The 288,358-nt window shown below is 38.4% G+C and overlaps 4 protein-coding genes and 1 pseudogene across 9 annotated transcripts; 2 read left to right on the forward strand and 3 right to left on the reverse strand.

Moving 5' to 3' along the window:
• Nucleotides 1-20,268: 20,268 nt before the first annotated feature.
• LOC128026513 (diencephalon/mesencephalon homeobox protein 1-A-like) lies at nt 20,269-27,501 on the forward strand. The gene is made up of 5 exons (XM_052613756.1): nt 20,269-20,423; nt 24,568-24,734; nt 24,859-25,037; nt 25,125-25,524; nt 25,916-27,501. The coding sequence occupies exons 2-5, from the start codon at nt 24,581-24,583 to the stop codon at nt 26,332-26,334; spliced, it is 1,152 nt and encodes a 383-aa protein (XP_052469716.1). The 5' UTR covers nt 20,269-20,423; nt 24,568-24,580; the 3' UTR covers nt 26,335-27,501.
• Nucleotides 27,502-32,666: 5,165 nt separating this feature from the next.
• LOC127939713 (5-methylcytosine rRNA methyltransferase NSUN4-like) lies at nt 32,667-36,259 on the reverse strand (annotated as a pseudogene).
• Nucleotides 36,260-107,199: 70,940 nt separating this feature from the next.
• On the forward strand, nt 107,200-109,823 carry LOC128026488 (prostaglandin E2 receptor EP4 subtype-like). Its single transcript, XM_052613680.1, has 2 exons — nt 107,200-108,344; nt 108,956-109,823. The coding sequence occupies exons 1-2, from the start codon at nt 107,457-107,459 to the stop codon at nt 109,547-109,549; spliced, it is 1,482 nt and encodes a 493-aa protein (XP_052469640.1). The 5' UTR covers nt 107,200-107,456; the 3' UTR covers nt 109,550-109,823.
• A 6,336-nt stretch (nt 109,824-116,159) lies between these two features.
• LOC128026520 (neurturin-like) lies at nt 116,160-132,818 on the reverse strand. Of its 2 annotated transcripts, none has more exons than XM_052613769.1 (4): nt 132,610-132,790; nt 119,166-119,258; nt 118,860-119,040; nt 116,160-118,740 (listed from the first exon to the last, which is right to left on the reverse strand). In XM_052613769.1, exons 1-4 carry the CDS (start codon nt 132,622-132,624, stop codon nt 118,268-118,270), a joined length of 762 nt encoding a protein of 253 aa, XP_052469729.1. In that variant the 5' UTR covers nt 132,625-132,790; the 3' UTR covers nt 116,160-118,267. The 2 variants fall into 2 exon arrangements, with proteins under 2 accessions (XP_052469729.1, XP_052469735.1); XM_052613775.1 differs by having other exon boundaries at nt 116,179-118,740; nt 132,692-132,818.
• Nucleotides 132,819-151,719: 18,901 nt separating this feature from the next.
• On the reverse strand, nt 151,720-234,372 carry LOC128026497 (CMP-N-acetylneuraminate-beta-1,4-galactoside alpha-2,3-sialyltransferase). 5 transcript variants are annotated; one of them, XM_052613715.1, is made up of 13 exons: nt 234,131-234,368; nt 225,724-225,872; nt 218,716-218,787; nt 218,319-218,366; nt 203,015-203,057; nt 198,638-198,730; nt 194,493-194,587; nt 185,223-185,286; nt 183,093-183,188; nt 182,788-182,974; nt 163,708-163,854; nt 157,073-157,219; nt 151,720-153,835 (listed from the first exon to the last, which is right to left on the reverse strand). In XM_052613715.1, the coding sequence occupies exons 2-13, from the start codon at nt 225,830-225,832 to the stop codon at nt 153,746-153,748; spliced, it is 1,191 nt and encodes a 396-aa protein (XP_052469675.1). In that variant the 5' UTR covers nt 225,833-225,872; nt 234,131-234,368; the 3' UTR covers nt 151,720-153,745. The 5 variants fall into 5 exon arrangements, with proteins under 5 accessions (XP_052469675.1, XP_052469664.1, XP_052469696.1 ...); XM_052613704.1 differs by having other exon boundaries at nt 218,262-218,366; XM_052613736.1 differs by lacking the exon at nt 163,708-163,854 and having other exon boundaries at nt 218,262-218,366; nt 234,131-234,372.
• Between the last annotated feature and the right edge of the window lie 53,986 nt (nt 234,373-288,358).

A 288,358-nucleotide genomic window follows, 5' to 3' on the forward strand; every position in this document is an offset into this window, starting at 1 on the left:
AATTAAAATCACCAAGTACGTCTGTGAAACACAGATTTCTCTAACGACCCCCTGTAAAACTAGTCCAGTCCAAATAGGGCTTTATTCCAAGGTCACCGTAGCCACCAGATCCAGTACGTATCCAGACCAGATGGTAGATCATCACCTAGAAAGGACCTCTACATTCCTGAAAGTCAGCGGAGACCAGGACAACTAGAGCCCCAGATACAGATCCCTTGTAAAGACCTTGTCTCAGATGACCACCAAGACAAGAACACAAGAAACAGATGATTCTTCTGCGCAATCTGACTTGTCTGCAGCCTTGAATTGAACTGCTGGTTTCGTCTGGTCAGAAGAGAACTGGCCCCCAAACTGAGCCTGGTCTCTCCCAAGGATTTTTTCTCCATTCTGTCACAGATGGAGTTTCGGTTCCTTGCCGCCGTCGCCTCTGGCTTCACTGTAAAACCCGACAAGTTACTCAACTCAAATCGTTTGAGTAAACCGATAGCCTTGACTGTAATACCTGACAAGTTAACTTAACTCAAACGGTTTGAGTAAACAGATATCCTTAAGTTATGTTAACTCAAACCATTTGATGATAATTACTCATTATTATTCACAGTTATTGATCTGTATGGAGTCTAATCTCTGATGAAGTAGGTGTTGTGTAATTCGTAGAAGTGGACCCAGTAAAAATGACACTAACAGCCAGTGGTTCTGTGATAATCAGTAAATATAAAAATGACTTCATAAACATTTTGTACACATACATTTTTCTTCTATGCCAGTAGTTGGTCAAACACACACATTAATAATCAGAATATGAACCTCTACAATGGTGACAAAAAAAAAAAAACAAAAAACATGCTGCAATGCATGCTGGGTACTATTGTAGTACAGAACTCATTCATGGCTCCCAGCATCCTCTGCAGCATTTTTTTATTTTTATTTTATGGTCACCATTGTTGAGGTTCATATTCTGATTATTGATGTCTGTGTGTGACAAGTTGACACCATAGAAGACCACACTGTTTGAAAAGTCTTTGTATTAACTGATTATTACAGGACCACTTGCTCTTAGAATCAATTTTACTATAATCAATCAAATTACACAACACTTATTTCATCAGAGATTAGACTCCATATGATATAAAGCATAACAATCTACCCCTAGGTACAGGTTAACACTTGATGGCGTTTCTTCTGGGCTATTGAGTTACAATAAATGTGTTTTAGAAACACACGGTTATAACAGCCAGAGAAAAGACTAAGACAGAAATCAAGGGTCAAGAGCCCAACTAATACAAACACTGATCTCTAATATGGTTACTTCAAATGAAACAATAAATCAACAACTAAATCTTAGTTCATTCTCAATAAGATCTTCTGTAGACGTCTGACAGAAATAAAGTCAGTCTGGTTATTAATAAGTGGAGCTGGTGATGCTGTTTGTGAGGTTGTTTAATCAGATCTTGAGAGATTTCATGTATTTTATTTCCGTTGATTTCATCTAAGTCTGTGTCTGAAGTCAGTTGTAGTAGTTCTTGTGTTTCTCTTTTCTTCAGTGATTCTGTTTGTTAACAGCAGCTGTTCATCACTAATTCACAATCAGCACTTAGTTAATCATTTAATTACTTGAATGCAAAGTTTTAAAACTTACATTGCTTAAATCAAGGCAATCTGTTTACTCAAACGGTTTGAGTTAAGTTAACATGTCGGGTTTTACAGTGTTGCTTAGTTGGGGTCACTTCATCTACAGCGATATCATTGACTTGATTGCAAATAAATGCACAGACACTATTTAAACTGAACAGAGATGACATCACTGAATTCATTGATGATCTGCTTTTAACTGTCATTTTGCATTATTGACGCACTGTTTTCCTAATGTTGGTCAGTTGCTTTGATGCAATGTATTTTGTTTAAAGCGCTATATAAATAAAGGTAACTTGACTTGACTTGACCTCGACTGATTCAGAGTGTACATTGTAGAAGAAAGAAGTACGTTGCCATTGTTCTCATTATTTTCCAGAGAAAGGGGAATTTTTCAAGGGTTTGTGAAATTGTAGAGTATTTCCAGTGGATCCTTTAATGTGTGGTGCCTGTGTGTGAGATCTTCTGTAATGTACACATTTGTCTGACAGTGAGCAGACAGTAAGGCATTGCAATGAAGTTCATTGGAAGCACAAGTGGCACAATTTGACATAGACTTGATAATAAATGAGTCAACACACAGTATATTGGTTTAGAGAGGATGTATATAAGTAATCTACATTGGAAGATTTAAGGAGAGCTACAAAACTGCTTTTACAGCATGATTCTACGAAGTGATTACATTATTAACCCTGCAAAGCCTGATATATGAAATAATATTTGATGCATCAGGCTTATGTATAGGAGAATATGGAGCTCATAATCAAGGAGGGAAAAAAACAACACACCTTATTTATATGACAAATTAAGGCCCAGAATGAGCAAAAAATAAATAAAAATGCAATTTGGTGGAGTTGCTTAAAATGAGATTTATTATTTTATTAGTTCTGCAGTATTTTATCACAGGGGACAACACATATAATGCAAATTACTCAAAAGCCTGATGAACTGTATCATATTTGATACTCAAAATGAACATTCCTCTAAAAAATGTATTATGGATAATCAAGTAAACCTAAGTTGCTTAGTCCAGAAAGTAATATCTTGAAATATTACTAACAAAATATGATTAATTTCAAAAATTCTGTATATATTTTACAGCAAAAATAGACATGTTTACCACAAAAGTCATATGGCAGAAGATATGTAGCAGATTGTGTACAACAGGTTTTTAAGCAAAGTTTTGATCATGCTGATAATTAAGAGGACTTAGAAGTTTGCTGTCAAATATCTTACAGTATTTGCAGGGTTAAAATTTTACTATTATACTTATCTTTGGTGTCAACGGACCTTTAGAATTAATGATGTGACGTGGAATATCAGACTTACATTCACTGGATATACAGCATGTTGAATCTCAGTAAAGGCTACCTAATTTTAAGCAATTTTAGGCAATACCAATAGCAATTATCAGCTCATATTAAAAACAGACCGCATTGGAAAAACAGCTTGACCGGGGTTTTTCAAATTCAGCACATTTGCAAAAGGCTTTCTCTATTTTGTGCATTCATACCAAAGCCTCAGAAAAGCTACCAGATAAACCAGGATTTAAGACTTATTCATCATTAATACCCAAGATTCATGGGAATTTGTCAGGATTATCACAGTTTTTAGTCAGGAAAACACAGTGTTTATCTTTTCTAATGATAAAATCTCCCCAGAGGGAGTGAGTGTGTAACGCTCACAATTTAACCCCTTTACTTCCATCCACATGAACATGCTAGACCCTGATTTTACTAATCAAATCTAATCTAATCTAATCTAAATAATCTAATTAAAACCTCTCCCCAGAGGTTATCAGCTGAGAAGCGACACATAATCACATAATAATAGTCATCTGACGATTGGCAATAAATATACAGCTATTTAACTAATTGGCATCTGCTCTGACAAATGATTAAGTCTCATCAATCAGTCGCTATAACTTTTAGTTAAGACTTAAGTTTTAAGACGTGATGGAAATATAATATTATAATTGTATAATATATTTATATAATATTTATTTGTCAAAGTTTATGATTTATATTAAGTTTGGACTAATTTCACATAAGGATGACTTGAAAAACTATATCCAGAACAGTCAATACAGGAGTTCTAGAGAGTACTAAACAGAGAACAGAGTACTAAATATGAAGTGGTCCTAAATCAGGGGATTTAGTAGTGATGCATTTAAGAGATGCATTTGACAGATGCAATAATGTAGTAATAGGGCATTGATTAATATATATATATATATATATATATATATATATATATATATATATATATATATATATATATATTTTTTTTTTTTTTTTTTTTTTTTTTTTGCAGCAAAAATATTAAGAACAAAAACTGTAGTTTTAATTTAGAAAATTATGAAAAGTTGAATTTTAAGTACATATATCCTTTCACTCTTAAAATAAATGTTTCAAAGGGGGTTCTTCATGGAACCATCAATGCCAAAAAAAGAACTTTTTGTTTTGTAAAATATGCTTGAATTGAATGGCATGTCAAACCTAGCCATTTTTTTTTTATTTGTAGCTGGTCTAAAGAGGTCTATCAGGACAAGCCTGTTTCTTTATTGATCAAGGACTATATAGTTATAGTTTAGTTGTGACTGGACGTTTTATCAGGCACATAGTGTAACTAGGCTAAAAAAGAGGCTGTGTTTTTGTTTTGAGCTCAAAGTTAAATGGCAATAAAGTCGAAGTTAAGGGGGGTGGGTGAAATGCTATTTCATGCATACTGAGTTTTTTACACTGTTAAAGAGTTGGATTCTCATGCTAAACATGGACAAAGTTTCAAAAATTAAGTTGTACGTTTGAAGGAGAATTTTTGGTCCAAAAATACTCCTTCCGGTTTGTCACAAGTTTCGGAAAGTTTTTTTCGAGTATGGGTCTGTGTGATGTTAGATGGAGCGGAATTTCCTTATATGGGTACTAAGGGCACTTCTCCCGGAAGAGTGCGCGCTCCCGTATAGCAGAGCAGAGATATTCACTGATCAGAGCGAGAGACCGAAATGTCACAAAAGAAATGTGTTTTTGGTTGCCAGGGCAAGACAACCCTGCACAGATTACCAAAAGAGAAACAGCATTAAGGGACCAGTGGATGGAGTTTATTTTTACAGAGCATCAACGGAGTTGTGCAAGTGTTTTTGTTTGTTCCCTGCTTTTCGAAGATGCTTGTTTTACAAACAAGGCCCAGTTTGACGCCGGGTTTGCATATCGTTTATTTCTTAAGGATAATGCAGTCCCAACGAAAAAGGGTCACGATCGTGTGTTGGAACCACAGGCGGTGATAAAACTGCTTCAAATATCTCTGTGTTGTTAACTTAGCTATCGGCGCATAAGCACATCAAGTAAACAACATGCGATGTTGTCATCAAACTGCACTTTACATGTACACCTTAAAAAAGGGGAGCATGTGATTGTCCCAGGCTTAAAAAAATTGTGGAGGAATTTCAATGTATAAGTAACTAAAAATGACACATTCACCCCTCAGTCTCAGAGGCCATAAACCAGTGTCTGATGGGAGTGAACTTGAATACATCAGCCATAACCCCCATTAGTTCTCAAAGTTGCCGTTCAGTTCAGCACATGCAAACTGGGTGTTTCTGAATTAGACACAGGGGCTTTTATAATTGCTGCATTGAAATCTATTTGATTCTCAAGCCATTGGAGACGGGGCCACAGAGAACACCCAACTCTCAGTGGAAATCCCAGCCTGACTCAATTACATAAATATCAATTAGCAGGGAACTGGGGGATTTGGCTTGATCTGCCCCTAGAGAGGGTTGGAGAGTGTAGGGAGCAGTAAAGGAAGGGGAAAGAGTGGGGCATTAGGGAGGAGACAGCACTTCCATTTAAAACAATCAGCTGTCACATTCAATTTACACACTTTAGTTTGCAGCAACGCTTTGAATATGATTAAGACATTATACTGTTGCAAAAAATGTAAAATTTAATTAACCAGTAGATATAACTGGACATAAAATACATGGTGACATGACTTAATTAAATTTATCAGAGGATGTAGGAAGAGAGCAGAATCATAAGCAATTCATGTCAAATGTCTCTCAGAGGGACTGTGACACAACTGTCAAAATGGAAGTCTAACATTTTTAATAAAAATGTACACCATGGCAGTGAAGATTTACTCCAACTGGTAGGCCCTCTTTCATGTCTAATGGGACGATTGGTTAATAAGGCTGACAGTTAAGAGGATTGTGATCAGTTTTGGGCCGTGCATTAAGCATGTGAGAGAATCCCCCCGTTCTGTCAGGGCCCATATACTCAAAACTTATCAACACTATATAGGGTCTTTATAATTCACAGCTTGATGGATTTGGCCTCTGGATCACTCTAATGAGGGCCAATAGGACGAGGGCCTTTTTTGATATCAGTATTGAGTGTCAGTGGGGGTCTCTTCTTTTGTGACACGTCTGTGAGGTGTGAGGAAATCCAGGGCCCATTAATCCACTGCTCTGGGTGGGTGAGATTGCAGAATCCAGTCACAGCTGGGATGAGTGTAGAGGTGTGAGGACTGGTTTATGGAACGAATCATGAGGAAGGGAGGCATTTCTCCATACATAAAACTGCTCTATCAGTTCACGCTCAGGGATTTGGAGATATTAGGGTCTCTGCTAAGTATATGTAGCGTGCTTTAGACTTCTCTCTGGGAATTTCATGGAGTTCAGAGACTACACTTCATTGGATGTCACACATATGCTGTTTGAAAACATTTACTGCATGGTCAGGGCCTCCCCATTTATTTTCTGCAATTATGCAATCCAAATCTGAAGTTCTGAATTTCCTTGGACATAATATATGGTATTAGGTTAAAAAGAAATCTTAGGGCAACATTGGGTCATTCAACACTGGCTTTTGCGAATTGGCAATTTGGTTAGTTAAGAAACATGAACCTACTCTTGAATTTGACTGGCTTATGCCAACAACAATAAATTGTGGACTGTGAATGACTCCTCTTCCAGATGCGCATGTGGATTGATGCACGTGAGATGCACAGGATGCCCAAGATGATGCTCATCTTCCAGATGCACATTAATTCAGCTGCTCTGTGTCTATAAGGTACTAAACAGCTATTTTAAACTTTCACTTGAAAAAAAAACCTTTTGTGTGTGTGTGTGTGTGTGTGTGTGTGTGTGTGTGAATATGTAGTATTTCAAATAAATGCTGTTCTTTTGAACTTCCTATTTGTGAAATCCCAAATACAGTCTCTCAAAAATATTATGCAGCACAACTGCTTTGCAAACACAGGAGTAAATGCTTTTACGTAGTTTTATAGTGTATATAATTTTTTTTCTTTCAAAATTTTTTTATGAATAAAATACATATTTATGCATTCATTTCATCCATTTTTAAATTAAAAATGTTCATATTTTCTTGTCTATTATTCTCTTTATTATGCCAAAGCATTTTAAATATTTTGTGCAAAAATTATTTACAAATAAATTTGCCTTATTAAAATGACTGATCAGCTAATAATAATAATACAAATATCCTTTAAAATGATTATGTGTATCTTTGTCACCGGCCAGCGCTTCAGCCAATCACAAGCCAGGTCAGGTGAAGAGAAGCCAAACCAGGCTGCGTGTAACCCTCATCACACAGACATACTGTGAGTATCTCCTCCATGTGGACATGGTCAGTCTGTGCCGCAGGTTGTCTGGGCACTGTGGCAAGGTGGTAAATATGAGCTCAGAGAAAGTGCGATATGACACTAATCAGCTTGTGCGGTGCATTTCCCTGGCATACGTTTCCAGGCGAGTCCACGCTCTCCAAGAAGTGCCATGACAAACTTTATTTAGCTGAGCAGGTTGCCATGACGATTGAGCCATGTGACTGAAGGAGGCGGCCCGTGATTCAACAAGTGCACACTGAGGGAGAGCAATGTAAGATTGGTGCTTCATGGGAGGCTTTTAGATTAGATTAGATTAGATTCAACTTTATTGTCATTATGCAGAGTACAAGTAAAGAGCTAATGAAATGCAGTTAGCATCTAACCAGAAGTGCAAGAATATAGTGTTTTATATACATAAAAGTGCAGAGTAAGTAAAGCTATGATATACAGAATGTACAGTGGAGTTGCTATATACAGTATTGAGCAGAGTATATACAGATTATAAATATGAATGCAATGTAGATATTGTATGTACATTATGAACAGAGCAATGAAGGATTATATATACATTATGAATAGCAGGAACGTGAGAACAGTGGTAATGAGTTGAATGAGTGTGCAAAGTATTGTTGAACAATCTATTATATGCAAAATAACAGTAGTGCAATGATTTTTTGTAGAAATAGTCTACTGTGCTTGTACAGTAACCACTTAGACAGTTTATAGTGTAATGGATTTAACCATGTGCAGTCTGTGCAAAATATGAGTAGTGCAATACATGTATGTAAAGTACTGTGACCAGTGCAGTAAAAGAGCAGGTGCAGGTTAGATAGGTGGTGCGGCATTCAGAAGTGTCACAGCCTCAGGAAAGAAGCTCTTCCTGAGCCTACTAGTTCGAGAGCGTAGGCTTCTGTAACGCCTGCCGGATGGAAGGAGGGTGAAAAGTCCATGGTTAGGGTGAGAGGCATCCTTGATGATGTGTCTTGCCCTGCCCAGACAGCGCCTGTGATAAATGTTCTCGATGGATGTTAACTGGGTGCCGGTGATCCGTTGAGCAGTTTTCACCACCCGCTGGAGTGCTTTGCGGTCAGATGCGGAGCAATTGCTGTACCACACTGAGATGCAGTTTGTAAGTATGCTCTCAATGGTACAGCGGTAGAATTCAGCAAGGATCCTGGGACTGAGGTGAACTTTTTTAAGGCTCCGTAAGAAATAAAGGCGCTGCTGAGCCTTTTTGACCAGGGTGGAGGTGTTTAGGGACCAGGTGAGGTCATCTGAGATGTTGATGCCAAGGAACTTGAAACTTGACACACGCTCCACTACAGCTCCGTTGATGTAGATGGGTGTGTGTGCATGATTCCTAGTCCGCCTGAAGTCCACAATGATCTCCTTTGTCTTCTGGGTGTTTAGCTCCAGGTTGTTGGTGGCACACCACACAGCCAGGTGCTGCACCTCATCCCTGTAGGCTGACTCGTCGTCATCCTTGATCAGACCTACCACCGTGGTGTCATCTGCAAATTTGACTATGGTGTTGGAGCCATAAACAGGAACGCAGTCATGGGTGAATAGGGAGTACAGGAGAGGGCTCAGTACGCAGCCTTGTGGCACTCCAGTGTTCAGGGTGATGATGGAGGAGGAGAGGTTATCTAACTTAACAGACTGAGGTCTGTTAGTCAGAAAATCTAGAATGGGTTCACTGGGTTGATGCTCAGTTTTGAGTGAGATCTCCTTATTATTTTTATCAAAACGAGCATAAAAGTGATTGAGCTCGTCTGGGAGGGAGGCAGAGCTGGAGGGGGGCACAGAGTTAGGTAGTTTGTAATCTGTGATAGATTGTATGCCTTGCCACATACGCCGGGGGTCTGAATAATTGAAGTGTTCTTCAATCCTCTGTTTATGTTTGAGTTTGGCCTGGCAGATACCCTTCCTCAGGTTGGCTCTGGCTGAGCTGTAAGCCTCCTGGTCACCAGACTTGAAGGCTGCATCTCTTGCTCTGAGCAGAAGGCGAACCTCTCTGTTCATCCAGGGCTTCTGATTAGGGAAAATTTTTATTTTTTTGTGTGTGGTCACTCTACTCACACATGTGTTGATGTGCTCCAGGACAGAGTTGGTGTAATTGTCAATGTTGATCTGGGAGTTTGTGGTGGCCTGGGCAGCAAACTCACTCCAGTCTGTGTGCTGGAACTGATGTTGAAGAGTGGAGTCTGCACCTTCCAGCCAGATTTTAACAGTCCTTATTGTAGGTTTCACACTTTTGATAACCGGGGTATACTTGGGGAGCAGGAACAAAGAGAGGTGGTCAGACTGACCCAGATGGGGGAGGGGTATGACTTTGTAGGCATTAGTCACATTAGTATAAACATGGTCCAGTGTTTTATGTCCCCTTGTAGTGCAGGAGACATTTTGGTGAAATTTGGGGAGAACAGATCTTAAAGTGCAGTGATTGAAGTCCCCAGCAACAATAAAGGCACCATCCGGGTGCAGGGTTTGTAGTTTGCTAATAGCAGCACAGAGTTCTTTCATAGCCACGTTAGCATTAGCGTCCGGAGGTACATAAACTGCAGCTGCAACAATGCAAGTAAACTCACGTGGTAGATAGAATGGCCTGCACTTGATAATCAGGAACTCCAGATCAGCAGAGCAGTGGGTATCAACAATGACAGAGTCTTTACACCATGATTTGTTAACATAAATGCAAACTCCACCACCTTTGTTTTTACCAGAGGTTGCTGCTACTCTGTCAGCCCTGAAGAAAGAGCGTCCATCCAAATGCACCACGCTGCTTGGGACATTGTTGCAGAGCCATGTTTCAGTGAAAAACATAACATTACAGACCATAAGCCATTTTTGTGTGAGGGTCCAGATCTTTAGTTCGTCCATCTTGTTCATCAGAGACCGTACATTGGCAAGGAAGATGCTGGGCAGAGCTGGTCGATGTGGGTTTAGCCTTAGCTTAGCACGCAGCCCACCACGCTTTCCCCGTCTTTGTTTACGGTCTCGACGCCGACGCCGAGAACTTCCGGTCGGTACGAGTGATCCGCTTGTCCGCGGTGATCTCAGTAGCTCCGGCGGGAGTTCGCTGAAGTCAAAAGGATGATCTAAAACTATGTTGGAACACTGTTTGTTGATGTCCAAAAGTGACTGTTTAGTATAGATGTAGTTCGCATAACTGAATCGCGCGAACACGAATCAAATAACCAGGTAGATTAACACAAATTTCCGAAATCTGGTAAGACGCTGAGCCTCGCGATGTGGTCGCGCCGCCATCTTGATCATCTTTTGCACCTTCACTTATGAAAAACAGTTGGTATTGTGGATCTGTATTTCCCCCACGTAACATGTTTATTCACAGGGTTTAATAGCAGCTTATTGTTGTTGAAATGATCGACTGACCTTTTGACCAAGGCAAAGACTGGATCTTAGATATTCAACCCTGCTTTTGGTTGTCCACTGGCTGAAGTCCTGCTCTGTTAATGCTTATCTGTCATGCCTCAAGCTTTTTCTACCTGTCTACATTTTTTTCCGCTGCTGTAAGCTCAAAATAACTCGGCATCGATCGCCCCATATCCTCTGAGTCCCTTCTGTCTCACTCACTAATTCTCCCTTTTGCCCCTTTCATCCGGATTGAGCAAGATGAGGTGGCGAAAAAAAAAAAAATCAATAATAAGGCCAAGTGGGAGAGGCCAAAGTTCAACAGGGTTCCTGACGGATGTGTCAGGAAGGGCTGGACTTTGAAACAAGAAGCAAAGGGAGAGGCCACGGCTTGCGCCCAGCGGCAGGCTTGATGGAGATCAAATTTACAGGCTTCGATCAGACTTGTGTGTGTTGGTGAAGGGATATTAGAGGAGGGTTTACAGGGTTATCAGATCAGTCTCATTAGAGTGCATGAGGGACGGCTTTATTTGGCTCAGGGCCAACATATGACTGAGATGGGGGCCAAGTGACAGTGTCGGAAAAAACACCTGACATGCACTGATGACTGACTCACAGCCTCCGGACGACCAACATTGGGAGATGACTCTATGGATGAGGACCCAGTCTGTGATATAGATGTGTTGGTCAATAAGCAAAGATCCCTTGTCTCTTTGTGAGGTCGATTAGCATGTTTCCCTAAACGCTGAGGGTTTGAAATATCTCATTAGAAACATATTATTATTTAACCACATTTTAACAACTAAAACTACACTCTGCTTCTGCCATTCTTAAATTTAATTACACCCATTCTTTACATTCCTTGAAATGTACCTTTTATTGTTTGGTTCAAATATTCATAGAAAAAGCATATGCATCATGTAATTATAGCATGTGTTACAACGTCTATTGATTGTTCATTTTGTTAGAAGAACAGTATTAAATGGAAGTATAATATAAATACTTAACATATTTAACAATAAACACACACACACACACACACACACACACACATATATATATATATATATATATATATATATATATATATATATATATATATATAACATAAACATCAAACATTTCTAGTGTAGTCAGTAATTAAAAAAATGTATATTTTTATTCAGCAAGGATGCATTGAATTGTCAAAATATTTATTTAATATAAATGATGTTCTTTTGAATTCTTCTTGAGCAGCAAATCAGCATTTAAGAAGGATTTCTAAAGGACCATGAGTGACAATGAAAACTGGAGCAATGACTGCTGAAAATTCAGCTTTGCCATCCCAGAAATAAATTACATTTTAATATATATTAAAATGTGTTTTTTAATATGTATTAAAAGGTGATTTTTAATATATATTGAAATGTGTTTTTTAATATATATATTAAAATGTGAGCATTAATTTAAAATTGTAAAACCTATTTCACGATATCACTATATTTTTTTTCAAATAAATGCAGTCTTGTTTAGAAAAGAGACTTTCAAAAACATTTAAAATACTACAGACTCCAGACTTTTAAAAGGTAGTAATAATATATTATATATTTTAACTAATTATTAACATTTCAATTTATTTTAGCATTTTATTTATTTTAAATTATCATATAAAATAAATAAACGTGGACATTTGTTATGCAACATTTATATAAAAAATTCAGTCAGTGTTTTCTTTAATCACAGTATGTTGAACATCTTGTGCTTAAACAATATAACAAATAATTTAACTTTAAAACAAATATACAGAATTGTACGTAATTGTACTAATACAGAGAATGTTACCAACAAAACTTATAATCAGGCAGTACAATTTAGCATTTATTCTGCTCAAATTAGGGACTTATTTAATTAATTCTATGTCCCCTCTGGGAGAGTGGGGTCTTCATCGCTCAAATATAAAACTGTAATCATTCACTGTAATCTCTGTAGTGCTGTTTAATCGCAGGGCTTTTCCATAGAGGAATTAACACATTTTCCTCTCAGTGCACTATAAATGACTCTTGCATATGCATATGCGTGTGTGAGTGTTCGAGGGCGTTGCCATGAAAAGCAAATTAACTTCCAGTTAAGTGACTGACATCTTCATGATACGGGCAATTATCAACACTGATGTTTTCAAATGAGTTGAACAAAGCTCTATTCACTGTGCCTCTTCCTGAGGGATGTTTTGTTAAATGAAAAAAGAGAGATGACAATACATTATGCCCATACACGCACACACACACACACACACACAAAAGATATCTTTTGAGGTTTGTGATTTTGAGTACAGTACCAAAGTGTTCTAATCATTGTGGGTGGAAAGCTCTTCATAATTCTTAAGAAATAGTAAAGGCAAATTGGACATTTCAATCAACTGGCCCACATTTTTCAAGCTACACTTTTAAAAAATAAAGGTTCTTTATTGACATGGTTCCATGAAGAACATCCATGGAAACTTTCTACTGAACAAAAGGTTCTTTAGTGGAAATTTTTTAGTTTTTAATAAATGTTCACAGAAAGGTTATTTGGGAAAAACTGTATTGTTTTTCCGTAGTATTTCTTTGAAAACTCCCCTTTGGAACCTTTATTTTTAAAAACGTCCCTCTTCATTAAACAGCAATAGAGGCAGTAACGGGAAAAAACATACAGAAGTGTGTATGCGAGTACATAAATAGAGGTGGAGGTCTGGGGAGATTGGGGAGAACTCCATTTGCAATTTAAATGGAAATGTAATGATCCCACGGAGGCAGTGAATTAGCCTCCTGATCAATTGATCATGTCAAGGACAAATAGGTAAACAAACATGTCCATTAATTCTGGCCTTCCCTCTGTCCTTACGTGTCCTCCCTTCTGGGGAAGAGTGTTGGAGGATTACCAGGGAAGAGGAGCAGGAGGCAGTGGAGAGGTGGAGGAGCTAACAAGGCCTTGACAAGCTCCCAGAAACTCAGGGGGACTGTCACTTCATTCCCACCCCACTGGGATGGACAAGCCCACATTCACCTTTTTACACGGGCAGTTGGGCCCAGCAAGACTCTGTTTACCATCACAGGGAGAATAAATAAGAATCCGGCCTCAGGGACAGATGCAGACTGAGGAGGTTCCTTAGACACAGTGATCTCCACCAATCAGACTCTGGATCAGTGCCTAGTGCACTGGTGTGGATGGGGCTGAAGGCACAGCTGTGCCAGTTCCCCGATGACTGATCACCAACGTTCATTGACTATTGGTTACAGTGCCAGTAGCACATGCCACTCCACATCTGTTACAGTTTGTGAAGCTACAAGAGTTTTAAATGACTAAAGATAACACTTTATTTCAAGGTGACATATTTATGTACTTACTATAGTAATAACAATAAAATATGCAAGCAATTACAAGCAACTAACCCTAACTTTAACCATAGAAAGTACATATTTAATATTACTCAATACTGTGTAATTACACTTCAACAAACATAACCATAAAATAAAGTGTAAGCAGACTTAAAAATGGCCAAAATGCATCAAATGCCCACAATCACAAAAACAACACTTGATTGCGAAATTAAGCAAGGTCAGGGGTGAAATCAACAATTAGCCTAGAAATAAATGTTTTAATTCCCTTATATGAGCATTGATCATTCCTCTTTAGCCCATTTGAACCCTCTAATGTGGAGTCTTTTTGGCCAATATTACCTTTTCCAATCGTCTCTGCAAATTAGCTTAATAAGAAAGAGATGAGAGGTTTTCTATAGCATGACTCTCATTGAAAGAGACATCTTGATTACTGCTAAATAGCTCTGGCTGGAGTCAATGGGCCTCAAAGGAAAAGATGAATCCCCAGCACACGGCTAATAATAATAATAATAATAATAATAATAATAATAATAATAATAATAATAATAATAATAATAATAATTAAATAAATAAATAATGCAATTTTGTATTAAATTAGCTTAAATATGATTTCTCACAGTGCTAGATGTCAGATATGGTAGAGTTTGCACAGGTGACATGCATGCCAGTGTAAATAAGGAAATGTTCTTATGCATGCAGTTATTATTATTTCACATCTCAGTGCAATAGAGTTGAATGCAGGGATTCTGGTTTAAGTGGCAGACATTTAAAATACAAGTCAAATAATGCTCTGAAACAAGATGTAAGGGAAATGCAGACCTGGAGCGTTAACAATGCCAAGAGCATTGGAAAAGCTTTTTAAAAGGGCTATTTGTGAAACAAGGAGTTAAAACCAGATTATGGGTCAACAATAACACAATCCCTTATGCTCATTCCTATAACTCCCACAGAAAAAGAGGATTTATACTTATTGTGATAGGCTAAGCATCAGGCAGCCATACTGCAAAAAAAAAAAAAATAATAAATAAATAAAAAAACATTTTAAAGTGGGGCCAGGTAATCCTGTATGGAGGTGGTTCAGACTACGCACTGGGAATGAACGGAAAAGAGGAAGTATTACATGTTATCAGAAGACTCAAATCTGGGCTTTCCAGGTGCTTCTAATGCTTGAGCCACCCTCTCCAGGATTTTCAATAGATTGTGATGGATTTGCCTAGTTGACTCTCTAATGAGTCAATTGTTCTCTCTGTTTACGCTATTAAAAGAGTATTAGCTCCGTTAAGGTGTGGGTGCCAAAGGGAGATGCTGCCACAACGTCTAAATTGGGACCCCTGTGAAGAGCTCATCAAAGAGAACTGCATTTTTGAAGCACTTAGCCAAGGTCCAGCAGTTAGCTAGCTATTTCACAGACAATGAAATCTGTGTGCTATGTAATGTAACATGCTGATGATGGAAACAGCTCATAGTCACTGTTTACTCGCTCGACCAGAGACACGTTAAAACTGATATTGTGGACAACAGGCATCTGAGAGTCATCGGACTCCTCCTGCCGGCTCGAGCGCTTCTCATCATCTACAACAGCAAAGACTCACGAAACAGGTTATGAGACTATTTCATTACTTAAAGGATAAGACCGCCAAGCACAGATCCACTGTGGGTACTTATGGTTGAGGTGCCAACAGTTCTTCTCAGGTATCCTCTTAAAGCTACTCATTGAGAGGATGATAAAAATTTCAGTCAGAAGCAGGGAGTTTCGCTTTTTTCGAATCCTTGGTCATGTTTTAACTCACTTCGCCAAAGTGCTTCAATACGCATAGAGTGTTGAGAGCCAGATTACTGACTGATAGTACAAAGCCAAGAGCTGTTACAAAGGGATTTACCAAAGTAAAGACAGATGTTGTAGTCGTGCAATGGAGAGGAATCTATACTCAGGGGCACGGAGTTAACAGGATGCGTATTGTCGTCAGGGGCAGATTTGCAACTTTTGAACCATCCTTTTATCTGAAAAATGATTTTTCTTGAATTATGAGTGTGCACCAATCCCTTTTAGCAGCAGGGGCTGATCAACTAATTATACGTGGTGATCTGTGAATAACACCGAACCCACACTACAGCATACTGCACGCTGAAAAATCTAAATGTCAACTCATCAATATAATCAACTGACTGGGTGCCTTAAAATGCTCATACTTCTGTCAATTAGCTAAAACTATTAGGATAATGTTCTGAGGCAAAATCTGCTTTTAAAAGCCACTATGAAACAAACAAACAAACAGAAAAATGTGTCTTCTAGCTTCTCCACAGAGATATATAAATATCCCTGAATGTAGACATTATAAAATTAGATGCCAATACATCATGCAGATGTTGTATTAGAAGCTGCTTCTTTCACTCAATAGTCATCAAAGCTCTAAAGAGGAAGAGCAGCCATCACTTTATCCCCTTATTTACCCAATTATAACCAACAGCACACAAACTGAAAATAATGATCTCATCTGATTCCAGTCTATTGTAATAATTAAAGCACCCTATTATAAAACGTGTTAACACAACAAAGTGGACATTTTTTTTATTTAAATTAAATTATATTTTATTAAATTATATAATTATATTACAAATAATAATACATAATAAATTGTCATATAAGTATTGAGGCATTTAGTAATAAAATGACATTTGAACTCCATTTTGCAGAATTAAGTTTTTAATGAGGACTTGACAGTTATCATTAAAATGTTATTGATTGACAGACTTACACCAATAAGATAAAAAACTAATCTTTTTAGAATAAACGTCTCTATAGAATAAATTAAACTGTCTGTATGTAAAAACATATTTTTACCTTTAGTTATTCATCCGTCTATCTCAAATGTCCATAGGCTTCATTTTTACTTACTGTATTTCAGTAGCAGAAGCTTGTCAGAAGCTGTTAGTTTATTTAGAAAAATTACTACTGGTTCTTAATTCACAGTTCAACTCTGGGATTTTTTTAGTGCCTCTTGTTTTTTCATTTTCTTTTTATTTTTTTGTGGTGAAGGTAGATTAGAAGAGAGGGACTGTTTAGATTAAGCTAGGGATTATGTAGAGATTTGCCCCCATAAAGTTGTGGTCTTGATGGGCCTTTTATCTCTCCATGTAGCTGTGTTACTTCTGGATTAGGACTAAACAATGGTGCCCCTTGTGCTGGGGATCCATAGAGAGAGAGAGAGAGAGAGAGAGAGAGAGAGAGAGAGAGAGAGAGAGAGAGAGAGAGAGAGAGAGAGAGAGAGAATGAGAGAGATGCAAGGAGGAAGAGAGACTGAAGACAGTAAAGAGAAGGAGAACCAGAGAGAATAGAGGGGCATGGCTTCTGACAGAGCTGACAGGTCAAAATCTTTTAGCATGGGGATTTGTTAAGAAGATCCCATGGATCATGTCACAAATTATGCGATTTTCACAGGTATAAGTGGAGCTGTATGTAGAAATCAAAATAAATTAAAAAGTAGCACTGCCCCCTTTAATATGGGTATCTAATAAAAAGCAAAATAAAAAAATACAAAATCGGTTTAAGATGAAGGTGCTGCTAATAACGTGTCTAAGAGATGTCTCCTGGCAAATTGCTTTGTTATTCTTGTCAAAAAAGGTCTCCTGGAAGCAGTCGATTTTAAACCATAGCCTACATCAAAATGATTAATTGCTCTGGGAAGAACAGATGCTGAAATACCCTTGGATGGAGCCTAAGAGTCTACAGCTTTTTGGATTGCAGACGTAATGTATTCATTAAGTTGCAGAAACATCATTAGGTCTATTAATTAGCTAATAACAACCATCTCGCGCTGTGTGTTTTTTTTTTTTTTTTTCTGGTAAAGCTATAAGAGTGAATGTGAAATGTATAGGTGTAAATAAATTCCAGCGACATGATTGACTCGTTTTTAAGATATCATCCCACGTTTTATAAAGGACAGCGGGATTCGCTCTAAATAAAATTATTTTGAGAGTTTTTGGTTTATTAATAAATTCATTGATAGATTCCGAATAAATCATCATTAGTAGGCTATCGCGGGGACACATTGCAATGCTGTTGTTGCACTGTTATAAATTGCTAAAGTAATATAACTAGCATCTGATATCTTAAAGGAAACGTGATAACCACACGGATACAGCAAAGGGGGGGGGGGGGGCAATCTCAAATATTGCGAGCAAAACTGGACTGAGGGCTGCTTTTGCAGAACTAAAGGTGGGGTTCTCTCTCTAGGACTTTAAAGGGAAGGCATTTAAAGCCCTCAGATGTGCTGGACAGAAGTCCTCGTTTAAGCAGATTTAAGGAAGAGGCGCTGAGAGGAATTCTTTCTCACTTTAATTGCTTTAGAAACGCTCCTCACAAAGGGACATTGCCCAGATTTACCTCCCGTTAAAGTTCTTATTTCCATCGGTTCACAAGTTAATCCTCTTTCTTTCTCAGCCCATAAAAAAACCAAGTGGGGAGAAATAATTTAAAAGGACATGTTTGGTTCCATAAAGGTAATACGTCTATAATTATATATATATATATATATATATATATATATATATATATATATATATATATATATATATATATATATATATATATATATTCGTCTTTGACATTGGCAGAAAAAAATAAAATAAAATAAATAAATAAAAGCTTTCACTTGAAATAGTCAAGCAAATCTGTACAATACATTTAATATATGTTAATATATGTGTTTTCTATAACTATATATTATATAATCTATAACTATATATTTTATACAAATATTAGGCCTACACATTTTTTTTATTTTTTTATTTTTTTTTATACATCAAATAGTTCTCGATGACTTTTGTTGCGTAGTTAAAATATTTGGAAATTATAACATAAAAAGAGAACAACGGGGAAATATTTGTATATTTTATCTGCTCCGACAGTCTATAATAGTTTGAAATTCATCATTATTCTACATTAATAGATTAGTACTGTATTAATGTTATAATACAGACTAACTTACACAAAAACACTTAATTTGGGCTGTACATTATATGTTTAGCATAAAAACAGTACAGGGCCAGTTTATCATACAAAAACTTATTTTACAGTCGATAACACCAATATAATTTTTAAACGACAATATTTTAATAAAAATGTGAGGTGAGTTTCACTAAATTTTCACTCGTTTCAAATTCCAGATGATAATAACTATGGTTAGAGATAAAATGCAGTTAGGGATTTTCACCCTGGTCCGCTTTCTTCCAACATTTTTAACAAATTATGCAAGCTTTACATTAAAAGGCCACTTTGCGCTGCCCTTAATTCCAATCTAAACGGTTTTTCTCCGGGAGAAGAAATATTTTCTAACCCTTCAAGAAGAGAAGGGCATTATTGTTTTAATCCTCTTACCGGCAGTCATTTCAAGACAGAGGTTTTTTGGAGGCTGAAATATCGTCTTGTCTCCCCTTATCCTCACCCAAATCCTTCACGGCCGGGAAAGATTGTGAAGGCAGTAGCCTGGCATCTATTAGAGATCTCTAAAGTCCCTCCAGTCTCTCCTGCAGTGGCATGACAAAGCCGAAAAGCAAACAAAACCAACGCATGAGATATTCGTTTGTCTAAAAAAAAAGTCTTGCGATCGTGACCTCTATAGAAATATTGCCACGAAGTAAAGTCAACGCATGAGATCAATGTAAGAAAGCAAAATATTCATATTTGGCATTTATTCCATACTAATTTTAGCAAAACCTGTACGTTTCTACAAATCTGCTGTTATTCCTAGTAAAATAAATAAATAAATAAATAAATAAATAAAAACTGTGGTTATTGCATGACTTAAACAAACTATAAATCCCAAAATCAAGCAAACAATAGAATCCATACATGAATCCATGTAAAATTAGTTCAATGATCAGATTAATGCTTTGATGCTTTTAAAAAAAAAAAAGATCTTACCTAAAATGCATAAAAAAATGTAGGCCTACGTTACTAATCAAATATGCATAGGGCTAACTAATCTTTTTATACTGATGCCAGCATTTTATGTTTATTCTCACATAACATAAGGCTATTGTTGTTCAAAAGCAAAAGTGTGTGTTAGTAAACATTAGTGCACTCAAGTCCGTGATTTAAGACTTCAAGTAGGCTAAAGGGTCAATTGGCTCCGAGTCCACATGCTGCCAAAAAATATCGTCGAGCTTTGATTGACAGCTTTAAGGACCAGTAGCAAGCTTCCTTGATGTAACGCGGAGCTCTTTAAAATCCCACCTCAAAGCGCGTGTCAATAGATGGACTCAATGTTCTGAGAAGAGCGCGCAAGGGAACGATTTGGAGTCGACTGATACTTAGCGGATACATTTGAATGGCTCTTAGACTTTGAGAAACGCTATAAGGACATCTGGGAAATACTCCGGGCTACGAGCAACACAATTTCAAGCGACAGTATAAAACACTGGATGAAGGACAAGACTGAGGTAAGAAACGATTTTTTTTATGCAATTGTTTGCGTAAAAAAATAGTGATAAACCAATGAAAGATTTAAATGTGTAAGTTTAGTAACAGCCTATCTAAAATGTATTTTAGCTTGAATAATAATAAATAAATTATGCTTGCAGGTTTTTTTTCTTTACTCTTCTTATAGACATATTTTTTTTTTATTTCAAAATGATTTTTTTTTCCTGAGATACAAAATTGTATTCCAGAGGAGGGGAAAAAACTCCATTACTAAAAAAAATATTACTTAAACTTAAGTGTGACGAAGAAATAACAAAACTCAATAGTTTATGTTAAGCGTGTGCCAGGGTGCCTTCAGCTTAAAATGCAAAATTTAAATTAGCGCCTTAAAAGTGGGTTAAAACTATTACATTTCAACTAGAGATAGGCCAACTTAGAGATAGCCCAAATTGTATAAGATAAACCTCACTTTTAACATAAATGTGGGGGGCCTTGGACAATGAGGGGTTCAAATATATGAGTGACACTTTAAATATGTGTCATATGAGACATGATAAATAGTGTCCCCGGGTCAAATGGGGTTTTAACACTAACATTTCTTTATAATTTAGTCGGATAAAAAGTTGCACTTGAAATGCCAATTTGCATAATGAGGTTTTAATAATCGAAGCATGTAGTAGTGTCACACTGCCTGCAGCAGTAACGGGCAGACGAACAGACTACAATAGCAGCGAGACACAGTATTATAATAAGCCGCCCTTTATGCTAAATTAGTTGGCATGTGGCAAAATTTTGACGTTTAGCAAAGTTCGAAAACAAATATTTCACAAACATGAATGATAAATCATACATTATAATTGTTAGGCCTATTATTATTGCCATATCTGATCGTATCCTACTAAACCAGCATTTGATCGCTGGACAGTTGTTTTCAGTTTTTATTAGGCCTACTATTTTTTTTAAGTGTGTATTCTTTGTTTATAACTTATTAGTAGTATTTTTTTGTAAGCTATAACATCCATATGCATTTGAATGGAATGACGATGAATGAAAGTAGAATACGTAAGTTGATAGGTCTGTAACACATCTCTTTAGACACATATTGCTGGGAATACACACGTGAGCATTTCTTGAAGCCATGCACACACATGTAATCTCACTGTACGTCCGTGTCAGCGGTGATGATAAATGGAGGTCTACACAGTCGAAACCTATTTGCACTTCCATTAGACGGGGACCCAAATGGGGATCAACATGCATATTTTACCCGCAGAGAAGCCATACATCATAGCCAAAACGTGGCCCCGGGCGATGGGATAGGGGGCCGCGAGAGAAGGGAGGGAGAGAAACGGACCCCATTCAATTCAAATACTTGGGGGAGAAAAGTAAATGTTTAGCAAAGCACCTTCTGTCCAAGCGAATTAAACTATTCCCTATTGTCCTTTGATCACATTCAGACGGTGCGCTGACTTAATAGGCCTAGTCCGGGAACGGGCACTCCCAGTGTCATTCAGAAGCTTCCACTCTAAGGAGGGTACAAGTGTTTCGGTGGCCTATAACAGATAAATATAGCACACATAAGCCCCTTTCACACTGCACGTCGAACCCGCAATATTCCCGTAACATTGCCTGGTCGCCTTCTGTGTGAAAGCAACCACGTCCCGGAATTGATTACCGAATCGAACCCGGGTCGGGGACATAGTAACATTGCGGTAATCGATCCGGAACGAGCGCTGTGTGAACAAAAGCCAGATCTAATTCGGTATCGAAGTGATGACGCGCGTCATCGCGCGACTTTTTTACCGGCTGTTTTGAAGGAAGATCAACATTCGCGACGAAAACATATGTGCAAACTGTAATGAAGCAGAGATCAGTTAGTTCCTCACTTTCCGCGCTGACGCAGAGATCGTTTGCTTGCTTCAGTTAAAGTATAACGTGCCAAGCTTTGTCGACTCATACATTACACGTCACGCGCTGATGTCACGTGTCGTTACGGGATCTTCAAGGGTTGTGTGTGAAAGCACGCACATATACCGGGTCATCACTGGCAGTGTGAAAGTGCCAAATCTAGCGACCAGGGAACAATTACAGGAACACTTTACCGCTGTATTTGCCGGAATGGCAGTGTGAAAGGGGCTATACAAACACAAGCCCTCCAAACAAACTTCCTCCCCTAATTTCTGTATTTGATCGCCGGTTAAAAAACTGCATAAGATCATTTAATGTAAATAAATAAATAAATAAATAAATAAATAAATAAATAAATAAATAAATAAATAAACTTTTAGCCTAGCTTTACTTGACGCAAAAAATATTATCCTATATAAATGTAGAAATAATAACAACAAACAAAAAGCAACTACAAAATAGGTCACATAATCTACTAGTTATTTAATTATTAGGCTAAAATATGAACAATAACTGGATGATCTAAATAATGTCGGCTACCATTAAGCTTTACGGAAATTATTTTTGAACTTAAATTAGTCATGAAACAAATATAGGCAAACGTACGCAAGTCGTCACAATGCGAAATAGGCTACATAATGTTTTCCAAAGAATGTCAGAATTATTATTAGGCTATAAAATAACTACATATAAATATATAATAATAATGATTATTGTTATCATCATTATTGCTACAGTACTGCTCGAAAATTAGCCCATAACTTCAAATTGTAATAGATATTTAAATGCAATTTGATTTAGATGAATGATGCATGTTTTAGACATTTCGTTTATTAATTTCATGTAGGCTACAAACGAATTTAATTTAAGTAAGTAACGAGTAATTTAAGTGCTGGTTGGAAATGCAGTTTAGTATAAAACTCGAGGCTGTTACAAGTCCCTGGCCACCCGCCATGGGCGGAAGCATACTTTCTCTCTTAATAATGCGCAGTGCATTAGCCTCGGAGATATTCGTGCCTGTCAACCACCTCTATACATCTAATCGTGTCCTGGAGCCTTTCATTTTTATCTATGAAATCTTAAACCGGCTGTGAAAAATGACTGGAGAAGCACGACATTAAACCTCATGGATATGTATATATATTTTTTAATTAATAGCATCCCGTGCAATCAGCTAAATTGTAAATATTACGTTTCCAAGTTCTGTAAGCAGGCCTAGCATATGAATGAAACCATGAGTGAAATTAAATTTCGATGACAGAACTGGCATAATGCAGTGGGTATCGAAACATTCCTTGATTGCTTAAAATAGATCTCACAAAAATCAATCAATTTTTCACTGACAACTGTTTTTAAAAGATTTGCTACGGTAATTTGGCTCTGTCTATCTATGCTTACTATATCTAATTTAGTAAGCATAAGTCGGAGCTCATTAGGTAAACAAGTCATAATTGCACCAATTAATTCCTTGTGTATGATTAATGGATTGGACAAAACAATAATTGGATAATAATGAACAGAGTTCCGCTTATAATAGCGGATTTTTAAAAGAACTATATGAAACTCTAGCTATAAATTGACAGTCTATATTGATTTATTACATATAACTACGCGTTTAAAGGAAATCTCTGTCTTTAATTTTATAGCACTGCCTTGGCACTTATAGCACAAAAGTGTAAAATAATTATTCATTTATTTCTTAAATAGGCATACACTCTTAAAAATAAAGTTGCTTAAAAGGTTTTTCAAAGTGATGCCATAGAAGAATCATTTTGGTTCCACAAAGAACCATTGAGTCAAAGGTTCTTTAAAGAACCATCTCATTCCTACCTTTTTATAATCTGAAGAACCTTCTTTCGCCACAAAAAGCCTTTTGTGAAACAGAAAGCTTCTTCAGATTATAAGGTTCTATATGGAACCATTTAAACAAAACGGTTCTTCTATTGCAATGGCACCATTGTTTTTAATAGTTTATAAACCATAATATTTAAACTAAGAGGCCTATGTTTCCGAAATTAATTATAATGACAGTAGGCTACATTTTGTCCATTTATCGTATACATTGAAAAATATATTGCGGCTAGTTACCTCCTCACACGAACGCCACTTTAGTTAGAAAGCATCTAGTCTGACTTTTAACTTTGACTTTAACTGTCAATCTAACTTTTGTGATTACCCTAGAATGTATGTAAAATGTGGTTTAACACATGGAAAAAGCTCAATGTTTAAACTCATTATAGCTCATTATTTTTGCAGATATATTTGAATCATGCAACACTACGGAGTGAACGGCTACTCTCTCCACGCCATGAACTCCCTGAGCGCAATGTACAACCTGCATCAACAAGCGGCGCAACAGGCGCAGCACGCGCCTGACTATCGGCCGTCCGTTCACGCGCTCACCCTCGCGGAGAGACTGGCTGGTAAGTGCGTTCTCGTTTTCGTTTTTTCTCTCTTTCCCTTTAACACACAGAATAATTGTGATAGTAGGCAACACTGAATTAAATATGCCGTGTCTTTTCTCTTCCAACGGCTGTACATTTCAAGATATCATACTTGAGGCTCGGTACGGCTCTCAACATCGCAAACAACGCCGCAGTCGCACCGCTTTCACGGCCCAGCAACTGGAGGCGTTGGAGAAGACCTTTCAGAAAACGCACTATCCTGATGTTGTGATGCGGGAGCGCCTGGCCATGTGCACCAACCTACCTGAGGCACGCGTACAGGTAAGGGGGAAAAATCCATCTTTGAAGGTTTTTATTTTCTACAAATATGTTTATTTAGTATGTGTTTATACCTTGTCTTTTCATCAGGTTTGGTTCAAGAACCGTCGTGCAAAATTTCGTAAGAAGCAGCGAAGCCTCCAAAAGGAGCAACTGCAGAAGCAGAAAGATGTCTTGACAGATGGACCCCTAGCAACAAACGATAAGGATGATGCCTCTTCCAGCATAAATCTTGAAAACCAGCCACCTTCATCATCCTCTTCTTCCTCATCCATGGAAGCAGAGGCAGCTCCTCACACACTGGGATCAGAACTCAGCGTTGAGCTTAATGTGACATCAGCAGAGCAGTCAGGCAGCGAGTCTGCCACAGAGGACAACGCAACCGACAAGGAAGACGAGATAAAGCAGCACAGAGAAGATCTGAAAGTTGAGAAAGAACCAGCACCTGGAAACATTTCTCCTCTTTTCAAACGTCTCAGCCCCAAACCAGGTACGTATTTACTATTTATTGCTCTTCCAGTTTCATTGTCCTCATTCTTAAAAATAAAGGTTCCTCTTTGGCATTGATGCTTCCATCAAGAACTTTTAACATTCATGCAACCTTTCCACTGCACAAAATGTTCCTTAGATTGAAAAAAAGGTTCTTGAATAAAATGCTCTTCACACCAAGAATAAAATGTTTCCTCTAACAACTATTCACTGATAGGTTCTTTGGGGAACCAAAAATGCTTCTTATGGATTCGCTTCTAATAAAACCCCTTTGGAGCCTTTATTTTTAGAATGTGAAAGGATTCATGAAATACCAGAATGATATTTTGAGGGTGGCAAATTACTAAGAAGCATTTTGATCTAAATCTTGAAAACCATGTTTGTGTCCTTAGATTCTCCTCTTGGCTCCCCGGCTATCTCATCTTCCTCTAGTGAGGTGACCGGCGGGATCTCTCAGAGTCACTCATACTCCTCGTCTCCGCTCAGCCTTTTCCGTCTGCAGGAGCAGTTTCGCCAGCACATGGCAGCTACCAACAACCTGGTTCATTATCCATCTTTTGACATGGCGACGCCACCGTCTATACCATACCTGGGCATGAATGTCAACATGCCAGCGCCCCTGGGCTCCCTCCCCTGTCAGTCCTACTATCAGTCTCTATCTCACCACGCGCAACAGGTTTGGAATAGCCCTCTGCTTCAGGCCTCTGGAGGCCTTCCTAGTCACAACAGCAAGACCACCAGCATTGAGAACCTACGGTTGCGGGCGAAGCAGCACGCGGCATCACTGGGCCTGGACACGCTGCCCAACTGAGCAGGAGACTGAAAACTACCTGAGCAAGGGGAAATCTCTCTACAACTACTAACATGCCACCAAGACTTCTAAAATTAGGGCAAACCCTCTGAATTGTATGGGAAACTTTTTTTTTTTTCTTTTCTTAAAATGAGCTTGAGACTAAAAATCTTATTTAGAGGGCTTGTTGTTTTGAAGCTTAAATACACAATAAAATGGTAAAGCTCTCATTTAATTCATTATGATATACATTTTTTTCAGCTTTGCATAAAAAGACGGGGAGGTGCTGGATTAGGTTTAGTGTTATTTATATGTTTTGGATGGGCGGAGATGTTTGATATAAGCACTTTTTTGGAGAAGATCTCAGCCAGTTTTATGCACTATAAACCAGAAACTGAAAGTAACTTTCTTTTAAATGATCGTGGTTCCCAAATACACATCACACAACTTGTAAATGTAAATCTTGCACAACTAAATAGATTAATTAAACCTAACCTGGTTAATGTTCGGGATTAAACCACAGTACATTTAGGATGGTTGGGTAATGAGGAAATTATTTCATTGACTACATACGCAAAGCTTTTAATTACATGTAGCCTCAGGCAGTGGGAGAAATGCAATTATAGACCATGCATATCATTGGAGATTGCCATATTAATACTCTAACATAAAGTAGTGCACTTAAGTGCATATAAATGATACAACTGAAAACAATCCTGAATAGTGAGTCAAATGCTGGATAGTCCAGTACAAGAGAGATTCTTAAATGGAAAGCAAAGCACTTCCATGTATGGCAGCTTTTCCCCCCTTTCAGCTATTTTTTTTTTTTTTTTGTCCTCTCAGTGCTGAGCTCTCATTGTGTTTGTAAAGTATTTTAATATGTATAATACAAAGTCTATCTATAAATGTTTACTGGTAAGGCAAATGTAAAAGTTCTATGTTTTAGATTGATAAGAATTTAACCCCGTGGATGATTCTGCTAGCTGTTCCTTTGTAAGATTGTAGTAGGTGGGCCACACAGCCCGCCTGCATCACCCCCATATTATTTAACCTATACCTGTAAAGTCTGGTTATCTTTGTAACTCTTTCATTGTCACTGTGAACATCAATATAGAGCCACTCACAACATCACACAAAGTGGTGAATTTGTAGCCTATATTGGTGGAGAGTGTTCCAGAAGTATACAAATATTTCCCTGTCAATTGTAGAATTTTCAAATAAAACATCAATAAAACATTGCTTGGACATCTTTATAAATATAAACCATATTTTTATTTTCTCTTGTTTACCGTCAACATGCCCCATTAAATAAATCCAAATTAGACTGTCATTATGCAAAATGAATTTTTTAAAATGCATGTTTTTAAACAATTTCACATTTCAATTTTTTACTTTTTATTTATTTATTTTTTTTACTAAATGTAAAGTAAGTTAGAATTAGGGGTTTACGAAGTAGCTGAGAAACAGGGTGAAAATAAAATCAGGGAGGGAGGAAAACAGAAAAAAAACAATAAAAATAAAAACAAGGAAAAAAGAGTGAGGAGGACAAGAAAACAAGGTAATCTTAGAAAATAAAATCGTTGTGGGGACATAAGCCATCCCAGATGAAAAAGCAGGCCATTATTGCTGAAGAATGACACCCTGGGGCCGTGATTATGCTACTATTATATAATAAACAGTGTGGTTTGTCAAAATACATAAGCCCTTTGCTCACATAAAGGTCTCCCCTCTATGTGCATTTTACCAGAGGCTTGATGCCACTGCACCCATGTCCTCAGTGTCTTTGATGGGGCTGCATTTTAAAGTGCTTTATGCCATATTTGAATACAGCTGATTGTAATGCATTCTAACATTCAACCTTTTGAGTAGATCAAAACACACTAGGGACTGCAGAATGCTTCATTATAAAAAAAAAAAAAAAAAAAAAAAAACATCAACAACAACAAAAAACACTATGCAACCCAGCAATTAACCTGTCAAGTACAATGTTCAAGCAAGTCAGTAGCATCAATATTATCTAGTTTCAAGACTGGCCACCTTAAGACATGCAAATACAAACAGGATCCAAGGGTTTGATGCAGATTATGTGAAAACAAGGTCAATTACTATTTACTGACTCATGAAATGAGACAACGTATGAAATAGACCACAATTGGCTTCTATACAATTTGCCAAAAATCAACGCTTTGAAAAATAAAAAAGTAAATTATAGATGCTTTGAAATTTTAAAGATTCATGTGAAAACAGAAAACAGTACATGTTCCTTGATTTATTCAGAAGACGAGTCTGATTTAATACGTTCTCATTTATTTGATCTCTTTGTCTTTTTAAAATGTTGATCATTAGCAAACTGCATGAAAATTAAATTAGGTTGTGTAATTAATTTGTGCTGACCCCAACAAAAAAGTTAAAATGTATACAGCCGTTCCAAAACACACATACGTTTCTACACTTTGCATGAACAGTCATTACCCTAAATGAGAAATAGCCACAAATTAATATTTATTTTTTATTTTTTTTAAGCATTTTGAAATCAAATGCTGGTCAAACTTACCCCAACACAACCGGAGAGTTTTAAATGGTATTGTACCAAAACAAATAGTTATTGCCGCAGCATCCTAATTCAATTAAGCAGTTTCTAAATTCTCCTTAGTGTTTAATCACGTGTCACTGTCAGACAGTCAATTACAGATATCCACAAGCACAAAATGGACATCAAGTATGGCTAGCACAAAAATCACAGTGTACCATTCAATCAGAACTTTTCTCCCCTCATGCTCTCTTTTTTGGTTTTAGCTGCATGGAGATTAAAGCTGCTATCACAAGGAACCCCAGCCCATTGAGGAAGTGACAGGCACTGCCGGAATATGATCCTAATCCTTTTCCCAACATTCTTTCAGCCTGCTGGCACTGCAATTTTGCCACATACTCTCCAAGCTGTCAGCTGAGGTAAATCTCTCTAACAGCACATTGCTCAGATACACATCAAAGAACTCCTAGAAACCAAGACGGCTGTTAAACCTGAACATAAATTAATGTGATTTAATATCTTACATTAACTTATTTAAGAGAGAGAGAAAAGTAGCAGCGTGACTGAGAAAGCACTAATGATGTGACGATGACAACAGGTGTTTGAACTACAGGTCACCCTCTTGGGTCCCAGCTCTCTTTTCTGATTCAATTCTCTTATTTTTATCCCTCAGTTATCACAACCCCACTTAATCCTCTTAAGGGCAAAGAAAACCCCTTTGCTGGGGGGGAGAGCTCACCCAAGCCAACCGCAGCACTCAAGAACCTGTCACCAAGGCACTGTTTCAGTCACACGTAATTACACATCAATGCCATGACATGGAGAGTCGCATTGTGGGCATGCAGAGAGAAGCTCAATACTCTTTGAAAGCAGGACACAGTCATATGGATGAGTTATATCTCAAGTCTTCACTGGACACTTGAGAGTTAGGCAAGACATTCCACTACTGTGCAAGACTTAAGCAAAGACAATAATACAAATAATACAAATAATAATAATAATCATAATAATAATAATAAATCTATTGAAATGGCCATTGCCTGTGAGGATTTATTTTCTTAATGGTAGATTAAACGGGAAGATTTATGATGTGGTAATTTTGTGGTAAAGCATCATGGGACAGTTTGTAGAAAGCTGCTTCAGCAGAATGATTTAACTGTGATTATCTGAATGCTGCATCAAATCAATAATGACGGACAATTAATTTAAATGTTTTTGAACAAAGTCTTATGCTAGCCAAGGCTACAATTACAATATATGCATATGCAATACACTTCAAATCAAAAGTTTGGAATTGTTTTTTAAGTAATATTATTACAAACATTTTTTTATGAATTTATGAAGTCTTTGTAATGAAGTCCTACAATTTAATGTAACTCTTTATATGGATTTATTTTAAAATGTTATTTATTTCTGTGAGGGTACAGTTGAATTTCAGCAGTAATTACAGTCTCCAGTGTTACACGACCCATCAGAAATCATTCTAATATGCTTACGTACATTTCTTGGGCACAAAATCAGAATGTCAAACTGATGCCTGAAGGAACATGTGACACTGGAGACTGGAGCAATTACTGCTGAAATTCAACTGTACCCTCACAGAAATAAATAACATTTTAAAATAAATCCAAATACAGAGTGACATTAAATTGTAGGACTTCATTACAAAGACTTCATAAATTCATAAAAAAAATGTTTGTAATAATATTACTTAAAAAACAATTCCAAACTTTTGATTTGAAGTGTATTGCATATGCATATAATACAAACTAATGTCTGCAGCATTATGCAAGTGATAGATACTGACTTCACAGGACATTTGTGTGTCTTAAATAAATTGCTGATTCAATTGCAAATTAAAAAAGCAAAAATGTTTAATTAAGAATTCACTGTTCAGCAAGAATTTGATTCCTGGATTACAATTTAAATTATGAAATATCTATAATTTAATTTAATGAAATTAAATATAAATAAATCATTACACTGAACAGACATTTGGAATCAACATCTGGCCCCCAAGTTGACTGTCCTATCATAAAAAGTCCCTGATGCCAGTCCCCCCTGGATTCACAGTCTGAAGAGTGAGTGCTGAGGCCTCATGCTTCAGATATGCAGCTCGAACCACAGACATCCTAGCAGTAGGATACGCCTCAGGCCAGAGCTTCACACCACTTACAACAATCGGATATCTTATCACTGTAGTGCCTAAGGTCAGGTGTTACCTTTTATGTGAATACGATGTTACAGCTTGTGGACATTTGAACAAATCTTAGATACAAATGATGAAATCAAAGGAGTGAGAATGACCATTTGGAAGGGCCCTGAAATTTTGAAATAAACTTTGTAAAAGTTCCAACAAGAACAGTGGGTTGTGTGATTGAATCATCAATAGTCCTCCCCTCCCACTCCCAAACAAAACACTCATGTTTGCCTTTTCCAGGGGAAGCTGTTATGACTTTCACCCACCTACTGACATCTGAGATTCCATCATTATGAGGCCTCAGCGTCCAGACGATATTCCCAACATGTTTCTGTCATTACAAAGATCTACATCCGATTTACATTAATGGCAAGGTGCTCGCCAAATGATCAGATGCCAGCATTCTCAGCAGTGTCAAAGTCAATAATGAATAAAACGTATAGATGAAAATAACTTGTTCTTAATGGTCCCTCTGTCTCCTGAGTGTTAAAAAATTTAAATTTATGTAAAAGCCCATAGGAAACACATATTTACAATACGTTTAGGTAATCACAAGATGCAGGCATGGAGAAATATCCCGGCCGAGAGAGGCAGTCGATGCAAAAATAGTTTTTATGTGTCATTAATTCTCTTTGCATTCCCAAATAACCCTATATTACCGCGGTAATACAGTAATCACTCACAATCGCACAGAAAATTATCTGCACTCATCTGTGGAATAAAAGGCGAAGGGGAAAACGAGAGGAAAGCATCCCATTTTAGTATCCTCTTGCGTCCTTAATGTTCAACAAAAAGCCGGCGAATAAACGACTGCTCGGCCAATCTCGACTCTGGCAGCAATGGAACAGTTTCCGAGCAGCTTAATGATAGCAGGGAGTCGATGGTTCTCGTCAGCCCCTCTTCTTAAAATGAGCACACATTTTCATGCTACATTGCCTGGAATAGGCGCAAGGTTCATGGACAACCGGGGAAAATTGAACCTTTTATATTCTAGCAGAAAACAAAACACTCCTCCGATGCCAAATCTAAATGACAAACATTAGGTGTACAAGTGCTGCAGACACATCAGCCCATACAGCATTCATAAGAGCGTTGCTTTGCTTGCTCATGGATACTCTTTATCCTTATAATGAATAAGTTATTGTGAACACCATATTCAATCAAAATGCCTGTGTATAGGGATAAACTCAAATTTTCCAGTCGGTTTGTGGGCAGCTGATACATGAAATTTCAACCAGATTCCATAGTTTCCTTCTACGTGAGACTGTTGTAAAGAAAATTCTATTATTATTAAGTATTCAGCTTTTAGGCCTCATATTAATTGAGAGACTACATAAAAAATAAAAATAATAATTACTCAAAAAATAATGTTAAAAAAAAAAGTTTAAGGACAGTGAAGTTCATGGTCATTTCTGTTAATTATTCAGACAAATAAGCTGCTCCGTTAATATAAATAAATATAACATTCAAGATAATTGTAAAAAGATGAGTGTCATGTTTTAGCCCTCTCCATGACAGGAAGATACAGTGGTGTTTGAATCATACTTAAAGACAGTGTCAGTATACTTTTAACAACTAATAGTCAGTTCTATAATGGTTCGTGGAAGCCCCCTACTGGCCAAACCTGGGAATATGTTTCCCAGTTTTCAAAACCATTTTCAAAATTGCTTTAAGTTCCAAGTTAAGTAGTTGACTTGTCATCATAGCATGAATGTTGGCTTTAGCTTTTCAATGTTCTACACAGGAGGGCAGAGTTAAATGGAAACTGTTTTGGTCTTTTCGCGACATATTTTAATAAATCTGATCATCCAATAACAATTTACAAAAAAATGCTAATGATTTTTCACTATTTCATTTATGACAGTAAATTGTTCCAAGGTGGGTTGCCAGTCTTATAGCTGGAAAAAGTTCCATGTCTGGTCACTAGGGGGGCACTACTGAAGCACAAACGTGTGATAAGGTCAGAATCAGATAATAATATCTGAATGTCCATATAGTTCAATCATTGTAATTTACACACATACATTGGTCCAAAGTTGGCACACAGGTGTGGTAAAACCAACTCCCCTCACTAAATTGTGGCGCAAAGTGGAAAGTGTCAGAAAAGCGTTGCACAAACCATCTGAGGTCCTGAACCTGCACTCGTGATTCCCAGCTCCTGCGGAGTGAGACTTAAGGCCTGTTGCACCACACATTCATTCTGCAGCTGGGACAGGGAACGAGTAGAGTACACTACGTGTCCACCCTGCCGTGTGGCCTGGATTCCAGCCCTGGACAGAATACAAAACATCAGATTGATTAGATGTCAGTTCTCAGTCAGTCTTCATGGACACATGTACATACAGTATGCTATTACAAAAAACATTGAACAAATTATGAAAAAACTGCCCAATGAATGAGTAACAGAAATTGAGAATTATTAAAGGTCACCCAAAACTGATTATTTGTATTTTTAACCTTAAACTGTCGCTTCTTACCAAAATATGACTCCATAATCCCTAATTATATTTATTTCTGTGACAAAATCCTTTCCCTGCTGTCCTTTTACACCAAAACCCACTGATATATCCCATTATATACAGTATATCCTGTTTCAGAAGAGATTCACTGGAGAAAGCAGTATTATGGACTATTTTAGCTGTAATCAGCATTTTGATGGATTTGTTTTTGGAATGGCCTAAGGATGAGAAAATTGTCAGCAAATTTTCATTTTTTGGGGGCGAACTTTTCTTTTAAGATGCTTGATGGGTATTTTGCACCATTTAAAAAAATACTTATAGACACAGCTGTGTTTGCAAGAGGGGAAGTCTGTCTTTGGTCATGGAGCTAAAATTATTGTTCTCTTTCACCAATGAAGTGTCTGTCAGTGGTGCAGAAAACATTTACAAGCACCTGTAAAAAGATGGAAATGAACTGAAGGTATTGCCACAATACCCAGATTTGTGCTGCTGTCATATGCTTGGCAGAGATGCATGCTGTAACCCAGTGATCCTCAAATCTGGCTCGCGAGATCCAGTTTCCTGCAGAGTTTAGCTCCGACTCCAATTAAACACACCTGCCTGTGATTTTCTAATGATCTTGAAGACACTGATTAGCAAACTCATGCGTGTAGGGTTAGAGCTAAACTTCGCAGGGAAGTGGATCTCGCGAGCCAGATTTGAGGATCACTGCTGTAACCATACAAATAGCAGATGTTAGATATTTTTGCACTGCAATATAACATTTGGGTTCAACACAACTTTATACTGTTTATGCAAATAGTCTCAACAAGGGTGCATTTATTTGATGAAAATATACGTTTTTAAAACATATTTAAAATAAGATTTACAATTTACAAAAATAATTAGGCTACTTCATGTGGTGACAAAGCTGAATTTCCGAGTTATTGCTCCAGTCTTCAGTGTCACAAGATCCTTCAGAAATCATTCTAATATGTTTATTTGGTGCTCAAGAAACATTTCTTATTATTATCAATATTGAAAACAGTTATGCTTTCAAAAGAAATGTCTTCTTTTTAAAAAGGCATTTATTTGAAATATAAATCTTTTGTAACATTGTTTACAACAGAAGTAGTGTACATGCTGTGACTGAAAACGCTCACTCGTTCACTAACCCCTATATTGTAATGCAGTTGAGTTCACTATATCAGAAAGGAGGGAAATAAACACTTATACAAACTAAACACTATACAACTATATTATACATTATCCATAAAATTTCATTTCATTTGTAAAATTCAGCAATGTAATATTGTCTCTATTTCACTTATGTTTTTAATAAGTAATGATTAATAAGAAGGTAAAAACTAACTAACGCTAAAGCAGAAATAAGAAAGATGTATCTCTTGTTCTTGTCCAGTCGAAATCAGAGTGCACTGTGTGTATAAAAGAGTGAACGAATGTAGGGAATATTGTTCACTCAGAATCTGGACACCACTACAAAATGTCTAATACCTGATATAATGCACAATATGGGACAGGGAGAGGTTTCGGACACAGCTATTGTTGTAGTGCTGGCTCTATTTTTTTTTTCTTCTTTTTTTTTCTTATGAACATGATAGAAAAGAAAAGAAAAGAAAAGAAAAGAAAAGAAAAGAAAATGTAAGTGCTAGTATTAGTTGATTAAGTTTTTTGTAAATGAGTAAAGACGAAGACGAATTGAGATCGGGAGGTCATTCCACCAGCTGAGCACAGTCCAGGAAAACCTCTTTGGGATGGTACCACAAGATGTCATTCACTTGCAGAGCGCAAACTTCTGGAGGGCACATAAGACTGAACTAGTGAGTTTAGGTATGTTGGTGCCGTGCCAGTGGTCAAATCCTAACATTTGTTTTCTTAGTATAACATATCATTCTCTTTTACTTCACAAAACAGGCCATTCTTTTCCACACATTTTTCGGGAACCTGGCAGGTCGTTCGCCCACAGATAAAGAAAAAAACTGCATCTCTTCCATTAAGATTCTTTGAGTGTTGGCAATATGGCAGTTTACATACTGACTGAATGTGTCTGCAGGAGAGCAAGAGTCTTCCCTCCTGGAGCTGCACATAGATCCAGCATTTGTGTGTCCTTGCTGGACATCCAGCACTATAGAACAGGTAGCACTGAGGCAGCATCCAGAAGATGATATCCCAATATGCTACTGCTGTTAGGTCAAAGTCAACATGATAGAACATAATCAACTTAGGACAATTTTTTAGAAATCCTCACCTAGCTGGTTCAAATCTAGTTATGTCTCCAGTCCTTGGGGGAAAAAAGATATTTTATATCGGGTTCCAACCCTGTTGAATCTCTGTGTGAGGTTGTGGAGTCCTGTGAAGATTGATGGACTTCAGTTCTAGAACAGTCAATACTGATGAAGTCTTTCTATCCCTGAGATTCTAAATCTATTATTACATTGGGTGCTGAAGTCATGCCATGCTAACACAGCATGGCAACTTGAATAGAGGGACAAAGTTCCTTTAATAGTATACTGTAGCTTGTGTCAAAGTTGTGCAGAGTGGTTTTCAGTGGCAGAAAACTTGGCCTTGTTGCTGCCTAATGGAATACAGAGGAACAACACATTATGTAATCTATTACTTACACTTTGCTTTTATTTTGAAAATGAATGCAACCTCATTACTTACCCATTTTGTTTTAACTCGATACCATCGCTGAATAAATCTAATAGAGTCTTTAAATGTATTTATACAATATCTTGTGCATATGTACGCTGCCATGTTTGTATCATTATATTTGCACATACAATTGATTTATTATGAATACGTAAATCAAAATAATATTTTTTTTAAATAAAATCGATTAACAAATTACCATACAATCTTGGTTTTTATAAAGCGCTCATAACATTAGAACGTTTCAGATAGTTTAATTGTTAGTCCCAACTATTGCGAAGGCTTAACTCATGAATATTAAACACACAGTTTATGACATTAAGTTCATAGACTGTATAAAAACATACTGACATTGATTGCAAACATTTAATAACATTCTAATTTAATATTCATAGCCAAGTCAAAACTTCACAACAGTATATTTTTCCAGCACATACATGTTCAGCCAGATCTTGCACCTTTATTGGCTTTTTTGTGTGAATTTACACCATAGATCATGACATACTCATAGATCAATTACAAACCTATACAGGTATTCAAGTGCAGGCTCTAAGATGGTTTAGATCCTACCTGTCTGATCGCTACCATTTTGTTTATTTAAATGGGGAGTCATCTCATTTATCACCAGTAAAATATGGAGTGCCACAAGGATCCATCCTAGGTCCCCTTCTATTTTCAATATACATGTTGCCCCTTGGTAATATTATTAGAAAATCTGGGATTAGTTTCCACTGTTATTCTAATGATACTCAGCTATATATCTCAACGAGACCAGATTAAACTTCTAAATTATCTAAACTAACAGAGTGTGTTAAAAATTTAAAAGATTGGATAACCAATAATTTTCTCTTATTAAATTCGGATAAGACAGAGATATTAATTATTGGACCAAAAAAACAGTACACAGAATCTTGTAAATTACAATTTGCAACTATACGGATGCACTGCTACTTCTTCTACAGTCAAAAATCTGGGTGTTATATTAGACAGCAACTTGTATTTTGAAAATCATATTTCCCATGTTACAAAAACTGCATTCTTCCATCTTAGAAACATTGCCAAGCTACGAAACATATTACCTGTTTCAAATGCAGACAAGCTAGTTCATGCATTCATGACCTCTGGACTATTGTAATGCACTTCTAGGTGGTTGTCCTGCTTCCTCAATAAATAAGCTACAGGTAGTCCAAAATGCACCAGATAGAGTCCTTACCGGGTCAAGAAAATATGATTATATTACCCCAAGTTCCATGTCAGTTACAAATTATCATTACTTACCTATAAGGCCCTAAAGGGTTTAGCTCCTGCGTACCTAACTAGCCATATACCACGTTACAACCCATCTCGCTCCCTAAGGTCTCAAAAACGCTCTGGAATAGCCTTCCTGATAATGTTCGGGGTTCAGACACACTCTCTCTGTTTGTATCTCTTTGGCCAAGCATTCGAATAATGCATCTCTTAAATTGTGACTGCAGTTGTATCTGATCAAATGCGCATTCTTATTCTTTAGCTTGGGTTAAACTAATTAGTTTTACTTTGTTGGAACAGCAGCTATGCTAATGTTTTGCCACGGGATTCACATCCTGTGGTAACAAGGATTTACACAAGCTCCAGTCTGGATCCAGAACACCTGAGAAGATATGATGCTGACCCTCAGAGGACCTCAGATGATGCTAACCTTGAATCTAACAACAGAACTAACAAACATTGCTACAAGTGTGACTGCATCATATAATAATTGCTGTTAATAGTGTTCATCGTCTGGCTGACTACGTCTTGTATTAACTTTTTCTGAAAAATCCTGTCATACGCACACAAACTGACAGTCACCACTTATAAGCTACTACTAAATATTGTAGAAACGTAATTTTCTGTAAAGTTGCTTTGTAACGATTTGTACTGTAAAAAGCGCTACACAAATAAACTTGAATTGAATTGAATTGAATTACAGCCTCAAGTATGGTTTTTGAAAGGAAAATGATCACATATGGAGAGCCTGACGAGGTGAAGTAATTACTACTAACTTTCAAAAGTTTCTTCTGTAGTTTAAAATGTATTTGAGGCTATGCAACTTTTAGAGTTTTATTTATGTTACATTCAAGGACCCCTGAATAAAGAGCAGGAGTTCCTGTTAAATATTGTATAGAATAGAGTTTCGTATTTAAAGCCTGGCCTTTAACAATGTGTGTGTGTCTATATATATATATATATATATATATATATATATATATATATATATATATATATATATATATATATATAGTCTTGCCCAAATATAAAGGCACCCTTGGTAAATATGATAAAGAAGGCTGTGAAAATTTATCTGCATTGTTAATCCTTTTGATCTTTTATAAAAATAAAAAATAAATCACTTTCTTTGGATAATAAGACTTATGAAATAAATGTTTTTCTCTTATACACATTGGCCACAATTAAGGACACCCCTAGAAATTATTATGAGTAAAATAACTCTGAAGTATATTCCCACTCATATTCATAATTTTGAGTACTCCAGGGTAATTACGTTCATGAAATTATCCAGCCATTGCTTCCTGTTTCACAGAAATATAAATGGGGGAAAACAAAGCCCAAATGCCCTTAATCATCCATCACAATGAGAAAAACCAAATAATATATTTCTGATGTACGCGAAAGATAACTGAGCTTCACAAATTTGTGAAGGGGCTTTAAGAAAAGAGCTAGAGCAGTGAAAATTCCCATTTCCACCATCAGGGCAATAATAATCAACAGAAAATGTTACGAAACTGCCTGAAAGAGTAGAAAATGAGTGTCGTGGACTGGAGAGCAGCACCACCAACATGGAGCTGGAAATCTAAAGGTTCTGAAGTGATCCTGGATGAAGGAATGATCTCTGATCTCTTGTCAAGTGTTCTCTAACCTCATCAGGCATTGTAGGAGAAAATGTTTGAGCTTTTAAACTGGCAAATGGAGGTTTAAAAAGAATTCAGTAAAAGGGTGTCCTTAATTGTGGCAAATGTGTATTAGAGAAAAACATTTATTTCATAATGATATTTGCCCCCATTTCAAATTCTTAATATCCAATGAAAGTTTAGATTTTTGTGATTGTTTTTAAATAAAAGATCAAAAGGATTAACAATGCATATTAAAATTTCACAGTCTTCGTTGATAATATTTACCATGCCCTTATTTTTAGGCATGACCTTATATATATATATATATATATATATATATATATATATATATATATATATATATATATATACTTGATCATGTTTACGTGACAAGTTGTGTATTCATAATAACATGTTACGTAGTATTTGGTACTATACATGTTACTAAATTTGTGTGGCTTGTCTCTTATTAGTAGGGGAATGGACAATGGCAAAGAAAGATCCTGAAGATGGTGCTGATGGAGGAGGAAGAATATTAAGAGTATAAACATTAAATAATTCTGTTATAAATGTCTTTTTGGTTTCATTTTTGAAAGAAAGGCAATGTCTACTGCCACCCATTGGGACTTTGTTTACTTGCAATTAGATCTACCCCATTTAAAAAAAAAAAAAAAGAGCCTAAATAAATACTGAAAGAGAGGTGATTATTCGCCATATAGAGTGTCTGGCCCCCTCAGTACCCTACAGTATCTGCTGTATCTACACATGCGGAAGTGCATTTAAAGTGTACAGCACAAGTATCATACAATATTTACATGTTAAAAAATCTGCTAAAAAAATATAGCAGTTGAATGTGAGAGGACCTTTTTTTTTTTTTTTAAATGGGGTAGATCTAATTGCAAGTAAACAAAGTCCCACTGGGTGGCAGTAGACATTGCCTTTTTCGTGGCTAGTTTCTCCTTTCTTTAATTTAAAACAGGGATAGGCAACTCTGGTCCTGGAGGGCCACTATCCTGCAGAGTTTAGCTTCAGCCCTCATAAAAATTCACCTTCCTTTATCTATCTAGTAATCAGTAAAACACCGATTGCCTTGTTCATGTGTGTTTAATTAGGGTTGGAGCTTAACTCTGCAGGATAGTGGCCCCCCAGGACCGCAGTTGCCTATCCCTGATTTAAAATTTTCAGTTGCTGTGAAAAAGTAATATAGTTTTGGCCTTTTGATAAAGAGACAATCCTTGTTTGGATTTTGAAACAATAGTGTTGTGAATTAGTAAGAACATCCCATGAAAGTGTGTTTATCATTCGATTGAACCGATATTTGGCAGATATGCTTACAGACAGCTGGATTATTATTTTTATTATCATTTCTAGAAGTTTCTTTAGAAGTTTTTTTAAAAAAGTAAAGCATATCATTTGTGCTCTATTCCCGGCAATGTATGCAATTAGGACACTGGGTACCATTTCACCTAAGCTCAATCCCACCGGTCACAATAGTGACTGTAAAAAAGTTTACATTTATAAAGCTCTAAAAACCTTACTGACTGATGTGTTAGTGTACTTCCTGCAAATATGAAAAAGATAAAGGGTCTCAATTAAATATGTGCAGTTTCACGTAATTAGTGCAAATTGTCACATGAGCAGAGCAGTTTACTTCCTGTTTGCACCTTGAGAAGATGATGGCTGCATTAAAGCTCCAAAACTAAAGGCTAGTAAAGTGTCTTAACATAAATATATGACAAAGATGTTTGGTACACATGATCTTTAGGGTGTCTAGTATAAATATATGCATTCAGATATCTTTAGTTTCGTTAAGTGTGGTCATAGAATGAGTAAACATGCTCATGGTCCATGACCAACATGCACATGACCAGTGGGATAACAGTGAACTTAGAATATAAATCTAATCGTAGTTGCTAGTGAAAATGACAATAACATTTTCAGTGACAAAATGTAAGTTAAAAATTCAGATGTTAAAAAAATTTACAATAATGATGTTGTAATACTATAAGCATTAATTAATTATATATATATATATATATATATATATATATATATATATATATATATATATATATATATATATATATATATATATTGTAACAGAACATAAAACATTTTTTTCACACACTTTTCCAAAATAATAATAATCAAAAAAAATATTGATTATTTCAAAGGGTTACTAAAGACACTTCATTTGGATATTTTCATGTCCGGGAAAAATTGGGGATTAAATGGTTAAACTAAAAACTAATTATAAATGTAACACATTTCCGCTTACTTAGATTTTCACATTTTCATATTTTCTTAATTTGAAAACCACTGCCACAAGCAAAAGGCACTGATAAAACTTTATTAAACTTGGTTAAGGCATATTTCTAAAAAATAGATCATTAGTTGAAAAGCAGGGTATCATAATTTACCCAGTAAGAAACACTAAATGAATTAAGAATTACTTAATGTTCCAGATGCATTCATGCACACAGTGCATATGAAAATGAGAGCTTCACATCACCATTCTTCTTATTGCTCTGTCCAAAAAAAGTCATTCACTGAGGACTGGGGGAAGAAAAGGAAATTAAAATCGGAGACCTATAATAAACTTCCTAAATCAACGTAAGCCTTGTTGAAATTGAACAATTTGAATTCTCAACACTGTAAAATCATACAGCAATTTAGCTTCCTGAGGGACTTTTATTAGACAATCTAAAATAATTTATATCCATCTTTTAAACTGTGCCAGTCTAACACAGAGAAAAGTATTCATCTGAGGAACAGAATGATTGTCCAGGGTGGACTGACCTGCATGAGAAGCCTCTCTTTCCTCAGTCTCTTAGAAGAGCAGCACGTTCTGGTTGGCCTACTCGCGGATCAAAGTCCATCACACACAGGCCTTCCAGACTCCGGGCCCGTGACAGAGCAACATAGGCCTGGCCGATCTCAAGCACACGTGCCAAAGAGATCTCCAAACAGTTTAGAGTCATGCCCTTAACACACCAAACAATCAAGATACCTGCCATGAATTTCATTCTATAATCAATTGTCTTTCATAGAAATTAGGTTGTAGGAATAAAACCAAATCAAGTCATTGTGGGATTTTACACTGGAGAGACCCACGTGATTATACTGAGGAAGTGATTTAATAGATTTTCCTCAGTTCCTCTAGTGAGAATTGGCAAGCATGGGCAGTATTTCAAATACATGTCTTTGAAATACAAATTACTATTTTGTATTTAAATACCTTTGAAAAAAAATATCCAAATGTATTTTGCATTTAAACATTTATTCTGAGTATTTTTGAATTTTCTAAATAGATAAGGTATCAAACTCCTTATTAGACTGCTGATTTCCTGCAGGGATGGACAGTATTTTTGATACATGCATTTGAAATACTATTTTGTATTTTAAATACCTTTGGAAAAAGTCAAATGTATTTTGTATTTAAATACATTTAATCTTAGTAAGTTTTAGTTTTTAGTGTTTTTCTATACTTATTGATACCGGAAATAATCAGTCTAAAAAAGAGCTTTGGCAAAACGTATTTTATGTATTTTGAAACAACAAAAATACTAAGATTAAATGTATTTAAATACAAAATACAAAATAGTATTTTGTATTTCAAATACATGTATTTGAAATACTGCCCAAACCCCTGAACACTGGAACATAGACACATGCAATGTTTTCAAACGTTTGCCAGACAGCTGATTGTTAAACAGCGATATAACTTTAACAGTTCATAAGTGCAGAAGGCACAGTCAGAAAAGACAGGTAAACCTGAGGACTAGTTAATGAGTCAGAACACAAACCAAATGATAACCCTTAGCATCTGTTCACAGATAAATAAAAACACTATTCCTGAGTCAAGTCATTTCATTTTAACAGCATTTTCAATAAAATCACATGATATTTTCCTCTAGGGCTCAAAACAATATGAGCTCAACAGCACAATTTTATAAAATTAGATTTCATTCTATGCATTGAGCGGATGCAGGTTTGACTGGGTATGGCACATGTTGGGACATGAGAGCAGAGCTCACCTGACTCTTGTGGATTGAAACGACCCAGGCCAGTTTCAGTGGCAGCTGCTGTCGGCTCAGGCTGATGCTTTAAACATCCAACGCTCTCTCTTTATTACCTCAAATGCCCCGCAAAGGAATCGCAATCGGTGGGGGGACCTGCAAGGGGAGGGGTGGTCACGATTGATGGTATGTCACAACATCTCACAGAATGTTTAGATCCTATGAAATATGTTGGTTTTCTATAACCAGCCAGGTACAGAAATTAATGAGTCAGTGAAGAACCAGATGCAACCAGCAAACCAAAAATCACATCTCGCACATCTCCAGTTTGAAATGATATGTCTGTATGACTAACCTGACAACTGTTTGAGTTTATTCTCATTAGTGAGCTCCACATCATCCTTGTGTGTGCACAGCCTGGTTGCTAGGATACCATCACTCTCGATGCTGTGATTGGCACTTCTCAGTAGTAGTGCAGTAACTTCCTCTGTGACTCTACAAAATGGATAGTCACTTTTACAATGAGATTAATTAAGTTGATCAGTGGAATCAATTAACATCTTCATTGATTACAAGATGAAGCTTGAAAGTTCCCAACTACAAGACCTATACATTTTCAAATTATTCCTACAAGAACCACCTTAGATTGTAGAAAAAAACTGACGCTAAACCACAGGGACTGTATAGCAATAACACTCAGAGCCAGTGACTCACTGCACTGAATTGTGGATGCGATGAGAACTCAGTACCTGCCCACTCTCACAGCCTGGAGGAGAGAGATTAACCCTTTATCTGTTTGTCTTTGCACCTCCATCAGCTCCATGTTCATATGGATACATTCCCCCAACTTCTCGACTTCTCGGCAGGCAAAATGGACGTTTTTTATCATATTATCATATTCTGCCAAACACAGTCAGCAGGTACTCAAAAATTGTATTATACACAAAAACAAAACAAAACCAACATTTCTATTTTACATTGCAAATCATTTGTAAATGAAAATTGTCATGATTCACTCAGATTACAAACCCATTAAACATCTTCATCTTCAATACAAAACAGGGCCCGGTTCCCCAAAACGTTCTTATCGCTAAGTAGTTCTTAACCTATTCCTTAACCTCTCTCTTAACCTTGTGGCACGATTCCCGACACGTTCGTAAGCTAAGGATATCTTCTGTAAGTCATACAATTCTGATTGTAAAGTACCTTACCATTAATATAAAAGTGTATTACATATTTTTTAGTCGTTAAACCTATGTCAAGAAGCGGCACGAGTGGCACAACAATGGGATGGATGATTAGCGAGGGATACCCGGCATCGATTCATGAGCAATCGATGCCAACTAATTCAGCACCCTGACTTTGGACAGCGCTCTTGTTACGTCGGACGTAAGAGGCAGCGTGCTAAGAAGCTTCCTAAGGGACACTTCGGGGAACACACTTAGGAACATAAAAAACTTTGGTAAGATATATCTTTCGAGGTCTTCTTAGCACGCTAAGAGTGAACGTTATCGGGAAACCGGGCACAGATTTTTAATTAAACTTCAAAGTCCGAGAGATTCATGTCACAATTTAAACTTTGATGCTTTAGAGTTCATAAAAACATGCTAGAAAGAAATCCATATGAATCTCTATGTGATGTTTATGTGAATATAAGCCTAAATTAAATCTGTTCATCGAAGTGATAACATTTTCTTCAGGTGATTTAGTTTAAAACACTCAATATATATATATATATATATATTCAAAAAGTTAATAGAAAAAAGAAAAGAAAAGAAAAATGTTTTATATATATATATATATATATATATACACACACACACACACACACACACACACACACACACACACACACACACACACACACACACACACACACACACACACATATATATATATATATATATATATATATATATATATATATATATATATATATATATATATATATATATATAAAACATTTTTTTTTCTTTTCTTTTTTCTATTAACTTTTTGAAGCCTCAAAGTTTCGGTGGAAAGGATTTGCAATGTAGAGACAAATCTTTCAGGATTTGTTAAAAAGTTTCTAATTTGCATTTTAAAGATGAGGGAAAGTCTTATGGGTTTGGAACATGAGGGTGAGTAAGTGACTTTTTATTTTTATTTTTTATTGAGTGCTCATTCACAATGAGGTTAATAAATATAATTATAATTCTATAAGAAAAGTTAAGTATGGCACTGACACAGAGGAACAATAACACCAAAATTAGAACCAAAAGCTGATAACAAAACAAAACAAAAAACACTGAAAGTCAAAGAGTGCCAGCATTTGAAGAGGCAGCTGTTGTGTAACTGCATAACATGCAAATAATAAACAGAACACCATCATTTGATGGTGTGGGAACAACTATAGTTATCATTCTTGGTGTGAATGGGCCTTAAGTGATGAGTAGTACCTGAAAACAAAAGTTTGCCTTGTCCTTTCCTTTTGTTAATGGTGGAATTTGAAGTCTCCACAGACTATAAGTTGAATTCCTCCAAACAGCTCAGTGGATCTTCTGATGGATCTAGAATCATAATATACGATGACACTTGTCAGAGAAGGTGAGCATTTACAAACATGTACAGTACTAGACTGGGATTTTTTTAAAATTTGTTTATGGATTGGTTTGAATGGTGTTCATTTGGAGAAAATCCAGTGACAAAATCAGATGCAACTAATCACATTAAGAAATCTTGGCCAACTGAAATGTATGAACATGAAAAGTATGAGCGTGTACAGCACTCAATACTTAGTTGGGGATCCAGTCTGTGGCACTGCTCAGGTGTAATGAGAGCCCAGGTTGCTCTGATAGTGGTCTTCAGCTCTTCTGCATTCTTGGGTCTGGCATATCGCATCTTCCTCTACACAAAATCCCATAGATTTTCTATGGGGTTAAGGTCAGGCGAGTTTGCTGGCCAATTAAGAACATGGATACAATGGTCCTTAAACCAGGTACTGCTAGCTTTGGCAGTGTGTGCAGGTGCCAAGTCCTGTTGGAAAATTAAATCTGCATTTCCATAAAGTTGGTCAGCAGCAGGAAGTGCTCTAAAACTTCCTATTATACGGCTGTGTTGACCTTGGACCTCAGAAAACACAGTGGACCAACACCAGCAGATGACATGACACCCCAAACCATCACTAACTTTGGAAACTTAACACTGGACCTCAAGCAACGTGGATTGTATGCCTCTCCTCTCTTCCTCCAGACTCTGGGACCCTGTTTTTCCAAAGGAAATGCAAAATTTACTTTCATCGGAGAACATAACTTTGGACCACTCAGCAGCAGTCCAGTCCTTTTTGAGAGTGGCTTAATACAAGGAATGCGACAGCTGAAAACCACGTCTTGTATACGTCTGTGCATAGTGGTTCTTGAAGCACTGACTACTGTACATCTGCAGTCCATTCTTTGTGAATCTCCCCCATATTTTTGAATGGGTTTTCTTTCACAATCCTCTCTAGGGTGCGGTTATCCCTATTGCTTGTACACTTTTTTTTTTTTTTACCACATCTTTTCCTTCCCTTAGCCTCTCTATTAATCTGCTTGGACACAGAGCTCTGTGATCAGCCAGCCTCTTTTGCAATGGCCTTTTGTGTCTTGCCCTCCTTGTGCAAGGTGTCAATGGTTGTCTTTTGGACAACTGTCAAGTCAGCAGTCTTCCCCATGATTGTGTAGCTTCCAGAACTAGACTGTGGGGTGCTGTTGGTGCAGTGGATAAGACACCTGCCTTTTGTGTGAGAGACGCGGGTTTGAATCCACTGTGAGACACCAATGTGTCCCTGAGCAAGACACTTAACCCCTAGTTGCTCCAGGGGCGTGCGATCTCTGACATATATAGTAATTGTAAGTCGCTTTGGATAAAAGCGTCAGATAAATGTAAAATTTAAAGGCCTTTGCAGGTTTTTTGAGTTAATTAGCTGATTAGAGTGTGGCAACAGGTGGCTTCAATATTGAACCTTTACACAATATTCTAATTTTCTGAGATACTGAATTTGAGATTTTCCATAGTTGTCAGTTATAATCATCAAATTAAAATAAATAAACATTTGAAATATATCAGTCTATATATATATATATATATATATATATATATATATATATATATATATATATATATATATATATATATATATGTTGTTTAAGAGAAAAAAATAAAATAAATACTTTGTAGTTTCACAAACTAATTAATTATAATTCATTACATAATTCATTACAATTGCTAAAGAGTAATTAGCTGGAGAGATGGATTTACTTATAGTAGAGTTAATGAAAGTCATCATGAACACTGTAATATTTAAAGCAGATGTCATCACAAGTGTAAGTAGGGAAGATTTTAAAACGAGTGGTTCGTTCAGAAATATGTAGATCTTACGTTCATGCTGTGGAAATACAATCCAGACGACTAAAGACGAGGGGCATGGGTACACAAGGTCTACATGGTCTAAACATTTCTATACCCATCCTCGGCCTATAACCACAGGCTCTTCAGCAAAATGATAACCTCCCCAAAAATACAGACATAACAGAAACTCTTTTAAAACCAAAACATAACATACGACACTAAGATTCCCCCTCATATTAATCTTGTGCAAAAAATTAAAAAAAAAAAAAAACAACACTTATTTTCAACATTTAATCATAGAGTTTGATGCAAATCATGCGGGAACTAAAAACCTAGCTTGTTGATATAGCACACATGCATTTATCTAAGCTAGGGTTTTCTAAGTAACAAAGGCATAGCATGCAAATAGTGCATATCTGGATTTTTACATTTAAAAACAACAAATACAATTCAAACAAGTCAACTAAAAAGTGTTAGTTGCACACACACACAAACACACACCTTCAGTTAAAAAAAAAATTGTTAACAAATAGAAATAGAATAATTTGACAAATAGCCTTTCTTGCACATATTTTGCACTATTTTCCTTCCTGTCCCAGATTCATTAATGGGCTGACCTTTACTGACATTAGTGGTGCAATTAGTCAGGATGACATTCATGCTGTAACAAACTTAAATGATCATTTGCTTCGTTTGCTCAATATTTTCATCTTTTCTATTCAACAGAAGTAAATAAGGAAGGTATTTTTATTATTATTATATTTTTTTTTTATTTATTTTTTTTACAAAATAGATGCTAACAGCAAAATTGATGCTTTTTTTTAAAATTGATAATATATACAGTATATATGCTTTTACTGCCAGTTGGCTATTATGTAATGGGCTTTTGGAGGGCTTCCCTGTGGTCTGGGAAAGGACATGCAGAGGCTGTATTTCTTCTCATGTCACAGTATTCAAGCTTTAGGCAATTGTTTTCAGTGTCACCCATGTTGAGGCTCATTGATCAAGTCCAATAATTAAATTTACGCTTTATTGCTTTTGTGCTCTGAGATATAGCTGCCTGACATATAGAGCACTACTGAATAAATGGGTGATCTCTAAAATTGTAGGAATCACAGAGCAAAGGACAGTATGTGACAGTATGTGACAGTATGTGACATAGGCCTACTGTATCAGATTTTCTCTCTGACACACACACAATCATGTTACACTTAAGTGCAGATGGAAAAAGAAACATGCATTCAATTTGACAAAACCAATAGAGGAAAACACCAGGTTATAGCACGATGTTGGGGTATCAGTGTAGTGACTTGCAAAACAAATTTAAAGCAAGACATCTTTACAGCACGATACTGTTAAATTCCACTTAATTTATTCATCCATTTTATCTCAGCCAGCAATAAGATTTCAAAAGTTAATTCACTGCAGGAGGAATATCATTTTCATATGTCTTGTCCGGGAGGCAGACACACACTGTCAGTTTTAATCAAGATTATAGACCCATCTCTTTAACCTAGCATACACATAACACACTACAGCTTTTCTATCATTCAAATCCATTAAAGGATTGTCAGCCTAAATAAATTAGTTCAAGCAGAACCAGAGAACACTTCCCATATCACTTACTTGTTACATTGTAAGAAGAATGTCATCTACACTTATATTAGTCTCTCTCTTTTCCATACATAGAAGTACCATTTTGTACTGTTTACTTGTACTTTGTATTTAGTTATTTAACAACATGCTAACTGTTCAGCTGCCAAAATATCTTTCCAAAATGACTTTAAGTAGACAAAAACAGTTTAGAACATTTTGAGTTTTGAAAATTCAAGTGTGCGATTAGTGTACATCTTTTAAATAAAAAATAGGAAAGTATGCTTTTAGTTTACTTTTTATGTACTTCTCAGAAAGGGCCTTTATGTACTCCTCAGAAATATACTTAAAATGACATTTAAGTATACATATACTTACAAAACGTCTAAATATATTTGAGCAATACTCATAGAATCTGTGTTTTCATTATTACATGATAGAGGGCACTAGTACACATATTCTGCACAGAATTTCCAAAAAAACACAAGTGAAGAAGAAAAAAGAAACAAATACTAACACATATAATATAACACGATCATATAACATGAAACAGCATAAAAACTGTAACGTTATGGAATAAAATGTCAAGCGATGAAGAGCTAATAATTACAGTCAAGCTTTGGGGTGTTGATCGACTCCATCTACGTTTATCATTCTGAATCCAATTCATAATCTTTTTTCAGCTTTTTGTTCAAAATGTTATTTCTTTCTTTTTTTTTTTTTTTATTCAACGTAACCACATTAAAGTGTTTAAAAAAGGAATGCATTAAGCTAGAATAAAATATAAATAAAATGTTCTTTCTTTGGATGTTTTGTTTGTTCAGATATTCATACAACAATATATATAAAAAATCAAACCTAAATAGGGACATAGTAGTATACTTAAAGTATGATGTAAAGTTCACTTAAAGAAAACTTATGAGTATACTTGCAGTATAAAACTACTAAACTAGTAGTTTATTGAGACTATACTTCAAAGTGTACAAGTATTAATTAGTAAACTATCAGTAAACCTATGAAAGAAAGTCGTGACATTTGCCAAGTATGGTTGCCCATACTCAGAATTGGTGCTCTGCATTTAACCCATCCAAGTAAACACACAGCTCTACAAAGGGAACACACACCCAGAGCAGTGGGCAGCTATATATCCAGCAACCGGGGAGCAACTGGGCATTCAGTGCCTTGCTCAAGAGAACTTCAGCAATGGGTATCGAGGGTGGAAGAGAGCGCTGTTCATTCATTCCCTCCCACCTACAAGTTAACTTTTTATCCAATTCCAGGCTGCAGCAAAGTCAGATGTGCAGAAGAATCCTCTGTGTCTTGTGGTCTTGTTTCGGTGGCCGTCTGAGACAAGGTCTTTACAGGGGATCTGTATCTGGGGCTCTGATTGTGAACTATAAGTTCACTTTTAGTATAATTGCAGTACAAACTACAAACATAGGGGTAAACTTGTTGGGTACTCAAAGTTTGCTACTGTTATAGTCAAGTCAAGTCAAGTCAAGTCACCTTTATTTAAAGATTGCGTAACAGCAACTGAACAACATTAATTAGGAAAACAGTGCGTCAATAATGCAAAATGACAGTTAAGGCAGTTCATCACTGAATTCAGGGACGTCATCATCTCAATTCAGTTTAAATAGTATCTGTGCAATCATTTGCAATCAAGTCAACGATATCGCTGTAAATGAAGTGTCCCCAACTAAGCAAGCCAAACGCAACAGTGGCAAGAAACCATAATTCCATCGGTGACAGAATGGAGAAAAAACCTTGGGAGAAACCAGGCTCAGTCAGGGGAAAATTTCTCCTCTGGCCAGACGAAACCAGCAGTTCAATTTCAGGCTGCAGCAAAGTAAGATTGTGCAGAAGAATCATCTGTTTCTTGTATTCTTGTCCTGGTGGTTATCTGAGACAAGGTCTTTACAGGGGATTTGCATCTGGGGCTCTAGTTGTCCTGGCCTCCGCTGTCTTTCAGGTCTGTAGAGGTCCTTTCTAGGTGCTGATCCACCATCTGGGCTGGATACGTACTGGATCCGGGTGGCTGCAGTGACCTCAGAATAAGAGAGAAACAGACTAATATTAGCATAGATACCATTCTTCTAATGATGTAGCAACTACATTAAGGTGTTATGGGAAGTGTTCTCGGTTCCGGTATACCTAATTAATGCAGCAAAAAATCCTTTAACGGATTTGGATATGAGAAGTATAAGCAAGGTTAAAGAGATGGGTCTTTAATCTAGATTTATACTTAAAGTATTTTTAAATGTATGCTTTTATATACTAGAAAGTGGGCCAAATTAGTCCCAAGGAGTACTGAAACAGTACACTTACAAGTATACTACTGGAACGCTGATATTTGTATACTTGCTACATAAAGTATATGTAAGGAATAATTGACGAAAGGCCATTGAATTATTAGAAAAATAATGCACAACCGAGGTGGTGATGTGGTCACGATGCGGAGCATTAACAATTTAACGGTCCAGAGTCAATTATTCCGCTTATACTATGCTTACCACACCTCAAGAAATTGATCCGATGATTTATTTAAAGGGATTCGTCCGGATTTTGAACTTAAAACGCTATTGTGAGTGGGACTATTTCTTCCACATCTCATCCAATGCCTCTTTTGCTAGTACTGAAACATCATTTTAAAGCTGTTAACGGAGGCTTGAGCTGTTGATAGCATTCTAATGCAGTTATTAATGAAGTTATTAGAAAGAGAGCAAGAGCGACAGAGACACAGATAGAGAGAGAAAGAAAGAAAGAGAGAGAGAGAGAGAGCTTGTGTGAATTAGGCTAACATACATCTGTGAATCTCTAAACACTCTTCTGCTACAGCGTCTCTAAACAGCACTGTTATTACCTCGCTAGTGAGAAATGTCATGTTTAGCCTCTTTAAGATGCTACACTATATATGCTAACTTTGCTAAAATATGCTAAAAATTGTCAGGGCAATGCTAACAACACTTTTTTGTGCAAATTGCATGACCGTTATTCAAGTTAACTATGTGAAGTGATATGGAACTGTAATGTGGTCAAGAGATCTGCCTGGAACTACTGTACATTTGCCGGGCGTTTCCCAGAAAATAATTGCACACCTCAGAACATTTTTCAGCCAATCAGATTCAAGCATGCAATGGCCCTGTAGTATATTTAAAAATATACTTGAACTTTACTTAAGTATACTTAGTAAAATAAACTTGAAGTAAGTTTTTGGTAAGGGCCTGTTTGAAATTGTTTAATTTGTATGTATGTTCTACTTATATATTTGTGCTATTTACACAATGTTTAAGTTTTTTTTTAAACTTAAACATTAAAGGAACAGACTGAACAAAGAGATCAGAGCGGTTAAAAAGATCTACGCTAAAAAGTTGAAAGACCAGTTTACTTCCAATGACTCAACTTCAGTGTGGAGAGGTCTAAAAGCCATCACGAACTACAAGACACCATCCCATTGCACTGAGGCTAATCAACGACTTGCTAACGACCTGAATGAGTTTTATTGCAGATTTGAAACCCCCAACACCCATTCTGACCATCTCCCTACACAACCATTAACACATCCTGCAATCCCACCCTCCGCACCTCCTGCTCTTCAAATCTGTGAAGATGATGTGCTCCAGGTCTTCAAGAAGAACAAAAGGAGAAAAGCACCAGGCCCAGATGGTTTTACACCAGCCTGTCTGAAAATCTGTGCTGACCAGCTGGCCCCCATCTTTTCACAGATCTTCAACAGATCCCTGGAGTTGTGTGAAGTGCCTTCCTGCTTCAAACGCTCCACCATCATCCCCATCCCAAAGAAACCCAAGATAGCAGAACTTAACGACTACAGACCTGTGGCTTTAACGTCTGTCATCACGAAGTCGTTTGAAAAACTGGTTCTGGCTTATCTGAAGGACATCACTGGACCCTTACTGGACCCCTGAAACGGTTTCTGAAACAGTTTCTGAAACAGTTCTACTCAGCCGTCATTGAGTCTGTCCTCTGAACTTCAATAACTGTCTGGTTTGGTTCAGCAACAAAATCAGACATCAGAAGACCACAGAGAACTGTTCGGACTGCTGAAACGATTATTGGTGCTCCCCTGCCCACCCTTCAAGAACTGTATACATCCAGAGTGAGGAAAAGGGCTGAGAAAATCACTCTGGATCCCTCACATCCAAGTCACCCCATCTTTGAACTTTTGCCATCTGGCCGGCGCCACAGAGCCGCAAACACAAGAACAGCAAGGCACAAGAACAGTTTTCCCCCCAGGCAATCTACCTCATGAACAGTTAAATGTTCCCTACTTATGCTTATAAACATGCAATATCCTTATATTTATTTGTTAACCCTCCATCCTAGAACATTCCTGCATCTCACTCAATCCTATTCCATTATCATTTATAGCACAATTGTTTATACACTTCTTTATTTGCCAATTTGTAAATCTCTCTTTTTTTGTTTGTGTGTTGTTGTCTCTGTGTACTGGAAGCTTATGTCACTAAAACAAATTCCTTGTATGCGTAAGCATACTTGGCAATAAAGCTCTTTCTGATTCTGATTCATACAGCTCCATAAGTCCACAATGGAGAGGTTCATAGAGTTTTGTTTTGAACTCGGAGAAAGAGTCAGTGCATGCTTATTAAGGCATGGTTTTGAGACATAGTAAAACGCTTAATGTAAAACACTGTGTGACGAGAGCCGAGAGAACTGAGCGAGGACGTTGGAGCACCTGCGCCATTCACCGGTATCGAGTCCCGCAGGAGCTATGGAGAAGGGACTGATGACAGTGTTGGATGAGAGAGGACCAGGCTCTGACTTTATTTTGGGTTTTGGTTCTGTTTGTGTGTGACAGTCATCCACGAGCATGACTCTGTAGCGCTGTGGCGCTCTTTTAGGTATATTGTATTATTCGAGTTTTGTTTGAATGTTCGCAAGTTCCTGCCTCCTTCTTCCCGTGACTATGAACATTTGTTACACACTGGATGACTAAATTCAGTACACACCTTACGCTATCCCTAGAAATAAAACATTTTATTAATGGACTAATTAGTCTATTCTAAGACAGTGGTATAAAACAGCAGAATTCGGTGTACACTTTTTTTATAAATTATCGACTACATGAAAGGAGATAAGCCCAGAAAAGTTTAATTTAAACTTGGACTCAAGTTCAAATAGGCTACAGTCAGCTTTTAAGACATTGTAACGGAAACAGGTCAATTTTGCTCAAAGGGAATCATTTAAGATTTTAAGGGGAATTTGAACAGAATCACTGTTTCACGGCTGGTCACGGAGATGCCCTGCGATTCAGTGAACGAGCCGTTTAACATCAAATCTGCGCTGGATACTAATATCCAAACTATAGTGAAACACTATCAATTAGCACAGTAACAAGATCGGCAGTTTAAGACATTAACTTGTAAGCACAAAACACAAGATACTTCTCTTTTCAATATGAATAAGGCTTTATTAGATAAATCTAAGACATATAAACTAATCTAACACATAAACGCACGCACTCACACATTCACACAAGTTGCAGGAAGATCGAAAGTTAGGCAAAGATGAGTTTAAGACAATGGAAATGTGGAATCCCAAGTTTACAGCAATACGTTAAATTGCATAGACATGAACAACCATCAATCACGTAATTAGCCCTCGCATTGAGTTCCTCAATGTGACTAAAATGATATTAGATGCACCAGCACAACAAATATCTGGGGATACATTGCCTTCGTTTCCTGTGAAAGGGACTCCCATTGAAAGGGGTATCCCGGTGTCGCTGATTGGCTGGAAGTTCAGTAGTGGCTGAAGTGACGTCTTGGGAAGCCCGTGGTTGTTGGGCGTTGGCTGAAAGTGCAGAGTCGTGTGCGCTGGTTGAAGTTGAACAGGCACCCGAGGTCAGGCGTCAGAGACTCAACATTATAAAACTTGACTCAGAACACGAAACTCTCAAACGGAAAAGAAAAGAAATGAAGTTTGACGAGACTAGGTTGTGTTCCTTCTCATTGTGGCTAAGTAGCAGCAGGCGTGCAGGCTGAAGCACGCAGAACCGCGCTCAAAGAACAATGATGACTAAACAGCATGGTTAGAAGCTAAAAACTAAAGCTAGGTAGCAAAGCTACAAGCTAAAAGCTAAGAGCAGGCATGACTAATAGCACAAGCAAGGCTAGAACTAAAAGCAGACATGGCTAATAGCAGCAGCATAACTAGAGACTAAAAGCCAGAGACTAAAAGCAAGATTTTATGGTGTCCAAAGGTATTTAAACTTGCCTGTTGGCCACACCTCAAATGTTGTCTTGACCAATCAGATATTGTCTTGGCTCGGGGGTATCATAAATCATATGTTTATCTTACCAAGCATGTGGTCCGAATTTTCCTGCTCTGGCAGGGTCTAATTTTGGACATGATTCCTATAACACGAATATGATACATGGGACAAAAAATTATTGTCTGTACTAATTTAAGCAAGAAGATTCGATCACACACATACCAAACACAATTATGAATCGTTAAGCTATGCCATAGTTATACAAAAAAAAAAAAAACATACACAATAAGTGATTATAACATGATAGTCAAATGTGTGGGTTACACAAATGAATATGGAGTGAAGCGATGGACTGATTCATTTATAAGTCTTTTTGAGTTCATTCTGGTCCATATATCTGTACAAAAGACGTTTCTTTGCCATTCTCTGACAAAGGGATGTTCTGTGAAGACAAAGGTTTGAAGCCCTTCCCCCCTTAGGAATTTCAGTCTGGTTCTGCTAGGTGGGGGGAAGTCAATGGAAGTGTTTAACTCATGGGTTTCCATGTGATGTCCAGCGTTGCATTTCAATTATGAACAACAAATTTGACACCAAATTTCTCTTCTTTGAATTGAAATTGTAAATAATTGTGTTAATGTTGAAAGCTGTTGTGTGAACAAGTTGGTTGGTCATCTTGCTTGGTTCTTGTGGCACTAGAACTGATTTATGACTTCCTGAGGAATTCGACTCTCGTGTTTCAAACATCGCTTTGATAGACTCTTTAATTTGTCTGGTTCGACTCATTTCTGTTACAACATGGTTTTGGGACATTCTAAAATGCTTATTTTGGTACAGTGACATTGGAGGCCCAATTCAGTAAGGCCTAGTAAATACTTTAAAATCGAATAATAATTGTAATATTAATAACCTTATTAATAACTATCAGTAAAGCAAATAGCAATAATGCAACATTTCTCCGCCATTTAAAAACGTCAGGCTATAGAAATGTTATGCTTAAGGGAGGTTAATGGACAAATACAGTATAGGCTAAAACCAAAATATGTCTGTATTGGTTATTTTTATTTTAATAATGAACAGACCGCACTTGCAATAAATATGTGCACATGAGGCCCTAACACGATAACACAAATAATAGTTCCAACAAAATCCACAACAGAATGTGCGTCTCAAAGCAATAGCGGTGTTTCGTCATAAAACATAACATATACAATTAATAAGGCTAGAAAAAACTGTGCCTCTATAACAGTAAAAATGCATCTATAAATCAATTTAAGGGGGCAAATATTGTCCCTTAATGGAAAAGGTGTGACTGCGGTCTAAGTGGGGGCTAATAATGTTAGGCTAAATGCCTAGGGGGGTACACCATTGTAAAAGGTTTAAAAAACACTGGCTTAATTGATCACAGTGTTAATTGCCTGCAGCGTATTTTTATACAATATATTTTTTTCTTATATTATGCCTCGTTAAGCACGTTTTCTAGGGAAGAAAATGCTTATCACACAATTCTGCTTGTATGCACACAGAATATACTTTTTTAATAAATTCTATAGCATATTTTGGCTTTTTTATGAATCACCGTCTTCATTAAGCAGAGTTTTTAAACCACTGTCTTACAATGGACTAATTAGTCCATTATAAAGTGTTTTCTTTCTAGGCATAGCCTACGCTTAAAGTGCAGTTTACCAGGTTACGTTCATATTCTTGGCTATTCTGCTTGTCTGTATACTTTATTAATAAGGTGTTTACTGAATTTAGTCATCCAGTGTTTAACATACGTTCATAGTCACGGGAAGAAGGAGGCAGGAACCGGCGAACATTCAAACAAAACTTTAATAATACCTAAAAAAGCATGACAGCCCCTTCTCGTGGACGAGTGTCACACATAAACAGTTTTGCGAGAGAATGCAAATATCTTTGCGAGAAAATGCAAAAGTTTTGCGAGAGAATGCAAAAAATCCTCCCTGCCCAATTTTTTTCAGTCACTCTGGTTTTTTTCCCACCACAATGACCCTTTAGGGGCTCCGTACTTAAATTATCACAGTTTATTTGCTATAGTTTAGAAATTGGTAATAAAATATGACAAGAACTCATCTTGAATTTGAATTGTCAGATAACTTTGATAAAAAGATATGTAATTGATTACAATCTACCAACACTTCAGACAATATTTACACAACAATCAATACTTTGTTGAACAATTACCAAGCAATGTTTAATTTTATTCAGTCTGTGGTGTAAACTGACATTCTGAAATAATGATAAGTGTAATGAGTCTATTTGGCTGGTACTGTCATAAGAGAGAATTCATGTTATCATCAACTGGTTGGTAAATGTCCATTAGAAAACACAGTTTTTTAAAGGTCATTAGAACAGTTAAATAGAACAGTTTGAAATATATACAAATTTGTGGGTTGCACTTTATTTTACAGTACGTGTACTTACATGTACTTATAGTGTACTTACAGTGTATTTATCTAAGAAAGTTCTGGTAACACAAGGTAACTACATGGGGTAGGTTTAGGTTTAGGGGTAGGTTCAGGGTTAGTTAGATATGAATTCCTAATAGTTTTGTTCCAAGGCTTTGTTAAGTTTCACTTATAACCCTATTTGCATATCACAGATAATGTATAATTAAATAAAATGAAAGTCCAAGATCAAAATAAGCATTATCTTTTCATTAATGATGCGGGACAGTCACTCATTCCTGGAAATTTCTTTGACCAGCTTACGTAAAAGAGTCCTTCTTGTTTATGGAAATACACCAACCCATGACCGATATTTTAATCTGGTAAATGTAATTAACCACCACTAAATCAAAAGACACTTGTTTAACTGCCAGAAAACAGTAAAACCTGGCCTGTGTGAAAATGAGCTAGATTAAGCAATCTTAATTGTAAATCACTGGTTTATTGATGAACAACAATAATACAATTTATACGGAACTAGCAAACTGTTTCTGGTAGGATGTACATAGGCATATCTATTTATGTTTATGTATCATGGGGAAAAATATGTGCAGAAACAATAATTACCCCAAAAATTGCTAGTGAATTACAATTAATTTACAAAGAAATGACACACTGAAACACTGATATTAGTATTGTTTATGTATTGTTTGTTAAATATACTCCAACCATCTTTGTTTTATTTACCATTTCGAGAAGTCGTTTGTTTAAAATATTAAAAGCAACAAAGAAAGATGCACAAATCCCCGTGAGGCCCAGGAAGGAAGAGACATAATGAAAACATCCTTCATTTCATTGGTGGAGCACATGCTCCTGGGCAGGTCCGCCGCGTAAGCTCAATCGGTGATTGGATATCTGCTTAAATGCCTTTGGTCAGATTGGTCTGCAGTTTGTCACTATTGATCAGTTGGTATCAAGACAAACTAATTAAAATACCCACACTTGTGATCTTGGCCACTTGAGAGCGTGTGCTCATGACAGGAAGTAAGTGTGCAAGACTGTTCAGATCTTAAAACACCAAAGCAGTGCCCTTATAACACACACTAAATCCACACTACAGGTGCATCTCAACAAATTTGAATATCATGGAAAAGGTCTTTATTTTTGTAATTTATTTTAAAAAAGCACATTTAATTTTCTTTATATTCTAGATTCATTGCACACACACAGAAATATTTCAAGAGTTTTTATTTATTTATTTATTTTTAGTCTGATGGTTACGACTTACACCTTTAAGACATTTTTTTAATTCATTTTCTCAACATTCCATTTTGAGCTTGATTAGTTTGATTTATTTTGAGTATAAATACTCTGTACCTCTTGGACTAGTTTAGAACATGCAACCACAATTATGGGAAATACTACTGACTTGACAGTTGTCCAACATACAATCATCAACACCCTCCACAAGGAAGGTAATCCACGAAAGGTCATTGCTGAAAGGCTTGGCTGTTCACATAGTTCTGCATCATAATATATTCATAGAAAGTTGGAAGGAAACGTGTGGTAGGAAAAGGCACACAAACAACAAGGATGACCACAGTTCTGGGAAGATTGTCAGCAAAAGCCGATTCAAGAACTTAGGAGAGCTTCACAAGGAGCGAACTGAAGCCGGAGTCAGCGCATCAAGAGTCACCACACTCAGACGTCTTCAGGAAATGGCCATGGCTGTCACATTCATAGAACCAAGCCACTCCTGAACCACAAAAAAAAGCATTTTACCTGGGGTAAGGAGAACTGTTGCTCAGTGGTCCACAGTCCTCTTTTCATATGACAGTAGATTTAGCATTTCATTTGGAAATCAAGGTCTGGTGTCTGGAGGAAGTCTTGAGAGGAAGACAATCCAAGCTGCTTGAAGTCCAGTGTGAAGTTTCTGAAGTCACTGATGATTTGGGGTGCCGTGATGTCTGCTCGTGTTACTCCATTGTGTTTTTAAGTCAATGCAACCATCTAGGACATTTTGGAGCACATTATGCTTACATCTGCTGACAAGCTTTGTGGAGATGCTGATTTCCTTTTCCAGCAGGACTTTAGCACCTGCTCACAGTGCCAAAACCACTTCCAACTGGTTCGTTGACCATGATATTACTGTGCTTGATTACTGTGCCAGCCAACTCACCTGACTTTAACCTCACATGGAATCTATGGGGTATTGTGAAGAAGAAGATAAGTAACATCTGACAAACAATACAGAGAAGTTGAAGGCTGCTATCAAATATATGGATTCTCTATTTTCTAGCATTTTAAATACAGTTGCTCCTCTACTCTTAAGGAAGGTTAAGGAAAACAAACATAACCCCAGGTATTTATTCAATACAGTGGCTAAATTTACGAAAAATAAAGCATCAACAAGTGTTGACATTTCTCAACATCACAGCAGTAACGACTTTATGAAGTGGGGAAGTCGTGGCCCAATGGTTAGAGGGTTGGACTCCCAATCGAAGGGTTGTGAGTTCTAGTCTCGGGCCGGACGGAATTGAGGGTACCGCCATCAATTCGCAGCAGTGAATGAATAGGTATCATATTCATCACAAGTGCAGTATGGAGTACCTCAAGGCTCTGTACTAGGGCCGTTACTCTTCATGCTTTACATGTTACCCCTGGGAGATATCATCATGTTAGCTTTCACTGTTATGCTGATGATACTCAGCTCTATATTTCTTCATGGCCCAGTGAAACATACCAATTTGAAAAACGAATGCAATGCATAGTCGATATAAAAAACTGGATGACAAGTAATTTCTTACTGTTAAATTCTGAAATAACAGAGGTGTTAATTATAAGACCTAAAAACTCTGCATGTAATAACCTAGAACGCTGTCTAAGACTTGGCTGCTCTGTCAATTCTTTGTCATCAGTTAGGAACCTAGGTGTGCTATTTGATAGCAACCTTTGCTTAGAATGCCACATTTCTAGTATTTGTAAAACTGCATTTTTCCATATAAAAAAATATATCTACATTATGGCCTATGCTCTCAATGTCAAATGCAGAAATGTTAATCCATGAGTTTATGACCTCAAGGTTAGATTATTGTAATGTTTTATTGGGTGGTTGTTATGCACGCTTAATAAACAAACTACAGTTAGTCCAAAATGCAGCGGCTAGAGTTCTTACTAGATCCAAGAAGTATGACCATATTAGCCCGGTTCTGTCAACACTGCACTGGCTCCCTATCAAACATTATATAGATCTTGCTTATTACTTATAAAGCCCTGAATGGTTTAGCACCTCAGTTTTTGAATGAGTTCTTGTTACATTATAATCCTCCACGTCCGCTGCATTCTCAATACTCAGGCAATCTGATAATACCTATAATATCAAAATCAACTGCGGGTGGCAGATCCTTTTCCTGTTTAGCATCTACACTCTGGAATAACCTACCTAACATTGTTCGGTAGGTTTTGCAGTTCAAATCTAGTTCTAATATGCTTCTAATATCCAAATTCCTTAAAGGATTTTTAGGCTGCATTAATTAGATAAACCGGAAACGGGAACACTTCCCGTAAGACCTGATGTGCTTGCTACATCATTAAAAGAATGGCATCTACGCTAATATTAGTCTGTTTCTCTCTTATTCCGAGGTCACTGTAGCCACCAGTTCTAGTCTGTATCCTGATCAGAGGGTCACTGCAATCACCCGGATCCAGTATGTATCCAGCCCAGATGGGGGAACAGCACCTAGAACTGACCTCTACAGCCCTGAAAGACAGCAGAGACCAGGACTAGAGCCCCGGATACAAATCCCCTGTATAGACCTTGTCTCAGATGACCACCGGGACAGAACCACATGAAACAGATGATTCTTTTGCACAATCTAACTTTGCTGCAGCCTGGAATTGAACTATTGGTTTTGTCTGGTCAGAGGAGAACTGGCTCCCCGACTGAGCCTGATTTCTCCCCAGGTATTTTCTCCATTCTGTCACCTATGGAGTTTTAGTTCCTTGCCACTGTTGCCTATGGCTTGCTTAGTTGGTGACACTTCATTTACAGCAATATTGTTGACTGAACTGAGATGATGACATCACTGAATTCAGTGATGAACTGCCTTTAACTGTCATTTTGCATTATTGACACACTGTTTTCTTAATTAATGTTGATCAGCTGCTTTGACACAATCTTTTTTGTTTAAAGCACTATATAAATAAAGGTGATATATGGTGACTAATAACAATGATAAATGGTTACTAATAATTATGTATATTTTTTGTAAAACAAATTGTAATTCGTTTTTTTTTTTTTTCATATCTATGCATGACTTCACACTAGACAAATGCAGCCAAGATGAATACATCTAAATATTCAGTCAAGTAATGAATGAATGCATGTGTTGATGAAACAATTAGGCTATATTTTATTTGCTGACAACAACAGGAGACATGAATAAACAAGTAAAATAATAAATAAAAGTTACCGTCACAATAAATAAAATACAAGTCAACAACACATGAAACAAAACTTTATTCAGACATTGTTCTGTTTTTGAAAGTGTACAGACATGAACCCACATCCGTCCATCAGGTCCCTCACTGCTGCAGTCAGACTGAATCTGATCATGAGGAGAGAGGGACATCGAGTCCTTCTCTGAGTGCACAGAGAGGATCAGGAACACTATGATGAAGAACCTGGACCACACAACCCTGAACAAGAGCAGAACATGTGCGGGACGATCTGACTGCTGCAGTGTCTGCTCCAAACATCTGTGTGCTGCTCTCCATGAGCATGACTACCTGGAAAACATTTACACAGAGTAAAACGCTTTATATCATGTTGTCAGCATTCTATTTATTGCTGAATTAAATTTTATATTTTTACAATTGCATGTTAATTTGATATAGTTTCATTACTTCTGTGGTGTAGTGAAGTGGACTGGTCAGCAGAAGGTTGCTGGATCAATCTCCACCGGTGTGTCTTTACTCCAGGTTCTCCAGAGGGATTGAGGTCCCTGTAATAAGAGCACTGTAAGTCACTTCAGATAAAAGTGTCTAGCCAATTAATACATGTAAATGTGAATTTTGTGAATGCTTTTTTGTGTCCTGGGCACAAATGCTCAATAAAGCTGCTTATTTCTTAAAGCTTTTTTCTTCAAGGTACAACTATAAAATTAATGCATGCATACATTTAATACAGTTTCCATTTGGGGTTTTAAAGGGTCAGTTCATCTAAACATATACATTCAGTCATTAATGACTTGCCTTCATTCTGTTTAATCCTTTGTCCAAACACAAAACGTGATTTTGGTGAAGTTTCTCCTGCTGTTTTGTGTTCATACAGTATCAGTCAATGGAGCCTGACTTTCAGATTCTTCATAACATTATTTGATGATACTTTAGAAAATTCTGAAACTCAGGCTTTATTGACTGATGTTGTATGAACAGAAACCAGCAGAACAAACTTGACCAAAATCACATCCTCAGTGTCTTTTGGTCTTTCTCTAGATACTTTCACTGGCTCTGGGGTCACTGAAGATGAAGAGACCACAGCAACATCTGGTCCTGATGAGAAACAAGAGGAGATGCAGTGATGGAGCATTTCACCCATGGTACTCCATCTTCACCATCTTCAGTGCACACAGCTGTCTGCAGGCATTTCAGATCCTGCAAAGATGCACAAACACAATACAAAAGCAGTCATTTTAACAGCACAGTGTCGTTTAATTTCTGTATTAGAATTAACAGAATGATCTTATCTTATATTTTAGTTTCAGGTTTTTTCCACAAATGCCTCTGTCACCTGCTCAACCACAAAAGATCTGCATCAAATGTACAGCAATTAATAATCAGAAAAGTGCTGTAATGACTGTTTATTAATGAAATAAAAGATGTTTTATGGATGACTGTAGGGTCCTCAGTGAGAGACTTTGATGGCATCATTCCTTCATCAGTAACTCTGCAGCAGATAAACACACGTGTGTCTCATCTATTCCTGTAAGAGTCAGTTTCCTCTCTGATTTATATGTGATATACTGCATTTACATGTTGAGCTAGATGCTGATGTGTTCATTCACTTTATCCAACACAAGATCCCCACAATTTATCAACAATACTACTGGTCAAATGGAATAGATAACTTATGTTTACTTAAGGTAGATTTATTTATTTACATTACTTACATTCATCTAAAGCAATGTAGACAGTGAATTCTACATAATAACACACACATCTCTCACTCAAATGTCTGTTCATGTGATTTGCTCTTTTGCAATTATCTTAGAAAAGTTCTCTGTCTCATATTAAACAGACATTTAATCGTCTTTATGATGTATTTGGTTCATGCAAATCCACTTTGGAGACGTACATGTGCTTACTGGAGATCCTCTGTTCGCTTTACATAATAAAACATGTTTTGTTGTTGTTTTTTTATTACAAATATACTGTAATGTTACTGGCTAGCGTCTTACACCTTAACAAATCAACAGTTTACTCTACAGTAGCTCAACAAATACGATTTCATCACATGGGAACTATGTTTTGTTTTATAATACTCACCTTTGTAAACACCCACGTCGCTGCTCCCCTTCACATTCGATGATGATTTATCCCTTTCGCGTGGCATTCTGGGATTGAAAAGTATCCAACGATGAACCCTTCTGAATCTTCGCTGAAGCAGTAGGACATCCGGGGATTTCTCGCCTACTGTTTTATGGTTCAAGGTTTCGAACGTACTTCTTTCTTCACATACTCTTTTTTCCCTACTATATAGTAGGTGAGTAGGTATATTAGAACACAAATTAAGTATTTATTTTAAAATACTTAAATACTTAAAATACTTTTTTTCCTTATTCATTTTAAATTTAAGTTGAAATTTAAGGTCAGTTCAGTTATGTGTGAATATATGTCTGTTATATGTATATTGGTAGAGCACTGCGTTATCAAGCGTAAGGTTGGGGGTTCGATTCCCTGGGAACACATGATATGTAAAAATTGATAGCCTGAATGCACTGTAAGTCGCTTTGGATAAAATGTAATATATATATATATATATATATATATATATATATATATATATATATATATATATATATATATATATATATATATATATATATATATTACATGTGTGTCTGCAGTTCTAAATGCATTCTTGAGTGGCAAAAATTAGTTTTTTTCACAGGCAGTGCAGGTAATTTGTGTTTTATTTATTCAAAGCCACATATGATTAATTTATTCTTAGGTCTTTTATTTCATGGCATTTTTGTAACACCACTGTACATTGCTTTATTTTTAGGTACAGGAATTGCTCAAAAGGATAATAGACTCTCTGCCTCTAAAAAACATGTATGCAACAGCCAGCACTGGTGTTGCAGCTTGTCACGTAGAAGGGACCACACTGTTTTGCAGGTTCGGAGAAATTTACAAGTCTGACTATCAATTACAGAGCAGTGCTTTTTCCAGTACTCTTGATGCATCTCCTTGATCATTCATACAGACTATAATGGGTCAGTAACATTCACACAATTTCACTCGTGTCTCTGAAAAAATGCAACTGCCAACAAATGCAAATGTTACATGATTGTTAGGAAAGCTCTTCCTACATAATTATTCATGACAGATGTTTTATGAAATAGGTAGTATCCTTTCACCTCAAACCAAACCGTGATCATAGGTGAAGTAGCTACACAGAGTCACTTTCCTGAAGTGTCACGATCAACACATTTCTCATGTCTATAAAAATAGTTGTGCAGTTGTGTATGAGTTATTTTTGTTTTTCATGTAATTATTATTATACTGTATAATGGTTTAATAATTTCATTTAAGTAATGAATTTGGGATTTTGTTTCAAGTGTAATTTATGAGATTTGTTGTTGTCAGTCTCGTGATCTGTGTTTTCCTCCCCCACCTGCTTTCCATGACCCTGTTTTCCTTCATGTTCAATCATGTTTATTGATTTCAGGTTTTTCCTCATTAGTATCCTTGATTAGTCCTATGAATTAAGCCCTGTGTTTTTCCGTGTCTAGTGTGGTGTCTTGAATGTCCCGTGTCGTATGTGTGATTTCTCGATGTCAATAAAGACGATTGATCTTGAGTCTCCTGAATATAGGTCTACATTGAACCAAAAACTATCATAACATCTTAGTTGATATTTCAGTATACTTCATTTTTGACAAAACATCCCATGGTTCAGTAATGACATTAATGCTTTGGTAGAGACCACATCACATTACATAATTTTAACTTGCATACTTAAGCACAATTAAAGCTTGACCAAATGTTTTGGTAGTGAAAATTTTAGATACTTTTGAACCTATCTAAAATCTCTAATCAGCTTTTTGTTAGCACAGTTCGGTTAGTGATAGCATAGTTTGTATATAAAAATTAAATGATAAGGAATAACTCTTTAAAAAATGTTTTTACATAAAGTTTCAGAATTTACAAAGAATATATATATATATATATATATATATATATATATATATATATATATATATATATATATATATATATATATATATATATAACTTCACTTTTAAAATGGATCAAAAATATATGGGAAAAAATACAAAAAAATATTTCAATATCATTTTAATAAATAGAAATGTAGGGGTTAGGGTTTGGGACAACCATCTCTCGATGGAAAATACCCAATAAATTATGATTTTGTATATATTATGCTTACTAATATTTTAAATGTTACTGCGGGATTCAATAGAGAATATAAGGATCTTAGGGTAGGTTTTTGCAATGTGTTTTTGGTTGTGGGACAGTAATTTGTAACGGTTTTGAAAAATGGCCTATATATCAAAGTCAAAGACAAAAGTAAAATTCTGCTTTATTGTCAATTCTTCCAGATTTACAGCACATACATACAGAGAATTTAAATCTGAAAGAATTGAAAATTTTCAAAAAAAAACCTCTCAGACCCTCTGTGCATACAGATAAAAATAAAGGTAGATAAAGATTAAATATAAAATACAACTATACAAACAAGGGCATGTAAAAATAAATAAATAAAAATAAATAAATAAATAAATAAAGTTAAAATATAGCAATTATGGGGCCAAGCTCTCCAATTGCAAATTAAAGAGCTAAGCATGGCATGGAGCATTAGACCAAATGCATTAATGAGCAATAATAGCAATTTTAGGATTATTGTAATAGAAATAAATGAAAAATCATAAATACAACCTGTAGTAGCATGATTTATTAGCTTATCGAGTTTGACCAATAGGTGGCGCTGTTATCAAATCAATATGGTGTGCTCTGTGTGACTTGACAATGACACACAAAAAGTTTGGTGTCAATATGCCAAAGCATTGCAGAGATACAGCCTCAAGTGTCATTTCGGCATCATGCCTCAAATTTGTCTCTTTGGTATGCGAAAACGGTTTTGTCTATACACAAAGAATCCATAATATTTTGTTAGCACAGTCTGAAGATCATCTGACTCGATTTCGGTGAAAATCGGACCAATGGTTGATGAGGAGTTCAATTAAATAGTTATTTGTTGTCGGCATAAGCCACAGAATATTTTGAGTTTCATTGCAATAAGCTAATGCAATAAAAAGTTATTAGCATTTTTATAAATGTAGTTATTAATGGTTAATGAATGGTTTATTACCCTAGACCAATAGGTGATACTGTTACCAAGTTGATGTGGCGGGGTCAGAGTGATGTGTCAATGGCACATACAAAGTTTGGTGCAAATATGTCAAAGCTTTGCAGAGATACAGCCTCAGATGCATTTTGGCATCTTTCCAGCAAATTTGTTAATACGCTAAATAAACACTGTTTTGTACATGGACACAAAATCCATAACTCTTTGCCAGCTTGCTCTGAGGTTGATTCAAGTCAAATTTGGTGAAAATCAGACTAAAGGTCTAGGAGGAGTTTGAAATAGTAGGTTTTCAACTTTAATCAAAATGGCGGACAGGAAGTTTGGCAAATTTTGGAATAATTGATATTGACGTTCTCTGCATGACTAAAAGAATATAGCGAGACCACTTTCTTTTCAACGGTTTAATTTATTAAAAAATAATTAGAATTTTTGTAAATTGTTTTATAACTTTTGACCAAAACTTTTTCAACAAAAACATTTTGAATACCATTAGAGCATGGTGCCGAAGATTTTTGTAATTAATTTCGTAACGATATGCTCATGGCATGTTTATTATGATACAAAAGTTTGTTTTTTTCAAGCAATAAAATACAGCGAAAAAACTAAACCTTGGGATTTTTTATTTATTTTGCAAGGTCGGGAGGGAGTTCAGCTTCCTGACAGCCTGATGGATGAAGCTGTCCTTTAGTCTGCTGGTCTTGGCCTGGAGACTCTCCAGTCTCCTCCCTGATGGCAGCAGACTGAAGAAGCTGTGTGTTTGGTGGGTGGGATCACCTGCAACGCAGAAGGCTTTGCGGGTGAGACGGGTTCTGTAAATGTCCTGAAGGGAGGGGAGGGAGACACCAACGATCTTCTCAGCTGCTCTCACTATGCGTTGGAAGCTCTTCCGCCAGAATGCGTTGCAGGCACCATACCACACAGTAATGCAGCTCGTCAGAATTCTCTCGATGGTGCCTCTGCACATGATGGGGGGGGGGGGGGGGGTGGGGTACTCTGGCTCTTCTCAGCTCACCTCACTCCTTTGTCTCATCTCTGTTGCTAATGAGACCAACTGCAGTTGTGTCATCCACAAACTTAAAGGGTTAGTTAACCCAAAAATTAAAATTATGTCATTTATGACTCACCCTCATTGTTCATCTTCGGAACACAATTTAAGATATTTTAGATTTAGACCGAGAGCTTTCTGTCCCTCCATTGAAAATGTATGTACGGTATACTGTCCATGTCCAGAAAGGTAATAAAAACATCTTCATCTGACATCAGAGGATCAGTTAGAATTTTTTGAAGCATTGAAGTCCAAAAGTTTTGAGTGCAAGCCAAGACCAAGTCCAAATGAGAGGAAAAAAAGGATCCTCTTCGAGACCACATACTTAACTACTGATAATGTATGTGATGCGAGACAGAATATCTCCTAATCTAAGGAAATAATTTTACATTATTATTTGCCATGATCAAAAAACGTGCAAAGTAACAACTCTGTAGGATAGGGGTCTCCAGACAAGATCCTGGAGGGCCAATGCCCTGCAGAGTTTAGCTCCAGCTGGCCTTAACACACCAAATTTATATTGTGTCTAGTGAGGGTTTTATAAGCTGGTTCAAGTGTGTTTAATTAGGGTTGGAGCTAAACTCTGCAGGTCGCCGGCCCTCTAGGACCGAGTTTAGACGGTGAGTAATGGCTACTCCTGCTATTGTTATTTGCATTGCTTGCCACATGTACAGTTTATCTATATCTATTGGTGATGAGTGATTCACATATGATAAATGCAGGGCAAGAGTTAGGCTGACAGTGAAAATTTCAGAATTAGAGACACACATCCAAACTTTAATTCAGGAGAGTAAAAATGGGAGGGCTCTAGATACGGCTTTGGATGCATCTAGCTCAGGGAATCCTGTACTGTATTGTTCAGTTCCGGCAACAGAGCCCCCGCAGCAGGGAAACTGGGTGACACTGAGGCGGCATAGTCGGGGGTCAAAACATCACTCTTCTGTTCTGATCAAAACATTAAACTGGTTCTCCCCACTCAGTGATGCACCCACTGAGAAACCTGATGAAAGTGATCTATTTATTGGCAATTCTATTTTATCGAACATGAATATAGAGACACCAGCCATCATAGTCAAATGTTTACCGGGAGCCAGAGTGCCTGACATCTTGGCAAATTTAAAAGTGCTGGCTAATGCTAAACGTCAAGTCAAGTCAAGTCAAGTCAAGTCACCTTTATTTATATAGCTCTTTAAACAAAATACATTGCGTCAAAGCAACTGAACAACATTCATTAGGAAAACAGTGTGTCAATAATGCAAAATGATAGTTAAAGGCAGTTCATCATTGAATTCAGTGATGTCATCTCTTTTCAGTTACATAGTGTCTGTGCATTTATTTGCAATCAAGTCAACGATATTGCTGTAGATGAAGTGACCCCAACTAAGCAAGCCAGAGGCAACAGCGGCAAGGAACCGAAACTCCATCGGTGACAGAATGGAGAAAAAAACCTTGGGAGAAACCAGGTTCAGTTGGGGGGCCAGTTCTCCTCTGACCAGACCAAACCCGTAGTTCAATTCCATGCTGCAGCAAAGTCAGATTCTGCAGAAGAATCATCTGTTTCCTGTGGTCTTGTCCTGGTGCTCCTCTGAGACAAGGTCTTTACAGGGGATCTTTATCTGGGGCTCTTGTTGTCCTGGTCTCCGCTGTCTTTCAGGGCAGTAGAGGTCCTTTCTAGGTGCTGATCCACCATCTGGTCTGGATACTTACTGGATTCGGGTGACTGCATTGACCCTCTGATCTGGATACAGACTGGATCTGGTGGCTACGGTGACCTCGGAATAAGAGAGAAACAGACAAATATTTGCGTAGATGCCATTCTTCTAATGATGTAGCAAGCCTAAGTGCGGTTTTGAAGCCTAAAGTGTGTAGAGCGGGCCGTCGCCATCTTGGCAGCGCGTCACCGCGTGACTCTTCCGGATAATCGAAAATGGGCAAAAAGGCGGGAGCTGATTGCTGAAGCCACGCCCACCTAGTGCGACGGCATTGTCAGCAGCGGCAATCCACCTGTCACTCAAGTGGCCACGCCCTTAATTATGCAGAACTTTATGTCTTAATATAATTTAATCGGATGAGTTTTAAAAAAATTCACCCCCCCCCTCACATTTGTCATGAAGGGCAAAATTAGCAATATTGACCAAAATAATTTTTTAAACCAGGCTGTAAACATGTTTTTTTCTGCTGTAAAGTTGGGCATTTTAACATGGGGAGTCTATGGGACTGACTCCCTTTTGCAGCCAGCCTCAAGCGGCCAGTCGATGAATTGCAGTTTTAGTCACTTCCTTATTGGCCTCACGAGAGAGAGCGGGAGGTTGCCGCTCATGCCAGACACTGTAATATGCTCTGGTCCCCACCCTGTTTACTGTGGTGATGAGATGCATAGCAGATTGTCATTACTCAATGGCTGGATGTCTAAGTGGTGCTCGCAGAATAACATAGGTTTCATAGACAATTGGACAAGCTTTGGGGGCAGACCTGACCTGTTGAAAAGAGATGGTCTTCATGCCTCCTGGGGTGGTGCCGCTCTTCTCTCTAGAAATATGGCACATAGACTTAGAGGATGTATTAAGGAGAATTAAGCCTCCAATTTCTTTGTGGTTTCTCCATATTATTTATTTTAATAGAAAAGGTCACCGGACTGTGATCGGATATAATAATAATATTATGATATTTAGCAGTACAAACCTGAGGCATGAGTTTACCATCCAGAATTAAATAATCTATTCGTGTATATAGATTATGAGCTTGAGAATGAAAAGAGTATTCCCTAGCCGTTGGATAGAGAATTCTCCACACATCAAACATATTTGAATTAGTTATATATGAATTCAAAAATTTACTGGAGTTGGAACAAAATATTTTTGTGGAGTAGGATTTATCTAAGTACGGGTCTAGTACATCACCTCCGGTTATGAGATTTGTATCTGAAATATTTGGAATTAGATCAAACACTTTTTTGAAAAACTCAGGGTTATCATAATTTGGTCCATAAACATTGACTTATGTCAATGGCACAGAAAATACTTCTCCAACAACAATTACATATCTCCCTTCTTTATCTGAAATAGTCAAATTATATTTGAATGGAACTCCTTTACGGATAAGGATAGCTGTTCCTCTAGATTTAGAAGAGAAACTGGAATGATACATTTGTCCAATCCACTTGCATCTAAGTCTAACCTGGGCAGTACGTTTTGAATGAGTCTCTTGTAGAAATATGATATCTGACAACAGTGATTTTAGATGAGACAATATTTTACCCCTTTTAACTGGTTCATTCAGACCTTTTACATTCCAAGTAGAGAAATTTAAAGACGCCCCTTTCGCATTTACCTTATTAAGCATGAACTGTGATTACAACAGAAAATAACAATCTGTTCTGACAAGTTACCTACACACCGGTAGATGTTACCATGGAAACCTTTAGCACTGACCCACCCACCCAACAAAATGTTCAGCTGTTACAGGAACAAATGTACAGCACAACTTACCACGAAGTAGAAGGCAATAAAAAGGTATAATAAAAAACAAATAGAAAAGAAAAGCCGAACTTCGCATTTTATTTTGCTGAGACTTCGCAAAAGTCCAACAGTGAGTCCGCTAAATAACAGAAACTTAAACAAAACAACAGGCTTGACGTCTCTGAAGTCTTATCCTGCATTTACTTATCTGTGCCAAACAGTTCGATTGCAAATTTCCATGTATCGTTCGCGTCGGTGAAAAGCTTCTCTCCCTCGCTGTATGACACCCAGAGCTTTACTGGATACAGAATACCAAACTTAACACCAGGTTTATCCTGAAAGATTTGTCTTATTCTGGAAAAGGCTGCCCGACGTTTGACCACAGTCGAAGGATAATCTCTGAAGATCTGAATGGAGCGACCGTTAAAGGTAAGCTTTCTCTGTGATGACACTTTGCGCATGATGTTGGTTCCATGGTATGGCCATGGTGTATTCGAGCAATGAATTGCCGCGGCGGGTCAGTGTCCTCAGGCCGGGAACGAAGAGCTCGGTGCGCATGATCCAGAACAGGCAGCTCGTCCAATCCAAGCACCTCCATTAGCAGTTTAGCCACAAACTCTCTAGCACCTTGACCGTTTTCCATTTCTTCTCGGATTCCCGCGATTCTTATATTTTGCCTCTTGGAACGGCCTTCCAGATCGATGCATTTTTCCGTTAATTCTGACACCTGCTCGGACAGACTTTTAACTTGAGCTTGTAATTTCGTAACCGCTTCTGTTGAGGCCGTAGCATTCTGTTCAAGATGCTCAAATGTTGAACAATGGTCGTTTATGGTTAGCTGAATTGCATCAAACTTCGCGTCAATTTTCTTTTCCAGCGTCACCATTTCTCCTTTCAAACGTTCTTTAATATCAGTTTTAACCTTGCCAAGCTCCACTCGGAGAGATTCAATTGCAAGCAGTACCGGGTCGTTACTTGCTGTTGAGCTGGCCTCTTCCAGCGAGCCCGTGGTCTCGGCCGAACTTTCTCCCTCAGCGACATCTTTCTTTCCTTGTTTCTTCGACGGCATTTATAAACACGTAAATTGCAATTTAGGTTAAGCGTATGCAACTCTATAAAGGATTCTAGAGCACTTACAAGCTTTATGTTGCCTTGTTTTAATGAAATTTTAATGAAAATTAGCGGAGCTACAAAATCCACGTTCTTACTCCATCATCAGCCTGGAAGTGTCCGAGCTTCCATTGCCATAAGCAAGGTCATTTTCTTTTGAATAAACAACAAAAGTCTTACCTTACTCCCTTTCTAGCCAAAAACAGGTGAAAACATGGACAATAAAAGAAATGGCGACCTCCTCCCTATGGCTCCAAAATTAATTAAACTTTCACCTTAAGGTCTAACCTTGGCAGCTCACTTGTACAAAAACAAATAAACCACAGCTCCCCAACGTTTCAAACTGTATACACCAACAACAATGTAAACAGACAACTAGCACACATGCTATGGTCTGGGGCAGGTGAAAAGTCTCCAGAGGCAGCAAAGGCCAAGAAGGGCACACTTCAGATGGAGTCTTCAGCTTTTATCCACAAGCTTTCCCTCCAGCAGCCAATCAGAGCAACCAGGTGATTGATGACAACCAGAACCAGCTGATCTTCAGACAAAACACTGGCAAAACAAACTGTAATCAACATAGTGGCAATAATTAAATATTGCTCAAATAACACCTTAAACAAATTACGCCCAAGGACGTAACAATAGTTTTTTTTTTTTTTCTTTGTTTGTGTGTAAGGTGTTTTCCAGTACGTGTTCAATGTTTTAGTGTTGCACACCTTATTTCCTCTAGACTAAAAGGGTTTTGTAACACCGATGCACCAAGGATGCTGTCTTCCCAGATGTCCTTCACTCCGGAGCAGGGACACCAAGGACCTCAGGTGCATCCACAGTGGAGGACGTGAGCCAGGCCCCTGGCGACAACTTCTCCCCCTCCGGTCTTCAAGATCTCTTCAGTTGTACGTATACTTAATCTGCGTTCTAATATGCCTACTGACCTACTATATAGTAGGAAAAAAGTGTGATGTGAAGATGTGATGCATAGATGTGAAGAAAGTACGTTTGAAACCTCAGTATTCATAAAACAGTTGGGGAGAAATCCCCGGATGTCCTACTGCTTCAGCCAAGATTCTGAAGGGTTCATCGATGGATACTTTTCAATCCCAGTATGCCACGCGCAAAGGATAAGTTGGTATCGAACGTGAAGGAGAGCAGTGACAAGAATGCTTACAAAGGTGAGTATTATAAAACAGAACACTGTTCCCTTGTGTTAAAATCGCATTTGTTAAGCTACTGTAGAGTAAACTGTGGATTTGTTAAGAAGTGAAGATGCCAGCCAGTAACATTACGGTATTTCACAGTATGTTGTGTATTTAAAAAAAATAAAAAAATAAAAAATACATGTTTTATTATGTAAAGCGAACAACGGAGCTTTCTACTTTGCAAAACATTGATCCATTGACTGTTTTTATCAGCTGATTATTCTGATGACACCCATTCACTGCAGATGATACATAGGTGAACAAGTAATGTAATGCTAAATTTCTCCAAATCTGTTCACAGAGAAAAAATGAAACTCATCTACATATTAGATGGCCTGAGGGTCAAACATTTTCAACAAATGTTCAATTTTGGGTGAACTATTTCTTTCATACTGAAGCACAATACAATTAATAATAATAATAATAATAATAATAAAACACCAGTGAAAAATCAATATGATAAAATCCTATTAATAGATCTTTTTTTGTGTGTGTATGATGACTCTGGTTAGTATTTTATTGCCGTCATCATCCCAGCAGTGTGTGACCTTCTTGTAATGTCTGTAAGAGCGAATGAGAAGGAGGAAGATAGGAAGTATTGTGTGACAGCGGAACAATCAGCCATATCATGTCAGTGTTTGTCTTTAATTGAGGCATAGTTTAGCGTGTCTGTACTACATAACTAATGTACAGACAGTATCATACTTTCATGCCTGAATCAGACATGTTGGAATCAAGGCCTTTTCACTTAACCTCTCTGCATTTCATTGTCTGGTAATTGCCATGCTTTATAATGTGCTGTTGTTTATGTCAGTGGAAATGTGGGATCTCTAATTAGAAACCGACAGTGTCGGTCTGCTGTGCATGTTGTTGTGCTTAGCCTGTGAATCCGAAAGAGCCACAGTAAAATAAGAGGAAAATTGCTTAATGTCCTGAGAGGAAATTAATTCAGGCTGCATCTACATCCTACTTTCAACAGCAGACAAATAAAACACAGTGGCCTGATAAAAGCATTGGTTTCGGCCACCTACCTTATTCTGAGAGCTGTGTCATTTAATGTTGTTAGCCTGACCACACTCAATTAGCCAGCTCACTGCCCTGTTTCAATCAAACATTCATCCATCCACTCATTTAGTCTGCATCCCTTTTTTCTTTAAAAGCATCACCTAGTAATGAATTATACATTATACACTTCACTGTTTTTGAAAATATGCTCATTTTCCACCTCCCTTAGACTTAAACAGTTAAGTTTTGCCATTTTCAGATTCATTCCTTTCTCCAGGTCTGGTTGTAGCACTTTTAGTTTAGCTTAGCTTAGATCATTGATTCTGATTAGGCAGTTAGCAACTCGCTCAAAAATGACCACAGAGTTTAGATATTTTTCCTATTCAAAACTTGAATGGATTTGACATTGGTAAAACTCAACTATTTAACTCTAGGCAAGATGGAAAATTGATGGAAGATGGAAAGCCTATTTTCAAAAATAGTTGAGTGTTCCTTTAACTCAGTGAGATTAAAGTAACACAGGCATCTATTATTGAGTTAGCTAGACAACAGTGATATGTGATACTTAAAATTCTTCCTGCTCAAATTCTTTGAATTATTTAATTTTCCAATCTTATGTGTAAAATATACTGTTGAGTTTATGCAATATTCTCTTCATTAGAATATTATGAAATCCTATTCACATACACAAAGCTACTTCTGAAACTAGACACAAAGCTAAGAGACAGAGTGCTTTTATTCCTGCATTTTACCAGCTGAGAAGTCACAAGATGTACAGTTGTAATCTCCCTGACCAGATGCTAACATTACAACAAATTCCTTAGAGGGGCAATATTGACTTGTTGTGCTACTAGGAGGCTGCTAGTCACCCAAGCCCCATAACATTTTCTAAGCGTGTCTTCAAATGATTCATGCCATCTTTCTATTATGTAGCTTATGATTTTTAGAGAAGACATTTGCTAAATAATCCCTAAGAGACAATTGCTCTATACAACAATAGAAATGTATGGTATGGAAAGCAGCAATGCTAATGTATGCTACTGTAAGAAATGCACCTGAGAAACTCTTCTATATAAGCTGGTATATTTATTTTTACTTTATTTTTATTTTATTTTTATCATATATTCAACTCAGTTCACTGTTATCTATATTTTTTTATTAATTACTATTTTATATTTATTTCATACAATGAATTTGAAATTGATGAAATTGATAGAATTTCAAAATTTTCCACTTTGACCTGTGAAAATGTGGATGATTACCTTTTGTTTTCACTGTATTTTTGTCTGTAAGACAACTGTCAACTTCTTTCACAATGACTTGTTCCAAATGGAAAACTAGCTTGCTACAGTATGTACTGAATACTACACAGTGTATTCTTTATACTGTTTACAGCTTTATTAATGTAGTGTGGGATTACAAATTTGTACTATTTTAAATCTAGTTTCCAATGTAATAGTATGTACTTTGTGTTTTTACATTTTGAGGTTAAGATTATGACATTCTGAGATTATCAGGTCAAGGAGCCCAGGTTCCTGAGACATTAACTTTTTTATCTTTGTGACAGGGCAAGGTCCCAACATAAAGGTGCCTGCTAAACTCAAGGCACAGCTGTGCCTTTGTTTCTTTGATAATGTGAAGGTATGGGTGATACTATCAGGCACCTCTGTATTTAAATGACACTGTTATGCTGATGAGATCAAGGCTGGGAAAATCCCAATGCCTGGCACTTTCCTGATTGCATTTCCATGCCTTGTTTAGGTTTTTTCAACCTCTGTGTATCCCAACCCCTTGAAATGTATATAAAGTACAATGTATTAATGACTAGTCAGACTTTTTATCACAACAGCGCCACGCAGAGCTTTCTCAATAAAGAATTCTGCTGAAGATTACCCAAGAGTCTCTTGGTCTTCATTTCTGAGTTCCGAACAGTTTTTGGTGCCATGACCCGGATAGAGCTTCTCACTTGAATCCAGATTGAAACTGCAATCTCAACAAAGGTCTGACTTTATTCCAGACTGAATCTTTCTGTACAACCAATGGTTGGTGAGTGTAACTCTATCCAAAAGAACCTTTAAGACCAGAACAAATTTGTTACCCTCTGCACCGTCAGAGAAGAGTTAACAGCCAGCTGTAGGGTTTGGTTAACTAAGTTACCCTCTAAAAAATTATATTTAGGCAGGGAAGATTAGCATCACATAATAATATTTTGCTACCCTCTGTGTCTGGTAGGGAAGTTTTGCATAAAGTGCTAGTAATTTGTGTGTTCATCCTCTGCTTGCCAGGGAAGTGTTTGAAGTTTCCATTTGTATCAGAAATACTTTACAAAATGCTGAGAAGGAATTCTAAGCTGATTCCAAAAACTAAGAAAGGTGGACTAGCTACACCTTCATGGACAGACAGTGAGTTCAAATCCTTGTTAGGACAGGACATGGACTCAGTAGTGACAGAGTCAGTCAGATTGGATTTGATAAAGAAATTTTGCATTGATCCAGAAAAAGTATGGTCTATTGAAGAATGTAAGGTACTGGGATCATGTTTTTGCAAAAACAATGGGAAAGACATTATCTGCTGCCACACAGAATTTGGTTTAGGACTAGCTACGCAACATTCTCAGCGTAACTTAGAACTAGAGGAACAGAACAAAGACCTCAGAGCTAGAGTATCCTCTTTGACTAAGAAATTGAACCGCAACAAAGCTGGAGCAAAAACTGATGTGGAAGAAGTTAGTCAGACTGATAAAAATTATCCTGACTTATAAGCTTTCTTTGAAACTGATGTAGCCATCCAGTCAGTAACTGATGTGCCTGTAGATTCAGTAAAGGTATGTGGAGGGAGGAAAAGATCTCAGGGAACTGAAGGTGTTCCTCCCAACTTTTCTGGTGTTCAAACACAAACTGTTGCCAAATCGTTAAGACCTAAAGATATAGAGTGACTATCCCATAGCTTACCTTTAACACACACAAATTTTACTGAATTTAGAAGAGCATTGATCAGCAAAATGCGTCTCTATGACATGTTGTTAGCAGAAGTCACACAGCTGATGTCACAAATTCTAACTGAATCTGAATTCAACAGTTTTGAGTCTGCTGTTACTTCTGAACTACAACATGCCAGTAAAGATGATTTGAGAGAGGGAGTTCTGAGAGAGTTAAAGAATATTGTTGGACCAAAAGTTGATTGGTCAAAGGTCACTAGTTGTGTACAGAAGGAGGCTGAAACTTTGAGTGAATACACTGAAAGATTTTGTCAGTCAGCAGTAACTTACAGTGGAATAGTTGATGATCCTGAAAGTGTGTTAGAGGACAAGGGACCATTAGTCCGCATCTGGTCAGATGGCCTTATAGCTGAGTACAGAAAAGCCTTGCCATTCTTAGATCTAACTTGGTCTAACAAAACTCTCAAAAGTAATCTAGACAGTTTAGCTACTTGGGAAAGAAACTCTGATGCCAAAGCCAGAGTAAAGATTGCAGCAGCATCTTTTCAGGTCAAAACAGAGAACCGACAGAAACGTACAAGTCCTAAGAAGGAGGGCAGTTGTCATTTTTTGTGGTAAAACTGGACACTGGATGAAAGAGTGTAGGAAAAGCAAGAAGACATTAAGATAAATGAACATCTTTACTCAGCTCCTACTCAGTCTACTTACTACTCTGAAGCTGCCCCTCCCCACGTCACCTAACTTTTTGAGCAGCTAGCTCAGGTGTTAACTGTAAGGGCTGTGAGTGCTTAACTTCCCCAGTAATGTACAACAAAGATGAAACATCCTTTGTAAATAAACTACAGGAAGTTGACTGTCACTTCCTTTCATTGAGAGAACGTTAAATATACTCACAGCCTTCAAAGCTATACTAAAGCACACTCCAGTCACTTGTATTCTTTTTGGGTTATGATGTCTTGCTATGACTGGTGTTTCATTAGAGGATGGAGATGTCACACAGTAAAGTTTACACACTAACTGCAGGGACAGAGTAGGACACACACAGACCAGTGAGGAGCCCTGGGAAGAACCGTAATGCAACAGGCCGCGGGAGCCAACCCTGTGGCGAAGACTTCCTCATAGGTTTTACCCTATCAGTAGATTTTTCCCCACCTCACTGGTCCATAGGTGTCAAATTGCTTAAAACTAGATTGAGAAAAACACTATGTGATCACCAGACTTAGAACCACTTTACGATCGACAGAAGTCTAAAAATGTCTATGCATGAATACTGCTGGTCTGCTGTTTCTTTGTTTTCTTGTGTTGCAGGTATGTGTGCATGAGAAGCCATTTCCATATGTAACACCCTGGTGTAAAGCATCACCTCAGACATCCATGAACAAGCTTCATGAGGACAAAGAGTCATCTGAGTGAATCAAAATGGGAAATGGACTACAGAAAACAGACTTCACAGCTATTAGGATGCCATGGACTTCAAGACTTCCACTCTTATGCCACATGATTTGTCTGTGTCATCATATAGTTTGTACGACCTATTACCATCCATACCATATGTGTCAACAGTTATGGTTCTAAAAATAAATATTATACCTAAGTAAATCTAGGACAAGAGACAGAATAAGTTATACGTGCCTGTAACCTTTTCAAGTTACATTTATGTTAACAAACATAGGCCATAGAATGGACTTTTGAAGGTTTAAATTTGTATTATGTGAAAGTTATAAGAACTCTCAATGGGAGGACTGTGGGATTACAAATTTGTACAATGTTAAATCTAGTTTCCAATGTAATAGTATGTACTTTGTGTTTTTAAATTTTGAGGTTAAGATTATGACATTCTGAGATTATCAGGTCAAGCAGCCCAGGTTCCTGAGACATTAACATTGTATCTTCATGATAGGGCAAGGGCCCAACATAAAGGTGCCTGCTAAACTCAAGGCACAGCTGTGCCTTTGTTTCTATGATAATGTGGAGGTATGGGTGATATCAGGCACCTCTGTATTTAAATGACACTGTTATGCTGATGAGATCAAGGCTGGGAAAATGCCAATGTCTGGCTCTTTCCTGATTGCATTTCCATGCCTTGTTTAGTTTGTCTCCACCTCGGTGTATCCCATCCCCTTGAAATGTATATAAATTACAATGTATTAATGACTAGTCAGACTTTTTATCACTACAGCGCCATGCAGAGCATTCTCAATAAAGAGTTCTGCTAAAGATTACCCAAGATTCAATTCAATTCAATTCAAGTTTATTTGTATAGCGCTTTTTACAAAATAAATCGTTACAAAGCAAACTTTACAGAAAATTATGTTTCTACAATATTTAGTAGTAGCTAGTAGTTTGTGCACATTTGACAGGATTTTAGAAAAAATAAAAATAATAATAATAATACAAGACGTAGTCAGCTAGATGATGAACTATCAATATTATTAATTAAGTTATTATATGATTCAGTCACACATTTAGCAATAATTGTTAGTTCTGTTTGTTGATTCAAGGTTAGCATCATCTGGGGTCCTCTGAGGGTCAGCATCATCTCTTCTCAGGTGTTCTGGATCCAGACTGGAGCTTGTATAAATCCTAGTTACGGCGAAACATATAAACAAAATACAGACATCATTAGCATAGCTGCTGATCCAACAAAGTAAAATTAGTTTAACCCAAGCTAATGAATAAAAATGCACCTTTGAACAGATGCAACTACACTCACAATTAAAAAGATACATTATTCGAATGCTTGGCGAAAGAGATGTGTTTTTAATCTAGATTTAAACAGAGAGAGTGTGTCTGAACCCCGAACATTATCAGGAAGGCTATTCCAGAGTTTGGGAGCCAAATGTGAGAAAGCTCTACCTCCTTTAGTGGACTTTGCTATCCTAGGAACGACCAAAAGTCCAGCGTTTTGTGACCTTAGGGTGCGTGATGGGTTGTAACGTGGTAGAAGGCTAGTTAGGTACGCTGGAGCTAAACCATTTAGGACCTTATAGGTAAGTAATGATAATTTGTAACTGATACGGAAATTAATAGGTAGCCAGTGCAGAGACTGTAAAATTGGGGTAATATGATCATATTTTCTTGACCTGGTAAGGACTCTAGCTGCTGCATTTTGGACTACCTGTAGCTTGTTTATTGAAGAAGCAGGACAACCACCTAGAAGTGCATTACAATAGTCCAGTCTAGAGGTCATGAATGCATGAACTAGCTTTTCTGCATCAGAAACAGATAACATGTTTCGTAGCTTGCCAATGTTTCTAAGATGGAAGAATGCAGTTTTTGTAACATTGGAAATATGATTTTCAAAAAACAATTTGCTGTCTAATATAACACTCAGATTTCTGACTGTAGAGGAAGTAACAGTACATCCGTCTAGTTGCAGATTGTAATCTACAAGATTCTGTGTAGTGTTTTTTGGTCCAATAATTAGTATCTCTGTCTTATCCGAATTTAATTGGAGAAAATTGTGTGTCATCCAATCTTTTACATTTTTAACACACTCTGTTAGCTTAGATAATTGGGAAGTTTCATCTGGTCTCGTTGAGATATATAGCTGAGTATCGTCAGCATAACAGTGGAAGCTAATTCCGTAATTTCTAATAATATTACCAAGGGGCAACATATATATTGAAAATAGAAGGGGACCTAGGACGGATCCTTGTGGCACTCCATATTTTACTGATGATAAATGAGATGACTCCCCATTTAAGTAAACAAAATGGTAGCGATCGGACAGGTAGGATCTAAACCATCTTAGAGCCTGCCCTTGAATACCTGTATAGTTTTGTAATCGATCTATGAGTATGTCATGATCTATGGTGTCGAACGCAGCACTAAGATCAAGTAAGACTAGAAATGAGATGCAGCCTTGGACTGACGCAAGGAGCAGGTCATTTGTAATTTTAACAAGTGCAGTTTCTGTGCTATGGTGGGGCCTAAAACCTGACTGAAATTCTTCATACAGATCATTTTTATGCAGGAAGGTGCTCAATTGAGCAGACACAACTTTCTCTAAAATTTTAGACATAAATGGAAGATTTGAAATAGGCCTATAATTTGCCAGTACACTAGGATCTAGTTTTGGTTTCTTAATAAGAGGCTTGATAACCGCCAGCTTGAATGGTTTTGGGACGTGTCCTAAAGATAACGACGAGTTAATGATATTGAGAAGTGGTTCTTCGGCTACAGGTAACAGCTCTTTCAGTAATTTAGAGGGTACAGGATCTAATAAACATGTTGTTGGTTTAGATACAGTGATAAGTTTATTTAGCTCTTCCTGTCCTATGGTTGTAAAACACTGCAGTTTATCTTTGGATGCGATGGATGAAACTGTAGTGTTAGATGTTGTAGAATCTACATTCGCTATTGTATTTCTAATGTTATCTATTTTATCAGTGAAGAAATTCATAAAGTCATTACTATTTAACGTTGGTGGAATATTTGAATCAGGTGGCATCTGGTAATTTGTTAACTTAGCCACTGTGCTAAATAAAAACTTTGGATTGTTTTGGTTATTTTCTATGAGTTTGTGGATATGCTCTGCCCTAGCAGTTTTTAGAGCCTGTCTATAGCTGGACATACTGTTTTTCCATGCAATTCTAAAAACTTCTAAGTTAGTTTTTCTCCATTTGCGTTCAAGACTACGAGTTACTTTCTTGAGAGAGTGAGTATTACTGTTATACCATGGTACAGTACGTTTTTCTCTAACTTTTTTCAATTTGAAAAAAGAGTCTCCTGGTCTTCGTTTCCGAGTTCCCAACAGTAGCTATTAGCAATAGCAAATTATCATCACATTGCTACTTTCATTCCTGTAGCTCAAATAGTAGAGCAAAGCATTAGTGATGTTAAATCAGAGGGAATATTCAGAGGGAATCCATGAATGGGTCAAATTGAAACCTTGAATGCAAAAAAAGGTGTTTGCCAAGTGCATGAATGTTATTGTATTGACTGAAATATGGAATACGGCAAAAATAGTAAGAGCAGTATCCTAATATGTTACAACACAATGGGCCTCTGCCATTAACTAGTAACTAAGTAGTAACTTAATCATTGTCATTGTCATTGTCCATTATCCGTAGGGGCAGTGTTGGGAAAGTTCACTTTCTACATGAACTAGTTCAACGTTCAATTCACAAATTTTAAAATTAGCTAGTTCAGTTCATAGTTCAAACTACAAAATTTTGAACTAAGTTCACTATAAGTTCACAGTTCCAAAAATGAACTAGTTCATAGTTCTTTTATTCCATATGTTGCTGCGAGCTATTATTTTTCAAAATTATTGCCAGTGCCACAGCCCATATAGAAGCACAGACAGCAATTATTTTATCAGTTTTAACAATGAAGCTATGCATCAGATTTCATCTTCATATCCAATTTTGAATCCTCATCCAACCAGGGTTTACATTAGCATTGAGGGGACAGCATTTCCCCATTGTTGCTTTAATGCTTTGTCTCCCATTCTCACCGACCTTGTCATAAAAAAAATCTGGTGTTGCCAGATTGGGTGTTTTTTCCGCTACATATTAAGACCTGTTTACGGTGTGTTTTAGTCGGGTTTTCGCCTGGAAGGCTCTATAGAAATCTGGCACCCTATTGAACGAAGTTAACCTGAGAGAGCGTGCCGTTCACAGACACCAGAATGAACAAGTTGACAGTAACGTTCATCAGGCATTAATACAGCTTGTTCAGTTCACATTCGCCCAATATATGAACGAGTTCATGAACTATCGTTCAATGAACGCGTTCAGGCACAACACTGCGTAGGGGGCACTATTATACTTATTCTGTACAGAAACCGAAACAACAGATGGTTCGATATGTAATGTAAAATGATCATCAGACATAAATCAGTATCAAAACTGTGTAATGTTATGGATTAAAATGTCGACCCATGAAGAGGTAATGACTGTCAAGCTTTTGGGTTCTGATCAACATCTTTGTTTTGATTATCATTCTGAATCCGATTCATGGTCCTTTTTTTCAGTTTCTTTGTTCAAAATGTTGTTTCTTTCTTTTTTTTTTTTTTTTTTTTTATGAAACTGTGACAAGAGAGGTGGGGCTGAGAGCCGTGGGAATTGGGCGAGGTTGGTGGAGTTAATGAGAATTTGTGACGCCTGCGCCACTTACCGGTCTTGAGTCCCACGGAGGAGCTTTGGAAAGATAAAAAGAGGAGGGACTCCGCGAGGGACTGTTGCGCTTAATGTAATATTTAAATGTTCGCCGGTTCCCACTTACTTCTTCCCAAACTACGAACTGTGTTACAGAAACTTACCCACATTCATGTGTTTATAAAAACATATTTTTTTTAATACAAGCAAATACCCCTTTCTTTCTTTTGATGTTTTGTATTTTCAGATATTCATATAACAAAACACAAATCACTACCTAAGAAAACTTATTAGTACACTTGCAGTATAAAACTAGTAGTACTAGAAGTAGCCCTTTATTGTCACTGGTCACAGGTACCAGCAAAATTAGCCATCAACCTGTCCATGCATACAATATGACATAAGACAGGACAGGAAGACAGGGGATTGCTCCTGGGGGAGTACAATGTGGGAACAGGTAAAAGAACCTCAGCAACATAAAACATAATCAGTACAGCATGACAACACATAATTTGCAACAGGGGAGGGGAGTCGGGGATGTAGGTAACCCAGCACAGGCAAGCAGACATCCGGTCCTGCAGCCATTCTCGAGCGCTGGTCACAGACCCACAGACAAGGGATGTGTGATGATCGCAAACAGTGAAACGCAGGGAGAGAGAGAGATCCAATTGCAAGTATGTTTAATGGGGTAATCCAAATCACTTTTTTACGTTATTTTAAATGAGTCCACCCCCCAAGATCACTGTTATAAACATGAGCCGCATCTAAAAGGCAAAGGTGGAGGTGTTGCTTCAATTTATAACAGCGTTTTCAGGATATCTCAGAGGGCAGGCTTCAAGTATAACTTGTTTGAAGTAATGGTGCTTCATTTAACATTATCCAGAGAAACAAATGTTAATGATAAATCCCCTGTTATGTTTGTACTGGCTACTGTATACAGGCAACCAGGGCACCATACAGACTTTATTAAAGAGTTTGGTGATTTTACATCTGAGTTAGTTCTGGCTGCAGATAAAGTTTTAATAGTTGGTGATTTTAATATCCATGTTGATAATGAAAAAGATGCATTGGGATCAGCATTTATAGACATTCTGAACTCTATTGGTACACGTTTCAGGACCTACTCATTGTCAAAATCATACTCTAGATTTAATACTGTCACATGGAATTGATGTTGATCGTGTTGAAATTATTCAGCCAAGTGATAATATCTCAGATCATTATTTAGTTCTGTGCAAACTTCATATAGCAAAAATTGTCAATTCTACTTCTTGTTACAAGTATGGAAGAACCATCACTTCTACCACAAAAGACCGCTTTTTAAGTTATCTTCCTGATGTATCCAATTTTGTTAGCATATCCAAAACCTCAGAACAACTTGATGATGTAACAGAAACTATCGACTCTCTTTTTTAGCACTTTAAATACAGTTGCTCCTTTACGCTTAAGGAAGGTTAAGGAAAGCAGTTTAACACCATGGTATAATGAGAATACTCGCACCCTAAAGAGAGCAGCCCGAAAAATGGAGCGCAGCTGGAGGAAAACAAAACTTGAGGTATTTTGTATTGCTTGGCGGAAAAGTAACCTATCCTACAGAAAAGCATTAAGAACTGCTAGATCCGATTACTTTTCTTCTCTTTTAGAAGAAAACAAACATAACCCCAGGTATTTATTCAATACAGTGGCTAAATCAATAAAAAATAAAGCCTCAACAAGTGTTGACATTTCCCAACACCACAGCATTAATGACTTCATGAACTACTTTACTTCTAAAATCGATACTATTAGAGATAAAATTGCAACCTTTCAGTCGTCAGCTACAGTATCACATCAGACAATGCACTAGACCCCCTGAGGAAAAGCCTTCAAGCCCCCAAAACCTTCAAACTGTCTGTTATTAAGCCTCTCATCAAAAAACCACAACTTGACCCCAAAGAACTAGTTAATTATAGACCAATCTCGAATCTCCCTTTTCTGTCCATGATACTAGAAAAGATGGTATCCTACAATTATATTCTTTCTTTGAGAAAAATGGTACATGTGAGGATTTCCAGTCAGGATTTAGACCGTATCATAGTACTGAGATCTGCTCTTATCATCTGATCGTGGGTGTATCTCTCTATTCGTTTTATTGGATCTTAGTGCTGCGTTTGACACAATTGACCACACCATTCTTTTGCATTGACTTGAACACTTTGTTGGCATCAGTGGAAGTGAATTAGCATGGTTTGAATCGTACTTATATGACTGCCATCAGTTCGTAGCAGTGAATGAAGATGTATCATATCGATCACAAGTGCAGTATGGAGTACCTCAAGGCTCAGTACTAGGGCCGCTACTCTTCACGCTTTATATGTTACCCTTGGGAGATATCATCAGGAAACTAAACTCTGGAATAACCTACCTAACATTGTTCAGGAGGCAGACACACTCTTGCAGTTTAAATCTAGATTAAAGACCCATCTCTTTAACCTGGCATAAACATAACATAACATACTAATATGCTTTTAATATCCAAATCCGTTAAAGGATTTTTAGGCTGCCTTAATAAGGTAAACCGGAAACACTTCCTATAACACCCTATGTACTTGCTACATCATTAGAAGAATGGCATCTACACTAATATTTGTTTGTTTCTCTCTTGTTCCGAGGTCACCGTGGCCACCAGATCCAGTCTGTGTCCAGATCAGAGGGTCACTGCAGTCACCCGGATCCAGTACATATCCAGACCGGATGGTGGATCAGCACCTAGAAAGGACCTCTATTGTCCTGAAAGACAGCGGAGACCAGGACAACTAGAGCCCCAGATACAGATCCCCTGTAAAGACCTTGTCTCAGAGGACCACCAGGACAAGACCACAGGAAACAGAAGATTTGTCTACACAATCTGACTTTTATGCAGCATGGAATTGAACTACTGATTCCATTTGGTCAAAGGAGAACTAACCCCCAACTGAGCCTGGTTTCTCCCAAGGCTTTTTCTCCATTCTGTCACAGATGGAGTTTCGGTTCCTTGCCGCTGTCGCCTCTGGCTTGCTTAGTTTGGGTCACTTCATCTACAGCGATATCGTTGACTTGATTGCAAATACATGCACAGACACTATTTAACTGAACAGAGATGACATAACTGAATTCAATGATGAACTATCATTTTGCATTATTGACACACTGTTTTCCTAATGAATGTTGTTCAGTTTCTTTGACGCAATGTATTTTGTTTAAAGCGCTATATAAATAAAGGTGACTTTGACTTTGACAAAACAAGGAGTCCAGGAGGATGGTGGACCGGCGGAATATCAGGGGGAGGGACGGAGGGCCAGGTCCTTAGAGGGAAACAGAAAGAAAGACACAGACAAGAAACCCAGGAGGGAGGTGGACCGGCGGAGGATAAGGGGGAGGGACGGAGGGCCAGGTCCATAGAAGGAAAACAGACAGAAGAACAAAAAAAAAAAAAAACACGAAAAACACAAGTCCACAAGAAGGACATAACGTGATGCCCACCAGGGCGGAGCAGAAGACCACCACATCCGTGCGGTCAAAGCAGACGTCCTCCAGGGCGGAGCAGAGGACCACCACATCCGTGCGGCCGAACCAGACGCCCCTCAGGGCGGAGCAGAAGACCACCACATACGTGTGGCCGAACCAGACGCCCCCCAGGGCGGAGCAGAAGACCACCACATCCGTGCGATCAATACAGACGCCCCTCAGGGCGGAGCAGAAGACCACCACATCAGTGCGGTCCAAACAGATGGTTCCCCAGGGCGGAGCAGAAGACCACCACATCCGTGCGGCCGAAACAGACGCCCCCCAGGGTGGAGCGGAAGATCACCACATCCATGTGGTCGAATGAACAGGAGGACAAGTCTGATTGGGCATATCTGAAACAAAGAACATGAACAAGTTAAGGGTAGCCTCCGTGGCCACAACAGGATCAGTCGGGTGCTCAGAGAGTTCGACTGAGACGTGACGAGGCTCTGGAAGTTTCGCAGAGGCGAGGAGAGACTCTGGTAGATCAGCCGAGCCGAGGGGAGACTCTAATAGTTCAGCAGAGACATGGAACGGCTCTGGTAGTTCAGCAGAGACGTGGAGAGATTCTGGTAGTTCATCGGAGATGTGGAGAGGCTCTGGCAGTTCCACAGAGAAGTGATGAGACTCTGGTAATCCCATGGTGTTTCTACTGGATTCCAGAAGACCAATGCTGACTTGACTCTGCTCATGAAGATCTCTGGTGACTTGAATTCTCCCATGAAGATCACCGGTGACTTGACTCTGTCCTTGAAGATCACTGGTGACTTGACTCTGTCCTTGAAGATCACCAGTGACTTTACTCTGTCCTTGAAGATCACCAATGACTTGACTCTTTCCTTGAAGATCACCAGTGACTTGACTCTGTCCTTGAAGATCACCAGTGACTTGACTTAACTCTGGAAGGTCAACAGTAACTAGTCCTGACTCTGGAAGGTCAACGGTGACTAGCCCTGACTCTGGAAGGTCAACGGTGACTAGCCCTGACTCTGGAAGATCAACGGCAACTAGTCCTGACACTGGAAGGTCAACGGTGACTAGCCCTGACTCTGGAAGGTCAACGGTGACTAGCCCTGATTCTGGAGGGTCAATTGTGACTGTCATCCTGTACAGAGGCGCTAGACAAACAGCCATCTTGTGCCCTGCCTCTGGACAGGCAGCCATCTTGGGCAGTGGCGATGAGCTGGCGGCCATCTTGGGCAGTAACGATGGACCGGCGTCCATCTTGGGCAGTGGTGCTGGGCTGGCGGCCATCCCACCGGAAGAGACAGGAGTGGCTGGGGCATCCTACGGAGGCCAATGCTCTAAATAACACAAACTCCCAGAACCCATATGTGTCTAGCTGAGCCACTTCCTTTTGTGGATCCGGGTCATCCAGCACGCTATTAAAATAGTCCTTTAAGGCCACATCATTATAGCCCATGCCCTCAGCCAGGGACCAGAACACCTGTGCCATGACCCCCACATCATTACCCTCCTGGCGGATGGTAGGATGTTGGGGGTGAATGCATATCTTTATATATGTGCATATATGTGTGTGTGTGTGTGTGTGTATGTAAAAGTTCTTGTACGTGTAGGCCTGGAGAGTCCCTACTCCTGGCTTTAAGGTAGGAGAGTCCCTACTCCTGGCTCCTAGGTGCCTCAGTCCACAGGATTGTCATAGCGATACACAGCAAGTTGCCATGTAGACAGCCTTGACCAGGTCCCAGACAGAGTCAACAATCAGCAGGTGTCTTTGGAATGGGGGGGAGGAACGCAAGAGCGTCTCACTGCAGTGCTCTTCCGGGGGAGTTGTTGTTCCAACAGTGGCCTTGGCTGAGGCCAGTGCTGGTTGAGGGTAGCAGAAAGCAGATAAGATTGGGATTGTTTGGTCTTGGGGCAAGTAGCCGCATTCCAATTTACACGACTACACTCTTAGTCATTTCTGTTCTTTCAAATCGATCCATTTGCCTTTGCAAAGCCGCGAGCTTCTCCGTGATGTTATCCATATTGCAGTTATTAGTCCCAGTCTCAGTGCTGACCACTCTGCCCACTGCTTCAATCATGACGGGCAGCCTTGTGAGACTTTGGACAGCTATCATAGTTTTCTGAATTCCTCGATAAACCAGGACAATGCCTAATCCAATCAGCAGAAGACCTATTATCATAGTTCCGAATAGGTAGATATCTTTAAAGGAAAGAGCTGCCAGACACATGACCTGCCATCTCTCCCAAGCGTCCATCGTGTTGCCAGCTGCGAATGTTCTGGCAGGGCAGTTAGGTTCCCCTGAACCCAAGCTTCTCGTCGAGAAGATGGTGTCAATTGTGTTGAGAGACCAGTTGATAAAATCCATGATTTATTTTATTTTTCTGTTTGGAGAGCAATGCGGAGAGAGTCTCTCAAAGTACAAGACAATAGACGAGATGAGAGGAGCAAAGCAGGGAAGGTATGGGGGAGGAGAGGTAGAGAAAATGCGACCACCTTCGTTGAGAGCCAAAGAGAAGTAGTTAGTAGTTTATGTAGATTATACTTCAAAGTGTACTAAAAATGCTGCAAGTATTTAATTAGTAAACTATCAGTATACCTATTCAATTCAATTCAATTCAAGTTTATTTGTATAGCGCTTTTTACAAAATAAATCGTTACAAAGCAACTTTACAGAAAATTATGTTTCTACAATATTTAGTAGTAGCTAGTAGTTTGTGCACATTTGACAGGATTTTAGAAAAAATAATAATAATAATAATACAAGACGTAGTCAGCTAGACGATGAACTATCAATATTATTAAGTTATTATATGATTCAGTCACACATTTAGCAATAATTGTTAGTTCTGTTTGTTGATTCAAGGTTAGCATCATCTGGGGTCCTCTGAGGGTCAGCATCATCTCTTCTCAGGTGTTCTGGATCCAGACTGGAGCTTGTTTAAATCCTAGTTACCACGGGATGTAAATCCCGTGGCGAAACATAGAAACAAAATACAGACATCATTAGCATAGCTGCTGATCCAACAAAGTAAAATTAGTTTAACCCAAGCTAATGAATAAAAATGCAACTTTGAACAGATGCAACTACACTCACAATTAAAAAGAAACATTATTCGAATGCTTGGCGAAAGAGATGTGTTTTTAATCTAGATTTAAACAGAGAGAGTGTGTATGAACCCCGAACATTATCAGGAAGGCTATTCCAGAGTTTGGGAGCCAAATGTGAGAAAGCTCTACCTCCTTTAGTGGACTTTGCTATCCTAGGAACGACCAAAAGTCCAGCGTTTTGTGACCTTAGGGTGCGTGATGGATTGTAACGTGGTAGAAGGCTAGTTAGGTACGCTGGAGCTAAACCATTTAGGGCCTTATAGGTAAGTAATGATAATTTGTAACTGATACGGAACTTAATAGGTAGCCAGTGCAGAGACTGTAAAATTGGGGTAATATGATCATATTTTCTAGACCTCATAAGGACTCTAGCTGCTGCATTTTGGACGACCTGTAGCTTGTTTATTGAAGAAGCAGGACAACCAACTAGAAGTGCATTACAATAGTCCAGTCTAGAGGTCATGAATGCATGAACTAGCTTTTATGCATCAGAAACAGATAACATGTTTCGTAGCTTGGCAATGTTTCTAAGATGGAAGAATGCAGTTTTTGTAACATTGGAAATATGATTTTCAAAAGACAAATTGCTGTCTAATATAACACCCAGATTTCTGACTGTAGAGGAAGTAACAGTACATCCGTCTAGTTGCAGATTGTAATCTACAAGATTCTGTGTAGTGTTTTTTGGTCCAATAATTAATATCTCTGTCTTATCCGAATTTAATTGGAGAAAATTGTGTGTCATCCAATCTTTTACATTTTTAACACACTCTGTTAGCTTAGATAATTGGGAAGTTTCATCTGGTCTCGTTGAGATATATAGCTGAGTATCATCAGCATAACAGTGGAAGCTAATTCCGTATTTTCTAATAATATTACCAAGGGGCAACATATATATTGAAAATAGAAGGGGACCTAGGACAGATCCTTGTGGCACTCCATATTTTACTGATGATAAATGAGATGACTCCCCATTTAAGTAAACAAAATGGTAGCGATCGGACAGGTAGGATCTAAACCATCTTAGAGCCTGCCCTTGAATACCTGTATAGTTTTGTAATTGATCTATGAGTATGTCATGATCTATGGTGTCGAACGCAGCACTAAGATCAAGTAAGACTAGAAATGAGATGCAGCCTTGGTCTGACGCAAGGAGCAGGTCATTTGTAATTTTAACAAGTGCAGTTTCTGTGCTATGGTGGGGCCTAAAACCTGACTGAAATTCTTCATACATATCATTTTTATGCAGGAAGGTGCTCAATTGAGCAGACACAACTTTCTCTAAAATTTTAGACATAAATGGAAGATTTGAAATAGGCCTATAATTTGCCAGTACACTAGGATCTAGTTTTGGTTTCTTAATAAGAGGCTTGATAACCGCCAGCTTGAATGGTTTTGGGACGTGTCCTAAAGTTAACGACGAGTTTATGATATTGAGAAGCGTTTCTTCTGCTACAGGTAACAGCTCTTTCAGTAATTTAGTGGGTACAGGATCTAATAAACATGTTGTTGGTTTAGATACAGTGATAAGTTTATTTAGCTCTTCCTGTCCTATGGTTGTAAAGCACTGCAGTTTATCTTTGGGTGCGATGGATGAAACTGAAGTGTTAGACGCTGTAGAATCTACATTCGCTATTGTATTTCTAATGTTATCTATTTTATCAGTGAAGAAATTCATAAAGTCATTACTATTTAACGTTGGTGGAATATTTGAATCAGGTGGCATCTGGTAATTTGTTAACTTAGCCACTGTGCTAAATAAAAACCTAGGATTGTTTTGGTTATTTTCAATGAGTTTGTGTATATGCTCTGCCCTAGCAGTTTTTAGAGCCTGTCTATAGCTGGACATACTGTTTTTCCATGCAATTCTAAAAACTTCTAAGTTAGTTTTTCTCCATTTGCGTTCAAGACTACGAGTTAATTTCTTGAGAGAGTGAGTATTACTGTTACCTATAAGTAACCTATAAGTTCACTTTTAGTATAGTTGCAGTTCAAATTAAATATATATATATATATATATATATATATATATATATATTAGGGGTGCTCCGATCACGATCGGCCGATCGTTATGCGCATCTCGCCAGTAAAGCCGGTTTTCTAATCAGCGGTTAATTCCATCAGGTGCGTGATTTCACATAGAGCAGCTGTTACTACACAGAGCCATTGTTAATAGAGAAGATGTGCAAATCACGTTAATTTTCAGCGTTTTTTTGCGCATCTTCTCAGTTAACAACGGCTCTGTGTAGTAACAGCTGCTCTATGTGAAATCACGCACCTGATGGAATTAACCGCTGATTTAATACTGTTATACTTTTAGTATACTTTTAGTATACTTTTATAAACTAGACAGTGGGCCAATTTAGTCCTAAAGAGCATTATGATACACTTACAAATATACTACTAGTACACTGACATTTGTATACTTAAAACATAAAGTATCCTACTAACAACTATACCTGAACTTTACTTAAGTCTACTTAATAAAATAAACTAGAAATATACTTATTTTTGGTAAGGGTGTTTAGTGTCAGGGTCACTGAGCTTTTGATGATTCGAATTTTGCGCATTGCCTACTACTCATTTGACTTGATTGATTTTGCATGCTGTATTGTGGGTACTTATGTTTGGATGTAGGGCATGGTTTTATTAGATGGCTTATTTATTAGGTAAGTAAAGTGAGCATGTTTCAGAGAAGATTCCCAGCCAGCAATGACATGTGGGGCCCAGATGAGGGCTTCATGGGCGGCAAATGTGGGCCCCATTATGGGCTTGCACCCGGGATCCATATCGGGGCAAGCCGTGGAAGCCCAGACGTACTAAAAGTGGAACCTGTAAGGGTACTGCATGGGTCTTAATTGGGCAATTCATGTCAGACTCATTTGGGCCCCAAATGGGTCTAAAGTGGGTTTGCACCCAGGATCCAGCCGTGGATGCCCAGGTGGGCTTTAAAAGGGATCTATAAGGGTGTTCTGTGGGATCTTAACTGGGCAATTCATGACAGACCCATTTGGGCCCACCTGCTTAAAGAGGTTGGATGCCAAAATGGGTTTTAAGTGGGACCTGTAAGGGTCTTAACTGGGTAGTTCATGTCAGACCAATTTGGGTCCCACCTGCCTTAAGGGGTTTACATTTATTCATTTAGCTGATGCTTTTATCCAAAGCAACTTACAAGTGCTATTTATGTCAGAGGTCGAACACCTCTAGAGTGTCTTGCTCAGGGACACATTGGTGTCTCACGGTGGATTTGAACCCGGGTCTCCCACACCAGAGGCATGTGTCTTATCCACTGTGCCAACACCACCCCAGAGTTTAAAGTGGCTTGCACCAGGATTCAACCGTGAATGCCCCTATGGGCTTAAAGTGGGCTCTGTAAGGATCTTTAAACCGATACCAATATTTACCGACATTGAATTTTAATAATATTGAGCATCTCTAGTTGTCTAAATATGTGTTTCTGGGACTGGACTATTATTAGAAGTGTTACGGTAGACCTGCAACCTTTCTGAGATTCCACTAATCAGCATAATTCAACACAGAATAAACTTTGACCTATTTTGATGTTTTTATTTTTTTATTTTTGGGAAGTTACATTTTTCATTTTCTGCATGACTAACAAAAATGACCAATGGATTGTTTTGGCAAAATATCTACATGTATGCAATATTTGTTCTTTGGTGACTAGCGTGACTTGATATGTATTGAGTTGTAATTACTCAATCTCAACATGCTTGATTAGCCTACATGTAGAGTTACTACAAGTTACTAAAACTTGTACAGTAAGTAATTGCATAACTCAATAGGCCTACATACAGTAGATACTTTGCGCCTCTGCCATGCAGGACCCATGTGTTCCCAGTTCAAACCCAAATTAGCACATAAATATGCCATTCAATACCCATATATGTGTTCCCAGTTCAAACCCATGCCCACTTGGACCATAAATATGCCATTCAAGACCCATATATGTGCTCCCAGTTCAAACCCATGCCCACTTGGACCATAAATATGCCATTCAAGACCCATATATGTGTTCCCAGATCAAACCCATGCCCACTTGGCCCATAAATATGCTATGCAAGACCCATATATGTGTTCCCAGATCAAACCCATGCCCACTTGGCCCATAAATATGCTATGCAGGACCCTTATATGTGTTCCCAGATCAAACCCATGCCCACTTGGCCCATAAATATGCCATTCAAGACCCATATATGTGTTACCAGTTCAAACCCATGCCCACTTGGCCCATAAATATGCCATGCAGGACCCATATATGTGTTCCCAGTTCAAACCCATGCCCACTTGGCCCATAAATATGCCATGCAGGACCCATATATGTGTTCCCAGATCAAACCCATGCCCACTTGGCCCATAAATATGCCATGCAGGACCCATATATGTGTTCCCAGTTCAAACCCATGCCCACTTGGGTACTCTCCACACGTTCACTCAGCCACGGACACTTACCTTCGGCTCCATTCCCTGCAGTTCCTGTGCCATCACGTTCACTCAGCCACGGACACTTACCTTCGGCTCCATTCCCCGCAGTTCCTGTGCCATCCTCTCCTGCTGCCTACACGCCGTCATCACCCAGACTACTCACCTTCTCTCCGCCATCATCCGGATTCCTCACCTCCTCACCACCACCACAGAGTGTCGTCTTCTCAGCATCTTTGTTTGTTTGTGTATTTATACTCATCTCATCACATTAAAGCTGTTAACTCGCATCTGCTTCCAGACTTTCCTTAATCCACCATCACAACATCTTGGTAAATTTAGAAGTGCTGGCTAATGCTAAACGTAAATACAGAAAGATTGTTATTCATGCCGGCGCAAATGATGTTCGACTTCTCCAGTCGGAGATCACTAAAAATAACTTTAAAGAGGTGTGTGAACTTGCAAGCAGGATGTCAGACACTGTAATATACTCTGGTCCCCTCCCTGCTTACCGTGGTGACGAGATGCATAGCAGATTGTCATCACTCAATGGCTGGATGTCTAAGTGGTGCCCACAGAATAACACAAGTTTCATAGACAATTGGACGAGCTTTGGGGCAGACCTGACCTGTTGAAAAGAGTTGGTCTTCATCCCTCCTGGGGTAGCGCCTCTCTTCTCTCTAGAAATATGGCAAATAGTCTTAGTGTTTATACTTGACTAACTGGGGCCCAGGTCAGGAAGCAGACAGACTGGCTAAACCGACCGTCTTCTAGCTGTCTCCCGTCACAGAAGTCAGTTAATTCTCAGCGCATAGAGACTTTTTCACCTAGATATCACACTATAGAGACTGTGTCTGTTCCCCGAACTAGAAAATACAAAAAACGTCAAAACCAAGTTAAGATTAACAATTTAATTGAGGTTCAACAAATGAAAAACAGAAGCAATATGGATAAACAAATGACAAAGCTTGGCTTATTGAATATCAGATTCCTTTCTACGAAAACACTTTTTGTAAATAATATGATCACTGATCATAATATAGATGTACTCTGTTTGACAGAAACCTGGCTAAAACCTGATGATTACATTATTTGAAATGAGTCCACCCCCCAAGATTACTGTTATAAACATGAGCCGCGTCTAAAAGGCAAAGGTGGAGGTGCTGCTTCAATTTATAACAACGTTTTCAGGATTTCTCAGAGGGTATAACTTCTCAAAGTATAACTCGTTTGAAGTAATGGTGCTTCATTTAACATTTTCCAGATAAACAAATGTTAATCATAAATCACCTGTTATGTTTGTACTGGCTACTGTATACAGACCACAAGGGCACAATACAGACTTTATTAAAGAGTTTGGTGATTTTACATCCGAGTTAGTTCTGGCTGCAGATAAAGTTTTAATAGTTGGTGATTTTAATATCCATGTTGATAATGAAAAAGATGCATTGGGATCAGCATTTATAGACATTCTGAACTCTATTGGTGTTAGACAACACGTTTCAGGACCTACTCATTGTCAAAATCATACTCTAGATTTAATACTGTCACATGGAATTGATGTTGATAGTGTTGAAATTATTCAGCCAAGTGATGATATCTCAGATCATTATTTAGTTCTGTGCAAACTTCATATAGCCAAAATTGTAAATTCTACTTCTTGTTACAAGTATGGAAGAACCATCACTTCTACCACAAAATATTGCTTTTTAAGTTATCTTCCTGATGTATCCAAATTCCTTAGCATATCCAAAACCTCAAAACAACTTGATGATGTAACAGAAACTATGGACTCTCTCTTTTCTAGCACTTTAAATAAAGTTGCTCCTTTACGCTTAAGGAAGGTTAAGGAAAACAGTTTGACACCATGGTATAATAAGCATACTCACACCCTAAAGAGAGCAGCCTGAAAAATGGAGCGCAGCTGGAGGAAAACAAAACTAGATGTATTTCGTATTGCTTGGCAGGAAAGTAACCTATCCTACAGAAAAGCATTAAAAACTGCTAGATCCGATTACTTTTCTTCTCTTTTAGAAGAGAACAAACATAACCCCAGGTATTTATTCAATACAGTGGCTAAATTAACGAAAAATAAAGCCTCAACAGGTGTTGACATTTCCCAACACCACAGCAGTAATGACTTTATGAACTACTTTACTTCTAAAATCGATACTATTAGAGATAAAATTGCAACCATTCAGCCGTCAGCTACAGTATCACATCAGACAGTGCACTTTATACCCTATAGTTACACTCATTCTCTACTATAGGAGAGGAAAAATTGTATAAACTTGTTAAATCATCAAAACCAACAACATGTATGTTAGACCCTATACCATCTAAGCTCCTAAAAGAGGTGCTTCCAGAAGTCATATATCCTCTTCTGACCATTATCAATTCCTCATTGTCATTAGGATATGTCCCCAAAACCGTCAAACTGGCTGTTATTAAGCCTCTCATCAAAAAAACACAACTTGACACCAAAGAACTAGTTAATTATAGACCAATCTCGAATCTCCCTTTTCTGTCCAAGATATTAGAAAAGGTGGTCTCCTCACAATTATATTCCTTCTTAGAGAAAAATGGTATATGTGAGGATTTCCAGTCAGGATTTAGACCGTATCATAATACTGAGACTGCTCTCCTTAGAGTTACAAATGATCTGCTCTTATCATCTGATCGTGGGTGTATCTCTCTATTAGTTTTATTGGATCTTAGTGCTGCGTTTGACACAATTGACCACAACATTCTTTTGCATAGACTTGAACACTTTGTTGGCATCAGTGGAAGTGCATTAGCATGGTTTAAATCATATTTATGTGACCGCTATCAGTTCGTAGCAGTGAATGAAGATGTATCATATCGATCACAAGTGCAGTATGGAGTACCTCAAGGCTCAGTACTAGGGCCGCTACTCTTCATGCTTTATATGTTACCCTTGGGAGATATCATCAGGAAACATGGTGTTAGCTTTCACTGTTATGCTGATGATACTCAGCTCTATATTTCTTCGCGGCCTGGTGAAACACACCAATTTGAAAAACTAATGGAATGCATAGTCGATATAAAAAACTGGATGACGAGTAATTTCTTACTGCTAAATTCTGAAACAACAGAGGTGTTAATTATAGGACCTAAAAACTCTGCTTGAAATAACCTAGAACACTAAGACTTGATGGTTGCTCTGTCAATTCTTCATCATCAGTAAGGAACCTAGGTGTGCTATTTGATCACAATCTTTCCTTAGAAAGCCACGTTTCTAGCATTTGTAAAACTGCATTTTTCCATCTCAAAAATATATCTAAATTACGGCCTATGCTCTCAATGTCAAATGCAGAAATGTTAATCCATGCATTTATGACCTCAAGGTTAGATTATTGTAATGCTTTACTGGGTGGTTGTTCTGCACGCTTAGTAAACAAACTACAGCTAGTCCAAAATGCAGCAAGAGTTCTTACTAGAACCAGGAAGTTTGACCATATGAGCCCGGTCCTGTCAACGCTGCACTGGCTCCCTATCAAACATCGTATAGATTTTAAAATATTGCTTATTACTCATGAAGCCCTGAATGGTTTAGCACCTCAGTATTTGAATGAGCTCCTTTTACATTACAATCCCCTACGTCCGCTACGTTCTCAAAACTCCTACCTAACATTGTTCGGGAGGCAGACACACTCTTGCAGTTTAAATCTAGATTAAAGACCCATCTCTTTAACCTGGCTTACACATAACATACTAATATGCTTTTAATTTCCAAATCCGTTAAAGGATTTTTAGGCTGCATTAATTAGGTAAACCGGAACCGGAAACACTTCCCATAGCACCGTATGTACTTGCTACATCATTAGAAGAATGGCATCTATGCTGATATTTGTCTGTTTCTCTCTCATTCCGAGGTCACCGTAGCCACCAGATCCAGTCTGAATCCAGATCAGAGGGTCACTGCAGTCACCCAGATCCAGTACGTATCCAGACCAGATGGTGGATCAGCACCTAGAAATGACCTCTACTGCCCTGAAAGACAGCAGAGACCAGGACAACTAAAGCCCCAGATACAGATCCCTTGTAAAGACCTTGTCTCAGAGGACCACCGGGACAAGACTACAGGAAACAGAAGATTCTTCTGCACAATTCTGACTTTGCTGCAGCCTGCAAATAAATGCACAGACACTATTTAACCGAACAGAGATTACATCACTGAATTCAATGATGGACTGCCTTTAGCTATCATTTTGCATTATTGACACACTGTTTTCCTAATGAATGTTGTCCAGTTGCTTTGACGCAATGTATTTTGTTTAAAGCGCTATATAAATAAACTTTGACTTTAACTATCGACCACAGATTTCAGTGACCTAGAGTGGCAATAGGCAATGTTCCTTGTTGTTTCAAGCCGGATGGATTTAAGAGTGGGCTGACTTCCCAGGCTTCTGGGTATTTTTAAGTGGGTGGTTCCTCTGAATCCTGCTTATTACGTTTGGGCTGAGTAGACTGTTCCCCATCTTCAGGGCTTTGAGTGAAAGTCTGCTTAGAAACCTGCTTAGAGTGTAGCTAACTGTGGAAAGTTATGCTCCAGCACAATCTTACTTTGCTCTGGAATAAAGCTGTCTATGGGCAGATGTGTTCTAGCCTGGCTTCTAAGACTAGGCTGGGTTCCTCAAGTAAGTCTTTGTCTAGGAATCTGCTATATTCAAGAATTCAATGATAGCTGTGTTCCAGCTCAGAGATTGCTCTCTTTGTATGAGTTTTTAAGTAGTGGTCTCCTTGAGCCCCTTGCCTAGACTGTGTTGTGTCCTCTGTTTGGGTTTCACTCTTTAGCGAATCATTTAATGATGGTTCGGATCTCCCTCATGTGAGATTCTGGTCAATAGCATGCTGGCTGCTAGCCTCTATGAGACTACACTGATTGGGAATCTGCATTGCATAGCCATCTTAGGATGGTTATATTCCAGCCATTGTTATGGCAGGATGGGTTTACTTAATACAGCTATCCGAGGCTAGCTGTGTTTTAGATTGCAGCTGCAGTGATCCCTTTCCTGAAAACACCTGCTAGGGTTGTAGGCAGATAACCCATTATTTGTGGTCTGGGCAGTGTTGAGGAAAGGTTTTACTTGATGGCCTTACTCTGAGGCTAGCAGTATATTGTTAGTTTGTATGGTGTGTTCCATGTAAATGAAGGGGGTACAGACAGAAGGCTGTTTTAAATGTTAAGTGATCTTTCTAATCATTGTAATGAGAAAATGTTTTCATAACAACGTGAGCTGCTTAAAATGATTAAAGTTATCAACATAACTGATATTCAAAATGTTAATCAAGGGCCGCTTTGTTTACATTTTGTATATATCTGCATTTATCTCGTAGATCTTTGTTGTGGTTTCTCGTTTTGAATGATGAATATATACTGGTGATATCTGCTGATATGGACAGCTCGTTCCTCTCACGCATGCGTAGAATGCACATGTTAGTTTGCCGTCAGCTGTAGTCTGTTTGGTGTGATCGAGCGCAGCTTTTTGGTCCGACACTACCGACGTGAGGTTACAACACGACGGCTTTCATCGCTGCTAGTTCTTTGAAGTTGGCTTGGTGTGTCCCGGCCTATAGATTTCTTAAGTACAGTAGCTTCTATCAATCAGGCAGTTTGTCTCTTCTTTGGTCTTGTGTATCCAGGATAGTATAGCACACATATAATAGCTATCTGAAGACAGTTGTGTTCTCAAGTTATGTGAGCGGCCCGAGGTGTCAGTGGCTTGGCACCTTTCTAAGGAAAGATTATGTCTGTCACCTCCTTGGTCTCTCAAAAGTTTTACAGACATGCACCTCGGCATGGCATAGTTGGCTATTTCCCCAAAGCTATAGGACGCAGCACATGTTCCCTAGAAGGGGAATGTCTTGGGTTATGCATGTAACCATGGTTCCACTTAAAGGAACAAGAAGCTGCATGGCAAACTTTAAAACCCTCGCCATGCCTTTGGCCTGACTGTTTACAACACCTATTCAGACAACTAAGTTGATGACGTATTCAGCAGGTGCCCTTTTATACCTGTGGGGACCCACTTATGACATCACACGCCAGGTGGACCAAAGGGATTGGCATTTTTTAGACACCAATCATGCTGGCAGCATTCCCCAAAGATTCCACTACAGGACGCAGCGTCTCATTCCCTCTCAGGGAACTATGGTTAGATGTGTGACCAAAGATGTTTATCTGTGTTCTTCAAGCCATCTCAGTTATTTTTATAAAAAATATAGTTATAATGCAGTGTTTATCAACTTAGCCTTTTATCACTATATAGAGTACTATAAAAATAGCCTCATTATGTGATATGAAATTATGTCAAGTTATTTGAAACACTCAACTGATGTTATTAAATGACTTTGGACTAAATACATGTCATTAAATGTTCTAATTTATTGAGAACAGATTTGTAAACAGGCTCAGACATGTAGAACTATCACACGCATGCTAAAATGTTACATTTATACATTGAACAGACTGATTATTAAAATAATGTTTTTGTCTGACTGTACACCTTAACCATAATAAACCAATCGGTAACACTTTAAAATAAGGTTCATTAGTTAACTACATTAATTAACATTGACTTATAATGATCTGCACTTATACAGCAATTGTTCATCTTTGTTCATGTTAATTTCCACATTTAATAATACTTTATTAAAATCATTTTAATATTAGTTAATGCACTGAACTAACATGAAAAAACAATGAACAGCTTTATTTCTAACATTGACAAAGATTAATAAATACTGTAACAAATGTATTTCTTACTCATTGTAAGTTCATGTTAGTTAATACACTAATGTTTAATAAATTAACCTTATTGTAAAGTGTATGAATGTTGTTCTCCCGATGCAAGCTGTCGCACATCTAACAAGCCAACCGTGCACAACAGAGAACACTCGCCGACAAATTGACCTGCCCTCCTCTGACTCTGATTGGCCGTGAACCTGAAACAAACCAATCAATCCACCGATGGCAGCGAGTATTACCCAATCAGGGGAAGAATAGGACGAGTCTTCACAGAATGCCGGTGGGATGATTTGCATGAGATGCCGCATTGAAGACAACTACGAAAATATGGGACAAACCCCGTCCCATATTGATTCAAAACGGGACACGCTATTTTATTCTCAAATACAGGACGATTCCGTATTTTAAAGGATGGGTGACAACCCTACAATAGACATTCTTCTTGCTCTGTGTTAGCTTCGTTGATTAGCCTACATCTGTGGTGTGTGATAGCCAGGAAATATTACACGATTGGGCGATGGTGTTTTCTGTATTACATTAGGTTGAAAAAAGCACGCAATGAACTAAGGTAATTTGCCTGGTTTGAAAATGTAAGAAGTAGAAAGTACAGATATTTAAAAGTGTAAAAAATGTACAGTGTGAAAATAAAAAGTTGTACCACAGGAACCAGTTGAGTCCTCTGCACAATCTGACTTTTCTGCAGCCTGGATTTTAACTTCTTGTTTCATCTGGCCAGTGGAGAACTGGCCCCCTGATTGAGCCTGGTTTCTCCCATGTTTTTTTTTCTCCATTCTGTCAAGTCAAGTCAAGTCACCTTTATTTATATAGTGCTTTAAACAAAATACATTGTGTCAAAGCAACTTAAAAACATTCATTAGGAAAACAGTGTGTCAATAATGCAAAATGACAGTTAAAGGCAGTTCATCATTGAATTCAGTGATGTCATCTCTGTTCAGTTTTAATAGTGTCTGTGCATTTATTTGCAATCAAGTCAATGATATTGCTGTAGATAAAGTGACCCCAACTAAGCAAGCCAGAGGCGACGGCGGCAAGGAACCAAAACTCCATCAGTGACAGAATGGAGAAAAAACCTTGGGAGAAACCAGGCTCATTCAAATTGTGCAGAAGAATCATCTGTTTCCTGTGGTCTTGTCCTGGTGGTCATCTGAGACAAGGTCTTTACAGGGGATCTGTATCTGGGGCTCTAGTTGTCCTGGTCTCCGCTGTCTTTCAGGGATGTAGAGGTCTTTTCTAGATATTCTATGTATTATCAAATTGCCTGAGTTTTGAGAACGTAGCGGACATGGAGGATTATAATGTAAAAGGAGCTCATTCAAATACTGAGGTGCTAAACCATTCAGGGCTTTATAAGTAATAAGCAATATTTTAAAATCTATACAATGTTTGATAGGGAGCCAGTGCAGTGTTGACAGGACCGGGCTAATACTGTCACCAACAGAGTTTTGGTTCCTTGCTGCTGTTGTCTCTGGCCTGCTTAGTTGGGGACATTTCATTTCCAGCGATATCGTTTACATGATTGCAAATGATTGCAAAGATAGGCTACTTTATAAACTGAACTGAGCTGGATGGTGACATCATGACATCAATTCAATGATGAACTGCTTTTAACTGAAAAATTTGAAAAATTCAAAACTGCCAATCCAAACATTGCTATATCAACTGTATCAAGACAAAATAGTGTCATTGTTCTGCTCTAGTCATTTAAGTTTTGTTTAAAGTTGAACCTTACTTGTATAATGTTCATTCATTACGACACAAGTTCTATTCAGTGATAAGCAGCTCTACTGAAGCAGTGTTGCACAATTCATCAGTTACGAGTAAATTAATTTCAGCTATAAAGCAAAAGACAATTGTGTTATTATTAATGTAAAGTTTTGTCCTGAACTGATGATTTCAGTGCTGACAAATCGTTATTAGTCATTATTAAGTCTCTTTTAGACCCCAATTAATTTTCCCCTTTTTTTGTGTGCGAAAGATTCCCCTTAACTGGAAATAAAGGATCTAGCACAACCCCTGAAAAAATACCCCAATTTCATTATCCCTTCTCCACAAAACTTTACAGTTGGCACAGTACAGTACAGTCAGGCAGGTAACAGTTTCCTGTCATCTACCAAACCCAAACTTGCATATCAGACTGATACCAGAAAATCTACTTAAGTACATAATCTACCATGACTTCCCATCTCTGCAGATTAGTCTAAAATGATTTAACAAGAACAAATGAACAGCCAAAGGTTCAATAATAATACAGTCATAGTCCAAAAGGAGAAGAAACACTTAAGTAGAAATGGACTCCCAGCAGTTAATCATAAAAACAACACTTCTCTTGTACACTAAATCAAGTCATAATTTCTTTAGAAAAACTTAAGGCACACACTGACTCATATAAACAGATGCTGCATGAACCAAAAAATCTTAGTTGGGATATTGAAACTCTATCACGAGGGAATAGCATCAAAGATCATTGACCACTAGAGATATCAGTCAAGTGACTGCAGTGTTTCAGGTGAAGTGTGTTGCATAGAGCACATCCATTACTGTGGTCTTCGGCAAACTTTTCTTGCAATCCAATTAAAAATGATTAAATGGTATGACTTACTTAGCTAATGTGCATAACAACCAACAAAAGGATATTCAGCCCACATACACTCAAAAGTTTGGGGTCGGTTAATCACCAAATACAGTAATATCGTGAAATATTACATATTTAAAATTATTGTTTTCTATCTCAATATACAGTATGTTAAATTAAAGCTGAATTTTTAGTTGCCATTATTCCAGTCTTCAGTGTCACATAATCCTTCAGAAAACATTAAATATTCTAAATTTCTTATAATAATCAATACTGAAAATAGTTGTGCTGCTTGATTTTATTTATTTATTTGGAAACAGTAATACTTTTTTCAGGATTATTGGATGAAAAGAAAGTAAAATAATAATAATAATAATAATAATCATTTGAATCATTACAGTAAATGTCTTTACTGCCACTTCTGATCAATTTAATGCATCCTTGCTGAATAAGTGATAATTTCTTCTAATTATTATTTTTTTTATTTTTTTTATTTTTTTTTTAACTTACGGACCCCAAACTTTTGGATAACATGCTACAGTCATGATACAAATAATTAATGTGTTTATATACAGAAAATTCAGTTGTTAAATTGTATTGTGAATGCATTCATATCTTAAAGCTGTTGTTACACACAATGCTCAGAAATAATAGCTTTTTTTTTTTTTTTTCATCTGAAATGTATTATCCAACAGGAAGCCAGTACCAGAACTTTGCAGCATAAAGCATGCTGGGTTTACATCTGGATATAATAGTTGTGCTATTTGCAGAAAAAATAAAATAAATTACCATATAGCATATGAAATATTCGAAGGTTTTTGTCATGTCAATTTCCTTTCCATTAGAAGAAGACAACTGTACAGAAATAGAACTCAATGTCATTTTTTTTCCCAAATTTAAACCATGTTGTTGTCAAAACTCTAAACAAAGGCATAGTGCAAACCAGGCTCGGCTGCATGATATTTCTATGGGAACAACTAATCCTGTAATTTGCTGAAACATGCTTCATTTATGTTACTGATTTTCTATTGACATTTCATTGATTAAGCGTGTAATCACCCCTTTTAGTGCTCACCAATTTTTTTCCCTCTCCCAAGGAAGTGTCATCACAACAAGAGAGCAACTGAAATGATTAGGAGCGATAATTATTCACTTGACATGGACTATTTAATAATTTAAAGATTTAGTTTGATTATTTTTTAAGACACATGAAACCTGTCCATATATATACATATATATATATATATATATATATATATATATATATATATATATATATATATATATATATACACACACACACACACACACACACACACACACACACACACACACACACACACATATATATATATATATATATATATATATATATATATATATATGATACTCCATAGACATTTATGTGTTTGCTCATAGAATAGATATCTTTATAAATAGCCTACTCACCACACACACACACACAGTCAGCCAACCTCTATATGAGCTGGGTATACACCTTCTCTTTTGTGTGTGATGTGTGCGTGTGAGCACTGGTGTCTATGGCCGAAAGGTTATTATAAGAATATATGAAAGGCTGAGTGAGATGCCTGCCCGCAGTGCTGGCCATTCAAACAATGACTGCTGCCTGAATCAGGGCAGAATCTACTTACACATAGTAGCATCACTCTTGAACTCCCTCGGGATGATGAATTCTTTCATTATCTTAAAATATGACCTCCAGTGCTGGGTTCACGGCTGCTATCAGATACTTGTGGTTGTCAGAGGAAGAGCTTTAATGAGATCCTGTGTTGAGAAAGGCTCTGCTGTCTCCTATAAGTACAGCAGTATGGCTTCATATAGATTTCTGCAGAGATTTATAATCGTCTCTGTGACTAAATACTCCCACATGGATTAGATGGGTTTTCCCAGATCAATACCTCTCTATTGCCTATACATTAGCTCAGGATATGCAGTGTGATATATATATATATATATATATATATATATATATATATATATATATATATATATATATATATATATATATATATATATATATATATAAAGGTAAAGAAGATAAAGAAGATTCATCATCTTTTCTACTAAAATGATCACAAAGAAACATGAGGAAATGTTTTTTTTTTTTTAAGTAACTTTGAAATGCTCTTTAACATCAAAATAGAAATATTCTTTAATATGACTGATCAGCAAAAAATTAAATAAATAAACTAAACAGTGTCTGGTTACATAAACTGCTTAGACTTACAAGTTAGTCATCTAGTTCAAGACATGTCATTCAATTCAGTTACATAAAATCTTGAATTTGAAAAGACTGCATGATTAGCCCTAACTAATTGCTAGATGGCCAGACTAGTTCTTAAGACACCTTCTTAACATGCCCATGTTTATGCAACTGAATCCAGATCCTTAAAGGGGTGGTCAACTCAAAAATAAATAAATAAAAATAATAATAATATATACAATCTCCAAAGGCCAAATAATCTAAAGATGATCAAGAACACCTTTATCACAATAAATAGGATAATTTGTCTCTTCAGCTGTATGTTTGGTTATTAAGCCACCATACACATGAAAGAAATTACAGCATTATTGTTATTATTTGCCTTTTATTAATTTGGACATAGTGAGCAACAGAGAAAGATATGGGTCTGCAAAATAATAAAATTAAACATGCAATACCTTTGCATCTATTGCAATTCCTCACTGAACTGAACTTGCTATAAGTCACACACCTGCATTTACTCTTAGCTATATTTGGCTGCATGGATTTGCAAATGACGTCACTCTTCAACGCTGACGTCACACAGTGGGAAGAGAAGATGTGCGCTTCTATAAAAGTAGTGACACCTATGAGTCCAGTCAAGGATTACATTTACGAGTAAACTTAAGATGTAAACCACGAGTCTGTTCTTTATGGAAAAGCGAACAGTCGACTTTCAGTTCGTGGAACCAATTGTACTTGTCAACCTATCAGACATGAATGATTCACTGCTGAACGTAGGTTTGAATGTGTCAGAAGTTCTCGTGCCTTTCGCCAACATCTCGTCTCTGAGTCTGGACTATCGCTCGCTCATAATTTCTGCCACTATGTTTGGCGTCGGGGTCCTCGGAAACCTCGTGGCGATCGTGGTACTTTGCATCTCAAAAAAAGAGCAGAAGGAGACCACCTTCTACACTCTGGTGTGTGGGATGGCCGTCACGGACCTGTTGGGCACCTGTTTCACCAGTCCGGTGGTCATCGCCACATACATCGCGGGCAGGTGGCCGGGCGGAACGCTTCTGTGCCATTTCTTCTCCTTCTCCATGCTGTTCTTCGGTTCGGCGGGCATGTCTATTCTGTGCACAATGTCAGTGGAGCGATATCTAGCCATAAACCACGCGTACTTCTACTCTCAGCAGCATGTGGACCGGGCCATGGCTAGGTTCGCGCTGATGGCGACGTACCTGGCCAATATCGTTCTGTGCATCATGCCCAGTTTTGGTTTTGGAAAGCACACGAAACACTTTCCGGGAACTTGGTGCTTCTTGGACTGGCGCGCCATGGACTCCGTCGGCGCCGCTTACACATTTCTATACGGTGGTTTCATGGTGCTGTTAATCGCCATTACCGTCCTGTGTAATTTCGCCGTGTGTCGTTCACTGGTCGGGATGAGTAAAATGAGTCGCACTGTGAGGGCAGAGATATCCGGACACACAGGCTCCAGGCGCAGATTCAAACTAACATCTGCAGCGGAGATTCAGATGTTCTGGCTGTTAATTTTCATGACCATCGTGTTCCTTATATGCTCCATCCCTTTAGTGGTGAGTTATTCAGTCCTATAGTGGACAGTGTTTCATTTTTATTTTTTCTTGTGTAGTTAGTAGGCTATTATTTTATGAATAAGCGCTATACCAATGGAGTTAGTTCATCTAATCCTGCAAGTCAGCTTGTGCTTCTTCACAACTGTGACAATTATTTAGGCAACAAACCACCATATATTTGATATCTAGTAATTAATTACTGACTTCATTAGTCTCGACATCATTAGTTCATTAGTTAGAGCTCCAACAGTGTCTCCAAGCAAGCCAAATCAGACTTAATAATATCAATAATTCATTTGAGCAGGTGAACTCGTGTTGTTTACCAGATGTTGAAAGTGGGTGATTATTATTTATTTGTATGTTTTATTAATTTTGAAATGACATTCAGGTCTGGATCTATTAAGTTATTAAAAAAATAATTAGTATGAAGAAAAATTGATATGCATAACTAAAAATAAATTATTATGATTGTAAATAATAAATAATTGTTGTGTACAATAACGTGTACTGAAGGTGCATGAAAAATATGTTAGAGTTGTGATATTTTCTAACTGTAATTGCCTTATTAATTAAAAAAAAATGTCTTTTCTTTTTTTAATTCATCTTAACAGGTCCGCATTTTCATCAACCAACTGTATGATCCGGCTTACATTTCATCAGGCAGAAGTCCAGACTATCGCAGTGATCTCCTGGCCATTAGATTTGCCTCCTTCAACCCTATCCTGGATCCGTGGGTGTACATTCTGTGCAGGAAAAACTTAATAACCAAAGGCTGTATGCGACTCAAGCGTACTATCGGACTGAGGAAAGGGGATCATAGTCGTGTTATGGGTTGGATGGACAGTCAGCACTCACCTCAGTCACTTGTTCAAAGCAATTGCACAAGCTACGCGTCGTTGCGCACAGCCATTTGTAGAAATGACATGGGTAAACAGACCAGCATGAACACTAAATCTTATGTGGACTTAACCCTTCGCCAGGCATGGGACTTTCATGCAGCTCTGGCTGAGTTTCATCCTTTCAGCGTTGAGCAGAGCTGTGTCATGAGGTTTGATGAAGACGAAGGAGAATCAAGCCCCAAACTCCTCCCCAAGTCTGTAATAGCACTACCAGCTGCTCAAATATTAGAAAATAAAGCTGAAATAGTAACTTGCACTTTCAGTACACCGAGTTCATGTGAATCAGAAAAGTGCTTGAGACAGTGACCTAGATGCCAATCTAGATTTATTCTGTAAAGCACTGTGAGAGAAAAAAAAAAAAAAAAAAAAACGTGTTCGTCTGTGTTAGTTTACATTCACAAATAATTGTGTGAATTTGCTTAATTTTGATCTGGAAAGATCCAATTTTAGGAGGCACTTGTATGTCTCTGTTTTGTTTAATGTGTGGTTATGGATAAGTTGCTTTTTTCTACCGTGCTGTGTCATGTTGCATGCTGGGTTGTACTTGACTGTGTGACTTGTAAAACTTTGAATAATTTATTAAAGGTGCTATTTATTTTCATTATATGTAAGAGTACAACTGACCAACAAACACTAACAATTCATGATGATGACTCAATCATACCTAAGTGTTGGTGCATTATATACACAAAAGATATATACACACACATTTTAATATACTAATACTCTGATTCATCTAAATTAGTGACTAGCAACAATGATATTTCTGAAGGAACTCTTCTTAAATAATATTGTATTTAATACCATATTAATGTATTAACATTCTTATGGTGTTTACATTTCAAAGCCATTAATTACAATCATTTTGGACAATTCCAGATGAACCTGAATACATTCAAGACAATTTGCGATATTTAAAGGTGAAGAGTGAAAAAAGTAATAATAATAATAATAATAGTACAACTTTATTTAAGTATTAAAAAATAGAAGTAACCAGACAAAATAAAAATAAGAGAAGAGCCTTTTAATTAAACATATTTAATAGTCTTCTCAACGCAAAGTGGAATAAGTTGCATAACCTTGGTTTAAGAGGGAAAATAAAATGGCACTGGTCAAAAACGTTTATTTAGTCCATACAACAACAATTAAAATGCAGCACTGTGCAAACATACAATACTTATGTACTTTACAATACTTTAAATTGTATAATAAGCGTTTTACATTCCTGTCTTTACATGGCTGTTAAAGAAAAAGAAAGTGTTGCTACAACATCTCCCAGCAGGGACTAACTGGACCATAATAACCATCGTGATAGGAGACAGCATAAAAAAATTACACTTCACTTTAGAGTTTGCTTTGCAATGAAGTTGTGCCATTTGCCAGCAGGTGGCAGTGTAAATCTAATTTATCTTGATATTTTTGTGCCACTGTTCATTGATTCCCTTGTAACAGTGTGGCCAGTTAAGAGGTGTGTGAAATTACCACAACGATTTTGAAGGACAGTACCTCACAAATCACATCAATCCCAGTTCGTTAGCACAAAAATTGAGGCCTTGGACTCACTTTCACTTTCAGTTTTTTGTTCTCTTGCCAAAGGAAAAAAAGTCTAATGACACGGAGGTGAGTAAATGATGACAGAACTTTCATTTTCGGAGAGTCTATGCCTTCAGTACATAATAATCTGTTTGTTTGTTTGTTTTTTTCTCATTTATGCTTTGTGAATAATAATCTACTTTTGAGGAAGTTTTTTTCAATAACTGATTTACTGTCAGTATCACATAAGGAAAAAATTACACCGAAGACTACACCGGAGATGTCAATCACGATGACACAAACAATCTGTATATCAAAACAGACATTGACTATCACTGAATTCTAAATGTGTGACTATAGCAGAGAGAGAGAGAGATAAAAAAAAAAAAACATATGTAGAGCATATAGGCCCTAGTCTTGTTTAATTGTAGTTAATCTACCATCAAAGCCTGTGGTGCAGTTTGTTTGAATATAGACACACAGCACTGTTATATCTTATACTGACCAGCATTTTTTTTTTCTTGTTTTTTTTTTTTTTTTACTTAAATGTTGACTAAAATGACTAAATTATTTACATTTTACATTACCTGCTCAGGAAATTTTGAACAAAATATTGGCTACACGTTTCCAAAAGATTTGGAATTAATATTAAAAGCTGATCCGAAAAGATATCTATGAATATTGTTTTAAAAAGATTTTGATAAGATAACAATAAATTGCTTTGCTTCAGTATTTTAAATGTTATAAATCAGTTATAAGTATTGGCAAAGTTCCTCTTTATTTAAAGGGGTCATATGACGTTGCTAAAAAGAACAATATGTTGTGTATTTGGTGTAATGCAATTTATTTATGCGTTTAAGGTTAAAAAACATATTATTTTCCACATACTGTACATACTGTACTGTACCTGTTGTGAGGTGTATACTGATTGGCCAACTATCAAGTGCATTGTGATTGGCTGAATACCTCAAGCGTGTGCCAGAAATACTACTCCGCTTACCATACTGTGATGCCGTCTCCTGTCGCATCAACAAAAAAACAATAAAACCTATTACAAAAGAGTGAGTGAGTGTTATGTCCAGTGGGGACATAATTACTGATTATAATGATTTATACTGTCTTTTTACGTGTTGTGTTGCATATCACACTGTGTAAACATAAAACAATATCTGCAATTGTGATCTGAGAAATGATAAACAAGAGCTACTCTACACTGCTCAATTCAATTCAATTCAAGTTGATTTGTATAGCGCTTTTTACAATACAAATCGTTACAAAGCAACTTTACAGAAAATTATGTTTCTACAATATTTAGTAGCTTATAAGTGGTGACTGTCAGTTTGTGAACGTATGACAGGATTTTTAGAAAAATTAATACAAGACGTAGTCAGCCAGACGATGAACACTATTAACAGCAATTATTATATGATGCAGTCACACTTGTAGCAATATTTGTTAGTTCTGTTTGTTGATTCAGGTTCAGCATCATCTGGAGTCCTCTGAGGGTCAGCATCATCTCTTTTCAGGTGTTCTGGATCCAGACTGGAGCTTGTGTAAATCCTAGTTACCACGGGATATAAATCCCGTGGCAAAACATAGAAACAAAATAGAGACATCATTAGCATAGCTGCTGATCCAACAAAGTAAAATTAATTAGTTTAACCCAAGCTAAAGAATAAGAATGCACATTTGATCAGATACAACTACACTCACAATTTAAGAGATACATTATTCGAATGCTTGGCGAAAGAGATGCGTTTTTAATCTAGATTTAAACAGAGAGTGTGTCTGAACCCTGAACATTATCAGGAAGGCTATTCCAGAGTATGGGGCCAAATGTGAAAAAGCTCTACCTCCTTTAGTGGACTTTGCTATCCTAGGAACTACCAAAAGTCCAGCGTTTTGTGAACTTAGAGAGCTTATATTGTAACGTGGTAGAAGGCTAGTTAGGTACGCAGGAGCTAATTTGTAACTGATACGGAACTTAATAGGTAGCCAGTGCAGAGACTGTAAAATTGGGGTAATATGATCATATTTTCTTGACCTTGTAAGGACTCTAGCTGCTGCATTTTGGACTACATGTAGCTTGTTTATTGAAGGAGCAGGACAACCACCTAGAAGTGCATTACAATAGTCCAGTCTAGTGGTCATAAATGGAAAATGTGGAAACAGTGGAAGCTAATTCCGTATTTTCTAATAATATTACCAAGGAGCAACATGTATATTGTAAAATAGAAGGGGACCTAGGATGGATTCTTGTGGCACTCCATATTTTACTGATGATAAATGAGATGACTCCCCATTTAAATAAACAAAATGGTAGTGATCGGACAGGTAGGACCTAAACCATCTTAGAGCCTGCCCTTGAATACCTGTATAGTTTTGTAATCGATCTATTAGTATGTCATGATCTATGGTGTCGAACGCAGCACTAAGATCAAGTATGACTAGAAATGAGATCCAGCCTTGCTCAACTCACATTCGCATCATCAGTGGCAAATTCTTTAAGTATACTTACAGAATGTGAGTCAGAAACGGCATACTGCCCTTGCAAAGTTGGAATTGCCCCACTTTATGGAAAAAGCCTGTGCACAGACACATTGTAGGCTAGGAAACAGTCCTCTGTAAACTGTGCTGCACAAACACAAATACTTGGTTTGAACTGTTCTGGAAAAATGTTGTAAATACAACTTAACCACTGATTTCTAGTTGTGTCCTCATTTGAAAGGCCAAACAAAGTATTTTCACTTTCACAATGAAACACACAGCATCTCCACGACATGGCGGTGGCAGCAAAAATACTACAACGAGAATCAAAGTTATGGCATCTTTCGGTGTTATGAAAATCTTCCCACACAGTAACATAGACATGTGGGGGCGTGTTTAAATGAGGTGTTTTAGGAGTGCATGGACGAGTCTCAACTTTTATAAAGTGAAATATTTTATAAACGTTTTATAATAGGTTATAAGAGGATTTGGGCTATATGGTGAGATATTAATCCCTTTTATGATGCATTAGTGTCATTTTGGAGCTTCAGGCAATTCACTTTCATTATATGTAACAGCCAAGATATTTACTTAATCAGTTTACTACTCAGATTTCTTAAAACCTCTCAATTTGTTTTTCCACAGAGTAAAATCATATAGGTTTAAAACAACTTGCAGAGCTGGGCACAAATACATCATAAAGTATTTTGTTACAAATGACAAAATGTCTCATCTAATAAATTTAATTTAAAATACAAAATACTGGTGTGAAATGTATTTAATTAAAATACAAGTAATTTGTCATTTCAACATACAAAAATACAAACAATATTTACAAGCAATCATTTGAAGAGACTGCAAATACATTTAACAATACTGAAGTTAGATATAAACTTCAGAGAAAGAGAAGCTTTCCTCCTTGAACAACTTATTAACAACAAATTCTTTAACCCTAACACTAGACAATAGATCTAATATATTGATCCATATTTCTTCTAATTTCTTATGTTAACTTATGAAACAACTGACTGTGCTTATTTGAATACAACCAAGCATGTCTACACTTATTTGTTTTATGTTTTTATCACTCCTTTGTTATTTCTTTATCAGCATGTCAAAAGTTTCATGCGAATCTACAGTGAGTACTGAAAGTATTCAGACTCCCTTACATTTTTCACTCTTTGTTATATTGCAGCCATTTGCTAAAATAATTTAAGTTCATTTCTTTTCCTCATTAATGGACACACAGCACCCCATATTGACAGAAAAACACAGAATTGTTGACATTTTTGCAGATTTATTAAAAAAGAAAACTGAAATATCACATGGTCTTAAGTATTCAGGCCCTTTGCTGTGACACTCATTTATTTAACTTTCATATATTGCTGTCCATTTTTCTGATCATCTTTGAGATGGTTCTACTCCTTCATTTGACTCCAGCTGTGTTTGATTATACTGATTGGACTCAATTAGGAAAGCCACACACCTGTCTATATAAGACCTTACAGTTCACAGTGCATGTCAGAGCAAATGAGAATCATGAGGTCAAAGGAACTGCCTGAACAGCTCAGAGACAGAATTGTGGCAAGGCACAGATCTGGCCAAGGTTACAAAAAAAATTTGCTGCACTTAAGGTTTCTAAGAGCACAGTGCCTCCATAATCCTTAAATGGAAGACATTTGGGATGACCAGAACCCTTCCTAGAGCTGGTCGTCCGGCCAAACTGAGCTATAGGGTGAGAAGAGCCTTGGTGAGTGAGCTAAAGAAGAACCCAAAGATCACTGTAGCTGAGCTCCAGAGATGCAGTCGAAAGGTGGGAGAAAGTTGTAGAAAGTCAACCATCACTGCAGCCCTCCACCAGTCGGGGCTTTATGGCAGAGTGGCCCGTCGGAAGGCTCTACTCAGTGAGTTTTTTAAAAGACACCTGAAGGACTCTGGTCTGATGAGACCAAGATAGAACTTTTTGGCCTTAATTCTAAGCGGTATAGTTGACAGTATAGTTAGGCTATAGTTGACAGTATACTATTAACACAGGTAAAAAAAAAAATGTATTCTTAGAAAGAAAATTATTATCTGAGAACAAAATTACATAAGTATATTAAGTCTCTCGAAAAAAGTATTTAATTACAAATAACTTTTTTTTTGTTCAGCAAAATACAAATTCAAGTTTGTTTTGCCCATTTGACAATATAGCTTGCAAACATCCTTAATTGTTAACATGCAGCTGAGACAGTATGGAAAATATCTACAGTGTTGCATTTAAGAAAGTAGTATGTATTTATAATTTAATATATAATAATAAATAATAAATATTTAATAATATTTTTTTCTGACTTGAACTAAACTTTCAACTACAGAATCCCTGAAGAGTACTAACCCACTGTGATCACATTGTTGCGTTCATTTGGTACTAGTACTGCAGTTATACCTTAACTCTCCGAGTTCCCGTTGATTAAGTTCACCCGCAGTGTGCGAGGTGCAGATTCACCGCATAGAGCCCCTTGAGCCACAGCCAGGCTGGTCTGTGAGGGATACGCTCAATAGCAGCCTGACAACAGATGGAAACGTTCTTTGCACTTTAGCAGATGAGAGGTTCACCTAGGGCCTAATGGTGCTATAATGTAGATACATGTCTCCAAGCAGTCTACCTGACTACCTGATGATTGCCATTAGCTGAACTGAGACAAGAGGTCAATGGAGGCAAAAGCACTGTGGTGCAGATAAACTTTTTGAAGATTTAAAGGTGTTTAAAGCACATTTAGTTATCCTTTATCCTTAGTAGCAGCATTGCTAAAGTATCATTGCATTATATATACCCCGAACTCAAACCTTTTTAACCTCTTGAAAGAGTTTGAAAGATGATATACGAGCCACCAAATGACAAGAATCTTAATTCGTATTATGTATAAACAGCTTTATTCAGAAAATATAAAGTACAAAATTAAAGAGTAACTTTGCTAGCAACAACAATTATAACTGATAAATAAAACAAGTTAAATACTGAAGCGAAGCAATTTGTTGTTGTCAGCTTTTTAAAAGAATATTTGTAGATGTTCTTCAGAGCAGCTTTTAATATTGAAACATTAGGACTCTTAAGGTCAGCAGACTGGGCAGACGGACTAGCCAGAACACAATCCATCTCCCCCTCATCCTTAGTGTTTTGGAAGAAAACTATTTTCATTTCCTTTTCATAAATTGAATCTGAGATTTCCCAGTCAGTGCTCTGAAGGTTTTATAACTCTTGGAAGACTCAGAAAAGCACCCAATGAAATCACTTGTCAGATAATGACAAAGTTATCTACAATTCCGTCTTACTTCGTGAAAACATTTTGGTTAAATAGCTCAGTTGTTTTCTGCAACTGTGATATTTTGCAGCTGACCTTCTTCAAAGCCTTGTTGTTTTCCATTCTGGTTCTTTGTGAGATGACGGATTAAAGAACACAGGCCAAGGCATAAACAATAAATATAAAACAAAGACATTTTTGTAGACATGATAATAAATAAATAACTTAAATGAAAAAAATAAATATGATATATGTTAAGTGTACAGTAAATGTTGAGGGATGCATGGCATCCATTTGGTAACAGTAAAAAACAACAACAACAACGGCAAATGCATTGTGGTCATCATCCGTTGATAAAAGAGAAAGCTAATGACCGTGCTAAAGCACAGTCTGGTAGACATCACATTATGCTATTCTTTTTTTTTTTTCTTTTTCTTTTTTTGATAAGTACAATGGGGAAAGTACAGTGTTTTTTACAACACTGAAAAACTTTTTCTTTCCGGGTCGCCCAATCAAGATCTCACTGGGTCTGCTCGTCTGCTATCAACAAGAGGAACGTCCTTAGCAGACAACAAAACACCCACTTTTTGGTTGTAAAAAAGAAAAAAAAAAAGAAAAGAGTGCGCTCTTTCAAAACAGTTGGGTTTGATCCTTCGCTTGGCTGTGCAGATTTAAATTTAATGGTTCTGTGTGTTTGTGTCACAAGTTCAATGTTCAATGTTCACAGGCAGTGATGAATTTCTCCGGGCCAATCAGTGATCAGCAGAGTTTAGAAGTCCCGTTTGGTGATGGAACTATTTACTTGGAACATCAACCGAGGTGGAACTAAAAAAAAAAGTACCAGGTACTGTACCCAGTGGAAAACCCCCAAAAGTGAACCATACCGGGTCCTACCATGCAGTGGAGAAGTCCCATAACTATATGAAAAACTGTCCGCATGGAAAATTAACTCTTTGATACCTTTTATTTTATTTATGGTATTAAAAAGGATTTTGAAGAAAATTAAGATAGTTCATATAATTCCTGTAAAAACCCTGAGAAATGAAAAACACAATCAACCTTCAGTGCTTCCTGCTGAAAGGTTAATATTAACAGGTCTGTGTGTTTCCTATTGGGCTAAGCTTTTAATAATACTCCACTTATGTTTGTGCTATTACATTGTAATTACAACAATAATGTGCTGTTAATAATGAATGATCCACAGTTGCTAATCTGGCTGAAATATTACATGCCATACTGAAGGCCAAGAATATGGGCATTGACATCCAGGATCAACAAATGAATCTGACAAATGAAACAGGGTTTCGTGCTGTATTCAAGTCTGTTGAAATTCTTGGTAAGCAAATGCTTGTCGAGTTATAACATGTAGTTTTTGTTTATAGAGCCATTCAGATGTATGATCCAAAGTTGCTGTTCTTCCATCCTTGAACTCTCTCCATTTTGAGTCCAAAGAGTCTCTCGTCGTTTCTGACTTGGTCGAATCGTATTCTAACCTCATTCAAGCTTTTCTGTCGAGGTTTGGTGTGATGTACTGTAAGTTTGTATGCATTTGCTGTTGTTGTGAACCACTCACAACCAAACCATATTCCCTCACAGAGCTTTACCATGGCCAACCTCGTTCTGTAGCCATGGCCCAGGAGGCTTCCTGATTCCTCTTTTCCTCTCTTTGACCGTTGAACCTTTTCTTCATGTCACGCTCTCCCTGCTCTTTCAGGTCAGCTCATCCCACGCACTCACAGTCTGCTGCAGAGAGGGACTTGATGGTTCTCCAGGTTGTGGTAGCGTCCATGAAAGAGACGGGTTCATAGCTCATGGGACGGCAGCAAGGGTGTGCGCTTACCTTCCTGGCAGTGCGCTTGGGCAGACTGCCATTGGCAAGTAGAGCACGCAGAGCCAAGTCATAGTTCCCACGAGACCTCTGGCAGGACCCGACGCAGAACTTGAAAAGGACAATTTCGTCTGAGTCGAAACCCATGCCCAGGTCCCGTACACGCATCTCACGTTTCTCTAAGTGGCAGTCCCGACTGCTGTGGCGTCCCCTGCTGCTCTTCTCTTTCTTTTTCTTTTCCTCCCTCTCTTTTTTCTTCTTTTTCTTGCGTGCACCTTTGGTCTGTATGTCAGAAGTGTCTGGTGAGCGGGGGGATCGTTCCCATCTCGCTGGTTGTTGGTTGTCCTCGAAAAGCACAGATGGCTCTGCGGGAGAGACAGAAATGGATGAATAAAAAAAGAAAGAGAAGTTTATAGCCTGTTCAAGGCCTTAATTCATTGTTGATTCATTCATTGAAGAAATAATTTCTAGACATTCAACTCACCAAACAAGCCATGCCATGGGGAGTCACTGTCCTCCTCAAGCTCTTCCTCAGTATCTGGAAAAGCCTCTAATGGCAGCTCCACCATTCCAGCAAATCCTACCGCAGCTTCGTATTCTGCTTGAAAACGTGACCTGCTTCCTGCCACTAGGGGCAGCAGAGACATCACAACCCATACAAGCACCTGAGCAAACAAAGCAAAGGTGGATGGAAAATAAAAAGGACAGCTTTTCAAAGTAATTATGGAGCATCTCCTGGGTACTTGAATCAATGAATGTCCGAGCAAAGAATTTGCCCATTTATACACACCTGCCAATGTTTCCTGCGACATGGTGTATTGGTGACTGATGGCATGGCAGGCATTGCTCTGATCCAACTCCTCGGCCACCACCAAACTCCCACCTGCATGGAAATAACAATGCATGGCTTGATTATAAAGCAACCTACAGTTGTACATGTACATACCAAGTCAGGTAATGTAAACTTGAGAGAGCAACATGTGAGTGCACATAACATACAAATGTAAATTCAAAGGAGTCTTATTCATCACGGTCATAATGCCTTTAGAAACTATGTTCATTGTTATAGAGAGAGACATGTGTGATCTCTGAGCATGGCTGGTGTTGACTTGCCTGCGGACAAAGCTACAGTGTTAAAAAGAGCAGTTGTCTGTCAAATAAACACCTTTGAAGCAAACACTGTCAAAAGCATTCTTGACATTTGTTAGATTGCAGCGTGTAGAAGGAGCCTCATGTTCTCAAGAGGTCCTACAACCTACAGAGATACAGAGAGGTTGATAAGAGCTCTGAGCAATGGAGATGTTTATTGACCCATTGCTGTGTGTAACTGTGTAACCTGTGCTGGGGGCTCTGATTTATATCAGAGTCAGGAACAGGCTGCTGTGTCTCAGTTAACACCATTCAAACAGCAGGACTCAGTCAAACATGGCATCCCAAAAATGACTGATGAGGACAGACCAATTATTTGCTTGGGGAAAAGAGATGGCATGCAAAACAGCAGAGTGTACTGTGCTAATATTTTGGCATAGTTTTATAGTGTTCCAGATGTGTGGAGTTGACTGAGGCTGGATTCTTTTCTCTCACTCACCTCTGGGAGATATTCTTCAAGAGGAACTGAACTGATGCCACACTTAAGACCAATTTACAAGAATTAGCTAGTAATAAAGCAGTTAGCAACAAGAGGATGTGTCTCATTTGTAGTATGGTTACAGGCTGTACAACATATTCATGCTTCAGCGATGTGTGGCTAGTGCTGCTTATACACAATACTGCACATAACTAACAATTTTGAGTGATTATTGTGTAGTTTTAGCAGTATATTATACAATTTATTTTTTTTTATTTTTATTTTTTGCAAAACGAGTCTGCAGCAGAATAGGGATGCACTGATATAAGTTTATGGTGACACTGATAGGTGATAATTATTTTCATATTCTTTTTCATACTTTCAAAAAATACATTGCAGGTAATATAATACCCTACTATTTTGGCAAAATGAAAAATAAAACATAAAAAAAGTACAGTAGTGTGTCAGTAGGAAATATTAGTTTACATTTGCAAACATTATTTTTGCCATTAATTGCCATAATACAGTGATTCAGCAGCCAGTGCTCCACACAGAGATCTGATCTCACCATCATCCAGGCTGTCTGGATTAACATGAACAAACTGAGACAGACTTAGAAGAACTGTGGCAATGTCTTCAAGACACTTCAAGAAACCTGCAAAGCTACAGTACTTTGCAAAGTTTTAAAGTGAGGATGCCATCAAAAATAATGCCATAAATAGATTTTATTTGTGGGAATTGTAGGAAGTCGTGGCCTAATGGTTAGAGAGTCGGACTCCCAATCGAAAGGTTATGAGTTCGAGTCCCAGGCCGGCAGGAATTGTGGGTGGGGGGAGTGCATGTACAGTTCTCTCTCCACCTTCAATACCACGACTTAGGTGCCCTTGAGCAAGGCATTGAGCCCTGCTCCCTGGGCACCGCAACATAAATGGCTGCCCACTGCTCTGGGTGTGTGTTCACTGCTCTGTGTGTGTGCACTTCGGATGGGTTAAATGCAGAGCAGGAATTCTGAGTATGGGTCACCATACTTGGCTGAATGTCATGTCACTTTTACTTTTATTAATTAACTAAATCAACATTTGGTGTGACAACAAATGCATTAAAAAAGGCTTTTGTCCTAGGTGCACTTGCACATTGTTTTTCAGGTAGGTTTCTTGAAGTGTCTTGGAGACATTGCCATAGTTCTTCTGGATTCAGTCTGTCTCAGTTTGTTTTGTTTCTTCATGTTACTCCAGAGAGACTGGATGATGGTGGAGACTGCTGTCAGACTTCTTGTGCAAATAAAAAAATCTCACTGGATTATTACAATTAATGGCAAAAAATAATGTTTCAAATGTAAATTGATATTTACTACTGAGTCTGACACACTACAGCAAACGATATAATTAACTGAATAGAAAAAAATTACTTAAATACTGTTGAAAATACTAGTGGCCTAAGACTTTTGCACTGTACTGTAAATCACCCATTTGAAATGCTACAAGTGAAGGAATAATATTATAATGTATAAAAACAGATGTTTTATATTTTTTATATTTTTATATTTGCTAAAGATTACATTTAACTGTTATTCTTAGCATTTTTAAAGACTAGCATGATATGAGCATTAGATGACAATGACGACAAAACACAATTAAATATCTAATATTGGTTGACAATTTAGAAAGAACAGATTTATGGTAAAAAAAAAAAAAAAAAAAAAAAAATCACTTTCACTTTATCTCATTTGGTGTTAAATAGAATAAAGCAAGCCATACTGGTTGGGAATGACATGATGACAGATCTTCATTTCTGGATGAAACTCCCTATAATTCAAGTTTTATTTGTATAGCGCTTTTTACAAAATAAATCGTTACAAAGCAACTTTACAGAAAATTATGTTTCTACAGTATTTAGTAGTAGCTAGTAGTTTGTGCACATTTGCTACTAGCTACTACTATAAGCCTGCATATGGAAGTTACTAGGAAATGTACTCTAAATACAAATCACATTAAGGGGGGCTGGACACTCACTGTACCTGTTCTATTAATTCTAGACCATTTTCTGGCAACTCTCATAATGTTAAAGAAAGGTCATCGTAAAGTTTTGAGGGTCAGAGGATCTTTTGCTGAAGCTTTTTTTTTTTTTTTTCATGCAGTAAGAAGTCCAATCATCCTCCTGATCTACTCACAAGACAAACTTTAGATGCAGGTTCTCTAGAATGATTTACTGAATAAATATTTGAAGACAAAAAAAATAAAATAAAATAAAAGTAGTATCTCATGTGGTCCTCCTTAAAGATGTTTAATGCTGTGTCTAAAGCTCTTCAGTCGTCTTGGTTTATTGGCTGCTTAAGGCAAATGCAGAATTTATGTCTTCTAAATCCAGCCAAATAAATATTAACCCGGTTTCAACAGCTTCAGGACATATTTATGGCATCTTTGGAGGCTGACATCAGCTGAGAAAGACCACATATGACCAGAGATGAATGTGGACATGCTGTCAAGATATTTTATAGCATATATTCCTATCGAAATGTGACTTCTACCCTCATTCTAACTCCTGCATGTGTTGCGTTAAAATCGAAGCTTTGTTTATGTGTGAAGATTTATTGTATTCTGACGATTTTCTAATTGTAGTTGTATACATATCTGAATCTCCTTAAATATGTGGCACTTCATCTAAACTGCCATAATTGCTTTGATCATAAGCGACATAAAAGCATACGCCCTGAGCTGCGTATGTGATTGTTTGTTTATAAATGGTTTCTGTGCGTGTGTATGAGTGTTATGGCTGTGACTCTGTGAGCGTGCACATCTGTGCGCCTGACCACAACAATCATTCTTACAGTCTGGCTGGCTTCCCTTCTTCACTCTTCAGCTTCTATCCAGCTGAATGTATAAACCTAATGCAGAAAAACCAGGCTGACCGTAACAAGCAAATCAATATCAGACACCTACAGAGAAACAAGACCAACTCCACCTCAAGAATTTTGAAATCTATCCATTGTAGACTATGGAAGTGCAATCTGGCTAACTGGTTGGCAAACATTTTGGGTCTCTGCACCTCATTTCGTGGTGTCAGTTTCTAAATAAGACCTTTGGCCTCTCATTCCCTGACGACCCCCGACTTCACTGCTTCCTGTGAGCTGAGATGGCATGCTGGGGGCACAGGCCAGAGGTTATGATAAGAGTGCTACCTGCCTCTCAAACACACAGCAGGCTGCTACAGACAGATAAGCAATCAAAATCAGTCATGAAAGAACAAATTCACACCTGTTATGCAAATTTTAGTTAGTGCCTCAAATTAAAGGCGACATCTATTACTTTTGCTTATACTTGTCATTAGGGGTTTATTCTAAACTTTCCACCTAAGTATTTATCTTCAGTGCATGACTTGTCTCACACCGTTTATGCTACAGATGCAAATGACACTTCAAATCAAGCATATCAAAAATGGTTGAAAATCCAATAAATGTATGCCACATCTAGGAAACAAACTATCACAGAGACTTGGAAGTGGGTTCTTTTGGCAATGAAAGCGTCTACCTAGCAATGACCTGTCTAGAACACCCTAGCATTGTGAAGTGATGTTTGCATGTGAAACAGAAATGGGGATTGTAAAGAATTTAACAATTCTGCTGTTAACATATTAAATAACAATATTAAACAAGTTAAAGAAAAATGTATAAAACTAAATCAAACAAACAATGCCACAATATATTTCAAATTATTTTTTTATAAAATACCACTGACTAAACTCATCTTTCACACTTTCATTCAATTAAAAGAACCGACTCATAAGAGTCATTAGTTCAGGCTTCAGACTACACTGGTTGTGCTGCCTGTGTTTGACACTACAAAGAATTGACTCAACTCTACTCAACTTAAATTTCATCACGTTGATAGACTTAAAAGAATAAAGAACTGACACATAAGAGTCATTCATTCTGTTGCACACTGTTCTATTTCGCACTGTAGTTTTAGTAACAGTGTTTCTTTAATTAAGCCCAACACTAATGAACAAGGACATGTAAAAATACTGGTTGCACTTTATTTTACAGTACATGTACTAACATGTACTTATAGTGTACTTACAGTGTATTTATCTAAGAAAGTTCTGGTAATACAAGGTAACTACATGGGGTAGGGTTAGGTTTAGGGGTAGGTTCAGGGTTAGTACCTAGTTATTACATAGTTATTGTAATTACTATAATAACTACATAGTATGTACATAGGGAACAGGACTGTAAAATAAAGTGCTACCAAAATACTTACTTATTTATCCTGTATGATATTGCAGAGATCATTCTTATTGTTGTTGTTTTTAGCTTGTGCAAAGCTCGGTTACACTTTATTTCAAGGTGTCCTTGCTACAGTTTAATGGTTACACTTTATTTTACAGTTTGTGTACTAACATGTACTTATAGTGTACTTACAGTGTATTTATCTAAGAAAGTTCTGGTAACACAAGGTGGGTAGGGTTAGGTTTAGGGGTAGGTTCAGGGTTAGTACCTAGTTATTACATAGTTATTGTAATTACCAAAATAAGTACATAGTATGTACATGAGGAACAGGACCGTAAAATAAAGTGCTACCAGTTTAATTGTACATATAAGTACTGAGTAATATTAATTAACTACGTGTACTTACTATATGGTTAGGATTAGGATTTGGGACTGACTTAGGGTTACTTGCATGTAATTATGCATAATTAATTGCAATTATAATAGTAAGTACATGTAACATGCAATAAGGACACCTTAAAATAAAGTGTTACCCAAAGCTCTTTCATGAATAGCTAATCATTTTATATAATTAGCAGCTCTAATTTCCATATACAATGCTCTTAAGAAGTAGTTAGATTTACCTATATGCAACTGATTTGCATTAATACAAATAAGACAAAAGAACCATACGAAGACAAATGCGTGAAAACAGCCAAGTAGGTACAGATTAAGTGGAAACTGCCACTGACTGAAACCCTCCAACGTACAAATCTTTCTGCATGGGAAGAAGTGTCTCCTGTAGTATCTCTCATTCACCTTTAAAGTGCACCTGGTTGTGATTAAGTGCCCTGAGCAGTGTCTTTGTTGGCTAGTCGCTCTGTGTCTCCTGCATCATGACTGGTAACATGCGAGTTGATGGTGCCTCAGGGACAGGACTCTTGAGGAACTGCAGAGTGGTGCTGACGACCTCCGTGCTGGGACTTATTGATTAAAGGCATGCTTCAAATGCACAACAACCTGCCCTCAGGCATATACATGCCACCGTTAAAGAATATGGGAGGATCACAGTGGCGTCATTGTGACTATCATGGATGCAAACTATTCAGTCCAGACGGCAGATGCAAATGAGGGGCTGTCATTGTAGACCTGGTATGTGGGTGTTAAGTAGGTGATTTGTTAATTATGATGTTTAAAGGCAGAGTAGTTGATTTGGCTAAAAATATATTTTTTTGTTATGCTGGTTGAAAGTCTCTTTACATCCCCATAGCATCCCCACTAAGTAAAGTGGTCTAAACATAATTATATGTATTTATATAGTCGGCGTAGGACCATAAAATGTTAATCCAATCATATCCCTTGGTCCGAGGGCTTTCCTTCCTGCCTGTCAACGTATGTATTTGAATACCTCTGAATACCCTTTTCTCACAGACATGATACAGCACATTCCATATGCTATTACAGACTGAGAGAGAATGGAAGGCATTATAATTGTAATATTATGTGATTTGTGCTGTAATTTTCTCACTGGTGAATAAGACATGAGGTAATATGACAATCTGGCATTGTATTCAACCCTCCACCACCGCTGTCTCTAATTGCTTCACTGGTTAGCCTCTGGTCTGCCTGTGCACGTTCATATGTTTTGTAGGAGACTTGGTATTGGAGAATGATTTGCAGGGAGGATGGAGTTACAAAATAGTACGTGTTTGCGTTCACACAAAAGGCAATCTGGCAATATTCTGGCAATTTTCCAGGTTCAACGTGCAGTGTGAAAGGGGCAAAACTCTCTCTGTTTAAATCTAGATTAAAGACACATCTCCTTGGTAAAGAATTCAAATAATGCATCTCATAATCTTGTACTGCAGTTATATCTGATCAAATGCACATGATCATTCTTTAGATTGGGTTAAACAAGTAAATGTTGCTTGGTTGGAACAGCAGCTAAGCTAAGTATGTCTCCTTTTGTTTCTCTGTTTGTGTAAACTAGGATTTACACAAGCTTCAGTCTGGATCCAGAACACCTGAGAAGAGACGATGCCAACCCCTCAGAGGACCTCAGATGATGCCAAACCTGAAACAACATACCGAACTACCAAATTTTACTATATGTTCAATTGCAACATATAATAATTGCTGTTAATAGTGTTCATCGTCTGATTATGTTTTTAATGGATTTTTTTCCATTCATTTCTGCCATATGCACATTAACTGACAGTCACCACTGATAAGCTACTACTAAACATATTATAGAAACGTAATTTTCTGTAAAGTTGCTTTGCTACGATTTGTGTCGTAAAAAGCACTAAACAAATACATTTCAATTGAAAAATTTCATTAAATGGAGTCTTATGCTTTAAAAGCTAGCTTGCTATTGCTAGCCTCTCCGAAATTGCCTACCCTAACGTTAAGTCTAGAGATAAGGATTTTGCTAAATATATACACTATATTACATATTCAATTCCATTTTCGCTTAACCTGTTCTTCAATATTTCATGTATATTTGATTAAAAAGTTTTTATGACATTCACATGCAATATAAATATCTGTATACAAATTAAATAAAGTTTAGATGTGAACCGTCTAAACTGAACTCAACATAGAGCATAAGTGAGTTTCAACTGCCTCCTGCTCCTCGTTTGTCGCCAACTTGGACAGAACTATTTGAGAATTTTGAGGTGTTTGATGTGCCAGGTCTACCTGTTATTAATGATGATGAACAGTGATGTGGGATAGGCCACACTAAATTAGCCAGCCATTAAAAGACACCTGGCGAAAGCAGAGATGCAAAGTACACTTCAACAGCCTGGCCTGCTTGATCATTGCCAGACATGCTTTTGTCTGGGGGTGTGAACTTTAGCCATGAAGTGTGTGTAATATATCTATCAATGTTATGATTATGTATGCATGTGTATATGTGTAATGTATTGGACCTCTTTCAACAGACGGCATTTTTGCTATTTGCAGATAATCTGAGACACTGGTTTTATGACATTTTAATGTGCTCAAGCTCCATAACTCAATCGCTGCATGTCTGAGTGCGTGACATCCAAGCGTATAATTCAATAATCCTCCTCTGGCAAAAGGTAAGTTCTCATTACTGTCAAAATCCAGCCACTGGAGAGGTGAAGAGAGAATGTACGCTGCCAAGAAAACCAGCATTACCTGTTTGAAAACTTTTACTCTTTTGTTCCAGGATCCAAGAGGAAACCAAACAAAACATGCTGATTATTGGAGTGTGAACACATGTGGTTTTCAAACAACCATTCATGTCACTGAGTGAACATGATAGCAAAAACAACAACGTTCACACACAACCTGTAAAAGTCCCGTAATGACACGTGACATCAGGATGTGACATGTAATTTACGAGTCGAAAATGCTAGGCACGTTAACTTTCACTTAAACTGGCCAAGGTTCTCAGCTTCAGCGTGGATAGTGAGGAACTACCTGATCTCTGCTTCATTACAGTTTGCACATATTTTTTCATCGCAAATGTTGGTCTGCCTTCAAAACACACGGTAAAAGAGTCGCACGATAAAGTGCGTCATCGCTACGGCACACTCTTTACAGCATTAGTTCTGGCTTTTGTTCGCAAAGGGCTTGTTTCGGGACTGGACCCGGCAATGTTACTAGATCCCCAACCCGGGATCGATCCCGCATTCACACAGAAGGTGACCAAGCAATTTTCCGGGACCAACGTGCAATGTGAAAGGGGCTTTATTGGCATCTATGGCTCCATGAAGAACCTTTTACGTCCAGGCAAACTTTTCTACTCCAAAAAAGGTTCTTTATAGTGTTTTTGGCCCCACTTTTTATTAGGTGGCCTTAACTACTATGTACTTACATAAAAAAATAAGTACAATGTACTTATTGTGTTCATATTGTATTGTAAAACACTTTTCCTGCTATTGAGGTGGGATAGGGGTAAGGTTAGGGAGAGGGTTGGATGTATGGGTAAGTTTAAGGGTGGGTTAAGGTGTAAAGTATGGGTCAACAGTGTAATTATAAATGTAATTACAGAAATGAAATACAGATGTAATTACATGTAGTAGTTTTTTTTACAATGTACAAAGTACAATGTAAAAACATGTATGTACACAATAAGTACATTGTACTAAATTATTAATTCAAATGTAAGTACATAGTAGTTAAGGCCACTTAATATAAAGTGGGTCCGTGTTTTTTGTTGTAAAATGTTCTTGACACTAAGAAAAACAAACAGACAACAAAAGAAAATTTCGGTTCAAAAGATAATTTACGGTTTAATACATCTCTTGTGATATTTAATCTGAAAATAACTTTTAATGACTGCAATTTTTCAACAGTAATTACGCAGTCAAATCAACATCATTGATGTGCGCACGTCCTGGGTCATTCCCTGTTGACTTCTTACGGCACTAAATACCTGAATTCATGGTACATCAACAATGGAATCAGCAGTGTTCAAGTTAGAGGCTGTGAACCTTGACAAAAGAGGCAGGTTGGTTGGTAGACTTTATTTTTGCTACGCAAATGCAGTGGCCACTGTTTGCATTCCACACGACGCGGCTGCATCACGAGCTTGTCGGACAGAGCACGAGAGCATGTCCCTTCCCCAACCGATCCTCAACTGAGGCACAGGCGTGGACCACACAAACAGCTCGCTCAGACACTTACAAGCATCTATAATCACACACAATTATTGCAATACAAATGCATATTCAATTAAGCTCATTATTTTATGGTTTTTTTATTATCAATATAAATGTCTTTATTATCTCACTTCAAAGGGATTTAGTATATTCATGCCTCCCAACATGTCTGTTAAAATAATTCAGTCTATTACTATTACATTTACATAAATCTCACCATGCATTTTAAATGCCCCCAATTTGTTTCTTGAAAATGATTTTATAAAATTCCGTCCCACTTTAAAATTAGGCATTTTCAACTACTATAGAAAATACCAGCATTTTAATATTGCCCATGTACTTTAAAACCGTAACTTTACAATGATTATCAGTTTATCATACTGGTCAGAATTTTTTATATCGGTACATTCATACTTTAAAGCCTTTTTTGCTAAATCTGAAAAACAAATCAAATGTGTTTTTTTCATTTTTAAAAGCCCATCAGCGATAAATGGTCTTCTACATGATAATTAATGATAAATAATTTATCCCTATTATTAAAATCGTTCTACTTGATGTTCAGTAGTAAAACATCAAAAAGCCATTTATTATCATTAATGAATAATGCCTGTTCTTATTATCTACTTCACTCCTCTTACAAATTTGATAAACAAAAAGTTACATTAGTCATGCTTCTCTTGAATTAAATAAAACTAGCTATCATTCACCTGGCAAAACATTGTTAACAGGCTGATTTTATACAAAGAATCATTATAAAGTGGGTCAGCATTGGGATTTGCAAATTTGAGATGATTTGTGCTGACAGCTAGCAGTGATAGAGTTGAGATGTAAGATTATTACAAACTTTAAAGTTTAGATTCATAAACTCCGTTCCGAGCAGTTCAGATGCAGTAGCTAATGTCCTTTCCTGTCTGAAACTCATCCTGAACAACAGCTCTACCTTCTCTTCATTAAAAAATGTTTTGCCTTTTGCTTTGATATCCAAATACAGCCAAATTTAATACATTTAAAAGGGACAGAGAGAGCGAGAACACTTGGATGAACAAGTCCTTAAATGGGAATAAATTAGGTAAGAAAGGGTAATGGTGAGGATAGTATTTCACTCCTGAGGCTTAGCCTGAGCAGTCACAGCGACCTCTAAAGAGGGAGAGAGAAAGAACGAGACAGAGTAAGCAACCGAATACTCTATAAAAGGAAGCCAGAACAGTTATCCTTGAGATAAGGGTTGGTGGTTGGAAAGAGAGAAGCTTCATCATTGAAATCACGCATCAAATACAAACCAGATAGAACAGAGACCAGCCCATCCTCATAGGCCTTTATACTGTAGCTTACATCTCATTTGTTCAAATGTAGCTTGGGGGGGGGGGGGGGGGGGGGTCCAGCTATTAGTGTGTCTGGATGAACTAACAACATCCAAAGCGTTTCCATGTCGCCCAGTTGAGCCCCAGACAGACTTCAAGTAATGACCTGGCCCGCTCTTTCAAAGGCACCGACGCCACCATGATTAATGCATCTGACCTGGCAATTTTGGAAGAATACAGCTTATTGTATTAAAGACTGCTTCAAGCCACAAACATGGGAGTACAATAAGTCCACTTAACATTCTTCGCTATCAAAAGTTTGGTAAGAGATGTTCAGATTAAGAGAAAAAGGTAATATCCCTCATCAGTGTCATGAATGAAGTCTCGATCGTACAAGCATTTCATCTGGCAAAAACACCAGCAATTAAGCAAAAACCAGGGTTCAGGCTTGGCAAAATGTTTTTGTGTATTTAAAAATTTGGTTTTATTGTATAAGCAATAATCTAAGTGGCTGAGTCTGAGAGTCAAGATATAAACAATCACAAGATCTGATTTTCTTCATACCACAATCAGGGCAAAAATAAATAAATAAATAAAAATTGTGTATAAAAAGAGTGTTGTAAAATCTGCAGAGTATGAGGAATGCAACTATGGAGCTATATATCAAAATAAATGACTTTTGCTCAATTATTTTTGGTAACCACAAGGGGGTGGATTTTTGATCCAGTTTAAAAGGGGGAATCTGTGGATGTTCTAGCATGTTAGGCAAGAATAATCATATAAATGACAGTCCAGTGCAGTGTAGCGCAGAACAGGACCTGTTGTGCATTATAGAGCATTTGTCTGACATCTACAATTAGGCAAGTTAGTCAGGACACATATTTTCACATGAAGTTATAGAAACCTGAGGGGGTAACTAGCAACAGTAGGCAATTTCTTTATACTGTAGTTAAGATCATAAAAGGATGAAACAATTTGCATTCCTAAAAATTCCCTTTCAAAGCGACTACCCTAAAAACGAATGAATTATTTGCACAATGTTTGGCACCATAATGAATTTTCTAGTAACTGACACAGAGGCCCATTCAGAGCAGCTGAATGTTGAACTGACCCTTAGAGAGGATGAGCTCAGGTCAGCTAAGGCCAAGGGATGTGGACCCTGCGGTGGAGTTGCAGGACACTGCGAGATATCTCAACGTTCTCCTCTAAAGCACTATTGTAATCTTTTCCTCACGCACAAGACTGAAGATTTCTGTCACACACACATTCTGAAACCATTATTTATCGTACATGCCAAATATCTGCATCTTGTTGTGCTAGAGGCCAAACATTTGAGAGATCATTATATGACAATGAAGTGAGGTGAGGGCCAGGTCAACTAACACAAAAGTGACCGGAGAATTGAAAATAAATAAATAAATAAATAAATAAATAAATAAATAAATAAATAAATAAATAAATAAATAATAATAATAATAATAATAAAACTTTTATAGGATTAAATGAAAATATGTTGCTTATTTATAGTTATAGTTGACCTATGTCAGGGGTCCACAATCATGGTCATGAATTGGGTTTGTCAGATAAAGAATGTAGGACCTCCAGGACCCCAACTGAAACTCACTGTTCTAGTAACAGTGAGGCAAAATGCAATACAAAGCATGTAAGCAATGCAAAAACACATGAAGCATGGTGCGACGGTCCAGGTCTGGTCTGAAAGCAAAGATTATAGAATGACAGTCATGAAAATGGAAATCAGTGCACTAATCCAAGCATTCAGTGGAATCTGAAATCTGAAATAATTTGAATAAATCAAATAAATCATATTTCAGCTCATAATGGAAAACTCTTAGGCTACTGTACATGCTTTTCTGGAATTTATGTTAAACATAAAATAACACATCTTAGCTCTAGTTAATTTATGTTGATGAAGTCAAACCAGCAACAAGATTTTATTATGTCTTAAGTTTGATAGGTTTGTTGTTAGAAACAAATGTTAATCATGTTCTGTTTGATGTAAATATTTGTTTCTTTTATTTATAGGATACAATAAAATATTAACAACATTTAATGACTGTGCACAGGTGAACGTTTTATCCCAAGAAAGAAGAAAAACTTATATCTAAGCCATCTTTAAAGTGGTGACGACTTTCACTTTAACCAGCACGATTTATTGCCAACTATTTACGCTATAATGCTGTTGACGAAAACGGATTCCCCCACCACTCCCGGTCTATTGCTGCCCCTGTTGAACTCTCTAAATGAATAATAGGCAAAAACCATTTGCGAGAATATCTACGCTCAGCAGGCTGTGAGAACATAATGACAGGTAGGTTACGATGCCTCTCAGACCACACCTGATGACACCCGCCTAGTAAAAGTTTCAATTACACACCAGCCGTCTAATGTTTATTGCCCGAGGGGACATATTACAGAGTTCTGGATAAGATCCAAATCCGTTGACAATCTATAACCCGATCATTTATAAGGAAGCCGATATGATAAGCAGTTTAAGTCATGTGCGTTACCGTGCGTTCCCTCATGGACTGATTGAGCGCGAGCGTGCCAACTCCTTACAGCCTCGCTCTTCACACAGGCAGCTGAGCGTACCTTTTCTCAGTTAAATCCACACGCGCTTCTTTAAAACAACATGATTCTCGAGCAGCTGACTTTCGCACGGATATGTCCTCTTCTAAAACAGAGAACAAACTCTTCAAAGGCGAGGGATACGGAGAAGCGCCTCCCTCCGTGGCCAAGCCTCTCGCTCTTCTTGTTGTGGGCACACATTAGATGATCCTGAGAGGAGTGAAAACCAAAGCCATTGACCATTACCGGCTTAACAGTTACAGTGACAATAATCGTGATAATTATGAAAATAATATTAGTAACAATAGGCTAACAGCCAATAGCTACATCGATATATTAATGTTTCAAAACAGTAACTTTATTCTCCCAAATAAAGAAAATGGTTATATCTTCAATATAAAATACAAAATTAAACTCCAACTTACCGTGTTAATACAAGTTTTAAACTTTCAAATTTGAATTTGAATTGAATCAATAGCCTTAACGTGATTCATGGTCCCACAGAGAGACTTTGAGAGTGAATTTGAGAGCCCACGCACCCTGCTTTCATTAACTTCATCAAACATCAGTTCAAGATTTAAAACTTTACAAAAAAAATAAAAAATAAAATTAAAAAATAAAAGACCTTGCTTAGTAATGAAAAGATAATGTTAATAATGTTGATGGAAATGTAAATGAAATAACATTTCTGTAGTCATTGGACATTGGACATAAAATTAAAACACAATGTTTAATTTGTAGACCCCATTCTACATTTTTAGCTAAAACCTTATTGATTGATTGATAAAACATAAATTCAAATTATGAATATTTTATATTTAATAGCTCGTCCATCCATTAAGTGACTTTGTGCGAGTCGGCCAATCTGGTTCCTTCCTTTAAAGTTAACATTTTCGAATAACAATCACGACAACAAACGGTGAGTGAGACATTCAGATAAAATCTAATTTTCTCCAGTCATTGTTAAAAAAAAACAAGCAAACAAAACTCGCTAGCTAGTGTTAGTGAAGCAGTCAGGGGAATCTGCACTGTCACAATTAAAAATATTGCAATGTTGCAACCTGAACACTAACTGAAAAGGCGTCTATAATATTGACACATTGTCCAAACGTCTAATAACATGCATGAAAATTCACTCAAAATTGTTTTATAAAATATGTATCTATTTTTTATTTTTATTTTTTACATTTTACAGCAGACAAATGATCACAAAACTTATAAACATACTTAAAAACAAGCAAAATAAGAACATGCTTTCCCTTTTGAGGGAACACAAACTGCATCCTCAAGCGGTCACTATAGTGTTTGAACCACATGTCTAAACACCACAATAGCAAGCTGTATGGGATCCCCGTCTCTCTCATACTGAAGAATGAGATTGAGTGTTGAGTGTGAGTTTTTTTTCTCAATCTGGGAGTCAAGAACTCCGCTCCTGGAGCCCTGTGTGCAGCTAATAGGCCTCCTTCCTGCCACCCTGTTAGGCTGCCTTTTTGGTTGAGTTTCGCATTGCTCCCCTCACTGTGGGAGCATTACCTATGTGCCGGCAGCTCCCGAATAGATCATGCGATCCCTCTCGATTTGAGAATCAAGTACTCCACTCTTAGAGCTCCATATACAGCCAATTATGCCCTTTTGGTTCTGCTTGGCAGTGCTCCCCTCACTGCCTTCCGCTCCCAGAGAAAGTTTGTAAGTTTCCCTCTCAATCTGGGAGTCAAGGACTCTGCTTCCAGGGATCCAAGTGCAGTCATACCAGGTTGTTAGGTCATCTTTTGCCTCTTTGGTAAGCTGCTCTTATGGTTGAGCTTGTGGGGAGGGTCATCTAGGAGCCTCCTGTTCCCAGATGGAGCATGTGAGTTCTTCTCTCAATCTGAAAGCTAAGAACTCTCGGAAGTCAAGGCTTTTATCAGTTTCCCCTTGGGTTGGTCACCAAAGAGTCTGCCACTCCCAGAGCTCTGTGCGCAATCATACCAGGTTGTAAGACCACCTTTTTCCTCCCTGTTAGGCTGATCTTATGGTTGAGCTTTGCAGTGCTTCTCTCACTCTAGAGTAGGGGTCGCCAACTGGCAGACTCTAGTCCGAATCCAGACTGCGAAGCCTTTTGGCATTATGAAACAAACAACTCCAAATGCTGTTTTCTAATAAAATCTAATTTATATCAAGCACATCAAAGTCAGCTCAGTAGAGCCTTTTGGGTCCTATGGCACCAAGGGTTGCACCTAAAGTTAAATGTTGCTACAGTCAGACATGTGGCGTGTTTTTGTTTCCATTGTGTTTCCCTAATGGATCCCCTCCTTCACCCCGAATTCACCCAAGCCCACCGCGACCAACGAGCCATTGCCACATGGAGCGACAGTGCTGAGGATTGCCACGGAGCCAGAGCCCAACGCCTGCCACGATGGACAAAACCATGGATGGTGTGAGCGTGGAGAGGAGCTCCGCCCCATGCACTGCGGCTGAGTGGAGTATGGCACGGTGGAAGTGCCAAAATGAAGAGGAGAGGGCTCCAGCTCCCAAATCCAGTCCAGAGTGCCCTCCAGTGCCTGCTCCTAGAAAGTACCCTCCAGTGCCCACTTACTAGAAAAGCGCTCTTAAGTGTCCGCTCCTCCAGACAATCCTGTTCCCATGTTCAGCCTAGAGGGGGCTCTTGATTCAGAGTTTAGCCCCGAATGCCTGGAGGCTCATGAATGACCGCCCTTCCACCCACTACTGCCTGCTCCTCTGCTGTCGTCTGTGGGTAGAGTTTCCCTTGACTCTGCCTCCAGCCTCCGAGGCCTGGACTCCTTCTCGGCTCATTGACCTGTCGGTTCCACCATGGCTCCTAACTCCCTCCTCTCTGCTGTGGCCCAGCAGTTCACTATCTCCACCGGGCTCCCTCTTTCCTCCATCATGCACATCCTGGGACTCCACTCCTCTGGCTCTCCGTCTCAACCTTGGGCTCCTCCACCACCTGCTCTGCCGCTGTAACGGTTTAATGATCTACAAAATAGAATGAGTTTTGATGATAACTAAACAAATATTTAATTATGATAATACTGATTCATCACTAGAAATAACATCAAAAGTGCAAAAAGTTAGTTAAAGTTAGTAAAAATACATTTAGACACAAAATGACCACAAAACGCAGCTTTCAGATGCCATCTTTATTTTTTTTATCTCAACCGTCACAGAATGGGATGCACAGGATTGTGGGATATCAAAGGCAGCAAAGAATACATCTATGCTGCAAAATTCGATCAGAAGAAGGTACCTCTGGAGACTCCGAAGTGAAGTAGAATTTGTATTTGGATGTGCCTTGATGCCTTTCTGCCTTGGAATGCTGCCTCTGAAGGCAGCATTTTAGAGCTTTCACATGCAGTTCTTGATTAGCTTGTTTAGGTGTGTTTGATTATGGTTGGAGGTAAAATCCAGAGAACAGTGGCATTCCAGGACCGAAGTTGCCCATCACTGATCTAAATGGAGGTGGGGGTGGAGTTACAAGGTTTTGTCAGCAGTTTGAGAATCCAATAAAGTTATGAGGTTTAGTCATTGGTTTAGTCATTGGTTAAATATTTGTAAAACCCACAAACAGACATAATGATCTATTTAACATTGTGTGTAATACCCGAGTCAATCAGATCTTCAATTGTATTTGATTATTTTGAAGTTTGTAATTTGTATTATTTGAGTGCATCTTCGATGTATTTTCTTGTTAGACCATATGAGAGCCTTTGATACATTTATCTTATTCATTTGCCTGACAATGTATTTTTGTGTTATCTGATAAGCAGATATATTAGATCTATATTACAAGATATTTGTAAGAAGTATTCCTTTATGTACACATTGTGAATCTCAATTCACATTGTTTATTGTTCTTGTCTTATTTTATAGTTTTACTCTTCCCTTATTAAAATATGCAAAAGGACATTCCATGTCTGTGACGTTAATGAGGGAAAGTTTAGCTTGCTGTTGAAGTATACACAGGACATATATGGAGAAAACTAATTGTGTAAACAAATTAAAGATTCAATCAGGAGCGTGGTTGAAAAATGAGGAGCCGAATTTCACAGAAAGGCTCAAGACAACAGGATATAGTAAATCAAATCCTAGTGCCACAAGTTTGAAGCAAGTCCACTACTAGCAGCTTGAACAGCTTTCAACATTAGAGCAAAAGAACAGTTATTGACAATTCCAATTCGGCAAGGAGATTATCAAATTTGGGGCAAGTAATCAAGATTGATGGTCAAAGAGATGCACATCATGGCCATCACATGTAAATTCATGATAGTAATCATGATCACAAGCTCTTTGGCCTGACTCAACCACCCCCCCACCTCCCCCAACCCACCAAGAAGAAAAGAACCAGACTGAAATTATTTTAAGGGGACCTTTTAATCTGGTCTCCACAGATCTTCCATATGTCAAATAATGGCACAGAAACTGTCTTTTACAGATGTAGATGCACCAAAATGAACTTAGAAAGACTTATAAACGATACCAGTCCATTGCTTAATTCCATATCATATATGTAACCCACACATTTGGCTATCATGTTTCTAATTACTTATTGTGTATGTCTTTTTAATAACTATTGAATAGCTTAAGGATTCATATTCATGTTTAGTATGTGTGTGTTTGAATCTTCTTGCTTGAAACATTTCTGACAATCAAGTTTTTGTCAAATACACTATAGTATTATTGTTATAGGAATCATGTACAAAATTATACAACGCTTGGAAAATTCAGACCATGTGATTGATAAGATAACATATGATTTATGAACGGGCAGGAGAAACATTGCAACACCCCTAGCAAAGACAATATCTAATTGGTCAAGACAACATTTGAGGTGTGTCCGAAAAGCCAGTTGAAATACTCAGGACACCATCAAATTTAGCTCTTAGCTTTTGTTTTTAGATTTAGCTCTTAGCTTTTGCTCTTAGCCATGCTTTTTGTCATTACATTTTGCATTCTTTGAGTGCTGTTCCAGCATGCTTCGGCCTGAATAATAATAACTTTAACCTTTGCCTGCCCTCTCTACTCCAAATGTCCATCTAATCTTCAGCGGTGTTCCCTCCACCCACAGACATGCGCTAACTTTGGCACTCCTTCCACTATAAAAAACCAAGCTCAAAGCACAAAGACTGGCCAAACAGGGCCTTGCTCACTTTAGGCTTCCACAAGACACTAAAACAATTTCTGGGAGGGATGGAGGAATATGAATCCCCACTGGGCCTACAGATTATCCATAAAAGTTGTAAAGTTCAATTTCAAAAAGACATATTGGAAAATCTCTTATTCTAACAAGTGTTTCTGCTCATGTGTCCCTGCTTGATCCACAATGGAAGCGTACGTGATTTAAAGAGAGAACGTCGCTGAGTACTGTATGTAGCCGTCATGATTTTCTGAAGTTCCTTTTCAGGAGCACCACAGCATGTCCCACACAGGGTTTCACCAGGTGCACTCGTATTTTTATATTTATATACATATTTTCCAAGCTACAACATTTCAGTTTTTCTAATGTCCTGAAGCAGTGCTTAGTTGCAGTTTCATTTGTGCTCTTTATAGTACAGAGATTTATTACTTGCAATGTTTTTAAATGCTGATTACTGGATATTAAACAGCTGGAGGACACCAAATGGCAATGTATCTTGATGAAAGAAATCCATACACAGATGACTTCAGTGAATCAAAATAAGAAGTTGTCAACTAGGCATGAAAATGAATTCACTACTAAACAATACATCAAATATTTCATAAGAAGAGCCCTGAGCACACACCTTCTCTGACATATGTGGCTGTCTGCTTGAGTGATGAATGTGAACGTGCACTATTGTGTTGGATTGAAGAACACGTCCTGTATGTACTCACGGCTAAGCCGATGAGCGCATGAACAACGTATACATGCACCCAGTAAACAAACCGCTCAAACACCATCAAGGGTGACTGAGCTATGACAAGCACAACTGACACTTGTCATGCATCCCCTCCCTACTGCATCAATGCTCTCAGCGAGTTTCAGTCTGTCTACCCTCACAGCTCAAGGTTTAGCATTGACACAACACCATGCTGGAAGATTTCCCTTTACTGAACATCTTCATTTACACTTAAAAACGTATTAAAACAAATCTTAAGACACATCTGCTTCCTATGGAAGCCTGTGTCTGCCACTAACAAATATATATATATATATATATATAAAAAAAAGGCAATTGCAACTTTTTATCCTTGCGATTTTGCATCACAAGAATTGCAAGATATGAACTCACAATTGTGAGAAGAAAGAAAGTCAAAATAGCAATACATAAACTCACAATTGCATGTTATAAAGTCAAAATTGCAAGACATGAATGAAACAAAACAAACAGACTGAACAAAAAAGTCACAATTACCTTGCTTTATTTTTATATTCAGTGGCGGAAAACAGGATTTTTTTTTTTCAATAAATTCCTGTGCCTCAAAGTAATTTTTTATTTTTCTATTTTTTATAAACAGTGATAAGCATCACAATCACAAGATTTCACATTATTTGAGATCAAAAGTCATTTTCAGTTTTCAATTTTCAATGGTAAGATATATAATAATATTGTAATATCGAAAAAAGACAAGATTTGAAATTGACAGTTTTCAAATAAAATACTAAAAATGCAGTACAAAACATGTTTTGTAATATATGCCTACTAGAATTACTGTCAGGATGGGTGGCTCCTTCCCTGATCTTCAATTGTTTGTTTATGTACATTTGTGTCAAGCCCTCAAAGCATTGTAAGAACATGCTGTACCCAACTGGAGGTTGTAAATGTCATAAAGAGAGTGAGGGCTAGAAAACAAAGCTGTTTGCAGCCACATCTAGCCGAACAAGCTCTCTGAAACCAAAACTAATGGAGCAGCACAACAGTGGCACACACGGGCATTTTTTCTTTTCCCCTTTTTATTAAACTACAATAAAATCCATCTATTTTCTTAACCACACATGATTATTCTAATTATGGTGTAAAATCAAGAAAAAAAATTATTCTTCAAAGATTCACATAAAAAGTGGGAGACACATAAGCTCAGCTTATTAATTATAAGTATACAATATACTTATCAAAATGCACTAATTTTCAATTAAATGCCAATTAAATAAGAAGATTGGTGACTAGCTTAGTAAGGCTGAAGGAAGTTGTTTTTGGAAGGTTTGGGCTTCAGCAATCAAAATGAACAAATGTAGTGGTGTTTAGAAAGAGATGAGAATATGAATGAAAACTCCTACTTGCATTCACTTGACTGAACATGTCCAGGCTGAAAACTTCCAGACTAAAATGCAATATGCACCAATCTCACGTGTCATGTTAAGTGAAAACCCCTCAGTCAGTAGTCACCATGATTTTGCCAAGTAAGTCATGTCCCTGGATCAACATCTTTTGATGATTCTGCATCAACATTACTTTCCAGAATATACCCAATCCCTACCCCTAAACCTAACCCTACCCATAATTTAATCTTAAAATCAGTCGCAAACTATAGCTGATTAACAAGGGTGAAGAAGCACCTAACCCTGATTGTAAGCCTAAAACAGATAGGCTGAAAAATTATATCTCTATTCTGATCCAGGAACATGTTGTACTTGGTGAAATCACTCTCACCCTCAGTCAGTGTAATTTCCCAATAGTGAGAAGTTCTGTGGTTGATGAACAATTTATAGGCTGTTTCGCTCATCTTTTATGAGGTATCAGCCAGAGATTCATGAGCTGGATTGCTTATCTAAAAGGAAACATAGCTGAGTTTACATCTATGAGTGCAAAAGGGTCAAATGATGGGAGTTAGTTTTCTAGGGTGGCTCCTTGTGAGCTGTTGAAACCCATCAGTAATGTGTGAGAGCTCGTATTGTATTCAGGATTTTGTGGTTGCATAGGGACTGTTCAAAATGAACTGCGAGAATACAGAGAAGAGTTTTGGTGCCAAAAGTTGAAGGTTATATTACTGGCCTGTATTTACAGTGAGACATACATTACCACAGTCACTTTAAAGGTCCTGAGTGTTACCCTATCAGAATACAGTTTTAACATCTAGCAGCTGCACAACTGCACTCTTCCTGCCTCAGGGTCTGCTGAGAGCATGTCCCACTGTTAGAGGGGATCGTCCAGAGCCACACAGATTAAATGAGATCCATGTCCAAAATACACTTGAGCATTAAAATAAATAGAGAGAAAAAGTGAATCAAATAAAGCAATATTATCCTTCACTTCGCTTTCACACAGTCTCTCTCTCTCTCTCTCTCTGTGTGAGGGAAGGGTTTTCTCCCTGGTTGACACTTATTGTCAGAAGGTCCTGAAGGATTCAAGTTGTATATGAAGCTTTATATGCTTAAAAAAAAATCACCAACCACCATAAAAGATAGAAAGAAAGAAAGAAAAATTAAGAAAAGAAAACTTTTATTATCAGGCAGCAATTAAACAGTCAGTTCTTGAATTTCATGTGTTGAAAGAAAAATGGGCAAGAGAAAGATTTGACTTTGAGCCAGTTTTGTTGGTCGTCTGTTTCTAGTATATAATGGCTGAAACCTACCAACAGTGGTGTGTATCTAAATATTGTTGCAGACTAGATGGCAATGGTGTGACCTGATGGTGGTAGCCTCTTTCTTCAGAATAATGCAACAATGGATTTTTTTTTTTTTTTTCAGGAATGGCTTGAGGATCATCTGCTAAAACTTTTGCTGTAATCCAATCACAGTACATATGATAAAACAAACAGGAACTTTCTATGCTTAAAAACTTGTTCATGGTATGAAGGACGGAGTAGATCTTTAAAGTATCCTATTTCCAATACATCTTAAAGTGTTTAAAATAAGAAAAAAGAAGGTAAGTAAATGATGACACTTTCTTTTTCCATGTCATTCCAAGCATGTATGTCTTTCCTCTGAGGAACACAAAAGGAGATGTTAGGAATAATATTAACACATAATTTACCTTTAAAATGAAAACACAGTAAGGAGGGACACTACCAAAAGATTTAAAAAGGCATTATAAAAGTTCCACAAATTTAGTCTACATGACTCTATATATTTACTATTCTGAAGTCAAATAAAAGCCCAAAGATTGCGCAATATCAGTTTGATTCACACAAAAGGCTTTTATAAACCATTTATTTTTTTATTTTTGTCCTAAGGTCTCTTACAAAACTCTGAGATGTAACAAGGATTTTCTCCATGCAGAAGCCTTTTATTTTTGTTTTCAGTTCTAAGCTTTAAAAACAAGGCTGTATGTTAGATAGTGCGGTATATGTCCTGGTTGACTTGAGATCTGGCTGCGGTTTTGACAGCAGGTCATTCTGAGGGCAGATGCTCTGTTGAGTCTTGGACATCTACTCCCCCCCCCCTGAAAAATCCCAATTCATCATTATAGGAAGGTCTTATCCAAATAATACAGCGATTAATCACTTCTGTTAAGGCTCTGCATCACAGTAGTAAACAGTAGGCTATAAATATATTCAGAGAACAGTTATACATCAGCATTACATAGAATAGTCACAATATTTTTTTCCCTTACACTATTCTATTGATATTTTTATTTATTTGAGTATTTAAACAAAAAAAGTTTAAAATCCGAGACTGATGCTTTTCCAGCACTGACAGAACTATTTCTATGAGGCATAGCCAGCTTTTTTGACCAGCAGATCCATTCACGGTCAGATTACGATACTGTGCTGTGTACGTGTGTATGTTTTAGTGATGTAGTTGACAACATCCAACCCTATTAATTTGATTTATTTATTTATTCATTTAGCTGACGCGACTTACAATTGCTATATATTGTCAGAGGTCGCACACCTCTGGAGCAACTAGGGGTTAAGTGTCTTGCTCAGGGACACATTGGTGTCTCACAGTGGATTCAAACCGGGGTCTTATTTTGAAATAAAACAAAATTACATTTGTTTGGTCCCCAAAAATACAATTTTAAAGTTCCAATTCATCACCGTAACATTTTATATACATTAAATAGAAAAATCAAACAGGACCTAAAAATAAGTCACTAATGCTTGAGTCCCTGTAAAGTCAATATAAAGTATGTGTTCTGACTTTATCACACCACAGAAAAAAAGTATTATTAACCACTATTATTAACCACCATATTTGAATGATAAAAAAACCTGCTAAGTACATAAAATAAGTAAAAAAAAAAAAAAGCGTGGTATCCTCTGGTGTCAAACACTGGGGGCGTGTCTGCTGTCTGCACTGAAACCATGTCCACTTGTGGGAAAGCTGGCACCTCTTAACTTTCAAATAATGTTACAGTCTGAATGGATCCTCCTAGCAGCTTAATTGGATTCATAAAGCCATACATATTTGCTCGTGATCGGTGGCTCAAGTGCATCATCCAGCCACATTTTAGCCCCGCCCAAAAAAGTCCTGAACACAGAAATGGTGAAAAACAGTTTAACAGTCTAGCTCCTCTATTCAGTACTACATAATTCACAATCTTTGCAATGTGTTTCAGTAATACAATTTTGTAACCATTATAATGCGCTTAGAAACAATTCTCAGAATTGACTTTACAGGGACTTTAAGAGAGCCTTTGATCAAAAACAGTCAAATAGTAATAATGTGTAATATTACTATTTAAAATAACTAATTGTAATCATTCTTATTTGCAGATTTGAATTTGATTTGGCTCAAGAAACATTCATTTTTATTATTAATATTGAAAAAAAAATTGTGTTAATTGATACATGTTTTTCAGAATCTTCAAAGAACAGCTATTATTTTAAATAGAAATCTGATGCAACTTCATACATGCCTTCTAAATGTCTAGTTATTTACTTTTTTTTTTTACAGACTAAATAATAATAATAAAAAAAATAAATAAAATAAAATCAGTTCAACTTTTTTCCCCCTTGGCACAAGTTTAAAACTATTATTTGTGAATGTCATCCATCCATTTTCCAAACTGCTTGCACTATGTAGGGTCATGAGGATGCTGGAACCTATCCCAGCATCTTGGGGAAACACACTGGATGGATGGCCAGTTCATCTCAGGGAAAACACACACATAGACATACATACTCATACTCACTTACATATACCAGTAATTTTACTGTTGAATAATATTTTATGTCTGTGGTATTTGCTTTAACAGATAAAGGCTAGTCTTTGAAAGAGAAATGCAATACGTTTTTCTTAATTTATTATAATGTGATTTATTGTAAGGCACACCAAATTTCTATACTTCTAGGTTTGACTCAAGATTTAAATGATTTAAATGTTAATTTTTTTTTTCATCAGAATGAGACATCCCTTCAATTTCAGATTTGAATATACTTTGCACTTGTACTTGTACTTTGTACTTGAAAATGACAGAGAAAAATGAAGATTAGACACACACTCTGAAAATTCAATTTGGGGCCATACTGCCCAACACGTTTATTTTATTACAACTTTAGGATGGAGATATATATCTCTTTCTATATATCTGAAACAATAGTCATGTTTTGTCCTTTAAACTCCAAACAATCATAATTATGCTGATTGGTAGTATAATGCAACGTATAAATGCACCTTTCTATAAGGGCAAAAAACAGTTTCAGCTGTTGTGTTGTGTTTCAGTCCATTTTGATGATGGCTGCTCCCTGTTGTGGGATATTGATTAGCAGAGTACCAGGTGTAGTGAACAACTCTGTAGTTTTGTAGTTTAATATGATGAACACCCAGGACTATAGTTCCAGGACTATGCCCATGTTGCAGCTTTTCTCTGAAAGCTCACAGGAAACTGGAATAAGCATACCTTAAATGACCTGCACAGTCAGAAAAATTTAATAATAATAAAAGAAAAAGTATAATAATAAGTAAAAATAATAATAACAGTAAAGTACTTCTTAGTCCATATTCGTCTCAAACTGCTGCCTTTTGAAAGCAAAGAGGCAGAATTCAGGATGGTAGTGTACCATAACATCGGTGGAGGTCTGTCTGAACTGAATAGTTAGTAGGGATGCACCAATCCAATTCCTGGATCATATCGGCATAGATAAACATTTTTGTCAGATCAGATATGGATGACATAGGAATCATCTAAATCAGAAACTGTGCGTTACCCATGGTTGTTACTATCAAAAAGGATGGGTATTTGAGTCATTAAATTTAAGATCACAAAAATGGTGATATAAACAGTAAAAACATTGAAATGTCCTACTGGGCATTTGTTAGATTAGCGAACTGGATGATTTTTTTTTTATTCATCTGTCTCTTATGCTCTTATTTCATTAAAAATACAGTAAATCAATAATATTATGAAATATTAAACAAGATTTATTTGAAACAGAATGACCAATTTAACAATGTAAAATTATTTACAGTCATGTTTGATTAACTTAATACATCCTTGTTGAATATGTTGATAAAAAAATTTGTCTCAGGTTACTAATGTAACCATGGTTCCCTGAGTAGGGAACGAGACACTGCGTCCTCTAGGGGATGCTATGGGGAACACCTCGTCGTGACCCGTGTCTGAAGCATTCATTGAAAAACACCAACTTGTTGGCCGGCTACAGCCTCTGACGTGGCTAAGAACCTAGCATTTTCTACCAAGTCTTGCCTGTCACACAGGGGCTACCGCTAGCTTACGCATAGGCTTGCTGAAAGAGCTGTCTCAACAGTTCTCTAGTAGCAACACCCTGTTTAGACAGATATCCGAGCATACATAGGAGGAGTGGCGCCCAAGATGAGCGGGATTTTACCAACCTAAGAAAGGGCAAGAAGCAACCGTGCAAAACATTCACCATATATGATTTTAGAAAGAATGCAGAATACTAGCGTGCGAACTTACCACAGTGTGGATTTCAGAAAGTGTGCAAAGACTTCACGTGCACACTTACCATAGCATGGATTTTCAAATACTGTTCTAAGGAGGGGCTCTCGTGGCACTCTGATAAAGCAGCTCATAGATGGAAAAACAGTATGATTGAGAGTCATCAACTTGATCTATGGAAACAATACTAGAGCGCTCTTTTTGGAAAAAGAGGAGCACTGCTAAACTACCACGAGAATCACCCAAATAGTCCCTCATGTTGAGGGAAGTGATGCTTGAAGTGTATAAACAAATACACACTGGTTGAATTGACCCCAAGGAACCAAGGTCTAATAATCTCAAGAAAGGGAACGAGGCGGAGCGCGTAAAGAAAGTGCGAAGAGTCTTGCGTGCACACTTACCACTTAACTTGGATTTTAGAAAGTGTGCAAAGTGTTCACGTGCAGACTCACAACCATGTGGTTTTGAGAAAGTACACAAAGCTTAGCATGTGTACCTAAAGGTTCCTAAGCATCGCAGAGGCGCTGAATCGCATGGGAGAGGCAAGCTCAATTTTACAAACCTCGGGCGAGGGGAGCATCACCTGAGGCAGCATATACAAGAAGACTTCTGTAACTGCCACCTCAACTTCCCGCTAGATGCGACAGCACCACTAAGTGGCCAGGAGACCCCTCAGGGTGACCTGGCTGGACATTCATGAAATTCCCTGCAGTGCTGTGCCAGGCCTGATGATCAAGGAGGCTCCCGCAGAAGTGATCTCAGCCACCTAATACCGGAACATGAAGCCGGATGGCTGGTGCTGATGAGTGTTTAGTAAACACTTTAATTAAGCACTGCAAAGGAAACTAACAGAGTTTACTAGTAGACACATAACCACCAACAATTTAATACACATAAGTATATACAGAGAGGGTTACATACTCAACCACCCTCCTATGCTGGGGACCCGCTCAAGGGTAGCCTCCTTTTAGTCCGGACCATCTGTAAGGTGGTTGCTATGAACAAAACCAGACAAAAATATCATAGGTCCAGCATAGGAGACTGTTATGCGAGAGGTTTCCACCTAACCTTGATCAGGTGGAGAGCTGTTGGTTACAGGGCAATTAGGAAGGGGAGGATAAAAGCAGAAGTTAAAAATCCCTGAAGGGAACGAGTAGATTCCTCGGTATCACTCTGATTTGGACGAGAACGCTGCCTCGTCTGGATCACATCCCTTAGGTTCTGCTTATTTCCTCATGACCAGCGATTCGTCTTGCCCCTGCCTCCAGGTGGGGGAAGAGTGCGAGTCACGATGCTAGCCTTCTGTGTCCGTCTTTGATCCTCAGATCGAGACAGGCCAGGACCCCTATGTTGTTCTGGCTCGAACCTTCGTGGAACGAAGTATCTGAAAGCAGCAGCGCACGCCTTAGTCTCCCTGAACTTCTCGATCACAGTCTCAATGGAAATACCTATAAGTTCAGAAGGCGAAACCTGAGTATCGAGAAGAAAGCCTTTTTTTCTTCCCGATGTCTGCCAGGTTCATGCACAGACGTCTCTGCTGCCACCATGGCCGCCATAGTCCCGCCCATGGTGGAGGCGGCCTGCTTGGTAGCATGGAGAGAGGTCCGTGGTGCAGCGCGGCTACCTGATCAGGAGAAAGGCCCTTGCCTCCATCCAGGTCTCTTAGCAGATCAGCCTGATATGCTTGAAGCACCACCATCATGTGTAACAAAGCCACAGCCTGACATGCTGCTGCGTATGCCTTGCCATTTAAGCCAGATTAATTTCTGAAGGGGCTTAGATGGCAAGGAGGGAGCTTAAGATAGGATGTCTCCCCCACAGAAAGAGATTTTAAAGGGGGTATCCTCTCATAGCCTCTTTCGCGCATCACCTCGATGTCGGCAGATTTAATCTTATGCCAAAACCGATGGATGCGAGAAGAGAACGGCCTCTTTGACTCCTTTTTGATACTGTATCTGTATGGAGATCATGAAGAAATGAAAGGCTCACCTGAGCTGGAGGGCTAAGATCATAAAGGTAACGCTCATTGAGTTTTTTTTTTTTTTTTAAAGCCTTACATCGTCACCTTGTTAGCGCATTTTCATGGCAAGTCCAACTTTGACGCGATCCATAACCTCTAACAGCTCTACATAAGCAGGGCAGAAGAATTGAGAAGGCTTGGCCTCAGCTTTTTCACCATCCTCAAATATTTTCTGCTTTTCCTGTGTAAAAACCCAGCAGAGCACTAACCTCAATATCTGATAGTGTTAAAGATATAACATCATCCTCCCGAGGCTCTCTCTCGTCTGCCGCCATTGAGAGTGTGAAAGGGAAAATCCCTCTTTAAAACATTCAAACAGATCCACCTGTATTATCATGAGCTCATTCTCCTCTGTGCCTCAGCAGCAGCAGGTCCTGAACCGCGGGAATCAGATGGCTGCCATTTTTTTTTTTCCAGAAGAGAAACAAAAGAGAGCAGAGCTTTTTTCCTTGAAAAAAAATAGCTCAAATGCACGCAGATTACCTCCTCAAAGACATTGCGTGCATGCTCTTCACCCAAACAAATGACGCAAAGATCGCATGTGTCATCTGGTGTCAAACTAACACCGACACGGATGCACACATTGTCTAAACGTTTGCTAGTAGTTGCCATGATATACAGAGAAAGATCGCTCTTACCAGTTCTTTCAGATGCACGCTTCAAACAGAACAGTCAGTGAAGACGAAAAAAAGAATGATGTGTTCTCCCGGTGCCTGTTTATAGTCGCGCAGGTAGAGATGTCAGAGGCTGTAGCTGGCCAACAAGTTGGTGTTTTTTCAATGTATGCTTCAGACAAGGGTCACGGCGAGGTGTTCCCCATAGCGACCCCTACAGGATGCAGTTTGAAGTTCCCTTGAAAGGGAACTTGTGGTTCTTGCTACTGTATTTGTGTTATATTAATGCACTGGATATGAAAAATCTCATGCTCTATTATAAAACAGGAAACAGCATTTGAATAGAATTATTGTAAACAATGTAAAAGTCTTTACTGTCACTTTTGATCAAATTAAAGCATCCTTGTTGAATGAGATGAGATTAATAATATATATATATATATATATATATATATATATATATATATATATATATATATATATATATATATATATATATATATATATTAATGATTCCAAAATCTATGAACAGTACCACAGGATTTGTATTTGTTTCTGTTTTTTTGCCCATTTTTTTTTTTTTTTTTTTTATGAGGTCATGTGTATTTAGCAAATTTCAACAATTCAGGTATCAGAATTAGATTGGAAAAATGTGGTATTGGTGCACCCCTAATAGGTACTCAGTTTTACGCATAAAACAAATCTGTGGTGACTATTTAGAATACATTTAGGAAAAAACAAAGGTATTTATCTGTGCACCATTATAAATAATTTAGAGACTGAACTCCTTCCTTCATCAAAAGAAGCTGTAACATAATAAGCTCACATTCAGGAGACAAAGAGCCTCCTGTGCTCAGAAAAAGGGCTGAATTAAAGACCTACCACTGCCCTTCCTCACACTAGAGCAGGATATGTACTGATTGCCCTGGATGGAGAATCATGGGTGAAGGCAGAACCCCAGGGGCTGTAGCAGTTCATTAAAATGCACTGTTAAAGTATGTGATATTTACACCATTAATACATTCAGGGAGGAGAGGAGGGGTGTCTCCTCATAGAGTTACTTTTGGCACAGTCAGTTAATGTTGAGACTTGTTCCTCAAGCACTGTTTGGGTTTGTCACCTCAAAGTCTGATATGTTTGTATATATGTGTGTGTATATATATTATTGGGTTATTGGGTGATTCAACACAGATGTTTTACAAACTAAGAAGATAAACATGTTTAGCTTTTCATCCCCTATGTGATGTGAGCACAAAAGTATTGTGACATTTGGCTCACAGGTGATAAGTGATCAGCTGTGTCCTGTTGAATTAATTGTTCAGATATTAAAAGCAGGGAATGTGTTGTATCAGTTATAGCCATTGCTTCTGCATTCTAAGTCCTGCATTTGATGATTTTGCAAGCAATGTGGATGCTACAGCAACCAACATCAACATGGTCAGCTGAGAAAACAACAGTTTTTGATGACAGACAAATCATAAAGGCTGTGAAAAAGAACCTTAAAGTAAGTATCTGTTATATCACCAGCAACCACCGGAAAGCTGGAGTGATGGTCTGACAATCTAGTGGTCGCAGGACTATAAAGCAAGATGCAAACCTCTGACCAGCACCAAAATTAGAAAGGCAAGATTAGAGTTTGCAAAAAAGCACAAAGGTGAGCCAGTAGAATTTTGACACAGTTTTATGGATAAGTGATGGGAAAGCAAAAATGTGAAAAAAAAATAAAATAAAATAAAATAAAAAAACCTGCAAATGATCCTAAGCATACAACCTCATCTGTAAAGCATGGTGGAGGTGGTGTCATGGCATAAGCATGCGTGGCTGGAACAGGCTCTGTCAACTTTATTAGGGGCCGTTCACATATCGCGCATAAAAACGCGTGGAAAACGCTAGGCGCGCCGCTTTTTCCTTCTTTCCAAAGCGCTCGGGCAGAAGCGCTCCTGAGGCGCCTGCCTTTGCTAAGCAACCATGACCTGATCTCTCCATGAAGACGCCGAAATTTCAGCAAAGGATAAATGGATTTGCAGCACTAAAAATCGCTCGCAGTAGCTCTGCTACTAAATTTATTTCAAAATGGCAATCCATATACAGCTATGAACAGCTGTTCCTTCATCTTAGCTGAGTTTTCAACGTTGTTACGGAAAAGGATGAAGCTGATTGGTTGGTTCTTGTCAAATGACCCACGGTGCGCTTGCGGCATTCTGAAAAGTTTAGATGTTTTGGAAAAAACGGGCGCGTCGCACCGCGTGTGCGTCGCGTCGCGTCGCTCCCATTATGAGCGCGCATGCCTCGCGCCTACATTAGAAATAATAAACTTGCGCGCGCAAAAGACGCGATATGTGAACGGCCCCTTATTGATTTAATGCAGTGGTTCTCAAACCTCTCCATGAAGTACTCCAGCACTACATATTTTGTATGTCTCCATAGATCTGATACACCCACTTCAGGTCTTGCAGTCTCCACTAATGAGCTGATGAGTTGAATCAGGTGTGATAGATGAGGGAGACAAAAAAAATGTTGAGGGCTGGGGGTATTCCAGGGGCCTGTACCATGAAGCCGGATTATTTGGCTAGCCAGGTAAGTTTCAGTTTAGTTTGCACCAATCCTGGGTTTTAGGTACCATGTAAGTGGCTTGGCTTTTAGCTGCGTTTATTGCCATTGTAACTTACACTCCATGGCTAACCTGCTCCAGGGCAGGTTATGTTCTGGCTTAGAGATCTCAAACTGAAGCTGGACCAATCAGAGAATTGACACATGTCTGACACAGTCACTCCAGTTTATCTTGCTCCAAATTAAAGGTCACTAATGCTAAAAAAAAAAAAAAAAATTATTATTTTTATGATTTATATAATTATTGTGATTCATATTATCATTTATCTTTTACACACAAGCAATTTTACTTTAACAGTTATTATAAATAGTTTATTTTAAATAGTAATGTATACAGATAAGATACAGATCATAAGATTGCACTATTTAAAAAATAAAAAATCTGACCTTACATGTTTGAGTCTCTATCACTATATATTTTCAAATGTGTAAACTAAGTTAACGAGATCCACTTGTGACTACACTGATGGAGCAAGATCATTTATTTTATTAGTCCTCCTTCATATTTCATATGAAGTTTAAATTTGTCATATTCATCAATCTCTTAACCTTTAGCAAAACCTTTAACCTTCAGTTTTGAATATCGCTGGGTCTCTCGCGAGAAGTAAATCAAACTTCCTTTGTATTGCAAGGCCATGATTGGCTGTTCACCAGTGATGTCACATATTCATGTGCACGCACTCCACAAACTCAGGATCAAAGCCTGAGTTGACAAAGAAAGTTGATGATCAGCATCATGGTCCCAACAAAGCCGGACTGGAGAGGTTTGGTTTTGTCAACTCAAAACTAATCCTGTAACTCTGAATTTGTTCAGCTGCCATCATGGTACAGGCCCCAGGACAGGTTTGAGAACCACTAACTTAACAAATAGTGGTGATGACTATCAATGGCTGTGTTTAGAGTCAGGTGACAGGTGATGTCAATGGGTGGCAGACTCACTGCTCTGATTACATGCAAGAGATTTGCAACTAAATATTAGCTTTTAAACTTTAACAGTTGTTTTAAGTTAAATTGTCCTGATACTTATGCTTAGATCAGATCAGGGAATGAAACTCTAAAAGTGCTGTCCCTTTTATTTGGTAAAAGATGAATGTTGAAATGGCCAATAATAAAATGTGACATTCTGAAGCTTTGTCTCATATTCATCTTTTAGGCATATTTGCAGATGTCTTGACTTCCACAGCAGACAAAGCAATTTTGTCATTACTGTTCCAATACTTATGGAGGGCACTACACACACACACACACACATATGTATATGTAGATGTATGATGAACACTGATGGCTACTGCAATGGGTAGTGGTATGTTTCAAGGACTCTGTCCATGCAGCTGAAATCTCATAGCTCATAAATTAGAACACACTGTAAGAAGTACCCCTTAAAAAGGCCTGTACTTTCAAAAAAATAAAATAAAAAAAAAGGACAAAACTCATTAACTTCTTTCTTGGTGTATTGGTCTCAAACCGCTGCCTCTGGAAAGCAAAGAGGCAGCATTCAGGATGGTAGTGTACCATAACATCAGCTGATTTGGAGGTCTGTCTGAATAGTTAGTAGGGATGCACCAATCCAAGGATCATATCGGCATCGATACAAACATTTGTCAGGTCAGATATGAATGACATGGGAACGATCTAAATTAAAAACTGTGTGTTACCCATGGTTGTTACCATACTATCAAACAAACAAACCAAAGAATTATGGGTTTTTAAGTATTTAAGGTATCTGTACATAAAATGTATTTTAATCTGGAAATAAAATGTCTGGTGTTTTTATTTTAAAGGACTGCATTTTGCTGAGATTTATTGTTGTTTCTGAATGCTGTAGTTCATGCTACTGGGCATTTGTTAGATTAGCACACTGGATAATTTGTTTTTCCCATCTTTTTTTTACGGTGTATTGTACTATCAATGAATCAAAAATACAGAAAAAAATAATGAAATATTAAGCAGCATTTATTTGAAACAGAATTAACAATTTAACAGCGTATAATTATTTACTGTCACTTTTGTCAATTTAATGCATCCTTGTTGTATAAGGTGATTAAAAAAAATTGTGGTTCTTGCTACTGCGACTGGATTTTTTTTTTCTTATGCTGTATTATGAAAAAGGTAACAGCATTTACTTGTACTTTTAATATAATTATTGTAACAATCTAAAAGTCTTTACTGTCACTTTTGATAACATTAAAGCATCCTTGCTGAATAAGATTTATTATAAGATTTTTTTTTTTTTTTTTGAAAAAACAAAAAAATAAAGTAATTATTTCAAAGATTATGAATAGTAATTTGTATTAGTGTTCTAACCTTTTTTATGAAGTCATGTGTATTTACCAAATTTCAACAATTCAGGTATCATAATTAGACTGGAAAAAGTGGTATTGGTGCACCCCTAATAGGTACTCAATTTAACACCTAAAACAAATTGTGGTGAGTATTTATAAGAAATTTAGGAATGGGGGCTTTTAAAAAACAAAGGCCTTAATCTGTGCACCATAATAAATAATTTAGAGATCAAGCTCCTTTCTTCGTCAAAAGAAGCTGTAACATAATAAGCTCACATTCAGGAGATAAAGAGCCTCCTGTGCTCAGAAAAAGGGCTGAATTAAACCTGCCACTGCCCTTCCTCACACTAGAGCAGGATATGTACTGGTTGCCCTGGATGGAGAATCACGGGTGAAGGCAGAACCCCAGGGGCTGTAGCAGTTCATTAAAATGCACTGTAAAAATCTTTGATATTTACATCATTAATACATTCAGGGAGGAGAGGAGGGGTGTCTCCTCTGATAGAGGTACATTTGGCACAGTCAGTTAATGTTGCGACTCGTTCCTCAAGCGCTGTTTGTGTTTGTCACCTCAAAGTCTCTGATAGCTTCCATCTGTACTCGAACAAGGATTGTCTCCTGAGACATTCAAGAAACCTTCAATGTCCCGCTCAGAGGAAGACTGTCGGTTAGAAGGCACATGTGCATCTTAAGAGAGCCACCGCTCCCACCACTGAAATCATGCTCTTCAGTGTTATCTGGTCCAGGGTTTCCCAGGAACTCCTCCTAGAAAGGCACCCATCTTGGGAGGTTCAAATCCCATTGGTTAAGTCTGTGATAATGCTGGCTTTCACCAACTTGTGGAGAAACTCCTTTTCTTTTGAGATGTTATGAGTCCATGACTGTGGGGGAGACATAAACAGAAAACTCAATGTGTCTTACTGAATGTGGCCAATCTGTGTGCATTTACAGCACAGACTCTCTCAACATGACAGTCAGCCCTTTTATTTTATTAGACCAAGAATGTCATTCATGGAAGCAGATAATTTGCCTATCACCATTAAATTTGTTGAATACAGCATTTTAATTTGCACAAGAAGCATCCATTAAGATATGCAGAGGCATATGACGGATATATAAAACCACCAATCATAACTTTTTTGGTTGCTTTAGACATTTTAGGGAAATAGATCTGATCTTTCATCATTGGGACATAAGCAGGTTGTATGAAAAGTTAAAAATTAGATATGAATTAGCCACTAATTTGCCTAATTTGAAATAGTTAGATGACCTTGATAGTGAGTTGAAAGTGATTATAGCTAATGTAAGTGAACTGAACTGTTCTTATATTTCACCAAATATTGTGACCAAATAACTTTAGGTCAAGACACCAAAAAAAAAAAAAAAAAAAAAAAAAAACATTGCTACGAGTACTGTGTTAGGCTGACTGAGACATGTTATAGCACTTGCATATCATTGTTCTCTTGTTGATTTTGATTGCTTTCATTGTCTTCATTTGTAAATAGCTTTGGATAAAAGCATCTGCTAAATGACTAAATGTAAATCACCTTCATTTATATACAGTAGCACTTTATTCAATACAGATAGTGTTATATATGGATAATTGCTGTAAAGTTGCATTTAAATCTATCAAAGCACACAAATCTTCCACAGATTTATATGATAGAAGACATTCGAAAATGGCGAATGGAAAGAGTTGCTAAGTTTTGGTCAGTACCATTATTGTATTGTATTGGGATTAGTGGTTCAGTTAAGGTCAGTATCTACCATGATAAAAAAGCTACATTAATTCTTAAATCCACAGCACCTCACATCTACTACTGTCTTTTATTACAACAATAACAGATCTCTGAGTCACAGGAGAGGGACTGTGTGTGTTCTGGCATCAGAGAACTGGAGTTGTACTGACTCCTGTGAAAACCATCCTATTCAGTTTTCTTTTAATATACTATTGTTCTTCAGAAACAGAAACAGAACGCCACTGCAGAGGACCTACAGGCCTAGTATTGCTAAATTACACCAGAGCCTTATGTTCCTGTGAGAGGCTCTTTGGTCCGAAATAATGGACCCCACAACTGCCAGCGACAGGAGGTTCTGGGCCTGCTGAGGCTCTGATACTAAGCCAAAAGCATCTCGTCAGAGTCTCTGGGCTGTCTGTTTCAGCCTGGTCAGCTCTCGTGAAGGATGACATTCGCAAAAAAATAAAAAATAAAAAATAAATAAATAAAAAAAACTAGCAGATCTAAGAGTAAAGTTTCACTCTCCATAAGAAAGAAAAGGGCACAGGCCAAAATGAATGCTGGGTTAAGAGCCTCCTTAGGCCAAAAAGTCTTAGGGAAAGAGGATCTGAAACAATCTCTTCCATATGGCTCTTTATTTTGAGAAATAGCTCTCTGTGTTTTGGATCGGTACAAGTCTCTAACCAAGGCTGCATTTTATTGATCAAAAACACAGTAAAAGTTATAATATTGTAAATTCTAATTACGATCTAAAAAAAAAAAAAAAAGATTTGAATTTAATATATTTTACAATTGTTTTATTTATATAAAAAAGTAATATTTTTGTAAGGATTCTTTGATGAATAGAAAATATAAAAGAGCATTTACTTGAAAAATAAATGCTTTGTAACATTGAAAATGTCTTAACTGCCAAAATAAAGGTTTAGTTAGTTACCCGAGAATGAAAATTCATCCATATTCTCACCCTTGAAGCATCCTATATGTTTGTGACTTTCTTCTTTCAGAATAATCCAATCGAAGTTGTATTAAAAATTGTCCTTGCTCTTCCAAGCCTTTCAATGGGGGTAATTTGTTTGTTGTCAACACTTCAGAAGATGTGAATAAAGTGTGCAAATCTGTAATAAAAGGTCCCTCATAAGGCTCCAGGAGGGGGATAAAGGCCACTTGTAGTGAATCCCTGCGTTTTTGTTAGATAAATATCCAGATTTCAAATGTAATATGCAGTTTTTTTTCTCTCTTCTGCTGGCTGTTGGGAACCAGAAGCTATTGAAGATTGAAGACGTATGCGTCGTGCATGCGCCTCTGGGAAATGTAGGAGCAAAGGAAACCAAATTTCCTTACTATAGCAAAGGAAAACCAGTCTAAAAGAGTGTTTAATGTTTGAAATCCAGATATTTATCTTACAAAAATGAATGAATTCACTACAGGGGGCCTTTATCCCCCTCCCGGAGCCTTATGAAGGACATTTTATTACAGATTTGTGCACTTTATTTCACGTCTTCTGAACTGTTGACAACAAACACCAGTTTATCCCCATTGAAAGGCTTGGAAGAGCAATTTTTAATACAACTTGGATTGGATTATTCTGAAAGAAGAAAGACACATAAACCTAGGATGCTTCAACCTAGGAGTCTTTTTTTGAAGTACTTTCATGTAAATGTTACCTTTTCCTCAACAAGCTAGTGAAACAATCCTGACATTATAACTGAAAGACATGAAGTCAATTTAGTGTTGGAATGAATCCCTTACAACACAGCTAGGATGAAGACTCCTGTCAAAACCTACAAAGACAAATACTTTATACTGTTTTGTATGTATGAAGTACTCACTATACAAGGCCAACAGCTTTAATCCCATTTGCGCTGACTGTGATTCGACAAATATCGGTGCCAGAGCAGTCAGGAGCTAACTATGCGTTAACAGATCTGTTTTATGAGTGTGCTTTTACAGCCAGGGCGAATGTGGGCAGAGAGGAATTCATAAAACATAACAACAAAGTTATCTTCATATCGTCCCCTTGGAATTATAAGGTTCTATCTGACATTTTTGTCAAAATTGAGTTATTCACATATTCTTATTCTGTGACAATTTATTTACATTATGTCATGTTTTATTTTAAGTTTTGTACATTTTGGATTTTTTTATTGAAAAAACAAAAAGGTTCTATCTACAGAAGTCTATGGAACACAAAAACTTTGAAGCTCAATATCTCAAAACTACTGAGAACGCAGATAAAACCTTATAATTCCAAGGGGACGATATGGACTGATCGGAGGTACAAAAAAAATCCCTAGGACATTCTACAAATTACATCATCATTGTAATTTTCCATTAAGTGGTTTGAACATTTTGTCAATTCAAGAAGCATAAAAATGTTACCTCTTTTATGGCAGACATTTTGACTGATTCATAGTAGTGCAAAGGTGCATGAGGGGTATTCATGTCATAGCCAAATCCAGCAACAGCAACCTCATCGCAGTTATGAAGCGCCATTGTTATGGCGACGGTGCCCAATGTTGGAATGTTCTATGGAAATAAGCACAAGTATATAATCAATCAAATTGTCAGATTATAAAATAAATGAGGATTTTAATATTTTACCATTGGGTTCTTAACATGCAAGCTGTTCTCTGGTAAAGAGAATAAAAACATCCACTGAGCTGCTCTGCTCCACATAGTCTTAACCTAATCCATAAAATAATGTGTCTTGTGCTAGTTTTGTAAATCATAACCAAATATTGTTGCAAATCATATGTTAGACCTGATAACAGACAAGAACATACAGTTATTGTTCGTTTAATAGTGCATAAAGTGCAAACTTGCCATCAGCACTATATTAAAAATCTCTGGCATCGCTATCAAATCTAATGTTTTGCAGTAATATATATAAGTTGTGAGTTTGCATTCTGAATTGAATGGACTGCACAATAATAGAATCTCATCACAAACACATGCTCTGTTTGCCCTTAAAGTGTTAGTTCACCCAAATATTAAAATTATGTCATTAATGACACACTAATATAGGGCTGAAACGATTAAGAGTAACTCGATTAAAAAAATGATCGTGGAAAATTCCTCTACCTCGAAGCCTCTTTTAATTTATTTTTAAATCTCACATCAGATTCTTTCGCAATTATTTTTGAATGTGACACAATTCGTTTACGTCAACCACAAAGCGGAAGGAGACACAAGGAGTCAGCAGTGTTTTGATTTAAGGGCGCAGGCAAACGTAAAGAGAACGCCGTGGCGTGTGTCCATTGCAAGATAGAGCTGGCATACCACAACTAGGGCCCTATGATTTCCGCGATGAAGAAAACGCGGAGTTAATCATGGAATCCAGTCATAAAAACGGAATTTACAGTTTGACGCGGAATGGCACGGAATTTGCCAAATTTTGAATGAATTAATCAAAAATAGGTAATTGCACTTACATCAAATCACAATATGGACTAATATCTGTAAATATTAAGCCGGAACAGTCTATTTAAATATGAATCCTGCATGTTCTGCGTGTCTCTGTTAATGAATGCCGCAGAAGCGCTCTTTCTTTTTAACACACACTAAAGCACGTGTGACACTCACTGTGATTTCAGCGTCTGCTGTCTCACTAAATAAGGACATGAACACATGAACAACATATCCAGAACTGCTCTGACAGTCACTTCATGAGCATTTGACGGTTTGATTTGAGTAAAACGATCGTCAAATCACATACACAGAACTGTATGTTTTATGTGTTTAATGTCAGAAAATGCTTTATTTAAAACCCCAATTGAATGGCACTTAAATGCCCTTAATTAATCTGTCAACTTTATTGTCATTGTTCACAGCACAAGTACAGACAGAGAAACAATGGGTACTAATTAAATGTTTATTTTGATGTATGCATTGCATTCTATGGATTTAAAAAATAAAAATATTTTCTTTTTCTAAAACAGGAAACTTAGCTGTTAATTTTAAGAGACCTAGGAGTCTTATTTTCTCTTGCATAATTAATATTGCACTTTAATTAAGCAAAAAAACATTTTATCCGATTACTCTATTAATCGATGGAATTTTTGGTAGAATACTCGATTACTAAAATATTACATAGCTACAGCCCTAGTACGGTATACTGTCCATGTTCAGAAAGGTAATAAAACAATCAAAGTAGTCCGTGTGACATCAGAGGGTCAGTTAGAATTTTTTGAAGCATCGAAAATACATTATAAAATACTTTATTTAGCATTGTCTTCTCTTCAGTGTCTGTTGTGATAGCATTCACTACAGTGTAGTGATATCCGTTTCACAAACGAATCACTCGATATAACCGGATCTTCTTGAACCAGTTCACCAGAATAAACTGTATCGTTTGAAACGGTTCACGTCTCAAATAAGCATTAATCCACAAATGACTTAAGCTGTTACTTTTTTAACGTGGCTGACACTCCCTCTGAGTTAAATCAAACCAATATCCCGGAGTACACTGACTGAACTGCTATGAAGAGAGAACTGAAGATGAACACCGAGCCGAGCCAGATAACAAACGAAAGATTGACTCGTGCTCGAGTCATGAACTGGTTGCATCGGTTTTCGGATCACCAATAGTGATGAGAAGTTCGGTTCTTTTCCACGAACCGGTTCTTTCAGACAGTTTGATTCAATAAACCGGTTGAAGAAAACGGTTCACCGGTTCTTTTGTGCTCAACATAATGATGTCATTGCCCATGATTGCCCGTGATACAAGCCTTTGGTTTACCCGCGCTCATAACATTAGCACAGAATCAGTTCAGAATCAATCATCAAAAGAATCAGTTCCGTTCAGACTCTGTGTGCCAGTCTGCTTCACACTGAATCACACATGCGCAGTTATCATCAGTTCCTCGATTCTCGAATTGGACGCGTCCAACAGAAATGGTTCTTGACTCGAGAACGAGTCAATCTTTCGATCGTTATCTGGCTCGGCTCGGTGTTCATCTTCAGTTCTATCTTCACAGCAGTTCAGTCAATTTACTCTTTGAGTAAATTAATTACTCTGGGATACTGGCTTGTGTGATGAGTGGGGCGGGGCCGAGAGACATGGGAACAGGAGCGAGGCTGGTGGAGTGATTGGGAAATGAGCGACACCTGCTCGACCCACCGGTCTCGAGTCCCACGGAGGAGATGGAGGGATATAAAACCGGAGCGACGACAGTGACAGACGAGAGAGGACCAGGCCTGGGCTTTATTTTGTATTTGGTTTTTATTTGTGCGCATCAGTCGGCCGTGAGGGGCATTACATTTAAATACATTTTTTGTATTTTGAGCATTAAAGTATCATTTTGATTGTCCACCGGTATCCGCCTCCTTCTTCCCATAGTTGTGGAGTTTTTATTGTTACAGTTTTTTAAATAAAAAATAAAGACTTTAATGACAAAAATAAATACAAAACAGCGCAGCAGCCCCTCACGGCCGACTGTTGCGCACAAATAAAATCAAACACAACTAAAACCCAGGCCTGGTCCTCTCTCGTCCGTCACTGCCGTCGCTCCGGTTTTATATCCCTCCATCTCTTCCGTGGGACTCGAGACCGTTGGGTCGAGCAGGTGTTACTCATCTCCAATCACTCCACCGGCCTCGCTCTGTTCCCACGTCTCTCGGCCCCGCCCCACTCGTCACAGTTTGTATTAACTCAGAGGGAGTGTCAGCCACATTAAAAATATTAACAGGATGAAGCTGTGTGAGATGGAACAGAACGCGGAATGTGAAGTAAACCCAGGGCGGGCCTTAAAACTGCCTCCTTAACGGACACCTACAATTCGAATGCAACATTTTTGCATTTGAATGTGGATTTTTTTTTTTTTTATTCCACGAATATTCTAAACTCTTTTTTTTCTTTTTTCTTTTTTTGACAGCCCTAACGCTAACATGGTAGCTCAAAATAATAATACACACCAGATCATCTAATCGCTTGAATGTCCAAACCATAAAACAAATACAACTGACAAAGTTTAGTGAAGACATAAGGCCATCACTATGTGTTCACCGTCGTGTTTTGCTTTTATGCCACTGACTGGACGAGGCAGAGTCATGTGGCTACACACGCTGTATATGCCTTTAAGGGGGAAGTATTAATAGGATTAAAAAAATGAAATAACCGACATAGGAAAATTACGTTGGTTAGAGATTCGGAATTTCGGTTTCGATGAATGAAAAAAAAAAATGAAGCCCTAAATGAAGCATGAATCATGAATAACTGTGCTTGCTGTGCTATATTTGAATTAATTTAACATTGCGGTCTGTGCTTTGCATTGATCCAGCTTTTCCTCGAGGTCAAGACGGCATTGTGCCTGAAGGAGTTCTGGCTTAGTTCTGCTCAGCAGTTGTTAACTCATCTTGAGCTGCGTGTGATTAACAGTTCGCTTAAACAGACCCCCACCCCTGATGTACCAATTTCAGAAGGCAGACCTTCACTTCCTCATCTCCCTGGAGGAGTCAACCATTCTAAATCATTAGTTTGCAGTAGCCTGGGGTCTGTTTCACACACAAGCACAGACACACAATTAGCATAAAGACTGTGCCATTATATGCAGCCTTAAGCTGGTGGGTGTCTGGAGTGCTCAAAAGAAGAGGCTGTCAAAATGTATCCCACCTTGATCAGTACCGTATGGGACAGCTTCCCTACTGCAATGCCCCCCACTATACAAAGCTTAGGGGCCTGGGCTCTATGATGCCAGTGGCATTTATCTACTTTCTCAAGTCTAATTTCCTGGGACTGAAAGGAAAGCATATTTTTTTATGACCTCCTATAAGCAAGTTATCTTTGTTATAGCCTTTGATTGAGGTCTGAGGCATCCACACACAGTTCTCTGTAGGCTATGGCACACCCACCTTGTCTAAATAAACTGAGTTTGCAAATAGGGTAACATTTATGACATGTGAATAGTAGAATTTAGCATGTCAAATTATATACTACTACTACTACTACTAATAATAATAATAATAATAATAAGGCTTTATTTCAAATTCGGGCAGATTTGTTAAAGGGGTCATCAGATGCCCATTTTCCACAAGTTGGTATGAATGTTAAGTGAAGTGAAGTGACATTCAGCCAAGTATGGTGACCCATACTCAGAATTTGTGCTCTGCATTTAACCCATCCGAAATGCACACACACAGAGCAGTGAACACACACACACACACTGCGAGCACACACCCGTAGCAGTGGGCAGCCATTTATGCTGCGGCGCCCGGGGAGCAGTTGGGGGTTTGATGCCTTGCTCAAGGGCACCTAAGTCATGGTATTGAAGGTGAAGAGAGAGCTGTTCATGAACTCCCCCCACCCCACAATTCCGTCCGGCCCGAGACTAGAACTCACAACCCTTCGATTGGGAGTCCAGCCCTCTAACCATTAGGCCACGACTTCCTCAAAGATGAGTTTAGGGTCTTCGTGAAATGTCTGGAACACACTTGGGTTAAAATTCCTCAATAGTTGTACTGTTTTGGTTTATGTCTCTTTAAATGATAATGAGCTATTGCTAACCCCACCCCTTCCATGGGGCGTGTCCATAAAAGACATGTGAATTACTGCCTTGGACTTCGTATATGGCTCAGAGGTGGTCTTCTTCAAATAGCTAGCTATCTATGTAGAAACCAGCTGCAAATTTAAACAGCTCATTAGATGACAATTTCAGACTTAGACAGCCCATAACAAATGGTTTTCTTTTCAGGTTTCTGAGCTGGCAGACACACCAGAAACCTAAGTAAATGCAAAAAAATCTCTTGTTGGTGAAAACGTTTTTCTTTTATCCCTTTTTTAATTAACAAAAAACTAAAAAAAAAAAAAAAAAAAAAAAAAAAAAAAAAAAAAAAGCTATTCATTGTGAATTATAATTTAGTAAATTTCAACAAAATTAACACAGGTAACGGGAAATGAAGTGCTCTTCTACCCTGGCAGAGAACAAATGTATTACGTTTATTAAATATAATAAAATATAATACATTTATAAACTAAATACACATTTCTATCCACCTTATTCTTCAACGCAGAAGTAAGACATTTTCTGTGAATGTGTTAGATTTCCGGTACTTTAGCCACTGTAGGGAAATAATTAGTAGAGGAACAAACTTGCATTACAGTAAACTGTAAATTTTTTAGCACTGCAAACCAGTGTGTTTATAATTAAGATTAAACTATTATGGTAAGACACACCAATTTGCTATATCAAACTGCAAAACCAGTTCTGTACAGCTAAAAATAACTGGAGGCGGATGACACCAGAAGATAGACCCATGAAACTGACAAATTGTCGCGCCCGCTATTATGAGGAAAAATAAGGCGGATAGGTAGCATTTCAAAAATGATCTGTTAGTACTAAAGGACTATAAACCATTGAAAATTGTTAAATTTATTTTTTTCTGAAATTCAAATAGCAATACTGCTTCCACTTGCTATCTCAGTTCAAATTAAACAAATTCAAGAACTGAATTGGATTTAAAAAGGCATTCCTAATTTTAATTCTGAATGGCACACAATCCTGATCACTATAGCTTTTAGTACTCAGTAACTTACTCTACACGTGAGGTATAACCAGCTGATAATATTGATAATACACTAGAATGTTATTTATACTGGCAATTTTATTTAATTTAACTCAAATGACACATGCCACTTTATTTTGTTGACTTATTATGGTTTAATGCATTTTAATGTTAGCACTGAATAAGGTTTTTAAAACACAGATTGGTCTGGGTTTGAACAAAATACACAGCATAAGCTCTCTCCACCCATTGGATTAGTCAAGCTACCTTTGACCTATGGTGATCTTTATGGTAATTACAGACTAATTGAGGAAACACGTGTCTAAGGCTTCCCGTGACCCCTTTTAACATTAGATTGACTAAAGGCATTGCCTGCCATTTTGGTTCAATAAACCATGCAGTCCAACAGTTATTCTCTAAGAGTTACCAGTTCTAGCAGTCGCATTCTCTTGCACTCGATGTGCTCAACATAAACAATGTTATGAAAAGTACTGAAACTGAAGCATGTTGCTTACCCCTTTCCCCATGAGGCCATTGTTCTGTGGAAGGCCAATAAACTGGAAGGCAGCCTCTTGTATAAAGTAGGGGTTGAGGATCCGAATCTCTGAAGGTTTTCGGGGCACAGAGTGCGCTACAGACTTCCAGAAGCCCTCTGTTCCATGCTTAAAAAACAACAACAGAGAGAGGCATTATGATATGGCCAAATGAGTCTGTATATCCGAGTTTGCATAATGAAAAATGCATGGAATATTTTAATATCATTTTAAAGCAGATGTGAAGAAAACATCTCTTCCATAATCATGAGTTCAGACCCAATACCTATAATGTGCCATCACTGCATACTGATGGCAGTAGTGTAGACAGCTTTCATTAAAACTGATGCAGGCCGTCCAGGTTGGACAAGCCCAAAGGAAGTGGACAAATGAAATCTTGACCTCCACCAGCGTTAGGGGAGCAGTGGCCCCCAGCTTCTCCCATAACAATTACTCAGGAGACCTGCAGAGTGCCATAGCTCAGCAATTATTCAATCTGCGAGTCGCAGACTGCGACCTGGAACTGAGATCATCAGGAATTAGCATCCTGACTAGATGAGCTCTGCGAAGCCATGGCAGCCCTGCTGGCAAACAGACAGCCGGGTCATCTGACTTAATGGGAGTCACCTGTTCAAATAAGCAGACTTTGCCTTTGATATAGCCCAACAATAGGAGCAACTATTGAGCTAGGCGAATGGCTTTGAAGCATTTTTGGAGGGCCCCGCGCCCACAACAAGCCATGGCAAGAAATCATCATCTCTTCTGTCAACAGTAGGGTTTTGCTGAACAGAAGCAGAAATTCTGTGGAATGCTGCAACCACAAGCAGGTGTAAACAGGGAAAAACTTGACAACAACAATAAAATCACAGATTCTGGTGCACATCTACTTGACCACAGAGACACCGCATCCAGTGTATTGTGAAGCATATATTGGACACATCTTGCAAAACTGAAGTATGGCTTTTTTTCCAGAAAGTAACAGTTGTTAAAAGAAGAAATAAAAACAGGAAGTCCCTGATTGATTCTGTTAAAATAACTTAGCACAAGTGAGGATGTCTCCGTAAGATTTGACATTCCGTCCAGTGCATCAGGCATCACAGAGATGGTAAGATCATTTCCCTCTAGACAGACAGGTTTATTACTATACATGAGTTGCTCTTGTGACTTACATAACAGAGTTGCTATCAAGAGAGAGAAAAAAAAAAAGAAAGAAACAAGAAAATTCTTGCCTAGACTGTAAATAATGACACTAAGATTCAAGTGATACAGAAGCTTAGGTTCAGCTTACTCCAAATCCTTTCAAAACACACTGAATGTATTGATTTGTTTGTCTATTCATTCACTATTCATATATTCATTAGATATTAAGGACTAAAGGCTGCCAGCACTAGTCTCGCACAGGTGTGCTGAGGACTGTGGCTTTTATAAGCAGTTATTAAAAGTCTCAAACACTCTTGTGTTCAGTGGGACAATAAAACACTAAACACTGTTTATGAATGCTGCTGTCAAATCCACATTTCAACTAAATCTTCAAAATACATTTCACAAGATTTTCACATTCACATAGTTATAGAATAAAAAAAATAATAATAATAATAAAAAAATAGAAACAAATGCTTGCCCTAAAACAACTAAATATACAAATTATTTATATTTCCATACTCGCATATACTGTATATGTACAGATGGAAACGGTAATGGAAAATGTAAATCGAAAATACAAAGAGCACAGTGACAAAGGCATTTGAACAAACCCAACCCAAGAGTCAGTCTGGTGACAGACTAGTTAAACAGGTTGAATAGAAAAAAAGTACTGTAGTTCTTAATGAAGTGAATGATCTAAGACTTTGAACATTTCTATAAACCAGGTGTAGCATTCCTGTAGCTCAAAATGTAGAGCATGGCACTAGCAACACAGAGATAATGGAAAACATATAAATATACTGTACATGTATACACACACACACAACCATTAAAAAGCTTGGGATAAGATTTTTTTTTATAAATCAATACTTTTATTCAGCAAGGATGCACTAAAGCAGGGGTGTCAAACTCAGTTCCTGGAGGGCCACAGCCCTGCAGAGTTTAGATTTAACCCTAATTAAACACATCTGATCCAGCTTATCAGTTCCTTCAGGCTTATTTGAAAACTATATGGTATGTGTGATGGAGCAGGGTTAAACTCTGCAGGGCTCTAGCCCTCCAGGAACTGAGTTTGACACCCATGCACTAAAGGGTGCTTTCACACCTGTAGATCGATAGCTTTGTTCCGAAAAGGAGATTAAAATTATAACAATGTTGCTTTTTATTCTTGGTGTGGTTCCCTTTCATACAGACAAGTTTCTAAACCGACCAAAATTGTTAATACAAGTCACATGCGAGTAAACTGTTCTCCCACTGGCCAAAGTTCCATGGTTTATTTTTAGGAATTACGCTTATAGCTGTGATCCGTTTTTTTTTTTTTTTTTTGTAGCTGTAATTATATTAATTTATCATTTTGAACAGGAGTCCAGGAGTCATCGGGGAAAACATTTTTAAATGCACCTAACAGTTGCTATGAGGAAGAGCAGTAAGACGGCATTATAAAATGAAAAGGCACGCTTTGGTTTTGAATGGCGAAGACGTGCTTAGCCACAGATATTGCCTGCATCCCAATGTACATACTATCCATCCGAAAGTCTATGTGATATTAGTAATTTTCAATAACATTTAGGATAGATAGTCTGCACATTGGGACGCCGGGAACATCTACTGCTAACTACGTAATTACCTATCATACATTGGATATAGCCTGGTTCATTGGATCAGATTGCTTTCTCACTACAACCAAACCGCTCCAGAGTTAATTTTCAGTCGAGCCGAGACCGTCTCAATCAGGCAGTCTCAGACGATTATTTTAGTTCGTATCAGAGCATGATTGCGGTGTTCACATATGCCCAAACGAACCAAGCTACGCCAGGTTCTGAAACAATGGGCATGGTGGGAAAGCACTTAGTGACAGTATTAGTTACATTTTAGGAGAAAAAAAAAGATTAGATGTCTGTTTTGGTATAATTCGTTAAGACTTTTTCTTTTAATTTATAAGACAGAGAAGTGACAAAAATTTTTGGCGATACACACCAGGTCTTATCTCCAACAACACCACTGTTAATTTTATTTAATTATTTACTATTGTTGTGGAATGTATGAAGCATGAAATGTCATTTTTTTTTTGTCTTTCTAGATATTCTTATTGACGAGTGTTTTCAGAGCACTAAACCAGCCTGATTCTGGTTTGCATTACAATCCCACCAAAGTTAGACAAGGTCATTCTAAACACAGCTTTATTGTTGACATCTACATTGATTCCGCCTGGCTTTACTCCAGACCTCTCATCGGCATTCCAGGGAACCACAGCCAGGAGTGCTGAGAAAGAAAAAGTTAGTTAGAGATACCTTGACTGATCACCTCTATAAGCCCTCAAAACCACAAGTCATCTGCAGTGCAGGAACTTTAACAACCGCCACACTTTTGTCAAACAGGACAGGCCCTGAAACTGATCCAACTAATAAAAAAGCAGGTGAGAGTGGCCTCTCAATGCCTCCTGAATGGAACTCCAGCACCCCCTTAACAAGCTTTCAGTATGGCTGCCGAGTATTAAATCACTCCATAAAAATCACAGGCCACATCGCCGGACTCTCTCTTCATCAGCTGCTGGAAATGAGAGGTCAGGGTAAACCCTCAGCGGTGGCTGGGAAAACTACAGTTGATTATGTGTGGTGGGAAGAAACTTCCCAGGAACAACTGGGGCGAGTTTTCTTTATTAACAAAAAATATTAGCACTTAATTTTGGCTGAATTTTCCTTTGTCAGAAAAAATACAAATGTAGATCTTTCCATTGGTTTCTAAAGAGCCATAGAAAAATTATATACTCTATGTAGTCTTTTAAAGTTTATGAGAGTTTAAAAAAAATTCCTGATTGGACAGACACTTGCAAAATACACTTAATGTTTGTCAAAAAACACAAAAATACATTTAAGGAGGAGTAGGGAGGAGAATGTAAAAGTTTATGTTATTTGCAGTGAACTGTAAAACGCAGTGTGAAAGGTATTTGATTTGTTCTCCTTTGACATCGGTGTAAACACTTTTGATTTCTTCCATATGTTGTGCAAACGTATGGCTTAGATAACAAGAAAAGAACAAATATAAAAGCCAAACTTCATTTTTAAAGAACCTGCCAGTCAAAAAGTTAATGCACAATGAGAGCATAAATCTGGCATCTTCAGGGTTCAACTGACTAGACGGTAGATCAATCACCATGGAAAGAGTTATTTCAACATAACATTTTTTAAATTTACAATTTTAATTTCGGTTTAAGTGTTTAATTTAAGTTCAAATTAAATATTTCAAGATTTTATTTCACTTAACACAATTTTTTTTTTTTGAATCTGACATGGCATGAAAATCATCATGTAGATCAGGTTGTACAGTACATAAGTTCCCTTTCACTCAGTCACTCTCAAGGTCACATCGGTGACTGACTAATTGGGATGTCGCTTTGATAGAGCAATCTACTTCGTTTGTAAACTAAACGAGCCAATGCACATTGACATGCAATTATTGCATCCAGCTGCTCCTGATCACAGCTTGAGTATAAAAAAGCAGCAGATGCAATGCATACCAGCTTTTCACTTCAGAGCTGAGTGTATCATTCTGCTCAACTGTGTCTGCTGTGCACTATGAGTTCAGCATGCTCTCAGAAGCATTGTGTGTTGGTTAGATGGCACTTCAGCGGCGGTCATTCCCGAGTAGAATGGGTTGCGCACTTCAGGCTTCATTACCCCCAGTCATGTTGCAAGTGGCCAAATCCCCTGTGCGCTTCTGTACTAAAAGAGCATTTCCTAAAGAGCAAATGTCTCTAAAAAAGCTTCACAGGTGCGTCTTTGTAAAGACAATGGATCATCTTTAAAAGGATGCCGTTTCACCTGTGCTTTTCTGGATGATGGTCACGATTGCTGCCTCATGTGTTTGGGCATCAAGTATGCTGAGGTGGCCTTCGTGGATAAGTCATGTTCCCACTGTGGGAAGATGATCATCTTGGAGCTGCAAACCAGGCTCCCCCTACCTTCAGGGGGGCGGAGACCCATTGCCGCTGCTGTGATCTGGGGCTCGTTCTGGCGGCCAACAGATGAGAACCACTTCCAGCAGTAACGCAAGTGATTTGAGGATTACAGTGAAGGCAAACCCCATGGGGATCAACCCTCTTGGGGACCATCCCTCCTCTTGCAACACCGATCCAGTGGAACAACCCACAGAACATGCTGGACCCTCTTCAAAGAGCGTACCAGCACTATCCAGTGGGCCTCCCCCCAAACAGATGTCGATCTCAGCATCGGAGTGAGAGGTGTCCGATGAAGATTCGGCCACGCTGCTGCCAACAAATCATATTGCCTTCCAACCTTCTGCCAAGCGGGCAGTTGCTACTTCCACCCGTCCGCCGGGCACAGCGCCCCAGCCTGCTCATTGCCGAGGGGGACTGCCCCCACTCCCCCACTGCATCCGCAGCCACCAGCAAGTGGCACCGTAGAGCTGGTCGTAGGCAGGCCGCTCCAACCGTCCTGGCCCCAGTCAAACCTGGCAGTGAGCGGAAGAGCAAGATGCCCTCAGACGGGATGACACATAGAGAGGTAGCAGCTTTCTGGGGGATGGTGAAGGCACCTCTCCCTCCCCTGGAGCAGGGCCGGGTGGAGAATCTGGAAATCTTGATGAGAAAGCAGTTTTCTCTATCTCTGGGTCCCAGGAGGGCACGGAGAGTTGCGGACGGCCAAGCATCGGACCTCACTCATCCTGCTCCTTTGCCAGATGGCAGCAGCGGGCAGTTGTGAGAGCATCACGAAGGCCCTACTCACGCATCCTGTGCCAACTTGTTGAGCCAAGTGAGCCTTGCATCCCAAACTCACACCCCTCTCCGGCCCACTCACAAGCCACCCAAGTTGGGTCCCTGTGTTCCACCTTGCTACCCCACTGCGGGTACAGCTGTGTTTCCACTGGTCCTGCTTGGGAAAGTCATGGCCTAGTGGTTAGAGAGTTTGACTCCTAACCCAAGGGTTGTGTATTTTGAATCTTTGGGCTGGCAATACCACAACTTAGGTGCCCTTATGTAAGGCACCGAATCTCCAACTGTTCCCTGGTCGCCACAGCATAAATGGCTGCCCACTGTGTGTTCACGGTTTGTGTGTTTTTACTGCTGTGTGTGTGCACTTTGGATGGGTTAAATACAGAGCATGAATTCTGAGTATGGGTCACCATGCTTGACTGAATGTCACGTCACTTTGACTTATATGGTTTCTCAGTGTTACCCAGCCCATCTCACTGGCTTCAGTTTCAGTTCGCATGGTGTCCCCCCAAGTTCAGCAGTATCCACTGCACTACAGTGAAAGTGTCCAATGCCCCTGTTCTGCGGGTAGAGATCACAGACCTATTGGCGAAGGATGTGATAGTCGGTCCCTCCAGCCGATATGAGGTTAGGGTTTTACAGCCCTTACTTCATTGTACCCAAGAAAGGAGGTGGGTTACGGCCAATCTTGGATCTGCGAGTTTTGAACCAGGCCCTTCATCGGCTTCTGTTCAAGATGTTGACGCAGAAAAGCATCTTCGATTGCGTCCGTCCCAAAGATTGGTTTGCAGCGATCGACCTGAAGGTACTTTCATGTGTCAATCCTTCCATGCCACAGACCATTTCTGCGGTTTGCGTTTGAAGGATGGGCATATCAGTAAAATGTTCTGTCCCCATCTCCCTGTGTCTTCACAAAAGTCGTGGAGGTGGCTCTTGCTCCCCTCAGAGTGCAGGGTGTCCGCATCCTCAACTATCTAGACAGTTGGCTTATACTACCATGGTTTTGGGATCAGTTGTGCGAGCACAGGGACCTGGTGCTCCAGTATCTCAGCCTGTTGGGCCTTCGGGTCAACGAGGAAAAGAGCAAACTCTCCCTGACGTAGAGGATCTCTTTTCTCGGTATGGAGTTGGATAGTCCACAGTACAGCCTTAGAGCCTATGTCCAATCTCACCCAGTAAGGTGCTTTGACAATGGAGAGTGAAACTACTTGTTCCAAGTCCTGGCCTACACTTAATAGGGGCACAGGCGGCTTGCACATGGCACTGGAAGGGGCAGCACCCATGGCGCTTGGGTAGGGATCCCAATTCATCAGTCACCGACGTGATGTAGAGACTGTCCGACTGAAAGGGAATGTCTCTATTATGTATGAACACCCTCGTTCCCTGAAGGAGGGAACAGAGACATCACGTCCCGTCGCCACAGTTGCTTTTTTCACCGTTGAGCTGCCAGGTCACCGGCTCGGCTCCTTAGCAAAAACCTGCTATGCATTGCACCTGCTGCCTTATTATACTCACGCTGTGATCAGCGGCAGTTGGATGCAATAATTGCATGCTAATGTGCATTGGCTCGTTTAGTTTACACTTGAAGTAGATTAGTCTATCGAAGCAATATCGCAATTCGTCGGTCACCGACATGACGTCTCCATTCCCTCCATAAAGGAATGAGAGTTACCATATGTAACAGAGATGATACACAACCATATAAATGTGATTTTCAAAAGTAAAACTGCCACAAAGGGAGATACCATGCAGAAAACCTGTCTATATCCCTAGAAATATTTTATTGCTCTGATCAGGTTTATACCTGACATGGTCAGACTCGATGAGAAACTTCTGAACCAGGAGTTCCTTTTAAAAATGATTCACAGGGAAATCCTATCTGGTCACATGGGGCAACAGGTTGCAATTGAACCATTCCACACATGCTCATGAGGAGAAAAAAAAAGCTGTTCTCAAAATAATCACAACCTTTTCTCTCTGTCTCTCAAGATACTCCACACAAGCAGAAGAAAACATAGGCTATTTTGAAAAGGTTTACTGTTTATCTTCAGGTTTATATTTAAAAGGTCAATAAACTTGGGAGGTACAATGTTTAAAGTGAAATTATCTGTTTTTATGGTGTGTGCTCTAGCCGACAGAGCTGCAGTCAAAGCCCATCTTCTAGAGGCTCAGGCACGCTGTCTGACAGATGTTGTTTCTCCTGCTCTAGTTGCCATGCTCTGAATGCCTATAAACATATCAGGGCAGATGACAAATATATTTATACCACCTCAGTCAGAACTGAAGACTGATAAGAAGTGTAAATCTGCATTGGCAAACCATTACACCCCGAGGCCCTATATGATTCATGTGAACTTCAGTTTGTATATAAAGCACTGAAGGATTAAGAGCGCCCCTGCAGAAATGCGCACATTTCGTTGGAAAACTCATCCAGAGCAGGTCAGGTTCATGAAATCTAAATCCCATTGCTCTTGACTGGTTCAGGAATCCCATTATATCTCTCAAAATGGTTTGATATAAACAAGATAGTTAAAAGTCAAATAGCCTGTGGATGGTTCATGGGTGGTCATCTGAGACTGAGCCTAGCTTAAGCATTAATGGACGTCTTAAAGGTTTGACCTAGCACTTTTTTTTAAACCTTTATATTACCTCCTATGTACAACAGATACACACAAGTGACCGTTAGGCTGATTTGGAGGATGAAAGCCCAGCTGTTAGAATGTTCGGAAGCAAACATCCACATGTCCCCTTGTCAACCCTTGGCTTATCACCCCATTGGGTCAAAGGGAAAGACAACACCTGTATCCAACTCTAAAAACAGACAGGTTTCTACAGAAAACTGACAAATAATGAAAAGTTCAGGCTTCAAAAAGAAGGCATAATTGTTACCTTGATTATTATTCATTACACATCATTATTACCCTTATAATCTTCCCCTCTAGTGGGCCATTAAATCAATGAATGAATCATTTAGAGCAGTTTTGTGAAATGGATAAACTGATTCATCCCAAAGAATGACACGTTAAAGAATGAGTCATCACTATTCTCTCATGAACACCAGTTAGGGTGGATGCCAACATTTTGAGGTAAAAGCAACACATTTCTGTCTGTTTCTCACACAATGCTAAACAAATTGATTATTAGTATATACTGTAGTACTTCTAATACTCCTGTGTTGCTTTTTTTTTTTTTTTTTTTTTCATTTTATTATATTGAACAGATTGACCCTTTTTGAATTCCACAGGATGAGTGAATTACAAACAAAATTTTTGGGTGAAGTATAGCTTTAAGATTTCGCAAATGTGACATGAGTCACATTTCCTGAAGTTTTCTTTAATAAACAAAGACACTCTACTCAGGCATCAAAAGATATTACTTATTACTAAAATAATAAGGGATTAAGACATATAGGAGAACAAAGTGATAAATACATAAATACATTCAGTCAGAGGATTACCTAGTCAATAGTATTCTGAAAGAAAATAATTATCGTGGGAGCCATATGCTCCTCAGCCACCTCAAGAACTCGTTAATTCAGTACGCTCTTATAAGACATGATGGCTGGTTCATTGCCTATTTTCAAATAAAGCTCCTTCATATGTTTTTACATCAGTGACCTATGAGGCATTAAAACATTTTGAATGACTAAAATAGGGGAACTCAAGAGAAACATGACATATTTCTGAAGAAGACTAACATTCTCAAATCTGAATTGCAGGGCTCCAGACTAACTTTTTTCACTAGGAGCACAGTGGCCCCCAACTGAAAATTTTAGGGGCACAACCAGAAAATTTAGGGGCGCACACCGTAAATCAACATGCTAACCAAATCTACTAATTTCCACTGTATTACTAATAAATACTTTAATAATAGATGCAGAAATTACAATGTGCTGTTTCAAATTCAGTGTCACATTTTATTCTGCACTTTTGAAAATGCAACAACAAGGTAAACTGACAGCACCATCGCTGTCAAGACAGTACAAATAGTAAACAAAATTCCATACACTCAGAATAAAAAATGTGCATAGTAAAAAAGTTTGTGTGCATGCTGTATCGTTGTTGTATGTTTCGTTAAGTTTTAAGCCATTCTTCCTTTGAAGGTTGAGCTGGCTTTTGTATTTGGTGAAAGGTAGTTCTAATGCTTATAGTACCTCAGACATCTGAATTCTTACAGCCAGTCTTCTCGAAAATGGTGAGTGTGGATCAGGGCCGGCCCTGACCAATTTGCTGCCCTAGGCAAGATTTTACCTGGCGCCCCATGTGTATGTATGTATGTACATGTATATATTATATATATATATATATATATATATATATATATATATATATATATATATACACACACATACACACACTACAGCAGAACTGTTTCCAACACTCATAATAAATCATCTTATTAGAATGATTTCTAAAGGATCATGTGATAGACTGGATGTCACATGTGACACTGAAGAATGGAGTAATGATGCTGAAAATTCAGCTTTGCATCACAGAAATAAATGATAATTTAAAGTATAATAAATTGAAAACAAATTATTTTAAATTGTAATAATATATCACAATATTACATTTTTTTTCTGTATTTTTGATCAAATAAATGCAGGCTTGATGAGCAGAAGAAACTTCTTTCAAAAACTTAAAAAAATAGTAATGTTTCAAAACTTTTGGCCTGTACTGTATCCCCCCAAAACTGCACAACTGTAGAGTAAAACATTATTTAAAAAAAAGTGATAATAAAAAATGCGTCTTAAAACTGACAAGATTGTACAAAATCACAGTCTGGGGACTCAGAACTCAGAACAACTGCTAACATTAAGTTTAAGGTAAAAATAACTGCCATGAAATTATAGTATCTTACTCCTATTCAATAAATTGTTCTTTCACTACATCTCTTTACCTCTGTCTTTATCCTCTTCTCTTCTTTTTGGCAGTGTATCTATCGCAGACTATGATCATTTATAATGTGTCATGTAAATTCGGCCTTGCGTCACAATCAGGAAACTTTCACCGTGTCTAGAACGGGCGCGAGCCGCCAGGCCCGTTTCTACGAGCTGTGTGTTAACAAAAACAGTGCTGTCTACATTGGATGCGGCGTCGGGCACACTACACAACAAATTACCAACAACTAATCGTGCGCGCGCTCTGTTTCTGATGCACTTCAAGCACTCGATGGGTGGGGGAAGATTGAAGAGCCAGACTTTTTTTTTTTTTTTTTGCTTTATTTGGAAGTGTTTCGAATTATTGGTTTTTAAATAGTATCCTATTATAAAAAAATATAGGTAAAAAAAAAAAAAAAAAAAGTTCACTCATTCTGGCGCCCCTATGGATGAGTGGCGCCCTTAGCATTTGCCTATGCCGCGGGCCGGCCCTGGTGCGGACTTTTTTTCGCCACACCAACCTCTGACTCTGAATCATCATCTGACGGTGACACTGTAGACTCTGGCACTGGTACACTAGCCGAAGGTCGGAAGAACGAATCAATAGTTCGCTTGCTCATAGCTCAGACGCACGCACATATCAGGTTGTTATGAGATTTGTCTCTGTTTCCTTCCCACAGATGTTTACGCGCGCTCAATTATCTCTAGGCCCCTCCCCCTCCACACATTTTAGCCACTTGCAGTGGCCATTCCCTATTCTTCTCACACGCATTTGCCGCCTCACAGACAGGCATCACTCAATGAGACGCGAGTGTGTGCTCGCGTCTCATTAGTATGTGTGCAAGTGTGTGTGTTTGTGTGTGTGCGTGCGTGCGTGTGCAAATCTACTGGTCGCACATGTGCGACTGGATGTAAAATTCAGTCGCACACTCTCAAAATTTGGTCGCAAAATGCGACCATTTGGTCGCAGTCTGGAGCCCTGAATTGTGTTGAGTGGTTAAGGTGAAGGGAATGTTCCAGATTCAAACATGCTCATCTCAACAACCACAGAAAAACTATCAACTTCCCACAGCAAATGTCTTTTGGCCCAGATCCGGGCCACACAATGACTTTTCCCTCGGCCCAAGTACCGCAAAGAATGACGGCACGGAAGTGGCTCAGAACTGGATTAAAGACTTGGGCCACACATGGGCCATAACTGGCCCGAATCTCAGCCAGTTAATCAGCCTTAGCTGGCCCTGATCTGGGCCAAAACAGGTTTCATTAATGGTTCCAATTCTCAGCCTTAAGTAAACCAGAATCCCCAAATCTGACCCACACCTGAACCTTATATAACCCAGACCCAACTCATACAGCAAGCAGTGTCGGCCCAGATCCTATATCCTATATTGCTGTCTAGGAATTTTTTATATTTCATATTATTACCTTGTATATTACTATGATGGCAATTATTCATTTGTGACATTAACGTAGACACAATCTATGCCAACAAAGTACATTTAACTGAATAGAAAATCAGACTTAAAACCCATACATCATGTAACTGTGCAATAAAAAAACCTATTGCATTGGTTTTTCTATTTATTTTTATAAAAAACAAATCAACCAATAAAGAGTGAGTGTATAAAGAATACAGTCTATAAGAGAAACCTAACAGACAGACATATGTAACTTAATCATAATCATTTATTACAGATGTGATAAAGAGCAGTACCACAGTAGTTAGGGTGACCACCCGCACAGCGTTTGAAACCCAATTCATGCGTCCCACAAATTGAGTCACACATAATCAGTGCTTCATCAAAAAAATTGGTCACTCTATATCCTCGAGCCCCAGGCAGCCAAACGAACATTACTTGACAGTTCAGCACGCTACTGTTGAACTGCTGACTAGGTTGTTGTCAACTTTTTCATTGTTGTCATGACAGCACACGCACGAGCATACCAGACAAACTGGGAAGGAGGTTTTAGATGCATGCTTTCCAATTTGAAAAATGAAGAAAGAGAGGCACTGCCATCATCAATTAAAAAAAAGAGAAGGTGTGTCCTGTTTCAAACTATTTTTTGTTGTTGTTGTTGTTTTTTTATGTGCCTGCCTTTACTAACATGCAAGTTCACCATCCTTTCTCCCCCTTCTCGTTCCGTGAACCTCTGGAGTTGTGAGTTTAGACTTTTTTTTTTTTTTTTTTTTTTACTGTTCCTGTGGTGTTGAGCAACTACAATTCATTTTAATCCTATAATTTTAAATTCTAATTCATTTAAAGTGAATAAATTGTAATTAAAAATACATAAAATAGCTAAAGTAAATCGTAAGTGGAAATGCATCTGTCAATTCTGTCATGAGCATACATCAGCAATTAGCAATGTCACACATTGTCTCTCAGAAACATACCCCTTGTCCCCCCTTGGGCTTATTAGCAGGTGGTCACCCTAACAGTAGTCCAAATGATGAAGCATCACAGCTGCAGTCCACTCTGGCAGAATATAATAGTAGTGCCAGGAGCAGGGCATAATTTGTGTTGTTAAACGCTGAAAATTTTATCCCGATCAACTCCCTCAAGGCGCGCGTTTCTCACCATGCATTGATATTGCTGCCATAAAACTTGTTGTAAAACTTCTTAACAGCACATTTTTAAATAGTTAATATAGCTACAGAGGAAGGAGATACAACGCAGATGAATGCGGTTTGAATTTGGATCTGTTCCTCACACCAAGCATCACATGGATACAGAGGATTTAAATAAAAATAAAATACTTTCATGATCGTTTTATTTAATGCTTGTGCATGACAGCATACTAATGAAAATGATGTGCCCCCACTCTCTATTATAGATCAGTGTGTGTCCCATAGTAAACCAAATAAACATTATATGATATTGGTTAAATACTCTCTCTCTCTCTCTTTCTTTTCATTTAAGGATTCTAAGATTATTTGTACCAAGAATAATAATATAACATTTAATACAATTAAAATTAAGAGCAGTTTATTGCACTTGATTGATTTGCTTAATTTCTTAAATGGTAATGTTTCATTCTGATTTGACTTTCCATGTTAAAGACTACATTTTAAGAATACTACACTTTATTAAAATGCATGTGATAATTTAACCATTATCATCCAATATTGTATTTATCTTGTTTATCATGGGTCACATAAGATATTGCCAGATCTTAGCCTAGAGTAAGATCTTAGCCTTAGCCTAAGTAATAGATTAATTTATGTATTTTATGTCACAGAATAATACACAAAGAAATATATATCTTGAGCTTGTGTTAACCACAGAGCTAATTTCAGGCATTTAACATAACAAAAAAATAAATAAATAAATAAACAACATTGATTTCGGGACAATGAAATCAGACATGCTATAATGCTAACTTATTTCTGGGTTTTGGCCAACAAAAATACATAATCCCTGCGGCACTCTAAGACCAATGACATCCGTTAAGAAAATAAATAGTGATATCATAATTTTGCTTAATTCGGTATTTGATGCGCTTCAGTTTTAAAGTTCACAGCTAGGCAGCAGTGTACTACCCAAACAGACGGGGGCCTTTCAAAACCGGCAAAAAGTGACAACGGAGAAACAAGATGGATGGAGGTGATCAAGCTAATTCTACACGCCCAAAATTAATCAAAACATGTAGTAGGACTGAAATATGGCATTACTTTGCCTTCAGAGGTAATGAAAAAGGTGAAGCTACAGACGTGAATGCACCACTATGCAAACGCTGTCTGAAATCATGTGTCGCAACGGGAGGCAACACTTCAAATCTGGCTAAGCTTTTGTCTCTAGCTCATCTTGGCTTATTCAAAGTTCAGAGATCGACAGGTGAGTCCATCATTCAACTGATTTAATTTAGACTTTTAATCACAACACTGATCAGTGCACATAGCCTACTTATAAGATATGGTAAACACGAAAGCTCAAATGTACTGCCACTGTGGCAACCCCTAGAGGAATCAGCCGAAAGAGAGAGAGAGAGTGTGAGAGAGAGAGAGAGTAATAGTAGTGCATGGACCAAATTCCCATTTGATATAACCGGGTTCAGAAACCTTGTGGAATAGCTTGACAGAAGATTGACAAGATATGAGGATATTAAACTATTTTAATAGTATCATTTCAAAATGTAACCTACTGTATGTTTCCTGGCTTGGCTGTAGGTTTTTTTTTTTTTTTTTTTTTGTGTGTGTGTGAACATTTTGATACTTTTGGTTTGTATAATTGGTGCAGCAGAGTTTCAAGCTGTTTTTTTTTTTTTTTTTTTTTTATATATATAAAATCGTTTCAATTCATTTAACTTTTAAGGCTTGTTATTGGTCACCTGTGATATCGATTCAGTATCGACACTGAGGTATTAGATTCTGGTATCATACCAAAGCCAAAATTGTGGTATCAAGCCATCTCTATTCCTGATTTACTGTAAAATATCCATCACATGCATCTATATATATATTCATAATCTTTGATCAAAATGTAATAATTTGATTGACATTTGGTTTCTAATTAGATAAACCGTAACCGGGAACACTTCCCATAGTACCTAATGTACTTGCTACATCATTAGAAGAATGGCATCAACGCTAATATTAGTCAATTTCTCTCTTATTCTGAGGTCACCGTAGCCACCAGATCCAGTCTGTATCCAAGTCAGAGGGTCACTGCAGTCACCCGGATACAGTATGTCTCCAGACCAGATGGTGGATCAGCACCTAGAATGGACCTCTACAGCCCTGAAAGACAGCGGAGATCAGGACATCTAGAGCCCCAGTTACAGATCCCCTGTAAAGACCACCGGGACAAGACCACAGGAAACAGATGATTCTTCTGCCAATCTGACTTTGCTGCAACCTGGAATTGAACTGCTGGTTTCGTCTGGTCAGAGCAGAACTGGTCCCCCAACTGAGCCTGGTTTCTACCAAGGTTTTTTCTCCATTCTGTCACAGATGGAGTTTTGGTTCCTTGCCGCTGTCGCCTCTGGCTCGCTTAGTTGGATCACTTAATTTACAGCAATATTGTGGACTTGATTACAAATGATTGCACAAATGATACTATTTAAACTGAACTGAGATGATGACATCACTGAATACAATGATGAACTGCCTTTCACTGTAATTTTGCATTATTGACACACTTTTCCTAATTAATGATGTTCAGTTGCTTTGACACAATCTTTTTTGTTTAAAGCGCCATATTAATAAAGGTGACTTGATTTGACTAATGTGTATTTGTGAAGAGCACTCAAGCCTCATGGCAGGACATTCAAATGAACTCCAGCAAATGTTCTTCAATGCTGGGAACGTATCAGTCTACTGTTCTGTCAATATGAACTAAAAATGATAGAATTCCTTCCACCATGAGCGTACACAGCATTCACAATAGCGGAAGAGAGAAAATACTACAAAGCAGCAAGCAGCCAAAGTTAGTTAGTGTGACTGTTTGAGATGAAGAGTGTGAGGAGTAAATTCTGGTTGAGGATTAACCTGAAGTCTAAATCTACATGCCTTTCTAAATCCAACTTCACAGTCACACAAGTTTTTTTTTGTTTTCTCCAAATGAAAGATGTCGCAACACCGTAGATTTCAATCACTGTCACCTCTTGCAAAAACAAAGCGTTTTCCATTTCAGCACCAGATTTCTGCCATTAAAGGGAATCATTTATAATTTGGCAAAGCAGCAGCAACTTCACCCCATGTCACTCAACAGGATTTTCATTGCATCAATGATATTTTCGAAGATATGTCATAAGATCTAAATAAGACTTGGAAGTGGAACGCAGGGAATGTATTTGTTTTCAAACATGAGATGAACTGTATACTGTTGTTAGGGATATAGTGTTTGATAAGATTTTGTATGATTAAGCATAACGAGGAATGCCAGTTACTGTTTAGAGATTACTCAAATTATTCAAAGAAACATCTGTGGCACGTATAGAGCTCAAACTAGATAAACACTTAAGTCAGATTTTCATGGGGCCCTAAAATATCATCCTTTTGACTTGCCAGTTAAAAATAAACATAGCTGAACTGTTTGAAAAGGGAGCAAAGGAATGTAAGGGGCTCTTGGAGCCTGATGTTGATAAGGGAAAGAAGAATAGAAGTCAGTCGTTTTTCATCTGTAAGAATTCACAATAGCGATAGGCTTCATTTGTCAAGTGATAATCGGTTAAAAGCCACTTTAAACATGATACTGTTACTACTTAATACATACATAGGAGGTCACGTAGACTAGCTAGAGTCTAAACATCTTTTACAGCAGTGGCTGTTTGCCGGAGGAAGAAAAACAGGAACAGCATTTTTACATTTTCTGAAGAAAATCTGAGTGCTGCTTGTCCGAACAAACATCGCTGCCAGAGGTTTTTATGCAGTTGCCAAGGTGTTCTTAGTGGTTTATGTGAATTGCTGTGAGGTTTCTAAGGCATTCTGGGTGGTCTTGGTGATATTCGGTTTCTAGATATGGCTTGAGTTCCTCCTTTATCGTAAGACTAAGCGTTTTTTTGTTTGTTTGTTTGTTTTTTGCCTGTATTATTAGGTAAAAAATATACTAGTGCGACTGCTCTTTCTACAAAAAGCCAAACAATTTGTCATAAAACACATACAGGGATTCTAGGGATATTTTTTTGGGGGGAAATTCAGGATGAATTACGACAATGCACTACAGTCCTGATACAGTGATCAAACTGTCTAGCATTCCAGCATGGATTCACACAAAATGCTCTCAAACAATTTCACTCCAATGTTCCAGAAACAAAAAGCACAGTGTGAATGTAGCTTTTTAATTCTGTAGCGAACACTGACTTAAGAAAAACGTTATGATACATCATGTGAATGCAGAAACATTCCTCACACATTCTGTAAAAGTAAATGGTCTTATCCTTCAACAGACACGTGTTTCTGCTGAAGAATGTAAATTATGTACATTTACAAGAAAAAATAGACTAAGGTGCGGAGAAACAGATTTCTGTAAGAGTTGTGTAAAGAATATATAAATGTGTCACTAACAAATGTTTGGTGTAAATGTAAACATAGACTGTGGAATTAGTAACAAATTATTATGACCAACAGTAAGAGTCATGCTTATCTTTTTTTTATTAGCAAGTAGCTATATCAAGTATCTGAAATATTCCAGCATTATCTTGGATGTCTAAACATTGCCCATTTACTACCATTTTTACAACCAAGAACCAACCCATTAGATTCCAGTATAGCATGAACAATTATTTTTCGTCTTTCTGATTCAAAAAATCTATTTTGTTACCTAATACTATGGTTTGCATCAGTCATCAACCTCTGAACACGGTTTCTAACACTATGGTAAACACATTGGAGCTTTCTTGACCCCTCATTTGGTGAAGAAAATTCTTCCTTCCACAAGTTCAAAGCCAATGTATCAGAAGCCAGAGGCCAGATCAATTATCTGTGCACTTACCACTGTCCAGCTTGTTACGATCAGAAGTTCAGACAAGACTGGCTCTTTTCAGGGGCCAGAGGGGAGGGGGGTAATCAAATAGCTCTCTATTTTTCTTCCTCTGCCGAGTCTCTTGCACATTGACAAATGTCAATTTGTAAAAAACAAAAACAGCACTGGTCCCGAAAGCACAGCAGCTGTGCTGGCCAGGAACTCCTTAAGGCACGTTGCCGCAAGATTCCCACTTGACAACAGGGGAAAACAAGCAGGCAGGCAGAGGAAGACAAGTATATTTGAAAAGAGAAATTATGGGGGAATCCACATACACAGACCAAATACCTTGACCATGTTTACATGACAGTTGACTGAAAAAAAAAAACATACTTAAATAGCCAAGTCAATTGACTTCAGAGGAGAACAAAGTGCTTATGCTTGCTCTTTGTGTGATAAGAAATGGGATGGAGTCAGAGTCATTAAAACTGTGTGAGATGAGAGAGAGCTCATTCAGAAAGGGCCAACCCTTCTGATTAAGATGCTAATTCACTAGTTGTCAGTCAAACCTGGAAGAAGAATGTTTTACATCTTACTAAAAATGAGACAAAGTCCTTGAACAATAAAAGCCTTTTTCTTCAATAACTCTTCCTAATTAAAAATCCTTTAACCCAAAAAGGATTTGTTAGAGAGCAATATTAACATTACTCTAAATTCATAAATGATTTAAACTTAAAAGTTCTAAAAATTCAACACAAGATAAGGTAGTGCTGAACTGGAAATGGATGTATAAAAAAAAAAAAATGGCGCCATTCTGCTTCAAAATTAACCGAGAGCTTCAACACAGAAAAAAAAATAAATTAAAGAAACAATCCAGTATAGTCACACACTACTGCACTCGTTCTTACCAGTTTCTCTTTGAAGACCATCTGTCTCAGCCATTTAAAGTCAAGAGGTTTGAAAGCAGAGAACACAAAGAGGGAATCTTTCTCATAACGCTCAGGCTTCTGGATTGCTCCTTCTGGGTAGGTTATCCTTAGGGTGGTCTTCGTGCCTACATCTCTGGTGTAACCACTCACTGGGGCCTCGTTGAGTCTAAAGAATAAATACATTGAAAATCAGTGCAAATCAACACCATAAAATCCTTTCGTTTATTCAGTTTATTGCTTTGGTCATTAAAAAGGCAGAGCAAGGTGACTGTGTGGAGACTCACCTTATCACAACGTCATACTCATCGATGTGGGATCCTAAAGACTTGTTGCTAAGGATACCACCATTGCCTACTATTATACATCTTTTACAACTCAAACTGCAAAGAGAACAAATGAGAAGACAGGTGGCATTACTCAAAAATGAATAGCCATATTCTTCACAGAAATAATTTTACAGAAATTGACAAGCTTAACTTGATATTGCCTACATTGCACAGTCAGGTCAGGTAGAAAATATATAAAATAATACAATTATACACTAATTACAATTAGACGCTATTAGGGGTGTGACGGTTAGTATATAACCGTGAGACCGGCGGTTATAGTTGAACACCGTCAAACTCTATAACCGCCAAAACCGTGTCATTAAAATATTTTTTACAAACATTTTTTATAAAAAATTATTTTAATTTTTTAGATAGGATCATAAGATGTGCAATATATCGGGAGACATGGTTTTTACCACTTCATTAAATTTTGCTTTGTAGAAAACCTTTCTTAAAAATGAATTTCGTTTTGTACAAATTTTATCTTACTTTTAATAAATGTTTCATCAACCAATTGCATGCATTTTAATAAATAAAAAGCAAATAATGATAACCGTGACATGGAAGCACCAGCGGGCCGCGTTCACTTGCACTGTATTGTGAACTAGAGCGCATCTCATCATAAATTAAACTCAGCGTAGGCCTATGCCTCATAAAATAGCATTGCATGTCTTTTTTCTTTAGGCTCGCATCAGCAAAGCTTTGCAACGTCCATAGACCGCAAAACAATCAGCGGATGGCGGGCGGGCGCGGCTTTGAAATTTGCTCAAAAAACATTGGCGTGGATGATGAGTTTTGTGACAGATCTCCTTAATAAACGGAGGTCTGAAATCTCTGCCCCTTTACCGATCAGAGTGCGCGCTGATACGGAGTTAACCCGCTATCTCCAAGAACAACCAATTGACTCTACGGCAGATCCACTAGCATGGTGGCGAGACAATGAAACATGCTACCCGCTCCCCCAACCCCCAGCCCCCCCAGTTCAGTTCGGTTCAGACGCTCTGTGTGTCAGTCTGCTTCACGCTGAATCAGTATCATCAGCTCCTCGGTTCTCGAATCGGACGTGCCCGACAGAAATTGTTCTTGGTTCAGTGTACTGGTGATCCAAAAACCAATGCAACCGGTTCTTGACTCGAAAACTAGAAACGCTCCGGCAGTGTGTGTGTACGCTCGTTATCTGGCTCTGCTGCACAAATTTTCCGTCGGCCTTTATCTAAGACTGGCCGTTATTTGTCCGTGTTGACCATGCCCCGGCCACTATAAAAGGGCCGGCATTTATTTGAATATCGGTTTTTATTTAAGGAATTATGGTATTTATTTATTTATTTATTTGTATTTTTGGAATTAAATTAATATATATTTTTTTGAAAGGATGCACTAAACTGATCAAAAGGGACATTAAAGACCTTGGCAAGAACTGCATTAAATTTAATTCTGATTTGTCACACCATCTCATCTGAAATCTAAAGTGTTCTTAAGCAAATGCAAAATTAAATAAATAAATAAACTTGGATTGACTACATTTTCTTTAATAAATGCTGATCTTCTGAACTTTATATCAATATTTTTTTTTTTGTATTACAAGTTTTCTAAAATGTTATGTTTAAATATGCAAATGAGGCATTATTTAATGAAATATGCACTAATTTGCATAAATTTATTGTACAAAAATCTGAACACTGGATGAAGTCAGATAAAGTACTATAAAATAAACACTTAACAGTGTCTTTTGGAAGTTTTCTTTCCATTAGTCTGAAAAAACACTTTATGAAAAGCCAAAAAGCCCAAAATCAAAACATTGACAGGTGCATGAAAAAACATGTCACAGTTTCCATAAAAAAAATTAAGCAGCAAAACGGTTCACAACATTTAAGATAATAAGAAATGTTTCTTGAGATACAAAAAAAAGCATACTAGAATGATTTCTGATGTTTAAAAATGATGTAGCCTTGATAAGCACAATATACTTTTAAAAAATAATAATCATAACTTTTGAGAAATAGTTTTAAAATCCTTTGCGTCTCTAGGGTAAAAAGGACATGGACCTTTGGGCAAATTTGTAGTATTGCATTTTAAAAGTCTTACCTTTCTAAATATGGACCCAGTCCATAATTCTTTGTAGCAGTTAATATAACATCTATGATTCTTTCTGTAGAGAGAGAAAGAGAGAGATAACAAAAAAGAACAAAAGGATTAGACAAAAACACTTCTAGATATAATGGCTTTAATCTGATTCAAATGATTTTCTTCAATTATCTGCACTCCTGGTTGTCTGATGGAGGAGCATGACTGTGTTATTCACTCCTGGAAGTCATATTAGAAACTGAAAATAAGTTATTGGCACTTTAGAAAAAAAAAAGAAAGAAAAAAAAACTGTCTGTAAAAGTGGAATGCCATTTGCAAACAAGTAAAATTCCTTTGCCAAATTCTTCAGTCCATGCTTTCTGACACTCTCAGTTTATTTACAGAGCTGTTTAGTCATAGTGATCATTCCCCAGATACCCTCGAAGGCAATCATGGCTGACACACATTACAGTATGTCAACTGATTATCAGTGAAGACACCGGATTTCCTAGTAAGGGTGCATAAGCATAACCCATCGAGTTGCCTAAAGCATCAGTATGCATACTATAAAAGTCTAAAAGACAGGAAAACAGTTTTGAAAAGAGCTTATTTTATGAGGGCAATGAGCCTTGCCCATTTTTATCATAATACCTTTTTGACCCTAACTATATTCCAATGAACAACAATCAAGAAGGCATAACACAAAGGGAAACACTTTGTGGGAGGTCTGCTAGGCACTTTGCAGTAAGTGTGAGGAGCCAAATCTACATCTGTATATAATTATTTCTTTCTTTTTTCTTTTCTTGTCTGGCGGTTTGAAAGCATCTACCCTAAAGACAATCTTTACGGTTTCTGACAACAAAGAGCAAACGTGTAAGATTATCTTTTTTTATAGGCATAGATGCTATTTTATTGACAGGCAAACATTTTAGGATGTATCCAATGTAGTACTGTGGTTTGAAGTGAATAGTTGTGATTTCAACAATACAATGTTGTTCTGTAAATGTATTTGCCCTCCATAAACACAACAGTCATTATAGTGCAAAAGATAACGTAATAGCTTGAAATTGGTCTTGACCCTAAACTGTAAGCTTAATGATTAAAAAAAGCATCAGGGAATAGCAGTTATTGTTTAGACAAAGCGCTGACGGCTTACATCAAGCATCACCAGGGACAGCATAAACAGTGGCTGGAACACACTGGAATAAGAAACGGAGAAATTTATATATATATATATATATATATATATATATATATATATATATAAAAGTGTTGTCAAAAGACCCGGTGCTTCGCTAACAAAAAAATCTAAATGTCACGGTACCAGGTTTCTTTAAGTAGCGGTGGTACCTGGTCAACCCAGTTCTTGACGCATACAGCACTAAGATTTCCGCGAAGCAGAAAATGCGGACAGAATCTCAAAATCCAGTCATGAAAATGAAACTTACATTTTAATATAGACAGTCAAGGAATTTGTCAAAGATAGCATAAATTTGTCAAATCAAATCTCCATATGGACCAGTATCTGTAAATGTTAAGCAGCAAAAGTTGGTTGAAATATGAATCCTACATGTTCTACGCGTCTCTGTGAGAATGAATGAATGAATGGCAGAGATGTGCGGGTTTGTTTACTACATAGACTGAAGCGCGTGACGCTTGCAGTTATTTCACCATCTGCCATCTCAATGAGGACATAAAAGCATAAACAACATCACCAAAACAGTTCTGAGTCACTTCACAAGCATTTTACTGTTTCATTTGAGTAAAACCAGTGTCAATTTAAAGATATTCACGGTAACCCATCAAAATGAAAGTTCATTTTTAAATAAAGGCATTGCGTTAGAAATATTACTACTATTTAGTAGAATGTACAGGGCTCCAAACTGCGACTAAAACGGTCGCATTTGCGACCATAAATATAAAAATGCGAGTGAAGTTTTTGCTGAGGTCGCCACTGGCGACTAGGCCTATGTATTGACATGTTATCTCTTAAAAAAATTGCACGTAAAGCCTTTTTTCCTGATTGTTTTGAATTCACATCTTTTATGTTCGCGCATTGAGAGAATGCGCATAGAGTTTTAGATGGAAAAAAAGTTTTAAACCGTCCTGATCTGCCGCGCAGCAGCCCTGACACACACCTGATAAACGCGCGCGAGAGAGAAATGATGGAGACTTGAAGAGAAAGTGCAGAAAAACAGCGTCTGTTTCGTTCATAACTTAAACAAACTACAACAGGTAAAGCTGTCATCTGTGTGGATATTGGCAATATCGTTAACTGTTCTCGTTTATAATCATAAGGCTTCTTCTTAACAATATCTTAGTCCATGCTGTGTTCTTTTAATGACAAATAAAGCAAAAAGCTTTGTGCTTTGTTACTTTTTAATTTACAAAGTATCAGCTTTAAAATTATTCCAAATTCATAAGAAAATTCAAACAATAAATACAGTTTTGGTGCTCTTTAAGGGGCCGTTCACATATCTCGCCTAGAAACACGTGGAAAACTCTAGGTGCCGCTTTCTGATTTTTTTCCAAAAGCCTTCGGGCACTTGCACTCCTGAGGCGTCTGCCGTTGCTAAGAAACCATGACCTGCTCTCTCCATGAAGACCTTTCTTTTACTGTCTATGATGAAGACGCGTAAATTTCAGCAAAAGATAAATGGACCTTTCGGTGTCCATAAGCTCATCAGTCAGCTAGAAAAATAACTATAAAAAGTAGCATTTTGCTATATTTATGAGCTATTGAATTTTAATATTTTTACTTAACCTGTTGTCTACATGATTCAACTCCTTCTATAAAATTTAATATTACTAATTACGAAAAACAGTCTGAAAGTTTGAAAGACATACACTCTTAAAAATAAAGGAGCTTAAAATGTTCTTCACAGAACAACTTTGGTTCCACAAAGAACCATTCAGTCAACGGCTCTTTGAAGAGCAATCTCTTTCTGACCTTTTCATAATCTGTTATTGTCTTCAAATGTTAAAGGTTCTTTATGAAACCATTTAGACAGGAAAAAAAGGTTCTTCTATGGTATCATGAAGCACCTTTATTTTTAAGAGAGTATGGCAACATTTACAGGATGAATTGAGGAGGACCCCAAACTATACTCAGGGGCCAAGTGATGCTTATGGTCCATGATATTGGTACAGATTTTGTGTAATAAACAACGCATGACTGTATATTTCAAATTTGAAAAGACATTTAGCTCCCACTTGAAGTGAACCTTCATTCCCTTTCATTCCCATTTTTTGTTTGGAGCCCTGATGTATGTGATACTGCTACTACTGTTGAAAATCAAACAACATTTCTTCCATGTTTTAATTTTAATAGCAAATCCCCTTTATTAACCAAAAAATTAAATGTTAAAATTGAATTGATTAAAAGACAAATGAAATTTGGCTGAAACTTGTTTACTGTTTTTCATAATTGTATTACTTGTAGAAAAACTTTAAACACAATTGTAAATAAGTTTAAAGATTTTTTTTTTTTTATTAGCATATTTTTGTGTTTTGTTTTGGTACCGAAATTGGTACTGAGAACCGTGGATTTTCACTGGTATCGGTACCAAATACAGACATTTTGGATATATATATATATATTAGTGTTGTCACGGTACCAAAATTTCTGTATTTGGTACCGATACCAGTGAAAATCCACGGTTCTCAGTACCAATTTCGGTACTTATATACGATTGGTTATATAACGTTGGCCACAATGTTGATCCGGCCATCGCGTATATTCAGCGCATATAAGATAAACGTTTTGCAAACGTTTTGTAGAGAAATAAAAACAGGTCGACGAATCGATGCGCATATTTAGGGCTGGGACTACGCGCCGAGGTAATCGAGGACGTCGACGCAAATAATAAGTCGATGCAAAATATGCGCATCGATTCGTCGACCTGTTTTTATTTCTCTACAAAACGTTTGCAAAACGTTTATCTTATATGCGCTGAATATACGCGATGGCCGGATCAACATTGTGGCCAACGTTATATAACCAATCCAGGGGTTTTTCTGCATTGATCTTTTTTTTTGGCGGCTGTCAAAGCCTTATTTGATTGGTGAGTGATGCAGAATGACAGGGCGCGTATGAGAGAGAGCCCCGGCTGCCCGCGCACTCTAACAGTCTTCAAACACCACGAGCGCTTCTTGCTCTCTCTCTCCCTTGTGCATATTAATCAAAATCATTAAACACGATAGAAAAAGGGCGAAACACCAAAGTTTCACGCGCGCTCGCGCACTCACAGTCTTCAAACTACACGAGCGCTGTCTTGCTCTCTCTCTCTCTCTTTCTCTCGTTCATATTAACCAAAATCATTAGACACGATAGAAAAAGGGCGGAACGCCAAAGTTTCACGTGGAGCATTCAGAGATTTTTGTTTTTCTCCATGACCGGCTGCTGGCTCCCACTGTTAATTTTTTTTTTTTATTATTTTTGGAAAAGCACTCTCTGTATTAGCTTAAAGCCCTCAAGTTAACATTGGTTACTGTATTCTTTCAATTGCCCTAAACAAGTATTCTGGGTGACCTTTTTTATTGAATGCTAGACATCAAGTTGTTGTTATTGTCATCTGAAAGAAGAACTTTTTTTCAGTAAACTAGGCCCTATGTGTTCAGTAAGCTTGTTTCAGTAAGCTATGTGTTTTCAAGGCTTCAAGGTTTTATTGAATGCTATCTCTATACAAGTGCAAAGTAATGCATTCTTAGTCAGTCTTTTATATTGTAATTTTAAGAGCAATAAACATATATTGTAATGTTAAGGAATTCATGTTTTTTTTCATTCAGATATGTAAATCAACATGTATAAATTGTTTGTAGTCAATTAATGGGGAGATAATCGAAATTTAATCGGTCTGAAAAAATTAATCGTTAGATTAATCGATGCATAGAAAAAATAAATCGCTAGATTAATCGTTTAAAAAATAATCGTTTATCCCAGCCCTAATCAACAGTATATACATTTCAGCCAAATATCACTCTTGGCAGTTTAAACAAATAAAACCCTCATCTTTAACATACACTGTTTTGGCAAGGGGGAAAATCACATTCCACATAAATTAGAAATGGTCAGGTATGATGCAAATGCTTTTAAGAGCTATATCACAAAAACATCTGGAGTGTGACTTCTGAGAGTATGAGCCACAATTACATTTCTTTCATGTGATGTTTGGCAAAAACTTTTTTTTTTTTTTTTCAAATACTTATTCAACATGCTCATAAACTATTTCAACAATTCATCATGAGTATTAGCAGAACTTCACCAAAGTAGCTGAGAGTGACACGTCATGATGAGTCATTGGAGACATTATAAGAGGCTACTTAATACTGTAAGGCACTTAAAAGGCCAAACTTACAGTCAAAACAGCCCTTCATGGTTTATTCTCCTTTGAGGTATTTGGTTCATCCCTCTGTAAAGGATGTTGGGATTACCCTACAGTTGACACAACCATCTGCAATGCTTTGATTGAATGTTTTCCACTGAGGGCGACGTAATCAAGAGTAAAAATCAAAAAGTCGTAGGTGGCCACAGGGATCGTTTATATTGGAATTGGTAGTGCAGAAATAAGACATCTATTTTTAAGCTTTTCTGGCCCACAACTTGAGAACCTTTGTCAAGCTCTATTCAAGAATCACACGTATCAACCTTTCCAAATGAATAAAGTTAAAAGTGAAGTCACGCTAGGCTCACAAACAATGCAGCAAACAAAAACCAGGTGTAGTGTAAACATGGGACCTGCTCTTTTGAAAGTGCTCATGAGTGTGGACACGGCAGCCCTTAACTGAACACAAAGGTTACATTCAAGGTACCCTTATGCGCTGCCCTCAAGTGCTGGAACATTTTACAATGTAATCATCTTTTCAGATGGAGGGAAAAAAGCAGACAATTGTGGATTACATTAACCACCAATTGGTTTCAAGGAACTGTTGCCTTATCTACAGGTCTTTTCCAAAGGTATCATTCGCTTTTATACATTCAAAAAGCTCAGTAGAATGACGTTCTTGTTCTCTGTTGAATGGAATAACATCCCCACATCCCTGAATTACATACGTGTGCAATGCATCTGGCCACGTAGACACTACAGAGGTTTGCTCTCACACTACTGTAATATTAAAATCACTCCTGACCCTGTGGTTCAATGGTTAAGAAAGAATGGTCATAGAAAGAAACATGGACTGCAGCAGTTTAAAGCATTTGTAATTCATGTTAAGAATACATTTAGGGACCAATGTACAGTATTATTGTCTATCAAAACCAGGGCTCTGAACTGAACTAGAAACAAACTAAATTAACAGGAATATAAAAAATGAGAAAATCCACATAGTCACCTACATTCGTGCTTTTGGGGATGGGAACAGAACATGTAAAAGTTGTGGACAAAATATACATAGGCCATATATATATATAATTTGTTTGTGTCTGTGTGTATATATATATATATATATATATATATATATATATATATATATATATATTAGGGGTGAAACGATACGCGTATTCGTATTGAACCGTTCGGTAAGAGGCTTTCGGTTCGGTACGCATTATGTACCGAACGGTTCGTTGGACTAATTAATTATATTTGGAAAATAAATACAAAATTGTGAAATATAATGATATGCGTTCAACAAGGTAGCCCAATAACCCAAACAATGTAACAGGCAACGCCCCTGACACCCCCGAAGAAGAAAAAAACACCAACTTATATGTTTATGTTAGGCTACTCAGACAGGCGCTCGCTCACTCAGTACACGCTGAATGAGCGAGCAGTTCATGCACGGTATGCGGTGGCCAATGCGTTTAACAGACCAGAAATAGAAGATCCTCCAACAGGTCTGGTGTTTGGGTGCACTTTACCAATCGATCGGGGCATCCAAACAAGCACGGAAATCAAAATGGACTAGTACTGTACTGTGTCGGAATTTCCTGAGCAGTACGATACAATTAACAGGCCTGCACGTTATTAGATAAAACTGTTAGAACGTATGCACGGGCAGTTTTGAAAACTCCACCTACTTTGCTCTTGGCATAGTGCAGCGCAAATCGCGTTGTATCTGAAGGGCAACGCTGAGCCCAGGGTCCAGCGCCGCGCATATACCGCATCCTGTGTGAAAGACCCTTTAGCCATTTTGCAACGAGCCTTCAGTGTGTACTGAGTGAGCAAGTGCCTCTGTAGTGGAAAACGCAGGTTTTAAGAACATGCTTAATGTAATTGAGCCCCGTTACAATATTCCTTCATGAGCCCATTTCAGCCAGACCGTAATTCCTGCTTTGTTCCAAAAAACATAAGCCCTACAGAGAACCAATTGAGTAAAAACACACTCAATATAAAGAGTTATAGAGTTCCATATAAAAAGTTAAATCTTTGTATTTGTTCATAACTACTACAACAATATACAGTATTGTTCAAAATAATAGCAGTACAATGTGACTAACCAGAATAATCAAGGTTTTTAGTATATTTTTTATTGCTACGTGGCAAACAAGTTACCAGTAGGTTCAGTAGATTGTCAGAAAACAAACAAGACCCAGCATTCATGATATGCACGCTCTTAAGGCTGTGCAATTGGGCAATTAGTTGAAAGGGGTGTGTTCAAAAAAATAGCAGTGTCTACCTTTGACTGTACAAACTCAAAACTATTTTGTACAAACATTTTTTTTTTCTGGGATTTAGCAATCCTGTGAATCACTAAACTAATATTTAGTTGTATGACCACAGTTTTTTAAAACTGCTTGACATCTGTGTGGCATGGAGTCAACCAACTTGTGGCACCTCTCAGCTGTTATTCCACTCCATGATTCTTTAACAACATTCCACAATTCATTCACATTTCTTGGTTTTGCTTCAGAAACAGCATTTTTGATATCACCCCACAAGTTCTCAATTGGATTAAGGTCTGGAGATTGGGCTGGCCACTCCATAACATTCATTTTGTTGGTTTGGAACCAAGACTTTGCCCGTTTACTAGTGTGTTTTGGGTCATTGTCTTGTTGAAACAACCATTTCAAGGGCGTGTCCTCTTCAGCATAGGGCAACATGACCTCTTCAAGTATTTTAACATATGCAAACTGATCCATGATCCCTGGTATGCGATAAATAGGCCCAACACCATAGTAGGAGAAACATGCCCATATCATGATCCTTGCACCTCCATGCTTCACTGTGTACTGTGGCTTGAATTCAGAGTTTGGGGGTCGTCTCACAAACTGCCTGTGGCCCTTGGACCCAAAAAGAACAATTTTACTCTCATCAGTCCACAAAATGTTCCTCCATTTCCCTTTAGGCCAGTTGATGTGTTCTTTGGCAAATTGTAACCTCTTCTGCACATGCCTTTTTTTTAACAGAGGGACTTTGCGGGGGATTCTTGAAAATAGATTAGCTTCACACAGACGTCTTCTAACTGTCACAGTACTTACAGGTAACTCCAGACTGTCTTTGATCATCCTGGAGGTGATCATTGGCTGAGCCTTTGCCATTCTGGTTATTCTTCTATCCATTTTGATGGTTGTCTTCCGTTTTCTTCCATGTCTCTCTGGTTTTGCTCTCCATTTTAAGGCATTGGAGATCATTTTAGCTGAACAGACTATCATTTTTTGCACCTCTTTATAGGTTTTCCCCTCTCTAATCAACTTTTTAATCAAAGTACGCTGTTCTTCTGAACAATGTCTTGAACGACCCATTTTCCTCAGCTTTCAAATGCATGTTCAACAAGTGTTGGCTTCATCCTTAAATAGGGGCCACCTGATTCACACCTGTTTCTTCACAAAATTGATGACCTCAGTGATTGAATGCCACACTGCTATTTTTTTGAACACACCCCTTTCAACTAATTCAACTAATTGCCCAATTGCACAGCCTTAAGAGCGTGCATATCATGAATGCTGGGTCTCATTTGTTTTCTGAGAATCTACTGAACCTACTGGTAACTTGTTTGCCACGTAGCAATAAAAAAATATACAAAAAACCTTGATTATTCTGGTTAGTCACATTGTACTGCTATTATTTTGAACAATACTGTATACATATACACACACACACACACACACACACACACTTTTTTATTATTATTATTTATTTTTTTATTTTTTTATTGCAGACCTTCTTGTGATAGCAGGACTTAAAAAATAAATCCTCTAAAGTGCTAGAGACTGATTTGAACAGGTCACTTATTATTTGGAAGTATTCATTAAAAGAACTGGTCTATTCATTTATGGAAACAAGAAAGCATTTGGACAACATTGTTGTTTAGAGGCGAAGTCTACTATACATTCATTTAAAAAATAATACATACCTTGTGTTTTGAATCCAAATGGAGGTAAATAGTTTGTAACTTTTGAAAGCCGCTTAAAGTTCCGGTCCAGAAACATGGAAGCTGGCTTACTAAACCTGCAAAAGCATGGTAAACACAATATAATTAATATAATACAACTAACATTCAGATTAAAACCTATATTTTTCATCTAAAATATATTTTCAATTATATTTTTCATTCAGCAAATTCTGCACAGTATCAAAAACGTCTCCATAGCAACATGTCAATTCCATATCAACAGGGCTAATAAAATATAGCCAAATAACACATTCACTTCCCGGACATTAAGAGGTGGGGCTTTTGTCAGTGCGAGGTCTCACTTAGTCTTTGCTTTGACCTGTGCTTAAAGTTTAAAAAAGTGTGGCTGAACCAGCACCAATCAATCACAATCTCAGGCCTCCGTTCCCCCTCTCAAGAGGAGTCATGGGATACCCTACCCAGAGGTCATTTCCCAGCACACTCCTCTCTTAAGGCTAGATGTGCAAACGCAACGATGAATGCCTGTGGCTCTGACCCTCCGATCCTCGCTCTCATTTCTGATCTACTCCACCTGCAATCAAAGTGGAACATTGAGCCGCTCAAAGATTTCAGTATGTAGTGTGAACTTTCAGAAACCATCAAACAAAGATATTTTTCAAAAACTAGATCCCTTTCAGGAGTCATTGAGTGATTTAACTGTATAAGAACCGAGAAAGTCACAGACAGCAGATGCATTTCCCACAAACACACCTCTCTTCTGCTTCTGTAAGTGTGGCCACACGATGGATGTCTGTTTTTATGACCCTTCCAACTCAACAGGCTCATTATTCATTTACATACATAAGGATATTAGATCATTTTTATTTTTATTTTCTTTTTTCGCTCTCATGTCTTTTACATTAAAGTTAGAAAGTTGCAATAGATTGTTTTGGGGTGGGGGGATGACTAACAAGGAGAGCTTGCCGAGACATATAGAGGGTTTGAAAAAAATTAGCCCCCCTTAAGAAAACTTAAAAGACTAATCATGGGTCAGTAAAGAGAACACATGGGTCATTTAAAATACAGGTCCTGAAAAAAAAAAAAAAAAAAAAAAGCATTAAAGCATAAAAAAAAGAAAAGCAGCAGAACCCCTTTCCCAACAATCCTTTCCAAAGTACAGAGTGGCGCAAGTTTACAGTCTTTTTAGTTATATAGGACTCCAGTTGCTTTTAAACCACTTAAACTTACAGCAATGTCCAATATGTGGGGAAAGTGAGGATAAAGAAGATGTCAACTGAAGAAGATGTCAAAGAGCAGCGCCAGAAAATAAGATGCGGAAATGAATGGGATCGTTATTGGCAACTGTTTAACATACTCTGATAAAAAGTGTTTCTATTTCATGAACTAAATCGCTTAAGGCCAGGGGATGCCCGACAATGCCAGGAATATTTTTTTATAAATAAATGCATCGGATTCTCTCCTTATTTCTTCAAAAAAAAAAAAAAACAAACAAACAAAAAAAAAAAAACAGACAAAGCAAGATCGTGCCAAACCAAACTGTAATTAATTAACTTTTGGCTCATGGGGTGCGTACTAACTCACTATATAAATAACTAAGATAAACCTTTAGGCCTAAAGATGTAAAGGGGTCTTGAACAGGAGGCCTGTGCACATTGTGCTTATTTCCGCATGGCTATCTCTCACTAGGGGCTGTATTTTCATAACCGCCCGCTCAAGTTCAACAAAGACATTTGATTTAAGTCCAATACAAACAATTTTGGGACAGGAGTGGAGATGTTGAAAATAAAAAGTGGATTCCAGGGGTGAACTAATAGAGGGTGGCTTCAGGTAGTTTCCTTAGGGTTCCCCTAATAAAATGTAACTCCTAAAAGAAGAGACAAATGATTGCCCAAATGACCACATAATGAACATGCCGAGTAGGCATTAACTGATAGGACCATCTCTACTTTATGCAACAAACGATTATTGAGGTTGACAATGAGTTGCTAGTTTTTGTTGCAGTGTACTTAAAAATGTAAAAACATTAAAACACTAATTTTATGTAGTTTTGCACATTAAACTTTCAAATCCATATCTGTCTATTCAACAAAATTGTTTATTATGAAAGTGCATGGATACAAATAAAATTATACTCTTTGACATTGTTAAATTTGAGTCTTAAAGTTCTTTATCCCAATATGACGATACAATTCTGTCCTTATAGATGCTAAATCAATTTCCAAATGCTAAACTAATGATAATTCACTCCGTGGAAACACTTTACAATAAAATTCATTTTGCTTACATTAGTTAATGCATTAGGTATCATCCACTAACTTTTTATTTACAGCATTTATTAATCTCATGTTAATTTCTATATATACTTGCAGATTTAAATTAAAAAGAAAAAAAGTTTTATGTTATAACATTGTATTATTGTTATCATATAAATTTCCTGTATTAATCAACATGGCTTAAAGAAAAACAGTATATTGTTGATTCATAAATAATTATTTGCTGTACATTGAAACTAATGTAAATAAACGGAAACCTACTGCAAATAATTATTGGCTCCAATTTTTTTATTCTTCTAACATGTTCAATACCTATCTCCATTTTATACATTCAAAAATGACATAAAACGTTTCAACTGTTATTTAGTTCATGATTCTGGAAATATCTAAACTGAATCAATATATCCTAAACATCATTAAAAATAATTTATCACTGAATAAAAATGCTCAAATATTTGTGTTGTAATGATGAGGCAGAAGTGCCTTTTGACCCCAAAAGACAAACAAAGACCCCATGAACATTGATCCATCACACGTGTTAACTAGAGGCACATTGTAGACACTGTTAAAACATATGCCATTAATTGGGGACCTGTTAAAAAGTTTCAGGCACCAATTTAGTCATTGTTCTGCTTTATGGGTCTTCTGATGTTTGTGCTGATTCTAGAGTGATAAGTACACACCAAACAAACATCTTCTGCAATGTAAACTTGTAATTCTTGTTGTCAAAATGTCTTTATAATCTCTTCTTCAAAAAGGAATTTTAATAAAATTCATATTTTTGTGTAGCCAGTTTTTGTTCAAACCAATCCAGGGCAACCATTTGACTTTGGACTTAATGTTGCTGCTGCTATTGTGTGATAGTTGCTGTTTTGTGATAGCTGCTCAAATCCTTTCCAAAATAATCTTGCTTGATTGGTGGAAAAGCCATTTCTAAACAATCTTATAGCGATGACAGAAATATCCATGAACAAACCAAACCGTGATGCTTAATGTTTATCATAGCCAGGCATGCTGTAGTGGAAAAATCACTTATGCTAACAATAGACAGCCGGAGTCATATCCTAAAGATGAGAGAACAATGGAATACGGATGCTAACAAAGACGGAACGCTCCATCAAAAGCCTGTGACATCACCAAAGGTTGCAGAGTGTTGTGTGACATCACTGAGGGTTGTGGAGCGTTCTGAGGATTTAGTCAAACTGAAGAAGTTGACTCATTCGGTCCTCCACAGAGGCTGCTTTACAGGGCTTTCTCCTCTCAACCGCAAAGACAGAATTACTGTCCACTTCCAAAAAGAGTTACAACAGGCACATTGTGGAGCTGGAAGTGGTTGTTTGTTGTGGTAGGTCACAAATTAACAAGGACTTAAAAGGATCAGAGGAGCAGCTTACTGTTCAGTCAGAGTTTTATGAGACTGGCCTCGGGCTTCGTAGCTGAGAAGTGACATAGTGTCTCTTGAACAGTGATGGGCAAAACCAGGCAGAGTGGAACATATGAGGAACTTGGTAAATCAGAGCTAAAGCGGTAAATCTTTAACAAAGTGGTTGTCAATTCACAGAGTTTGTACTTCATTCTGTAGTTGACAAAAGAGCTCAATATCACAAAGCCTTGCAGAACAAAAGCTGAACAGATGAAAATAAAAAGGCACAAGATTCAGTCAAAGACTTTGTATTTTTCCAACCAAGCTTCCATCACATCTGCAATCTTCAAATATCCTTCCTTTGAATACCTTTTCTAAAAATACAACATCTTGCAATACACAAATTCTGCAACAGACCTCAACAGTAAGAATGTTTTCTAAAATCTCTTTAAGCTTATCTAATAATTTCAAGATCTTGTAATAAATTCATAAAGAGATTTTGTTCATACTTTGGATAGATAGCACTCATTTTGGCAGCTGCATAACCAGGTTTACAGGCTCCGTCACTGAGGTTTCCGTACTTGTACACCAACTCCGGAGGTCTGTAGACAGTTAGAAGAAAGAGAAGGCATTCATTTTAATTAGACAGGGTTGTAAATGTTAAACCTGAGTGGAATATTACACAGCATAAATATGCTAAAAGGTAATGGTGAATCTGGGGTACATTGTTTTCATCTAGCCTGGCACATGATGGATGACATCTAGAGCAGGATGTGATGGATTACTTTTGAAAATCCCCATTTATCGCCGATGTGTTAAATAAATGAAATAGTCAAACAATAGGAATGCAACTAATTTTGCTGGCTGCACAAACAGTGAGTGTGTTTATTTCATACTTTGGTTCTGAAAGGATGTTCCAAGCTCAAAACACACTTTAAAATACAACATTTTTGACATGTTCACAGCACATTTTTCTTTTTTACTTGCCCATCAGTTGATTTTGGTTACACACTTACAATGGAACTAACACAACCAGAGTTCTGGGCTCTTTAAAAGAAGAAATGTGAAGTCCTTGGATGAAATACTCCATAAAAGCTGTTTATTATTCTATGAAGTTGCCTACTTTTCTAGATGAATAAACATCTGGTTATTCATGACAGAAGAGTTTGTTGAAAGTTATGCCATATAAACTGTGTAATGTTTAGAATGCTGTGGTTATACTTTACATTTTATTTTATTTATCTATTCATTCGTTTATTTTAATGAGGGTCAAATTATAAATGGATAAAAAACAGTTTCAACCAGTGATCAGGTCCTAAAAAAGAAAAGAAAAAAAAAAGTATTTTATTATTTGTGTGTGTGTATATGTGTGTGTGTATATATATATATATATATATATATATATATATATATATATACACTCACCTAAAGGATTATTAGGGACACCTGTTCAATTTCTCATTAATGCAATTATCTAATCAACCAATCACTTGGCAGTTGCTTCAATGCATTTAGGGGTGTGGTCCTGGTCAAGACAATCTCCTGAACTCCAAACTGAATGTCAGAATGGGAAAGAAAGGTGATTTAAGCAATTTTGAGCGTGGCATGGTTGTTGGTGCCAGACGGGCCGGTCTGAGTATTTCACAATCTGCTCAGTTACTGGGATTTTCATGCACAACCATTACTAGGGTTTACAAAGAATGGTGTGAAAAGGGAAAAACATCCAGTATGTGGCAGTCCTGTGGGCGAAAATGCCTTGTTGATGCTAGAGGTCAGAGGAGAATGGGCCGACTGATTCAAGCTGATAGAAGAGCAACTTTGACTGAAATAACCACTTGTTACAACCAAGGTATGCAGCAAAGCATTTGTGAAGCCACAACACGCACAACCTTGAGGCAGATGGGCTACAACAGCAGAAGACCCCACCGGGTACCACTCATCTCCACTACAAATAGGAAAAAGAGGCTACAATTTGCACGAGCTCACCAAAATTGGACAGTTGAAGACTGGAAAAATGTTGCCTGGTGTGATGGGTCTCGATTCCAGTTGAGACATTTAGATGGTTAAGTCAGAATTTGGCGTAAACCGAATGAGAACATGGATCCATAATGCCTTGTTACCACTGTGTAGGCTGGTGGTGGTGGTGTAATGGTGCGGGGGATGTTTTCTTGGCACACTTTAGGCCCCTTATTGGTCATCGTTTAAATGCCACGGCCTACCTGAGCATTGTTTCTGACCATGTCCATCCCTTTATGATCACCATGTACCCATCCTCTGATGGCTACTTCAAGCAGGATAATGCACCATGTCACAAAGCTCGAATCATTTCAAACTGGTTTCTTGAACATGACAATGAGTTCAATCTACTAAAATGGCACCCACAGTCACCAGATCTCAACCCAATAGAGCATCTTTGGGATGTGGTGGAACGGGAGCTTCGTGCCCTGGATGTAAATCCCACAAATCTCCATCAACTGCAAGATGCTATCCTATCAATATGGGCCAACATTTCTAAAGAATGCTTTCAGCACCTTGTTGAATCAATGCCATGTAGAATTAAGGCAGTTCCGAAGGCGAAAGGGAGTCAAACACAGTATTAGTATGGTGTTCCTAATAATCCTTCAGGTGAGTGTAATAACTACTTTATTGTATAATAAATATATTTTAAACTTTCTATCAAAAAAAAAAAATTGTGTCAGTTTTCACAGAATATATTAAGCAACTCAACTGTTTTCAACAATGATAATAAAACGAAATGTTTCTTTAGCAGCAAATCATCATATTTTAATGGATTATGCAACATTAAGACTGGAGTAATGATGTCTAAAGATGCAGTTTTTCCATCACAGGAATAAAATACATTTTAAAATATATGAAAATATAACTAATACTAGTAAAAATATATAAAATGAATGAAATATAACTTATATATTTTTCACATTACTGTATTTTGATCAAATAAAACCTCAGATGCAACCTCAGTGAACATAAGTGACTTATTTCAAAATCATAAAAATAAAATTAAATCTTACCAAACCCCAAACCTTTGAACGGTAGTGAATAATTAACAAAAAGTTGTAACTAATATATATATATATATATATATATATATATATATATATATATATATATATATATAATGTAAGTTGATTAGAAAGCTAAAGCCCCAGGTTTCAGCACCAAATCACATATTAGGTCCTTTCACACCACAGGAACTTTTTCATAGTACCAGAACTAATTGTGGAACTACCCACTTTTGGGAGTTTTCACACCGCCGGAACTGGGTGCGATTTTAGTACCAAACTGCCTTTTTTGAGAACCAAATTAGCTCCTACTCCGGACCAGGGTCTAACCAGCACAACTGGTACTATCTGTGAGGGAAGTAGACATTGATTGGCCAGATGTGTTTGAAAACGCCCTCACCCAGCATGTTTTAAAACGCTATGTAATCACACTGTAAACACTGTGTCAACTTATTTCGCAAGTTTAATGAACAGTGATAAATGGGCAGACGCTGAAGTGCAGGCACTTGAAGAAAAAATAGCACTGCCAGTTGTCTTTGGAGATTCCTTTTTTCCGTTCTTTCAATAGCTTTACATATGCGTCAACATTCCATGTCCATTATTGTGAAACCCACGAGACACAACAACAACACAGCGTCTTCCATCCTCCTGTTGTTAACGTAGTTCTTTGTAACATTGTTGAGCGCCGCGTACAAATTACATTGCTGTTGACCAGCTTACGTCACGTCCTAGAACACACTGTCGGTGCGAATGCAACCCTTTTAAATTGTACTGGGAAATAGTTGGTGCAAAATTGTCCTAGTACTTTAGTATTGTACATTTTGTTCTGGAACTAAAGGGCTGCGAAAAGCCCTATTGCCATACCCCAAGTACCTTTTCAATGGTTAAAATAAAAGCCACAAAACACTTATTTGCTGAAGCCTTCATTTTGATGAATTGGTTTGCCCAATGGGACAATGTCATATTTTGTTGTAGTGACAGATCTGAATCTTTAAGCAGCAGTGAGGATGGTGGATCGAGGCCAGCTGAATGATGAAGTGCACCACACAGACAGTTTTTGCTCACAGCGTCAGTGAAATCTAAACCTGTTGAAGGCTTTGCTTATTGTTTGTGTGCATGGTGTGGACAGACATGTCTTCTCTCATACTAAACACTGAGGAATTAGGGTGAGGTGAGAGTCTGCAAGTTTGGTTTCTTTAAAATTGAAATGTAAACCACACACAGACCTATAATACATCACACATAAACACCTCACACTTGGACTCTGGAACAGACACTGATGGCACTGTCTTTACAACTTATTCTTACAGCACTACCATTCAAACATTTAAGGTGGTTTTTATTTTTTATTTTTTTTTTGTTTGTTTGTTTTTTAGAAATTAATACTTTTATTCAGTAAAGTCACATTAAATTGATTAAAAGGGGCAGTAAATGTGAAAAAAGGATAAAGTGTCACAGATTCCACTATAATATTAAGCAGTACAACTGTTTTCAACATTGATCAACTTTTCTTCTGCAGGAAATCTGCATTTCTGTAGGATCGTGTGACTGATGACTACAGTAATGTCTGCTTAAAAATTCAGTGAAAACAAAAAAAAAAAAATCCTTGTTGAAGACAAATTAACGTAACTAGAGAAAGCATAGAGATAGTGTGGTAAAAAAAAAAAAGGTTAATCAAAGTCATAAATATATTTCTATTAATATACTTTTAAGAAAAAGAAAAAAAAACATTACAATGAATGTAAAAGACAGTTTGCTTTTGATCACTGTAATAACTTTTTATAAACTTTTTGATTTCAAGTAATTGTTTCTCTCTATCGATGAAATGTATAAGAAATTAGTTGTATTACACAGTATACTTACATCTTTGTTTCCAGATTCAGCAAGAATCCTTGCTTATCAAACACTGTGGAAAAACAAAAAGTTACAATGAGCATTAATTCGGAACATCATCAGTCAAATAAAAAGTAAATGTAGATTGTCTCTTGATATGCCTTCATCCTGCCAAAATGCATCTCTAGTGCATTTTGAGACGACTAAAGATGTTAATATGTTAACATTCATACAGATCTCAGTCATCATGTCATCATCTAAAAGATTTTAGTTTATTTAGAAGCAGCAGTGATATTAGATCAAACCAGCCAAGACATTCTATGGTTCAGCTGGGAAAATGTGTTGATGCAGCTGTCCACCTATGCAGGCTCATTAGACCATAGGTGTCTATGAGGTGTCAATGAAGGTAAGCCTTTTAATAAACGAGAGAGAGAGAGAGAGAGAGAGGGAGGGAGTGAGGGACAGAGATAGAAAGAGTGTAAACATAAGAGTGAGTGGTAGAAAACGGGAAAAAAAAAATCACCAAACCAAAACAGACTGCTATGCATACATTATGCCTGCAACATTTTTTTTTTTTTTTTTGCATGCTTACGATGATAAGAAACAAACAGACATTTGAAAAAAAAAAAAAATAATAAAAAAAAAAAAAAAAAAAAATATATATATATATATATATATATATATATATATATATATATATATATATATATATATATATATATATAAATAAAATAAAAACTTTTTACCAGGCAGACTGAAGTAATGGGCTTAGATAAAAGATTGATGAATGGGTAAATGTGAATCAAAACATATGACAATAGTTCAGCTACTACATTGTTATTAGCATCAGCGAGGACAGTATTGCATATCATTTGACAAAGACATGGAAAGGAAGAATCTTTCTCCATACAGACGCTGCAGAATAGAGAGGAGGAGGAACTGGTTAGAAAGTGACCACTGCTGAAACCAAACTGAACATTTAGCAGATGCTATTATTCACAGTAACTTGCAGTTGGTCATTCGCTTCACAGACCCTCCAAGTACAGTATGTCTTCACTGTCTTGCTGAGGGGCTCTGCAGCAGTAGAGATGTGTAATCTCAGTAAATCATCCCCAGCAAACAAACTCTTAGAAACCTGTGAGGCCAACCCTTTCAGATGGTGTCCCAAGTCTTTGTTTAAAACTTCACAGGGATGTAAAGCGGAATTGCAGGGGGGTTGGGGAATATAATAAACAAAAATAAAAACAGGCCTTATTCATTACACACAAGCAGAATATATATATTAGATTACTAGTCAGTTATAAGCACCAGTAGGATCTGCATGTTAAGCTATCAAATCTGTGGTTTGCAATGCATCATGATCAGGAGGACAGATATCGGAAAGGTAAATTTTTCTATGAACTTACTCACATATTTAAGTTTCATGATTGCAGCCCAATGTCTCTTTGAGGTCTGGCAGGTCTAATTTGGTTTAGCAGTGTGACATTGACATCCTGCAAATCACTGTGATTTACAGTATATGTTCTGCAAGTCTTTGTAAAATGAAGGGTGAAAACTAATTTATAGAACACATTTATAACAACACATTCTGCCCTATGCATAAAGACACTCATTCCGAGTTATGAAGGCTAAGATGTGGTTACTGGTATTGGATGCGTCACAATGACTGTTTATACTTTTTTAAAAAATTGTAAATTGTATATATGAACATCAGGCAACTTGTATATCCCTGCTAATCATTGTTATATTATAATGGATTTACTTAAAATAAAAAATCATATGTTAACCAAGTAGTTTAAAAAAATGCTTTTAGAACTGTCTGTTAAATCTTTGATGTCAAATAAAAAAAAATTCTTTGAAAAATTATCAGATTTTTAATAGGTTTCTCTAGGAGACTTTAAGTTCAAATTTTAGGGGTGCACGATATATATCGGCCAATGATTAATGTGCATCTCGTCAGTAAAGCCGGTTCTCTAATCAGTGCATGATCAGCTGATTAGATAACCGTCTTTACTGACGAGATGTGCATTAATTGTGCACCATTATCAAATTTAACTCTGTTGTGAAAAAAAAAATTATATTGGTAAAAAGCACAAAAATCCTCATTTTAAATGAATGGAATTCACTGTCTTTGGTGGTTATGACCCCAGTGCGTTCGGCCTGAAAATTTGATTTCTTTAAAGCTCAGTAATAACCTTGTTAAATAAGATTGGGGCAAAAGGTTCCTGAAAATGACCCATGTACAATATCTTTAGACCTTTTCACACCAAGTGTGACATTCAAAATTATGAAAAGAAACAACTGCTTCAAATACAGCTATTCGCACCTGGAATCAACTTTTGCTTTCAATTTTGTGTTATGAGTGTGTTGAATATTTTATGTTTTGCCTGGTGATGAAAGCACACCAACCAAAGAGATCGGAGTAATCTGACTGCATATGTACAAGCATTTAAAAATTTTGGGTTAGTAAGACTTTTTTCCAGTTTTTGAAAGAAAGTTAAGTTATGCTAACTAAGGCTGCACTTATTTATTAAACATATAATGTGTATATAAATATGTGTGTATGTGTGTGTGTGTAAATATGTACACACACACACACACACACACACACACACACGTATACATATACACACACACAGGTTGTTAAAGTTATAAATTATAAATTTATTATAATAAGTTATACATTTTATCTCGCTTGAACAACTCTCAAAATAAAGTGTGACTAGAAAGACGAAGATATAGTTAACTTAAAATGAGTTGCTGTATTTAACAAAACAGATGTAATTTCCCACTACATTTATAAATGATAATTTTTTTGTAAAATTGCATCTACTTTCGGAAGGCCAAATAAAGCGATTTTGCTTTCGCCTAGATACACACAGCATGTCCCTGACATTGATGCTTCAGCACTAACTGCATTTAATGAAACCACACCTTCTTTCTTTGTGTGAACATTTGGGTGGCATTACGCAAATATTTCCAAATAGTGACATAGGCATGTCTAAATGAGCCGTTTTAGGGAGGCATGGCAGAGTCTTAACTTTGATACAGAATATCTCTTTGGATACGAGACTTTAGTCTTTGCAATTTTACAGATCTTCTTCATGCACCAATAGCTTGTAACACTCCAAAGAGAAAGGAAGATTTGAAATCGCATTATATGACCCCTTTAACAAATTCTATATTTCCACTGCCAAGGAAACAGAAGCTGCATCTCAAGTGGCATCAGATGCATTTACTCAGGCAGTTTGATAAAGCTGAGGTGCCATAAATGCATTTACATAGCATAAAGCTGAGGTACCATAAATGCATTTACATAGCAAAATTTCAAATACATAAATAATTTTATAAGATTAACATGTATATTTTTTAACATGTATATATTTTTTTGTTTTACATGTATATTTCTTTTAAACATACATGTACAAATAAATATTGAAAAAATGCAATGATACTTTTAAACATGACTAAACCACCAGTAGGTGGGGGCAAATCTAATTTTAATAAGGGAGTCATTTATTCATTCATTCATTCAACTGATCAATTCAAATGGCTGATTCATACAGAAACAAGGCAAGTGACTGTCCTTATGAATTTGATTAGATTTTGATTCTCAAGCTCTCGATTCAATTCTCAATTTTTTTTACTACTTTCAGTGAATATAGTTTAAATACAAATCCTATGATATTTCAAAAAAAAAATTTAAAAAAATGAACCGTAAACATCAGTTTACACATGGTGAATTAATAATAATAATAATAAAAAATAATAATACCCACAGGCCTGTATTTTAAGCATATTCCTTTTCTGTATAGGGTCCTTTTTTTGAACAATAATAGGGCCATATCAAATGTTCTTATTTTTATGGTAATCAGATGAAGGCATAAAACATTAATTTAATTTATCCTGATCAAATGAAAATTAAACCCTTTTATTTTTTGCCAAACAAAGTGCTGCACAACAGAGGTTTACTGTTAAAATAAAAAAAGAAAACAAATTTGATTATTGCTTAAAATATTTATTAATATGTATTAGCAGTAGTAGCATTAAGCCTTAAGACTGCTAAATGGTAATATATTTTGATGCTAGATTCGTAGCTTTTGAGAATCGATATCGAATTGGTGTAATAAAAAAAAACTATAAATCAAAAAATCTATTTTATTTATTTAGCCCAGCCCTACTCGTTAGAAGGATAATAATAATAATAATAATAATAATAATAATAATAATAATAATAATAATAATAATAATAATAATAAGTAATGTTGTTTTAATTCAGCAAATCTAAAAATCTCACCAAGGGCACCAGCAGATCCTGGGCCTACTATTGTCATATAGATGACATTACAATCAAAGCACTATTATAAAAAAAATGGTGAATTCTTAGAGTTTCGCTGATGTTTATTGTTAACTACCTTTTAAATCCAAACATATTTTTTGTATTTTTGTAAGTGCTGGGCAACGATAAAATGTTTTAATCGCGATTAATCGCATGATCGCATTATTATGCATTAAATTAATAATGTATTCAAAAGTAGTGTATTATGCACTTTTTTCATTTAAAAGTACTGCTATATGAACAAAAGTGTAATAAGATTTGTAACCCTGGACCACAAAACTAGTCTTAAAGCGATCCCTGGGTATTAAGACTTATATAGCTTAATATAACGCAAATGACGTCCTTAAAGGGATACTCCACCGTGTTTTCATATTAAACTATGTTTTTCCCTTACCTAAGACGAGTTGATACATACCTCTCTCGTCTCAGTGCATGCACTCAATCGCTTTGGCGCACGGTGACACTTTGAAAGCACTTAGCTTAGCCCATTCATTCAATATGGGCCAAGCAGAGAAGCTACCAAACACCTCCACGTTTTCCCTATTTAAATACAGTTACTCGCGTAGTGTAACTCGACCTAGGATGGTAACACAAAACAAAACGTTGCGCTTTTCTAAGCGCGTAAAGTGGATAACTATATTGTGTGGCGGAATACCATGGCAAGTGCTTGTAAGCACTTCGTCTTGGCCCAGTAACCACACAACTAGCTGAAGCTTCTCTGCTTGGCCCATATTGAATGAATGGGCTAAGCTAAGTGCTTTCAAAGTGTCACCGTGCGCCAAAGCAATTGAGTGCATGCACTGAGACGAGAGAGGTATGTATCAACTCGTCTTAGTTAAGGGAAAAACATAGTTTAATATGAAAACACGGTGGAGTATCCCTTTAAAGGGGGGGTGAAATGCTCATTTTCACTCAATATCCTGTTAATCTTGAGTACCTATAGAGTAGTACTGCATCCTTCATATCTCCAAAAAGTCTTTTGTTTTATTATATTTATAAGAGAAAAAAATATTCTGGAGGCGTGACGTGTGGGCAGAGCTAAAGAATCACAAGCGCGTGTAGGCTTTTGCGTTGAGAGCGTTTGGAAGTTGTGACATTACCGTGAGGAAAAAAACCATCATCCAAAACAAACCATGGCTAACAGTCAGATTCAGCTGTTTATTTATGATCCAGAATCAGATCCCGAGGCTGAAACTGAACGAGAGCATGTACATGTTATGTAACCCCTCTCTCCCGGGTTCTTTCTGACGCTCCTCGCACTCGCTCCGAGCGGGGCTCGAACCCGGGTCTCCGGCATGTGAGGCGGACGCACTAACAAGGAGACAGAGATATTTTAAGCAGTTTTACTCACCGCCTGCGGTTCCAACGCACGATCGTGACCCTTTTTCGTTGGGATTGCATCATCCTTAAGAAATAAACAATATGCAAATTCGGCGTCAAACTGGGCCTTGTTTGTAAAACAAGCATCTTCGAAATGCAGGGAACAAACAAAAAACTTGCACAATTCCGTCGATGCTCTTTAAAAATAAACTCCGTTCACTGGTCCCTTAATGTTTTTTTTTTTTTTTTGGTAATCTGTGCAGGGTTGTCTTGCCCTCGCAACCAAAAACACACTTCTTTTGTGACATTTCGCTCTAGCTCTGATCAGTGAATGTCTCTGCACTGCTATACGGGAGCGAGCGCGCTCTTCCGGGAGAAGTGCCCTTTGGACCCATATAAGGAAATTCCGCTCCATCTAACGTCACACAGACCCATACTCGAAAAAAACTTTCCGAAACTTGTGACAAAACGGAAGGAGTATTTTTGTTCCAAAAATACTCCTTCAAACGTACAACTTAATATTTGAAACTTTGTCCATGTTTAGCATGGGAATCCAACTCTTTAACAGTATAAAAAACTCAGTATGCATGAAAGAGCATTTCACCCTGTTACAGTAGATGAGGTCAACTAAAAACCTCAAAGGCATCAGGGCTGAAGTGGAGAGGAAAAAAAGCGGGTCTTTATAGGAAGACTGTTTGTCCAAATGCATCTTCCCATTCATTTATCCTCTTCTTATCACTAGGAAATCAGGGAAGTCTTAGATTGCTTCTCTTGTTGCCCTCCAACTGAAAATTTAACTCAAAGCCACACAATGTGGTATCATATCAGTATTTTATTTACTTTATGTACTGTGCACATAAAATAATGTCACCCCACATTAAAATGATGTCACTTTTTTAAATAACTTACATGTTTCATAGGTTTCCATTACATATTTCAATAAGAGACATCTTTTACATTATATTAAGCTATACATGTCTTAATACCCGGGGATGCCTTTAATTCGTATATATATATATAGTCGTATCTCAGCCAAATATTGTCAGATCCTAATAAACCATAAATCAATGGAAAGCTTATTTATTCAGCTTTCAGATGATGTATAAATCTCAATTTAAAAAAAAAAACTGACATTATTGTATACTGATATTATTATATTATTATTTTTTATTATAATAATAATAAAGTACAGCGTTTTATTTACTCAAAAAGAAAAAGAAAAAATAGAGATCTAATGTTAGTCAATAACCCAATGTGGTTAGTCATCTTTTCTAGATTTTGGCCAAATGTAAGCTATTAAAAAAATAAATAAAAAAATCTATCAACACTTTAAAAAAAAAACTTTGATGTCTTTAAAGATATAAAAAAAATATTTGCTGCGTTGTAAAAAAAAAAAACACAAGGATATAAGATTGCGTTTTGAAAGTGAAAAAAAATCTTGCGCCATTACATTTTATTAGCCCTATTACTTTACAAAATTATGAAGGCTAAAATGCTTGTAGTCTAGAGCAAAATGTTTAAAAACATTATAAAAACAGCTATTAGTTTCTCTCGAAAACAAAACAAGTTTAGGCTATAAAAACGTCAATCCAAAAACAAATTAATTTAAGCTGAAACTGATGCCTGCATCTCTCATCCCGCACAAATCCAAATGTTTCCATGTTCCAGACGTATCTGGATGCTAAAATATTATTTATTATATAGTGTTTTTACTTTTATCTAAATAAAACATCATCCTTAAAATCGGCTTTATCAGCACAGTGAGGCACGGTTACTCTAAACGCAACATGTTGTTTCGTTCATTTCGTTTCGTTCGTTTCCGGTTTTCATTTTCGTTCCTTGAACCGGTTCAGAGCCCTGCTTCAAAGTAGTCCATGTGACATCAGAGGGTCCGTTAGAATTTTTTGAAGTATCGAAAATACATTCTGGTCCAAAAATAGAAAAAACTATGACTTTATTCAGCATTGTCTTCTCTTCCGTGTCTGTTGTGAGCGCGTTGAATGCAGTGTAGTAATATCCGGTTCACGAACGAATCACTAGATGTAACCGGATCTTCTTGAACCAGTTCACAGAATCGACCTGAATCGTTTGAAATGGTTTGCGTCTCCAGTAAGCATTAATCCCCAAATTACATAAGCTGTTAACTTTTTTAATGTGGCTGACACTCCCTCTGAGTTAAAACCAATATCCTGGAGTAATTCATGTACTCAAAAAGTACACTGACTGAACTGTTGTGAAGAAAGAACTGAAAATGAACACCGAGCCGAGCCAGATAACGAACGAACGAGTGACTCGATCATTCTCGAGTCAAGATCCGGTTGCATCGGTTGTCGGATCACCAGTATTGATGGGAAGTTCGGTTCTTTTCCGCGAATCGGTTCTTTCTGGCAGTTCGATTCAATAAACCGACTGAAGAAAATGATTCACTGGTTCTTTTTCGATCGACGTAATGACGTCATTGCCGATGATTGCCCTTGCTTAAAGCCTCCGGTTTATCCGTGCTCATAACATAAGCATAGAATCAGTTCAGAATCAATTCGGTGAACTGGTTCAAAAAGATCCAGTTACATCGAGTGATTTGTTTGTGAATGGATATTACTACACTGCAGTGAACACGCTCACAACAGATCCGGAAGAGAAGATAATGCTTAATAAAGTCGTAGTTTTTGCTACTTTTGGACAAAAATGTATTTTTCATGCGTCAAAAAATTATAACGGACCCTATGATGTCACATGGACTACTTTGAAGATGTTTTGTATTACCTTTCTGGCCATGGACAGTATACCATACACACTCTCAATGAAGGGACAGAAGGCTCTCGGACTAAATTTAAAATATCTTAAACTGTGTTCCAAAGATGAATGGAGGTCTTACGGGTTTGGAACGACATAAGGGTGAGTTATAAATGACAATTTTCCTTTTTGGCTGAACTAACCCTTTAACGTTTTTATAGAAAATATTTTATAGTTTGTTATAGAAAAACAAGTTATGCTCCAGAGCCTCAATCATAACATTATAACGGGCATCTTCCGAGAAGAGACCGGCACGATTGTGGGAACCATCGCAGCAGAATGCGGCGTGGGACAACACTTGATGGGCGGCTAGAGGCTCCTCTGTGTGGGATGTGGGAGAATAATTAGGGTGTGCTCACACTAGGCAATCTTAACCCACAAAGCCTAGTTCATTTGACTAGTGTGATCGTTCTGTTCAGCAATCTCCGGATAGTTTGGAAGAGGTGGGCAAGCACATGAGCACTAACCGCGCTGGAGCGCAGATCTTCTGATATGTGGTGCACGATTGAGTGAATATTTCTGAGCTGCAAAAGCGATAGATGTGTACAGCAGTATATTGTGAGAGGGCCGTGTGTTACCGCGTCCTATACGACTCTAAAAAATAAACTACAAAGTTAACAAAACAATGCATTCCACTGTGTTGAGCGAGAGTGCTTCTCTGATGTCTTCACGTGCTATCGGAAACTTCCTATTTCCCATTAATGAAGTCATGGATTACGAGCTTGTTGCATTCTTTTCTGTTAAAAATAACAGTCGACAGTGATTTGTGAATGCTGATGCTTAATAATTTGATGGGGAGCATCCCCTCCTGTGACTGATGATTTGTGATAGCGCACAATAAAATTATTATATGTGTTAATCAATTAATTCATTAACGTGATAATAAAGTGTTAACTTGCCCAGCCCAAATGTGTAATATATATATATATATATATATATATATATATATATATATAATTCACAGCCAATTTTAATTTGACATAACTAGATTAATTAATCAGCATATATATATATATATATATATATATATATATATATATATATATATATATATATATATATATATATATATATATACAGTCGGCTCGAAAGTTTGGGCACCCTTTGCAGAATCTGTGAAAATGCGAGTAATTTTCAAAAAATAAGAGAGATCATGCTAAATGCATGTTATATTTTATTTAGTACTGTCCTGAGTAAGATATTGTACATAAAAGATATTAACATTTAGTCCACAAGACAAAAAAATGCTGAAATTATTAAAATAACCCCCTTAAAAGTTTGGGAACCCTTGGTTCTTAGTACTGTGTGTGGTCACCTGATGATCCTTGACTGTCTTTCTGTTTTGTGATGGTTGTGCATGAGTCCCTTGATTGTTCTGAACAGTTAAACTGAGCAGCATTCTTCAGAAAAATCTTTAAGGTCCTGCAGATTCTTCAGTTTTCCAGCATCTTTGCATATTTGAACCCTTTCAAGCAGTGAGTTTATGATTTTGAGATGCATCTTTTCAGACTGAGGACATTTGAGGGACTCAAATACAACTATTTAAAAAGATTCAAACATTCACTGATGCTCCAGAAGGAAACAAGATGCATTAAGAGCTGGGGGGTGAAAACTTTTGGAATTTGAAGATCAAGGTAAATTGTACTTAATTTGTGTTCCGGGAAACATACAAGTATCTTCTGTTGCTTACAAAGGGCAGAACTAAATGGAAAAAATATATATTTCAACAAAATAAGACAAATTTGGCCATCTTCACCATGTTCAAAAGTTTTAAGTACAATTTACCTTGATCTTCAAATTCCAAAAGTTTTCACCCCCCAGCTCTTAATGCATCTTGTTTCCTTCTGGAGCATCAGTGAATGTTTGAATCTTTTTAAATAGTTGTGTTTGATTCCCTCAAATGTCCTCAGTGTGATAAGATGCATCTCAAAATCATAAAGTCACTGCTGGAAAGGGTTCAAATATGCAAAGATGCTGGAAAACTGAAGAATCTGCAGGACCTTAAAGATTTTTCTGAAGAACGCTGCTCAGTTTAACTGTTCAGAACAATCAAGGGACTCATGCACAACCATTTAAAAACAGAAAGACAGTCGAGGATCATCAGGTAACAGAACACAGTACTAAGAACCAAGGGTTCCCAAACTTTTGAGTGGGGTTATTTTAATAATTTCAGCATTTTTTTTTGTCTTGTGGACTAAATGTTAATATCTTTTATGTATAATATCTTACTCAGGACAGTACGAAATAAAATATAACATGCATTTAGTATGATCTCTCTTATTTGTAAATGTAAATTACTCGCATTTTTACAGATTCTGCAAAGGGTGCTCAAACTTTCGAGCCCCACTGTGTGTATATATATATATATATATATATATATGGTGATTAATTAATCTAGTTATGACAAATTAAAATTGGCTGTGAAAAAACAAAAAAACAAAAGTTAATTAAAAGCCATTACGGAGTTAAATTAGAAAATTATTAAGTAGATACAAAAAAATTGCTTTAGAAAGAAATAGTTGATTTGATTCAACATAAAATGTATTACATAAATCTTTAGGCTACAACGGCATAAACTATAGAACATAAAAGAAGATAATTTGAGAAACATTGCAGTATTTTCTGTTCATTCAATGAAAGTCATTGTCAACAAAATCAGTTAAATATCTTTGAATAAGTCAGAGTCATTCTTTCATTAGCTGATTCAATCAGGAATTAAGTAGCTGTGAGTTGAGCTGTAAGTAACTGTGGCACTGACCCAAATTTTAAATACACACTTTCGTGACGTTATGTCATTTTGACTATCGGGTAAAAGTCTGCCACAAGGCTCGCCACAGTGCAGGCTCGGCAGAAGTGTGCATCGAAGATGCATAGTGGCTGCAAAGTGAGTGCTCACGAGCAGGGGCACGGAAAGTGGAAATACCGTATATCTTATACAGTACTATAAGTCGCACTGGACTATAAGTCGCATTTATTTAGAACCAAGAGAAAACTACCGTCTATATCCGCGAGAGGGCGCTCTATGTTTTCAGGGAGAGGCTACAGGAGCACTGAGCAGCATAGAGCGTCCTCTAGCGGCTGTAGACAGCAATGTTTTCTCTTGGTTCATGTCAAATTAATGTTGATAAATAAGTCGCACCTGACTATTAGTCGCAGGACCAGCCAAACTATGAAAAAAAGTGTGACTTATAGTCCGGAAAATACAGTAGCATATTTTGTTACCGATAGATGCTATTTGTACTAAGTAAAAAATAGCAGTATTTTTTTGTGATATACTATTTACACAGTGGAAATAGCTATAGATTGTATTGATCCGATGTTAAAATTGCAGGATATTATGCTAATTACTTATTGCAAATAGTGGCAATTATCTGCAACCCAACATTGGAATACAATCTAAAACTCACTCTCTCCATCTCGCTTATCTGCTGTGGTCTCATCCTCACTTCCTTCACTCTCTCAGTTTTCTGCTCTGGACACGAACAGTGCTACGGACACTCTTTGCTCCACTTTAACATCTTGCTTGGACAACTTTTGCCCACTGTTGTCTAGACCAGCACGCACTGCCCCATCTGCCCCCTGGCTGTCCGAGGTTCTCCGTGAACATCGCTCTAAACTCAGGGCTGCAGAGAGGAAATGGCAGAAATCAAAAAACTCTACTGACCTCAGTGTGTATCAATCTCTCCTCTCTTCCTTCTCTGTAAATGTCTTCACGGCTAAAACATCCTACTACCACAACAAAATTAACAGCTGCTGTGATGCTCGGACACTCTTCAAGACTTTCTCTTCTCTTCTTAATCCGCCGCCTCCACCTCCTCCATCGACTCTTACAGTGGATGACTTTGCAGTTTTCTTCACAAATATGACAAGATCCATCAGTGACCAATTCTCCACACCGCAGACTGAGGACAACTTCACAATGACTGACGCACACTCTTTATCCTCCTTTTCCCCACTCTCAGAGATGGACGTCTCCAAAATTCTCCTGTCCAATCATGCTACTACTTGTCCACTTGATCCGATCCCCACTCACCTCCTTCAAGCGATCTCCTCTTCAGTCATACCTTCGCTTACTCACATTATCAACTCCTCTGTTCACTCTGGAACATTTCCCTTAGCATTCAAGCAGGCTCGGGTAATCCCACTGCTCAAAAAACCATCTCTAAATCCAGCGCTTCTTGAAAACTACAGACCGGTATCCCTTCTTCCATTCATTTCAAAGATACTTGAGCGAACTGTGTTCAACCAGCTTTATATGTTCCTTGGACAGAACAACCTCCTGGACAGCAACCAATCTGGCTTCAAAAGTGGCCACTCAACTGAGACTGCTCTGCTCTCGGTTACTGAAGCCCTGTGACTAGCAAGAGCAGCTTCAAAATCTTCGGTACTCATCTTACTGGACCTGTCTGCTGCTTTTGACACTGTTAATCACCAGATTCTCCTGTCCACCCTCAGAAAGATGGGCATCTCTGGAACTGCTCTCCTGTGGGTTAAGTCCTACCTCTCTGACAGATCCTTCAGTGTGTCTTGGAGGGGTGATGTTTCAAAGTCACACCACCTTTCTACTGGGGTTCCTCAAGGCTCAGTACTTGGACCACTTCTCTTCTCCATCTACATGACATCTTTAGGATCTGTCATTCAGAAGCATGGTTTTTCTTATCACTGCTATGCTGATGACACCCAACTCTACTTCTCATTCCAGCCAGATGACCCGACGGTAGCTGCTCGCATTTCAGCCTGAGTGACATTTCTAGCTGAATGAATGACCATCACCTTCAGCTTAACCTTAGGAAGACAGAACTCCTGGTGATTCCAGCTAACCCATTGCTTCATCAAAGATTCTCTATACAGCTGGGCTCGTCAACCTTAACTCCTTCGAGGACAGCCAGAAACCTAGGAGTTGTGATGGATCATCAGTTAAGCTTCACAGACCACATTGCTACAAGCAACCCAACTTCTTGTCCAAGCTCTTGTTCTCTCCAGACTGGACTATTATAATGCTCTCCTGGCGGGCCTTCCTGCATCTACTGTCAAGCCTCTGCAAATGATCCAGAATGCAGCAGCGAGGGTTGTCTTCAATGAGCCAAAAAAAGCTCACATCAAATTCAAGGTACTGATGCTAGCCTAAAAGACAACCACTGGCACGGCACCAACTTACCTAAACTCACTGGTTAAATCTTATGTGCCCTCTGCAAGTGAATGACGCCTTGTGGTGCCATCCCAAAGAAGTTCAAAATCACTCTCACGGACCTTTTCCTGGACTCTGCCAAGCTGGTGGAATGACCTCCCAATCTCAATTCGTACAGCTGACTCTTTACTCATTTTCAAGAAACATCTAAAGACTCATCTTTTTCGCCTGCACTTAACCAACTAACACCAGCACTTTTCCTTTTCTTATAGTATAAATACCTGGCTACGCGTTCTATACTAGACTAACTGAGACTTGTCATGGCACTTGTATACTGTTGTTGTTCTCTTGTTGACCTGACTGCTTCTATTGCTCTCATTTGTAAGTCGCTTTGGATAAAAGCGTCTGCTAAATGATTAAATGCAAATGTAAATGTAAAACAGTATGCAATAACTTAAGAGTATAAATTTTTATTTTGATTCAAATTATTAAATGGATGACACCTTATTTGGACAAAGGCCCTTTACACCTACCCTAACCGATACTTTATTTGAAACTTCTTTGATTAATTCCTTTTTTTTTTTTTTTATATAAATGCTTTTCTGAAATTGGAAAAAGTCAGATTCGGACCAAGGTTGATTTACCATCTACGCCACTGAATCTGACGAATGATGACCGTCTTTTTTAATGTTGACCAGCCCAATCATTTGGTGACAAAGTCAATGCAAAGACATGATCAGACTATAGACACGCGTCCTCGTGTGGGTCTAGAGATGCGATCTTGTTGATCGTTATAATAGTACACGTTTTCTGTAAAGATACAAATCAAAACAAATCACCTGTCGAGTAAAATACTAGCGAGACCGGCATCTCTTTCTAGTGGAAGTTTGTCGCGAAGCTACTTCCGCATTTGTCCACGACACTGTTGTCATGTGGTTTCTATGTCAGTAAAGGCAGCAACAAAGGGTAACGTCATTGACAGGCGACTGCACTGCCCCGTGATTTTTCTCATTATTTACAAGTAGTTAAATACATTAGCGATATTATTAGTAATCAAAATAATAAAAGACAAAATATATAACACTAGCCTAGTGGTTTTTGGATATTTTACTGCAAATATTTTAAAAATTGTACATTTACTGGACATTATAGGTCCGCAAGACTACAAGTGCACATTGACTGTGCCTTTGGAACAGGGTCTTTATGAATGTGCCACTGAATGATTGGTTCACCGGATTCTTTTATAAGCAGATTCAGAGTTGCTCAGAGACGCAAAATTGTGCTGTGACTTTATAGGTTATATTTTTGTTGGCAAAAGCAGAAAATATTTGCACTCTTGCTATTTGGGACAAAACTTGTGTGGTATTGCTTGCACTGCCTGTGAGAGAATATTATTGTGTGTGTGTGTGGGTGGGGGGGGGGGGGGGGGCTGTCCTTATTTAGAAACTTGTCAGGCCTTGTCAGGTCAGCGGGCCACATCATGCAGGTATAGGTGTTTATCCTGGCCTGTGTGGGCTTTGCTGTCATTGTGCACCACCTATTGTTCTGGCATGAATTTGATTATCTTGATTAATATTTGCCGCACTTTCAGTGTGATAAGACTTTAATCATCTTGATTTTGTTTCGTTCTCATATTGCGTTTGGTGTGAAAAGGTCTTTAATGTGTAATGTATAAGAGGACATTATCTCAGGACTACCAGGCATGCTGGGTTTCTCATGTTGACCAGAGTGCACTCTTTGCAGCGAGGCTGTACCTGAGCCTACTATTCGTCCCACGGAGATGAGGCCCTCCACCACCGGCTCTGAAACACAAGACCATCAGTTAGGCCCGGTGGTTCTGTGCTTGATACAATATTTTGGAAACTTTAAGGTCATGCTGAATGACCTTAGGCCAAACCCTCAATGCCCAACCTATCCTAATCTATGAACTAGAAAGCTGCATTAGTTCCAGGAATTACATGAGGTTGAAGAAAGATCAGGATGCCCATCACCGTCATTTTTCAGTTGATACCATTGGCTGTCTGTGTAGGAAAATTTTGTAGAAAAAAAAAAGGTTCCCTGATGGATGTTAGTGCCCACTAGGAAGCCCAATGATTATTTCACCAGTCCCCAATAATTGCCACAATGGAAAGAGCGGTGGAGAGTTTCTACCTTTGGTCACAGTGGATTTGAAAGAAACACTAGTGACTTTACTGACTTTTACTGTGGGCTCCACATCTTTATCTGTGAAACAAGAGAATTATGAATTAGTAGACCTGCTAAAATATATGAAAGTCAGACAGCATATGATAATGAGGGTTAATATTTTCTACATGTGCAAACCAGAAACACACATCTCAATACAGTGTTGTTTTAAGTTTTCATGAAACAGGATTTTTTTCCAAAATGGACAAAACAGATTTCAGACCAAGTTTGACAATCAATAGAGTAAGTCTTTAACATATCACTACGTCTCCATTGCACCAAAGCAGCATGTCATCAGAAGGCCAGACAGCAGAAGAATAAAAAAATCATAAGATAATCAGTTAAATAATTACTATATTATTTAATGATAAGGATCTTTATAGTTTTAATGCAACATTTGGCTTGGTGTAGACACCATGTAACAGGTCTTCTATGAATCTGAATCTGGGGAGGTTCATTCACTTTTCAGACCCTCTGAAGCTTAATAACACATTATACATAAGGAGCCTCTGTAAAATAAAAATAATTTTCAGGCATCTGTACAAATTCTCTAGGATTCAAACTGAAGTCAAACTACAGTATTTGAACTGTAAGCTCACATCTTTCTAAACAAGGTCTAACTTATTTATCAATAATGGAGCTTTTTAAGCAGTGTCACAACATTTTTTTTTAAATACTTTTGCTAAATATACAAAATGTTATCATACTTCCAAACATGGTTTTTCGAGTGTTTAGGTAACTCTACAGCAATCAAACCAGAGCACTGGGTTCTTGCCTATTCTTTGCCATTTATCATCAAAATGCATTTCCTTCCTTCATACCCTTTTCAGATCTATTTATTGTGATATGTCTTTACAAAGTGTCCTAAAGTGCGTTTCATAACAGGAGTTAGGTTCAAAGAAACCCATCCCAGGTTCACAAAATTTTCCAAAATAAACTGGGTGCAGCTGTCGAAATGTGCCGTTTATAATTAATCTAACTTTCAAGATACCAAAATCAGTGAAGGCAAACATGAATTGAACAAACTGAGAATAGCTTTCCTGTTGAACACTAAATAATCTCAGAGAAACTTGCCAAATTCTTTCCCTCAGCTGCGTTTCTGAGACCCAATAAGAAATCATTAATCAATAAAACTTCAAAATAATTGCAGCAACCAAATAGTTATTTGCTTCATCATTGGTCAGACTCTTTTCCACAAGAAATGAAAACATGTTATTCTGTCTTATCAAACAGTACATCAATCTTATTTATAGTACACATTTCGGCCCCCTTTGCAGATCAGGAACATGAGGGCCATTTTGACCGTTATGACCCCTTTTCCAATAGCATGCTAAAGTACTTTAGTGTTACTGTTTTACATGATAAACATCCTCTTTCTGTGGTGTGTGTGGAGTAAAGCCAACTTTTCACTAGCTGCAACATTACCATTACTGTAGATTGTCTTATTTCGCCCCCTAGTGGCAGTTGCATGGGAAATTCAAATTGGTAGTGAAGCAGCTGGTACTCTCCGCTTAAAGGGGTCATATGATGTTGCTAAAGAGAACAATATTTTGTGTATTCAGTGTAATGAAATGTGTTTATGTGGTTTAAGGTAAAAAAAAAAAACACATTATTCTCCACATAATGTACACTATTCTTTCTCATCTATGTCCCGCCCTTCTGAAACTCGTTGATTTTTACAAAGCTCATCGCTCAGAAAAGCGAGGGTGTGCTCTGATTGGCTAGCTATTCAGTGCATTGTGATTGGCGAATGCCAAAGTGTGTGACGGAAATTGTACGCCCCTCACCACAGTGGTTCCCAATCCCAGTCCTTGTCCTTGCCTGCAGCATCTTCACACACAGAGGACTGTGACATCATATACCTTTCATTAACGTGAATCATTTAAATTCACGTCTTGCACATTTTAATGGTCTTTGAATGGAACATATACACTAGTTTCGAACTGGAATCATGACAGAATATCCAGTGATGTCCTCCTCGCAAGGCAATTACTGTTGAATAGAATAAATATTGTACTTTATAAGAGATACATACGAAATATGCAATAATAAGCTCTACTCTACACTGCTCAGAACTTGTGTTTGAATCATCTGTGGCAAATCCTTTACAGATGTAAACGCACTTACACACACTGGGAGTCAGAAGCGTCAGACTGTCCTTACAAAGTTGAAACTACCCCATTTTATAGAAACTGACACTGGCATTGTAGGCTACTCTCACAGGAAACAGTCCTCGTCCTCCGTAAAATGCGCTGCACACATCTGAATATTTGAGTTGAATACAGCAGTGTTGTAAATACAACCACTGATTTCTAGTTATGTCCTCTATTGGAAGTAGTTTCGCTTTCACAATGAAACACACAGGGTCTCTACAACATGGCAGCTGCGGCAACAGTAAGAATAAAAGTTACGCCTTCTTTCTTTGCTGAACATTTGGGCGGTGTTATGCAAAACTTCCCACATCATGACGTAGACTTGTGGGGGCATGTTTAAATTAGGTGTTTTAGGGGGGTGTGGACAAGTCTTAACTTTTATAAAGAATATATCTTTGGATTTAAGACCTTAGTCTTTGCAACAAGATTTATAGATCTTCTTCATGCACCAAGAGCTTGTAACACTACAAAGAGAAAGGAAATTTTTAAATCACATCATATGACCCCTTTAAAAAGGTCATGAAACCCTCTGTTTCAGCACTGGTTCTCAATACAGTTTAATAAAATCTAAAAAAGTGGGCATGGTGCACAGCGGGCTTGTGTCACGGAGCTGTAAAAATGGATTCATTCACTAATTAATAAATTGCGTTTGTGCCGAACTCTTATTATACAAAGCAAAAACAAACGCTCACCTTCCTTTGATCCATGAACGTGAACATGTACGCAGTCTCACAGTCTGAAGCATCTGTCATAGCAAATCAACACATGCTGCTGTGAATAACTGAGCGAAGCGTCTTCTCATAGGATAAGAACACGCAGTCTCACAAATAATGTAATAGACACCGGCATGTCATCGATGTACTATAGTCCGTTGCAATGTCAAAAATTGTGATGTCAACACGATGTAGATTTTAATCCCAGAAAAGTAAAATAGCACAAAAAAGCTTAAAATTAACCAGTTTTATCAAACAGTTAAAATTATTGGATGCTTCTATAATGTACAACACAAACACCTCTGATAAAATCTCATAAAGAGTAGTTTGGGGTTTCATGACACTTTAAATTAATTGGTAAAATTTATAAATAATGAATGTAAAAAAAAAAGATCCACAAAAACAAAAAAAGTACATAATTGTTAACAATCAAGTTGCAAAAGTTCAAATATTACACAGCCAAAACTGAAATAATGTTTGAAAATTCTGCATATACATATGATTGGAACTAAAAATCAGTCTCCTACACTCTCACATTATTTCATAATATCATATTTAAATAATACATAATATTTAATATTTTTATGCATAAATACATGTGAAATACATGTAAATTACATAGTTAGAATAATCATCTTTAAATTAATAGTTTTGTATATCGCTATAGTTTTTATTTTGAGTGTCATTAACATAGCTTATTGGGGGTGTACTTATTTTTTGATATTTAAGTACAAAGCATATTTTTATTTTATTTTATTTTTTTTAATTACAAATACATTTTTCACCTTCTAATCAATGGGAAAATTACTTCCGGAATGAAGGTTTCTGAAAAAGTGGATGGGCACTGTTGCAATCTCCAATAATATCTAATATGCAACAGAACTGTTTAACTTGCATGCATTGAACTATACTTAAACTCACAATTAATCTTTTATCCTCTTAGTGTTGTTTTTAAAAACGTTATTAATACACCAGCGTTGTAAAAATTTTTTAGAAAGATAAATGGTCATCGAAGCATTATACATTAATAAGCACCCACTGTGAATCGGACCCTGTAATGTGATGATCTCCCTCCCTCTAGTGGCTGAAAATGTTTGCATTCAAATCAAAATGTAAATTGCATCTTGTTTTGGGAATGGGATTCCCCTAATAAAAACGACAGCACTGTAAATGGACCTGACCTTTAACATTAACATCTTTGCGACCTTTCAAGTACAAAACCTGTGTCTTTGTCTGTATCTCTACAGTATATCCCTAATCTTGATGTCTAGAAAGGTTCATGGAACCGGGCATTACTTAATTCCAAAAAAAAAAAAATATATATATATACACATTTCGTTTTTAAATGAATCAACAAAATTTATATATATTTATTTTTTTAAATCACACTGCATCTGAATCGATTGGTAACAAAAAATGTGATTATTATGTGATTATAATTTAATATTATATATGCTAGTCTTGATTTATCCGGTTAATATTAACTTAACATTTGAAAGTAGTTTGCGCATGCTAATTCATAGTGATGTTACATTGTTTGGTTTTGGTGTACAAGATTTTTATGGATCAATGATTCAGCGAGTGGGGAAATAATATTGCTCTCCCATGAATTGTTTTGATATACAGTACAGACCAAAAGTTTGGACACACCTTCTCATTCAAAGAGTTTTCTTTATTTTCATGACTATGAAAATTGTAGATTCACACTGAAGGCATCAAAACTATGAATTAACACATGTGGAATTATATACATAGCAAAAAAGTGTGAGACAACTGAAAATGTCATATTCTAGGTTCTTAGAAGTAGCCACCTTTTGCTTTGATTACTGCTTTGCACACTCTTGGCATTCTCTTGATGAGCTTCAAGAGGTAGTCAATTGTATATATAAAGACTTAAATGACACAGTAAAACAATTTATTTTTTTTCTTTAAGAAAATAATGAAGGGTGTCTGATATCACCACTGTGATTTGTTTGACTGACTCACTAAAAAGGACATCAAAGTTTGGACTGTGTTTGGTGCAGGAAACACTGGCATGCATTGAATGACATGACATCAGATAAATATCTTCAAAAATGGTTTGAGAATTTGAGAATATTTCCTGCACATTGCTAAAACAGTTTTATAGTTTTACATAACTTACATATTGTCTGTGTCTTGTCAGTAGCCCATGTGTTGCTTTATACTTGAGCGATCACTGCAGATGCAGCATTCTCAAAATCCATGTCTGCAGACATGTCCAAACAATGGAAATGTGTTTCGTTAAAAGGGTCATATGATGCTTTTTATGTATTTGGTGTAACAGAATATGTTGACATGCTTTAATGTAAAAAAAAAGACACATTATTTTTCAAATACTGTACATTATTTTAGGTCCTCTATGCCCCACCTCTCTCAAATGCATCGTTTTCTACAGTCCTTCCTTCCAACAAGCGAAGTCTGCTCTGATTGGCAAGCTGACCCAGTGCACTCTGATTTGTGAAACACCGCAAGCACTCGTTGGAAATGTAGCGCCGCTTTCCATTATCACTAGATTCATCTTTAAAAATAAATGTAAAGACAGTTAATAATTTCCTTAGTTTACCATCAGTTAAAGCCCGAAAGGGTAACAGAGTCGCGTGGCAGACACAGTGAGGAAACTCGTATGTTGGGGGTGTAAAGGTACGTGTATTCGTACAGGGCTTTCGGTATGGTGCATGTGTGTACCGAATGACCGAATGCAATATTTTGTATGCGGAACATAGGTACATTTTCGTATTTCCAAATGAACATATTAAGTGCCGGATGTCTCCGCGTTCACCGCAAATCCCGCCCTGCAGCTGATTTTAAGGCTGGTGACACACTGGCTGCATGGCGTGAGTGTGGCGTTTCTGCTGCGTGACGGCTGCTTCACGTTTTCTGTGTCTTTACACACTAGAATCGTGCTTGACGCGGCGCTGGCACGCTGCTGCTACTGTAGGTGACATAGAGGGAGGCCGCCGACAGACCAGGATCTTGTCTTCATAACAATATCTATACTTCATGTTGAGCATAAATATAAAGCCTACTGATAAAGGACATCGTCAGCCGTACTGACGGCAAAATAGACTATGTTTGACAGGTGCAATATGCCAGTGTGTCACCGGCCTAAGGTTTTCAAAAGACATCAAGCGATTGTGAACATCACTACAACTAGTAAAAAAAACGATTGTAATTCAAACGCAGCTCCCGTCGGCATTTAAACAGAACTTTGCTCTTAAATCAGTCCAACGCAATAATGAAATCTGAGCAGGTCTAAAAACTGAAACTGTTGATGCTCCATTTTACACTTTGGAAAATTATATATTTTTTAAATATGAGCATTCCTACAAGCTGGGATTGGTAATGCAGCACTGTAATAATAGTTAGTTATTTATATTTTTCATAATATTTTATTATATGTTATTGGTTTGAGACTGAGAGTATTTTATTTAGTGGAGAACTTTGCAGCAGTATTTTATTTCTTATTCTTTTTTTTTTATTTTGTATGTATTTTATTAAAAAGTATTTTTTTTAAAAGTGTAAACAAATTGTTAAAAAAAAAGTTTATACTAATAAAAGACCTGCAGTTTAATATTTGCATTTCTTTCCCTTACTGTACCGAAAATGAACCGAACCGTGACTTTAAAACCGAATCGTGATTTTTGCGTACCGTTACACCCCTATCGTATGATGCAATTTCATTTCACCATATGACCCCTTTAAGTAGGGCAACTCTAGTACACAAAATGTTGCTCCCTCTGTTGTGTGGTCAAAGTATTGTGGAATAAAGCAAATCTCCTGAAGGACACTAACTGACATGGAAATGCAAATACACAGCTTTTCACCTGCCAATAAATAAGTAAATCATTGTCACCTCTCCCACCAAACCAATCTAAAACAGAAACACAATGAAATGAAGCCAGATTAAACTTCAGTCGAGTATACCTCCATGAAAATTTGTGTGGTTTTCGAACAGAGTAATAATATTTCAAACTATTAGCAGAACAAATATTTAGCCCTACCACACTTCCAAGCCATTTACATGGACTTGAAATTCAAGCAATTTGTAGTGTTCTAAATTCTTGCCCTATGGTCAAATCAATACTTACGTGGCTTCTGGCCCCATACATACAAATGGAGCTTCCCAGATGAGTAGTAGATGAACCCCAAGACCAGCATTGGACACAGGATGAACAGTAGTTTGTGTGCAGCCTTCATGTTCCTCAACCATTCACATGGTACCGTGTTTTTATATCACCTAGGAACAGGACAGAAGAATCCAGGGAAGCTGAATCACATGTTCACAGCATGCAGTGAAACAGACAAGACTCTTATAATTAAAGGTGGTCCTATTTTGTTTTTTACATTTTCAATTTCCCTTAGTGTGTAGTGTTGTTGCTTGAGCATGAAAAAGTTCTGCAAAGTTACAAAGCACAAAGTGCAACCCGAAGGGTGACGTGTGACAAGCTGTCTGACAGCCGGCTTTCCGTGCTCATGCTTTGTGTGTGGGCACTCAGAAAACCATATATAAAGAATTTAAACTTATGTGGCTTTAAAACACATTTTGGTTTGGTTTGTTTTGACCAACATGTCAAACAACCAATCATAGTTCATTTCGTTCAGCGTCACGTTTCTGGACATGGAAATGTTGCCACAATAACAAACCGGTGTGTAAAACTCTAGGACTTGTTTTTAAGATTCTATGCTACAAATTATTTCTTATACTTTTTTACTAGAATCTAGCATTCAGTGACCCTGATAAGCGCTTGTCATCACAATGGCTTTCTTCTTTTGTGAGGGAGTTTGGCTCCATGATATCTTTGTTTCCAGACAGAATGTTAAAGAACGCACCACATACGTCTCCCGGAAATCCTATTTAATTCAATCACCAATCCAATCCTATGACTACTTCAATACTCCAGGAGTTTTTCCACTTTAGTGTGCCATATGAATCAGAGGTTCAGCCAACGGTTCATGGGTGTGACGGCTGAGGCTGAGACTAGCCTAAAGCAACTCTTTTTCATTTCAAAATACAATGTATTAAATGACTCATGGAATCATTTGATTCGTTCAAAAGGAATTCAGGAACAAAGTGACTGATGAATTTAATTAATAGGTGATGTAATTAAATGAGCAGCTCATTCAAAATGCTAATTCAACATCAGTATCACATTTAGAATCTAATATTTGGGAAAATAGCTATATTCTTCCTCAGATATTGTTATAACTAAATAAATTAAAAAAAAAGAACCCATACATACAGAAGTCACTGGTAAATATTGTGTGAGAAAACGGTCTTGTGGAGTGAGCATGTGAACAGTGTCAACTGTGTCAGTCTCCTGCTCAGTGGATGATAGCTCTGATAAATCCATGCATGTGTCGGCATGTTCGTGCAGTGTTGTGTTGCCTCTGTGCCCATCGCATTTTATTAAAGATGAACAAGCATGGCTGTAACAGGGGTATGAAAATAAATGAGTTCTTTGATGGGGTGTTAAGAATTGTGCTATAACATCACCTACAAATGTAACTTATTATATAGACCATATATAAACTTGTAGATAGGGCTGGGCGATGATATGGGACAAAAAAATTATAATGATAATGATATTTTTTTTCCATATCACAAAAAAAAAAAAAAAAAAAAAAAAAAAAATTTCAGATCATGTCAAATCTTTATTTCTTTCAGGTTTAAAGCCATATTTTTGCTCTAAAGTGAAAGCTGTAGAAACCAGACCATTAATTTTCCTTACCAAAATAAATATCTAAATAGAAAAATTTAAAACTTAGTTTCTCCATGTTCTAATGAGTGAAATTGTTTTAAATCAAGAATCTGGTTTGGGTTGCTAGCTAGATTATATCACAAATCATAATAATATTTCCTAGAAATGCACATTTGATAGTAGCTTGAGTTAGGATGCAGATGTAAATCTTTGTTCATTATCAAAATCAGTAACATCGGTAAAAAATGGTATCATCTTCAGATTTATATGGTTAAATTTATTCTGACCAAATTCCACTTATTATATACTATATGTAAACTTGTAGATAGGTGCTTAGCGATATGGCCAAAATACTGACCAATTTATGGAACCCATCTCACGCGCAAAGCCCTCTGCATTGCAGGTGATTCCACCCACCGGTCACACAGCTTCTTCAGTAGAAGACTGAAGAACAGCTTCATCCATCAGGCTGTCAGGAAGCTGAACTCACTCCCGATCTTGGACCCCGCCCCCGAACTCTGTTCTGCACTGGGTGTTTACTTGACTGGTTTGCATCTGCCATGTGCTGCTTTATTCAACTTTTTTTTTTATTCCCTTATTTGTATAGTTGTATTTTAGATTTAATCTGTATTTTTATGTTCTACTGTTAGTGTTTTCTGTATGCATCAAGGGTCTGAGAGTAACACAATTTAAATTATCTGTATATATGTGCTGTAAATGTGGAAGAATTGAGAATAAAAGTAGACTTGACAATATATATGTGTATATATATGTGTATATATATATGTATATATGTGTGTATATATATATATATATATATATATATATATATATTTTTTTTTTTTTTTTTTTTTTTTTTTTTTTTAACTAAGCATTGGTCTCCCATAGTAGCATAAATTTAAATAACGATAAACAGTTAAAACCACACAAATAGGACCTCAATAGCCTATTGGTATGAAAAAGAGTAGTCTAAAACCATTCAGTATAAATAGACAATGTTATAAATAGACAAATAGACATGCTATAGCTTAATCACAAATACATACTACAGTTTTATACCATTACTCTTTTAATCAAATTCAGTGTGAATATTCCAAATTTCTGCCACAATACAATGATGCAGTGAGTGTTACTACAGTAAATCCATGGTAAATGATGTTGATTTGTAGATTGAAAAGCCTTCTGACTGTCTCGTTGCACACAGAACTAGTTTAAATCACAGAGACAGTTGTGTTATCGCTGAATTCAAGAGCTTTGCACTGGATCTCACAGCACTGCTTAATGATTGTGTGACCGAGTAAACGCATCTGTATGGTATTACATCTCTGCCACAATTCAATCTGCACGCGAAACTGAGTTTGAGTCTTGCGAAAAAGAAAGTATTTAGTGCTCACGAAAATCAATTTTGCATTCAAAATAAGGTTTTGACCGTGCAACGTTTCACTAGCTTGCTCACCTGATGCCTGCCCTCAGTACTCTCTAAATGCCAACGGCTCGCTTGCTGAACACAACCCAGCATTACAATATGCCATAAATCCAGCTTTCATATTCTGAAATCTATAGGTTAATGCAAAATGCTCAGTGGATCATTAGGGTCAGTCAAAAACGTAGAGAAGAAAAGATGCATGTTAACTTGAAAATATTAGGAATTAAGTTTTAAGAATTAGGTGTGAAATCACCAGGAACCATTTAGTCTCCAGCGCTACCATTTTCCAGAACTGTAGCCTACCTGTCCCTACCAGTCTCCAGAAGTACAAGGTGTCAGGTTCTCAGAGACACAGGTTAAGTATAGAATCCCCCAAAAAAATTACCCATACTTAAGAATCACATACTGAAGTGTAGTAAAATCCTTGAAGACTGATATATATATATATATATATATATATATATATATATATATATATATATATATATATATATATAGGCTTTATAGACAGATGAGTTGAGAGTGTCTCTTGAAGGACCAGTGGATGGAGTTTATTTTTACAGAGCATCAACGGAGTTGTGCAAGTGTTTGTTCCCTGCATTTCGAAGATGCTTGTTTTACAAACAAGGCCCAGTTTGATGCCAGATTTGCACATCGTTTATTTCTTAAGGATAATGCAGTCCCAACGAAAAAGGGTCACGATCGTGTGGTGGAACCGCATGCGGTGAGTAAAACTGCTTCAAATATCTCTGTGTTGTTAACTTAGCTCTCGGCGTGTAAGCACATCAAGTAAACAACATGCAATGTTGTCATCAAACTGCACTTTCCACATGTACAGCTTTAAAAAAAAAAAAAAAAAGACGAGAAAGTGGAACTTAGTAATTTTCCAAAACCGCTAAGCAAATATATACAGTTTCAGTAACGTTACATACCACATAGAGACGTCCAGCCGGTCGTGTTTTTCCTTGAAAAATCGGTACAGACTATCTTTCTCTTATGAATATAATAAAACTAAAGACTTTTTGGAGTTATGAAGGATGCAGTACACGCGCTTGTGCTTCATGTGCGCTGCACACAAACATGCTATAATAAGATTTAAAGGTCCCCTTCTTCGTGATCCCATGTTTTAAACTTTAGTTAGTGTGTAATGTTCTTGTTAGAGTATAAATAATATCTGTAAAATGCTAAAGCTCAAAGTTCAATGCCAAGCGAGATATTTAACAGAATTCGCCTACAAAAAACGACCCGTTTGGACTACATCCCTCTAGTTCCTGCAGTAATGACGTCAATTAAACAGTTTTTTTGACTAACCTCCGCCCACATGAATTCACAAAAAGGGGGGCGTGGTCTTGTTGTGCTTCGACGGAGAAGGAAGAGCTGCATTTGTGTTTGCGATGTCGTTGAAACGCTGTTATTTTCATCTCGGAGTCCAATCATCTTTGTTTGGGCTTCCCAGGGACGCTGTACTTGGAGATAAATGGTTACAATTTATGTTTAACTCGGTTCCCGATATTTATAATCCACATGTAAAACTATGTGCAGCACATTTTGCTGAGGACAGCTTGCTGAGGACAACTTCCTCAATCTCAATCAGTTAAATTTCAGATTCGAACAAAGATTATTCTTGAAAGATGGAGCAGTTCCCTCTTTGTCTGGAGAAGGCGTTGTTTATGGACCACAACCGGTAAGTATATTTTATTATTTAAGTTGGTGCGTTTAACAGTTTCTGTAACTTATTACAAAAAGGGCAACGCTGTTTAGCTTTGTTAACTAAATGTTAGGGCTGTGCAAAAAAAAAAAAACAAATGCAATTTTATGCGCATCTCGTCAGTAAAAACGCTCCTGTGATTAAAAGTACATCTCCAGCATGTGCGTTCTAGCCCAGTCATGTTAGCAGGAGGGCAGTGCGCGCTCAGCTGCTGTCGAATCACAACACAGGAACCGCTGGCACAATCAGTCACCATCACTTTTGTGCGCTCATAATATGACCTTTCGCAGAAAGAATTATGGCAGAGAACTAACCCTATATACATCAGTTCTAGTGAGCTTGCGCCGCATGGCAGTTTGAACTTTGATCCGAGTGGTTAAACGGTCCCTGTGGCATGATCAAATGAGTCACACAGTTTTGTTCCGCTTTTGGTTCATATACACTATACACTCACCTAAAGGATTATTAGGAACACCATACTAATACTGTGTTTGACCCCCTTTCGCCTTCAAGAACTGCCTTTTAATTCTACGTGGCATTGATTCAACAAGGGGCTGAAAGCATTTTTTAGAAATGTTGGCCCATATTGATAGGATAGCATCTTGCAGTTGATGGAGATTTGTGGGATGCACATCCAGGGCACAAAGCTCCCGTTCCACCACATCCCAAAGATGCTCTATTGGGTTGAGATCTGGTGACTGTGGGGGCCATTTTAGTACAGTGAGATCATTGTCATGTTCAAGAAACCAATTTTAAATGATTTAAGCTTTGTGACATGGTGCATTATCCTGCTGGAAGTAGCCATCAGAGGATGGTTACATGGTGTTCATAAAGGAATGGACATGGTCAGAAACAATGCTCAGGTAGGCCATGGCATTTAAACGATGCCCAATTGGCACTAAGGGGCCTAAAGTGTGCCAAGAAAACATCCCCCACACCATTACACCACCACCACCAGCCTGCACAGTGGAAACAAGGCATTATGGATCAATGTTCTCATTCAGTTTACGCCAAATTCTGACTCTGCCATCTAAATGTCTCAACAGAAATCGAGACTCCTCAGACCAGGCAACATTTTTCCAGTCTTCAACTGTCCAATTTTGGTGAGCTTGTGCAAATTGTAGCCTCTTTTTCCTATTTGTAGTGGAGAGGAGTGGTACCCGTTGGGGTCTTCTGCTGTTGTAGCCCATCCGCCTCAAGGTTGTGCATGTTGTGGCTTCACAAATGCTTTGCTGCATACCTCGGTTATAATGAGTGGTTATTTCAGTCAAAGTTGCTCTTCTATCAGCTTGAATCAGTCGGCCCATTCTTCTCTGACCTCTGACTGCCGCATACTGGATGTTTTTCCCTTTTCACATCATTCTTTGTAAACCCTAGAAATGGTTGTGCGTGAAAATCCCAGTAACTGAGCAGATTGTGAAACACTCATACCTAAATGCATTAAAGCAACTGCCATGTGATTGGTTGATTTGATAATTGTATTAATGAGAAATTGAACAGGTGTTCCTAATAATCCTTTAGGTGAGTGTATAAAACATTTATCAAACTCTTCATATAATTTTCCTTGATAAGATGATATTGCAATAATTATCTTTATCCATTTCGCTCAGCCCTTCTTGTAGATATATATTTTTGTGAAAGGTTTTTCTTTTTTTTGGAGGTGGGTATTGTTAAATTATATCTTATTTATTGCAGATATATATTTTTGTGAAAGGTTTTTCTTTCTTTTTTGGAGGTGGGTATTGTTAAATTATATCTTATTTATTCCTTCAGAATTTGTTAATACTTTACTATCGCTTAGTGGTGGATATTTCATTATTTGTTTATTATTCATGTAACAATACTTACTGTTATAGTTTTCATTAGTAAGCATTGCTAAATTATAAGAACTGTCTTGTGCTCTCTTGATTGTTTTAATGTCTGCATGCATATTTACTATTGATGATCACTGTTTGTCTTACCAATTATACACACTACCACTCAAAAGTTTGGGGTCAGGACATTTTCTTTTCTTTTTCTTTTTTATAAATGTATACTTTTATTGGTAGGGGAGGGGCCATGCTCCGTTGCTGCAGTGCATCATCAAGACATGATTTGAGGCCCGCCCAAAAAGCCTTGACACAGAAATGGTGAAATCACAAACTTTAAAAATGAGTAGGATTTAACTATTTTGGACTGAACAATACAGGGTGTTAAAAATGCTTGTCTACTTTCAATAATATTATTTTTTCTTCAGACATTCTTCTTGTAATACAATAAATATCAGATAAGTATCGCATTGGGATCACCAAATCTCTGAAATTGAAACATACTGGGTCTTAATAATTAAGATTACAAAAGAAAAGTATATTTAAGAACCAGAATCTAGAAGGACATTACAATATCTTAAATAACTTCTAGACGTACAGGCTTGCGAACTTTGAACATCAAAAGTAGGACTGAGTAAATAACTTTACTAAAACTACTGTATGACTTCAGAACACTTGGAAAATAGTGCAGAAATAGTATGAACCACTTTCATGACAATCTTATGGTTCATTTTTGGAACTTAAGTGCTTCTGCACTTTATGACATGATCGAAAATTATACAGGTTTTCAATAACACAGGGTGGTTGAATGATGAATATTCCCTTTACCACAATAAATTTAACTCATTTCAGTTGGGAACAATTTATTGTGGGGGTGGGGGGGGGGGATTGAGCACCAAGGTGAATTAAAGTCTGTCATGATAAAACGATCAAATTATATACAATGTTATTCTCACATGAGTATAACAATCATTCAAAACTGCATTAAGTGCTACAGAGACTGTGTTCCCCATTTGATACCTAAATACAAGTAAACAAAGAAAGCATGGAAATAAATATGCACCTTTTCCCTCAAGTTCACACAGGTATCCCTGCCGAGTAGGTGAAGTTCATCACATGCACATGTTCCACTAACATCTGATAACAATATTCAAATCTTCATTTTGAAAACTAAGAGAGGGGAAAGCCCGGATCCATATGGTGGTCACTCGTCTGTTTTATAGCTGGCTATTTTGTTCTTCAAATCACAAGTGAATTGCAGCAGCAGCAACAACAGCAACCGTAGAGCACATTTTGTTAATGTTTTATCTGTCTAAAGGTATGCAGACCGCTGTGTGATAATGACACTGTCTGTGATGTCCCGAAACGGTATATCTGCGTTTCTCGGAATGAGAGCGCATGCAGGCTAACGGTTTACCCCTTTACTTCACTCACAAACTAACTCTCAGCTCTCAGGATAAACACAACATAAACGATACATTTAGACCACCTAAACCCGAGTGACGATGGAGAACAGGGTTAGACTAAAATACATATAATGGAAAATATGAAGGACGCGCGATGGATTAAATGCGTTTAGGGGCCTAAAGCAAAGCAGCCTGTTTGCGCTCATTCAGCCAGGCACACAAATACAGTATAGACGGGTTAAAACTCATCACAAGCACACAATACAGTGCTCTTTTAAAAACACTCACCAATTTATACAGTCAACGTTTTAAACGTCGCCGCGTTAACGTTAGTTAGTCGCGCGCAGATTGAACAGTAGCTCTGTGGTAAGACAAACGTCCGTTATAACGCACATAAATGTAACGTTACATATAAAATCCTCATTCAATTGGTATACTTTCACATTACCTGTCTCCATCAGTCGTCAAAACCCTCAGGTTAGAATGTTATCGACCCCGTTTTTCTTTTCCTCCGTTGTTATCGTCCATCCCTTTTCGATAAAAAAAAGCGAGGATACTCAATCACCTCTTCAAAGCAACGAATGTGAAGCTGGGTGTTGGTTTATTTGGGAATCACCCTCTTCTTCTTCTTCTTCTCCTTCTTCTTCTTCTTCTTCTTGGTTATGACGAGTTGCAATCTTTGAGCAGGAATCACCCTCTCCCCACCGTTTTAAGTGGGAGGTCTACAGACGTGCTCAGCACGGTTGTGTCTCAAATACTATTAAATCGTCTACCTAGACGGCATTATAGACGGGTTACAGAGTTTTACTTCGCCGACGCCTGCTATCCCAGCTAACGCACCACGTATGAGTTACAAACTTATTGGTACATTTGGGTAATTTCATGACTTAATATATGGCAACGTACTGTATTTAAGTTAGAGGAATAACAAAGGTAGGCTATACATAAAAATAATAATAATAATAATAATAATTAGTTGTAAAATATCGCCTTATAATGAGAAGGATACTTTCTGTCGTGTTTAGATCAAAAGTGCTACTGAAAAGTAATGTAAGTGGCGTAGAGTCCTTAAGAATAAAGTTACCTTTTAAGTATTATTTGCAAACGTTTATTCAAAGTGTAAACTAAATATCTACAAATCTAAAGTGTTTGGAAGGCTTGGCTAAACAGGCCATTTGGAGACTTTAATTATCATTCACTTTTTTTTATTATTTAATCATTATTTCATTTCAATAATCTTTTTTTGTTTGTTTAACACAGGGGGTCATTAATGATGCTTATAACATGTGCAAATTCACACACAATGTATCTTTAATTTGACCAGAACTGCAGGTGCCTCTCTTGATATCCATGAATGTTTAGAGAAAATATGAAATAAGTTTAATGTTATTATAGCTTATAAAGGTTTTATAATTAAATACATCCAAAATGTCATGTAAAATTACCATTATTATCCCCTCACCGTTTGCAAGCTAGAGTCACCACAGTGAATTTTGGCCATTTCCACCACTGAACAAGCATGAAATCAAGAGTATTATTAAAGGGTTAGTTCACTCAAATATTAAAATTATGTAATTAATGACTCACCCTCATGTCGTTCGAAACCCGTAAGACCTCCGTTCATCTTCGGAACACAGTTTAAGATATTTTAGATTTAGTCCGAGAGCTTTCTGTCCCTTCATTGAAAGTGTATGTACGGTATACTGTCCAGAAAGGTGATATAAACCTCTTCAAAGTAGTCCATGTGACATCAGAGGGTTAGTTAGAATTTTTTGAAGCATTGATAATACATTTTAGTCCGAAAAATAACAAAAACTACGACTTTATTCAGCATTGTCTTCTCTTCTGGGTCTGTTGTGAATGCGTTCACAGCACTGCATTTTAGTGATATCCGGTTCGCGAACGAATCACTCGATGTAACCAGATCTTCTTGAACCAGTCCACCAAGTCGAACTGAATTGTTTGAAACAATTTGCATCTCCAATAAACATTAATCCACAAATGACTTAGGCTGTTCACTTTTTTAACATGGCTGACACTCCCCCTGAGTTCAAATAAACCAATATCCTGGAGTAATTAATTTACTCAAACAGTACACTGACTGAAATGCTGTGAAGAAAGAACTGAAGATGAACACTGAGCCGAGCCAGATAACAAACAAAAGATTGACTCGTTCTCAATGGCTTAATGCTTAATGCTTTGCGTAGCAGAAGACCACCATGTCCTTGTGGTCGATGCCGGAGTCCCCCAGGGCGGAGCAGAAGACCACCACATCTGTGTGGCCAGACCAACAGGAGGACGAAACTCTGGTAATCCTTTGGTGTTTCTACTGGATTCCAGAAGATCAGTTCTGACTTGACTCTGCTCATGAAGATTATTGGTGACTTGCATTTGTTCATGAAGATCCACAGTGACTTGACTCTGTTCTTGAAGATCAGCAGTGACTTGACTCTGTCCTTGAAGATCACCAGTGACTTTACTTGACTCTGAAAGGTCAATATAACTAGCCTTGTCTCTGGAAAGTCCATGGTAGCTAATCCTGACTCTGGAAGGTCAAAGGTGACTAACCCTGACTCTGGAGGGTCCACGAGCACCTGACTAGACTCTGGAGGTTCAACCGGAACCTGACTCAACTCTGGAAAGTCAATGGGCACCTGACTCAACTCTGGAAGGTCCACAGGAACTAGCCCTGACTCTGAAGGGTCAACGGTGACTAACCCTGACTCTGGAAGGTCGACAGCAGCTAACCCTGACTCTGGAAGGTAGACGGTGACTAACCCTGACTCTGGATGGTCCACGAGCACCTGACTCGACTCTGAAGGGTCAACCAGAACCTGACTCAACTCTAGAAAGTCAATGGGCACCTGATTCGACTCTGGAAGGTCAACCGGAATCTGACTTGATTCTGGGGAATCAACTGGAACGTGACTCGACTCTGGAAGGTCAACAGGAACTAGCCCTGACTCTAGAAGGTCAACGGTGACTAACCCTGACTCTGGAAGGTCGACGGTGACTAACCCTGATTCTGGAAGATCGACGGTGACTAACCCTGACTCTGGAGTGTCCATGAGCACCTGACTCGACTTTGGAGGGTCCACGAGCACCTGACTCGACTCTGGAGTGTCCACAGGAACTAGCCCCTGACTCTGGAGGGTCAACCTGACTTGACTCTGGAGGGTCAACCAGACACTGACTCAACTCTGGAAAGTCAACGGGCACCTGACTCGACTCTGGAAGGTCAACAGGAGTCTGACTTAACTCAGGAAAACCCATAGCAACTGCCATCCTCTGCAGTGGCCCCAGGCTGGCGGCCATGTTGCGCGGCGGCGCTGGGTTGGTGGCCATCTTGGGCGTTGGTGCTGAGCTGGCGGCCATCTTGCACTGTGGCGCTGGACTGGTGGCCACTTTGTGCTGTGGTGCTGTGCTGGCATCCATCTTGCCTCTTGGCGCTGGGTTGGCAGCCATCTTGTGCTTTGGCGCTGGGCTGGTGGCCATCTTGTCTCGTGGCGCTGAGCTGGCAGCCATCTTGTGCTGTGATGTGGAGCTGGCTTTCATCTTGCCCCATGGTGGTGGGTTGGCGGCCATATTGCCTCGTGGCGTTGAGCTGACGGCCATCCTGTGCTGTTGGGCTGATTTCCATCTTGCCTCGTGGTGCTGGGTTCGCGGCCATGCTGCGCAGCGGCGCTGAGTTGGCAGCCATTTTGTGCAGCGGCACAGGACTGGCAGCCATCTTGCACAGCAGCGCTGGCTCAGTCGATTTGCGCCTCCTCTCCCCTCTCTGTCTAGCATGGGGAAACGGCGGCTCCCATCAGAACCTCGGGTCAAAGGGAGGCCACAGTGGAGATCGCTGGCCGACCTCCTCTCGACTACACACTCCTGAGCGACCTCCCCTGGTTCCACAGACAACAACTAGGCGAGTACCCTCAAATCCATTCCTCTCCCGTCTGATGGCTGGGGAGGAAATTGGAGGAGACATACCACTGGATCTCTAGGATGGAGTCCTTCTGTGACGATCGTGCACCAGAGAAACACAAGGAGAGGGAGAGATCCAATTGCAGGTATGTTTTATTAACAAAAAGGGTAATCCAAAACAAACAGTCCAAGGAGACAAACAAAACAAAAGAGGGAACCGGAAGGAACGGAACGGGAACTCGGAGGACGAGATAGCAAGGGTAAGTTTTGGGAGACAAGAACATTGGTAACACGAAAGGTAAGGACTCCATAAAAAAACAGGGAAAGATAGGTATTTATAAGGAGACTAATGACAATAGATTGTCTACACCTGGTGCAATTAATTGGAGTGCAATTACTGTGATGACAGGACCAGACTAGAGGAATTATAGTGCCTATGGTGAAGTGCCTAAGGAGAAGTGAGCTCACTAGTGGACACCCAGGAAAACAGAGACTGACAGCGTGACAGGATTAAAAAAGAATATCTGAATATTACTGATAAACTTATCAAAAAGTAGGCTACTGTTCAGATGTGTTTTACAACTATATAGTATTGTAATATAGTAATAATTTAGTACTTTCTCCTTTTTTATTATTAGTTTCCTCTTTTCTGATCATTTGGAATGAGGATAAAAAAAACAAAAACATGTAAATAAGTTCAAACATTAATTCAATATCTACTATTTCCTGAATATTACTGATAAACTGATAAAAAAATAGGTTACTGTTCACATGTGTTTTACTACTATATTGTATAGTAATATAGTAATAATTTAGTACTTTCTCCTTTTTTATTGTTGGTTTCCTAATTTCAGATCATTTTCACTGTCAAACATCCACAACCCACCCCACCCCACCTTGGCTCCTCCCACCATTTATCTCCACCGGAGACCCTCTGCCTTGTGGCTTAACCAGGTTCCCTCATTCCATCAGCTACCCCTTGGTCAGTCTATCGCTCTCCTTCCCTATGGCATTGCTTCTGTCCTCTGTCTCACCGGCTCCATCTCAGCCCTCAGGTACTTTGGCTCTGCCTCTGCCACTTAGCACCGTAGCATCACCTAGGTCTCCAGTGCTGTTCATCTTGTTATCACTGTGAGTATCAAATGTTCCTTTTAAGTCACTCTTTGTCCAGTCACAGTTACATGTAGTTTGTGTTGCCCTGCCTTTTTTGTGGATTGTTATAAGTAAAATTTGTGGTGGAATATTCCCCTTTGTCTTCCTCTGTCTTCATCACAACGACCTGTGACAGGCTTGCCTGTATGTTAACAAGTAACCCTACAGTTTTTGCAATACAATAGTTTTCTGTAAAATAAAAATTATATTGTTATTATCTTAATAATTATTCTAATCGTTATATATATATATTGTGTGTTGTGTGTGTGTGTGTGTGTGAATTTGTTTTAAAAATGGTATTTTAAATCACAATTTTAACCAGAAAAATTGCGGTTGGATTATTTTCCACTAAATTGTGCATCCCTAATCTAAAGGACTATTAGCTTTGTGGGAGAGAGCAAGGGAACTTGCATTATGGGTGGGGTGGCATTTAGAAAAGAACTGTAAGTCACACCTGAATGACTTCTTTTAGAGTATGTTTAACACACAAACATTACGTTTGTGTGTTTAAAAGAGACAACTAATCTGTCACAGTTTATTTTAGGATATTCTTGTAGGATATTCTGCTGTGGATGTGGATAAAATTATAAAAAGAACATAAGAGTATTTTATTAATTTCATCATATTTCCTCTATTTTATTCACTGCCTGAAAATCTGATAAACATGATAACTAAAATGCACTACACAGAGAAAACACATTTTGAATGAATTCATTTTTAGTCAGATCATGTCAGAGCTTGTTACTCTGCCTAAGCAAGTAAAAAACTGAGATCTGCTGATAAACTATTGCTTCAGGTACTGTAGTCCTGACTCAAGCAATAAAAGTGTTTGGGCCTGTTCGATAGCCAGACTTACTGCTAGCCTTCCGGTCCCCCTCTCTGATCTTTGCTCCTGAGTCAGATTTTTTTTTTTACTGTACAGCAATTTGGGCTGCACCTATGGCAGTAGAAATGTGCTCTATAAGAAAATAAACTAAAAACTAACTAAACCAATTTATCATTCTTATAAAAAAAACATGTGGTATATTATATAAATATAATGCAATACATCTTTTCTGCAATACATTTTTTTTTTTACTTTTTTGTTGTTCTGAAAGCAACATAAATTGCAAACAATACAAATGCATCTAATTTTTAAAAGAGAGGAGAAAATGTTTCCCAAAAGGAACAAAGTGTTCTTAGCCCTAGTAGCATTTCTGCCCCTGCTGAAACAGTGACATGTACTGATTCGTACCATCACTATGTCTGTGGTTTCGCAAAAGAGGCGTGTATTCCAGAGCCCATTTCAAGTAGGCTGCAAGTCTTCTATTATGGGCGGATTGTCATCTACTCTTCATCAAAGCCCGGTTTTTCAGACACAACTGGACTAGACACGCTGTCTTGAGAGTGTCCTTCCCTGATCCAGGAATACTTTCAGACCCAGAGCCCGAATCAGAGATATCCGTGGAGAACTTGTGTGAGCTCCCCGCAGACAAAGAACTACAGTCTGCCGAATTACTAGGCACTTTTTGGGCAGCACGGGCCTTCTCTGCGAGTCTCCACCAGCATCATCTGTACCTATGTAGTCTTTCAGGCATTGCAACATTGCCGCCAGGTGAGCATTCAGCATACAGTTAAGGTACGTGGTCCTCGAGCAGGTTGTATCCCTGGTGGCACTATCAAATTGGTAGCGACCACCTGTTTGGAACATTACTCGGGTGTAGTACTTCTTGAGCCTCCCGAAGGTGGGCACCCAGTGGGGCTCTTAAAGGGTTAGTTCACCCAAAAATAAAAATTCTTCCATGTTCTACTCAGCCTCAAACCATCCTAGGTGTATGTGACTTTATTCTTTCAGAATAATCCAATAGGAGTTATATTCAAAATTGTCCTTGCTCTTCCAAGACATTTAGTAATAGTAATTGTCAATGGGGTAAGCAGGTGTTTGTTGTCAACAGTTCAGAAGATGTGAAATAAAGTGTGTGCAAGATGTCCCTCACACGGCTCTAGGGGGTGAATAAGTAGCGAATCCATGCAATTTTTTTTCTAACATCTGCTGACTGTGGGACGCGAAGACGAGCAGGTGGAAGATGGAAGAGGTGTTAGTCATGGGCGGCCTCTGGGAAATGTAGTAGCAAAGGAAACAAAGTTTCCTTACTTTAGCAAAGGAAAACCAGTCTGCTCTAAGATTATCTTTACAAATCCTTGTTTTGTGCTTCTAATTTGTGACCAGCATTTTGTTTTGTTCTCTCTCCGTGCTAGTCACTAACCACGCAACCTGATGTGATGTATAACAGTAATACTCTCTCTCTCAAGAAAGAAACTTGTAGTCTTAAGCGGAAATAGGGGAGTTGTGGCCTAGGGGTTAGAGAGTTTGACTCCTAACCCTATGGTTGTGGGTTTGAGTCTCTGGGCAGCAATACATTTGGAGCAAGGCACTGAACTGCTTCCTGGTGCCACAGCATAAATGGCTGCCCATTGCTCCGGGTGTGTGTGTTCACTGCTGTGTATGTGCACTTTGGATGGGTGAAATGCAGAGCACGAATTCTGAGTACGGGTCACCATACTTGGCTGTATGTCATGTCACTTTCACTTTTTTTTTCAAATGGAGAAAAACTAACTTTTGAAATAACTTTTGAAAAACTTGAAGTTTTTAGAATTGCGTGGCTCTAAAAACTGTCAGGGCCGAGCATATCCACAAACTCATTGAAAATAACCAAAACAATCCAAGGTTTTTATTTAGCACAGTAGCTAAATTAACAAATAACCAGACGCCGCCTGATTCAAATATTCCATCAATGTTTAATAGTAATGACTTTATGAATTTCTTCACTGATAAAATAGATAAAATCAGAAATACAATAACAAATGTAAGTGACGAAAGTAAGTGAAAGTGACGCGACATTCAGCCAAGTATGGTAACCCATACTCAGAATTCGTGCTCTGCATTTAACCCATCCGAAGTGCATTTAACCCATCCACAATTCCTGCCGAAGTGCACACACACAGAGCAGTGAACACACACACACACAGACTGTGAACACACACCCGGAGCAGTGGACAGCCATTTATTCTGTGGCGGCCAGGGAGCAGTTGGGGGTTTGATGCCTTGCTCAAGGGCACCTAAGTCGTGGTATTGAAGGTGGAGAGAGAACTGTACATGCACTCCCCCCACCCACAATTCCTGCCGGCCCGAGACTCGAACTCACAACCCTTCGATATCTTTATGTCGGGTCCCAAGACCATTCAAGCTGGCGGTTATTAAGCCTCTTATTGAGAAACCACAACTAGATCCTAGTGAACTGGCAAATTGTAGGCCCTTTTCAAATCTTCCATTTATGTCAAAAATTGTAGAAAAACTTGTGTCTGCTCAATTGTGCTCCTTCCTGCAAAAAAAAAAAAAAAAAATCTGTATGAAGAATTTCAGTCAGGTTCCAGGCCCCACCATAGCACAGAATCTGCACTTGTTAAAATGACAAATAACTTGATTCTTGCGTCAGATCAAGGCTGCATCTAATTGCTAGTTTTACTGCGTTAGACACCATAGATCATGACATACTCATAGATCAATTAGAATATTATACAGGTATTCAAGGGCAGGCTCTAAGATGGTTTAGATCCTACCTGTCCGATTGATACCATTTTGTTCATTTAAATAGGGAGTCATCTCATTTATCACGAGTAAAATATGGAGTGCCACAAGGATCTGTCCTAGGTCCTCTGCTATTTTCAATATACATGTTGCCCTTTGGTAATATTATTAGAAAATACGGGATTAGTTTCCATTGTTAGGCTGATGATACTCAAATGTATATCTCAAATGAGACTAGATAAAACTTCTAAATTATCTAAGCTAACAGAGTGTGTTAAAAATGTAAAAGATTGGATGACCAAAATTTTTCTCCTATTAAATTCGGATAAGACAGGGATATTACTTATTGGACCAAAAAACAGTACACAGAATCTAGTAGACTACAGTTTGCAACTAGACGGATGTAATGTTACTTCCTCTACAGTCAAAAATCTGGGTGTTATATTAGACAGCAACTTGTCTTTTGAAAACCATATTTCCCAAGTTACAAAAAACGCAGTCTTCCATCTTAGAAACATTGCCAAGCTACTAAACATGTTACCTGTTTCTGATGCAGAAAAGCTAGTTCATGCATTCATGACCTCTAGACTGGACTATTGTAATGTACTGCTAGGTGGTTGCCCTGCATCTTCAATAAACAAGCTACATGCTGGACTTTTTATATTCCTAGGATAGCAAAGTCCACTAAAGGAAGTAGAGCTTTTTCACATTTGGCTCCCAAACTATGGAATAGACTGCCTGATAATGTTTGGGGTTCAGACACACTCTCTCTCTCTTTAAATCTACATTAAAAACACATCTCTTTCAACAATCATTCAAATAATGCATCTCATAATTTGTGACTGCAGTTGTATCTGATCAAATGCACAATATTATTCTTTAGCTTGGGTTAAACTAATTAATTTTACTTTGTTGGAACAGCAGCTATGCTAATTATGTCTCTATTTGTTTCTCTGTTTTGCCACGGGATTTACATCCCATGGTAACTAGGATTTACACAAGCTCCAGTCTGGATCCAGAACACCTGAGAAGAGATGATGCTGACCCCTCAGAAGACATCAGATCAGTGGTGTTCAACCTGTGGTGGTATTGTAGGTGGGCCGCCAATTACTATTAAAATAAATAATAATATTGTTAATATATGTAAAAATGTCTAAGTCATAACATTATAACATCATTTCTTATATATAATTAAATAACAAAAAATAAATATTAAACTGTAACTATGCTTCCACTATTCGAGCTCGCTGATTGGTTTAAGAATAAAACACCAATTTATATTTTTTCTCCATAAGCTACAGAACATAAATTCAAACATGCATAAATCAAGGCTGTCAACAAATGGCTGTCAACATGTTCCCTCCTGACTGCTCCGCTGACTGTCTACCCACTGCCGAGCTCTGCCTGGATCTGGTTTTCCTGTTTTGCTGAGCGGTGCCAGCCCAAGTTACTTTCTGTTCATTGCCAGTGTGATCCTGGATAATGTATTACAAATCTATTTCAACACTTGAGGCACCGCTACAATGAGCTCTATGAACAATGCATGGCAAAAAAGAAAAAATGTCCCTGGACACGTGTTTTATTTATTTATATATATATACAGTCAGGTCAATAAATATTGGGACATCGACACAATTCTAATCTTTTTGGCTCTATACACCACCACAATGGATTTGAAATGAAACGAACAAGATATGCTTTAACTGCAGACTTTCAGCTTTAATTTGAGGGTATTTACATCCAAATCAGGTGAACGGTGTAGGAATTACAACAGTTTGTATATGTACATCCCACTTTTTAAGGGACCAAAAGTAATGGGACAGATTAACAATCATAAATCAAACTTTCATTTTTTAATACTTGGTTGCAAATCCTTTGCAGTCAATTACAGCCTGAAGTCTGGAGATCAATTAGACATCAGCGTACGCTGGGTTTCATCCCTGGTGATGCTCTGCCAGGCCTCTACTGCAACTGTCTTCAGTTCCTGCTTGTTCTTGAGGCATTTTCCCTTCAGTTTTGTCTTCAGCAAGTGAAATGCATGCTCAATCGGATTTAGGTCAGGTGATTGACATTGCCATTGCATAACATTCCACTTCTTTCCCTTAAAAATCTCTTTGTAAATACCCTCAAATTAAAGCTGAAAGTCTGCAGTTAAAGCACATCTTGTTCGTTTCATTTCAAATCCATTGTGGTGGTGTATAGAGCCAAAAAGATTAGAATTGTGTCGATGTCCCAATATTTATGGACCTGACTGTTTATATTTGCAATAACGTCCCCTTGGAATTATAAGGTTCTATCTGCGTTCTGAGTAGTTTTGAGATACTGAGCTTTAAAGTTTTTGTGTTCCATAGACTTCTGTAGATAGAACCTTTTTGTTTTTTCAATAAAAAATCCCAAAATGTACACAACTTAAAATAAAACATCACATAATGTAAATAAATTGTCACAGAATAAGAATATGTGAATAACTCAATTTTGACAAAAATGTCAGATAGAACCTTATAATTCCAAGGGGACGATAAGTCTTTACATTTTGTTACACCTTTACTATAGTGATTATTTTGACTTATATCTGTTCTAGAGACGTTACAACTTTTTGATGAAGCTCTTATTGGTTTTCTTTTGGAAATATGTTTCAAATTCATCCTGAATGCATTTGTGAATGTAAAGCATACTGTATCTGTGTGTGTCAAAATTGTGATTAAAATCGAAACTTCAAAATTTATTAAAGAAATCGCGATAGCTTTTTTTTTTTTTTTTGTCCATATCGCACAGCCCTAGTTCATTCAATAAATACAGTAAACAATCTAGCTTCTGAGTACTTAGTTATTAACCCAACAATAGTGTGATTGCATCATATAATAATTGCTATTAATACATCACATCACATAATGTAAATAAATTGTCACAGAATAAGAATATGTGAATAACTCAATTTTGACAAAAATGTCAGATAGAACCTTATAATTCCAAGGGGACGATAAGTCTTTACATTTTGTTACACCTTTACTATAGTGATTATTTTGACTTATATCTGTTCTAGAGACGTTACAACTTTTTGATGAAGCTCATATTGGTTTTCTTTTGGAAATATGTTTCAAATTCATCCTGAATGCATTTGTGAATGTAAAGCATACTGTATCTGTGTGTGTCAAAATTGTGATTAAAATCGAAATTTCAAAATTTATTAAAGAAATCGCGATAGCTTTTTTTTTTTTTTTGTCCATATCGCACAGCCCTAGTTCATTCAATAAATACAGTTAACAATCTAGCTTCTGAGTACTTAGTTATTAACCCAACAATAGGGGGGTCAATAAATTTTTTTTTGCAGTGGGCTGTGCAAACATATGTGTTTGGTTGTGTGGGCCGCGATTTGAAAAAGGAACCACTGCATAAGATGATGCTAACCCTGAAACAATGTACAGAACTAACAAATATTGCTACAAGTGTGATTGCATCATATAATAATTGCTATTAATAGTGTTCATCGTCTGGTTGACTGTCTTGTATTCATTTTTCTGAAAATTCCTGTCATATGCACATAAACTGACAGTCACCACTGGTAAGCTACTACTAAATATTGTAGAAACGTAATTTTCTGTAAATTTGCTTTGCTGATCTGTATCGTAAAAATCGCCATACAAATAAAATTGAATTGAATTGATTTGAATTGAATGTACTGCAACATTAGCCTCCATGTCTTCCGGGTCCCAATGGTCAGCAAAAGTGAGAAAAAAAGTGTTTATTACATTTGAAATCTGGATATAATCTTACAAAAATGCATGGATTCGCTACAGGGGGCCTCTGTTCACCTCCTGGCGCTGTGGGGGGCACTGTTACCTATATGAAGACAGACAGGTGTGTCATCTGTATAGGGTCAGTTGGATGCAATGGATTTATCCCTTCTGCTGGTAGGAAATCTGAGTAAAGTTAAGTATCTCCTTTTGAAGTATCAGTCTGTATTTTCTACTTTTGAAGGAGATTTAGGATTCACGGATTTGATCTCTCATGACATTCATTTTCATTTACCCGATGACGCTCCTGTTCGGAAGCAGTATCAGCATGTACCGCCATCTGATTATGAAGCAGTATGGGTACACATTAACCAGTTATTAGAGACCCAAGTGATCAGAGAAAGTTTTGGTCTTTATGCTTCTCCAATCATGATTGTGAAGAAAAAAAGATTTGAGTCTACACATGTGTAGATTACCGGCAATTGAACATCAAAATGAGGAAGGATGCTTTACCTTGTAGTGAGGACTCACTGGACGTGTTAACTGGTGCCAGCTGGTTTTCTACTTTGGATTTAACCAGTGGGTATAACCATCTTCCTGTTATGGAGGGGGATAAGTATAAGACTGCTTTTTGCACCCCATTTGGCCTATTCGAGTGGAAAAGAATGCCCTTTGGGCTCTGCAATTCCCCCAGCGCTTTCCAGAGGCTCATGCAACTTCTATTTTGTGATCAACAGTTTCAGTCTTTATTGTTATATTTGGATGACATTGGGATGTTTTCTTCTTTTGTCGAGCACTTGGAAATGTTGAATGTTGTCTTTGGACAAATGGAGCAGGTGGGCCTAAAGGCCAAGCTAGAGAAGTCTGTGTTTCTTCAGTCTGAGGTGAGGTACCTGGACCATGTGATTTCCTCCAATGGTGTGGCTACAGACCCTAGCGAAGTCCAGGCAGTGGTTCAGTCGTGATGTCCGACTAATGTTACTAACCTGGTCTTTTTCTCTGCTTTGCTAGCTATTACTGCCAGTCTGTGGAGTGTTTGCCAGGATTGCAGCCCCTCTGCATTGGTTAGTGGCAGAGTTTTCTAGTACTAGGATTAACAAGCTGGGTAAGGGTTTATTGCAGCCTGGAGCGAACCATGTGAGCAGAGATTTGAGGAGTTAAAATTAGGTGCCAACTTGGGCTGCCAAGTTGGCCGCTTTCAATTTCCAGATACAGTATAGGTCTGGAAAAAGTAATAAGAATGCTGTTGATCTTTCCCACCAGAACTTTCCAAAAGAGGGAACACTGGGTGGACCAGTAGTACCAGCATTGTTGCATCAAGCAGTGGAAGCCAGGACAGTTGTAGAGCTACAACAATCAGTGATTTTACTACTTTCACTGGTCCTTCTAGTGTTGAGTTTGGTTTGTTGCAGACTGGGGACCCAGTCATCTCTGAGATTTTTCCATTTTGGAAGTGGAAGGCACACCCCAGGGTAGAGGAATGGCAGTGGATGTCTATGGAAGCATTGAAATTGATCCGGCAGTGGGACCATTAAGTGTAACGAGATGGGATACTTTACCGTAAGGTCCAGTGTCCTGATGGTGGGGAGGAGGTCTTGCAGCTACTATTACCAGCTGCATTGAAGACCAATGTACTTACACAGTTGCATCATTGTCATGGACATCAGTGTGACGTTGTGTATGGAAGACAGGAGACAATAGCAAGTAAAATAGAGTTTATTGGATAGATGAGATGATGGAAGGTCGGAGAGTGACGCAGGAACCACGATGGCAGCACAGACTGGTGAGTTGATGGATTGAGTGCGCTGATGACGATGACGGTGGTGATTACTCCAAGTGCGGTGAATATATCCGTGTGTGAAGGCAAGAGTCCAACAGAAACCAGACAGGAGACAAATCAAGGCAGGAACACACGAACAAGACATCAGCCACGGAATCTACAAACAACAATCTGACAAACAGGAGACGAAAGACAGGGCGTTAAATAGGCTGTTGGAATGAGTAGCACCTGCCGCTGATCAGACGATCAGCGGCAACACCCACATGAAACAATCAACATGACATAACATGAATACAGCTGGAGACGGTGCATTCACAAACCGTTACAGTACCCCTCCTCCTAAGGACGCCTCCTGGCATCCCCAGAATCTCTTACCTGTCGATTGTAATCATCGATAAGGGAATGATCCAGGATGTCCCTAGCAGGTCCCCAACTTCTCTCCTCCGGACCGTAACCCTCCCAGTCCACCAAGTACTGAAATCCGCGTCCCCTCCTTCTAGAGTCCAGAATGCGATTAACCAAATAGGTGGTTTCCCTGTCTACGAGACGCGGTGGGGGAGGGACCGGGGTAGGCGGATTAATGGGAGAATGAAATCCGGGCTTGATTTTGGACACATGAAAGGTGGGATGAATTCTCCTGTACGTAGGAGGGAGTTTAAGGCGGACTGTCACCGGACTAATGATCTTGGTGACAGTAAATGGGCCGATAAATTTGGGAGCCAATTTATTAGATACGGAACAGAGAGGAATGTTCTTGGTAGAAAGCCACACCTTTTGACCCACGACGGTGGCGATCGGCTTTGGCCTTGGAGCGCGTCCCCACTTGGAGTAGAGTCTCGCGGGCTCTGGTCCAAGTGCGGTGACACCTCTGGACGAAGGCGTGAATGGAAGGGAACCGCAACCTCGGATTCCATACTGAGAAAAATAGGTGGCTGGTAACCTACACTACACTCAAAAGGAGATAGGCCCATAGCTGATACTGGTAAGGTATTGTGGGCGTACTCCACCAAAGACAATTGTTGGCTCCAGGAGGAAGTTTTATTGGAGACCAAACATCGCAACACCATTTCCAAATCTTGGTTGGCTCTCTCGGTTTGACCATTGCTCTGGGGGTGAAACCCTGAGGACAGACTTACAGTCGCTCCCAGTAATTTACAGAATTCTCGCCAAAATTTAGACACAAATTGGGGTCCCCTGTCAGAAACCACGTCTATCGGGAGGCCATGTAAACGAAAGACGTGGTCTATGACGGTCAACGCTGTCTCCTTGGCTGAGGGCAACTTGGCCAAGGGAATAAAGTGGGCGGCCTTCGAGAACCGGTCCACCACGGTTAAAACAACCGTGTTGCCCTGGGAGGGCGGGTGGTCAGTAATAAAATCTAGAGCGATGTGGGACCAGGGTCTCAAAGGAACCAGCAGCAGTTGGAGCAGCGGCAGGAGGCCGATTGGAAGCCTTACCAGTGGCACAAACCGAGCAAGCCAAAACAAAACTGTGAATGTCGCGAGCCATAAGTGGCCACCAGAATCGTGGCTTGAGTAAAAATCTAGTACTGTTAACCCTCCATGTTGGTCAGATCGTTCTGTGATGTTGTGTATGGAAGACAGGAGACAATAGCAAGTAAAATAGAGTTTATTGGATAGATGAGATGATGGAAGGTCGGAGAGTGACGCAGGAACCACGATGGCAGCACAGACTGGTGAGTTGATGGATTGAGTGCGCTGATGACGATGACGGTGATGATAACTCCAAGTGCGGTGAATATATCCGTGTGTGAAGGCAAGAGTCCAACAGAAACCAGACAGGAGACAAATCAAGGCAGGAACACACGAACAAGACATCAGCCACGGAATCTACAAACAACGATCTGACAAACAGGAGACGAAAGACAGGTTAAATAGGCTGTTGGAATGAGTAGCACCCACATGAAATAATCAACATGACGTAACATGAATACGGCTGGAGACGGTGCATTCACGAACCGTGACAATCAGGGCATAGAGCAAACTGCTGAACTGGTCCAGCGATGGTGTTACTGGCCAGGATTAGCCTCAAATGTTGCACGCTGGTGAGATGAATGCGAAAGATGTCAGTCTGATAAAGATACAAGATATCGAAAACATGCTGGTGATGACTGACATTTTTATTAAATATAGTTTTCCTGTTCCTTTTCGAGACCAACAGGCTGAAACGGTTGCTCCTTGGTCAATAATGTTTCTACAAGTTTGGTATTACAGGTCATTTAAACTTGGATCCCTCAATCCCCATCAAGTGAATCGTCCCATTTTCTGATGTTTGGACAGGAGCTGCAGCTGCCTGAGGACTTCCTGTTTGGTTGGGTACAGAAACCAGTGGTTGGTAGTGTACACGAATGGATCCGGGAGCACTAAGCCAGGTTACAAGTGGCATTTGAAGATGCACAGTAGCAACTACAAATGGCGGCCAAGCAGCACAAGATGAAACATGATCAGCAGGTGCGGGATGTACCTTTGGTAGAGGATCAATTGGTGCACCTTCAAACTGTGCAAATACATCTACTGATGCTACTGGACACATCTTCAGTGATGTTCCTGGACTCATTGGGTGTTTCAGGTCTTTCAACATCATACACCCTCATCCAGGTGACCCAGCTGTGGCTGATTAAACCACAGCTTGTGTTCAGTTGGCAAATCTAGCTACCCTTCCCTCATGGATATCCTCTCTTTAGCCATAGCCATCTTGAGGCTTTCTCTGCCACTTCTCTGGTGTTGCAGATGGCTCTTCTCCTCCTCACCCCATCTATACCTAACAAACTGAAGGCTCTGGACAGGGATCGGTCTATAAAGCCCCTGCATCCTACCTCTATTGGCAGAAACCTAGCTTTTCACTCAGCTTGTCTACACTCACTGACCAGTCCCTCATACTTGGCGAGCTTCCTCTCAAAGGCTTCTTCCAAGCAGTCTTCCCAGGGGACTCTAAGCTCTGACAGAACTACTTGTTTGGTGGAATCTGACAAGAGAACGATATCTGATCTTAAGGTGGTGATCACAACATGGTTGGGGAACTTGAGTTGGTGCTCCAATTCCACCAACAGTTGCAAGTACGTTGCAGTGGCCAAGATACCTGCATGTTTTTGCTGCTGGTTTTGGCAGCTCTCCAGCTCTGATAAAGATGACGGCTTGCTTGGAGGGTTGGGAGCGCTTGGCCCACTCAACTCCTGTAGCAATGGCTTCTGCTATGACCTTCAGTACCTGGTCATGCCTCCACGTGTACCTTACTTCTCCCAGTGCCTTTGAGCAGCAACTCAGAATGTGCTCTAGGGTTCCAGGCTTGGAGCATAGTGGGCATGCTGGAGACTCCACTTTGCCCCATATGTGAAGGTTTGATGGACTGGGAAGCACATCGTATACCGCTTGGATAAAAAACTTGATACGCTGTGGCTCTGCCTTCCACAGCTCCACACGTCACTTTCCTCTCAGTCGCATTCTCCCATCGTGACAGGCTTCTCAGTGATTGTCTGGATTGTTGCATATGCATTTAGCTATGCTAAACCGGAAATTATCATCCATCTTTCCTCTTCTCAACACAATTGATCTTGACTTAGCTGGTTTAAAATGCATATGTGCCCACTCCATAAATTTTTCGAGAACCTTAACAATCCACCGGCAGCACTGCGTGAAAAAAGGAATTTCCTGGATAAATCGGACATGGGAAATGTCAGTGAAATTAAGGTGTACGACCCATGTATGAAAATTTCCCAGGCAAGTGTGCTGAGTCCCGTACACGACCATACACTTGAGATGCACAGAGATTTCCGGATACAGGATGTTTCTGATTGCACACAATAGATGTCTTCAAAGATTTCCACTAAACCAGCCCTCATTAAAATTAACTATGGTTTTATAATAGTAAAAGTGTATATACTGTTTTACTGCCATTTGTTTAACGGCATTTATACTACAAATATGCTACCACGTAAAACTATAATTAGTTTACCATGGTTAATTTATGGTTACCATGGTGAGTACAATAATCATGTTTTTATTTTTGTATTTTTTATGTACCATGGTTAATGTCGTAATTGAGGAAGCAAACACTGTATTCTTTTTCGGGGTGTTTATTGGTTAAAAATTAATCTTCCGGTCATTTTAAATCTGTAGGAAAGTTTAAATTAATCAGAATTGAATGAATCTAAACGAGTCTTTTGAACATAATCGCAAAATTTGAGTGGGATTAATAGTAGTTCTGTATCTTGGGTTTGTTTTAGTTTGGTAATAGAAGTAATGAACAGTAATACATCACACATTGACATTCCAGGCCTCGCATTTAGAGCTGATTCACACGAGACTCGTAATTCTTGATGCCCTTGAATTGAATCTTTTCTGAATCGACTCACTGTTCTTACCCCTCCTGCCAAAGTTGTTGTTTGAACCTCAGACGACAGTAAATGTGAATACATAAATCCATTTTGAATTTTTTTTTTGCAAGAACATAATATTTTTTGATGTTTTAATATTTTTTAAATTTGTATTTCTAGCATGAAGTTGTTTCGAGCTGTTTATCCCCACTTCAGGTGCTACACTGTTGCGCAAGCTGATTTTCTGAGAGATTTACATCAGACGAAGGTTAATATAAATACATAAACCATTTAAATTACTTTTTTTTTCAGAACATGACACTAAAAATGGTTCAGTTTTGTATTGTTTCTCTCAAACCTTATTTATAGGCCGGTGTTGTTTCGAGCCGTTAGTTCCGGCTTCAGTGGCCTTCAGTCAGCACGTGGTCACAGCCTTCAGAGAGATTTATATCAGAAGAAAGTAAAGAAGAATTTACAGAAACATTTTAGAAACATTTTTTTTTCAAATGAGCTATTTACCAAAGCTTCGTGTTAAGTGTTGTGATGGATATATTTGATTGGGTTTATGTTGTAAAATTAGTTTAAATAACCATTTTCAGAGCTAAAAATTTGAATATGAATATATCTTGGTACTGAAAGCTAACTTTTAAAAAGTAACATTACGTAGGAGTTGCTAACTGTGGCGCTCCATACTCGAGAGTTAGCTACAATGCCAATAATGGCACTGACCCGACTACGCCACTCCGGAAATTGGCCGGGGACCCACAGATACATAACTATAAAGCACACAGATTCGCAGTGATAACAGACGAGGATACGCATTTCACAGATTTTATTCCTCAATACATACAATAAAATACAACATTTAATAAATAACCATAAAAAGACTGCATCAATCATGGAACAGGTTACACAGACACAAACACACACACACACAACCTACTCAAGAATTGGGGCATTCATCTTGCCTGTCCAATAAACACAGTAACTACCTGTGCTTGCACCACACAACACCAAATTCACCCGCTGTGAACACTGCAGACCGATAGCCGAACCACCACCACACACAGAGGACTAATGTTCTAGTCATCACGGAGACCCTCGTTCGCTGTAATGAAATCATCAAGCAATTTGAGTAAATGGATAGGCACAGATACGTCTTTACGGTCGTCACAGAGACCCTCCTTCGCTGAAATGAATTCGTCAAGCAAAGGTACAGATCAGCAGTCAATGCATCGTCCTAGTACAAGACAGAGAGGGGTCAAAGACAGCCTGCAGAGAAGAATACAACTCCATTCTGAAGCATTCCAGTTCGAATAACAGCTACCAGCTGCAGGCAATTCTAATTCACAGGAGCAGCACTGGGTCGCATAGAGCCCAACAGCACCCACAAAGCCTACTGCAACACCTCCTGGCTCCCGTATCACAGCTTATGGTAACTCCCACCACCCGGTGCACTCAATGGCGTACTAATTATGGCCTCACATTGACGAATATCTGTTCGGTGCATCTAAAGTACTCCTCAGCCACACGCTCCCGGACATAAACCCGGCGCACAGAATGACTGACGACATGACGTCACTTCCAGGACTCAGAGAGACACACACTCCTGAAATGTCAATCTCATCTCCTTTTATACTCATTGAACGTACCGTATCCACCCATAATCACTATCGTTAATTGATCTTATGACCACAGTACAATAAACATGTTGGGTGCTTGGATGGGAACACACCGGATGGGAACCGCACCTGTTTACACGGCCGACGGGCCAGGATGCCGGGCCGTCCATCCCCTACCATCGCCGCGGCCAATGAGAGTGATGCAGCCGCTAGAGGAAGCTGCCGCCCCTCGCGCCCCGGACAGAAGAGGGGAGCGTGTGCGGCCGCCAGACTCCGCCCCTTACCTGGACCCTTCCTCCATGAACACTGCCCAACCCACACGAACCCTGCAGCACGACGAGGACACCAGTTTCCCTGTTATTTTGGACACTTTCCCCCTTTGGCCACCTTTTATTCCCTGTTTTATTTGATTTCTGTTAATAAAAGCCTCTCCGAGGCCTGACGCCACGGCCACTGTGTCTGTCTTGTACTCTTCCCGCCACAATATGTTTTAATGTGTATATTTATTTAATGTTTTTAGATCAGATAGCAAATGTTGCCATTCTTCTGGAAATCTGCTTGTCTTTAAATAACTGTCATCAATCAGGTAACTTGAACACCGTTTTGGAATACTATTCTATTACTAAAGTTATCTTTTATTCAGTTACTAAATCACTTTAACTAGCTTTATTTATTTATTTATTTACTTATTTATTTTCAATTATTAATGAAGTTTATTTTAACAAAGTTTAGAAGAAACATTTTCACATAATCCAACCAATTAGCATCAGAGGAAGTCTATATATTGCCGCTTTTCTCACCTCCATTCCAGCAGGCCAAATATCCTTTTTCTGTCTATTATGTATACATATGTGACTTTGTGAATTGCCGTATAGTTCAGCTAAAAAAACATTCATCTGAAGGACTGTGAAAATATGAACCCTTTGAACCACTGGTGACAGTTTCTACATGATAAGTAGAAAGGAAATTAAATATAATTTAATTACATTTAGTCTGCTAGTCAGAATTATAGCTGATTAAATAAAAAAAAAAATAGTGGTACATGTTTGTTTTGGGATACGCAAAACTGGCGTTACGTCATAGAATGTATATGAACAGATTCATGCCCCCTTTAAGGGGAAAACAAACCGCCATACAGTATTGGATGGAGGAAGTGGACTAACCTTACAACTTCCCAAACAGTTGTTGTGTGGTTGGGTTCACCAATAATATTTGTTAAACCCCAAATATGAAATTCATGGCTACCTGCCATAATCATCCATATCTTGCTGTTATGGAAATATCATGAATTATGTATGATGTATGTATGCTAATCGAAAGCTAAGCCAGGCTAGTTGTATGGCTGGAAAGAAAAGTGCCCTCAGTACTCTAAATATAAAGACATAATATATACATTTAAAGATGTTTACTTTCAAATACGAAGTAAAATCATTCACTGGCTTACCTGGTGACCTGTACGAGTAAATGTACGGGTAAGACTCTGGCCACTGGGTGGGGTTGTTACAACAATTTGACACTGGGAGAATGAAAGGACGTGTTTTTAAATTGAGCAAATTAAGTTTGTGGATGTACCTTTCACGCTCTGTGGCAGGCAGGGTGGACATATAATTACTTGACATGTTTAGTATTAGGGATTTGTTAAGTTATTCATGCCTGCTGGCTGTGTACGGACGTTGCTCTTTGCCGCTAATTTGTATGGAAGTCTATGGGAAATCTACTTTATTTTCCCCTAGAAAAGGGGCGATGATGAAATTTAAAGTTACGTTCCCGGATGTGCCAGCTGTGCGTAAAGTGGTTCATGAGTCCTTTGTCCTGAACACTTTAAATGATCCTTCAGATCCTCCACTTTCTCAGGTTTGTCGACAACTTTTGCATTTTCTGAACCCTTTCCAGTAAAGAATGTATGATTCCAGATCAATTTTTTTTTTACACTGAGGAAAATTGATGGACTCATACATAACAATTTCAAAAGGTAAACGCAACTTAAACAATTTTTTTTTTTCTGAAACTCAGTATTAAAAAAGTATGTAGCTTTTGAAAGGCAGTACTAAATGAACAGATATGATCTTTAAACAAAACAAGAAAAATTTATTTATCATCCTGTTCAAAATGTACACCTTAAACTCTTAGATGCAATACGGATAAACAAATGATAAAGCTTGGCTTACTGAATATCAGATCCCTTTCTACGAAAGAACTTTTTGTAAATAATATGATCACCGATCATACTCTAGATGTGCTCTGTTTGACAGAAACCTGGCTAAAACCTGATGAATATATTATTTTGAATAAGTCCACCCACCAAGATTACTCTTATAAACATGAGCCGCGTCCAAAAGGCAAAGGGGGAGGTGTTGCTTCAATTTATAACAAAGTTTTCAGATTTCTCAGAGGGCAGGCTTCAAGTATAACTTGTTTGAAGTAATGGTGCTTCATATAACATTATCTTTATAGAGAAACAAATGTTAATGATAAATCCCCTGTGATGTTTGTACTGGCTACTGTATACAGGCCACAAGGGCACCATACAGACTTTATTAAAGAGTTTGCTGTTTTTACATCCGAGTTAGTTCTGGCTGCAGATAAAGTTTTAATAGTTGATGATTTTAACACTCATGTTGATAATGAAAAAGATGCATTGGGATCAGCATTTATAGACAATCTGAACTCTATTGGGGTTAGACAACACATCTCAGGACCTACTCATTGTCGAAATCATACTCTAGATTTAATACTGTCACATGGAAGTGATGTTGATGGTGTTGAAATTATGCAGCGAAGTGATGATATCTCAGGTCATTATTTAGTTTTGTGCAAACTTCATAGAGCCAAAATTGTAAATTCTACTTCTTGTTACAAGTATGGTAGAGCCATCACTTCTACCACAAAAGACTGCTTTATAAGTAATCTTCCTGATGTATCCAAATCTCGCACCATAAAGAGAGCAGCCCGGAAAATGGAGCGCAACTGGAGAAAAACAAAACTAGAGGTATTACGTATTGCTTGGCGGGAAAGTAGCCTATCCTACAGAAAAGCATTAAAAACTGCTAGATCTGACTACTTTTCTTCTCTTTTAGAAGAAAACAAACATAACCCCAGGTATTTATTCAATACAGTGGCTAAATTTATGAAAAATAAAGCATCAACAAGTCAATCAATCAATCAGTCACCTTTATTTATATAGCGCTTTAAACAAAATACATTGCGTCAAAGCACTGAACAACATTCATTTGGAAAACAGTGTCTCAATAATGCAAAATGATAGTTAAAGGCAGTTCATCATTGAATTCAGTTATGTCATCTCTGTTCAGTTTAAATAGTGTCTGTGCATTTATTTGCAATCAAGTCAATGATATCGCTGTAGATGAAGTGACCCCAACTAAGCAAGCCAGAGGCGACAGCGGCAAGGAACCGAAACTTCATCGGTGACAGAATGGAGAAAAAAACCTTGGGAGAAACCAGGCTCAGTTGGGGGGCCAGTTCTCCTCTGACCAGACGAAACCAGTAGTTCAATTCCAGGCTGCAGCAAAGTCAGATTGTGCAGAAGAATCATCTATTTCCTGTGGTCTTGTCCTGGTGGTCGTCTGAGACAAGGTCTTTAAAGGGGATCTGTATCTGGGGCTCTAGTTGTCCTGGTCTCCGCTGTCTTTCAGGGATGTAGAGGTCCTTTCTAGGTGCTGATCCACCATCATGTCTGGATACGTACTGGATCCGGGTGACTGCAGTGACCCTCTGATCTGGATACAGACTGGATCTGGTGGCAACGGTGACCTCGGAAAAAGAGTAAAAAAGAGAAAAACAAGTGTTGACATTTACCAAAATCACAGCAGTAATGACTTTATGAACTACTTTACTTCTAAAATCGATACTATTAGAGATAAAATTGCTAATGAAACCCACTACAGTTGTGTCATCCGCAAACTTAATGAAGAGGTTGGAGCTGTGTGACAGTGTCCAATCGTGTGTCAGCAGAGTGAAGAGGAGGGGGCTCAGCACACATCCTTGAGGGGCCCCAGTGTTCAGTGTGATGGTGCTGGATGTGTTACTGCTGACCTGTACTGCCTGAGGTCTTCCAGTCAGAGAGTCCAACAGCCAGTTGAACAGCAAAGTGTTGAGGGACGATTGTGTAGAATGTTGAACTGAAGTCTATGAACAGCATTCTGACGTATGAATCTTTATTCTCAAGATGTGTGAGGTCTAGTGGTTGGACCGATATGCAAACTGGAAGGGGTCCAGGGAGGGGGGGGCAAACTTGATATGGTGCATGACTAGCTGTTCCAAGCACTTCTTGAGAATAGAAGTGAGTGCAACTGGATGGTAGAAATTGAAGCAGGATGGAGACAGCTTCATCGGGACTGGAATGGTGATGGTAGCTTTGAAACATGTGGGGACAACACAGATATTTTCAACATCTCCCTCAGTCAGGCTGAAGACATCAGTGAGTTTCACATGCCCAGGAATGTTGTCAGGACCCAGAGCTTTGCGTGCATTAATCCTGCTGAGGGATCAAGTACAGAGTGTTGTTTCCCCATGTTGGAAAGTCTATGTGTTGGTGTATTTTGGCAACACACTCTTTAAGTCTGCATTGCTGAAATACCCAGCTAAGATGAGAAAAGCATCAGGGTGGGCTTTCTGCTGCTCACCGATGTGCTGGTAAAGTTAATTTAGTGCCTCATTCCTTTTGCTGTTGTTGGAACTGGAAGGGATTTATAAAGTAACAAGCAATATGGCTGTGTATTCCCTAAGTAAATAGAACGACTGGCACTTAATAATCATAAACTCTGCCAGGGGTGAGCTGTGTTTGCAGACTGCAACAGCATCATGGCACCACACATCATTGATGTAAATACAAAGCCCGCCGCCACGAGATTTACCTTCCTCAACAAGAACTATGTTCACTCGATAGCATGTCAGCTGATCGAGCTGATTAGCACAGTCCAGAACACTGTTGCTGAGCCATGTTTCCATAAACAGAAAAACACAACAGTCTCTAACAGTCTTCTGAGTTGAGCATAGTTGTCAGATGTAATCCAGGTTATTGTCCAAAAAGTGTACGTTAGCCAGTATGATAGTGGGGATAGCTGGCTTGTGTGGGTTAGCTGTTAGCCTAGCCCGGAAACCTCAGTGCTTACCCCTCTTCTGCTTCTTCTAACACCGCTTGTGGCACCGCAGCTGCAGGCGAGATGCAGTAGTTGGGGTCGGTGATGGTGTAGGCCTCCGGAGCAGACAGAGATCCCGCAGCTCTACCACATGCGCAGAGTTTAACTCTAAAAATGCGGTTCTGCCGACATCGAGCAGAAACTCATGACTGTATGTGCACTTAAAGACAGATAGACGTGATGAAGATGTACAGAAACACTGCGACTCACAAGACAAAAAAAACATGAAACCACTGTTCTGACAGGAGAGAGAGGAGACACCCCAGCTCAGTTAGTAGATTTTTTTATTTAATATAGTTGGTTGATTGCTTTTCTTTATTGTCGTGGCTTTGTGCCACTTGCTTTCATTTCACTGTTTGCTCTTGCTATGGTCTCTGTTACTTATGACTTAATAAAGCTTCATTTGGTGTGTATCCATACCTCATGGTTTGGTAATATTGTGGGAGTGAGCAAGCTTGCATCCCTTTTTGTTGATTGGTTTTTCCCCAGGTGTTCAGCCAGGGGTGGCATAGTAACTAAAAGTGATAATTCAATAATCTAAGCCTATACACCTTTTTTGCCACATTTATATTATGGAACACAGTTTAAAATATTTAAGATTTAGTCCGAGAGCTTTCTTAACGGTTTGGAACGACATGAGTCATTAATGACATAATTTTCATTTTTGGGTGAACTAACCCTTAAAGATGGTTTAGATCCTACCTATCTGATTGCTACAATTTTTTTATTTTATTTAAATGAGGAGTCATCTCATTTATCACCAGTAAAATATGGAGAGCCACAAGGATCTATCCTAGGTCCTCAGATATTTTCTATTTAAATGTTGCCCCTTGGTAATATTATTAGAAAATACAGGATTAGTTTCCACTGTTCTGCTGATGATACTCAACTGTATATTTCAACAAGTCCAGATAAAACTTCTAAATTATCTAAGCTATCAGAGCGTTAAAAATTTAAAAGATTGGATGACCAATCATTTTCTCCTATTAAATTTGGATAAGACAGAGATATTACTTATTGGACCAAAAATACAGTACACAAAATCTCTTGGATTACAATTTGCAACCTGATGGATGTACTGTTACTTCCTCTACAGTCAAAAATCTGGTTGTTATATTAGACAGCAACTTGTCTTTTTTGTTTTTTGTCATCATATTTTCCATGTTACAAAAACAGCATTCTTCCATCTCAGAAACATTGCCAAGCTATGAAATATGTAACCTGTTTCTGATGCAGAAAAGCTTGTTCACGCATTCATGACCTCTAGACTGGAATATTGTAATGCACTGGGTGGTTGTCCTGCATCTTCAATAAACAAGCTACAGGTAGTCCAAAATGCAATGGTTAGAGTCCTTATCAGGTCAAGAAAATATGGTAATATTACCCCAATTTTACAGTCTCTGCACTGGCTACCTATTAATTTCTGTATCAGTTACAAAATATTATTACCTACATGGCCCTTAATGGTTAAGCTCTTGCGTACCTAACTAGTCTTCTAACACGCTCCAAAACTCTGGACTTGTGTTAGTTCCTAGGATAGCAAAGTCCACTAAAGGACATAGAGCTTTTTCACACTTGGCTCCCAAACTCAGGAATAGCCTTCCTGATAATGGTCTGGATTTAGTAACACTCTGTGTTTAAATCTAGATTAAAGACTCTTCTCTTTGGCCAGGCATTCAAATAATTATTCTTTAGCTTGGGTTAAACAAATTAATTTTACTTTATTGGAACAGCAGCTATGCTAATTATGTCTCTATTTGTTTCTCTGTTTCTGCCACAGGATTGACATCCTGTGGAAACTAGGATTTACACAAGCTTTAGTGTAGATCCAGAACACCTGAGAAGAGATGATGCCAACCCCTCAGAGGACCTCAGATGATGCCATCCCTGAAAAAACATACAGAACTACCAAATTTTGCTCTAAGTTTGATTGATTCATATAATAGTTGCTGTTAATAGTGTTCATTGTCTGTTTGATTACATCTTTAATTGATTTTTCCATACATAAACTGACAGTCACCACTGATAAGCTACTACTAAATATTGTAGAAATGTAATTTTCTGTAAAGTTGCTTTGCAGTGATTTGTGTAGTAAAAAGTGCTATACAATTAAACTTGAAATCAATTGAACTGGACTACACCCTACCACCTTTGCTTCCGTCAATTGTCCCTACATCACCATCACCACCACCGCAAAGCTCAGCAAGTCCTCCAGCCCTACAGCTGCCAGATGTCTACAGCATCTCCCGGAATTGCCTGCTCTGATTTCTAGCAGCAGGTCATCCATCCACCTACAGTGCTTGTGCAAGAGGATCCTAAACTTCACCTCCAGCCACATCTCCGCCTGTTGACCTGTCAGCTCTGCCTTGGCTCCTCCTACCTTCAGCTCCACCAGAGACCTGCAGCCTTGCGGCTTTATCAGGTTTCCTCATTCCATCAGCTACCCCTTGATCTGTCTCTCTCCCTCCTAGTAGCATCGCCTAGGTCTCCAGTGCCATTCATCTCTGTTTAATCCTTCCTTTTAAGTCACTCTTCATCCAGTCACAGTTATATGTATCGTGTATTGCCCTGCCTTTTGTGTGGATTGTTAGCAGTAAATTTTGTTTTGGAATTTCGTCTTACTCTATTTTCATTGCAACAACCCATGACAGGCTGCCTGTATATTAACAAGTAAACCCTGCAGTGTTTTTGTAATACAATAGTTTTCTGTAAATTAAAGTTAGTATTGTTATTATCTTATACATTTTTCTTAGATGTATTAGTTTGTTTGTTTGTTTTTACAAATAACAATTTTAATCTGAAAAATTTAAAATTTATTTTTTTTCCCCTAAATCGTGCATCCCTATTATGAAGGACTATTAGCTTTGTAGGAGTGAGCAAAAGAAGTTGCATTGTGGGTGGGGTGGCATTTAGAAAAGAGGTGTAAGTCACACCTGAATGACTTCTTTTAGAGTATGTTTAACACACAAATATTACGTTTGTGTGTTTAAAAGAGACAGCTAATCTATTACAGTTTATTTTAGGATGTTCTTGTTCTGCTCCAGATGTAGAGAAGAATAAATGAACATAAGAATTGTATCTTATTAATTTGATCATATTTCCTAAATTTGATTCCTGAAAAACTTACAAACATCCCATTCAACACGTGAGATCATGCGATGATCACCGTGACATCACAGGATCCTCATAATGAGATCCTCACAGTGTCAGTAGTATCTGAGCTCATTGTGAACTCAAAATATCCTCATACTGCCATCCTCACAGTATGAGGAAATACGTGAGCTCATTATGAATAACATTTTAAGCAGCTTGTAAGGAGACTTAAATATCGTTCATCTTGGATAAGATTCCTAAAAGTTTAGCACCTACAACCCACATACATTGATGCAGAAATGCTTGTATATAGAGACTTTTTTTTTTATTTCTCAGCATAATTTTTTATTTATTTTTTTGCCGTGTTTGCCTTTATTATGATAGGAAAGTTGAGATCTGACAAGAAGAGAAGTGGAAAGATAGAGGGTGGGATTGTGAAAAGTCTTCAAGCTGGGATTCGAATTCAAGATGACCGCAGTGCATAACCATCTATGTTGGTGCGCTGCCCATGTGGCCATCGTTTACAACAAGAATTTAAAGGTTTTCATAACATAGTATTTATCAATGAACCGACGAACAGGTCAGCAAACTTCAGCTGTGCATTTTGCATCATCAGCCCAGAACTAAAATTCGAATCAGTTAGGTTACTTTCTATGAATGAACAGGCTTAAAGATTCGTTCAGGGATCTTAAAAATTCGTTCAGGGATCGAACATCACTATAGTGATTTATATTTGTGTCAGAGCCTTTCGACCATGTAATTGCTGTTCTGTTCTGGATCAATGGTGAGTGGTTTCTTTATTTGCTATTCACATACTATGATATTACATTATAATGCAAATATGCACTGTGGCCTGGCCCCATGTTAGCAAATTAGCCAGGTACATATGTTAGCCAGGTACGTGTGAACCAGTCATCTTGCCAGCTCAGCCAGGAACACAGTATGACTGTAAGACTGATTATGAATGTAATTTGATGCTTCCAACTTACACCCAAACACATCAGAGGCAGTTAGCCTACGCTCAGTTGGTGTTTACAGTCAGCATTCAAAATAATAAGTGTATTCAGCTCAGTCTTAAAATGTTTTAGCTAGTTGTTATGTGTGTCCCTGGCTTTAGGTTGCATATCAGTATTTAGGATTTGTTATACTTCCCAAATCAGATCATTATTAGATTACATTGCTAACTCAGGATCATATTTCAGTAACTATACAAGTATGTTTTGTGGAAGCATGGATGCATGATTGGTTTCATATTTTGTTTAACTAATAGTTGTTTTCACCTGTAAGGATGTTAGCAACTGATTGCAATGACATATTGTTCTCTGTGTTTCAGGATGTGTCAAGTCTTTCAAAGGGGACAAAGAAATTGAAGTTAGGAAACCGAAAAGGAGTCACCAAAAACAAAAACAAAGCAGGAAGCAGAAAGTATCTGTTAAATTGAAATGTTTGTCAAATGCCAACATCAAACTGAAAATAAATCAAAATAAACAAGGAAACCGAATTGTAGAAATTCAAATTTGTAGAAAACATGAAATTCTATATGTTTGTGATATTACTGCCCAATATTAGAGAACTGTTTGATCACAGTTAGCAGAATGAGTTTAACACAAGCAAATGATAGTGGTCTCACATGGTGAGATCTCCGTATGAGCACACAGTGAGTGTGCTGTGACCTCACATTGTGACCACAGTATGAGCACACAGTGAGTGTGCAGTGACCTCACGTTGTGACCAAAGTATGAGCACACAGTGAGTGTGCAGTGACCTCACGTTGTGACCACAGTATGAGCACACAGTGAGTGTGCAGTGACCTCACGTTGTGACCAAAGTATGAGCACACAGTGAGTGTGCAGTGACCTCACGTTGTGACCACAGTATGAGCACACAGTGAGTGTGCAGTGACCTCACGTTGTGACCACAGTATGAGCACACAGTGAGTGTGCAGTGACCTCACGTTGTGACCACAGTATGAGCACACAGTGAGTGTGCAGTGACCTCACGTTGTGACCAAAGTATGAGCACACAGTGAGTGTGCAGTGACCTCACGTTGTGACCAAAGTATGAGCGCACAGTGAGTGTGCAGTGACCTCACGTTGTGACCACAGTATGAGCGCACAGTGAGTGTGCAGTGACCTCACGTTGTGACCACAGTATGAGCGCACAGTGAGTGTGCAGTGACCTCACGTTGTGACCACAGTATGAGTGCACAGTGAGTGTGCAGTGACCTCACATTGACCACAGTATGAGTGCACAGTGAGTGTGCAGTGACCTCACGTTGTGACCACAGTATGAGTGCACAGTGAGTGTGCAGTGAACTCACATTGACCACAGTATGAGTGCACAGTGAGTGTGCAGTGACCTTACATTGACCACAGTATGAGCGCACAGTGAGTGTGCAGTGAACTCACATTGACCACAGTATGAGTGCACAGTGAGTGTGCAGTGACCTCACATTGACCACAGTATGAGTGCACAGTGAGTGTGCAGTGACCTCACATTGACCACAGTATGAGAGCACAGTGAGTGCGCAGTGACCTTACATTGACCACAGTATGAGCGCACAGTGAGTGTGCAGTGACCTCACGTTGTGACCACAGTATGAGTGCACAGTGAGTGTGCAGTGACCTCACATTGACCACAGTATGAGAGCACAGTGAGTGCGCAGTGACCTCACATTGACCACAGTATGAGTGCACAGTGAGTGTGCAGTGACCTCACATTGACCACAGTATGAGAGCACAGTGAGTGCGCAGTGACCTCACATTGACCACAGTATGAGCGCACAGTGAGTGTGCAGTGACCTCACATTGACCACAGTATGAGAGCACAGTGAGTGCGCAGTGACCTCACATTGACCACAGTATGAGCGCACAGTGAGTGTGCAGTGACCTCACATTGACCACAGTATGAGAGCACAGTGAGTGCGCAGTGACCTCACATTGACCACAGTATGAGCGCACAGTGGGCGTGCTGTGACCTCACATTGACCACAGTATGAGAGCACAGTGAGTGTGCAGTGACCTCACATTCACCACAGTATGAGAGCACAGTGAGTGTGCAGTGACCTCAAATTGACCACAGTATTAGTGCACAGTGAGTGTGCTGTGACCTCACATTGACCACAGTATGAGAGCACAGTGAGTGTGTAGTGACCTCACATTGCGAGCATAGTATTGTTATAAACCTCTCCTCTTTTTTTAGATGAGAGGGGGTTTTACCAGACTTATTTGGAGGACCACAAGGTATGTCATACCACCAGTTCTTCCAGGTAAGAAATATTTTATTGATAATTTATTGGAAAAGAAACATGATTTAAATAAAGTAGATTCAACAAACATTAACTCTGTACGTCTTTGCTAGAGCAAACGATTGTACAACAGTGACACTCCAACACTGCACTACACTCTTGTGGTCACACAGCACAATGAAATCGTGATCAAACGCTAATCATATTACACAGTGAAAAATCAGTGCTAACCCCAGCTAGGTAAGCACAGAGTGGTTCGTAGAACATTTAAAAACTCCCAACTACATACATTGATTCTCACACATACACACAACAAGATATTAAAGTCTAAAACACTTCCCCATTTCCTGGAATCAAGATCCCACCATGGGGTCTAAGGAAAGGGATCAGCCCTGTCAAGTTGGTGTCCTCCGGGAAAAACTCCCCACATTTATTACAGTATGAGCACACAGTGAGTGTGATGTGTTTTTACACTTTTAGCTCACTGTGACCCACACATTGTGACCACACCATAAGAATCATGTGAGTTCATGGTGATATCATAGTGAGATCAAATTGTTGACTGGGTGGACAACGAAGATGCACTTATTTTTTTTAAGAATTATGTATGAATTTAGTTTTGAGTTTTTGTCAGCTCATGTCAGATCATGACTGTCAGATCTTGTTACTCTACATAAACAAGTAATAAACTGAGATCTGATTATAAAATATTGCTCCAGCTACCACGGTCCTGACTCAAGTGAAAAAGGTGATTGGGCCTTTTCAATAGACAGACCTCAGTTATGGAACAGCTTACCACTAGCCATCTGCTCTGCCCCTTCTCTGATGTCTTTGAATAAGCACTTTTATATCTTGGCTTCTGCGTCTGATTTAGGAGAGATCTAAATTTTAGGTTTTTTATGATGCTGTGATTTGTTAGTGTCTTTGTTTGTATTTTTGTTTTTATATTTATTTTACTTAACACCACTTTGGTCTGCTCCTATGGCAGTAGAATTGTGCTCTTTAAGAAAATAGACAAAAACCAACTAAACTAATTTATCATTCTTAAAAAAAAAAAAAAGAAAAAAGATGCAATATATTATACAAACATTACACAATACATCTTGTATTATTATTATTATTTAAAGTTTGTTCTGAAAACAACTCAAAATGCAAACAATACATTTGCATCTAATTTTTTATAAGAGAGTAGAAAATGTCTCCCATTGCTGTCAAAAGGAACAAAGAAACAAATCTTTGCAAATGTGATCAGACTACATTATAGGGGTCATATGACGTTGCTAAAAAGAACATTATTTTGTGTATTTGGTATAATTCAATGTGTTTACACAGTTAAAGGTTAAAAAATAAAAAATAAAATACATTTTCCAGATTATGTTCATTACTGTTGCTCCTTTATGCCCCGCCTTTCTCAAATGCATATATTTTTTACAATGCTCATAATTCTGAAAAGGGAGGTGTGTGCTGATTGGCCAACTATCCAGTGCATTGTGATTGGACGAATTCCTCAATCATGTCATGGAAATGTTCTGTCCCTCACAAAACTGTGATGCCGTGTATATCGGAACGACAAGACAAAAGCAATTAAACCCATTATAAACGAGGCATTTGTTGCATCCAGTGGGGACATTATTACTTATTATAATGACTTATACTGTCTTCTTATGTGTTGCATTGTGTATCAGGCTGCGTAAACATAAAACCATGTCTGCATTTGTGATCAGATAAACGACAAACAACAAGGGCTTTTCTACACTGCTCAAAACTCGAGTTTTGAATCATCAGTGCCAAATCCTTTACACGTGAAAATGTACTTACAGACTGCAAGTCAGAAGCATCAGACTGTCCTTGCAAAGTTGGAACTGTCCCACTTTATAGAAACAGACACCGGCATTGTAGGCTGCTTTTCCAGTTTCAGGAAACAGTCTTAAAAAAAATCTTTGAACATCTTATGTTTGGCTTTGAACCTCATTATCCACACAAATAATAAGGGCTCAATTTTCCTAATAGAAGAGGTAATGTACCATGTAATGATGTTTAGGAATCTAATTTTTATGTGGATACAAGTACTTGAATAGTTTGTAGTGATCAGCAATCAAGTGCTTCAAGTACACTGTCAAACCTGAAGTGAGACAAGGTGAAAATCACAATGTTCATTATTTGAAGTAACATAAACAAAAAACTCCTTTGTGTCCTGGAGGAAAAATGTCTCCTTATAAAAGTGGGAGATTGTTCACAAGACAATGTCTAAATGGAATTTAAACCCATGCTATTACCAGCACTATCCAAAATAACCTTTGTGGGACTTTTTTAAGTTCTAAAAATCCATAATCAAAAGAATAAATCCTTGAAATTAAATGAAAGATGTCCAAAAAGCTATTTGATTTCATGTTGAGCCATGCCCTCAAGAAGGTCATGCATTATATCGAATAAGTAGTTATTGCTAACATGAAAGTACTTCAGTGTATTACTTGTTTTTCCAACCATATAGTGACCTCAATTGTGGGTTTTCCTGGAGAGACTTGCAATGTATTCAGTGACACAAACATTTCTTGTCCACGAAGGACCACATTAGGAAAATTGTTACTGTATACTGTTTGAGAATCATTCTTTTCCATTAAACAAAGGCGACAGAAATTATGGCTACTAAGTGACTCATTAAAATCAAGAATTCAATGAATCCCTGTGCAATGGTGCCATAATATCTGCTCATCTGAAAATGGAAGTCTTAATCCTTGTCTTTCAAGTATCTTTATATAATTTATCAACGGTTCCAGTATTACATCAAAACTGTACTTGCTTACATCTTGTGTGTGAAAAAGTGCTAACAAATTAATGTTCATCAGAACCGAGTTAGACAGCAAATTTTGTGGATACTACGTTTAGAGCCAAGGGAGTTAGCTGTTTCAAAATCATCATAGTATATTTGAATTTGTAATGCATGTCTCTTTGTTGTAAATAAAAGGTGGGATTTAAAATAACTTCCATTGCTAAAATCTGTAAAAGTGTCAGGCTCTGATCTACAATCTTTCCTTAATGATCACAAATGCCTGTATTTCTGCACATGAATTTCAATGTTTCTAAAATTGGCACATTCACTGGTACATGGTCATAAGTACCCGATTTCTTGTTCTTGGTCATTTTTCTTTAAAGTATTTATTCCATTTCCATTCTGTATTCAGATTTGTGAATGTGTTTTCAAATTCTTCAAAAGATTCATTTATTAAAGTTTTGTACTGGTCATTTGTAGGGAAAGCAGAAAGTATGTAACTAATTAATTTTACTTGGTTTATTTGTTTCTCTGTTATTCTCGGTTTTGCCATAACTAGGATTTAAAGAAGCTCCAGTCTGGATCCAGAACACCTGAGAAGGGATGTTGCCAACCCCTCAGAGGACCTCAGATGATGCTAACCCTGAAACAACATACAGAACTAACAAATATTGCTACAAGTGTGATTGCATCATAAAATAATTACTATTAATAGTGTTCATCGTCTGGTTGCTTCTAAAGTTGCTTTGCAATGATTTTGTGGCGAGTGGGGCGGGGCCGAGAGACGTGGGAACAAGGAGTGAGGCCGGCGGAATGATTGGGAAATCAGTGACACCTGCGCCCCACCGCCGGTCTCGAGTCCCACGCAGGAGATGGAAGGATATAATACTGGAGCGACGATAGTGAAGGACGAGAGAGGACCAGGCCTGGGCTTTTAGTTGTGTTTGCTTTTTATTTATGCGCACCAGTCGTCCGTGAGGGGCTGGTGCGCTGTTTTGGGTTTATTTGGAATTATTATACTCGAGGCGGTGGGATGGAGCGAGTTGCCGGGGATGGGCAAGCTCGCTGCCGGCCGCCCATGATGTGGAGGGGCGGTTGCCACCCGTGAGGGATCGGAGGAGTCGGCGCCATTTGCCACAGGGGGCCTGCTGCCATCCGCCGGAACGGTGAGGAGCAGGGAACAGGGGACTCCTGCCGGCTGCCCAAAACCGGATGTGCCGTCGCCGTCCACTGGGCGGCAGAGGTGTGTCATGCCGTCCGCCGAGGGCCATCCAATGCCACCGCCAGGCACCGCAGAGGAGATCACCCAGCTGGTGGAGGGCCGAGCAGCAGTGCGTCTGGGAACCGGAATTGTTTTTTTTCCTCTCTCCCCTCTCTCGTCTCTGTCGCTCCTCCTTCCATCTCCTTTTCTCTCGCCTCGTCTGTCCTACCCCTAGGTTCCCGCAGGTCCCCGTGAGCAGTCCCCCACACGGAGGGAGGGGGGGTAGAGCGCAGTCTCGAGGGATCTTTTAGAAAGAGTTTTCTATAAAACAAAACTTAATGAAGTCGTCAAAATCATGTTTTACCCAAAACAGCGACGTTGCTCCCCATGCAGTCTTCTTTGCCGCCTCCATCTCTACGTGCAGACTGAGCTCATGCATCATCTTCATGCAAGTTATTCAGCCAATAAAGTGTAGGCCTAGGCCTTCAAAAATGTGTCTAGTAAATTACAAAGGTTTAATTGGCATTTTTATTTCAAACGACCCGACCGACCGCGACCCGAATATCATAAAAAATATTTTTGGATGACTCGTAACCGCGGGTGACCGCAGGTACCCGCTCATTTTGGATAAACCCGCACATCACTGACTGCTATGAACACTATTAAGGTACTTACGAAAACCTGCATATGTTTGGAACTGAAGCCTACAATCTTGCTGAGAACAAATTGCTTGAATTTATGAACTATCCAGGATAGTAAGGCCCAATCCCAATTCTACCACTTAGCCCTTCCCCTTTCCCCTGCCCTTCCGTTTCACGCGTTCATGTGAAGGGGTAGGGGTGTCTCGATTCTCTTTTGGTTGGAAGGGAAGGGGTAAAGGGAAGGGCCAGATAGACCTTCAAATTAAGATATTTCGGGACCACACTTCAAACGAAGGGGTATGAATTGTCTCGGAAACATGGCTGCTACAGCGAACAAAAAGGCACATAAATGTAAGCTTTTATGGCATAAATCAAGATTTTAACGAAAAGTGAACATTTTTTTTTTGTTACATTCAATTGTGAGTTCATATTAATGGTCATGTTACTCAAAGAAATGTTTGCAAAAAATTTCTAATATTTGCTAACGTCATATTACAGACTGCATGATAGTGCAACAGCATATGTCTGATCAAGGCGATAACTGCTGTAGACATTGATGGGGGCTAATCTCCCCAGTAATTAGAAATCAACACAGCTTCTTGTCTCCATTGGCAACACGCACGATTTGTGTCGATTGCAAGTGTCTCAGGTAGCAGAGAGTGCAAGTAGTGATTGCAAGTGACATTGTAATTTAGTTAATTTTTTTCTTGTCTTCGCCACCTGGCTACTGTTATAAAATGTTGGGAAATTCAAACAAAAAGTAAAAAAAAACCCGATAAAATAAAAAATAAAGACTGCAAGTGATGTCATTAGCGGAAGTGCTAGTGTCTGAGAGTGCAAGTCTGAGAATGCAAGTCTGAGAGTGCAAGTGCAAGTCTGCAGCCAGACCCTCTTGCAATCCTTAGGGGAATATTTTCTCCCCCACCCCTTGACACTCTGTTTCAAGGGATAAGGGGAAGGGGTAGGGAAAGAGGTATAAAATCGAATTGGGTTTGGGCCTAACTATGTTCACCTCCTAAATGTGAAATCAACTTTTGACTGTCTGGGTGCTCTTTTTGACAAATAAAACCAATCAGCATTCTGTCAACATCATACTGCCGACTTTAAGTTAAGGTTACTGTCTGGTTGAGCAGTCTGGCTCTCAAATCTCTAACCCTGGGAGACTCCTTCATTTTACCTACATCAATGTTATACACTGTTGTCTCAGGAATGTGTACAAGTTCCCAAGTGCACTATCATAGGACAGATTGAACACAAAATGTGCCTTGAAAAGTTAATCAAATGCTCCAAGGAAGCAGTTTGCCTGGCAAGGGATGAGATGCTTATCCAAGACGATGTAGAAGCAGTCAATCTTGCTTTTCTGGCATCCAACAGCAAGTAGGTATGGATGCTGATGCTGGATGTTTTTGAGATGCTCCTCCAAACTGTAGCATCACTAAAGTTGAAATGAACATTGAATATTAGACAAACATAATGTCCAGTCATAGAAAACAACATTATAAAAGTGACTTTTCAAACAACTCAATGGTTAGTGCAATATGTGAATGCATATGAATGATTTTAAATCTCCATGTTAGAGCAACCCAAAACACAATATTAAAATGTCAATAACTTATGAAAGATTACAAGTCTTTCAGCAGCTTCACATGCACTGAATTTTGGAGACTTCAGTCCTCCTGGTGATGGTGGAAGGGATGCCATTTCCTGGTCATAGACTAGAGACTAAATTCACATTAAAAATTCAAATGAAATATTTTAAGTTTAAGAATAGAGAGCATTTTAAACATTCACCTGTATTAATGTAGTCTTTTTAAATACTTTTATGTAGTGCAAGTTATTTATTTTTTATTAATCCAGAAAACATCCAAACTAAGTTTCTCATTGAAGTTTGCTCATTTTAATATTTTTTGTCATCAAAACAAAACATATCCTAACTGTAACTGCAAATGTAGCAAATGCGTAAAAACAACAAAATCAAATACAACTAACTTGTTTCATGAAGGTCACCTCCTTCAGGAGGACATTCTGCTTAGAGCAGCAACTGACTCAGCTCTGCTGTTGAAGTAAGTTGCTTGGCCTCTTTAATGACATTTGGACTTAAGAACGTGTCCCACTTCTGAAGCAGCCCGGAGGATGTCTCAGTGTCAAACAGGAGAGTGAAGTCTAGATCAACATTTAAGAAGATATTAAACTATAAACAATATTCGCAAATTGCATGCCTTTAAAAACACGTTATTCCAAATTTATGAGGCCTTTTGTATCTAGGAATCTTGGGAAGCTGGAGAGAATATCAGCACTAGAGCCTGGATCTTTAACAAGCTTCTGTCCATGCTGAAAGGTCGCTCTCATCTTTTGGAATATTAGGGACTTTTCTTTGGTATGGCTGAGCAAAGGGGCAACTGGAGAAACATCATCAGGGCTGTCTAGTGGCAAAGATCCTTGTCTAATCTCTGTGGACTGTTTTCATACGCCATGCAATGTATCCTGTGCCTGTGTTTCTTAAAAGAATCAAATTTCTATGTCACAGATATCATAACATTGCAAGTATAACATGAAAGGGTCATGCAGATGATGACTTACATAGCCTTTCTTGGAATATGGATCTCTGAGGGAAGGGAACAGCATCACTATGCCAAAAGCATACTGTTCTCTGATAGCTTTAGCAAGGAGTTGCCTAAGGGAAGATATCGTATTTGTCTTAATTTACACAATGGTCAGGCAGTTATTTGTTTAAAATAAATAAATAAATAAAAATACCCATGTGTATCAATCATGTGAGCCTCAAGTATGTTAATCATTTGTCTTTTTGTGGCATCTGTAAGAGTTTCTGTTTCTTGATACTCCTGTAGTACTGCTTCACCACAAGACTTCAATTTTAGAACATCTTCGACCAACTAAAAATACAAAATTATATAATAATAAAATCAAATAAAAAAAGACATTGGTGATTCACTAATTACTACAGACTCAGAGGGGTTAAAAAGTGTAATTTTCATTTTCTTTTATGGGTTAACAGACCCTTAAGGAGACTCACATACATTTTTTTTTTTTTTTTGTCTCTTGTTAGGGACCTCATCTAAGATTACAGTTGATGCACTTGAACTGTTTCTATTGTCAGATTTCTCAGAATCTCTCAATGACTAAAAAAAAGCTATTTTTAAGTTGACACCCTTTCTTGCTTCACAACAAATGACTGATTCGAATAAATATATCTTCATGATGCAAGCAAAATAGTATGAATAATTGTACTATTTTTTCTCAATGTATCCCTTTCTATAGAACATTATATGATAAAGGCAAATACAGAAATGAGGCAACAACATGAGATCTAGGACAATACACAGAATTTATTCGATTTTAATCAAATGTTTTGTTATTTTTAATGAGTAAAAAAACAACAACAACCTTTTGACGTGAAATTGCATTAAGTTAAACCTTCCATCAATACAATCCAGCTTCACATACTTCTGCTGTTCGTTGTACTTGATCTGGACCATCATTGTACCTGGTACATGCAAAAGCATTTGGCATTGTAAATTGTTGTAAATGAAGAATACTGTATGGATGTCTGTTTCCCCTACGGGGTAATTTTTGTTTGATTAACTGGGTGCTGGAATCAACTCGGAAGTGTTTCACACTGAAATTTCAACTCTCCAATTTTTGCTGTGTGGCAGCAGCAACAGTGAGAATAAAAGTTACACCTTCTTTCTTTGTGTGAGTATTTGGGCAGGGTTATGCAAATCTTCCCACATAGTGACAGAACAAGCTATTTTTTTTGGGGGGGGGGGGGGGGGGGGGGCTCTGACTCTTAACTTTTATAAAGAATATCTCCTGATTTGAGACTTTAGTCTTTGCAACTTTACAGATATTCTTAATGCACCAAGAGCTTGCGACACTCCAGAGAGAACATTTTAATTGTGTCATATGTTTAACCTTTAAACACAGGTTCAGTGAATATAAACATGAATTGGGTCAACCACAATGTGTAATGTGCCTGGAGACGTGAAGTGAAACTACTGCCACTAAAGGGACATTTAGAAACAAAAACTAACAGTTTTTATATACATTTTAATTTCAAGTCATGTTAATAATGTTTCATATTGCAAGTACAGTTCATTTTCATGTTGCACTATTAAACTGAACTGAGCTGGATGATGACATCACTGAATTCAATGAAAAACTGCTTTCAACTGAAAATTGAGTGTTTACTATTGTCATTTTGCATTATTGACACACTATTTTGCTATTTAATACTGTAAAGTATTTTAACACAATCTTTATTGTCAAAAAAACACTATATAAATAAAGGTGACTTGACTTGACATGCAATGAAATTATATTGTTTGATTTTAAGTGTATTTTGTTTATTTTTGTACGCTAAACTATTTTGATAATGTATTGCTTTAAACACACAGTATGTAATTATGTAAAGACTTTACTGTAAACCAGTGAAGAAAATAAACAAACTGTACGTTGTTTGAACTCACTGATCTGTTTGTCTTTGATTGATTTAGCATGATTTGTCAATGACCAAGGAAGCCCTTCTCTCTTTCTGACAACAGTTTAATTTTTTAAAATCATGATCCTTGGTCTTTTTTTGTATGTAGTGCTCCATTTGCAATAGGACTCACAGAAGGAATGATAAACTGTCTGCTTTGAAGTTGATCTTAAAGTGAAGTTTGCAATTTTTGCACCAGCAGTGTTGCACTTTTCCTGAACACTCCCCCCATCTACCACTGGTTATACAAACAGATAGCCCCAAACCCAGATTCACACCACTGGCTGTTGATTTGTCTGCCTGATCAGGATGCTCAAACAAACACAGGGATTTTCATGGGAACTAACCCACATTCAACGTCCTTATGTCTGTGCATTTTAAACTGGAAAAAAAAATAGTTAAATAAAAATGAACATAAAAATATAAACATCACCCTTACAAAAGATAATGTAGCAGATAATTAAAATCTTTTTTATTTGTATTTTTTATTGATAGCATAACATAGAAGCAGTTTACATAGTATCACCCAACTTTCTCTACAGGATTTTATCAGCTTTCCAAACATCCTGAAGAACAGTTAGGTAACATTCATTATGGGGCTCCTCTTACATTCTGAGAGCAAAACAGGTTCAGAGAGACTCATGGAGTGCTGGTCAAAGTATATCCATATTGTTGTTTCATGGAGATGTTACAGAGTTTTATTTCTACATTGTGGAGATTAAAAAAGGGCTTCTTCAGTAAGCTAAATACTGAGAATTCTTCACTTCCTAAATGAATATATATCTTGTTGCTGTCACGGTTGGGTTAAGGGAAAAACACAAGGAAAGGGTAAGATCCAATAGCAGGTAAGGTTTATTGCACAAACAGGTTAAATACAAACTAAAACTGTCTTGAGAGACAAACCAAACAAAAAGGGAACCGGATGAAACGGGGAACTCGGAAGAACGAGAAGGTAGAGGAAGTCTGGGGGAACGAGAGCATGAGACACATAGGGTAAGGACTCCATAAAGACGACAGAGAAAGACAGCTCTATATAGGGAGACTAATGACTAAGGATAGTCAACACCTGTGCGATTTAATTGGAGTGCAATTACTGTGACGACATGACCAGACAAGCGGAATTAAAGTGCCTATGGTGAAGTGCCTAAGGAGAAGTGCGCTCACTAGGGGACACCCAGGAAACAGAGACTGATAGCGTGACATTACCCCCTCCCCTACGGAGCAGCTACCAGATGCTCCACCTGAAACCCCGGAAAACCCAACAGAAAAAGAGGTAGGAGGGAGGTGAAGCGGAGGCGGACTAGGGGGAGGGACGGAGGGTCAGAAAACAGAGACAAACAACCAGGTGAAAAGGAGAGACAAAGACAGGACAACCAGGTAAAATGGAAGAAAAGAGACGGAACAACCAGACGTGATGGAAAGGCAGAGACAGGAAGGTGTAACACAAAACAAGGAGTCCAGGAGGGTGGTGGACCGGCGGAAGGAAAGAGGGGAGGGACGGAGGGCCAGGTCCAACGGAGGAAAATAGAAAAAACAAAAAACAAATGAAAACAAAAACATTGGTAAATGGAGGACATTAGGTGATGCCCACCCGGGCGGAACAGAGGGCCATCACCCCCATGTGGTCAAAGCAGAAGCCCCCCCAGGGCGAAGCGGAAGGCCACCACCTCCACGTGGTCGCGGCCGAAGTCCCCCAGGGCGGAGCGGATGACCACCACGTCCTCTTGGTCACCGCCGGAGTCCCCCAGGGCGGAGCGGATGACCACCACGTCCTCTTGGTCACCGCCGGAGTCCCCCAGGGCGGAGCGGATGACCACCACGTCCTCTTGGTCACCGCCGGAGTCCCCCAGGGCGGAGCGGATGACCACCACGTCCTCATGGTCACCGTCGGAGTCCCCCAGGGCGAAGTGGTCTCGGGCACTGCATCGGGAACGGCCTCCGGCACCGCATCGGGAAAGGTTTCGGGCCCCGCCTCGGTCTCCGGAACCGCAACGGACACCGCCTCGGCTTCGGGCCCCGCCTCGGCCTCCGGAAAAGCATCGGACACCGCCTCGGCCTTGGGCACCGCCTCGGCCTCCGGAACAGCATCGGGCACCGCATCGGGCACCGCCTCGGGCACCGCCTCGGGCACCGCCTCGGCATCGGCCTCTGGAACGGCCTCGGGCACCGCCTCGGCCTCGGGAACAGCATCGGGCTCCGCCTCGGCATCGGGCACCGCATCGGCCTCTGGAACAGCATCGGGCACCGCGTCGGCCTCTGGAACAGCATCGGGCACCGCGTCGGCCTCTGGAACGGCATCGGGCACCGCCTCGGCATCGGGCACCGCCTCGGCATCGGCCTCTGGAACAGCCTCGGGCACCGCCTCGGGCACCGCCTCGGGAACAGCATCGGCCTCTGGAACAGCATCGGGCACCGCCTCGGCATCGGGCACCGCATCGGCCTGTGGAACAGCATCGGGCACCGCATCGGCCTCTGGAACAGCATCGGGCACCGCCTCGGCATCGGGCACCGCCTCGGCATCGGGCACCGCCTCGGCATCGGGCACCGCCTCGGCATCGGCCTCTGGAACAGCCTCGGGCACCGCCTCGGGAACAGCATCGGCCTCTGGAACAGCATCGGGCACCGCCTCGGCATCGGGCACCGCATTGGCCTGTGGAACGGCATCGGGCACCGCATCGGCCTCTGGAACGGCATCGGGCACCGCCTCGGCATCGGGCACCGCCTCGGCATCGGGCACCGCCTCGGGAACTGCATAGGCATCGGGAACAGCCTCGGGCACCGCCTCGGGAACTGCATCGGGAACAGCATCGGCATCGGCCTCTGGAACAGCATCGGGCTCCGCCTCGGCATCGGGCACCGCATCAGCATCGGGCACCGCGTCGGCCTCTGGAACAGCATCGGGCACCGCGTCGGCCTCTGGAACAGCATCGGGCACCGCCTCGGCATCGGGCACCGCCTCGGCATCGGGCACCGCCTCGGCATCGGGCACCGCCTCGGCATCGGCCTCTGGAACAGCCTCGGGCACCGCCTCGGGAACAGCATCGGCCTCGGGAACAGCATCGGCCTCGGGAACAGCATCGGCCTCGACCTCTGGAACAGCATCGGGCTCCGCCTCGGCATCGGGCACCGCATCGGCCTCTGGAACAGCATCGGGCACCGCCTCGGCATCGGGCACCGCATCGGCCTCTGGAACAGCATCGGGCACCGCCTCGGCATCAGGCACCGCCTCGGGAACTGCGTCGGGAACAGCATCGGCATCGGCCTTTGGAACAGCATCGGGCTCCGCCTCGGCATCGGGCACCGCATCGGCATCGGGCACCGCCTCGGCATCGGGCACCGCCTCGGGAACTGCATCAGCATCGGGAACAGCATCGGGCTCCGCCTCGGCATCGGGCACCGCCTCGGGAACTGCATCGGGAACAGCATCGGCCTCGGGAACAGCATCGGCCTCGGGAACAGCATCGGGCACCGCCTCGGGAACAGCATCGGCCTCGGGAACAGCATCGGGCACCGCCTCGGGAACAGCATCGGCCTCGGGAACAGCATCGGGCAACGCCTCGGGAACAGCATCGGCCTTGGGAACAGCATCGGCCTCGGCATCGGGCACCGCCTCGGCATCGGGCACCGCCTCGGCATCGGGCACCGCATCGGCATCGGGCACCGCCTCGGGAACTGCATCGGCATCGGGAACAGCATCGGGCTCCGCCTCGGCATCGGGCACCGCCTCGGCATCGGGCACCGCCTCGGGAACTGCATCGGCATCGGGAACAGCATCGGGCTCCGCCTCGGCATCGGGCACCGCCTCGGCATCGGGCACCGCCTCGGCATCGGGCACCGCCTCGGGAACTGCATCGGCATCGGGAACAGCATCGGGCACCGCCTCGGCATCGGGCACCGCCTCGGCATCGGGCACCGCCTCGGGAACTGCATCGGCATCGGGAACAGCCTCGGGCACAGCATCGGCCTCGGGAACAGCATCGGGCTCCGCCTCGGCATCGGGCACCGCATCGGCCTCTGGAACAGCCTCGGGCACCGCCTCGGCATCGGGCACCTCCTCGGGAACTGCATCGGGCACCGCCTCGGCATTGGGCACTACCTCGGGCACCGCCTCGGGAACAGCATCGGTATCGGCCTCTGGAACAGCATCGGGCACCGCCTCGGCATTGGGCACCACCTCGGCATTGGGCACCGCCTCGGGAACTGCATCGGGCTCCGCCTCGGGAACTGCATCGGGCTCTGCCTCGGGAACTGCATCGGGCTCCGCCTCGGGAACTGCATCGGGCTCCGCCTCGGGAACAGCCTCGGCCTCTGGGACTTTCTCCAGGCCTTGAGGGACGGTCGACGCCTGTCTCCTCCTCCTCCGTCCTCCACGATGGCGAGTCGGCGGCACCTTGTCTGGAGACTCAGGCGTTGAGTCGTCCATCTTAAGCTGTGGCTCTGGGCTGGCGACAATCCTGTGCTGTGGTGTTAGGCTGGCGGCCATCTTGTGCTGTGGCGCTGGGCTGGCGGCCATCTTGTGCTGTGGCGCTGGGCTGGCGGCCATCTTGTGCGGTGGCGCTGGGCAGGTGGCAGTCTTGTCTGGAACTTCTGGTGTGGTTGTTGCATCCCACTGAGCACGATGGTGCAGGTATTTGGTAAACCCCCAAAAGTCCAGGATCTCTAACCCCTTCATCTCCCATTGAGGTAAAGGATCATCCAGGCAATTATTAAACAAATCTTTAAGTGCTGCATCATTGTAACCTAACCCGACTGCCAAAGTCCAAAACAATTGCGCCAGGCCACCCACCTCGCTTCCCTTTTGATGAAGGGTGGTTAAGTTCCGGAATCTCCTCCTCCGTTCCTCCATGGTGGCTGGGGAACAGATTCGAAATCTCACACCGCTGGATCTAGGCATGATGGAGTCCTTCTGTCACGGTTGGGTTAAGGGAAAAACACAAGGAAAGGGTAAGATCCAATAGCAGGTAAGGTTTATTGCACAAACAGGTTAAATACAAACTAAAACTGTCTTGAGAGACAAACCAAACAAAAAGGGAACCGGATGAAACGGGGAACTCGGAAGAACGAGAAGGTAGAGGAAGTCTGGGGGAACGAGAGCATGAGACACATAGGGTAAGGACTCCATAAAGACGACAGAGAAAGACAGCTCTATATAGGGAGACTAATGACTAAGGATAGTCAACACCTGTGCGATTTAATTGGAGTGCAATTACTGTGACGACATGACCAGACAAGCGGAATTAAAGTGCCTATGGTGAAGTGCCTAAGGAGAAGTGCGCTCACTAGGGGACACCCAGGAAACAGAGACTGATAGCGTGACAGTTGCATTTCACTTTGCACAATAGCATGCAAATGAGGTTCCCAAGAGACCTGGGGGGTGAAGGGTGAGGATTCCCATGAGGCCTTTTGACTTGTTGTGTTAGGGTGAGATTCAGTCTCTTACCATTTTGTATAAACAGAAGTATGAAATTACAACGATACTTGATATATGTTATAAATGTCTTCTGTTATTGATGAGAAGGATAATAAAAACATTCACATTTGTGGTATCCCTATATATGTCAGCCTTTAATTATAGTTCTTTAACCTCCTACAACACAGCAGCAGTGACTTAATGCTTTATGTTCCTGTAGAGGAGTCCTCCATGTTACAAAACTACTTTAAATGTGTAATTTGTATTGTCCGTGATCAACATCATCTCTTGTATTTGGTTGTAGATTTTGTTTATGTAATGTATATGTAGGTCCTCGTTTATGTAATGAGAAATCACACTCTGGACACAGTCAAGTAAGAAACAAACAGGGGGGTTTATTATACAGATTAAAATGAGCAACAATGGTAGGTGAGTAATTATTAGTGTTGGGGAGTATCTAGTTATACATGTAATGGCGTTACGTAATTTAATTACAAAATAAATTTAACTGTAATCAGTTACAGTTATTGAGAAAAATTTGTAATTAAATTGCAGTTACTTATGAAAATGTTAACGATTACTAAGAGGATTATATTTGAATATTTACACACATCCACATACAGATTTAATTGATTTCTTTTCCAAATTGCACTGACTACTCTGAGACATACCGCCCTATAATTAATAAATTTCTGTGTTGCGGAAACACAGTCTGTTTTGTAGAATCCAGTCATAAAAAATGGAATTCAGCCTAACGTGGATGGAATTTGCCACATTTTGGACAAATAAATCAAAAGTAGTTCAGTACACTTGAATCAAAACCCGATATGGACTAGTTTCTGTGAATATTAAGCCGCAAAAAGTGAATCCTGCACGTTCTGCGTGTCTGTGGAAAAGGAGAGGACAATCCCCGTAGGCCTGGCAGTCGATTTACATTTACATTTAATTATTTAGCAGACGCTTTTATCCAAAGCGACTTACAAATGAGAACAACAGAAGCAGTCAGGTCATCAAGAGAACAACAACAGTATACAAGTGCCACGACAAGTCTCAGTTAGTCTAGAACAGAACGCATAACCAGGTTTTTTTTTTTTTTTTCTTAATGAAAAGACAAGAAAAGAAAGAAAAGTGCTAGTATTAGTTGGTTAAGTGCTGGCGAAAAAGATGAGTCTTTAGGTGTTTCTTGAAAATGAGTAAAGACAAATTGTACAAATTGAGATTGGGAGGTCATTCCACCAGCTGGGCACAGTCCAGGAGAAGGATTGTGAGAGTCACAACTGTGACAGATATTTTTTGTGGTGTACCATTCATCAGTGTTTATTTCAGCATTGTTATTAATAATCAGTATTATTAAATCATTATGGTTAAAAGTAGTGCTATAAATATGTTATCATATTCCAACAGTAAGTTTATTCTAATGTCAGAAGTCATCATTTCATGTTTACTGGGTTTTACATAATTAAATTATTTTGTGTGGGTTTACGTTGAGTACATTCACATTTTCACATTTGTCCTGCAACATGTCCATCAATCCTATCAGTTTAAATGTGAAGAAATCCATTTTTTCATATACTTCTGTAGTGAACAGCAGTCAAGATGGCAAGACTCCTTTCCACACAAGTGAAAAATTATGTTATAATGATATCAGTCGTTTCACATAACAACACTACCTCTTGTGAAGTAAGGGGGGATTGGAGGGTTTATGATTAAAGGGATATTCCAGCCCAAAATGAAAATTTTCTCATTAATCACTTACCCCCATGTCATTCCAAACTCGTAAAAGCTTTGTTCATCTTCAATTCAAGATATTTTGGATGAAAACCTGGAGGCTTGTGACTATCCCATTCACTGCCAAGTAAAAGACACTGTCAGAAAAGTCCATCTGCCATAAGCTATTCACTCTGAATTTTACGAAGCGACAAAAATTATATTTGTTCACGAAGAAAACAAAAATAACAATTTAACAATTTGTCTCCTCTGTGTCTCTCCACATCACCGTAATGCCATTTTGGAGAAAATCCACTAAAATCAAACTACTTTATGTTCTTTTGTGTCAGCCACAACACAAGGATAAGCATATTTACAATTTGATTTGAATGAAAACAGCGCATCCTTGTGGTGTGGGTTACACAGAAGAGTGTACATAGTTTGAGTTCAGCGGATGTTCTCCAACATGGCGCTACAGTGATGTGGACAAACACAAGCCTCCCAGTTTTCATCCAAAATATTTTAAATTGTGTTCCGAATACAAACAAAACTTTCGCGTCTGGACCAATCAGACACCCCATTTTTCATTTGATTTAACAAATCAATTTTTCATTAGATTAACAAATAATCACAGACTCCTCACCCAATAAACATACTGGGTGCCAGCATGTCTGGGAATGACACCAGACCCCTTGTTACAATGGCAACCATGGCCCCTCAGCCAATTAGATTAACCTTTACGACCTAATGGCATGTTGAGAGTGCTCCCTCTCGCCACATTTTCCATTGGAAAGATGCATAATGCACAGCAAAATGGACTCTTCTCTAATTAATTCATAGGAAAATATTTATTTGAATGAAAACATATATCCTTCAGGTCATTTTGTATATTATTGCTTTTCTTGTATATTGTCTTTTGTATTGTATACTGTTTTATGCATGCTTATGATAGAACCACTCAATCATGTAACCTTACATATACCCTGTTTGGTCTCTATGAATTCATCTTTGAATGATCTAATTAAGAGTGTATTTAATGAGGTAATACCTATGCAACATATTAGTGTCCTAAGAACCTTTAGTAATTTTGCACCAACACCCAACACCCAAATTACGGTGCTCTCAGACAAAGGGCTGTAAAACTATCCAGTAATTCCAACCTCCCGCTTGGAATTTCAGCCTTTCTTACTGGACAGGCCCATCCTAAGAGGTGTGAATCTTCTCAGACCTTAAAAGGCTCACACACAGTTCCACCCTGGTCTTCTGCTAAGTCTAATGCAAAATCTTCTGATTGCTGAATGTGTGGAAAGCTTGAGCTGGTGCAGGCATGCCCAGTGGGCTCCAACACAAAGCCTTTCAGTCTGCAGTTCTGTCAGATTCTGAGAAGATAGGATGTGAGCTAGAACGCTTCTAAGAACACCAGTTCGTGCCAGACCTTGTGCCCTGACTTTATATACACCAAAGATCCTAGGATATTAGCTGATGTCTCACTTTCCACTGGGAAGAAACTCCCAATCACCATCAAGTCAGGACATCTTTGGAATTCATCACTGTTCAAACCTGTAAGAAGGTAATCGCAACTCCTACACCACCGAACCTCCAAACAATCAAAACTTTCATCCAAGACTGCATCCCGACACTCATTCCAGGCCAAGGCAATGCAAGTATTATACATTTAACTGAACGAAACAGAGGTTTAGTATAAGCTATAGACCCTGTTATAAACTGTGCTGATGGTTTTACTCAGGTGGTTAACTGACTCTTTCCATAATCGCATTCTCTAGTCTAGGTTCAACAAATAAAAAACAGATGCAATACGGATAAACAAATGATAAAGCTTGGCTTATTGAATATCAGATCCCTTTCTACGAAAACACTTTTTGTAAATAATATGATCACTGATCATAATCTAGATGTGCTGTGTTTGACAGAAACCTGGCTAAAACCTGATGATTACATAATTTTAAATGAGTCCACCCCCCAAGATTACTGTTATAAACATGAGCTGTGTCTAAAAGGCAAAAGGGGAGGTGTTACTTCAATTTAAAACAAAGTTTTCAGGATTTTTCAGAGGGCAGGATTCAAGTATAACTCGTACAAACTTCATATAGCCAAAATTGTAAATTCTACTTCTTGTTACAAGTATGGAAGAACCATCACTTCTACCACAAAAGACTGCTTTTTAAGTTATCTTCCTGATGTATCCAAATTCCTTAGCATATCCAAAACCTCAGAACAACTTGATGATGTAACAGAAACTATGGACTCTCTCTTTTCTAGCATTTTAAATACAGTTGCTCCTTTACGCTCAAGGAAGGTTAAGGAAACCAGTATGAGACCATGGTGTAATGGGCATACTGGCACCCTAAAGAGAGCAGCCGAAAAATGGAGCGCAGCTGGAAGAAAACAAAACTAGAGGTATTTCGTATTGCTTGGCGGGAAAGTAATCTATCCTACAGAAAAGCATTAAAAACTGCTAGATCTGATTACTTTTCTTCTCTTTTAGAAGAAAACAAACATAACCCCAGGTATTTATTCAATACAGTGGCTAAATTAACGAAAAATAAAGCCTCAACAAGTGTTGACTTTTCCCAACATCACAGCAGTAATGACTTTATGAACTACTTTACTTATTACTTATTTTCCATAATGTAATGATAAAAATTTAACTTTCATGTATTTTAGATTCATTGCACACCAACTGAATTTTAATACTGATGATTTTGGCATACAGCTCATGAAAACCTAAAATTCCTTTCTCAAAAAATTAGCATATTTCAGCAGACCAATAAAAGAAAAGTGTTTTTAATACAAAAAAAGTCAACCTTCAAATAATTATGTTCAGTTATGCACTCAATACTTGGTCGGGAATCCTTTTGCAGAAATGACTGCTTCAATGCGGCGTGGCATGGAGGCAATCAGCCTGTGGCACTCCTGAGGTGTTATGGAGGCCCAGGATGCTTCGATAGCGGCCTTAAGCTCATCCAGAGTGTTAGGTCTTGCGTCTCTCAACTTTCTCTTCACAATATCCCACAAATTCTCTATGGGGAGAATCTAAAGTGCTCCAAAATCTCCTGATAGCTAGCTGCATTGACCCTGCCCTTGATAAAACACAGTGGACCAACACCAGAAGCTGACATGGCACCCCAGACCATCACTGACTGTGGGTACTTGACACTGGACTTCAGGCATTTTGGCATTTCCTTCTCCCCAGTCTTCCTCCAGACTCTGGCACCTTGATTTCCGAATGAAATGCAAAATTTGCTTTCATCCGAAAAAAGTACTTTGGCCCACTGAGCAACAGTCCAGTACTGCTTCTCTGTAGCCCATTTCCTGCACACGCCTGTGGACGGTGGCTCTGGATGTTTCTACTCCAGACTCAGTCCACTGCTTCCGCAGGTCCCCCAAGGTCTGGAATCGGTCCTTCTCCACAATCTTCCTCAGGGTCCGGTCACCTCTTCTCGTTGTGCAGCGTTTTTTGCCACACTTTTTCCTTCCCACAGACTTTCCACTGAGGTGTCTTGATACAGCACTCTGGGAACAGCCTATTTGTTCAGAAATTTCTTTCTGTGTCTTACCCTCTCGCTTGAGGGTGTCAATGATGGCTTTCTGGTCAGCAGTCAGGTCGGCAGTCTTACCCATGATTGCGGTTTTGAATGAACCAGGCTGGGAGTTTTTAAAAGCCTCAGGAATCTTTTGCAGGTGTTTAGAGATAATTAGTTGATTCAGATGATTAGCTTAATAGCTCATTTAGAGAACTTTTCACAATATGCTAATTTTTTTAGAAGGACCTGTATAGACCAATCTCGAATCTCCCTTTTCTGTCCAAGATACTAGAAAAGGTGGTATCCTCATAATTATATTACTTTTCAGAGAAAAATGGTATATGTGAGGATTTTCAGTCAGGATTTAGGCCATACCATAGTACTGAGACTGCTCTCCATCAGGAAACACGGTGTTAGCTTTCACTGTTATGCTGATGAAACTCAGCTCTATATTTCTATTTCTATAAATGCACAGACACTATTTAAACTGAACAGAGATGACATCACAGAATTCAACGATGAACTGCCTTTAACTGTCATTTTGCATTATTGACACACTGTTTTCCTATTGAATGCTGTTCAGTTGCTTTGACGCAATGTATTTAGTTTAAATTGCTATATAAATAGAGGTGACTTGACTTGTTTAGTAAATAAAACTCTTGTGCACAAATTACATGAGTTTCTGATTCTGCCTTGCATATTAATTGTTCCTTTGCAATTTGATCCTTGCTCTGATGCATTCTTATGCTACTGTTAGAAGGTTGTATTCTGTGGCCACAAAAATATCCAGCTTTCTTAGAGTTAATTACACTGTTCGCTGGACGAACTGCTACAATTAATACTGGCAGCTCAAATAAATAATTGTAATTGATCATAATTAAGGTAAAAAGGGAAATGTATATAAATAATTACAATTAATTATGATCAATTACAATTATTTATTTGAGCTGCCAGTATTAATTGTAGCACTACACGGGTTTGGAACGACACTCTGGTAAGTGATTAATGACAAATTTTTCATGTTGGGGTGGAGTATTTAACATACATTAACCCACAGGCAGGAACTGTCTCAGGTTACGTATGTAACCATAGTTCCCTGAGTAGGGAATGAGACACTGTGTCCTCTAGGGGTCGCTTTGGGGAACACCTCGTCGTGACCCGTGTCTGAAGCATACATTGAAAAAACACCAACTTGTTGGCCGGTGACAGCCTCCGGTGTCACCACCGGTGTGACTATAAATAAGCACCAGGAGAGCACGTCATTATCTTCTTCGTCTGAAGCTTGCATCCGAAGCATGAAAGGGAGCTAGAGGATGCAGTGTCTCGTTCCCTACTCAGGGAACTATGGTTACATGCGTAACCTGAGACAGTTCCCTTTCGAGGGAACTTCGAACTGCGTCCTCTAGGGGTCACTTTGGGGAACAGTATACCCATACCTACAGAGAGGCTTACATTTACTCACCCACCCTCCTGCGATGGAGCCCCGCTTAAGGGGCGCCTCCTTTTAGTCTGGACCATCAGTCAGGTGGTTGCTATGAACATAGAACCATAAAAACATTATAGGTCCAGCATAGGAGACTGTTATGTGAGATGTTTCCACCTAACCTAGATCAGGTGGAGAGCTGGTGGTTACAGGGGAATTAGGAAGGGGAGGATAAAAGCAGAAGTTAAAAATCCCCAAAGGGAATGAGTAGATACCTCGGTATCACTCCGATTCGGACAAGAACGCTGCCCCTTAGGTTCTGCTTACCTCCTCTTGACCCATGATTCCTCTAACCCCTGCCCGCATGTGGGGGAGGAGCGCGAGTTGCAACACTAGCCTTCTGTGCCCGTCTTTGATCCTCAGTTCGAGACAGGCCAGGACCCCTATATTGTTCAGGCTCAGACCTGGACCTTCGTAGAACGAAGGATCTGAAAGTAGCAGAGCGCGCCTTCGTTTCCCTGAACTTTTCAAATCACCATCTCAACGGAAATACCGAAAAGTTCAGAAGGCGAAACCTGAACATTGAGAAGAAAGCATTTTCTTTCCTCCCGATGTCTGCCAGGTTCATCCACAGATGTCTCTCCGCTGCCACCATGGCCGCCATAGTCCTGCCCTTGGCAGAGGCGGCCTGCTTGGTAGCATGGAGAGAGATCCGTGGTGGCTGCGCAGCTCAGCTACCTGATCAGAAAAAGGCCCCTGCCTCTTTCCAGGTCTCTTAGCAGATCAGTCTGATATGCTTGAAGCACCAGCATTGTGTGTAATAACCTCCAACAGCTCTACATACGCAGGGCAGGAGAATTGAGAAGGCTCAGCCTCAGATTCTTCACCATCCTCAAATATCTCCTGCTTTTCCTGTGTAAAAACCCAGCAGACCACTAACCTCATTATCAGAAAATGTTAAAGATATAACATCATCCTCCCGAGGCTCTCTCTCTCATCCACCACCCCTTTTTGAGCACAAAAGGGAAAGTCCCTCTTTAAACCATTCAGACAGATCCACCTGTATTCTCACAAGCTCATTCTCTTCCATGCCTCAGCGCGGACAGGCACTGAACGGCGGGAAGCAGATGGCTGCCTTTTCCCCCCCTTTCCTTTCAGAAGAGAGACGAACGAGAGCGGAGCATTTTCCATTGAAAAAACGCTCACAATGCACGCAGATTGCCTCCTCAAAGACATCGCATACGTGCTCTTCACCCAAACAAATGATGCAAAGATCGCGTGTGTCATCGGGGGTGAAATAATGCCGAGACGGATGCACACATCATTTAAATGCTTGCTAGTTGTCGCCATGATAAATAGAGAAAGATCACCCTTACCGGTTCTTTCAGATGCACGCTTCAAACAAAACAGTCAGTGAAGATGAAGAAGATAATGACGTGCTCGCCCCCTGGTGCTTATTTATAGTCACGCCGGTAGTGACGTCGGAGGCTGTCGCCGGCCAACAAGTTGGTGTTTTTTTCAATGTATGCTTCAGACATGGGTCACAACGAGGTGTTCCCCAAAGCGACCCCTAGAGGACGCAGTTCGAAGTTCCCTCGACAGGGAACTGCCTTAGTCTCCCTCAAACTTATCATATGTGGAAGGATAAGTTTGTCAGCATTTCTTGGATCAAAGACTGACCCAATCACCATGTGATCTTTTACTGATCACAGTTCTCCTTTCTTGAGAACAATCACTCAATACCTCAGTCTGACCAAACCATACTGTAACTCCCACCCATGAACTTCTTTGTTCTCACTAAAGCCCAATTTAAACTTCTGCATCAAACCTACACCTTAGGCTATGTGTAGTATGCCGTAGCCTGACGAGTTTTTCTCCAAA

The sequence above is a fragment of the Carassius gibelio genome, chromosome A2 (genome assembly GCF_023724105.1).
Source record: "Carassius gibelio isolate Cgi1373 ecotype wild population from Czech Republic chromosome A2, carGib1.2-hapl.c, whole genome shotgun sequence".
Taxonomy (NCBI): domain Eukaryota; kingdom Metazoa; phylum Chordata; class Actinopteri; order Cypriniformes; family Cyprinidae; genus Carassius; species Carassius gibelio.

Bases quoted from the DNA above. Each gene is read 5' to 3' on its own strand.
- LOC128026513 (XM_052613756.1), top strand. From the start codon at position 24,581: ATGCAACACTACGGAGTGAACGGCTACTCTCTCCACGCCATGAACTCC. The intron at 25,038-25,124 runs GTAAGGGGGAAA...TCTTTTCATCAG, and splicing joins TACCTGAGGCACGCGTACAG to GTTTGGTTCAAGAACCGTCG. The intron at 25,525-25,915 runs GTACGTATTTAC...TTGTGTCCTTAG, and splicing joins ACGTCTCAGCCCCAAACCAG to ATTCTCCTCTTGGCTCCCCG.
- LOC128026497 (XM_052613704.1), bottom strand. From the start codon at position 225,832: ATGAAGGCTGCACACAAACTACTGTTCATCCTGTGTCCAATGCTGGTC. The intron at 185,287-194,492 runs GTATGTATTATT...CTCTCTCTACAG, and splicing joins ATTTGGATTCAAAACACAAG to AAAGAATCATAGATGTTATA. The intron at 153,836-157,072 runs GTAACATTTTTA...TCTCCCCCACAG, and splicing joins AAATGTCTGCCATAAAAGAG to TCATGGACTCATAACATCTC.
- LOC128026488 (XM_052613680.1), top strand. From the start codon at position 107,457: ATGGAAAAGCGAACAGTCGACTTTCAGTTCGTGGAACCAATTGTACTT. The intron at 108,345-108,955 runs GTGAGTTATTCA...TCATCTTAACAG, and splicing joins TATGCTCCATCCCTTTAGTG to GTCCGCATTTTCATCAACCA.
- LOC128026520 (XM_052613769.1), bottom strand. The intron at 119,041-119,165 runs GTGTGTATAAAT...TTGTTTGCTCAG, and splicing joins GTCGCAGGAAACATTGGCAG to GTGCTTGTATGGGTTGTGAT. The intron at 118,741-118,859 runs GTGAGTTGAATG...TCTCTCCCGCAG, and splicing joins CCCATGGCATGGCTTGTTTG to AGCCATCTGTGCTTTTCGAG.